General features: G+C 37.6%; 2 protein-coding genes across 15 annotated transcripts; both read left to right on the forward strand.

Annotated features, from left to right (window-relative positions):
* The first annotated feature begins 963 nt into the window (after positions 1–963).
* Positions 964–135,019, forward strand: ERBIN (erbb2 interacting protein). Of its 9 annotated transcripts, none has more exons than XM_043591399.1 (27): positions 964–1,345; positions 46,217–46,264; positions 51,029–51,226; positions 54,638–54,755; positions 69,286–69,364; positions 70,931–71,020; positions 73,058–73,114; positions 77,480–77,543; positions 80,821–80,895; positions 81,713–81,857; positions 83,106–83,178; positions 83,500–83,629; positions 83,925–84,040; positions 86,152–86,221; positions 94,080–94,179; positions 103,724–103,845; positions 104,470–104,643; positions 106,300–106,485; positions 113,702–113,816; positions 116,359–116,545; positions 118,545–120,090; positions 124,041–124,184; positions 126,836–126,955; positions 129,654–129,782; positions 130,860–130,952; positions 132,104–132,178; positions 132,963–135,019. In XM_043591399.1, exons 3-27 carry the CDS (start codon positions 51,038–51,040, stop codon positions 133,068–133,070), a joined length of 4,305 nt encoding a protein of 1,434 aa, XP_043447334.1. In that variant the 5' UTR covers positions 964–1,345; positions 46,217–46,264; positions 51,029–51,037; the 3' UTR covers positions 133,071–135,019. The 9 variants fall into 9 exon arrangements, with proteins under 9 accessions (XP_043447334.1, XP_043447353.1, XP_043447362.1 ...); XM_043591390.1 differs by having other exon boundaries at positions 967–1,345; positions 129,573–129,782; XM_043591418.1 differs by lacking the exon at positions 129,654–129,782 and having other exon boundaries at positions 965–1,345.
* A 45,906-nt stretch (positions 135,020–180,925) lies between these two features.
* On the forward strand, positions 180,926–238,064 carry SREK1 (splicing regulatory glutamic acid and lysine rich protein 1). Of its 6 annotated transcripts, XM_043591495.1 has the most exons (13): positions 180,926–181,245; positions 190,633–190,766; positions 196,296–196,411; positions 202,022–202,186; positions 202,328–202,506; positions 203,715–203,845; positions 204,726–204,840; positions 209,634–209,753; positions 210,128–210,496; positions 213,881–213,976; positions 225,169–225,313; positions 226,380–226,410; positions 237,952–238,064. In XM_043591495.1, the coding sequence occupies exons 1-13, from the start codon at positions 181,085–181,087 to the stop codon at positions 238,047–238,049; spliced, it is 1,860 nt and encodes a 619-aa protein (XP_043447430.1). In that variant the 5' UTR covers positions 180,926–181,084; the 3' UTR covers positions 238,050–238,064. The 6 variants fall into 6 exon arrangements, with proteins under 6 accessions (XP_043447430.1, XP_043447411.1, XP_043447420.1 ...); XM_043591476.1 differs by lacking the exon at positions 237,952–238,064 and having other exon boundaries at positions 226,380–230,952; XM_043591485.1 differs by lacking the exon at positions 237,952–238,064 and having other exon boundaries at positions 225,172–225,313; positions 226,380–230,952.
* The last annotated feature ends 50,294 nt before the right edge of the window (positions 238,065–288,358 follow it).

Here is a 288,358-nt window from a genome sequence, read left to right on the forward strand (position 1 = left end):
CCCGGGCCTGGGCCTGAGAGGGCCTGACGCCGCGCCTCGTACGCTAACCCCCCTCGCCGCTGCCGCCGCCGCCGCCGCCGGCCCCTCCCCGCAAGGCCCCGGGCCCACCGCCCCCCGCCGCCCCCCGCCGCCCCCCGCCGCAGCCGCCGCCGACGTCTGCCCGCGCCGCCCCCGCGCGCGGTGACTGGCTCGCGCCGGCCTCCAGCCCGGCAGTTGGCGGTTGAGGCGAAGCCGGCGGGAGGCCGCCCCGCCCCCGCCAAGAAGCAGTCGCGCGCAGTCTCTTCCCCCTCACCGCTGGGGCGGTGGCGCTGTTGCCGCCGCGGCCTGTGAGGCAGTAACTCCCCTCCGCCCCAGCTCCCTTCCTCCTCCTTTCTCTCCTCTCTCTCCCTCCCCTCCCACCCCTCCCCTCCCCTCGCAGTCTCTCGCTCGAGTGAATGTGGCGCGGCGGCGCGGGACGCAGCCTCGGCCCCTGCCGCGGCCCCGCGAGCTCGTGAGGAGACCCAGCCGCCGCCTGCCCCCACCTCCTGCGCTTCCCCGGGGAGCCACCGTCGCCGGGGAAGAAGAACGAGGAGGGGAGCGAAGGGACGGCGGCGGGAAAACGGGAGAGGGAGGAGAAGAGGGTTCGAGGGCAAGTAGGAAAGGCGGGGAGGGACGGACGGAAGAACGGACGGCCCGACAGACTGCCCGGGGAGGGGGCCGCCTTCGAGCTTGCCCGGCCCCTCGGCTCCGGCCCCGGGCGGCCGCGGCGGCGACGGCGGCGGCGCGGGCGAAGGGCGCGGCAGGCTCTATCGAGACAATAACCCCGCCGCCCGGCTCTGGGGGCGGCGGCGAGGAGGAGCTGGCGGCCTAGCGCGGCCGAGGCTCGCCCAGCGCCCCGGCGGCATCTTGGTCCCTGCCGGCCGGGTTCCGCCGCCGTCGGGTGTGCGGGGCGCGCCGGGCTCCCGGAGCCCGAGGCTCTCGGCTGAGGCCCCGTGCCCTCCCCCTCCCCGGCGCGCGCGGAGCTGGTTTTCCGGGTTCCCCTGGACCGAGCTGGATTCTGCTTCTGCGCCAAGGCAGGAAGTGAGTTTCGCACGGTAATTCCGGGCGGTGTCACGAGTGAAAAGTTTTTTTTCGGCGGAGATCCTAGTTAGGGCTGGGAAACTCCTGCATAACTCGAGACCAGGAAACCGGCGCGTTTCCCAACCCCCTCCAAAGCCACCTACTCGTCCTACTGCGGGAGGCCACTCCACATCCGCTCTCACCGGAGAGAGAAATTCGGCTGGATCCAAAGTGACTAATGAAGGGAAGGAAATCATGTCAGGCGAAGCCTTGAAAAAGCTGCCCTGAGACACTGCCCGACCGAAAGGTAATTTTCACGAAAAGCGTGTAAGAGTTAAAAAGCTCTTGGGCCGGGAAAGAGAGGATACTTTAGTGTTTCTCACTTCTTCCCAAGTTGCCCTAGATTGATCTTTTGTAGTGTCGGACTGGATAGTCTTTCAGGTGCTAAAGAGTAGAACTGATTTTTCCTCCTTTCTACCATCTGGACTCTGGTTACTTTAGAAGAGATCGTAAGAATGTGGTGAGACGAAAAGTTTTGAGCAATCGGAAGAAAGAGTGCCTTTGTTCGGCACTAGGTCCAGAAGTTTTAGTTTCCTAGAACATACGCAATGTATAGTTTTTATTTATTAAGTTGCTGAACCTGGCAACTTGTGTTTTGGAAAAAAGTTAGGTCTCTGCAGCGACGGATTTACTGTTGATGAGATGGCTGCCACATTTGTTTATCCTGTTACCGATTATCTGACTTTTGCGTTAATTGTATATATAGTTGTTGTTTTAGTTTCAGCCCTTAGAGATGTATTTGGTTGGGTTTTATAAACAAATGAACTTTGCTATTCTTTGTGTTTTTTTAGGTGGATAATGTATTTCTTCAGTAACTGGTTCCTTTCAGACACTTACAGTCATATAATACTTGTTTGGTTAATTAATCGAAAGCAAGCGTCTGCTTAATTTTTCTTACAACTGACCTAAGTAGGAGTAGGGGAGAGTAGTTAAGTATTATGGATAGAGTTATAATTAAATAACAAAGTAGTTTGATCTGTTAGGGTTTCTCTGCAGTTAAGACCAGAATGTATAGAAAGGGAAGTAAAATGCTTAAAACGATTTTCATGGGAGTCATATTGATTGTAATAAACATCTGTCCTTTTTGAATAGTACAGTGTTTACATTTTGGTATTGGCCCAAATGTTTTGGCCGGTTCTGCCTAATAAGTGATAGGTACCTACTCTGGGGGCAGGAATTAGTGAAGCATGGGAGACATTCCGCCAGTCAGTTACAAACACTTCTAAACCAATCGGTAGTCTTTATAGATAAAACGGAGTTTCTTCGCAACAAACACCATTGGCTTCTTTATTGGTGTTTTGTTAGGCTTATATATATTTTTTTTCTCAGTACTTTTGTGGTAAAGGAGGTGTAATACTGTGCTTTTGAATAAATATTGAATACGTCTGGCATCCTGTTGGTAATTATATTTCAGCTATAAATTAATATCTAGTTTGCTCATGCTACCCCATGAAAAATAGTTGGCATTCTTTAGTTCAGAGAAAAGATAGCTTTGGAGAGCAGGATCAAATAATTTCACAACTTGTTATTATGTTAAGTACATTTCAAAATGGGCGTCTTTTGACTATCTGTTAATATATATTGTGATTTTGTTCCCCCAGAGTGTAGTCTCTGGAGATCCTTTATAAAAATTTATTGTTTGTTTTATTTATTTGTATTGGTAAGATTGTGAACCATCAGGTCATTCCTGTTAGGTCCAAGTAGCTTTATCAAGGAATTTAAAGTGTATAACTGATCTGCTTTATAATTTTGGAATGTAATGTTAGGCAAGGAGAGAGGTTATTCTTGGGCATCTGAAAGAGCAGAAGAAAATAGATGGCATTGAACTTCATTTTCCTTATATGGCTTATACTTGGCCTCAGAGCAACAGAGCCTTAATAGAGCAAGTCTTTTATAGAGAATTATCACTTTGTGAAGATGTTTCTCTGCATTAGTAAATTTTACAAGTGAAAAGTATAGTAGCACTTGAAAATGACTGCTTAAAACCCTGTTTTTAGATTAAGTTCTTGATTTTTTTTTTTGAGGGATCAGAAGTAAGTTTAGATACAGACAGCACACTTTAAAAATGTGAAATGTTCACCTTTATAGAACCTTTGATTCCTTTTGTCCCATAAAGGCAAAATTTACTTTGTGGTTTACTGAGAATTTTGTTAGTTTAGTCCTGAATTAACTTAATGAATTTTAAGCTTTATGCTATTGTCAAAGTGTACATATTTTCAAATCCTTGTTTAAATTGTGATCATGGTGTGAAAAGAGGTTAAAGAAAGATGATAATCAGTTAAAATATTTTCAAGTGACCTTTCATTTCGAGTATTCTTCTTAGCATTCTATGGGTTTTCTTAGATTAAATTGGCAAATCTAGAGTACTTCCAAAGGTTTTGTTTACATTGCCCAAGATACATATTTCATGGCACTCTTTATAGAAGGTACTTAGGAGTTTTCAATAGTGATAAACTTAATCCTTCAACTAATTAATTCACATAGTATGAAGTCCATCTGCTATTTGAGGTGAAACTATTGCACGCTTGTATGAAAAGCTTACAGTGGTTCAAATATGGAAACCAAATTTTTATTGCATGCTATTTCTTAATGAAGTGATAACTAGTTAGAGAAATTATACATACATCATTAATAAATGTCTAAATTTACTTCTTTTAATTCAATAGTGATATTGAACTCTTTGTAGTAAATGATAACTTAAAGAAACAATAATTTCAGAAAATTAGGTGCATATTTCAGTATTTATTTTAAATGTTTATAGGTAACAATTTAGAGTCTAAGCTGTTTGGGTTTAGAATAGATTATGGCAGTGTTTACAAAGTATTTGGCTTTATGCAGAATTTTAGTGATGTTGCATAGCAAAGTAATTTTCTTTTTTGTGAGTGCTATGTAGCCAGATTCTTTTTAAACATGCTTTGTTGCTTGCATTTTTCATTTTGACTCTTTCCATTGCCCATCTATTTCCCTGTTAGGTGCTTTTCTTCTAAAGAGGTCTTTCTCTTTTCCTTTCCTGACAACATTAATTGTACTTGCGCTTTGCTGTTCAAAATAGATGATTCAGTTTTTGCATGTACAGTTTGCTCTTGCCATAGAAATATGTACATGAATTAGGCTCTATAATACATACTTTTGAATTTTGTAAGGAAATAAGCTCAGCACTTCTGATCCCCTGACTCCACATTTTTTGTTTCTTTCTTGGTGCCTTTCATCACTAACTCTTGACCCCATGCTACACTCATTTTTCAGATTTATCTTTAGCTTTCTGCTCAGTCTTATGTTTCCTAATTGTAAAAAAGCTATTATTAGGCTTTCTTTTCTAATTTCTTTAGCTTCCTATTTTTCTGGTTCAGTTCATTGACTTCCCCTATTTTTTCCATGTTCAGTGGTTTTTTGGTATGTTGTCCTTCTCCGGTTTTCTAAACTTGGAGTCCATGCTCATCACCTAAGAAAACTGTTCACAATATAGTAGAAAAAAATTTATTCGGGGGCACCTGGGTAGATCTAGTTGCTTAAGCATCCTCTTGGTTTCTGCTCAGGTAATGATCTCAGGTTTAGTGAGTTCAGTTTCCACCTCGGGCTCTGTGCTGACTGCGCAGAGCCTGCTTGGGATCCTCTCTCCTTCTCTCTGCCCCTCCCCTGCTTGTGTGCTCTTTCTTTCTCTCAAAATAAATTTAAAAACTTAAAAAAAAAAGAAAAGAGAAAAAATTTATATGCCCCATTTAATTATAAGTATCTCTTTTGCATTCCTATTCAGTTTACATGCCAGTGTTTTAACCTGATGCTCATTAATATATTTTGTTTTTATTTATGTTTACTGAACTCTTTTTTTGTTTGTTTTTTGAATACCCCTGGAATTACCTGTTCAGATAACATCAGGTTAATGACTGTATTAAGATTCTGTACAAACCCCTATACCTTCTTGTTTGATTATGCTTTTGACCTCTTAAAACATACAAGCTTATATCTCTGTGTTTTTCTTCTCTGTTTTGTTCCTTTCCTTTCTGCCCTACCTCTCAAGTTAGATGTCTTTTCTGTCCTAAAATTTTGAAATTGCCTTCCTTTGTTTTTATGAAATAAGCACAGTGGAAATCTATCATCATTTAATTCTTGTCACTTCAAATTTTGTTCCAGGTACCATTGGTTGAGGCTTTATAAAGCTTGCAGGCTTTATAAATTATAGTACGTAAGACAATAGATTATCTAAAAATTAAGTTAGTAAACAATACTATCTGGAGATTATTCATGATTTTACGTATATAGAATGTAGTATGAAAAAGTAGAAAATAAAAAGACAAGTAATCAAAATAGGTGTGGTAATATTTGGGGACATCAATTCTAGGGACATCTTTATTCAGCGCCCATTTTTGGTACGTAGTGAATGGTTTGCTGGCTTTTTGCTGTACTAGAAGGAGTGAGAAAGGCAGCCTGTGAAATATGACCTTTGGTGTTATCCAGAGGAGTATGAAAACGGAGAGAAGACTGAATAACTTAGGAAATAGGGTAGTCTCAGACAACTTGCTTTGGGACAGTGTGCCTTATACATTGCATTTGTCCTTTGGCAAATTCACTCTATTATAGCATAGTATAATTACAAATAATAGTACTAGACCTAAGGCAACTGTTCCAAACTTTTTGTTCTTAGGATCCATTTATACTCTTACCAGTTACTGAGAACTTCACTGAGCTTTGGTTTTTGTGGGTTATATTTATTTTATTTTCCATATTAGAGAATTTTAAATATCAGTTTGTTTAAAAACCATAAACCATTACTTGTTATGATGACATCAATTTAATAAAATAAAACAAAACAAAACCAACTATTTTCCAAAACAAATCTTAAGCAAAAACAGTGACACTGTTCTATATTTTTGTAAGTCTCTTAATGTCTGGTTAAGTAGAAAACAGCTTGATTCTCGTATCTACTTGTATATTCAATCTTGTAATATGTTGTTTTGGTTGAGGTATATGAAGAAAATCCAGCATTATACAGTTATGTGGTTGGAAAAGGAAGGAGTATTTTCATAGCCTTTTTAGATATGGTGGATATTCGTTGATACCACACCAAAATTTCTTAAAGGATAGCTGCAGTGCCCATTCTGACAGTGTATCACTGAATTTTCCATATCTTGTTATCTGAAAATCCTTTGGTTTATCTTGCACTTTGAGTGAATCTTTTACCTGTTTATGATTTTGTGACGTTGTTTGAGAAATACTGGTTCATTGAGTTATATGTGTTCCAAATGTTGATGCATTTTACTAGGTAGTAACAAACAAAAGAAAAAAATTGTTAATATCCCCACTAATTCCATCAAAAAAGTCTAGTGTTGTGAAGCTGTCAAGTTCAGGGTGACAGATAAACATTTTCCACATTTCTAAATTTTCACTTGGAAGTTTGAATATTAATCATTGGTAACAGATACTGTTAGTGTGTTTCCCTTGAAGTTGCAGGCTTAGTTGGTTTATTTTTGAGAAAATGTCTGCCAGATTCCTAAGTCTACAAGCATAGTTTTGTCATTTGTTCTTTTAGGTCAAAATGCTGTTTCGTGAGAAAAAGGCTAATTTAGCTCATAATTTGAAGTAATTACATAAGTGATTTTCCTCAACATTGCCATTCCTTCACATAAAATGTGACAAAGACATCTATTAAATAGTTGAGATTTAATAAAATCATTATTTAAAAAATTTTTTTCTTAACATTTATTTATTTTTGAGAGACAGAGAGAGACAGAGCATGAGCAGGCGAGGGGCAGAGAGAGAGGGAGACACAGAATCCGAAGCAGGCTCCAGGCTCCGAGCTGTCAGCACAGAGCCTGACACGGGTCTCAAACCCACAAACTGCGAGTCCATGACCTGAGCCAAAGTCAGACGCTCAACCGACTGAGCCACCAAGGCGCCCCAATAAAATCATTATTTTTAGTGTTTATTTTTTGAGAGAGAGGGAGACAGAGTGTGAGCGGGGAAGAGGCAGAGAGAGAAAAGGAGACAAAGAATCTGAAGTAGGCTTCAGGCTCTGAACTGTAAGCACAGAGCCCAATGCTGGGCTCCAACTCTTGAACTGTGAGATCATGATCTGAGCTGAAGTCGGGCACTTAACCTGTTGAGTCACCCAGGCTCCCAAAAATTATTTTTCTTAAAGTTTATTTACTTATTTTGAGAGAGAGAGAGAGAGGAGAGGGCCAGAGAGAGAGAGAGAGGGAGAGAATCCTAAGCAGGCTCCACACTGTCAGTACAGAGCTCAAGGTGAGGCTGCAACTCATGTACAGTAAGCTCATGACCTGAGTGGATATAAAGAGTCTGTCGCTTAACTGACTGAGCCACTCAGGTGCTCTGTAAAATTATTTTTTACTACTTTATTAAAGATATTAATTGAAAGTGGCACTTAAAAAAGAATCTGGAAATTGACTATAGAGAACAAACTGATAATACTGGAGGGGAGGTGTGGGTTAAACAGGTGGTGGGTATTAAGGACGGCACTTGGGATGAGCACTGGGTGTTATAAGTAATGAATCACTAAATTCTACACCTAAAACTAATATTAAAAAAATTTTTTTTTAATGTTTATTTATTTTTGAGAGAGAGAGAGAGACAGAGCACAAGCAGGGGAGGAGCAGAGAGAGAGGGAGACAGAATCCGAAACAGGCTCCAGGCTCTGAGCTGTCAGCACAGAGCCTGACGTGGGGCAGGAACTCACAAACCGTGAGATCATGACCTGAGCCGAAGCCGGACGCTCAACCAACTGAGCCACCCAGGTGCCCCCTTAAAACTAATATTTTGGTGTATGTTAACTAGCTGGACTTTAAATAAAAACTTGGAAAAAAAAAAAGAACTCTGGGAGTATGAAGTATTGCTTGTATAGCTTGATGTCAGTGCCTTTTCACTAAGGTGCTAGCAGTTTTACCCACCATATTTTTGCACCATTGCTGTTGATATAATGGGAAAGGGCAAATGATGTTTCAGTATTATTATGAAAGTCGTTTTGATCTTGAAGACACTTTGAAAGTGTCTTAGGACTTCCAAGGTCCGTGGAGCACACTTTGCACTTTGAAAACTTTAGGTGAATGTTGGGATTTATGGAGCTTTCATAACTTCTTTTGATTGTGTGTGTGTGTGTGTGTGTGTGTGTGTGTGTGTGTGTGTCTGTGTGCTGGTATTACATTCTGAAAGAATCCTGAGGCTTGATATTTTAGCTCATCAATTTGGTCTTCAGTTCTTTTCAATTACTTTTTGTAGTGGGGAGAATAGAGATGCTGGGAACTCTTGCTTTTTCATAGGAGTTGATTTTTTCTTTGTAGTTTTGTTTTTGGTTTACTTGTAACCTGTTGAATCTCTGAGATAAAACTTTGTACGTGGTCTCTTTTTTTCCCCCCTCTATTAACAGTATAGGAGATTTGATCTTATTGTGCTTGGTATATCCATCCTGCTTCTGGTTTTTCCTCAAGTGTCAGAGTTTTCATTGTGGTTAAAGGTTTCTATTATGGTCCAGATTGCATGGTATTGGTCATTTCATGGTATTCTCCCAGCCCATGTAAATCCTTGTTATTCTGGCTTTGGTATATTTATTTAGGTAATGGCTTTCTCCTTTAGGCTATGTGGGTAGCTTGTCCTCTTACACGTGTTTCCTGTCCCTCAGGGGGATAATATTCCACTGTTTTCACAATTATCCTGCCCAAGTGTCAGATCTCCCACAGTACAGAGAGCTTGCTGGAGGCCTTAACCATGCAGCTGTTCTTCTATGGTTTTATTACCTGGCTCACTGCCCAGGACACACTTCTCCTGATCCTTCTTGGTAAGGAAACTTACTCTTTTTGGAGATCCCTCTTTATGCTTCTTTTGTGTATGTGGTTCCTCATATGTGTTGTGTTCTGTTGTAATCTCCCCACCCCCATTCATTTTGGATTCTCTACAAATTACATTCTATGTTATTATCTGTAGATATACCCCTCCCTGATACTGCTATAGATTTTTTGTAATTTTTCTTTCATATTTAAAAGTTTGGAATAATGACAAATATACAGAAAAGTTGGAAACATAATACAAAGAACTTTTGTGTTCCTGAACTGTATGACAGTAAGTTGCCTACCCAGTAGTCTCTTACCCCCAAATACTTTAATGTTTATTTTTTTTTTACAAATAGGGACATTATGCTATGTAACAACATTATAACTATCAAAATTAGGAAGTTAACAAAGAATGCATTACTAACAGCTAAATCTCACCAGTGTCCCTCTGTTTTTTAAAGCAGACAGATCCACTTTAGAATCTTGGATTACATTTAGTTGTCACATCTTTTAATTTCTTTTAATCCAAACAGTTTCTGTGTTTACTTTCAAGGATTTGGCACTTTTGAAGATTATAGATCTAGTTATTTTGTAGAGTCTGTGATGTCTTTATGATTAGATCTTTGATCAGATTTTCATTAGATCCTTGATTAAATTTATATTTTTATGATCAGATCTTTGGCAGGGTTATCATGGAAGTGATGCTGTATTCTTCTCATTGCCTTTTATCAGGTAGTAGGTAATTTCAGTTTTCCTGTTATTGATGATAGTCATTGATTATGTGATTACAGTTGTAATTACCAGATACCTCCTATGTCAAGGTATCCTTTCCTCATTTGTAATTAATAAATATTTGGGGGGTAGATAGTTTGGAACTATGTAAACATTTTGTTTCTTATTTTTAACTTATTTATATCTACATGGATCATGGTTAGCTATTCCATTCTCTGGGTTATAATCCATTATCATTTATTTTGATACTCAAATTGTTCTTGATTTGTCTAGTGAGAACCCCTTCCAGCTGGTTTATTTTACTTTTTTCCTTTTTGTTAAACTTGCCTTCTTGAGTACTTCTTTGTATTTAGCATAATATGGTGTTCCAGAGTTACTGTTCAACTAGTGTCAGTTATTTTTAGGGGGAAATGGTACTTAGAAGCCAAGATCTTAGCAGTTGTTGTCTTCATTGCTCTTGGGGTGTTGCTGCCCTCAGGCCTTCTTTGTATATAAAGCTAGGGGATATTGTTTTCTTTTTTAAAGCTTATTTATTTATTTTGAGAGAGAGAGAGAGAGAGAGAGAGAGAGAAAGAAAGAATTCCAAGCGGGCTCTGCACTGTCAATGTGGAGCCTGATGCAGGCCTCGAACCCATGAACCGTGATATCATGACCTGAGTTGAAACCAAGAGTCGGATGCCCAGCCAACTGAGTCACGCAGGCGCTCCAGCTAAGGGATATTTTTATATGTACACACATACACATTCACATTTAGCATATATTTCTTTTTTTTTTTTTAAGTTTTATTTATTCATTTTGATAGAGAGGGTGCGAGTGAGGAAGGAGCAGAGAGAGGGAGAGGGAGAGAATCCCAAGCAGGCTCCGCACTCAGTACTGAGCCTGATATGGGGCTCAAATTGATAAATGGTGAGATCATGACCTGAGGTGAAATCAAGATTTGCCTGCTTAACTGACTGAGCCACCCAGGTACTCCACGAGTATATTTCAATAAATGTAAAATGATTTCTTAATAATACATCCAATTTTAATTCAACGCAACAGGGTTCATTTCTTATGTTTTCCCTTTCCATAGTTGAATTTATCTTTGACACTGAGAACTAGTTTTGTTTCTATACTTTTTTTCAAATTTTTTTTTTTTCAACGTTTATTTATTTTTGGGACAGAGAGAGACAGAGCGTGAACGGGGGAGGGGCAGAGAGAGGGACACACAGAATCGGAAACAGGCTCCAGGCTCTGAGCCATCAGCCCAGAGCCCAACGCGGGGCTCGAACTCACGGACCACGAGATCGTGACCTGGCTGAAGTCGGACGCTTAACCGACTGCGCCACCCAGGCGCCCCTCTATACTTTTTTTGATGAGGGAGATGAAGTAAACATTTATTCACACAGACATTTCAGATAGAAGCTCTGTGGTCAAATTAATTTTCAGAGTATTTCTAAAGGGATAAAATTCTAAAGTGTAATATTTGTTACAATACATTTAGATGAAATATTTCATTCCTTAGTAATCCCAAGTTACTATGTGAAAAGTGGCTGGAAAGAGTCAGTCCTTTTAGTGTTTACCCTGGTATGTCCTTGTGGAGGTAATGTTGGAGCTCAATTTTAGTAGATTGCAGTGATTTTGATGTAATTGTGTTTTCCACATTGAGGTTATATTGTTTGCATGATTCCAAAGGTTGATGCATGGATCTATCTTGTTAATGATGTCCTTGGAATTTCGAACCTTAGACTAAGTCTAGAGTCTGGAGGGATAGGTAGGGATCAGATTGTTTTGTTTGTATTAGGACCAATGCAAGAAACCTGTAATTTCCTTGCCAAGGCTATCACTTAGCCTAGAGTAAGTTGGTTTGACTTCCCCATCCCTGGAGATTTTGAAGTGATTTAAGAAGTATACTAGGGTATCTTTTTGTGACTGCAATTAAGATTTACTCTTAGTCTTCTAGGAAAAGATAAGGATCCTGGCAGCAGCACATAAATTCTTTGGATGTCCTGTTAATCTCTGGGGACTTCAAAGATTTTTGTTAATTATCCTGGGAGTAACTGCAGAATAACAGAGGCTGTGTATAGTAGAAGCACTTTGATTTGTCAGAGATACTTGATATCAACATAGTGTCTTGTCTGCTCTTTTGAAAACCATCCCCAAGCCAGAAACCCTGGGAATTTTCTTCTTGACGTTAGTTACTGAAATCAGTACTACTTCTATCAGTTCTTTCCTTTAAGTATCTATAGAGTGAGATATTTTAAGGTAGGCTAGGAAGGCTGGTAAGGTACAAAGCAGTGAGAGGCTTTTGGTAGGCAAAGGGCTAAAAATTATGGTAAATTTTTTTCTGATAATAAAAATTCAAATACAGAACCATATAGCAAACCATAATCCCATCTCCTAGAGATACTCATATCAGTGTGTTATATGTTCTTCTGAACACTTCTGTATGTATTCTACTGAGGCAGTGAGCATATATATATATATATATATATATACACATATATGTATCTTTAAATATAAATGGGAGAATGTATTTCATTTATGTGGAGATATAGTAGGCATATATATGTGTTAATTAGCATTAGGATTATTTCTGTGTGGTTATACATGACAGTACTGTACAGAGTATGTGTTCTCTGCGCATAAATGCTTGTACTTTTAAAAAAATTTTTTTTGGTAATGTTTATTTATTTTTGAGACTTTGCTTTTTTTGAGACTTTTGCTTTATTTATTTTGAGACTATGCTTTGAGATAGAGCATGAATGGAGGAGGGTCAGAGAGAGAGGGAGACACAGAATCAGAAGCAGGCTCCAGGCTCTGAGCTGTCAGCCAAGAGCCCGACGCGGGGCTCGAACTCACGGACTGTGAGATCATGACCGGAGCCGAAGTCGGACGCTTAACCGACTGAGCCACCCAGGCGCCCCTAAATGTTTGTACTTTTATATGATTTTTTTTTCTGTTGGATAAATACCCAAATTGCATTTGCTATGTGTGTACTTCAAATTGATTGATAGAAGCAAATTCCTTCTGAAGATTTTGTACCAATTTATATTTCCACCAATAGTATGTAAGAGTACCTTTCTATTTTTTTTATATTAAGTATAATTTATTGTCAGATTCGTTTCCATACAACACCCAGTGCTCATCCCAACAGGTACCCTCCTCAGTGCCCATCACCCACTTTCCCCTCTCTCCCACCCCCCATCAACCCTCAGTTTGTTCTCTCTATTTAAGTCTCTTATGGTTTGCCTCCCTCTCTGTAACTCCCCCCCGCCCCCCATGTTTTTCTGTTAAGTTTCTCAGGATCCACATATGAGTGAAAACATATGGTAACTGTCTTTCTCTGCCTGACTTGTTTCACTTAGCATAATACCCTCCAGTTCCATTCACGTTGCTGCAAATGGCATGATTTCATTCTTTCTCATTGCCAAATAGTATTCCATTGTATATATAAACCACAATTTCTTTATCCATTCATCAGTTGATGGACATTTAGGCTCTTTCCATAATTTGCCTATTGTTGAGACTGCTGCTATAAACATTGGGGTACAAGTGCCCCTATGCATCAGTACTCCTGTATCCCTTGGGTAAATTCTTAGCAGTGCTGTTGCTGGGTCATAGGATAGATCTATTTTTTTTTTTTTTAATTTTTTTTTTTCAACGTTTATTTATTTTTGGGACAGAGAGAGACAGAGCATGAACGGGGGAGGGGCAGAGAGAGAGGGAGACACAGAATCAGAAACAGGCTCCAGGCTCCGAGCCATCAGCCCAGAGCCCGACGCGGAGCTCGAACTCCCGGACCGCGAGATCGTGACCTGGCTGAAGTCGGACGCTTAACCGACTGCGCCACCCAGGCGCCCCAGGATAGATATATTTTTAAATTTTTTGAGGAACCTCCACACTTCTCCAGAGCAGCTGCACCAGTTTTCATTCCCACCAACAGTGCAAGAGGGTTCCCGTTTCTCCACATCCTCTCCAGCATCTATAGTCTCCTGATTTGTTCATTTTAGCCTAAGAATACCTTTCTAAGTCCATTCTTGAACAAATTGGATATTAGCTATCTTAAAATACTTGTGCAAATCTGAAACCGGTAATAAGAACACAGGCTTTGGAGTCAGATTGCCTAATTTTAAATGTACTACTTACTAATTGTGATGTTGGCAAGTTCAGTATAAGAATTCTTTTCGGAATATTACATTTTTGTGTGCCTTTTCTGTTTCACGTGGATTTAGTTGGTTTGTTGCTTATATGCTTTAGTTATGGTGTTTGCCATATAGAAGTTTAAATTTCAGTGTAATCAAATTAGTCAATATTTATTTTGGGGTTTAATGATATTTTTGGAAAGGATGTGTGCCAAGATTATAAATATAATAACCTAAGTTTTGGCTTAAGGAGTGAAATAATCATTTGGATTTATTCTTAACCATGTTGTTATCTAGTTATATCACCATTTGTTGGGTAAATCATCTTTTTAACTAAAGTTCTATCTTTATCAATAGTAAATTTCAGCATATACTTATGTCAAGATTTTCTTTTTGTTGTCTTTTCTGTTATAATACACTGCTGTCTTGATTTTTTTTCTTCATTTTAGTATGTTGATATCTGAAGGTGTTGTTTTATCACTGTACTTTAAAATGAATTTTCCAGGTGCACTTGAATCTTTTTTACTAATTTCTAAATACTTGTTGGTGTGTTGATTGAAAGTACTTTAAATTCATAGATTAATTTAGGAAGTACAGTAACTTGTTTTGCGAGCATAATTCGTTCTGGAAACATGGCTGTAATCCAGAGCACTTGTATGTCAAAGCAAATGTCAAAAATCATTGGCTCAGTTGTGATCAAGTGACATTACTCATATTACAAGACATCACTCATTTATCAAGTTAAAATTTGATTTTACCTTGCTCGTCTTTGGTACGCCTTGCGGAACACTCACAGAGCAAGTTACTCACAATCCGACGTTTTCCTGGAATTGATACCTCAAAAGTAGCATATCTCTTTATAGGAACGTGTAAATTTTCCATTTATTTAATAGTTTATGCTCTTCACTGGCGATTATGATTTTCTTTCTTGTTCCATCCATGTTTTTTTTTTATTAGTAATATGTATTTCTTGTAATTATTAAAGAAGGTGTATATTTTTGCTGTGTTTATTTTCACAAACTTAAGGAAGAGTGAGAGCTGTTGCTGTTATGAATGGAGCTGTTTTATAAATTGTATTCTTATCTGGATATTTAAGTGAAGGAGATTGATTTTTTTTTTCATATGTTATTACCTACTGTATTATCCTGAAGACTTTAAAAGAAATTGCTAATAGATTTTTAGTTGATGTCCTTGGATCTTCCAGGTATATAATTATAGGTGTAATGGTAATAGTACTTTTTATTTTTAATGTAATTATAAATATATTACTTAAATTGTATATTCTCATATTTTTGTTATTTAATGTGTATACTAACAAGTAATTAATAACCATCTATTTAACTACAAAATTCCTTTTTAAAAAAAGTTTTTATTTAAATTCTAGTTAACATACAGTGTAGTATTAGTTTCAGGTGTACAATGGGTGATTCAACACTTCTATACATCACCCTGGGGTCATCACAGAAGTGCACTTCTTAATCCCTGTCACCTCTTTCACCCATCTCCCCACCCACCTTCCTTCTGGTGACTATTAGTTTGTTCTCTGTTAACTACACAATTCTTCCCTCAGTTTCCTTCCATTGTTTGAGACCATCCTCCAACATTAGGGTAACATTTAATCTTCAGTAATCGGATAGGGAATTTTTATTGCTGAATGGGAGCTTGTATTTAATCATACTGTATTTGTTTTCTTAACATTGTTTGGCTGTGGGATTGGGAGGGAGAAAAACATAATCTGCTAAACTGAGTGTGATTGGTTAGAGAAATAAAAATCCTTGGGTTGATTTAAGTAGAAGTTGGTGCCTTCTACTACTATTCGGCCCCTTAATTGCCTCTTGAATGTATTTTCATTAATACTAGAATGGCTTCTTGAACCTTCTTTTGTGATTTTTAAGAGGTTTAGAAGTGAATTTTAATTCTTTTCCTTTTTTTTTTTTTTTTTTTTTTTTAGAGAGGAGAGAGAGCATGGAGAGAAGGATAGAGGTGGGGCAGCAAGAGGAAGGGAGGAAGGGGGGATGATATCATAAGCAGGCTTCATGCTCAGTGTGGATCCCACAACCCTGGAATCATGACCTGAGCAGAAATCAAGAGTCAGACACTCAACCAACTGAGCCATCCAGGTGTCCCCAATCTTCTTGTTTCTTAACTGCTTTTTGATTTGTCTCTGAAAAAAATAATACCAAACATTTTCCTTGAACTCTTAGTACTTAGTTTGATGCTCAGTAGTAATTATGTATATCATTAAATGACAGTTATTTTGGTCTTTTGATTATAATAGTAAATTCTCTACTTAGAGTAGTTTATACACACTAAATGTTGTTGTCACTTTACATGTTTCACTGGCCTGCACCTTATCCTTCCTTGTAATATAATTAATAGATAATTTGGTGTGAATGAAAGATATATTCCCCAGAATGCTGATATTTTTCTTATATTCAATGGCTTTTGTCACTGAAAGTGACAAATTTAGAAAACAGTGTAGTTTCCATAACTATCCTACTTTTTTTTTTTAATGTTTGTTTATTTTTGAGAGAGGGAGAGAGACAAGATTGTGGGCCAGGGAGGGGCAGAGAGAGAGGGGACACAGAATCGGAAGCAGGCTCCAGGCTCTGAGCTGTCATCACAGAGCCAGATGTGGGTCTTGAACCCAAGACCTGTGAGGTTATGACCTGAGCCAAAGTAATACACTCAACCACTCAACCGAGTGAGCCACCCAAGTGCCCCTACGTTTGTTTTTTGTTTTTGTTTTTTTTAACTTAACAGAAGAGGAAACTATTGACCCAGATGGGGAAGTGAAATCCTAGAGGTCATTTAGTTTGTTAGTGATATAAATGAGGTTAGAAAAATAAGTCCAGTTTTCCTGATTATATTGGTTTTTCCTTTTCACAGATACTTTCTTAGGTATTTTCTGAAGTATACATTTTCTGTAGAATAGCACTTTGTTTTGTGCCACATGTTTGTTTTTTGCCTTTTAATTTTCGTTCTTCCCCAGCTTTATTGAATTACTGACATAAAACCTTGTGTAAGTGTATGGTATACAGTGTGTTGATCTAATAAATGTATATTGCAGTATGATTGCCTCCCCTGTTAGCTAACACCTTCATCACATCTAAGTATATAATTACTTTTTCTCTTAGCAACTTTCAATTTTATAACATGGTGTTGTTAACTATAATCAGTCACAATGCTGTGCATTAGATCCCCAGAACTATAGTTTTTTTGTTTTTGTTTTTGTTTTTTCCTCAGAACTATACTTCTAGGGGTACCTGGGTAGCTTAGTCAGTTAAGTGTCTGACTCTTGATCTCATCTCAGGTCATGATGTCAGGGTCATGAGTTTAAAGACCCATGTTGGGTTCTGCACTGGGCATGGAGCCTACTTAAAAAAAAAAAAAAAAAGAACCATACTTGTAACTGGAAGCTAGAATAGCAATAGTTTCCAAATATTTTTAATAGATATCATAGAAAACCAAGCTATGAATTCACATAAATGATGAAACCTTGAACTAATACACCCTTTTTTCCCCATCTTTGGCAGATGCCAGTTTGTTATAGATGATTATTTTTAAATTTAGAAATAACTGGAATACAACTCAGTTTACAAAAAATAAGTAAACATCTATATTTGAGCCAAGGAGATCCATGGAAAGGTTTATGATAATCCAGTATGTAACTGAAGGAAAGGTGCAAAATAGTAAATAAAAATCACATGCATTTCTACCTCTGTGGGATAATCACTATTAATATTTTGTTGTGTTTATTTCTAGTCTTTTCTTGAGCTTGTGTATTTGTGCATGAGATGATATGCTTTTTGTTTAAAAGAAACAAAAACTGTTCTAACTTTGTGCTCTTTCTATTACAAGCAATTTTGTTTTATGTTTGATGAAATTTTATATATTTGACATTCCCATCCATTTTTTTCATAGCATGGTATTTAACACACAATGAATATATTCTTGGTATCTATTAATTTATATGTAGTTATCATACTGAGAATGGTATTTACTTTAAAAAGACAAGACAAATGCTAGTTTACTTTTTCTCCACTTTTTAAACTACTATTTTCTGCCATGCATCGGATACATAGTATTATTGGGCACTTTCTTCAGAGTAGTGTTTAATTCTTTGAACTATGTATGAAGTAAAGAGGTTTCACTGTACCCATTTACAGAGCACAGTTTCTTCCTGTACTACAGTGTCTCACCTATCAAGTCTACTTCCCATGTCAGAGCAGGGACTTGAGACAGATATTTGGAGGACCATATGGCATCTAAAACAACATTTAAGCACCTGACTTGTGCTAAGAACTGTCCTAGGCTCAAGGGAGAAGACAAGGAACAAATAAATATATTGTCTTCCTTAATTATATTCCTAGTCTGTAAATAGCCCTACCTTTATTTTGATAAATAAAGAAACTGAGGTACATAGGGATTCTTTGGCCAGGATCCATTGTTCTTTTCAGTGTCTTTACTTAAGCATTTAGTTTGTTATGTAACTTTCTAGCATTTTTTGTTTGATCGGTGATTGTTTTATTTTAAGTAATCTTTTTACCCAATGTGGGGCTCGATCTCAACCCCAAAATCAGAAGACGCATACTTTACTGACTGAGCCAGCCAGACGCCCCAATTGGAGATCTTTTCAGCTAACAAATACAAGGTCAGTCTTTTTAATGGTTTTTCCTTTTTTTTTTTTTTTTTTTTTTTAATTTATTTTTGAGAGAGAAAGAGAAAGACAGACAGTATGATCAGGGGAGGGACAGAGAGAGAGGGAGACACAGAATCTGAAGCAGGTTCCAAGCTCCAAACTGTCAGCACAGAGCCCTATGTGGGGTTCAAACCCACGAACCATGAGATCATGACCCTAGCCGAAATTGGACGCTTAACCAACTGAGCCACTCAGGCACCCCCTTGTGTGTTCAATTTGACTGTTATGTTTAATAGTCCTTCTTAAATATAAGATTTGAGGTAACTTTTAATACGATGTGAATGTTATAATTTTTAGAAAATCATGGAAACCATGGAAAGAAATAAGGAAATTAATAGTTTTAAAGTAATATAGTATGATTAGTCTGATAGACCAGATGTGGCTGTGCTCCCTGGGAGCCAAAGTTCTCATTACCCTAAATAAAAAAATGTATCACAAGTTCTCCAGAGGAGACAAAAGATTTTCCTGGCAATTCTAAATGATTTCTGAAATCTGAATTCCCTTATGTAAGAGCTGTTGAGTAACAAATGGGCAATATTGTTGGTGACAGTTAAGTAGCTCATATTCTATGGCTCTCAGGCTCTTTTTCATAATGATTTATTTTTTTTTTTTTAATTTTTAAAAGTTTATTTATTATTATTTTTTTTTTAATTTTTTTTTCAACGTTTATTTATTTTTGGGACAGAGAGAGACAGAGCATGAACGGGGGAGGGGCAGAGAGAGGGAGACACAGCATCGGAAACAGGCTTCAGGCTCTGAGCCATCAGCCCAGAACCTGACGCGGGGCTCGAACCCACGGACTGCGAGATCGTGACCTGGCTGAAGTCGGAGGCTTAACCGACTGCGCCACCCAGGCACCCCTAAAAGTTTATTTTTGAGAGTGCACGAGAACCTGCTCATGCACAAGGAAGAGAGGGGCACAGAAGTTCTGAAGAGGGCTCTGCACTGACAGCAGTGGCCCTGACATGGGGCTCGAACTCATGAACCACGAGATTATGACCTGAGCCAAAGTCAGATGCTCAAATCAACTGAGTTACCCAGTCACCCCTGATATAGTTCATTAATTTTTTTAAATAATTTTTTTTTTAATTTTTTTTTCAACGTTTATTTATTTTTTTGGAGACAGAGAGACAGAGCATGAACGGGGGAGGGGCAGAGAGAGAGGGAGACACAGAATCGGAAACAGGCTCCAGGCTCTGAGCCATCAGCCCAGAGCCTGACGCGGGGCTCGAACTTCCGGACCGCGAGATCGTGACCTGGCTGAAGTCGGACGCTTAACCGACTGCGCCACCCAGGCGCCCCTTAAATAATTTTTTTTAATAAAGAGAAGGGTATAACATAAAAAGCTCAGTGAAGATGGCTTGTATATAAGGATAGGATGATGTAATTCAAAATAATAATTTTTTTTTCTACTTTAACTTAATCTAAGGGTAAAATAAACATGGATACCCCTCCACTTATCATTGTTCTAATTTGGACTTTTGCTAGCTGGATAGCAGATTATTTCAGGATTTTGTTTTCTAATGAAGGAATAGCGTATCAATTCAATTTCACTTATTGGTGCACTGGAAATCAGTTGAGGAAATGGTATGTTTATTTTCATATTATGAAAGTTGAGAAGTATTTATGTCTGAAAGAAGGCTATTCCTTCTCTACAAAGTGTTCTTGGCCATTATAAAGGAGGCACGTTTAAATCTGCTCCTGGCACGTAATGTAGATGCTTTACTGAGACCACTAAAACACCAAAGAATATGATACAGATGATTTTAGCTTAAGAGGTTTTCAGTTTTTCCATTAGTATAACCATTCACATGTTTGCTATTAAAAAATGCTCATAGTCCCAGGAAATGTCAGATTTTGAGCTGCATGGTGTGCCAATTTGCTTGACTGAGATGGCTTTGAAAAGAAAAACTTGGGGCTCCTGGGTGGCTCAGTCGGTTAGGCGTCCGACTTCAGCTCAGGTCATGACCTCACAGTTTGTGGGTTTGAGCCCCGCTTTGGGCTCTGTGCTGACAGCTGTGTGTCTCCCTCTCTCTCTGCCCCTCCCCCACTTGCACTCTGTCTCTCTCTCAAAAACAAATAAAACATTGAAAAAATGTAAAAAATGAATAAGTAGAAAGAAAAAAAAGAGAGAGAGAGAAAGAAAGAAAAAAAGAAAAAGAGAAAAACTCTTAGAGGCGCCTGGGTGGCTCAGTTGGTTAAGCGTCCGACTGTGGTTTAGGTCTTGATCTCGTGGTTCATGAATTCAGGGCACCACGTCAGGCTCTGTGCTGACAGTTCAGGGGCTCCATCTCAGGACCGCAAGATCATGACCTGAGCCAGTTATCAAGAATTGGATGCTTAACCAACTGAGCAACCCAGGTATGCCATAGAGTGAGGTATTTAACACTGAATGATTGCATGTTGTAATATGAATGTCACTGACAGAAATTGTAATTTTTCCAGTTTAAGTATAGCCATTCCTTTTTCCATAAGAAGTATCAGGACTAGCTGTCCTTTTTTAAAATACACTTGATTTTCCAGACGAATTTTAGGTTCACAGCAAAATGGAGCATAAGGGTACAGAGATTTTCCCATATACCCCTTGTCCCCATACATGCATAGTGTCTCCCATTACCAGCATTTGCCACCAGAGTAGTTACATTAATTACAGTTGATGAACCTACAGTGACATACAATTATCACCCAAAGTTGATGGTTTATTTTAGGGTTCATTCTAGGTGTCTTACATTCTGTGAATTTGAACAAACGTATGATGACATGCCCATCATTAGAGTATCAGACTGGACAGTTCCATTGCCCTAAAAATCCTCTCTATTTCTGTCTCATCATCCGCCTCCCACCTTCAACCCCTGGAAAGCTCTGATGCATAGTTCTGCTTTTTTCAGTATATCATATAGTTGTACTTTTGTATATATGTATATATAGACTTTTCAGAATGACTTCTTTTACTTTGCAATATGCATTTACAATTCTTCCATGTCTTTTCATGGCTTGATAGCTCATTTCTTCTTAACTCAGAATAATCCGTTTACTGAATGCACCAGTTTATTTATCCATTCACCTATTGAAGCAGGTCTTCGTCGCTTCCAAGTAATGACCGTTAGGAATAATGCTGCTATAGATGTCTGTGTGCAGGTTTTTCTGTGGTCCTGTTTTCACCTCCTTTGGGCAAATACCAAGGAACACAACTGCTGGATCATGTGTAAGAGTATGTTTAGTTTTGTAAAAAAACCTCCAAACTGTCTGCCAAAGTGTCTGTACAGTTTTGCGTTCCCACCAGCACCGAATGAGTTTCACATCCTTGGTAGCTTTTGGTGTTGTCAGCCTTCCGGATTTTGGCCACTCTAATAGTTTGCAGTGGTATGTCATTGTTTTAATTTGTGTTACCCTGATAACTTATGACATGGAGCACCTTTTCTTATGCTTATTGGCCATCTGTATTTCTTCTTTAGTGAGGTAAGTATTAAGATCTTTGACCTATTTTTAAATTGGATTGGTTTTCTTATTGTTGAGTTTTCAGAGTTCTTTGTGTATGTTGGGTAACAGTTCTTTATTAGATGTGTCTTTGCAAATATTTTTTTTGCCAGTCTGTGTCTTATCTTCTCATTCTGTGGACATGGTCTTTTGCAGAGTAGAAGTTTATGATTTTCATGAAGTCTTACTTACCAATTATTTCTTTCATGAATCTTGCTTTTTCTTTTTTTATTTATTTTGAGAGAGAGTGTGAGAGTGAGAGAGCAGGGGGAGGTCAGAGAGAGGGAGAGACAAAGGGTTCACACATCAGTGCAAAGCCTGACACTGAGCTTGAACTCATGAACCGTGAGATCATGACCTGAGCCGAGATCCAGAGTTGGATGTTTAACTGAGCCACCCAGGTGCCCCTCATGAATCTTGCTTTTGGTATTACATCTGAAAAATCCTTACCATAAACAGAGTCCTTTAAGTTTTGTGCTGCCTTATCTTCTAGGAATTTTATTGTTTGTGTTTTACATTTAGGCCTATGATTCTTTTTTTAAAAATTTTTTTACATTTATTTATTTTTGATAGGCAGAGAGAGAGCACAAGTGGGAGAGGGGCAGCGAGAGAGGGAGACACAGAATCCAAAGCAGGCTCCAGGCTGTCAGCACAGAGCCCGACGCAGGGCTCAAACTCACAAACTGCAAGATTGTGACCAGAGCCGAAGTTGGATGCTTCACCGACTGAGCCACCCAGGCGCCCCTAGGCCTATGATTCTTTTTTTTTTTTTTTTTTAATGTTTTTATTTATTTTTGAGACACAGATAGACAGAGCATGAGTGGAGGAGGGGTAGAGAGAGGGGGAGTAGAGAATTTGAAGCAGGGTCTAGGCTCCATGCTGTCAGCACAGAGCCTGACATGGGGCTTGTACTCACAAATCATGAGATCATGACCTGAGCCGAAATTGGACACTTAACCAACTGAGCCACCCAGGCACCCCTAGGCCTATGATTCATTTTGAGATAATTTTTGTGACAAATGATACAAGGTCTATGTCTAGATTCATTTTTTTGCTTTTGGTTTCCAGTTGTTCTGGCACCGTTTGTTGGAAAGACTGTGTTTGCTCCGTTCACTTGTTTTTAGGGCTGTATTTTTAAAATTGCACAAAGATATTTTATGCATTTGTGTTTGCTTTTTCTCAGAGAAAGAGTCATTATGAATTGATAAGTTATTCTAAAGGTGTCAGCGATGTCATTTTTTCCTATCATCTATTTTGACATAAACAGGATATTTGAATTGAAATTTTAGAGTGGTTTCTACCCATAGGACATGGATGATATTTTATTGAAGAAGACTCCCAAGTCCATACGCATATAGGTGTTTTTTCAACAGGAACATTAAAAGTGTAATTTATTATCATATCAGTCCTTGGCATTTGTGGACCTTCATTGTCCTTTCAATGACTGAATCATTGATGTCATGTAATACTCTTATACTTGGAGTCTTTTTTAAGTAATCTCTCCATCCAGCATGGGGCTTGAACTCATGACTCTGATATCAAGAGTCTCATGCTTTACCTACTGAGCCAGCCGGGTGCCCCTATACTTAAGAGTTGTAAAACTTGTCTCTTACTTGCCTCGATTGACCTTTGTTTATATTTAAATATGAAATATCTAATTTGGAGGGGTCTCAGAGTTCATTGTATGTGAATGAACTGGGCATAAAACACTGGCACTTCTTAACTGCTCTAGCAATAATATTTTTTTGCTTCCTTTTCCACAGAGAATTTTAAAGAAATTTATTATTTGGGGAACCTGGGTGCCTCAGTCAGTTAAGCATCCGGCTATTTTTTTTTCTAATTTTTTTAATGTTTATTTCTGAGAGAGAGAGAGAGAGAGAGAGACAGACAGACAGACAGACAGACAGACCTTGAGCAGCAGAGGGGCAGAGAGAGAGGGAGACACAGAATCTGAAGCAGGTTCCAGGCTCCAAGCTATCAGCAGGGATCCTGATGTGAGGCTCAAACCCACAAACTATGAGATCGTGACCTGAGCCTAAGTCACACACTTAACCGACTGAACCACCCAGGTGCCCCTACCATCTGACTCTTGATTTTGCCTGAGGTCATGATCTCACAGTTCATGAGATCAAGCCCATGTCAGGCTCTGTGCTGACAGTGTAGATGGAGCTTGCTTGGGATTCTCTCTTCCTCTTTGTTTCTGCCCCCCTCCCTGCTTGCACACTCTCCCAAAATTAATAAACTTAAAAAAATTGTTACTTAACAGAACTACTTTCAGAAGTAATGTTTGAAAAATCAAGGCTGTTTTCCACACATTATAAATTAGATAAGTCCAGGAGGACATAAGTATATGCGGGAAATTTCTACACCGAGTGTGTACAGTGAGTAAAGATATGGGACTATGGAGCCAGCAGGGCTGAGCTCAAGGACTGTTTATGACCATGTTCTTAATACAACCTAATTAAGCAACATCGGTTCCTTATCTGAGAAATGGGGATAAAATTAGAACCTCCTTTACAGGATTATTCTGAGAAATAAATGAGATTACACATATAAGCATTTAACAGAATACCTGGCACTGAAGAGCTATCACTAAATGCCCATTTTTCTTGTTATTTTCTATCATCAAGTAATGGGACTTAATCCCTAAACTTTAATTTAAATTCTGACTTGTAAACATAGATATTTCTCATAACCTTAGAAATAACAGTAGTTAGAAATTTTCAGTTCCACTTTGGTTAAATGGAATAGTTTATAAAAGTTGGCAAATACAGCAAGATAATGTTGTAAATTGTACATTCTCTACAATAGTGATTACTTGCTAACCTTTGGGATTCCTTCAAAGCCTAAACATCATTCTCCTACAAAATAACAACAAAGGAAATAGTTTTCGGGCACCCAGACATCATCTTAATAAAATGTTTTTTTTTTTTTTTGCTTTCTAGCAAATTCTTAATGGTTGCCCTTTAGTGTTTTTTTTTTTTTCAATGTTTATTTATTTATTTTGAGAGGGAGTGAGAGAGAGCGTGAGTGCTGTGTGTGCGCGAGTGCTGGGGAGGGGCAGAGAGAGAGAGGGAGTTGGAGAATCCCAAGCAGGGTCTGCATTGTCAGAGCAGAGCCTGATGCAACTTTGAACTTAAAAACCGTGAGATCATGACCTGAGCCAAAATCGAGAGTCAGATGCTTAACTGATGGAGCCACCCAGGCACCCTAGTCTTACTTTCTAAATTGAATTTGTCTTGTATCCCCTATTATGTTTCTAAGCCCTTTGTGGTTGGAAAACTACATATTATCCTCACAATACCTTTGTAGTAAGGCATTCAGTAAATAGGGAACTAAATGAGGTGGTTAAAAAAAGAAAAAACAGTGTTTGAGTAATAGAGTGTAAAATTTTCCTTTTATTCTTTTCTATAGGTATGATGCTATTTTACTTAAAAAAAAAAATAGGTAAATCTTTAGGGGTGCCTGGCTGGCTCAGTAGGAAGAGCATAGGACTCTTGACCTCAGGGTTGTGAGTTCAGTCCCCATGTTGGGTGTAGTGATTACTTAAATAAATAAAAGTTTTAAAGTAATAGATGAGCCTTTAGCCCTAAGGCATGTTTGGGATGATTTAATAGAGTTGCAGATTTTACACCCACAATATTAATCTGAATCCTAACAATTTTGTCAAGTGGTGGTATTTTTAAGTTTTACTGGTGTGTTAATAGTTAATAATTAAGCTGTAAAATTTTTCTGTAACAAGTGTTGAGAGTGATCTGGTTTTCTTTCATTGAAAGGTTTGTGATGTTTATAATCCTACCCAAACTAAGTTAACCCCAAAGCAAACACAGCTTTACAGAAAAATGGGGGTCTAAATTGGCCTCTTGTTTTTGTTTTGCTGATTGTTACTTTTTGCTGTTCTTTGCTTGTGGTTTCTTGCCTTGAACCCAGGAAAAAATATGAGGAAATTCCCCTTAGGAAGTTAGGGCCTTGTCTTCATCATTTGAATTTGCATTTTAATAGAAGTTGGTTTTAGAGGGTCCAGAATGTATAACTAAGGGTGGAATTTCAAGCATTGTGGCATTCATGATCAGGATTCTCAAATAAGGTCATGTTTTTCAACAGGTTTAGTTTAGTTTCTAGGGCAGTGTACACACTGCATAAAAACAAATTTTATTTATAGACCTTTTCATTTAAAATACCACATAGAGAACCAAAGAAGTAATTAGTATGTTGAAGTGGCAGGTGGAATGAGGAGTCTGTGGTAAGGTCAAAGATCTATCTGAGCAAAGGATTTAATTCGATAGTAAAATTATACAAAGCTAAATTGGGATTAGATTATGGAATTTTGGGTGTAAGTCATTTTTCTTAAATCTTTAAAAGGAGAAGGGAGGTGGTAAATCTTAAGGAAAAAGTCAGGTGCTACTGAAATCAGTTTGGAATCTGTTGCATTAGTATGTAATAATGGCATTAACTGGTGTCGTATTTTTTTATAAGATATTTTTCTATTGAGTTATAAGTCATACAGTAAAATTCACCTGCTTAAAGTGTAATTCAGTAGTTCTTAGTATATTTATATTATTATAATATAATATATTATATTATTATATTCTTCATATATTTATAAGGCTCTGTAACCATCATCACTATCTAATTCCAAAACATCTCATCACCCTAAAAAACCCTGTACCCATTGGTAATTGTTCTTGTTGCCTGCTAGCCCTAGACCCTGGCAACCATTAATCTTTCTGTTTGTATGAATTTGTCTATTCAGGACGTTTCATAAAAATGGAATCATACTATATGTGGCCTTTTGTGTTTGGATTTTTTACTATAGCATAATGTTTCCAAAGTTCATCCATGTTCTATCTTTATCAGTAGTTAATCTCTTTTGAAAGCTGAATAATACTACATTGTGTGGATAGACAACATTTTGTTTATCCATTCATTAGTTGATGAGTATTCAATTGTTTCCATTTATTGGCCACTATGGATAATGCTGCAATGAACTTTATAGGTTTTTCTGCCAGTGCATGTTTTCACTTCTCTTGGTTATATGCCTGTGAATTGAATTGATGGGTCATATGGTAACTATGTTTAACTTTTTGGAGGAACTGCCAAACTTTTTTTCCAAAGTGACAGTACCAATTTACATTTCCATCTGTGATGTATGAGGGTTCCGATTTCTCCACATCTTCCCTGTCACTTGTTGTTTCCTGTCTTTTTGATTATAGCCATCCTTAGTAGATGTAAAAATTTATTTCATTGTGGTTTTGATTTGTTTCTTTAATGACTGATAACGTTGAGCCTCATTTCATTTGCTTATTGACCATTAGTAAATCTTTGAAGAAATGGCTATTCAAATCCTTTGCCCTTTTAAGTTTTGTTGTCTTTTTTTTGTTGTAAGAGTTCTTTTTGTATTCTGGATACAAGTCCCTTATCAGATATGTGATTACAAATATTTTCCCTCATTTTGTGTAGGCTTTTTCACTTACTTGATAGTGTTGATGTTCTTTTAAATTTTAACAGTAATGTTTCTAGTATGTATTTTCATGAACATGACTCAGATGTTTGTTTTTTTATTAAGGAAATATCCTGTTTCTAGTTTACTAAGATTTTTGTCAAGAGTGAATGCTGTCTTTTATTGGATTCCCTTTTGGCATTGTCAAGAAGATCCATTTTCCCCCCGTTCATCTGTTTGTGTGTTGTTACCGTTAATAGATGTTTTTTTCTCTTGGCATTCCTAGAATTAATTTTCCTTAGTCATGTTTAGTATTACTGCTGAATTAGGATTTTTTAAAGTATTTTTGCTTATAAATGGTATATTAATGCAGTGTGCTAACTTTGATATGTATTGGTATCAAAATTCTGTTGAATTTATAATATGAACTGAGAACTATTTTAGATTTCTGATGAGTCCTGAACCTTGTGATCATATTCCATTCCTTGTAAGTTTGCAAGTGCTTGGGTGTTCTTTTAGAGTCATTGATAAACCCTTAAATTTCTTCCATGATTTTCTATTTCCTGAGACTGTTTTATAACTTATGTATATATGTTTGTGTGTGTGTGTTTTATATATATATATAAAATTTTGTTTTAGAGAGAGTGCACCTGCAAGCAGGGGAGAGGGGCAGAGAGAGAGAGAGAGAGAGGGAGAATCCCAAGCAGGCTCCAAGCTCAGCACAAAGCCTGACATGGGGCTCAATCCCATGACCCTAGGATTATGACCTGAGCTGAAACCAATAGTTGATGCTCAACCGACTGAGCCACCCAGGTGCCCCGATGATTTATGTTTTTGTAAAAAGTCATGCAAAATTTATGCGTGCCTGGGTGGCTCAGTCACTTAAGCGTGTGTCTTCGGCTCGAGTCATGATCTTGCATTTTGTGAGTTCAAGCCCCGCGTCGGGCTTTGGGCTGACTGCCCAGAGCCTGGAACCTGCTTCAGATTCTGTGTCTCCCTCTCTCTCTGCCCCTCCCCTGCTCACACTATCTCTCTGTCTCTCAAAAATCAATAAACGTTAAAAAAATAAATAAAAAAGTCATGTAAAATTTAAAACATCACTATATATTTTTATAGTTAATTAACTTATTTATTTATTTTATTTTAAAAGTAATCTCTCCACCCAACATGGGGCTCAAACTCATAAGCCTGAGATCAAGAGTTGCCTGCTCCACTGACTGATCCAGCCAGACACCCCAGTAATTAATTTTTTAAAATACTTACTGTTGGCACAAAAACAGACACATAGACCAATGGAATAGAATAGAAACCCCAGAACTAGACTCACAAACGTATGGCCAACTCATCTTTGACAAAGCAGGAAAGAACATCCAATGGAAAAAAGACAGCCTCTTTAACAAATGGTGCTGGGAGAACTGGACAGCAACATGCAGAAGGTTGAAACTAGACCACTTTCTCACACCATTCACAAAAATAAACTCAAAATGGATAAAGGACCTAAATGTGAGACAGGAAACCATCAAAACCTTAGAGGAGAAAGCAGGAAAAGACCTCTCTGACCTCAGCCGTAGCAATCTCTTACTCGACACATCCCCAAAGGCAAGGGAATTAAAAGCAAACGTGAATTACTGGAACCTTATGAAGATAAAAAGCTTCTGCACAGCAAAGGAAACAACCAACAAAACTAAAAGGCAACCAACGGAATGGGAAAAGATATTCGCAAATGACATATCGGACAAAGGGCTAGTATCTAAAATCTATAAAGAGCTCACCAAACTCCACACCCAAAAAACAAATAACCCAGTGAAGAAATGGGCAGAATACATGAATAGACACTTCTCTAAAGAAGACATCCGGATGGCCAACAGGCACATGAAAAGATGTTCAGCGTCGCTCCTTATCAGGGAAATACAAATCAAAACCACACTCAGGTATCACCTCACGCCAGTCAGAGTGGCCAAAATGAACAAATCAGGAGACTATAGATGCTGGAGAGGATGTGGAGAAACGGGAACCCTCTTGCACTGTTGGTGGGAATGCAAATTGGTGCAGCCGCTCTGGAAAGCAGTGTGGAGGTTCCTCAGAAAATTAAAAATAGACCTACCCTATGACCCAGCAATAGCACTGCCAGGAATTTATCCAAGGGATACAGGAGTACTGATGCATAGGGACACTTGTACCCCAATGTTCATAGCAGCACTCTCAACAATAGCCAAATTATGGAAAGAGCCTAAATGTCCATCAACTGATGAATGGATAAAGAAATTGTGGTTTATATACACAATGGAATACTACGTGGCAATGAGAAGAAATGAAATATGGCCTTTTGTAGCAACGTGGATGGAACTGGAGAGTGTGATGCTAAGTGAAATAAGCCATACAGAGAAAGGCAGATACCCTATGGTTTCACTCTTATGTGGATCCTGAGAAACTTAACAGGAATCCATGGGGGAGGGGAAGGAAAAAAAAAAAAAAAAGAGGTTAGAGTGGGAGAGAGCCAAAGCATAAGAGACTGTTAAAAACTGAGAACAAACTGAGGGTTGATGGAGGGTGGGAGGGAGGGGAGGGTGGGTGATGGGTATTGAGGAGGGCACCTTTTGGGATGAGCACTGTGTGTTGTATGGAAACCAATTGGTCAATAAATTTCATATGTATAAAAAAAAATAAAAATAAAGATTTGGGAGAATAAAAAAAAAAAAAAAGGAACCCTTGGGCACTGTTGGTAAGAATGCAAATTTGTACAGCCACTGTGGAGAACAGTATGGAGGTTCTTCAAAAAATTAAAAAGAGAACTACCCTATGATCCAATATCACACTACTGGGTGTTTACCCAAAGAATACAAAAACACTAATTCAAAAGGATATATGCAACCTTATGTTTATTGCAGCATTATTCACAATAGCCAAATTATGGAAGTAGCCCAAGCACACCCATTGGTATATAAATGGATAAAGAATAGGTGGTATATATATACATATATACATATACATATATATATGCCACCATTTTATTTTATATATATAATAGAGTATTATTTAGCCATAAAAAGGAATGAAATCTTGCCATTTGCCACAATACACATGGAGCCAAGGAGTATAATGCTAAGTGATATAGGCTAGTCAGAGAAAGACAAATATCATATGATTTTACTCATACGTGTAATTTAAGAAACAAAGGAAAAAAAAGAGTGAGGCAAACCAAGAAACAGACTTTTAATTATAGAGAACAAACAGATAGCTACTAGAGGTGAGGCAACTGGGGGTGATGGGTGAAACAGGTGATGGGGATTAAGGAGTTCACTTGTGATGAGCACTGGATGATGTATAGAATTGTTGTATCACTATATTGTACACCTGAAACTAATATAACACTATGTTAAAATACTGTTATTGTATAGTAAATAAAACAATTAAGAAATTCTAACAAAATTAAAAAAAATAAAATACTTACTGTTTTGCAGTATATGATAAACATTTATTCCAAAATACAAACATAATTTTTATTTGTGCATTATATTCCCATTCTTATTCCTACTGCTGTGTTTTGTATCTTTAGACTTGCTGGGAAATTGTCTTATTTTTAATGTTTATGTTCTGTTCTAGCTGACTCTTGAACAACATGGGGTTTGGGAGTGCTGACTCCTACACAGTCAAAAATTGAAGTATAACTTTTGAGTCCCTCAGAACTTAACTACTAATAGCCTACTCTTTGACCAGAAGCATTATCAATAATAGAAATAGTCGATTAACAAATAGTTTGTGTATATATATTACATATTGTGTTCTTATAATGAAGTAAGCTACAGAACAGAAAATGTTATTAAGAAAATCATAAGGTAGGAATGCAAACTGGTGCAGCCACTCTGGAAAACAGTATGGAGGTTCCTCAAAAAACTAAAAATAGAACTACCTTACGACCCAGTAATTGCACTACTAGACATTTATCCAAGGGATACAGTTGTGCTGTTTCAGAGGGACACATGCATCCTCGTGTTTATAGCAGCACTATCAATAATAGCCAAAGTATGCAAATAGCCTAAATGTCCATCGATAGATGAATGGCTAAAGAAGATGGTGTGTATGTATATATATATATATATATATATATATACACACACACACACACACACACACACACACAATGTAGTATTACTCAGCAATCATAAAGAATGAAATCTTTCCATTTGCAACTACGTGGATGGAACTGGAGGGTATTATGCTAAGTGAAATTAGTCAGTCAGAGAAAGACAAAAATCATATGACTTCACTCATATGAGGACTTTAAGAGACAAAATAGATGAACATAAAGGAAGGGAAACAAAAATAATATAAAAACAGGGAAGGGGACAAAACAGAAGAGACTCAAATATGGAGAACAAACTGAGGGTTACCGAAGGGGTTGTGGGAGGGAGAATGGCTAAATGGGTAAGTGGCACTAAGGAATCTACTCCTGAAATCATTGTTGCACTATATGCTAACTAATTTGGATTTAAATTTTAAAAAATAAAAAATAAAATTAAAAAAAATTATAAGGAAGAGGGAGGGGTGTCTGGGTGGCTCAGTCAGTTGAACATCTGACTTTGGCTCAGATTATGATCTCATGGTTTGTGAGTTTGAGCCCCACATTGGGCTTACTGCTGTTAGTGCAGAACCCGCTTTGGATCCTCTGTCTCCGTGTTTCTACTCATCCCCTGTTTGCGCTTGCTCTCTCTGTCTCTATCAACAAATAAATAAACATTAAAAAAAACCATAAGGACGGATTTCAAGCTGTATTACAAAGCTGTAATCATGAAGACAGTATGGTACTGGCACAAAAACAGACACTCAGATCAATGGAACAGAATAGAGAACCCAGAAATGGACCCACAAACGTATGGCCAACTAATCTTTGACAAAGCACGAAAAACTATTCAATGGAATATGGTGCTGGGAAAGCTGAACAGCAACATGCAGAAGAATGAACCTGGACCACTGTCTTACACCATGCACAAAAATAAACTCAAAATGAATGAAAGACCTAAATATAAGACAGGAAGCCATCAAAATCCTTGAGAAGAAAGCGGTCAGCAACCTCTTTGACCTCGGCCACAGCAACTTCTTACTCAACATGTCTCTGGAGGCAAGGGAAACAAAAGCAAAAATGAAGGTCCCAATAGGGACCTCATCGAAATAAAAAGATTCTGCACAGTGAAGGAAACAATCAGCAAAAGTAAAAGGCAACCAACAGAATGGGAGAAGATATTTGCAAACGACATATCAGATAAAGGGTTAGTATCCAAAATCTATAAAGAACTTATCAAACTCAACACCCGAAAAACAAATAATCCGGTGAAGAAATGGGCAAAAGACATGAACAGACACTTTTCCAAAGACAACATCCAGATGGCCAACTGACACAAGAAAAAATGCTCAACATCACTCGTCATCAGGGAAATACAAATCAAAACCACAATAAGATACCGCCTCACACCTGTCAGAATAGCTAACGTTAACAACTCAGGCACCAACAGATGTTGGTGAGGATGCAGAGAAAGAGGATCTCTTTTGTACTGCTGGTGGGAATGCAAACTGGTGCAGCCACTCTGGAAGACAGTATGGAGGTTCCTCAAAAAATAAAAAATAGAACTACCTTACGACCCAGCAATTGCAATACTAGGTATTTATCCAAGGGATACAGGTATGCTGTTTCGAAAGGGCACATGCACCCCCATATTTATAGCAGCACTATCAACAATAGCCAAAGTATGAAAAGAACCCAAATGTCCATCGATGGATGAATGGATAAAGAAGATATGGTGTGTGTATACACACACACACACACACACAAACATACACACACAATGGAGTATTACTTGGCAATCAAAAAATGAAATCTTGCCATATGCAAGTATGTGGTTCAAACTAGAGGGTATTATGCTAAGTGAAATTAGACAAATATAATATGACTTTACTCACATGAGTACTTTAAGATACAAAACAGATGAACCTAAGAGAAGGAAAAATATATAAAGACGGGGACAAAACATAAAGAGTCTCTTAAATATGGAGAACAAACTGAGGGTTACTGGAGGGGCTGTGGGAAAGGAGGTGGACTAAATGGGTAAGGGGCATTAAGGAATCTACTCCTGAAATCGTTGCACTATATGCTCTCTAACTTGGATGTAAATTTAAAAAATAAGTTAAATTTAAAAAGATCATAAGGAAGAGAGGAAAATACATTTATAGCCCTTTACTGTATTTGTAAAAAAAAAAAAAAATCCACTTGAATGTGTGCAATCTAAGAACAGAACCAGCTCTTGGATTCCTTCATCGTTTTTACTCTTTTCTAAATGATTAATTCTTGATTTTTTCTTTATTTTCCTCCACTAAATGGAGACCTATAACAGGGAGTTGGATATGCAAGCCTGGGGTGGATGTGGGTGGTCTATCTGCAGTGTTAGGCTCTTCTGGTGTCCAGCATCACATCTTCTTGGTTCACCTCTTGTTTTAACTGTAGGTGCAAGAAACAGTACCATAAAAGTTGCCTTCAGATGCCCTTCCCAGTGAAAGTAAGCCCCAGTGATTTCTCTGCTTTGGGAGGCCAGCTGAACCAGAAAGCAAGTATGGGCTGGTAGCCAGTGAAAGTTAATGTCCACAGAGGCAACCCTTAATCATTGGGAAACAGGAGTAATTGGATAACAGCTTGTCTTTCATCCTATAGGCAGACAATTCTGAGAGATTGCCTGTGTGTTTCTCAAGAAGTTTAAGTAGAATGGACCCCTGTCGTCCTTTGGAATGACTTTGACAATATACCATCGCTTATATTGGCTATTCCTCCGTCTCTGCTTTACTCTTCCTGCTCCCTCAGGTCATTACCTGGACACACTACCTGTACTTAAGTCCTTATCTAAGCCTTTGCTTTTGGGAGAAACCAAACTAGGACAGGTATCATTCAGGCACTTAGCATTTAAAGAGTTGATACAATTTCAAGACTTGAAAATGGATGATCCTCAAGGCTATGGTTATGGGGAAGAGGGCCACGATCTGTGTTGTCTGCCACTACAATGTGTTAAGTGGTTGGCAGAAAGAGGAGCACTAGCAAAGGAGACTGAGGCATAACTAGTGTAGGAACAAAATTTAGGGCATGTGATATCTTGGAAACTAAGAAAATGTGTAAAGTAGTGGGGAATGGTGCTGCTAATGAAATGAGTCAAGTGAGATGTGAACTTAGAATTATATTGAATTTTGGCAATATGTAGGCCATTGATGAACTAGGAAGAATAGTTTCCATTGAAGTGATGGGGACAAAACTGTGATTGGCGTGGGTTTGAGGACAAATGATGAAGAGGCGCCTACATAGCCCAGTTAGTTAGGTGTCTAACTTTAGCTCAGGTCATGATCTCATGGTTTGTGAGTTTGAGCCCATAATTGACCCCCCACCGGCCCCTGGATTCCGGATGCTCTCTTTCTCCCTCTCATAGGTTGGTAGCTGGAGAGGTATCTTGAGGGAGAGTTTAAGATGGGAGGAGAATTGCACCTACTTGGTATAGCATATTGCTGCACATGGTCAAAATCAATTATTCCTTTAGAATACTTTAGAGAAGTAGAATTCTCTTTCGTTTATTTGACTGTTTTGTTCATTTCCCAGCAGGGCTTGCCAGATGATGCTTAATGAGTTCAAGGAGGAAAAGAAGTTGTTATTAGCAGTAATTAGCAGAAACTAAGGAGATCTGGTGTTAGTTTTGTGTGGACATGAATACTGGGAAGTAAAAAGAAATAAGGGAATACACACAAGGAAGTTAATCCACCCACAAGACTGTGTTATGGGGAAGAGTTGAAGATCCAATCAGGACTGTAATGAGAAAGCTATTTCTAGGTTCAGAATAAGGTCAAGATTTACTTTACCTACCACAATAAACATTGTGAATATACATTTTTGATACATTTTTCCCCAAGTGTCTTTTTTGTACAGCTTTTATTGACCTATTGAAAATTACAGAAACCACTCTAATGTCAGAAACAATGGAAATTAACTCAAAGACCCCCAGTATTCTTTTTCTGCACAATTTCATTTTCCCAGAGTTTGATTATGAGCCATATTGAGCTGCGTTCTTTCCTCTTTCTTCCTGTGCTTACTCTTTCTGATCATAGAATGATGTAATGTTAGCCTTTCAGAGTTAAGTAAACCAATTCTATTGAGGTATTTGCATTGTAGTATTATTTCTAATTGTGGAACAAAAGACTTTTTTTTTGGTAAAAATAACTAGTCCCTCTTCTTCCATAAATTAATGTTATTTTTCCTAAATTGAGATGGAGGAGAATTCTGAAGATTTTTCTTCCACCATGACCAAGTTTCCTTGACAAAGGAGTGAGTCAGGCTGGATATCTTCCTTGGGACTCTTTTTTCCTATAAATAAAACAGTTTCATCTACCCTGGAAATGCCCTGATATTTCTGCTTCTCATTAGGCTATCAGAGGACAAGAAAACCTTTGGTTCCGTGGTAAGAATAAGAAAAGCCTGAAAAGAAAGGAATCATGCTTTTAAAAAAATAGGGTAGCAGACATCAGTGGAATTAAGGAATCCTTAGTGAACTGAATTCCAGAGATAATGAACCTCTCCTAGGTGAATCAAGAGTACACCAACTTCCCTGCCTGGCTACATGTGCCTGGTATCAGTATAGGTCATGCCATAAATGGAAAGACTGAAGGAATGAGGATAACTCATCAATTTTTGAATGACCATGTGGACTTTGGAGAAGGGATAAGAATCTGATGGAGCCCCAAAGGCAAAATAAATCATTAAGACTGATAAATTCTATCTGCCTTGAATTTTGTCTTGAAGGAGCAGTAAAGGAGGGGTTGAACGGCTTAGAGAAAGGTATAGTCCTGAAAATTCAATGAGGATATTGACTTGTGGGACTTTGAGTTGTGGAACTCTTGAGTTGTGGGACTCTGCTGGATTTGAATCTAAAGGTAAACTAAATGAAAAAATACCTGGAACTGCATCCCAAATTCTTTATACCACAGATTGACAAGATAAAAAATTTGGCTGTGTTTGGGATAGAGAAGTTGTAAGTTGAACTGATCACAGATGAATTCAATCTAAATAAAGTTGCAGCCAGTTTCAGCTCAAATTGATTTCTACTAGTAAAATGAATTATCAGTCATCTATCCGGAGAGAAGATTGTAGACTCTCTGGGAAAACAGGAAAACTTAACAAGAAAGTATTGTGCTTAATTCTCAACTTTAGTCTTACAGCATCTAGGATACTATGAAAAATTATGAAACATACAAAGAAACAGGAAAATGTGATTGTATAATTAAGAGAAAATAGTTAACAAAAGCAAACTTACAGATGACCCAGTTATTAGAATTAAGAGACAAGGATTTTAAGGCAATGTACAGGATATGAGGGATTGGGTATTTCAGGAGAGTAATGGACAACCTGACAAAGAGCCAAATGCACATTCTCAGAACTGAAAAATGCAGTATCTTAGAAAAAACCTGCTTAAAAAGGCTTACCAGCAAATTTGTAGTAAGAAACAGACTGAAGGAATTGGTGTGTGAATAAATATGAAATTCTGTTTTCTAGTTTTTAAATTTATATAAATAACAGTTGATAGTGTAAAGCAAAAAATATTATAAGATTTATAATATGTAGAAGTAAAATGTATGGCAATAGCTTAAAATATGGAAGGAAATAAATGTAAGTATAAATTTCTTAGATCATATGTGAAGTGGCATAACATTTGAATATGGACTATTTGAATTAAGAGTGCACTCTGTATATTCCTAGAGGAACCAGAAAAAAGTACAACAAAAAGGCCATAAAATGAGATAGAATGGGGGACAATAGCATTATTTGAACTCCGGAAAAAAGAGGAACAAAGAACAAATAGAAAATATAAATAATCTTAAATTAAGACATATCGGTAATTATATTAAGTATAAATTGTCTAAGCCTGCCACCAAATCATAAAAATTGTCAGATTGGATAAAATAGTAAGACCTAGCTGTATGCTTCATACAAGTGGGCACTTTAAATATAAAGACAAACTTGGTTAAAAGTAATAGATGGGAAAAGATAAACCACATTAATATTTACCAAAAGAAAACTCCTATGGCTATAGTTATACCAAGCAAAATATATTTCAAGGCAAGGATTGTTAGCAGAGAAAAAGAACATCTTTCAATGATAAAAGGATCCATTTATCAAGAAGATAGAACCCTAAACATGTATTCACTCTTTATAACAGGGCTTCAAAATACATGAGATAAAAATTGACAGTAATAAAAGGAGAAATAGACTTATTTACATTGATAGAGATTTTAGTACTTTCAATATTTAGTAGGAAAAGAATGCCACAAATTGGTAAGGGTATAGAAGATTTGAACACCACTATCAGCCAATTTAACCTAATCAACATTTATAAAGCATTATACCCAAGAGATGCAGAATGTGACTTTCAGGCACACATGAAACACTCACCAAGATAGATTTTTTTGTGGGGCTGTCTGAAAGCTTCAGAATACTGCAAAGATTAGAAACCCTAGGTTCTCTGACTATAATGGAATTAAATTTGAAATCAGAAACAAGGTTTAGTAGATCTCCACATATTGAATTAAGATGATTCTGAATAACCCATGGATAAAATAATAAATGGAAAAATCAAAAGCATTTTAAATGAACAAAGCATCAAAATTTATGAAGTACAGCTCAAGAGAATTTGTATCTTTAAATCTTTAAGAAAAAAGTATTAGAATCGTTTATTTAATCTTTACCTGAAGAGGCAGAAAAAAGAGACAAATTCAAAATGAATAAAAGGCAGAAAACATAGAAAAAAATGAAATGTGTGAAATAGAAAACTTACCTTAAGAAAATGAACAAAGTGCTTGGGCGCTTGGGTGGCTCAGTCAGTTGAGTGTCCGACTTTGGCTCAGGTCATGATCTCACAGTTGTGGGTTTGAGCCCAGCATCCGGCTCTGCTGACAGCTCAGAGCCTGGAGCCTGCTTTGGATTCTGTGTCTAACCTCTCTCTCTGCCCTTCCCCCACTCATGCTCTGTCTCTCTCTCAAAGATAAACATTGGAAAATTTAAAAAAAGAAAATGAACAAAGTATAAAGTTTCCTCTTTGAAACAAACCAATATAGTTGATAAACTTATGAAGATTGATGGCTTAAAAAATCAGCCATTTATGTTCTCTTGAATTTGTGAATCAGCATTGTGGTCTTTTATCCCATGCTGCTTTATAACATCATGTTCTCAGGGCAACATTCAAAGAAGGTAAAAGTAGAAGTTTTAAATCTTCTTGAGGCATAGGTACTGTTATTTGCCTAACAAACTGCCATATAAGCAAGTCACAAGGTCAGTCTGAATTCAAGGAATGGGGAAATGGACTCAGTCTTTGATCTTGGGTGGTATAGAACACTGTGGCCATGTTTCTTAACTTATGTGGTTAAGTAAGAAAACAGTGAAGGGTCTAGATTTTACCTTGTTTACAAGCTAGTATGGTAACCTATCAGAAGACACAAGACCTCTAGATCAGAGACAAATAGTTTATTACTCACTACAAATGCAGGGACCAGGGCATATCTTGTGTCAATTACCTGAGCCTTAATCTTCACATGGCTACACAGTGAGGGTCAGATGATTCCTGTAGGAGCACTACTGTGCATTGCAGGAGAGGAAGCCCGAATTGGGAAACTCTGATTTTACATAGTACTACTGATGATGAGTCTGGTCCTTTCCTCTGAAAGTAAGAGACAAAAACCTTATCTTTAATCTGGAATTTAAGCAAATCTCAAGAGAGGAAATTGGGCTGTCTTAATGTTGCTAAGCATTATTATCTTAGAATGTTTCTTTATACAAGCATATTTAATTGGCTGTAAATGACATTGCTCAAAGAACCCAGACCATGCAGAAATGTGAGATGTTCAAGGGGAGTTGTTTTCCAGCACAGTGCACAATAATTTACTTTCCTCCCATATGCAAAATTTGATCACTCTCTTCTCCAAAAGTTTTATCACATGAGGTTGTCAGGGCTTGCATTCCAGTGTCTTACCATCTAAATAAGGTCTAAGTATATATGAGGCTCTGCTATGCTATTTGTAATTAGAGAAGGGCAAAACAAAAATACAATAAGATACGGCTATGCACCCGACTACATAGGTTAAAATTAAGAAAGACACAGTATCAAGTGTTGTTGAAAATGTAACCAAAACTCAGGGAGTGTTAAGTGATAAAACCACTTTTTTGTAAAACAACTTAAAAAAAAGTACATATAATTAAATAAAGACTATGACCCAGCAATTTTGCTTCCATGTATTTATCCATGAGAACCAAAGGCTACATTCTTATAATACTTGTACACAAATGTTAAGGCAGTCTTATTCAGGACAGGTTGACTTGCCTAGGGTGTTGATGGGAACCAGCTGAGGCGATAGAAGGATTTTATGTATGTATGTATGTATGTATGTATGTATGTATGTATGTATGTATATAGTTAACTTTTTGACCCCCTTTACCGATTTCTCCCAACCCCCTCCCCCACCTCTGGCAACCACCAATCTGTTTTCTATATATAGGATGGTTTTTGTTTGTTTTTATTTGGTTTTAGATTCCACATATAAGAGAGATCAAATGGTATTTGTTTTTCTCTGTCTGACTTATTTAACTTAGCCTAATGTCCTCAAGATCCATCCATCCAAGTTATTGCAAGTTGGCAAGATCTCACTTCTTTTTTATGGCTGAGTAATATGCATGTATGTGTGCCTGCATGTGCTGCAGTGAACATGGATGTGAATAAATCTTTATGAGTTAGTGTTTTTTGTTTTCTTCAGATAAATACCTGCACATGGAATTGCTGGATCATATGACTGGATCACTTTTTTTTTTTTTTTTTTGAGGGAACTTCATACTGTTTTCTATAGTAGCTGTGCCAGTTTACATTCTCATTAGAAGTACAGAAGAGTTCCCTTTTCTCCAAATCCTTACCAATACTTGTTATTTCTTGTCTTTTTGATAATATCCATTCTAAAAGGTGAGAGGTGATAATCTTATGATGTACAAATAGTTTCTCTGATGATTAGTGATGTTGAACATCTTTTCCTGTATCTGTTGGCCATCTGTATGGTTTTTTTTTTTTTGAAAAGCATTTGTTCAGATCTTCTGCCCATTTTTAATTGGATTTTTTTTTTGTCATTAAGGTATAGAAGTTCTATATTTTGAATACTAGCCTCTTACCAGATATATGGCTTGCATATATTTTCTTCTCTTCTATAGGTTACCTTTTCATTCTGTTGATGGTTTCTTTTGCTGTGCTAGAGACTTTTTAGTATGATGTAGTCCTACTTATGTTTGCTTTTGTTGATTTTGGTGTCAGCTTAAAAAAATCATCACCAAGTCAAGAAGCTTACCTACCTGTGTTTTCTTGTAGGAGTTTTATGGTTTTAGGTCTTATGTTTAAGTCTTTAATCGAATTTGAGTTAATTTTTATGTACAATGTTAAGATAGTGGTCAAGTTTCATTCTTTTGCATGTGACTGTCCAGTTTTGTCCCCACTCTCATTTATCGAAGGGACTGTATATTCTTGGCTCCTTTGTTGTAAATTAATTGTGTATGAATGGATATATTTTTGAGTGTTCTGTTCCATTGGTCTCTCTGTTTTTATGGCATTATCATGTTGTTTTAATAACTGTAGCTCTATAGCTTTGTAATATACTTTGAAATCAGAAGTATGATGCTGCTAGCTTTGTTCTTTCACAAAATTACTTTGGCTCTTTGGAGTTTGTTTGTTTTCTTGTTTTGTGTGGTATCGTACAAATTTTAGGATTATTCTAATTTTTTTGAAAAATGCCATTGGGATTTTGATAGAGATTGCATAGAATCTTTAGATTGCTGGGGCGCCTGGGTGGCTCAGTCAGTTGAGCATCCGACTTCGGCTCAGGTCATGATCTCACGGTCCGTGAGTTCGAGCCCCGCATCGGGCTCTGTGCTGACAGCTTGGAGCCTGGAGCCTGCTTCGGATTCTGTGTCTCCCTCTCTCTGACCCTCCCCTGTTCATGCTCTGTCTCTCTCTGTCTCAAAAATAAATAAACATTAAAAAAAAAGAAAAGAATCTTTAGATTGCTTTGGATAGTATGGACATTGTACTCCTACTGATTCTTCTAGTTTATGAGTATGGAATAGCTTTTCATTTATTTGTGTCTTTAATTTCTTTCATTAATGTTTTGGGATTTTCAATATTCAGATCTTTCACCTTCATTAACTTTATTCCTAGGTATTTTATTCTTAGATACAATTGTAAATGGGATTGTTGTCTTTTTTTTTCTGAAAATTTCTTATTAGAAATTCAACTGATTTTTGTATCCTGCAACTTTACTGAATTCACTTAATTAGGTTTAATAGTTTTTTGATGAAGTCTTTAGGGTTTTTGTATATACTATTATGTCATTTGCAAATAGTGACATTTTTATTTTTTGCTTTCCAGTTTGGATGCCTTTTATTTCTTTTTCTTGCCTGATTGCTGTAGCTAGGACTAGATAGCTTCACTGGTGAATTCTATCAAATATTCAAAGAAGCATTAATACCTATCCTTTTCAAACTCTTACAGAGAATATAAGGGGAGGAAAGTCTTACAGACTTACTTTATGAGGCTTTCATTGTCTTTATACCAAAACCAGAGAAAGATGCCAAAAGAAAAGAAAATCATAGGGCTATATTCTGATGAACATAGATGTAAAAATCCTCGAGAAAATATTAGTAAACTGAATTGAACAATACATTAAAAGGATCATACACTATGATCAAGTGAGGTTTATTCTAGGGAAGTAGAGATGGGTCAACGTCCATAAATCAGTCCGTGTGATGTATTATATTAACAAAATGAAGGGTAAAAATCATAATGATCATCTTAGTAAGTGTGGAAAAAACATTTGACAAAAATTCAACATCCAGTTATGGTAAAAATTCTCAACAAAGTGAGTATAAAAGGAACATACCTTAATATAATAAAGGCCATATATGACAAGCCCACAGCTGACATTCTACTCGGTGAAAAGCTGAAAATCTTTCTTCTAAGATTAGGAATGAAACAAAGATACCCACTCTTGCCCCTTTTTTTTTCACCATAGTATTTGATTTTACATCTTCATTGCTGTTGGTTACATGGATGTATACAGTTTCCAGACTATAAGGATCTATTTCATTATGTAAGTAATATGTAGAAATGTAAAAATGGAAATTTTTGCAAATGTGGACCTCTTTAGTAACTTCTATTTGTATATCTACTACTATTATGTATGTAAGATTTTTTAAAAACATGTTTAGGCTAACCATCATTTGATATGAAAATTGGATTAGTAGTGCTGATATTGAAGAAACTCAGATTTCTACTAGATTAGAATCAGGCCAGTAAAGTTCAGACATTGATGTTGGTCTTATAGCCATAAGTGAAACTTAGCTATTTGATCAGACTCCTTTCTCATTTCCTGCTGTATGTTGTAGGCATAGCACATTTTATACATTCAGTTATTGATTTTTCCTTCAGGATCAAATGTTCTTAATAGCATTTATACTTTTTTCATTGAATAAGTTTCTTACCTTTCTTTTTTTTTTTTTTCTTTCTTATCACTATTTTCATTGTTTACTATTCATGTACTTACCCATAATGAGTTAATAGTGTCCTTTATAAAATTGCCTCAGAACTAAGGACAGGTATACCAAATATAAATTAGCAAACAACTGTGATAGCCATGATTAAACTAAAATGATCTTATACAACCACTAAGTGTCAACTAATAGCTGTGGGCATGCCTGAGGAGCCTTTGTTCTACATTTTAACTTTTGAACTCATTTAGAAAGATTAGTCCAACATTGAAATTTCTGTCAAATCTAGTTAGATATATTGTGTGATCTCTTCAAATCAATAAGAAAATATAATGTACTGTATTTTTAAAAACTTTTATAGTGACTTCACTTTTCAGTCTTTACAGTAATCCAAGCTAAGAGTTTGTCATAATAATAGAGAATGGAGAGGGAGAAAAGATGGTGGTTTGAGCATACATGAAATAAGATTGAGCATGTATTTATACTTGTTGAGAATGTTGGAGAAAAAGAAGTACATCTGCACTTTAAAATAAAGAATCTTAAGTTTTATATCTAATCTCCAAAATAAGAATCTCTTGAAAGAAGTTATAATAATCTATATTTTTGAAAAATACCCTATGTGTGTTTTATTTGGCTAGTTATACCATTGCACCCAAGGTCTGTTTTGTTTTCTTTTCCTCCTCATGAGCAGTTTCTTTATTGGTTGGAGATCTTGCTATGAGAATCTATGAATTGTTGCCCAAATCTCTTTATAAAAATTTACCAGTGGGCTCTTAAAAAGAAGCTGCCTGAGTGGCTCACTCAGTTAAGTGTCTGTCTCTTGATTTCAGCTCAGGTCATGATCTCATGGTTTGGGAGATGAAGCCCCATATCAGTCTCTGAGCTGACAACGCAGAGTTTGTTTGGGATTCTGTCTCCCACTCTGTCTGCTCACCATCCCCCCTCCCCCATCTCCTCTCTCTCTCTCTTCTTTCTGTCTCTCTTTCTCTCTCTCAAAATAACATTTTTAAAAAATTTACCAGTGGGCTCTTCTAATTAGATTATTCCAATTGCTTACAAATCAGCTGTTGTGACTCCTGATTCACATTCTACTCTGGCTACTGCTCTATTTTTCTAATGTCCTTTTAGCCAAAGTACCCGAATTATCTTTATTTGTTATGTCAGGTTATCCTCTTTTTTCTTCATTAACCTCCAACATTATTTTGTTTCCACCACTCCATAATAAATGATCTTGTCAAGATGACCAGTGACTTACTTTAATACACAATGACAGGGGCGCCTGGGTGGCTCAGTCGGTTAAGCGTCCGACTTCAGCCAGGTCACGATCTTGCGGTCCGTGAGTTCGAGCCCCGCGTCAGGCTCTGGGCTGATGGCTCAGAGCCTGGAGCCTGCTTCCGATTCTGTATCTCCCTCTCTCTCTGCCCCTCCCCCATTCATGCTCTGTCTCTCTCTGTCTCAAAAACGAATAAACATTAAAAAAATTTTTTTTTTAATACACAGTGACAGTTCTTTTTTTTCTTAAAAAAAAATTTTTTTTTTACATTTATTTATTTTTGATAGAGACACAGCACAAGTGGGGGAGGGGCAGAGAAAGAAGGAAACACAGAATCTGAAGCAGGCTCCAGGCTCCGAGCTGTGAGCACACAGCCTGACACAGGGCTCGAACTCATGAACTGTGAGATCATGACCTGAGCTGAAGTCGGACACTTAAACGACTGAGCCACCCAGGCGCCCCCACAGTGACAGTTCTTAAATTCTGATTAACATAGTTGATAACTTATTTCGTCTTGAAACATTTTTTTTTCTCACTTTGCCTTTAGGATATTACTTGGACTCATTGCTTCTCTTCAGTGTCTTTTGCTTGTTCTATCTCTTTCTGATTTCTTATTTTTGTAATATTTCAGGGCTTAATCATTGGCCCTATTCTCTTTTTTGTCTGTGCTCATGCTCTTGATGCTTTCATCTAAATTCATTGCTTTAAATATCATCTGTAGGCAGATGACTTCCAAATTTATATTCTCAGTTTGGATCTGTCCCCACATCTCTGAATGCCCATATTCAGCTGCTTACTAAGGATCCCACTAGGACATCTTTCAGGTATTTTAAACTAACATTTCTAAACACAGATATCTCATCTACTGCTCTTGCATATAGCGTTATTCTGGTTTAGCTTATTGGCAGTTCTGTTCTACCAGACTGTCACATATGTAGGAGTATGTTGAATGACAAATTTAGTGACCATCTTTGCTTGCTATACACAAAGGTATTTTTTGTAGCATGTGTTACAAGTAGAATTTGTGGTGAAGTTTAAACAACTAAGTAGTACTAAACCATTTAGCATGGGGGAAAATAGCCCAATAAATTTAGGGTGACTCTAAAATTTGGAACATAAATTTATGAATATTACCAATTTTTTAATAGAAAGGTTATGATGTATTTTTGTTAATGTTACTGTTTCAAGTTCAGGCTGTTTCACTTTGTAATGTATTGGCTGTACATGCAGAAAACTTCACAATGACTTAAGAAAGTGGGGGATTTAGTTTTCTTACATATCAAGACATTCAAAAGTAGGCATTGGTTAACATTGGTCCAGCTTGTTTTGTATTTCCTCTTTGTCGGGCTTATTAGCTGGTTTCTCATACTCACACTTGTTAACTTAATGGTCATAGGATTATGGTTGCAGCAGTAGACATGTTTACATCTGTCCCAGGATAAGGAAAACAAATGTCTGCCCATAACCAACCTCATTCCATCCCCAAAGCAGACTTCATATGTCACTGATCTCAACTATGTCATCTAACCCCTGTGCACCCTTTTTGGAAGGCTCAGTTGTGGATATTTAGCTGGGTCCATTACCACCATGAATAAAGTAAAATTTCTGGAAAGGAAGGAATAGAATCTGATCAGCATTTAGCATTGTATGCCTCCCAAAACAATCAAAAACTACTAAATTTAAATATAATTGGTAATTAGAATTTGTTTTGCTTAGAAAAAAATTATTATTTCTCAGTAGGCTCAAATAAATGGGATTTTAATGGTAGATAGGCATTTGGTATTTGATATACGTAAGGGCTCGCCATAGTTGACAAATGTATTAAAAACCAGTGGTTAAGAAGCTACTTTTGTATTTAGAAGATAGCAAATTTGTTTGTTTACACTGGTGAATTTTTGATAATTTTAACTTACATTTTGAGGCAAATAAATTAGAAGAGATGATCCTTAAAATCATAAAGATCTATTTTTATTGTTAATTTTGTTTCTTTCTTTTCGTTTCCATAGAATGTTGGCTCAATTAAGAAACATCAGGGAGAGAACTTCAACCCAGTGGTAAGTAGCTTTAATTTCTTTTGTTAGTCTTATTCTTTTGTTTGTATTATTATTATGACTTTTTTCTTGGTTGGCTTCTCTTTCTGCATTTGATTAGAATATTTTTTATGTGTCCCAGGTTAAGTCTGGTTTATAAAGTGGTTCTTGCTTACCATTACATTAAAATTCTTATGAACATTCCCCAAGTTGATCACTTCCTTTTCAAACCTGACCAGGGTTTCTTCCTTTGGTTTACTTCCTAGTAGTATTGTGTAAGGGAGGATCTCTTTGGTTGTTAGTATTCATTTATTTCTTTCATATGGTATTTTACTCCTGTGCCCTCAATGATTAAGGTCCCTTTCCTTTCTTAACAATCAGCAGTTTTAGTCTGCTAAATTAGGGTCCATTTTTGTATTGGCTTGAGGCCCCCTGAATTTAATCTGAGGTCTAAACTGCTTTCTTCGTAGCCTCTGTCAACAAGAGGTTTTTACTTAAGATGTAACCTTTTTCCTAAAGCATCTGATCTTCGTTTTTTTTTTTAATAGTTTTTAAAATTTATTAAATATAAAATAGTTTATAAAATTTATTTTTAAAATAGTTTTAAAAATTTATTAATTTTGCGAGAGTCAGAGATAGCGTGAGTAGGGGAGGGGCAGAGAGAGAAAATCCCAAGCAGGCTCTGCGCTACCAGCACAGAGCCCAATGTGGGGCTCAAACTCACTAACTGAGATCATGAAGTGAGCCGAAACTAAGAGTCGGAGCCTTAACTAACTGAGTCACCCAGGTGCCCCTAATCTTCCTTTTCTAAATTCATTTTCTCTTCTGATATGTTTTAGAATTTCTGACTATCTGTCTGCAACATGATCTATGGTTAGCACTACAGAAGAACCTTGGATGTTGTTTTACCTTCGTTAACCTTTACTCTGGGGGTGCCTGAATGGCTCATTTGGTTGAACATCTGACTCTCGATTTTGACTCAGGTCATAATCTCTGGATGGTGAGATCAAGCCCCGCTTTGGACTCAGTGCTGAATGTGGAGCCTGCTTGGGATTCTTTCTCTCCCTCTCTTTGCCCCTATCTCGTGTACACACGCTGGTGCTCTCTCTCTCAAAATAAATAAGCAATAAAAAGAACACATTCTGTCTTGTAAATTGTCTTATGCTTCAAGTGTGCTGCACGCATGACAACATCTGAAATAAATACGTTCTTTTAAGTTACATATATTTGGTAGTAAACATTTCATGCCCAGTTATAGTCCCAAATCCATTATGATTTCTGGGATTTTTAGGCCCTATCTTCCAAGTTTTGGGGTACTATTGTATTATATAAATAAAAGCATATAGTAGTTATAATACGGTGAACCAGAGCAATAGTTTCAAACATTGAACCAACATTGCCCCATCGAACTTTCTGCACTAATAGAAATGTTCTCAATCTTCTTTTACTGAATATAGTATCCACTAGACACATGTGGCTGTTGAACTTTTAAAATGTGTGTAGTGTGACTGATAAAAGAGAATTTTAATTTGATTTGATTTAACTTGAATTTTAAGGTTAAAATGGCTATGTGTCCAGTGGCTACCATATTGGAAAGAGCAGATTGAATTCCCCATTGTTCTTAAGTGTCGTCTTAACTCATTATCAGTTGAAATCTTAGAATCCCTGCAGCAAGAAATTTCATATTCATTTTTGGAATCTTTTATTTTTGCTATCCCATAAACACACAAGTATAAGCTAAATTCCCCTTTAGCAATGAAATTCTCATTAGGTCAATAAAACTGCTTATTCTTGGCAGTAAAACACACCTTCATATAAACATAGATTATTAATAAGCATTCAGTAAACTTTTCTGGATATTTCTTTGTTGACAAAGCTTTTTTGTATTGAAGTATAATGGACATGTAACATTATATTCATTTCAGGTGTACAACATGATTCATTATATGTATATATTGCTAAATGTCCACCACAATAAATCTAATTAATTAACATTCATTACCATATGTAGTTAACAAATTTTTTTCTTACAATGAGAAATTTTTTTTAGAATTTTTTTTAAGTTTATTCATTTATTATTTCTGAGAGAGAGAGAGGGAGGGAGAGGGAGAAAGAGAGAGAGAGAGAGTACACAAGCAGGATGGGGCAGAAAGAGAGGGAGACACAGAATCCAAAGCAGGCTCCAGGCTCTGAGCTATCAGCATAGAGCCCAAAGAGGGGCTCCAACCCACAGACTGTGAGTTCATGACCTAAGCCGAAGTTGGATGCCTGATTGTGCTACCCAGGCACCCCTCCATGAGAACTTTTAAGATCTCTCTCAGCAGTTTTCAAATATGCAATACAGTATTATTATTAATTACAGTCACCATGCTGTATGTTATATTCCCATGAGACAAAGATACTATGTAGTAGAAACTTTTGTTTAACACCATAGGGGAGGAAAAATTTTTCTTTGACCCTTTTAGGGTCTTTGGCTGGATGTAAAAAGTAAACTTACAAAGACAGATTAACAGGAGAAAGCATGCAAATTTATTTAATGCAAGTGTTTTAATTTTTTTTTAATGTTTATTGTATTTTTGAGAGAGAAAGAGAGAGACAGCATGAGTGGGGGAATGGCACAGAGAGAGAGAGAGGGAGACACAGATTCTGAAACAGGCTCCAGGCTCTGGGCTGTCAGCACAGAGCCCGACATGGGGCTTGAACTCACTTGGCTAGGTCATGACCTGAACCAAAAGTCAGATGCTTAACTGAGTCACCCGGGTGCCCTATTTAATGCAAGTTTTAAGTGGCACAGGAGCCTTTATAACGAGTAAGGACCTAAAGAAACCATTAAAACTTAATATTTTTATACTACATTTGTTGAAGAGTGTAGAGTTGTGTAGAAGTATAATAAGTCAGAGTATGAGGTTAAGTGTAGTAAAGTGGGGGAAATTTAGTAAAGCCCGTTTTTTAGGACTTTTCTCCATTCTTCAGAGATGGGGCTGCTCTTTTCCTCCAGGTATAAGGAAGGCCCCTGTCACATAAGGATTTTATGATCTGTTTCAGGAGAGAAGTGTAAGGGTAAGCGAGCATGACCTGCCTGCTTCTGCTGTTTTCTCAGACTCTTTAAGTGTAAAATATTCAGTATGTCAAGGTGCCATACCTTGGAGTGTTGTGTTCTGAGCTCCATCAGTATTTTGTTTTTGTAAACTATGAAGAAGTGCGTAATAAAGTCCTATTGATATTTTAATCATTTCGAGAAGCTGAGTTCAAGTGTATCATTATATATTGAGAAGCAGTCTAATGTAATAAGAGCACAGAATCAGTTTTATTATGGAAAAATAGGGATTATAGTATATGTGTTGGAAAGGTATAGCAGGTTGAAATGAGAATATACATATATTTTACCTAAAGAACTTAGCACAGTGCCTGGCATATAAATTGACTAAGAATAGTCATATTTTTTAAAAGATTGCAGGTGGAATACTTATTGTTGTAAAACATTTTAAGAATATCATATAATTTGAAATAGAACTGTTAGAAGCAGTGCCTTGCCGAGCCATATTGAAACCTGAGGCAAAATAGGGGTGTCTGGGTGGCTCAGTTGGTTAAGCATCCGATTTCAGCTCAGGTCATGATCTTACGGTTCATGGATTCGAGCCCCGACTGGGGCTCTGTGCTGAGCTCAGAGCCTGGAGCCTACTTTGGATTCTGTGTTACCCTCTGCCCCTCCTCTGCTTGCACTCTGTCTTTTTCTCTCAAAAATAAATAAACATTAAAAAAAATAAAAAATAAAAAAACTTGAGCCAAAATAAAAAAGTTCATAATACCTATCCTGTGTTTATTTTAAAAATAGTCATTTTGTTCATAAACAGATCATTTTTCAGTGATTTTAATTAAATAATACATTAAAATTTTTAATTTGATTACTGCATTGTTTTGGTGCTTCTTTTATTTTGTGCTTGAGGTAATTGTTTCACTGGTTTCAACCTAGTCTTGGCCCTGGTTGGAAGTTATCTATTACTCTAATAGTCATCTGTTCAAAGCAAGAATTTATCATTTTACAAAGAATTGATTACTGATTCGCAGTCAGTCTTATTTATTGAAGTAGGTTTTCTTTGGTAATATAATCTTAGACCAGTTGGAATGAACCTATGTGTACACACTGTATTTTTAATAAAATTAGCCTAGAAAATTTTCACTAATTCAGAATTAAACCTTTCCCCCATTTAGTTTGAAACAATGAGATTGGTATACCCTTTAATGAAGCCAGTTTATTCTCTAATGTGTAACCTTACACAAATATAAGACTTTTAAGTTCTTTAGAAAAATTAAAAGGCCAATATTTAATTGGAACAAAATAAACTTGGCATGTATTGGAATTTTGATGTGGAAAATCAAAACTCAAAACTTCCTACTTCCTACTCAAAACTGCATAGAGTCAAATTCTTAATTAAAAAATAGCTCTTACCCGGAAATTAAGGAAATCTTATTGTTGTATTAGGATTTTTCTAGTTGAGTATAAGCAAGACTCGTCAAGCATGGTTCTTACAGAAGCATATAAGTGGTTATTTAACAGGTCATTTTTTTAAAGTAGGGAAGTACTTGAGTTCATTTGAAATTCAGTATATAAATATATATAAATTTAGATAGTAAAACAATGTTAAATATATTCCATTGGATGTGTGTAAAGGAGAAGATACTTATCTTTGATATATAAATTGTGATAAATGAATTGGAATTATTTGTTTTGAAAAATTGTTGGCTATAATATGTATAACTAAATTTATTTTCATTTGAATATTGCAGTGTCTAAAAATGACTACAAAACGAAGTTTGTTTGTGCGGTTGGTACCTTGTCGGTGTCTACGAGGGGAAGAGGAGACTGTAACTACCCTTGATTATTCTCATTGCAGTTTGGAACAGGTTCCCAAAGAGATTTTTACTTTTGAGAAAACTTTGGAGGAACTCTATTTAGATGCTAATCAGATTGAAGAGCTTCCAAAGGTATGTTAATACTATCTTTTAAGAATTACCTTTGGTTTGGGGTGCCTGGGTGGCTCAGTTGGTCAAGTGCCTGACTTCAGCTCAGATCATGATCTCACAGTTCCTGGCTTCAAGCCCCACAACCGGCTCTGTGTGCTGACAGCTCAGAGCCTGGAGCCTGCTTCAGATTCTGTGCCTCCTTCTCTCTCTGCCCCTCCCCTACTCGCACTCTGTCTCTGTCTCAAAAATAAACATTAAAAAAAATTTAAAAAAAGAATTGCCTGTGGTTATTTTTATGCATAGAGATATAATATTCCCAGTGTTGCCATAATGCTGCCAATATATATGTGTTTCCATTGTTTTCTTTGTTTCTTATCTTTTTTTCTGGTTTAATTTTATCTTAGGGTATGCAACACAATTAAGAATTTTGTAAAATAGAATTTTAAACTTTGTGTCTTCAAGCCAGTTGCTTGAATATTTAAGTAAATAATTAAAATTTTATGTTTAATTTCAGGTTTTTATAGCCAGCGAGATAGAGTAAGACTATACAGTTTTGGCAGCCAGTAGATTTAGCTGGACAAATCATTAAAATTAATGTTTTCTTTTTGTAGTTTTTATCAGACATTGGTCTATACTATTGCGATTGAGAATAAATTGTCCTTTTGGTTGTCATATGATGTTTTTTGTTATTAAACAGTTTTTTAGACGTGTTATTTCTTTTGCAACTTATTTTTTTTTTTTAAGTTTATTTATTTTGCGAGGAAAATATGAATGGGGTGGGGAAGGGAAGGAAGAGAGAGAATCCCAAACAGGCTTCATACTGTCAGCACAAGCCAATCTCACAAACGGAGATCATGACCTGATCTGAAATAAATGGAAGGAAAAATAAGATAAAAACAGAGAGGGAGGCAAACCATAAGAGACACTTAAATACAGAGAACAAACTGAAGGTTGCTTGCGGGGTGTTGGATGGGGGGATGGGCTAAATGGGTGATGGGCATTAAGGAGGACATTTGTTGGGATGAGCACTGGGGGTTGTATGTAAGTGACGAATCATTAAATTCTACTCCAGAAGCCATTATTACACTCTATGTTAACTAACTTATATTTAAAAAAAAAAAAAAAGAGTCAGATGTATAGCCAACTCAGCCACCCAGGTGCCCGAGAACTTAACTTTTCTGAAATGTAAGAATAACTAGAGGGAGAAAGTTGGTTTGTTGCCATGAAACATCTATCCTCTCACATTATCAAAATTTTTCAGTGGCTACTTGTTTTCCCTTAAATCCTAATCCCTCTTCATTCTCAACTCAGTTTTTTGTTTATTATGGAAAAACTGCAATAGATTTAATTGTTAGAATGTTTTACTACCCAAACAGTAGTGTTTATCACAACTGTGTAGAGAGGCACTGATGGCTCATAAGTATGTGTGGCATTTCCAAAAAGCAAACTATGATTTGCACTGGCAGATTTAGAAGATAAAATTAGAAGACACCCAGTGAAATTATAATTTTTTTTTATTACGTTTCTTTATTTTTGAGAGGCAGAGAGAGACAGCATGAGTGGGGGGAGGGGCAGAGAGAGTGGGGGACACAGAATCTGAAGCAGGCTCCAGACTTTGAGCTGTCAGCCCAGAGCCCGACACAGGGCTCCAACCCACAAACCATGAGATTATGACCTGAGCTGAAGTCGGACACTCAACCGACTGAGCCACCCAGGCACCCCTGAAATTATAATTTTTAGATGAATGGTGAATAATTTTTTAATGTAAGTGTTTTATGCAATAAATGGGGCATACTTCTACTAAAAATTATTCATTATTTCCAGAAGTTCGAATTTCATCTGGCAATCCTAACTTGAAATAGAATAGAAAGTAGAGTGTGTTGCATGTGTCCATTGTTGCATGAAATATTTGTGTTAAGTGTCTCTGTGTGTACATACTGTATGGCAGTCCTTTGAAAAAGGCTTTTCTTTCACTGGCCACTAGTAAAAATATTTTGAAAGCTAGCCATCCAAGCTTGTCTTATAAAGAAATCTGTGTATGGCTAAGGATAAAATATTAAAGATTGCATTTGTATGTTTATAAATTACTTCCCTAGGTTGTAATAAGGTGCTTTGTAAATTATTTTTTCCTTATATAGTTCTTTAGAAAATAATTTATCTTCCTTTTGTTATTTTGGAAAACTTGAAAGTCTAAGAGTAGTCTCTTTCTGTAATAAGTACTAGTAGGGTCTCAGTCTGAGGATTGAGGGGAAAAGAGAGGCTGTGAAAGTGCAAATAACTGAACCACTTAAGCATAACTTACCATTTTTAGAAGAATGCTCTTCTCAAATAGGGCTTATTCAGTGCCATCCTGATTAACAGTTTTTTGTTTGTTTTTCTAAACACTTTAACATTTTAAGAACAGTTGTAGGTTCACAGCAAAATCGAGATTTCTCATATACCTACACTGTTCCCACACATGCATAGCCTCCACCATTGTCAACATACTTTAGCAGAGTGGTGCTTACATTAAAACTGATGAACCTATGTTGAAAAATTATAATCACCCACAGTCCATAGTTTGCAGTATAGTTGTACATTTATGGGTTTGGACAAATGTATAATGAAAATGAATGTTTCCATGATTGTGGTATCATACAGAGTATTTTCATTGCCCTAAAAATTCTCTGTGCTCTGTATAGTCTGTAGTTTTTTGGTATGGAAGTTAGAAGTGACCCATTTACCTACACTTCTGGTTGAATATATTTTATTTAAAATATATTTTATTTAAATAAATATATTGTATTTTAATGTATTATTGTGATTTTAGCATAATAGGATATTTGTTCCCTTATTTTTTTGTTTTCCCAAATCAGAACTGTGTTTTTGTTTTTTAGCTTTGTTTGTTTGTTTTTGTTTTTATGAGACAGGGAAAGAGAGAATTCCAAGCAGGCTCCATGCTGTCAGCACAGGGCCCAACTTGGGGCTCGATCTCACAGACCATGAGATCATAACCTGAGCTGAAATCAAAAGTTAGGTGCTTAACCGACTGAACCACGCAAGTGCCCCTATTTTGAATCATTTAAAATCATTGTACTTATTTGAATTTAATTTTCATAAACTTTCGTTTTGGAATAAGGATGTTTGAAATGCAAGTTTCAAACTTTAGCTTATTTAATAGCCACTTATTCTTTACTACTTTAACCAAGAATACAGCCATATAATTGTTCTTATTAAGTGCATTTTGCTTAGGGCTGAAGTGTGAATATGTAAATGATTGAGTAGTTCAGTTGTGTTCAAATCTATGATAGCAGGAAACAATTAGAGATCTTTCTTGGTATTTATGTAGATACAATTCATTCAGTTTTAGTTACACTAATATTTTTTTGTATAAATGTTAATAAAATATTTAAGGAAACTTAATCAAAAACTTTTCTTTCCTTGTTTCAATAGCAACTTTTTAACTGTCAGTCTCTACATAAACTGAGTTTGCCAGACAATGATTTAACAACATTACCAGCATCTATTGCAAATCTCATTAATCTCAGGGAACTGGATGTCAGCAAGAATGGTAAGATTTTCCCCCCCTGACTTAAGTGGGAACACGTTATTTTGTTAAGATTTCTATTGTGTGTTAACAAACAAAAATATAAAATTTAAAAGTATTATTGTATTAGCTTCTATATATATGTATAACTTACATATATGATAGCTTAAAGCACTATGGAGAATAAATGTAAAAAATTTTAAATGACCTTTTAATTAAAATGTTATGGATACATGCATGTACATATTTATATATCTTTACCTTTATATATTTATAAATATTCACTGTCCTTTTGTTTGTAATGATGAGAAACTACTAACAACTTTACTGTTCATTGTTCATGACACTGTTTGGTACAGTCATAGAGTGGAATCTAATGTAGCTCTATCAATATGGACATGGAATATTTACGGTATAGTCTTAACTGTTTAAAAAAATGTTGTGCAACATTAGAAATGAATTGAACATCTTTAAATCTTTATTGAGAGACCAGTTTTTGCCAATTACTTTATTAGGACCTAGGATTACATTTAATGATGAGAAATAAAAGGACATGGTGACTGTTCTCCTGCTGCATACAGTTTTGGTTTAGTACCGTTAGTTTGATATAGACTGAAAACATCAGGGAAAATACATTCCAAAATGTTAAGTGCTTATCTTGTCTGAGAGAGACAAGTAGATACTTGAAAATTTTAGAACGAGCATGTATTACATAATTACAAAAACAAATCACAAGACAGTAAATGTTAAATGGTCTGTCAAAAGATAAGACTTCAACGAACACTAAATACCAAGTCATATTCATATAATTCTTTGTAACATTTGGAGAAAATCTTTATAAACGAGGTCCAAAAGTTAGTGCAGTAGCACCAGTAAATGCCTAACAATCCTATTCCATAGCTCTTGGTTGCAGAGTTACTTTTTGTCTTGATGATATGAATATCCAGGAGTAATCTTTCCAACATATCAATTCCACGTTTTAGGACTCATTATGAAAACCACATTAGGACCGATTAAAAAGATCATCCTCTTTTCACAATTAACAGTTAACTTGGAATTAATTAACAATGGTGTCTACCCATTGCCATAAAAAAAATACTTAAAAGTCAATAAATACATTTACTGCATGCCTTGATATGCTAAGCCCTAATTATCTTAGTTGTGGGCATTCCATATCAAATAATTGTATATTTTGTAGGAAAATCATCAAATCTATACCTTTTTAAGGATTAAATCCTTTTTAAGGAGGTATAATATGTCCATATGCACTCTAGATTCAGGTTCAGGTTACAGTGGTTAGTGCTCTACTGGGTTTCAATTGTCAATAGCCAATAAATTTTAAGTTTAAAAGTTTTAATTTTTTTTATTTAATTTTTTTAAATGAAATTTATTGTCAGATTGGTTTCCATACAACACCCAGTGCTCATCCCAAAAAATGCTCTCTTCAATACCCATCACCCACCCTCCCCTCCCTCCCACCCCCCCCATCAACCCTCAGTTCTCAGTTTTTAAGAGTCTCTTATGCTTTGGCTCTCTCCCACTCTAACCTCTTTTTTTTTTTTTCCTTCCCCTTCCCCATGGGTTTCTGTTAAGTTTCTCATGATCCACATAAAAAAGTTTTAATTTTTAAGATTGTTATTGAATCATTTAACTTTATGGTTAAATTTTTCTGTTATATGAAAAAAAATCTGTGTTTAAAAAAAAATTTTTTTTTTTAAATATTTATTTTTGAGAGAGACAGAGACAGGATGTGAGTGGGTTAGGGGCAGAGAGAGGGAGACAAAGAATCCAAAGCAGGCTCCAGGCTCTGAGCTCTCAGCACAGAGCCCGACGCAGGCCTCAAACTCACGAGCTGTGAGATCATGACCTGAGCCGAAGTCGGACACTCAACTGGCTGAGCCACCCAGGTGCCTCGAAAAAATCTGTTTTAAATAAAAATTTAGAATTTTTCCTTTAGATTGGATTCATTTATATCCTGTTTTTTTTTTTCAATTTATTTCAAAAATTTCGTAGTCAAAATAAAAGCCTACGTAAGAATTGACAGAACGCTCATGGTTTCACCCACCATTAGCATTTTGCCATATTTGCTTTCTTTCTTTTATAAAAACACGAATTTTTGAATTTAATGTTCAAGGAAAAGATATATTGTTGCTTATATAAAATTTCTTTTTAGTAAACTTACTTAACATTTTAGGTTGCAGACATGAACTTTACCATTAAATACTGGAAGTAGCATTTCTCAAGAACTTGGAAATCCTTACATGTAACCATAATATCATTATCACTTTCAAGAAATTTGACATTACATTTTCCCTCTTTCCTAAAAATGCCGCTTTTAGCTATTTCCTCCCCCACCTCCAAAGTTAAAGATCTCATAGCGTTCAGTTTTGTCTCTTTGATCTTTTAAAATCAGGAATAGTTTGCCCATCTTTTTGTGTTTTTCATGACGTTGCCATTTTGAAGAGTTTAGGTCAGTTGGTTTTTAATTTGTGTGACTTTTCCCATCATGGTTGTATTTAGGTTAAATAGATTTCCTCAGCTTGAAACTTCTCTTTAAGGGCAGTTTGAAATTAGTTTCAATTCCTCGTGCTTAGTAGAATGACAAGTATTGCCTGATAAATTTCAAAGTAAATGAACTTAATCCATTGCCTTTGTAGCTCTCCATATGCTGATAGTTAAGTCAGCTCCATAGTATTCTAGAATTGTGACAGTAGAAGTCATTAAATGTAACCTCCATCCTAAAGGGCTATGTTTTCTACTTTTTGATCTTTTTAAATGGGAGATGTTAAGGTATAAGGAAAGAGACCTGACTATTACTAATACAATTGTATGCACCTGGGAAAGGCTGGTAAATTGATGCCACAATCCTGGTATGCAAATATAGTTGGTTTGGGGCACCTGTGTGACTCAGTTGGTTAAGCGTCCGACTTCGGCTCAGATCATGCTCTTGTGGTCTCTGGGCTCAAGCCCCACGTGCTGAGCTATCACCACAGAGGCTGAACCTGCTTGGATTCTGTGTCTCCCTGTCTCTCTGCCCCTCCCCTGCTCTCTCACTCAAAATTAAATAAATGTTAAAAAAATTAAAAAAAAAAGAAAATATTACTTGGCTCAATAATGAACATATACCTCCTGAAAATGCATTAACCCCAGGTTTATTACTCTGAATTGAGAATGGTGTGATTATGGTCCTGCAGAGTCCTTAAATCAATATTTAATTTAACTTAATATAATTTAATTTAATCCTATTTTATTTTATGTTATTTTAAAATGTTTTTTTATTATTTATTTTTGAGAGAGACAGATGATGAGTGGGGAGAGTCAGGAAGAGAGGGAGACACAGAATCTGAAGAAGCTCCAGGCTCTGAACTGTCAGCACAGAGCCCAACACAGGGCTCAAACTCACAAACTGTGGGATCATGACATGAGCCAAAGTTGGACACTTAATGGACTGAGCCACCCAGGTGCCCCTTAAATCAGTGTTTTAGACTTTTGTGCAACTTTTAAAAGTAATGTGTTTGAGTTATGGCAACCCATTGGACTGTAGTCTTTCTCTCTCTCTCTTTTAATGTTTATTTATTTATTTTGAGAGAAACAGGGAGGGGCAGAGAGAACAAGAGAGAATCCCATGCAGGCTCCATGCTGTCAGTGCAGAGCCTGACACGGGGCCTGATCCCACAAACTGCTAGATCATGACCTAAGCTGAAATTGGATGTTCAACCAAGTGAGCCACCCAGGCACCCCCCCTTTCTTTTTTTCAGCCGTTTCTTGCTGCTTATATTGAAAACCTGTTTTATACAATTCCATCATCTTGTGAGTGTTCTTTTAATGAGTAAAGTCATATGACTTTATGAATCTTCCTTTTATGACTAAAGTTTTGGTTTATTGTTAGCTTTTTAAAGAAAGAAAAAGCTCACCAAGCTGCTATCCCAAGTCATTGCAAACAGCAACTAGTGTTCGAGAAGTTCTTATCTCTTGTGTTCAAATGGCCTTTCCTTCTTGAGAAGACTAATGGTGATGATGATTAAAATATTCTGCCAGAGTAATTGATTGGGGATGCTGGTTGGGAAGGGGAGATAAAAGAAATGAAGACTGCACTTGTTAATTCATCTGTTTGAGCACATGGAATAGAAAGCCAGAAAATTGTAAGAAAACCAGAGAAACCAGAAAGAGTAGTTCAGATCTTTCTGATACGGGAATGCTAGAGAGGTTAAATAAGGCCTTTCTTTTTAATTGAGTCCAAAAGCCCAGGAAGAATGAATTGAAAGTTCATGGTGAAAACAGAAAGCAGTTCATTGAACCTGAGAAAATATGATTGGGGACCAACTGCTGGCAAAGGCTCTTCACTTTAAGTTCAGAGAAGTTAAATTGATGATGAGGAAAATTACAGATGTCTTGGGAAGTCATTTTAAGATAAAAAAAGAAGAAAAACCATGTGTTAAACTAACCTGGAACTTAAAAATATTTAGACCAGTGATCACTTGTCATTGCCAAGTATGTTAATGATGTAGACTATAACTGGGGGTGCACTCACTGTGCCTTACCATGGGCGGCCTTATCACTCATGTTATATACCTTGTCAAATCATACATCTATTATCCCTTGATCGGTATAATTATTTGAGTTTGCAGTTCCTGGTTTTGACTGTTTTGAATGGAACTCCCTATTATATTCTGTGCTATTTAGTACCATAGGATTTCAAGTGCAGTAACATTAAGGAGCTACTATTAACTTATATTCTGTAATTAGGACATTGGAATATTTATGCCCTTTCAGCAGAGATCACCAGAAACTCACCTGTGGTTGAACAGTTTGGGTTTATTACTTGATGCAGTGAGTAAAAACCCATACTGTGGGAATCTAAGTGGTGTCTCAAGGTATTAAAAATAAAGACTTATTACAGGATTTGAGCTTTTGTTTGGTGATTTGGGGGAGGGTTTAGAATATGAGGTTTTACTCTGGACACAATGCTGTCAAGAAGTAGAGGTAGCTCTATAATTGGGAATTAGAATAAATCTTACCTGTTAGGGAGGGCATATTACAGCAAGGCTAAAATTGTAATTGATAAAGAAACAGCAGTCACTCAACAGTTGGGAGAAGGGGTTGTTTGATATTTTGTGTTTTGGACGATGTTCATATTTGTTCAGATGTAATTACATTTGATTGTGTTTGTTCAGACATGATGATGGTTGACCCTTGAACGATGTAGGAGTTAGGAGCACCAACCCTGTACACTGTTGAAAATCTGTGTATAACTTTTGGTTCCCTTCAAACTTAACTATGCTAGTAGTCTACTGTTGACAAGAAGCCTTACCCCTAACATATATTATGTATGTATAATAAACATAACATACAACGTATTTTGTATATGTCTTATATAATGTATTATTACAATAAAGTTAGTGGAAAAATGTTATTAAGAAAGTCATAAGAGAAAACACATTTACAGTACTGTAAGAAACATCCTTGTATAAGTGTACCTGCACCATTCAAACCCATGTTGTTTGAAGGTTAACTGTACAAATTTGCTGTTGTCTTGATCTTTCATGGTCATAGAGTGTCCTGGTCTGATGTTGATACTCTTTGAAATTACTTAGTTTAACAAGAGAATACCAAGACCTCTCTTTGAATGCCAAGTAGATGGTTCATAGTAAAACACAGGACTAGCTCATAGTACCAGGCCAGCTCCTAGATGTCAGGAGGTATATGCTCTGTCCCAGCAGTAGAGAAAGAGTTCTTCTGTAACGAAGCAATAGTAAGATAAAGAGGACAGCCACATTTTGTAACATCTAATCTAGTGTTTTCCATTTACTAAGTTTGAGCAACAGAGTCAAATTCTTATAAAAAGGGTATATGACAAAGAAGGAGCAGTATTCAATTGGAAATGAAAAAGGAACAGATATTTGAAATTTTTAGAGAATTAAGAAGTAACTCATGATAAAATTCAGGTTCTGCATACTTTAAGGATAAAATGAGCCATCTTTGAAGACTGGCTAACATAAGCTTTGAGAGTAGGCCTCCTTGAGACAGTGACATGAGCAAGGACTTGAGAAGTTAGCCATGTAGGTATCTAAGGTAAGAAGTACCAGAAAGGGAACAGCCAGTGTAAAGTTGGTAAGGTGCAAGTGTCCATAATATGTATGGGAAACAGAAGGCCAGGGTAGCTAAAAGATAGTAAGCAAGATGGGAGAGCGAGAAGAGTAGTGGTCAGAGAGTGAGAGCCTTGTAGGTAATAGTATGTTCTTTGACATTTACTCTCAGTGATATGGAATCATTTGGAAAGCTTTGAGCAGATCAATCAGAGCATGATCTGATTTGTATTTTAAAGATTTATGCTGGTCATGTGTGGAAACATTGTGGGTACAAGGGTGAAAAGTAACCAGTTGGGATGTTATCTCTGATGATAGTGATAGAAGCAGTGAAATGTGGACAGACTCTAGATGTCTTGAAGGTTGAGTCGACAAGATTTTAAGATGGGTTGCATGTAGAACCCAAGGTAAGAGGTAAAGATGACCTCAGTGGTATTGATCTATGCAAGTGGAAGGATAGAGGTGCTGACAGTCGAAAAGGGGTCATCTGTGGGAGTTGCAGTTTTTAGTGGAAAAAATCAGGTCATTTTTGGACACGTTTTATTTGAAATAAGATACCTAGTTATTCACAGGGGTCAGGAGTTCTCAGTCAAGAGGGAACTGTGCTAGCTCTTCATATATGGGAGTTGTCAGCACAGAGATGGTATATACAGCTGGATATTAGAAATAGTAGCCAAGGCCTTGTGTGTGAAAGACAAGAAACCCAAAGAATGAGCCCTGGGGGGCAACCCACCATTAAGAGACCTAGAAGAAGAGAGGAAAGGTGCAAAAGATCCTGCGAAGGAAGACTCCTGAGGAAGGAAATAAACTGGTGGGGTGAAAACTTCTTTTTTTTTTTTTGGCTCAGTTTTAGCTTCTCAAGAAAAGGGACCTTGTCTTGGTATCTACAGTCTTTAGCATAGTGTCTTACACTGTGTGCAGTTGGTACCTATTTGCTGAATAATACAAAGTATAGGTAATTTCACTGTGGCCCATGTTTTGTTTGAGATACCTAAGCAGTATGTAGAAGGCATTTGAAAATTCTTTTTTGAAGTTAAGGAGAGGGCAGGGTACCAGAGATACAGATTTGGAACCTGTAGGGATTGAAGTCATAGTAAATGCAGTGCTAGCAATTTATACAAGTAGAAAAGTATTTCAAAAGTAATTCAAAAGTATTTCAAAAGTAATTGTTTATGGAAAAATTATTACTATGTATCTGAAAGCTGAAGATGATTTAGAATTACTAATTTCATAGATAAGGATTGGTTACTTTTTATAAACCTCAAGCTATGGAATAAAGTACTTTAAATTTTTAAAAATATAAAATATATGTTTATTTGTGGAAGATGATAAAAACATTACTTTTCCATGAAATATTAAAATTATAGAAATCTAATATAGAACTCTTGAAATTATTCTTTCTCCACATAAAAGTTTAGATCAGTAAAACATACCAAACTAATTGGTCTTTTTTTCTCCTTAGTAGACTTGATCATGTACTAAAAATATTATAGCTCTTGGATAATATCTTTTATATAGACAGTTTCATGACACTTTAAGGACTTAAAAAGGCCAAAGAAATGAGATATTTAGCTAAGTTTTCAAATGAAGTGGGTGCTAATGAAAACTGTGGAATGCCCTTCCCCTGCCACTCCTCTAAATGTGGAATGTTTTATTTTAAAAATAAGTATTTGGGGGCGCCTGGGTGGCGCAGTCGGTTAAGCGTCCGACTTCAGCCAGGTCACGATCTCGCGGTCTGTGAGTTCGAGCCCTGCGTCAGGCTCTGGGCTGATGGCTCAGAGCCTGGAGCCTGTTTCCGATTCTGTGTCTCCCTCTCTCTCTGCCCCTCCCCCGTTCATGCTCTGTCTCTCTCTGTCCCAAAAAATAAATAAATGTTTAAAAAAAAATTTTTTAAATAAGTATTTGATAAGAATAATAAAAAAAAGTATGCCCTAGGTGGGATGCTCTGCAGATACTCAAAGTTACTTCAGTATTTGAAAATGAATTCGTATAATTCACCACATCAAGAGCCATGTAATTAACTCAGTAATTGCATTCCTTGGTGTTTACAGAAGAGAAATGTATGTTTATGGAGTGAATTGTTTTAACAGATGTTCATTGCACCTTTTTCCTAATATTCCAAACCCTTTGTCTTTTTTGCCCTTTTCTTCCGTGTCTCCCACTTCTGGCCCCTGAACACCGCATCTACCTTGGAAATCCTGCTGCCACCCCCATACAATTTTTTTTTTGAAAATTTTATTTTTTATATTATTTTTTAAATTTACATCCAAGTTAGTTAGCATATAGTCATTTTTTTTTTAATGTTTGTTTATTTTTGAGAGCAAGAGCAAGAGCTAGCACTGCAAGTTGGGGAGGGGCAGAGAGAGAGGGAGACCGAGGATCTGAAGTGGACTCTGTGCTGACTTTAGCACTGAACCATGAGATCATGACCTGAGCCAAAGTCCGACGCTTAACCAGCTGAGCCACCCAGGCACCCCCAAGTTTTTTAAAGTATAAAGTCATTTTAGCAAAGGGGTACTGTTTTAATCTATTAAAGTGTTTTTAATGTGTCCTCAACAGAATTACCACTTGAGACAAATTATTTGTCTCACATTATTTAAAGGACTGATAAGAATTTAACTCCTAAAGAACATGATTCAGTAACCTTAAATATTTTGTTGTTGTTGTTGCTTGAGAGAGAGAGAGAGAGAGTGAGCTCAAGCCAGGAGGCGCAGAGGGAGAGGGACAGAAAGATTCTCAGTACAGAGCCCAGACTCGGGGCTCAATGTCAGGACTGTGAGATCGGGACCTGAGCCAAAATCAACCTGAGCCAAAATTCAGGAGTTGGACGCCCAACTCTCTGAACCACCCAGGTACTCCTTACATATTTTGTATGTAAATGAATGAGAGAAAAGAAGGAAGAAAATTAGTGTAAAAAAATAGGGATGTTATGGGTAGTAAGTCAAATTTAGCAAATGTTTGTTGTGCAAAAAGGTAAAATATACTAAATAGTTATAAGTGCTTTGAATAGAAAATCTAAGCACCGTGAATAAAACCTCTTAGCAGTAACGGAAGAAACACAGATACTTTTAATTCATTGTATACATACACTAAAATGTATAATTGAGGTGTTAAATTTCTAGGTAAAAGGGATGCTTTGTAGATCAGTATTTCCAATTTGTGACTTCAAATAGGGTTAAGTTTTTATTTAACCATTAAGAAAATTCTTGTCCCCCATTACCTCCAAAAGCAACATCTCTCACATTCTTATTGCTACCATTTTATTAAAAAGTAAGTTTTCACTCAAAAGAAAAAGAGTGAATAGTATAAAGCCACTAAATTTTAAAACTTAGATGAAATGAAAAATAAATTTCCAGAATCAACTCAAGAAGCAGAAAACTTGAAAAGACCAGTGAATACAGTATTAAATTGGGTAGTCAGAAAAACCACCAAGCCTACTTTTAAGAGCAAGTTTGACTAAACCTTCATGGAATTTGGATAATCACTTATTTATAAAAAAACTATGTAGATTAGGGTAATGGGGGAAAGTAAAAAACTCTATAAGGGTAAAATATACTTTCATAACAAAACTAGATAAAGACTGTTTGGGGCACCTGGGTGGCTCAGTTGGTTAAGTATCGAACTCTTGATCTTGGCTCAGGTCTTCATCTCGGGGTTATGAGTTCAAGCCCCACATTGGGCTCCATGCTGGGCATGAAGCCTACATATGTAACGTACATGCATACATAACAAAAGTATTAAAAAAAAAATGGACCATTTACATTGCAATGCTGGAAATCCTATGCTGGGATGACAGGAATCACTCTGCCATAGATCTCATCCTCCATCAGGCTAGCCCAAGTGATCACAGCCGTGTTCTCACAGAGCAATGAGTCTGAGAGGTAGTGGAAATTATCCAGAACTTATTTAAACCCTTGATTTCATCCACTCTGTTAATGTTTTATAGTCAAAGGTGAACACATGGCTGAGCCCAGAATCAGGAATAGGGAAATTATACTTAATATTTTGATGGAAAAAGTTGAAACACCACATTGTAGAGAGTGAGATAGGGAGCAAAATCCATCAGTGCAATCAATCTATCACACATATCTAGAAATGAACTTTACAGAAAATGGGGTGTACAATCTAAATGGAAGAAAAGCATGAAACTATGGAATAGATCAGTAGAAGGATCTGAAAGAAAAGATTGTCTAGAAATATAACCATGAGAGAATTTGGAATATGACAGAGGTGCCTCTAGAAATCAATGGAATAAGGAAAACAACTATTTTGTAAGCATTAGAACAATGTTTTGTTTTGTTTTGAATGTTTGTTTATTTTTGAGAGAGTGAGTGGGGGATGGGGACTCAGGATCCGAAGCCAGCTCCTTGCTGCCAGCAGTGAGCCCAATGCAGGGCTCCAAGTCAAGAACCACGAAATCGTGACAGAAGCCAAAGTCTGTTGCTCAAATGACTGAGCCACCCAGGTGCATCTGGAACAATGTTTTTATATGAGAAATAGAACAAACAAAGGTATTCTTCATAGTATGTGCTAAAATAAATTGCAAAATGAATTAAGGCTAATAGTACAAGAAACAAGTTACGATTAACAGAAAATGTAGGAGAGTATTTTTATGACTTCGAGATAGAAAAGATAACTCGTTCAGGATATAAGAAGCATAGTAGTAAGGGAATGACATTTCAATATGACAAAATAGGTAAATAAAAACACATGACAATGTGTGAGAAAAACTTGCTGTACTAATATTTCTAAAGAATGGTTACAGTCAATAATGAAAAGATAATCCAGTAGAAAAATGTGTAGTAGACAAGGTGTTCAAGAAGAAAGAAAAAATGATCACTAAACACATGAAAAGGTATTGGGCATCATTAGAAAATACCTAGAAAGTATATTCAGTATCACTAGAAAATATCAAGAACATACCTAGCTTTAATTTAAATTTAAATTTATATTATTGCTGGTGAGGTTCAACCCCTTACATTGGCATTTAAAGATAATAGTGGATATCAACAAGAATATGTATAAATAGGGGCACCTGGGTGGCTTATTTGGTTAAGCACCCAACTCTTTTGATTTTGGCTCGGGTCATCATCTTGCAGTTTGTGAGTTTGAGCCCCGCTTCAGGCTCCACGATGGTGGCATGGAGCCTGCTTGGGTTCTTCTCTCTCTTCCTCTCTTTCTCTCTGCCCCTCCCCTCTTGTGCTTGCACAGGTGTTCTCTCTCTCTCTCTCTCTCTCTCAAAAATAAGTTAATGAACTTTAAAACAAAAATAGAATATGTATAGATGCCATGGTATGAAACTTGGCATTGCCACCCTGGAGAGGAGTTTGGAAGTATCTGGTGACATTGATAACTGCCATGTCCAATTCAAGTAGTAAAGAAAGAGAAAGCAAAGGTTCTCCCTTCAAAACCCAAGAGCTCACTTTACATTAGCCAATTTGACAATATATTAACAAAAACAGAAAAAAAAGAGCATGTATTTTTAGTGGTAGGCTGGTAAATAAACTTCTAAAGATAGATAAATACATGTTAGCCTGTTTGAAATTGTCTGTGTATTCTCAGTTTTGTTGATTTTTTTTTTTCATTCTTTTTTTTCTCCCGTGTTTCAGATTGGCTAATTTTTGTTGCCATGACTTCTGGCTCACTGAAATTTTCTCCTACAGTGTCTAGTCTTTTTTTCTTTTTTAAAATATGTTTATTTTTGAGAGAGCGTGAGAGGGAGGGTGGGAGATGGGGGACAGAAGAGAGAGAGGGAGAGAGAGAGAGAGAGAGAGAGAGAGAGAGAATATCTGAAGCAGGCTCTGGGCTCCGAGTTATGAGCACAGAGCCCGACACGGGGCTCGAACCAACAAACCTCGAGATCGTGACCTGAGCTGAAGTCAGATGCTTAACTGCTTAATTGACTGAGCCAACCAGGCACCCTGTGTAATCTTTTAATCCTGTCCTGTGGATTTTTCATTCAGATAGTTTATTTTTCATTTGTGAAGTTTCTGTTTATTTCTTAAATAATGTACCATTTTGGGGCACCTGCATGGTTCGGTTGGTTAAGCGTCTGACTTTAGTTCAGGTCATGATCTCGCAGTTCATGAGTTCAAGCCCCGCGTCAGGCTCCGTGCTGACAGCTTGGGGCCTGGAGTCAGCTTCTGATTCTGTGTCTCCCTCTCTCTCTCTCTGCCCCTTCACCACTCACTCTCTGTCTCTGTCTCTCTCAAAAATAAATAAAGATTAAAAATAAAAAATAGATAATGTTCCATTTTTCCCCCTTTAAGAATAGTAACTGTTTTGAAGTCCTTTTGTGTCTGAGTCTGTTTTTAGTAACTGAGCAGTCGTAATCTTTTATAGTGAAACATTTCAAGCATTCACAAAAGTAGAATAATAGAATAAGCCTGTATACCTATCAATTTCAGCATTATCAGTATCTTAAATACCTCCTACTCTACCTCCATCCATACCTCCTATTTTGCCATCTCTGATTGTTTGAAAGCAAATCGTGGATAACCTTTTTCATACATAAGTGTGTCAAGATGAAATCACTCTATTGCCATACTTAAACCCAGCTAACAGTAATTCCTTAATATCATAAGATATCCATCATTGCTTATATTTGCTGATTTGGAGATTTACATGAACTCTATAAATTTCAGCAAAAGTTCCTAAAACTGAAATTGAGAAAATGAATTATTTTGACTGTTAGAGAAATTGAATTTGTAATAAAAACAATGGTACTAAAACCTTCCCGTAGGAATCATTGAGCCCAGATTTCTTTAATTGAAATTTTTATTGAGATAATTGTAAATGCATGTACAGTTCTAAGAATTATAGAGTAATCCTATGTGCTTGTTACCTAGTTTACCCAATGGTAACTTTTTGTAATATTCTAGAACAAGATAGATACTGACGTTGATACAGTCTCCCAGTTGTACTCTTGGGTCTCTTACCTGAGTAGCTCTCAATCTTCCTTTTGTCTTTTTTGACCTTGATAGTTTTAAAGTTAGTTGCCAGTTCCACAGTGGAATTTCCCTAAATTTGGATTTGTTTGATGTTTGCTTATGATTAACTTCATGTTACATATTTTTGGCAAGAATATGAGAGTAATGATATTGCATCTTCTCAGTGCATCTTAGATTAGGTGCCACATGATGATGCTGGTAACTAGTGATGCTAACTTTGAAGCAGTTTAGGACGGTGCCTGTGAGATTTCTTCACTATAATTGCTCTATTCCTTTTATGATTAGTAAGTATCTTTTTTGGAGAAACTTTGAGACTATATTAATATCCAATTTTTCATCAATATTTTACCCACTAATATTATATGAATTTTGACTGGACAGTTATTACTGCACTATTTGCCAGTTGGTGATTTTGTGCCATTCATATTTCATCACCTGAAATCCTGTGTTTGGCACTGTGGTAAACTTGCTTACTTAGAATGATATAGTGACGAGGATGTGTGGGTGGCTCAGTTGGTTAAGCATCTGACTTTGGCTCGGGTCACGATCTCACAGTTCATGGGTTCGAGCCCTGTGTCAGTCTCTGTGTTGCCAGCTTAGAGCCTGCAGCTTGCTTCGGATTCTGTGCCTCCTTTTCTCTGTGTTCCTTACCCTGCTCGCACTCTGTCTCTCTCTCCAAAACAAATAAACATTAAAAAAATTTTTTAAAAAAGAATGATACAGTGATGAAGTTGAAAGAAGTTTAAATGATCTTTTAGTGTCAACCATGTGGAATAATCATACTGTGTCATTACAGGAATGAATCTTACAAACAGAGTTTTTGGAATATTTGAAAAAGATTTCACATTCTTTTAGTTTGGATTACAACATTGCTACTTAAAGTTTGTGGGTTATTCACAAATTATTAATATATTTTTGCAGAGATAGTTTGTGAAAATAAGAGTAAGTGCTTAGAAAGCTTACTGTAATTTGGCTTGTCACAACATTTGTATGGTATTTTACAGAAATTTTGCTCAGCAGCTGCCTTCTGGCATATCTGCTGTCATATCAAACATATATTTTTTTTTAACCTCTTCTATCTTCAGCTTTGTTTTCAGTTTTGTCCTTACATATATACATATGTTAGGGGCCACCTTAATTTGGAGCCCAGCATTAAAAAAAGTAATTCATCTTTGTACAGCAGAAAAATAGGTAGATTGCTAAGTGTTCTGCATTTTGTATCCTTCACATCATCAAATAGAGAAGGTATTAACTAATTTTCAGAAGAACTCAAGGAAAAAAAGGCAGGTAAAATTAGTAATTGACAGTTATAAAGAGGCACATGAAAAAAGATGAAGAGAAAAGAGAGAAATCGTTGTAGAGGTAGTTCTGTTAGATTGATGTTGTTGTCAATTTATCTAGATCCTACTTAGTTGGTAAATTTTGAATCTGCAAGGTATATGGTAATTTTATGTTATTATTTTATCTTTTATAAAAGATCCTTTTAATTTGATTATTGATTATCTGTTCATTTTCTAGGAATACAGGAATTTCCAGAAAATATAAAAAATTGTAAAGTTTTGACAGTTGTGGAGGCCAGTGTAAACCCTATTTCCAAGTAAGTTCTCAGTTGAGTTATAAGTTACTTTTGTGAATAAAACATCTATGAGATAGTAGTAGAAAATTGCTTTCTATATTTTAATGATTAGTTGATATCAGCCTTAAATCTGTACAAAATTTTAATGTTAGATTAAAAAGAAACCTCTTAAGTGTTTTTTCTAAACCCATATTTTGCAAAAGTAAATTAGACATCCAAACAGATAACGCAGGTGTTTTGTTCCAGGTCTCGCAGATAGTTTGTATCAGAAACGAGGCTAGAATCCAGGTCTCCTTGTTCAGTGATATTTGCACAATGTAAGAATATCTTCACTTGCAAATCAGCTGTGCAGCACATTAAAACTTTCGAAAATAATAAAAGACAGTGAAAGATCAAGAAGGTAAAAACAACAACAAAACCATGTGATTGGTTACACTGTATACCAGAGGTCATAAATATTCTTTTATGATGGTAGTGGCTATAAATAGAACGCTTTCCTGACACCAAAACTGTTAAATTTTGCAAAAATGGAATGGTGAAACAAAAGATGAATAGAGCATAGCTTAATATAGCTAAGTCGAACACTAAAACCAACTTTCATGTATTACAGTACTGTATTTAATGAGTTTTTCTGAACAGTGATGCTTCATTTGCCGTGGTAGATGAAGGAGTGTGAGGTAGGAGAGAAACAAGATCAGTCAAAGACTCTGGGATGTCTCACTGCAAGAGAATTTTGTACTTGTTAAAATCCAGGAAAAACATGTACAGATGATGTTTCATCTTTAGCTGAAAATATTCCTCTAGCACCCAGTTATAGATCTATAGTTTGTTTTGCAAACCAGAGGAAATAAAGGTAAAGTTAATACATACATAGATTCTCAGATGGCCTTAAGATTTTATTTAGCTTTTTTAAATTATTTCTTTTCATTTGCTTATTATAAAATTATGCAGTCTTTTTGTGATTGTTTAAGGGCCTGATGTTGAAATTGAAAATAATCTCAACTAGTGGTTCTCAAATGGGAATGATTTTGCCCCTAAGGATCATTTAGCAAATTCTGGAGACAATTTTGGTTTTTACAACATGTGGGGGGTAGGTGGTGCTCCTGGCTTCTAATGGCTGAAGGCCAGGGTTGCTGCTAAACATACTACAGTGCAGAAGACAGCCTCCCCACTACAAAGAATTATCCAGCCCCAAAAGTCAAAACTGTCAAGGTTTGGAATTCCTTATCTAATCCTTTGGACTGATGTTAGATAAGGCAGATTTCAGTAGTGTCTGCTGATGTCATAGTTATGTACTAAATACATTTCTCTGTATTTTGGCTCATTCAGACTTGATCTTTTAATGCACATTTTATCTTCTTGAGACAAATACTGTTTCATTTCCTTTTTACAAAGAGATGAAATTATAAACATTGAAACAGACAAATTATTACAAAAGGGAAATGTTTCAGGATCCCTCATAAAAGTAAAAAGGTGCCTGTTATCTGTTAAGAGCATGTGCTGGGTAGACACATTCTTAGAGAGATTCAGTAAGAGACTGAAATTCTGTGTATTAATTTAACTTAAATTCTGATATATTTTATATAGGCTTCCTGATGGATTTTCTCAGCTGTTAAACCTAACCCAGCTATATCTAAATGATGCTTTCCTTGAGTTCTTGCCAGCTAATTTCGGCAGGTAAATTACAGTTTCTTCTGAAACCTTTTCTTGTTAACTCTTGCAAAGTTTACAAAACAAGTTGCTTCAGTTATACTATTAATTACACTTTCATAGGCTCTTCTTTTGTAATTATTTTCAAGCATTGTGGTTTTTATAGTTTTTTCAGAACTTGTTATTTTGTCTTTGAATTTATTTTCCCAAGTAAATTATAAGCAGTGAATATTGAGAAGAAAAGGCAATGTAAGACTTGAATTGGTATTTATTTAAAATATGCAAAAATGGTTTAAATGTGGGTAATTTCTGTATATTTGAGATACAGAATGCTTTATTCTTAGCATTTATCACATCTGAAAATGATCTGATTATTGATTTATATGTTTTCTCCATTGAACTCAGAGTTCTGGAGAAAAGAAAGTGTGTTTCCGGGGTCTACCCCATTACACACCTCTACCAATATCTGAACATGCAGTTCTTCTTGTCATTATAGTGTCTGAGTAATTTTTCTTAATGAAAAGACAAATCAGTGAATGAATGAATAATAGGTATCAAATTATTACTGTTTTTATTTTTATTTTTTTTTATGTCTATTTATTTATTGAAAGAGAGTGAAAGAGAGAACATGTGAGCATGGGAGGGCAGAGAGAGAGGGGGAGGGAATCCCAAGCAGGCTGTCGTGGTGTCAGCTCAGAGCCTGATGCAGGACTCAATTTCACGAACCATGAGATCATGACCTGAGTCAAAATCCAGAGTCGGATGCTTCACCAGCCGAGCCACCCAAGAGCCCCAGAATTATTACTGTTTTTAAACTAATTACTAGAGAAAGTGCTGTTCAGTGGCACGTTAATTTTACCTTTTAGTCTATAAATAAAGACAGTACTGTATGATCTCACTTATGTGTGGAATCTTAAAAACAAAACAAAAGTTGAGCTTCTTAGATGCAGAGAGAACAGATTGGTGGTTGCCATTGGGTGAGAGTGGGCAAAATTGGTAAAGGTGGTCAAAAAGTACCAGTTATAAATAAATTACGAGTATATATGTACAGCATAGTGGCTATAGTTAACAATACTGAATTGCATATTTGGAAGTTGCTAAGAGAATAGATCTCAGAAGTTCTTATCATAAGAAAAAAAATTTTGTAACTATGGTGATCAATGTTAACTATACTTAACTTTGGTGATCATTTCACACTATATACAAATATCACATCATTATGTTGTATACCTGAAACTAATAATGTCATATGTCAACTATATTTCAATTAAGAAAAAATGAATTCTGGGCATTGTGGTCCAGTGACTGTTTTGTAGGAGCTATGTTATCATGCTACATATATTTATATACAAACACCTATATGTATGTATATATGTAATATGCGTATACATTATATATGTAAATATATAAAAATTAGTGTGCTTGATAGATTCCTTTTCTGTGTCTGGCTTTTGGACCACTTTTTAAAAAAATATTTTTGACACATAGTATAAGTTTAAGGTATACAAATGTGTTAAGGTATACAAAGGCATGCAGTGTATACAAAGGTATACAGTGTGTTAAGGTATACAAATATAAACAAATATGTTGATTTGATACATTTATGTTTTGTAATATGATTAACATTGTGGTATTAGCTAGCACCTCTGGACTGCCTAATCTGCTCATTTTCCCTCTAATTTTATTGGAATGTGCATCACTGAACAGCCAGAGGATTTCCCCTTTTTTATATCACCTTACATTCTTTTATTCTTTTTTCTCTCAGAGCCAGACTCTGGAGATGAATTATTGTTCTCTAATCTACTACCGGCTAATAATTTGGGAAGGCATTTTCACAGAAAATGCTGTAGGATTTATATTTAAGTACATTACGTGCTTTAAGTATGTAGAAGTGTTTAACTCTCCCCCTCCCCCACTAATTCTGAGGAGCAGAAATCATCTTTTCTTACTTTATAATTACACAATAAATATTGGTTGCTTTGAAACTGTTAGGGCATTACATTACATCATAATTAAATTCATTGTCTTTGTCATAGATTATTGATTTGTTGTTTTGTTTTGCAGATTAACTAAACTCCAGATATTAGAGCTTAGAGAAAACCAGTTGAAAATGTTGCCAAAGTAAGTAAAGGTGTTATCCTTTCTAAAATAAGAATTTTTAAGTAATTCTTAAAGATTTATTTTTGGGGGTGCCTGGGTGGCGCAGTCGGTTGGGCGTCCGACTTCGGCCAGGTCACGATCTCGCGGTCCGTGAGTTCGAGCCCCGCGTCGGGCTCTGGACTGATGGTTCAGAGCCTGGAGCCTGTTTCCGATTCTGTGTCTCCCTCTCTCTCTGCCCCTCCCCCGTTCATGCTCTGTCTCTCTCTGTCCCAAAAATAAATAAAAAAACGTTGAAAAAAAAATTAAAAAAAAAAAAGAAGATTTATTTTTGAAGATTTTTAAGTAATCTCTACACCCGATGGGAGGCTTGAATTTACAACCCCCTAGAGCAGAAGTCACATGCCCTACTAACTGAGCCAGCCAGGCACCCCAAAATTTTGAATTCTTACATTCTTAGAGAAATGTTAACTTTGTAATACCTAAAATATGAGTGAAAATTATTTTAAAAGGCTGACATTTGTGGTCATATTTTAATTAGTAGTGTTGAATATAAAACTTTTGCAGCTGTTGGTATTTTGTAGTGATTTCATAGCTTTCTGGAACTCTGTCTTGTGTTAAAATATGAAAATAATATGTATATAAAGCCCACCTGAGTCCCCAATACAGGTCCCAGTTCATATACTAGAGCTTTCATATATAGGACTCGTTAGTGGGATCGATAGGGTCTTCATGTGAAGTCGAGTAACTATAATTTCTAAGAATTTGTCTGGTTTTGTAGTCTATTGTAAATTAGAAGTGGGATGGAGGGCCCCCTACTGGTAAGCTAACATCAGAAGAGATGGCCATCCAAGAGCAAATAAGATAAAACTAAAACATATCTACAGACTCAAAGTGCCCTGTAGTCTATGTCCATTTAGGAGTACCTTAAAACTCACTGAATTCATTGCTACATTCTTGCAGTGTAAGCATTGGCAAAATACAGTCCTGTTAAATCTGGCCCACTGTTTATTTTTGTCAGTAAAGTTTCACTGGAAACACATTCATTTATGAACTGCTTATGGCTTCTTTTGTTCTCTAATGTTAGAGTCAGGTAGCTGTGACAGAGACTGTATACAAAGCATAAGTTACTTACTTTCTGATCCTTTATAGAAAATGTTGCCAACTTCTCTTGTGATTGAATTGTCAAGAGTTAATTGTTACCTCTTCTTTGGCATCTTATTTATATCTGTTATGAAATTTACCACGTAATTCTTTTTTTATATATACATTTTACTCCCATTTTACCTGACCAACTAATATGCACGTGCACATGTACTTGTAACCTTCCCCCCATGAATGTACGTCTTTGAGGACAAAGAGCATATCTCGTTTTGATTCCCAGAAGACATTATGTATTAACTGAGTCATTGTTCAGCGCACGAATGATTGGAGCTTGTAGTGATGGTTGTGAGTGTAAATTAAAATGGAAATTAACCATATTAAATTCAAAAAGGTTTAAGTATTTTACAGATGGGATACTGGCATTGATGACTCATTAGTTCAAAACCTGACTGCTAAAAGATTCAAATATGACGTAAATTGGGGCACCTGTGTGGCTTAGTCAATTAAGCATCTGACTTTTGATCTCAGGATGTGAGTTCAAGCCCCACGTTGGGCTCTCTGCTGGGTGTGAAGCCTACCTTAAAAAAAAAAAAAAAAGATGTAGGGGCTCCTGAGTGGCTCAGTCGGTTAAGCGGTTAAGCGTCTGACTTCGGCTAAGATCATCATCTCACGGCTTGTGAGTCCTGCTTTGGGCTCTCAGCTGTCAGCAGGGGGGGCCCACTTGGGATCCTCTGTCTGTCTCTCTCTCTGCCCCTCCTCCGTCCTTTTTCTGTCTCTCAAAAATAAATAAAACTTGAAAACAAAGATGTAAATTGTTTACTCAACTAGCTAAGCTTACAATTAATATGGTTTATCTGATATCATACTTTTAACTCATTATTTTATCGCCCTATTTAACTTGAAATTGGGCTCTGTCTAATGTATTTTAAAATACAATTCTTACCTACTTTCTTCTTAAGACTCATGATTAACACTTTTGAGACCTCATAAACTATAAACAGACTGTAGTTTTTGCATGTTACAAAAGTAGTATGCATTCACGTTTATGTGAATGAACCTTCTTATAATCAAAGATTAGTGCATGGAAAAGCTGTTTTAGATATGTAGCTAAGTGAAATTTAATATCATCTTCATACTGGAGGGCATGGGACCAAGCACACAAAAGATGGGCATTTTTCCTCTGTGACATGAGAAGAAATGGTAAAAGGGAGTCACATACAAAGGAATTTTTAGAAGTACACAGGAAGAAATTTGAGGGGTATTGTTTTTAGTTTATCCTTGAAGAAAGAAGCTGGATCTTAAATGAAAAGACTTGAAAGTGAAAACATAAAATTTTGTCTTAGATAGACTTTTGAGGTGTCTAAGTAGGATCAAAGTTGCCAATAATGCAAGTTGAGATGGAGATGCTTCTAGGATTTTACACTATATTTCCTTGTTTTGTTTTTATTTGTTTTGAGAAAGAAAGAGAATCTTAAACAGGCTCCACCTCCAAGTGCAGACCCAGACATGGGGCTTGATCTCACATACGGTGAGATCGAGACCTGACCTGAAATCAGGAAGAGTCAGATCAGACGCTTAACCGACTAAGCCACCCCAGCACCCCTATATTTCCTTCTTAATTATGTGCATGTGTTGTTCCCGTTTTTGTAAATCACTTTTAAAACCTCACTTTCTAAAGCTATCATTCGTAATTGAGTTTTTCCAGTGCGCTACTTTTCTTTTTTGTACTCTTGTATTACTTACCCTGTTGATGTAGTGTTTAACTGCTGTGTGTGGATTTGCTGTGTTCTTTTGTCATTTTAAGAATACTGAATTAAGAAAAATAAGATTGTTTTGTTTCAGTCTTCACCTCCTTCCTCAAAGACCTCTCTACTTTTCTCAAATGTTTACCTAGTATGATATTACGGACCTAAGAGTTTAATATCATAGCATCTAATCTTTCTTCAGAAGGATCCTGGATACACCTTTTTGCTTTGTTACAAAGCAAACTAGAACTGACTTAGAGATTTTCTGGACAAAGATCTGAGTAAGGGAAGTAGAATTATAGTATTTATAGTACCCGAGACTAGGCCCTTAATAAATCTATGTTAAATAAAGCAGCTTTGAGAAAATCTGGTGTGAAATAATTTAAATTAAAGGAATGTTGATAGAATGGCACATTTAAAATGGAAGGGCTGGGGAAAATTTGCGTCCTCTAATGTTAGGTCAGTAACATAGTGTCATTACATTTATGTGTGTTCTTAAGTTTGTTAGTTTTTTCACCAAAAAGCCAGAGAAATGTTTTAAGTGAATTTTATTTTGCTTTTTCTAATTTGTTAAATTCCCAGCGAAGATAAAAATAGTCTGTTGTTCTTGTGTTGTGATTTAAGGAGGCTGTTGCTTTTTAATGATGTTAATTTTTAACTTACTAGCATATTAATACATATTGATAATATGATAATAACTGTATTTTGCTTTCATTTTGTCATATCCAAAAAAAATCGTAACACAGAGTTCTTTATCTGGGTAGCTAGTAGTACCTCAATCTGTCAAATACTAGGTTTCTCTAAAAATACTAACTTAAGAGTATAAATATGTGCTTGAATTAATTAGTTAAGGTTTTTAAAATGCCATTTTGATGGAGACAGAAAACTACAACTTAGTTTATTATGAATTACTTCTTGTACATTTCTCAAGTCTCTAGAATTTCAGAAAAATATTGATATTAAGTTGGAAGTTAAAAATAGTGTATTCTGGCTTTAATTTAAAATAAATTTCAGCTACTCATATTTGTGATTCTTATAAAACTTTATTTTGAGTTGTATTGAATTTAATTTGAAAATATGGGGAGAAATGTCATATTTACTGTTCTTAGAATTTTGAGTATTAATTTTCAGAATCAGCTCTATTGAAGGTTTATAAATATATGACAAGGCTTGAAAGAAGATAATAATAACTATGTAGCTGCCAGTCTAATTTATTAGTTGACTTATATGAAAATTTTTTCTGTGAAAAAAATGAAAGCCAGTTACTCACATTCTGGTCTACAGGGTTTAAACTTACTGCAGTTACTTATGAATACAAATGAAAACCTGGGGAGAAGCCAAAATTAGAGAATAATTTAAAACTTGCTTTGTTTAGAAATTAATTATAGATGACTTTTCTGAGAAATTGTTTTTATTTTCTCAATATGTGAAAGCCTATACATAAGGTATTACATAAGAACATTTAACACATTAATTTTGAAAGCTTCCAGGTAATTGATATTTTTGTATACTTAATTCTTCATTAATCCCTTGTACATAGAACCATGAATAGACTGACCCAACTGGAAAGATTGGATTTGGGAAGTAATGAATTCACAGAAGTGGTAAGTTCACACCAGTCTCTATCCATAAGTCTTATATTTGAGAACATGTGAAAATTAATGTATTTATTTCTTCGTATTTTTTTGGTTTATTTGTTTATTTTTGAGAGAGAGAGAGAGAGAGAGAGAGAGAGGAAGAGAGAGAATCTCATGCAGGCTCCATGCTGTCAATGCAGAGCCTGACATGGGGCTCAATCCCATGAAACATGAGATTATGACCTGAGCCAAAATCAAGAGTCAGACATTTAACCAACTGAGCCAGCCACCCAGGTGCCCCTTTTTTTGAAAAATTTTAAATGTTTATTCTTGAGAGAGAGAGAGAGAGAGAGAAACAGACAGACAGAGTATGAGTGGGGAGGGGCAGAGAGAGAGGGAGACACAGACTCTGAAGCAAGTTCCAGACAGCTTTGTGAGCTGTCAGCACAGAGCCCGATGTGGGGATTGAACCCCTGAACAGTGAGATCATGACTTGAGCCGAAGTCGGACGCTTAACTGACTGAGCCACTGAGACGCCCCTATTTCTTTGCGTTTTTAAGTATAAAATAGGGTAAAGATATACACATATTTTTAAGAGAAAAGATATGAAAATTCTTAACAGGGAAGAGTAACCAAACAGATAGAAGTAGCTGATAGTAGTGAGAATAAAACGTGAAAAAAAAAAAGGGAAACCCATGGAAAAGATAACTAAAAGTTTTTAGGCACACTAAGTAGACAATGTGAGAGATTATAAGGAAAAAACAAAGTTATATCAGCCTAGAATATATCAGAAAAAATATTTCTGCCCCTCCCTCTTCTTGCCCTCTGTCTCTCAAAAATTAATAAACATTAAAAAATCTTTAAAAAAAAAAGTATTTCTAAGTCAAAATTAACTCCCTATTGGTCAGAAATTTATTCAATGATAAAATATTTTTCTATAATTTTACTGAATAGCTAAAGGAAAAACATTGAGTGAAACAATTTTTGAGTTTGCAATTAGACTTCTGAATTGTTTTTGCTTTGTATGCAAAATGTGCTATGATATGGAATCAGAAAGGAAAGGAGTATGTAAGTAGATTTTTGTCGTTAGTGAGTTCTCCAAAAGAACTCAGAAAATAAGCTAGATATTTTTTTGGAAAGGAATTTGTGGATCTAAATATCATTAAAATTTTTACATTATGTTTGTTTCTTTCTTAAAATTATGGTTGATTTAAAATGACAATCTTTTTTTAATTCTAGTATAATTAACATGGACCATTAACATTAGTTTTAGATGTATCATATAGTGTGATTCAGCAACTCTGTACATTGCTCAGTGCTCATTAAGAGCACTCATAATCCCTTTCACCTGTTTCACCCATCTGCACATCCACTTCCATCAGTTCTCTATAGTTGAGATTCTGATTCTGGATTTGTCTCTTTTTTTTTTTCTTTGCTCATTTGATTTGTTTCTTAAATTCCACATGTAAGTGAAGTCATGTGGTATTTGTCTTTGTCTGACAGACTTATTTTGCTTAGCATTATGCTCTAGAGCTATTCATGTTGTTGCAGATAGCAAGATCTCATTCTTTTTTACGTCTGAATCATGTTCCATTGTATCTGTATACACATTTTCTTTATCCGTTCGTCTATCGATGGACACTTGGGTTGTTCCATATTTTGGCTATTGTAAATAATGCTGTCATAAACATAGGGGTACATATATCTTTTTGAATTAGTGTTTTTGTATTCTTTGAGTAAATACCCAGTGGTGAAATTGCTGAATCATAGTTTTAATTCGTTAAGGTATCTGCATACTTTAAGGTTTTCCACGATGGCTGTACCACTTTGCATTCCCACCAGCAGTATAAGAGGGTTCCTTTTTTTCCACATCCTCACCAAAACTTGTTTCTTGTCTTGTTGATTTTAGCCATTCTGGCAGGTGTGAGGTGATATTTTTTTGTGGGTTTTGATTTGTATTTCCCTGATGATGAGTGGCATTGAGCGGCTTTTCATGTGTCTTGTCAAATGATAATCTTAAAAACAAGAATTTCTCAATATTGTCAGCTTCATGATTACCATATAGGTTATTGTATTATACATTTGTTCACCTATTAGTTAACTTTCAATGTCAGTGGGAGAGCATGGTTGTTTTGGATACTTCATTTATTTTCTGAAATACTCTTTCATATTCTTTTATTTTAATTGAAGATGGCTTATGATGGGTTTTATTGTGTGTTGGTAGAAGTTTTTACTCCTTTTGAGAAAAATACATATACTGTGCTTCCTAACTTATTAAACTTAACATTTTTATATGTATTAATCTATTTCCACATTAACTATTTGAAAAATCTTCATTATTATTAATTCTGTGAATCAACAACTTTCCAATTAATTAATTTTTGTACATTTTGATCTCCAGCATTATACATTTTTTTTAAAACTTACCCTTAGAATGGTAACAGATAAAGCACAGAAGAATATTTCTTTTTATCCAAGTTACACTTAGAATTCTTACCTGTATTTTTACGTTAGCAGTGAATCTGAACAACATGACTTTTACATATTAATTGTGTTATCATGTTGATTAGATATGATGGTACTCTCTGCCATCACAGTGTTAATGACTCGACACAGGTTTGTGTGGTGACAGAAATACCTTTGAAGAATGCATTCAACAGAGCCTGCAAGGGCAAAATGCCCAAGATCAAGTTTTGTCTCAATACCAAGAAGGTCCACTGCAACCCTCTCATTAATTTTTTGGTTGTTAACCACATACTACAAACGATATTTCACTTTGTAATTGCTGGAAGTTCAAAATAACAGAATATGTGTGCCATGTGATTATGCCTTGGTTTGCTTACCTTTCCTTTTTTATTGGACATTTAAGATTTTTTTTTTCTTTATTTTCCTCTCTCTTAGTCATCAGGGAGTATCTTTGTGGTTTTCATAAAAGGCTAAATCTTTTTACAGATAATAATTAAGAGTATCTTTTTATCATACTCTTAAAAGCAATGGGTCTTATTTTTATTTCTTTATTAATTTTATAAATACTCAAGCCTGTTGTGTAATCAAAGGCTTAAATGAGTTTTATGTATTCTACTCTTCTGGAATGCCTATCTTTGAGTTCTTTTTTAGTAATATCACTGTAATAACTGTTATGTAGTGGAAAGTCTCGAATCTTGGCTTTGCTTCCCACCCCCCAGTTATTTATTTAATGTTTTAAAGTAGAAGTCATCATTAGAAGTTCCCTAGAGCTTCTTTTGCCAAATAAAAACTTTCAAGTAAAGTATTGAACCTCTTCGCCCCCTTCTTATCCAAACAGCCTGAAGTACTTGAGCAACTAAGTGGATTGAAAGAATTTTGGATGGATGGTAATAGACTGACTTTTATCCCAGGGGTATGTATATCAAACTTTAAATGGATTCTCTTATTGCTATCTGTCCTTTGCAGTTTTATGAATTGTACATTTTCAGATTACTATTAAATTGAACTAAATTACTTTTTTTTTTACTGTTAATACATCCTTGATTAAAATCAGAAACTTCCCATAGTAAACTTTTATAATATAATCGCTTTTTAATATCCTCGACTGTATCCTTCTCTGTGGTTGCAATTGAGTTTATATCCTAAATCATTTTGTCCAGAGAATTGTTAAGTAGGGTATTTTCCACATAGTTTGTGTCTTATCAGCTGACGTTTTGCTTATTCCCATACCTGAAGAACATGAGATTGCCTATATGTCCTATCGCCCTAGTCAGTGGTGACAGCTGAGTTCCCAAAGAAAAGTATAAGCCCATTGTCACTCTGCTTAGGCTCTTAGCAGGAGCTCTAGCTTTATTACTGAATACTTTACTTATGGCATTTTTAAAAAATTTGTTCATTTATTTTGAGAGACAGAGCGTGTGAGCAGAGGAGGAACAGAGAGAAAGGGAGAGAGAAAATCCCAAGGAGGCTCTGCGCTGTCAGCACAGAGCCAGACATGGGTCTCAATCTCACAGACTGTAGAGATCATGACCTGAGCTGAAATCAAGAGTCAGATGTTTAACTGACTGAGCCACCCAGGCACCCCTACTCATGGCATTTGCTAAAAAATTGAATCTTTTCTCTCATATAAATGTGTAGTAATGAATTATAACTTGGTATTGAGTTTATTACCTAAACTTGGCATAAATAAGCTTAATAGAGTCATTAGATTTCCCATTTTTTACTTCTAGTTTATTGGTAGTTTGAAACAGCTCACATATTTGGATGTTTCTAAGAATAATATTGAAATGATTGAAGAAGGAATTTCAGCATGTGAAAACCTTCAGGACCTCCTGTTATCAAGCAATTCACTTCAACAACTGCCTGAGACTATTGGTTTGTATTGCTTTCTAATTCATATAATTAGTTTTTACTAATGTGAACTTTCAGAAATTCCCTTTTTGTCATTGCTTGACTCAAAGTTTTCATATATCAAATTTCATTTGTGATGAGCTAGTTTTTATTTTTTTTTAGGTTTATTTATTTATTTAGTTTTTTGAAAGAGATAGAGCTCATGTGGGAGGGGCAGGAAGAGAATCCCAAACAGGCTCCATACTGTCAGCGCAGAGCCGGATGTGGGGCTCAAAACTCACAAAATGTGAGATCATGACCTGAGCCAAAATCAAGAGTCACATGCTCAACCAACTGTGAGCCACCCAGGGACCCTCGTTGTGAGCTAATTTTCTTATACTGCCAGTCACGAATCTTATATGAATTTTTTCTTCATGTGATCACTTACACATTTTACTTCTTAGTTGACATTTACTGCATTTTTCTTTACGGAAATGTCATTTTTATCACTCTAATAAAATTTAAATTCTTTAAAAAGAGGTTAAGTTATCGAAACTTTGTTTAACTTCTGATCATAGCCCTCATCTAGTAACTTTTTTTTAGTCTTCCTTCATTTTAGGCTCACAGATGAAAAAACAAAACAGTTTAGCAAATCCTATGAGAGCCTACATATGTGTAGTTGCTTGTAGTCTGATGATGCTTCAAGGAAATTGAATTAGTTTAAAGAACCAAAAACGTAAACCTTGCCATCTTCATGATGTTTAAACATAGGAACCAAAAAATATTTATATATATTTATCAGATTATGTAGTTGTTTTGGCTTATGTTACATTTTGCAAATTCTGCTATGATTTATTCGCCACTTTTAATTCCACACTCAATTTTTATTGTTTTAGTATTTAGAGTACACAGAATAGTTTGTTATACACTATTTCCTTTTTGTTTGTACTCACTTGTGCCATGCCATTGTTTTAAGGAGCAGGGCTACAACTGTGAACAAACAGACAGAAGTCCTTACACTTATGAAGCTTACATTTTAGCGGGAGTAAAATAAATACACACTAATGTTAAAAGGTGTTATATAGGTGAAAATTGAAAATATAGGGTAAGGGAGTACAGAGTTATGAGATGAGGAGTGAGGAGATGAGATTAGGTTGATTTCTTTTTTAGATAAGTTGACTAAGAAAGTTCTACATGATTCCTGTCAAATGTAATATATACTCACATTAACTGTTGATTGACTTGCTTCTAGTTCCAGCTGGAAAATTGAATATTATTTCTTCCCTCAAATAGGTTCATTGAAGAATGTAACAACTCTAAAAATAGATGAAAATCAGTTAATGTATCTGCCAGACTCTATAGGAGGGTAAGATTTTTCTGAATCACTAGAAGACTTGGCTTTCATTCAGCTTTATATATTTATGTTTATATGTATATCATATATATGTTTCATTCAGCCATATATATTTTCAGATAAATGCAAAAGTAGCATCTAAGGGAGATTCCATAAGCATTTAAATAAGTAATTGGTTATAGGTTGGATAGATTTAAAGCAAAGATAGACCTATTTTAATAAGTTTAGTGGAGATAGAGTTTTGCTAGATTTGTTAAAGTCAAGATTCTAAAGTTTTGGATATTATATAGGAAACTTTTAAAAAATAATGTATGTCATTTATTTTAACTAAAGGTTAGCATCAATAGAAGAACTGGATTGTAGCTTCAATGAAGTTGAAGCTTTGCCTTCATCTGTTGGACAGCTTACTAATATAAGAACCTTTGCTGCAGATCATAATTATTTACAACAGTTACCCCCAGAGGTACAATATTTTAAATTTGCCTTGAATTTTTTTTCATATTATTTATTATGGCTATCCAGTGGGTTTTTTTCTGTTTTCTTTCAGAAATAATTATGTAACTAAGTTATTTAATTTCTGAATAATAATTAGCTATACTGTTTTACAGAGATACCAACTTTTCTTTATACATGAAAATTAATAAATAAAAATATGATTCCTTTTATAAATGAGAAAAATGTTGGAAAATTGTATTTTACCTATGTCTATTAAGCAGTAGGCCAGAATTTTGATCCCCAATTTTATGTTTCTCTTTCAGATTGGAAGCTGGAAAAATATAACTGTGCTATTTCTCCATTCCAATAAACTTGAGACACTTCCAGAGGAAATGGGTGATATGCAAAAATTAAAAGTCATCAATTTAAGTGACAATAGGTTTGTAATGCTGTTGGTTTATAGAAGACACTGAATGGATGAAATTAAAGTTTCATTATATGATAGAAAATCAAATGCATGTTTTTCTTTTCAACTTCTTTTTGGTTTTTAAATAGAATTTTCATTTGAAAGAATGACCTAATTTTACCTGTGGTTTTATACTGTGGTTATTTGTTGCAGTCCATTTTGTGTCAACTTCAGCCATATAACTTGCAAGTTTAGCTCTACATCTTTCCTTATAGTCACCTTTTAAAAAATTTTTGTTTTTAATGTTTATTTTTGAGAGAGAGAGACAGAGCGTGAGCAGGGTAGGGGCAGAGAGAGGGAGACACCGAATCCAAAACAGCCCCAGGCTCTGAGCTGTCAGCACAGAGCCTGATTGGGGCTTGAACCCACAAACTGTGAGACCATGACCTGAGCCAAAGTTGGACACTCAACTGACTGAGCCACCTAGGCGCCCCTCTTACCGTCACCTTTTTTATCCCTAAAGTCAGATCTTCACTTTAATACTGCTGCTGAATGACACAACTTTTAATCTGATCTGCTTCCTGTGCTTTTCTGAGCAGAGATGTGATTAGGCACCTATTCACATAGCTCGGGAAACACAGTGTAGAGTAAATAGATCACTAGAGCTGCTAAATTGGAATAATTTTTAAGTTAAGAACAGATTGTCTGTAATTTTTCTTGAAGCAAAGGTCCTAATAATGATAAAAGAATGGTTGTAGAGGGGTTTTACATTTTGCTTTCATAGTATCTTATGAAGCATTCAAAACAACACTGTGAAATAGTACGATACATACTGTCATTTTATGAGAAGAAAATTAAAACTTGAATTTAAGATGACTCACTTAGCTTGTAAAGTAGAACTTTAATATAAGCCCAGTTTTCTGACTAATTAGCATTTTCAGACTGTTCCATTTTATTTAAGAATAACCACTGCTTTTTAAAAAAAAAAAAAATCAGGGGCGCCTGGGTGGCTCAGTCAGTTAAGCGTCCGACTTCGGCTCAGGTCATGATCTCACGGTCCGTGAGTTCCAGCCTCGCGTCGGGCTCTGTGCTGCCAGCTCAGAGCCTGGAGCCTGCTTCAGATTCTGTGTCTCCCTCTCTCTCTGACCCTCCCACGTTCATGGTCTGTCTCTCTCTGTTTCAAAAATAAATAAACATTAAAAAAAAAGTAAAAAAAAAAAAAAATCATTCCTGATTTCTGCCTATACTTTGTACCCCAAAGCTAGAGCTATAGGTTCCAGCAAATTGCCTTGGAAGATAGGCATAGCAGAGCAGATAGGCATAATAAGATAGAAGGTTTAAATAGATACTCTGTTTTAAATAGGGTGCTATTTTAATTTGGCATTTTAATGAGTTCTTCATATTACTTTGTTTTTTACTCATTACAGTGTTTAAATAGTCTTTGGAATATGAAAGTTTTGGCGCATAATGAAACCCAGAACAGTGCTTTTTTTTTTTTTTATTAACAGACTATCACTAAGGCTTCCTATAATAATTTGTTCTTTTAAATATAAATAAAATATCCAGAGCAATTTTATGAGACATTGCCTAATGTGTTCTTGTCTTTACATTAAAGTAGGGATATGGGGCGCCTGGGTGGCGCAGTCGGTTAAGCGTCCGACTTCAGCCAGGTCACAATCTCGCGGTCTGTGAGTTCGAGCCCCGCGTCGGGCTCTGGGCTGATGGCTCAGAGCCTGGAGCCTGTTTCCGATTCTGTGTCTCCCTCTCTCTCTGCCCCTCCCCCGTTCATGCTCTGTCTCTCTCTGTCCCAAAAATAAATAAACGTTGAAAAAAAAAATTTTTTTAAACATTAAAGTAGGGATAGTTAACATTTTTTCTTAGCAGATAATTTTTTTGAGATTATTAAATTATTCATTTTTCCCCTTGCTGAATTGATTGAAGAATTATATTTTTAAATGAATTCTTATAAAATAATATTTTGTCTTATAACTTATGTCAAAGACCTATATTGGCTTCTCTACTAAATTAAATATTTTTCTGTTTTCATATTCAATAATATAAAATTGTTTAGAAGACCATTAGATTTTGCTCTTATATTTTAACATTTCTTATTTTACTTTTGTTTGTATTTTTTGTATTCACAGATTAAAGAATTTGCCCTTTAGCTTTACAAAACTTCAGCAGTTGACTGCTATGTGGCTCTCAGATAATCAGGTAGGCATTCTGAGTTTGTATGTTACTGCAATTCCAATTGTGTTATATGATTATGCATAATAATTTATGTAGGCTCATTTAAGAGCAGTTATACTCTGGTACACATTTTAAAATGTATGTAAGGAAAAATGAAAATATTTAGATACAGATAATTTATGTGCAATTTGTGTAGATTGAAAACAGTAAATCCTGTTGGACTGTCTAATTTCTCCTGAATCTGTAAAAAGATAAATTAAGAAATCAGATTCAATACTCTCTCACTTTTTGAAGGTTTTATAGTGATCCTCTTGAGTATACGTGTAGAGATTTGATAATGAAGTTTCACACACCTTAAAGAAGTGTTTCTAAGGAATTAAAAGTTATTTCCTGGACTTGGATAGATAAACATTTTTTGAAGGGTTACAATAGTCCATGAACTGCTCTGGGAACTTGAGATACATTGATGAAGCAAATAGAATATTTTTATATTCTCATTGAGCTTACATTTTCAAGGGAGGTAGAAACAAGTAATTATGTAATAGTATGTCAGAGCTACCAAGAAAAACAGAACCTGAGACAATAGAAAAGTAGCAGGGCAAGAGTAAACATCCTATTTTAAATAGGATGATTTAGGAAGTGTATCTCTCTGAGGAAGAGGACCAGTAGAGCAGACAGGCACATGAAATTAGGAGTGAACCATACATAGACTGGGACAGTGAGTTGGTAGAAGAGGTGCATTTAAATAATTTTAAGAGTGCAAGTCCTAATATTCGAATGAGCTTGGTGTAACTGAGAAATAGATAAAGCACTCAGGGCTGGAATAAAGTGAGTAAGGAAGAGAATTGAGTAAGATTAGATCAGATAGGAAAACTGGCACTATAGATCACATATGACCTTGTAGGCCATGCTAATGAATTGGGGTTTTACTCTGACTTAGATAGAAATCTGCTGAAGTATTTCATGCTAGGGAATGGCAAGATGTGATGTACATTTTTAAAAGATTATTTTGACACTTATGTGAGAAACAGTCTGTGGGTGCTTAGGGTGAGAGTGGAATATTCTATATTGCAAGGAGAAAGTTCAATAAAGAGGCTTTTGTAGTAGTTTAGAAGAAGGTATTGCTGGGCTTCAACTATTGAGTGGAGACGATGAAAAGGAATGTAGGAACATCAGGCCAGTAGTTGACTGTCAAGTATACTGGCTAGAGATAAAATATGGGAGTCAACATTGTACAAAAGGAGGATTTAACACCATGGAAGTGCATGAAATTACTAGGGAGAGAGGATGGAGAAGAAAAGGTCAAAGATTGAGCTCAGGAATGAGAGGGGCCCCAAAAGGAGAATAAGAAGAACCAGCCAATCAGGAGGGGGTGTTATCTAGAGAGCCATCTGAAGGAAGATCAACTGCGACAGATTGTTGCTGGTGGGTCCCGTAGATGAGGACTTGTAATTGACCACGAGGTTTGTCAAGTCAGAAGTAGTTACTAACCTTGAGAAGAGTACATAGTTTTAGCAGAATAGTGGGGATGAAATACTAATTCAAGTGTATATAATGCATGAGAGGCAGGAAGGTCATGACTGTGGATTTACCCTAGTACTGTGGCTCAGTTCCCATTTGGACAGTTGATGGATGTATCTCTCTGTATTTGCCTTGGTTTTAGAATTAAATGTGAGCATTTTATCCTTGCAAATAGTAGCTATAATTCACCTGTGAAAAACATTGGAAAAATGTATTTTGAGTTTAATTTGAAATGTCTTAGGATTCGCAGTGTAGATTGTTAGAAACGTTGTACTTTAAATGATAAGAAATCTCCTGTATAATGTCACCAAAATAATAGATTGTAGGTCCTAAACAAAATAAGGGTTAACTTACTATCTGTAAGTATGAGGAAATCTTTTTTCCGTATCTATTCTCAGCTATGTCTTACTGTTTTGTTTTGTTTTGTTTTGTTTTGTTTTGTTTTGCTTTGCTTTAGCAAGGCAGAGTACCTTTTTAATAAATTGATGCTTAGCATTTGACTTTGAGCAATACCTTATAATAATCTGTTTATTTTCCCAAGGTTTGGATACATGAGTCTCATAAGATATTCTTAAGTTCCATAGTTGAATTTGCTCAGGAGACTGTGTTATATCCTTCTTTGGGATTATATTAACAACTCTTACATGTTACTAGAGTAAAGAAACCCACTTGGCTATATTTCAAGATTCTGCAAACTTCTTAACCAAGACCTCTTTTCTTACCTCTCATTACTGAACTAAAAGCCTTAAATTGTTAATCCATGCTTCAGAATCAGATTGTAGTATTTACTTGTTCTACAAGTTAGGGTAGGAAATACTAAAATGATGATACCTTTGTTTCTGTTACAGCTTAAACACGGTGATTATTTCATCATCATTAAATGTGTCAGTTCATGTATATGTAGAACTCCTATTTCTAATCCCTCTTAATTGAGTATTTAGTGTGAAATGTTACGAAATTTTGCATCTGGATTCACAGAACATTGCTGGGCTCTGGCTTATGCCAGTTAGTTATTATAGTATAAATGAGACATGGCTCCTGGTCTTGAGGACTCTTGAGACTTTTTTAGTATAATAGCGCTATTTTAGGTAATGAATACCAGCAAAGTATGTTAGACAACTCATTTTAGTGAAATTATCTGGTATCTAAGACAGTTTTTCATATTTACAATGTTCTCTCATTATCTTCTCCTTGTTCCCCGTCTGTTAATTACTTATAAAAAATAAAAATTGTAGTGATGAGGGGTTTTGTGTTTTTCTCAAAGTTTGACAGAATAGTAAAGTAATAAATCATGAAGCATCCTGTGTAAGCCATATTACCTCCCTTACAATATGAAGTAGTCATTTTGCTGTGGAAGTACAAATTATAGGGGAGAAGGTATGTAAAAGTAGTCTGATTATGAATTATCAGAATAAATTGCTCTTGAATATTTCACTGACCATGTAGCACCTGCAGAACATGGAATAACATGGTTTTTCATGAGTCTTTGAAGTCTTAAACAGAGCAGTTGATTTGTTTCCTCGTTCATTTTGTCATTTTCATTCAAGAACTGTTTATTGAACACTGTTTTGTGCCAGGCAGACTAAGCTGGGATACATAAGGCTATTAAGAAGGTCACTGTAATACAATGTGACTTGGTCGGACTGGGCTTCAGGTTCAAAAAAGAGTTTAACTTGGGGGTGTAAAGGCAGGTTTTCCAGAGGAGGAGATTCCTGCAATGACTAATTCTCAAAATAATCATAGGATTTAAACAAAGAAAGGGGAAGAATATTCTGGTTAGAAGGAATATTATAAACCTGAGCACTTTTTGATGAAGAAGTCTAGTGTACTAGGTAACTGTACAAGTGGTTCATTGTGACTAGAACATAACCTTTGGGATGGAAGAGTAGCAAATGAGGCCAAAGAGATAAACAGGTCATGGAAGATTTTATATTATATTTCAAGAGGAACTTGCATTGTATTTCAAGAATGGTAAATAGATGGTTTTTTTTAATCTTGCATATTAACACTGATAAATTATGAGTGACTTCTGAAAGATTGTTTTAAGGATTTGGAAGTCTTATTCAGGCTCTGTGGAAAATTGCCGTGATTAGGGTGTCTCTGTAATTTATTGTCCATGTTATCGAAAAGGGACTTTACAATAATTGTGTCAAAACTGCATGTGTAAAATGTGAATGTCCCAGGCAAACTGGGTTTTTGGTCATCATAGTCCTAATCAATTATTCATATATACCATCAGTTTAAGAGGAAGAAGTGATCCTGTGATACATGTCAACCCTACTGTAGTTGATGGTGAACCATTATAACATATGAACAAGCAAGTAGTAAGATCAGATTGATATTTTGGAATGTTTTTTGGGCTGCGTTGTGAAAGGTGGATTTAACTAGGAATGGTGGTGACAAGTGTGAAGGCAGGAGAGACTGGTTGGAGGGCGTTTCTATTGCCATACTCAAGGCAATAGAAAATGTTGGCTTGAAGTAAGATAATGACAGTAGGGCCAAAGAAGAGCTGGTATATTTAGGGCATAACTTAAAAGGTCACATCAATGGAGTATGTGAAAAATGCATGTGTGTGAGAAGAAAGGCAGTAAAAGCAAAGATGAGCTTCAGATGTGGCTGAAGTGACAAGATGGAAATCGATAAAATTACCAAGATGAGGAACTGCAACAGAAAGAAAAATGTTTATGGGAGGATATTAAGTTCCAATCAGGCATGTTTATTTTTTGGATAGGCATGTTGAGGACAGTTCTAGTGGCCATGATTCTCTGCCCCCCTTCTTCCCCCTGCCGTCTCGACTGTTTTAGACTGTTGTTTCTCTGCTGTTGGTTTCCCCATTCTTTTAATTTCTAACCTCCTGGGATTTCTCAGAATTGCTCCTGAAGGCATGATTTCCTTTTTCCCAGGATCATTATAGATTTTGTTTGTTTCTTTAAAAAAATTTTTTAGGGGCGCCTGGGTGGTTCTGTCGGTTAAGCATATGACTTTGGCTCAGGTCATGATCTCACGGTTTGTGAGTTTGAGCCCCGCATCGGGCTCTGTGCTGACAGCTCAGAGCCTGGAGCCTGCTTCAGATTCTGTGTCTCCCTCTCTGTCTGTCCACTCCCCTGGCTCACACTCTGTCTCTCTCTTCCTCAAAAATAAAATAAACATTTAAAAAAATAATAAATATTTTTAATGTTTATTTTATTTTTGAGAGTGAGAAAGACAGACCATAAGTGCGGGACTTTTTTTTATCCACATAGAATAAATTCTGTGAATTTATTTATTTAAATGTTCAGGATGGATGAATCCCAAGCAATACTAACATTTAAGTGGCAGATGGATTAAGCTTAGAGTGGCCGTAGAGGTAGAAGAAAAACTATATGATAGTGGGTTCAAGTTAAGGATGAAGCAGATAGCTTAAGGGAAGAAGCTGTAAGGGGATAAATGCTATTGAGGTGTCAATTCAAATGAAGTCTGGAAAATATGCAAGTTGGGTATAACATGCCAACTTATTTTGACTATAGCTAATGTAATTTTAGAGGTGTACATCAAAAACCTGATTGACACAATTTAAAGAATAAGTAAATGAGAAAATTGCACCATACAATAGTTGATTAAGCTTTTAAAAAGGTTGGATAAGAAAGGAGAGGGGTGGAACATAAAGAAATTGGTAGCTAGAGGCATATAAGAAGGAATTCTTTAAGCATTTGTATAGGTTGTTGCGAGGAGACTGTGGAGAATTAGATTAAGGATATGAGAAGAAGTTGGATAACTGGTGTGTAACCGACAGAATTTAAAACTGTGGCAGGGATTCTTGTCCTTTTGAAAGCAGCTTGGTCTGAAGTTTGTGAGAGGCAGAGCTAATGTATATGTTGAAATTCTTAGAATGTAGCAGGTTCCGAGCAGATTTTACATCCTATTTTTGTTCTTTAAAAAAAAATCTTTGAGAAAATAGTATCTTCAGAATATAATTTAGGAAACATAGAAGGATTTTTAGGCACCATTGAGAATCCCTGTTGAAGTTGGTTACCACAGATCTGTAGTTACATTAATTTGCTCATTGGAACGATTCTGGGTTGCAGATTTGCCAATCCAGGTGTAAAGAGAAAGACAATGCAACAAGGTGGTCCTCGTAATTGGCGCAAAAGTAATTATAATGAGGTCTGATGAGGTACAAAAAGAAAGCAAATAAAAGAAAGAATTATGGTGATCAAGTTGAAAGTTCAAGGGAGTGTCAATTTTGGTGAGCTTGACTAGCAAATATTGTGGAAACAGTGGAGAGAGAGCAGACGTGGTGTCTCTGTTACCATCCTCTACTGCTTGTCCTTGTGCTTGACCGCTCCTCTGTTTCCTTTTCAGGAATTTTTCTTCTGCCAGTCTTAGATATTGGTGCCCCATATGGTACTCAAGACTCATCTTGAGTTTCTTTCCATATACTTAACTCTAGGAAAGATGCAGTTACTATCTATATGCCGTTATTCCTAACAGTATCCTCAGCTCTCAGTTCTCTTTCCTTTACTGTACACTCATTTTCTACTTAACATTGCCACCCAGATGTCTCAAATTCAACCAGTCTAAAAGTGAACGTGCTATCCTCTGCTCCCAATCTTTTTCTTTTCCTGGGTTCCCTAGATTAGTAAAAAGTACTTGCTAGAGACAGACTTGGGAGTATAACTCTTAACTACTGTTAATCACCAAAGTCTAACTGTTATATATCTCAGGTGTTTTTCTGCTTTGCTTTATCCCTGCTTTCACTTCCCTTAAATATAATCATCTTAAATATAGTGTATCATCTCCAGTACAGTAGGCACCGGTGTCATATGTCTGGTCCAAATTGAGATGTGCTCCAAGTGTAAAATATATTCCAGATTTTGTATATTTCATATAAACAAAGAAAATAAAATATCACATTAACAATTTTTGATCATATAACAGAATTCTATTTTGAACATAGAAGATATGTTAAATTTAATGTATTATCAAAATTTAACTTATTTTTGCTTTTTAGAAACATGTGGCTGCTAAAAATTTGTAAATTATCTATGGTTCTCATCTTCATCTTACTCTTGTTGACTTGGACTACTGAGATATGAAATACATCTCTGCCTCCAGTGTTGCCACCACCTCCAATCTCAAACCACCCTAATTTCATTCTGAACCACACTGCAACTCAAGTGATCCTATTATCTGGTTCCAGCACTAACCAGGAGATCAGTGGATATTAGGAAAGGATGTAGAATGGCAGAGGCAGAGTTAAGAATGGTAGAGGCAGAATTTCATGTCCCTCAAAAGAACAGGTATTTATACTTGAAGAGAGAAGAGTGATGATCTCACAGCATTTGTAAGCTCTAAATTTACCTATCTCCTGACGTAGGGTTTATGATCTTTGAGAGAATAACCCTATTTTTGAGAAGAGTACAGGGAAGTACTGTCCTAGGGAAGGAATAGATCTGCCATATCTGTTATCTGAGGAGGTCAAGGAAAGTTTTCAGTGAAGATGTTTGAGATGCAGGGCAATTTGTTTATTGTGGAACAAGTTGAGGGCCATGGAGGAAATGTTTGAATGGGAGTAAGATCACAGGATACATTAGCTAGCTGCAAGGTTTTCACAAGTGTCAGTCTAAAGAATTAATTGATAGGTTGGCACGTGAGGGAGAGATTGGTAGTTTCCTGCCTGTCTGGAGTCAGTCAGGGCATGGATTGATAGGATTTTAGGTTAATAGACTGGCCAAAGTTACTAGTTATATTAAGAATAAGTTGAAAACACTTCATAACCAACTAGGAGAGAAGTTTTAAAAAATGTCCAAAAAAAAGTTTTATAGTTCCACCATTGAGTAAGTAAATTTGTGGTATCATTAATGGAGATAGGAGACATGGGAGAAGAGAGAACCAGGTTACAACTTAATGTTTGTTATAAGTACTATTTTTTCAGCTAGAATTAACTGTGGGTAACTATACTAAACCTTCTAAACCATTTCTATAAAAGCCTCTTCCCAAAGGGGGAAAGATAATGTAAAGGAGGCACAATAACATAAAATCCAAAAGCTTGTTTTATAGCTTTATTAAATCACTGTGATAAGTAATTACTGGACTGTGGATACACTTAGTATATGAGATCTTTTTAAATTGTATTGACAATCAGGGATAATTGCAATTCAGTGTGAGTTTTGTTTTATACTAAAACTAAATGATATTTTGTAGATTTTTATAAGGTTTCAAATCATTGCTTAAAGTGTTACTATGTATATATAAGCTTGTTTTTGTAATCTACACATTGATACTTTATAGAAAAGCATGGTGAGTACTTATTCAGAGGAATTGCTGGATATGTATTTGCTTTAGGATTATTAAAAGTTAAACATTTATTTTCTTTCCCTAGTCCAAACCCCTGATACCTCTTCAAAAAGAGACTGATTCAGAGACCCAGAAAATGGTGCTTACTAACTACATGTTCCCTCAGCAGCCAAGGACTGAGGATGGTAGGAGTTTAAAAATCTCTTTTCTTTTGGGGCACCTGGGTGGCTCAGTCTACTGAACGCCTGACTGTTGATTTCGGCTCAGGTCATGATCCCGGGGTTGTGGGGTTGAGCCCCAGGTTGGGCTTTGTGCTGAGGCTGGAGCCTGCTTGGGGGGGGGTCTCGGTGTCTCTCTCTCTCTCTCTCTCTCTCTCTCTCTGTCCCTCCCCCCCTCCCCCTCCTTTACCCCCCCCCCCGGCCCCCCCAGCCCTCTCCCTCTGCTTCTCTCCCTAGCTCACGTAGTCTCTCTGAAAATGAGAAAATAAGTATGTCACGGCTATAGATAGTTGAATTTGGAGGTACATGTAGACCATATGCTTCCTTAAATGATTTCTTGAAATTAAACAGTCAACTTCATTTGTTATAGATCTCTCTATTCTTTGCTCAATGTCAGGAATGCATGTTAAATGTAATTAGGACTGTTGAACCAGGAACTGTTTCGTTCACTTGTTTTGTTGTAGACTAAATACTATCTTTGGATCTACATACCAGATAAGGATAATATGTAGAATTCTGCATAAAGTGTTGTTTCTAAGTTCTTAGGTTTTGCCTAGAAAGGGGAACATACCCTTTTCTATTGACCATACATGTTTTTCAACAGTTTTGGTATGAAAGCCTTTTAGACTAAGGAGCAGATTGGTTCCAATACATGTTGTTTTGGGGTGGTGGTAGAGTTCAGAGCTGATGGCCAAGAAAGAATTCTTAAAGACATCTTTGGTGCAAAAAGGTGATTTTATTAAAGCATGGAGACAGGACCCATGGACAGAAAAGCTGCACTGGGGTTGTGAGGAGTAACTGATTATATACCCTCAGGTTGGTGGGGGTTAGGGACAGTGGCAGTCTCTAAGGAATTTTGGAAACAAGGTTTGAGGACCTCTAGGGGCTAGGTGTTAGGAAAACATCATTTACATTTAGTAAGACCTTAGTCATGAGACCCTTCAAATGTATATCAGGGACAATATGCTTGGAGTATTATTGCCAACGTATACTTGGGGACTGAAGATAAACGAGGTTTGCAAAGGAATTTTTAAGTGTTTAAGGAGACTCACAGGATCTCAGGGGTCAGGATAATGTTAGGCCAGGATTCCCTTTTGCCCCTAGCAAAGTGTCATCATTGAGGCAGCTGAGCTCCTAGATGAAGGTCAGTCTGCCTGTTTCATGGACTTGTCAGTGGGCTGTAGGTATTAAGGGAATTTAATTTTCATTTGCCTTAGTTTTCCCACATCACCATGGCAAGCACTTAAACTCCTTTCCTTTGTTCTTGAGCACCTAGGAGTGTCTAAGAAATATCACCCATACACCTGGGGATGGGGAGGGGTGCTAGCTTTGGCACCCCTTTGTAAAGCAAACTTGTACAAAGCAAACTTTGCACTCAGTTTGCCTTCTGGTCCCTCATCATGTGTGTAAAGTATATATTATGTTACACTTACTAATATAATTTTTATGGGGCGCCTGGGTGGCTCAGTCAGTTAAGTGTCCAGCTTTGGCTCAGGTCATGATCTCACGGTTCATGGGTTCGAGCCCCGCACCAGGCTCTGTGCTGACAGCTCAGAGCCTGGACCCTGCTTTGGATTCTGTGTCTCCCTCTCACTCTGCTCCTCCCTCACGCTCTGTCTCTCTCTCTCTCTCAAAAATAAATAAACATTAAAAAAAAATTTTTTTAAGAATATTTTTATATGTATATTTTTCTGACAGCAGTGAAAATATTTATGGCTCAAAGTTATTTAGAAATTAACTCTTAATACATAAAAACACTGAAGAAAAAATCTAAATTGATCATTAATTTTAATTTATAAATATACCAGAGGCAAGTTAAATAAATTCTGGAGCTTCAGTTTCCTTACCTTGAAATAATGATAATAGTATCAGTTTTGCAGGGTTTTTGTACAGATGAGAAGCACTGAATGTAAAGTGCTTAGTTAGCACTATGGCAGAAACACATTGGTTATTATTATTCTTACATTGTTTTGGCAGGTTTAGCAAACAGTTATGAAATACTTAAATAGATTAAAAAGTAAAATCATTCAATTTCCATTATTAGTGATAAATAATTGGAGAACTCATTTATCTATGTTCATTATTTCTTGTTCTTTGCAGGAAGGAATAAAAGACTTGCTTTGATAAGTTATTTCATGGGAATATTAAATGAGGTTTATTTGGGTAAAGCAAAACTATTTAGCTTTTGAATTGAATTAAAAGTTAAGACTTGTGAGATGTTAGATGTGAATAGTTTACTTCATTGGGAATCTATAATGCTTAGAGAATAGGTTTGTAAGCACAAGCTTTCTTCCATATATTTAAATCAACCCCTAATTTCCATATTTAGCAATATAATTTGGAAACATGTATCCATAATAAAATAATAGCATATTTAATTTTAGGCATTCGATGTTGAAGTATTATTTTATGCAAGTACTCTGTATGTACATTAGAAGTTAATGAGTTCAGGGGCACCTGGATGTCTCAGTCGGTTCAAGTGTCTGATTTCAGCTCTGGTCATGATCTCATGGTTCATGGGTTCGTTGGGCTCTGTGGCTGACAGCTCAGAGCTTGGAGCCTGCTTCAGATTCTGTGTCCCCCCTCTCTCTCTGCCCCTCCCCCACTCATGCTCTGTCTTTCTCAAAAATAAATGTTTAAAAAAAATTCTTTTTTTTTTTTTTTAAAGAAGTTCAAGGACACCTGGCTGGCTTAGTCAGTAGAGCATGCAAATCTTGATCTCAGGGTTGTGAATTTAGGCTCCACATTGGGCATAGAGAATACCAAAAAAAGTAAAAAAAAAAAAAAAAAAAAAAAGAAAAGAAAGAAATTAAAAAATTCAAAATAGATACACCACTAACTCTGGCTTATACCCGATTTTGCATTGTGGGGAATTATAGTGAATGTTTGGATACATCAGTAGGTGTTTTTTTCTTCGTTTGCCATAGTCACTGGAATTGATGTCTCAATTTCCAATTTTATCTCTGAAGTTGATTTCGGATATTAGAAATTAGTAAGAGTGAGTATCGCTATAAATAGTATTACTGCCAGCCAGACATAATATATTCTAATAGTTGTTCTTTTATGTGGGAAGATAGAATGTTAATACTTAAAATATTTGTGAGGAAAAGGAAGAATAAATTCTTAGTGTAAGAAGAGACGTTAATGTCCTTCCTGTTGATGGGGCAGCAAATTATTTAAGTAAAGGACAATTTAATAAATATAGGCTTCATAGACCATAGGTTTCTGTGATAGCTGCTTGATGCTGCCTGTTTAGTGCAAAAAAAACAGTCACAGACAATATGTAAACAAATGAGCATAGGTGTGTTCTAATAAGATTTTATTTATGGACAGAGAAATTTAGATTTCATGTAATTTTCATGTATTACGAAAAATTTGTTTATGTTTTGGGTTTTTTTCCCCCCAGTATTTAAAAATTTTAAAACTATTGTTAGGTTGTAGACTATACAAAAACAGAAAGTGGGCCAGATTTAATAGCTTTCTGTCCCTGGGGGCACCTGGGTGGCTCAGTCGATTAAGCAACTTCAGCTCAGGTCATGATCTCATGGTCCGTGAGTTTAAGCCCCGCATCGGGCTCTGTGCTGTCAATTCAGAGCCTGGAGCTTGCTTCAGATTCTGTCTCCCTCTCTCACTGCCCCTCCCCCACTCACTCTCTGTATCAAAAAATGAATAAACGGTTAAAAAAAAAAAAAAGCTTAATAGCTTTCTGTCCCTGTTTTAAACGATAGGAACAACACATTGGGAAAATTTGTTTTTATTCTCATTTGCTACTTTTACTTTAGAAAAATAATAAAAACTGGTAATTATTAAAAATCAAATACAGATATTATTCTGAAGGAAGATTCTCAACAAAATTATTTTTTCCTTTGTGAAGAAACCAAGTCTGTAAGGACATATTTAATCTTTGATATTATTATATTCATGTGGTATTAGTGCTTTCCCTCTTTGCTTTTGTCACTGCCATATAGAAACTTGAGAATGTTTTATTTTGCTTTCATTTTAACGCACACTCAAATAACCAAACATGATTCCAACAATGAATAAAACTACTCAACAGCTTATATCTTTTTATTTGAATAATGAACTAAAGTATTAAATACATAATGTGAGATATTGTTGAAGACCCCCTTCCAGGGAACAACCAGATAAATATCTTTTGTCATAACAGTTTTTGTTCCAGTCAGAGTGATTGACACACTGTGGCCCATGGGCCATGTCTGGCCTGCTACCTGTTTTTGTGTGGCCCACAAGGTAAGAATAGTTTTTACAGGTGACTCTTTGCATCAGTTTGATGATAGCCAGCACCAGTTAAGCAAAATGTTACTCCTAACAGCGAGACCTTCAGTCTTCTCATTGGTAGAACTATAATACAATAATGGTACTCAGTTATTAGTACATATATCTTAAATTTGTCAGAAATCTTGTGGAAATTTGATTTCTGTCCTAAGCACCTACCATAGTGTCTTCACATTGGTCTCTGGGCTCACAAAGCTAACCATATTTATTATCTGACCACTTAACAGAAGTTTGGTGACTGCTGCTTAAAACTGTTCTAATCATGGGTGTACTCATGCTTTGATTTCTCTTATTGTCTTCTGTTTTCATGATTCAGATTTACCTGGCCTTCTATCATTTCTGTCATTTCAATTTATCCTCTTACTGTTTCTTTTTAAAAGAGGTCATAGTTCAGTTAAGAAATTTATTTCTGGGGCGCCTGGGTGGCGCAGTCGGTTAAGCGTCCGACTTCAGCCAGGTCACGATCTCGCGGTCCGTGAGTTCGAGCCCCGCGTCGGGCTCTGGGCTGATGGCTCAGAGCCTGGAGCCTGTTTCCGATTCTGTGTCTCCCTCTCTCTCTGCCCCTCCCCTGTTCATGCTCTGTCTCTCTCTGTCCCAAAAATAAAAAAAATAAAAAAAAATAAAAAATAAAAAAAAGAAATTTATTTCTGATGCAAAGAGTAGAAGTAGCAAAATAAAATCTTGCCACTTTGAATTTTTGATTTGAGAGATGTGTTTTAGAATGGAAGAGTCTTAAAAGGATAGGTCTGAGATACACTTAGAATGTTTAAGTCCTCATAGAGTTTACGTGTTTCTTAAAGTATTTCCATATAGCACTGTAACATACTGCACTTACAATACCAAATCAGAAACTACATTGACATGGCCAACTGGGTGGATTTCTTTTCAAATGCAGTAAAAGCTTTTTCCTTTATGACTTTGCCTCAAAGAAATAAACAAGTCAGAAAACACAGTGTTCTTGACTTGGAGTTTTATATACTTTAAGAGGAATAGATGCTTTGTTCACATTTAATTCATTCAATTTTTTTTTTTTGATGTTTATTTATTTTTGAGAGAGACAGAGACAGAATGTGAGTGGGTTAGGGGCAGAGAGAGAGGGAGAAACAGAATCCCAGGCAAGGTCCAGGCTCTGAAATGTCAGCACAGAGCCCCAAGCGGGACTCCAACTCACGAGCTGTGAGATCATGACCTGAGCTGAAGTCGGACGCTCAACCGACTGAGCCACCCAGGTGCCCCAAATTCATTCAATTTTTATTGAACACCTGTGTTAGATCTAAGCAGTGTGTTAAATCTGAATATTTAAAAAGAAAAATCCATGCTTTCAAGAAGCTCGTGTTCTGGGGCACCTGGCTGGCTCAGTTGGTAGAGCACACAACTCTTGATCTCAGGGTTGTGAGTTCAAGCTCCATAATGGGTGTACAGATTACTTAAAAATAAAATCTTAAAAAAAAAAAAGAAGCTCATGTTGTAGAGGGGGATAATGATGGGTGAATTTGAAAGAGAAGGCCTGGTATTTTGGGCCTACTTAGAGGAATCATTGTTGAATGGGAAGTATGCATCCATATAACAGTTTGTAGCTGGGGGAAGCAGGTTGTTGCAGGTGTGGGGGCATTTATCAGTTTGAAGCTTTTGATTGCTTTTCTTTACTCACTGATCTCAAAGAAAAAATTGCCTCTAGAGGTTGAGAGAAGGACCTTTGAGGTAAGTGACTTATAGTGGGAGAAAAGACCAACTAGAAATAAATAGGATTCCTAGGCGGCGCTGAAGATGGAGCAAAGATGAGGGGATACCATAAGTATGTAATGGTTCTAAACAACAAGGTGATGTCACTCTTCTCCGGTAGAAGTCAGCAGTCCAAAACAAAGAAGGTGATTGAAGTAACATATTATGGGTTTTGTTGAATAGGTATGACCTAAGGAAAAGGGGCAAGAAATGTGAGAGTGGTTAAAATAATATATCATGAAATCTAAGCTGGATAGAAAAGAAAGTAAAACCTAGAGTGATTTTACAGGGAGAGTAAGAAATGAGAATAAGGAACTCAAAGTTTATGAACAGTAATAGGGAAGTGAATGATTTGAAAGGACAAGTGTGTAGTGGTCAAGGAAGAGGAAGAGTTACAGAAGCCTAGGTCTTGAGTGTGACCATGGTTAGGAATCACATTGGTGAAATGCAGGTGGATACTGGAATGAGGAAATTAAGGAACTATGAAATTCTAGTGTTGAAGTGGGGAGGGGGTGGTCTTCACACGTTGTTATCATTCAGGATATTGGCAGGTTTTAAGTGGAGAGAAAGACTGTAGGCAACCACTAGAATCTTCCATGAATATGCCAGGATGATCAGTCTTAGTGGCTAAAATACAGAGAAAGTGATAGTATCACCTGATACCCTGAATCTCAAAAGATGTGAGATTTATACTAAAGGGTAGAAAGTGTAAGTGACCAGAAGTTGGCAAGAATGAAAGGCATGGTGAAAGTTACTTATCTTAAGGTTCTGAAAAAGTTCTAGCGTAAGATTACTTTGGCATGATGTAAAAACAGTTAAGGGATTTCTGGCCTAGGCTGGTGCTTAAAATTACTGCCTGGAAGTAGGTTGTTGCAGACTGCTTGGGTTGGCTTACCTTCCCAAGTCTACAACAGAAATCTATAGATATTCCTAGGAATTTGAATCACATTCCACAAACAAACAAAAACTTTCTGATTCATTAGCTGTTGAGCAATGCCACAAAGTAATTAAAGAAAAAATTCTCTGGCACAAAAACAGACACATAGACCAATGGAATAGAATAGAAACCCCAGAACTAGACCCACAAACGTATGGCCAACTCATCTTTGACAAAGCAGGAATGAACATCCAATGGAAAAAAGACAGTCTCTTTAACAAATGGTGCTGGGAGAACTGGACAGCAACATGCAGAAGGTTGAAACTAGACCACTTCTCACACCATTCACAAAAGTAAACTCAAAATGGATAAAGGACCTGAATGTGAGACAGGAAACCATCAAAACCTTAGAGGAGAAGCAGGAAAAGACCTCTCTGACCTCAGCCATAGCAATCTCTTACTCGACACATCCCCAAAGGCAAGGGAATTAAAAGCAAAAGTGAATTACTGGGACCTTATGAAGATAAAAAGCTTCTGCACAGCAAAGGAAACAACCAACAAAACTAAAAGGCAACCAACGGAATGGGAAAAGATATTCGCAAATGACATATCGGACAAAGGGCTAGTATCCAAAATCTATAAAGAGCTCACCAAACTCCACACCCAAAAAACAAATAACCCAGTGAAGAAATGGGCAGAAACATGAATAGACACTTCTCTAAAGAAGACATCCGGATGGCCAACAGGCACATGAAAAGATGTTCAGCGTCGCTCCTTATCAGGGAAATACAAATCAAAACCACACTCAGGTATCACCTCACGCCAGTCAGAGTGGCCAAAATGAACAAATCAGGAGACTATAGATGCTGGAGAGGATGTGGAGAAACGGGAACCCTCTTGCACTGTTGGTGGGAATGCAAATTGGTGCAGCCGCTCTGGAAAGCAGTGTGGAGGTTCCTCAGAAAATTAAAAATAGACCTACCCTATGACCCAGCAATAGCACTGCTAGGAATTTACCCAAGGGATACAGGAGTACTGATGCATAGGGGCACTTGTACCCCAATGTTTATAGCAGCACTCTCAACAATAGCCAAATTGTGGAAAGAGCCTAAATGTCCATCAACTGATGAATGGATAAAGAAATTGTGGTTTATATACACAATGGAATACTACGTGGCAATGAGAAAAAATGAAATATGGCCTTTTGTAGCAACGTGGATGGAACTGGAGAGCATGATGCTAAGTGAAATAAGCCATACAGAGAAAGACAGATACCATATGGTTTCACTCTTATGTGGATCCTGAGAAACTTAACAGAAACCCATGAGGGAGGGGAAGGAAAAAAAAAAAAAAAAAAAAAAAAGAGGTTAGAGTGGGAGAGAGCCAAAGCATAAGAGACTGTTAAAAACTGAGAACAAACTGAGGGTTGATGGGGGGTGGGAGGGTGGGGAGGGTGGGTGATGGGTATTGAGGGGGGCACCTTTTGGGATGAGCACTGGGTGTTGTGTGGAAACCAATTTGACAATAAATTTCGTATATTAAAAAAAAAAAAAAAAGAAAAGAAAAAATTCTCGAACCAGGTAATGAAAACAAGGAAAAGCTGAAGACAAAAACTCAATTCCAATTGTTCGTATTTGGTTTTGTGGTATTTAGTTTGGATATGAAATTAAAGTATGGTAAGAAGCCCAAAATAAGGACTAAAAATTAACAGTGTTTATGCTACTTTTGCATAAGTGTTCAAACTGACCACATATGGGTATTCCAGGAATTTCGTTTTTTTTCTGTTCGCTAATTTTAGGTGCTTTTAATTCCTTTTGAGTAGGTATAGTCATTTTCTTTTAATTGGCAGAAAACAATTTGTGATTTGATCTTGTATTGCACAAATTTCTGTATGGTGATATATAATAGACAAATGGATTAATTTTTAAGCCTTAGATCTTAGTTGCCTAATTGAAAAACTGTAACAGCTGTTAAATCTTTACCTTTAATTGTATGTTGCATAGGAGGATAGTGTTGAGTTTATACTAGATTTTTAATTTTCCTTGCATTTTGATATAGAAAATATCTTGTAAGCACTTTACTTAAGTAAAGCTATATAAAATATCATGTTTAATGCAAGGATGTAATTACAAGGCTTCAGGGTAATCTTTTTTAACTCAAAATAACTCACTTTGTCTTCACCTTCCTTTCCCCCATACATAATGAACAATATTGGAATTGGGAAGATTATTCTGAATGCAAAAACTTGGATGAAATAATTTATATATTACCATGTGGTATATGTATTGCTGAAGTGAGCACTGTTACCATGCTGTTTTTTGTAGGAAACTGCGCACAGTCACCTTTCTACCCTGTTGTAATTGTTAGATTCTTATCAGGAACCCTTCTGGTAACAAGACACATTACCTTTAAGGAAGAAAAGATACATGATGAATATTGTAAAGAAATACTAGAATCGCAGCCTACTTCTTAATGTCGCATTTAATGCTGGTGGCGTTGACCAGTCTTAACTTAATGAATGTCATTCCTAAAGAAAGTTATAAACAAGTAGTAGCTTTTCATAATACTGTAAAATATAGTGGATTTTGTTTTTGTTTTTTGTTTGTTTTCCTCTAGTTATGTTCATATCAGATAATGAAAGTTTTAATCCTTCATTGTGGGAGGAACAGAGGAAACAGCGTGCTCAAGTGGCATTTGATTGTGATGAAGACAAAGATGAAAGGGAAGCACCTCCCCGGGTGAGTCCTGAAGAGAAAAACCTGATTGTTTTTCCCTCTTCCCTTTTTTTAATGATTTATTATTATTTACTTACATTCTAGAGATAAAGAATTCTGTTTTGAACAATTTTTTCTTTATGAGATTGAGAGTGTGGCAGTGACAAGTAGTGAATAATACGTTTCCGAGTTACTCATGAATGTAATTATTTTTACCTTATGTAAACTAGCTGAATCCCAGAAAGTGACATTAGGCTGACTTTGGAAGTACTTGGTTCTTGGCATATAAGATGTACATAATTGTAGGAGGTTTATATATGTCTGGGTAAATACCAGAAAACAACTGTTTGGAAGCCTAGCGATGGTATTGGCAATATCCACACCATAAATCTTAAAATGGAATATATTTAAGTCTGCTAAAAAAAATTTTCAAAACATTAGTTAAACCTGTAACTATAAATTATTTTACTATTGATAAAACCATGTTTCTATTGTGTCTAAAATGCTTTCAATGGCCTATCCTCTGTTTTTAAAGCTACCCCAGGAGCCAGATAACCAATGTAATTAAGATGCATTATAGATTAAATTTTGAGGTTGATGTTAAAATATTTATCCATATTTCAAATTTCATTTATTTTATTTCCCTAGGAGGGAAATTTAAAGAGATATCCAACACCATACCCAGATGAGCTTAAGAATATGGTCAAAACTGTTCAAACCATTGTACATAGATTAAAAGATGAAGAGACTTATGAAGATTCTGGAAAAGATTTGAAACCACATGAAGATCAGCAAGTTGTAAATAATGATGTGGGTGTGAAGGTTAGAAAACTCATTTTAAATTTTTTTTTTTTAATTTTTTTTTTCAACGTTTATTTATTTTTGGGACAGAGAGAGACAGAGCATGAACGGGGGAGGGGCAGAGAGAGAGGGAGACACAGAATCGGAAACAGGCTCCAGGCTCTGAGCCATCAGCCCAGAGCCCGACGCGGGGCTCGAACTCACGCACCGCGAGATCGTGACCTGGCTGAAGTCGGACGCTTAACCGACTGTGCCACCCAGGCGCCCCTAAATTTTTTTTTTTTTTAATTTGTTTTTAGAGATAGAACAGGAGCAGGGGAGAGGGGAAGAAGGAGGGAGAAAGAATCCTCAACAGGCTCCACGCTCAGTACGGAGCCTGACATGGGGCTCGATCCCACGACCCCAGGATCATGACCTGACTTGAAACCAAGAGTCTGACCCTCGACCAACTGAGCCACCTAGGCACCCCAGAAAACTCATTTTAAAGAAATTGACTAGGGGCACCTGGTCAAGAAACCACTCAGGGGCACCTGGGTGGTTCATTCAGTCGAGCGGCCGATTCTTGATTTCAGCTCAGGGTCGTCATCTCAGATCATGGGATTGAACCCCACGTCGGGCTCTACACTGAAAACACAGAGCCTACTTGGGATTCTCTCTCTCCCTTTCTCTCTCTGCGTCTCCCCTGCTCTCATTCTCTCTCTCCCTCTCTCTTTTTCTCTTTCAAAATAAGTAAGTAAACTGAAAAAAAATTAAAAATAAAAGAATTGACTAAAACTTATTTCAAGCACTTTAAAACTTTAATAATTTATATAATGATTCTTTTTGTATACGCTATAATGTCCTCCCAGATTTAGGCTGTTCCCGGCTATTTGAAGTGAGAGCTGGAATAATTAGCAAACTCTCTAATTGCTATTCTTACCACTTCAGTATGGTTATAGGCTTTCCAGATGGGCAGGATAGCATCAACATAACTTTTAAAAAATCTTGTCTGAATAAAAAATAAGATAACGAATATCCTTAAATTTATTGTTATGGAAATACTGTTTTTCCCCTGAGAACATTGACCCACCCTACCCAATTCTAATTTTAAATGTAATTGCTATGACAGACCATGGTACTTTCCTTGGGATGTTTCAGAAACCTAGACAAATCCTTAAAATGTGTGTTCCTTTAATGGGCTTTTCTTTCCCACATTATATCACAGAAACAAAAGTTTTACCACATCACTAGAGTTGCTATATATTCTACATTCAGCAGAAAACAATCTAACCATCTGGATTTTGACCTTGCTGAGCTAAATGACTCACTCATGAACACCAGCTTTGCAGCCTTTGAGATGAAATGTAGCCTCAGCTAAATTGTAGAGTTTAATGTGGTTCATGAAACTTTGGGGACCCCCTGCTCCCCGAATGCATATTTATCTGTGAGTGCTGCAGATTTCCATCTTTAAAGTTTCCTTGATTTATTCAGAATAGGAAGATGTTAAAATATTTATTTTTTTAATAATCTCTATGCCCACTGTGTATCTCACACCCACAATCCCGAGATCAAGAGTCACACTCTCTTCCTACTTAGCCAGCCAGGAGCTCCTACTTTTAAATTCTAATCTGAACTGTAGTAAAAAAATAGATACAAAGCTTTAAGGAATATGAATTCTTTATCTTTTCTTTTACTTAGACTTCAGAAAGTACCACTCCAGTGAGAATCAAAGCTGATGAAAGAGAAAAGTATATGATAGGAAACTCTCCACAGAAGACCAGTGAATCTGAAGCTGAGATTAGTCCTGGAAGTCTACCAGTGACTGCAAACACGAAAGCTTCTGAGAACTTGAAGCATATCGTTAATCATGATGATGTTTTTGAGGTATGGCTTTGTGATTATTCTCTGGAACAATTAGTTGTTAACAACTGTAAGAATTTAGTATTTCATTGTTGCTAACTAAAGATAGAAGAAAACTGATACTGAAAACAAAATATGCTAACTCATTTGCCATAAAGAAATCTCATGATGTGTGCTATAGTATCTCTCATTTATCACTTTGAACTTAAAATTTTCTACCTGCATTGCACTCAGATGTTTACTATGTAAATTAGATCGTGGTGGTTCTATTCTAATTTTTTAAATACATAATAGCAGTTGCTTAACAATGAAACTTAACAATGAAAAGGTTACCATTGGTGTATTTAAGTTATTTCACTTGTTAAGCATTTATCATTGCTTAATTGTGAAGTATTTTTTTTCTTGAATGTCTGCGATTTTTAAAATTTCAGTATAGTTAGCATACAGTGTTATATTAGGTAAGGGTGTACAATATAAAAAAAATTTTTTTTTAAAAGGGACCCGGGGCACCTGTGTGGCTTAGTCAGTTGAGCGTCCGACTCTTAATTTCGACTCAGGTTATGATCTCACACTTCATGTGTTCAGGCCTCACATCGGGCTCTGCGCTGCAGCATAAAGTCTGCTTGGGATTCTCTCTCTCCCTCTCTCTCTCTCTAACCCTCCCCTGCTTGCACTCTCTCTCTCAAATGAATATTTTAAAAAGATAAAAGAGGGGCACCTGGATGGCTCAGTCAGGCGTCGGACTTCGGCTTAAATCATGATCTCACGATTCGTGGGTTCGAGCCCCACATCGGGCTCTGTGCCTGACAGCTTGGAGCCTGGAGCCTGCTTTGGATTCTGTGTCTCCCTCTCTCTGTTCCTCCCCTGCTCGCTCGCTCGCTCTCTCTCTCTCTCTCTCTCTCTCTCTCAAAAATAAAGATTAAAAAAAATTTTTTTAAGATGAAAGAGACTAATATAAAAAAAATAAAGTGTACAATATGGTGATTCAACACTTCCATACACTATCTGGTGCTCATTATAACAAGTGCTCTCCTTAATCCCCATCACATATTTCACCCATCCCTCCTTTGACCTCCCTTCTGGTAACCATCAGTTTGTTCTCTGTAGTTGAGAGTCTGATTCTCAATTTGTTTCTTTTTTTTCCTTTGTTCTGTTTCTTAAATTCCATTTATGAGTGAAGTCATATGATATTTGTCTTTCTCTGACTTATTTCACTTAAAATTAATACTCTCTAGGTCCATCCACGTTGTTGCAAATAGCAAGATCTCTTTCTTTTTTCTGTCTAATAGTCTGTTGTGTGTATATCTACTTCTTTATCCATTCATCTATCTACAGACACTTGGGCTACTTCCATATTTTGGCTATTATAAATAATGCCAAAAAACATAGGGGTGTATATATCTTTTCAAATTAGTGTTCTCATAGTCTTTGGGTAAATACCCAGTAGTGAAATTACTGGATCATATAGTAATTCTATTTTTAATTTTGGGAGAGAACTTCCATATTGTTCTCCACAGTGACTGTATCAGTTTGCACTCCCAACAGCAGTGCAAGAGGGTTCCTTTTTCTCCCCATCCTCACCAATACTTGTTGTTTCTTGCTTTTGATTTTAGCCATTCTGACAGGTGTGGTGATACTCCATTGTGGTTTTGATTTGCATTTCCCTGATAAAGAGTGATATTGAGCATCTTTTCATGTGTCTGTTGGCCATCTGTATGACCTCTTTGGAGAAATGTCTTTTAATGTTGTCTGCTCATTTTTTTAATGTTTTTTTTTTTTTTAGTGTTTATTTATCTTTGGGAGAGAGAGAGACAGAGTACGAGTAGGGGATGAACAGAGAGAAAGGGAGGCACAGAATCCTAAGCAGGTTCCAGGCTCTCAGTTGTCAGCACAGAGCCCGATGCAGGGCTTGAACTCATGAACCACAAGATCATAACCTGAGCCAAAGTCACACGCTTAACCAACTGAGCCAAGCAGGCGCCCCTCTGCCCATTTTTTAATCGGATTATTTGGGGGTTTTTTGGTGTTGTGTACATTTTTATATATTTTGGATACTAACCGTTTATCAGATGTTCATTTGCAAATATCTTCTTTCATTCAGTAGGTTGTCTTTTAGTTTTATTATTTGCTTTGCAGAAGCTTTTTATTTTGATGTAGTCCTAATGGTTTATTTTTGCTTTTGTTTCTCTTGCCTCCAGAGACATTATCTAGAAAAATGTTGCTATGGCCAATCTCAGAGAAATTACTGCCTTTGTTCTCTCCTAGGATTTCTCACATTTAGGTCCTTAATCCATTTTGAGTTTATTTCTGTGTATGGTTTAAGGAAGCGATCCAGTGTCATTGTTTTGCATGTTGAAGTCTACTTTTCCCAACACCATTTGTTCAAGAGACATTCTTTTTCCCATTGGATATTCTTTCTTGCTTTGTTGAGGATTAATTGACTATATGACTGGGTTTATTGCTGGGTTCTTTTCTCTTCCGTTGATCTATGTTTCTGTTTTTGTGCCAATATCATACTATTTTGATTACTGCAGCTTTGTGGTATATCTTGAATTCTGGGATTATTCTACTTCCAGTTTTGTTCTTCTTTATTTTATTTTGTTTGCTTTGTTTTAAGTAGGTCCCATGTCCAGCGTGGGGCTTGAATTCCCAACCCTGAGGTCAGGAGTCACATGCTCTATCACCTGAGTCAGCCAGGTGCCCCCATTCTTCTTTTTCAAGATTGCTTTGGCTACTTTGGGGTCTTTGAGGGTTCCATACAAATTTTAGGATTATTTGTTCTAGTTCTTTATAAACTGCTATTAGTATTTTGATATTGATTACATTAAATCTATAGACTGCTTTGGGTACCGTGGACATTTTAACAATATTTGTCCTTCCAATCCATGAGCATGGAATATCTTTCCATTTGTTTGTGTCATCTTCAATTTCTTTCATCAGTGTTTTGCAGTTTTTAGAGTTAATCTCCTTGGTTAAGTTTATTCTTAGGTATTTTATTATTTTTGGAGCAATTGTAAGTGGGATTATTTTCTTAATTTCTCTTTCTACTTCATTTTTAGTGTATAGAAATGCAATGGATTTCTGTATATTGATTTTATATCCTGTGGCTTTCTGAATTCATTTATCAGTTCTGGTAGTTTTTTGGTGGCATCTGAGACTTTAAAGAGTCTTCTGGTGGATCAATAAAAGCTGTGACTTTTTTTTTTTAACAGCTTGATTGAGGTATAACTCACATACTGTATAATTCACCCATTTAAGTACAGGGTACTATTCAGTGACTATTGGTATACTAGAAGTTGTCCATCCTTCACTACATTACTTGTAGAACATTTGTTACCCCAGAAAGAAATCCAATACTTCTTAGCCATTTCCCCACAACTTCTGTGTATCCCTGAGTCCTAGACATCTTATCTACTTTATCTGCCTCTGTAGATTTGGCTGTTGTTGGCATTTTATATTAATGATGTAATCATATGATAGCTGGTCTTTTGTAACTTTTCTTTAACTTAGTATTTTAGATTATCCATATTATAACATGTATCAATACTGTTTTATTGTATTGGTTCATTTTTTTATGTATCAGTTCACTTTTATGTCAGTAATACTCCATTGTAATTGTTAACAATGGATATTTTGGTTATTTCCACATTTTGGCAATAGTGCATAAAGCTATTGTGAATATTTGTGTACAAATTTTTGTGTCGGTATATATTTTCTTTTTTGTTAGATATATGCCTAAGAGTAGAATTGTTGAATCGTATGGTTAGTCTGTGTTTACCCGTGTGAGAAACTGCCAGTTTTTCATAAGCGGCCACACCTTTTGTTTGTTTGCATTCCCCTCATACGCTGGTGGAAGTCATGTAAAACAGTAAAGCTCTAACTTTACAAAATAAAATTCTGGAGGGTTTTTGATTTATAGCTACATTGTCTACTATGTATCCACTAGTTATAAGTGGCTATTTAAATTTAAGTAAATAAAGAACTTTGCTTCTTAGTTTTACTAGCCTACATTTTAAGTGGTCAATAGCCACATGTCTAGCTAGTTAGTGTTTACCAAGTTGAACTGCACAGATAGAGCATTTCTGTCATTATGGAAAGTTCTGTTGGAGAATAGTATACAAATAGTGATACTGTGGGCTTATAATAGCCTCTTTATTCCTGAAAATTTAAAAGCATTCAAAGCACATCTGTCTTCAGGGTTATCCTTTGAGCTAGTATTTACTACAAGAAAGAAACTTCATGGTTTGTAAATGTATTTTGAATGGATCACATCTTTCAGTACACTTATTATATACATTGAACCTAATATAACAAAGTCTGTGAAAAGGTTATAAGGTTTGTCCCAGTGTACTTAATACTTCATTTAGTATAATTCTGTGTGCGAGGCATTGTGTTTGGAGCTTTGGTGGCAGAATGGATAAATGGGTATAGAGAATATAATTAGGGTTAGACAATGCTGAGTGTATAAGAAAAATACTAAGTAATAAAAATATTAAGTGCTACATAAATTTAGAAAAGAGATACTTTCTGGCTAGGAACAACCAAGAATGCTTTAGGGTGAAGGAAGCATTTAACCTATACCTTGGAATAGCTCATCTAACAGAAATAGGAGAACTGAATAAAGTATGAAAGGAATAATGGTAGCATAAGAGTGGTGTTTGAGAAATATAGAAAAGAACATGTTTCATCTAGCTGAGCATATCAGGGTGGTGGAATGAAACAAAATTAGTACAGTAGATTGGGTCCTGATGATGAGGCTCTTGAAGGCCATGCTATGAATTGTTGCATAGTCTTTGAGGAGTCATGAAGGCCTTTTAGCAGAGCATTACTTGTGATAGAGCTATGTATTAGGGTTATCTGGCAACAGCTACTGAATTCTCCCAAGTTTGAGGGCTTTTTGAATAATAATAGTAGACAATGTGGACTGGAACTTAGTTGTCCAAATGTAAGAGATTTAGTATGGAAATATTCCTGACTGTAAGGAATGGGGGAGAGGGGACAGTCACATAACCATGTTTGAATGGATGATGATGCCATCAACTGAAGTGGGGTGTTAAAAGAACAAACAGGCTTAGAAGGTCTAGTTTGTTTTTGGATATGTGGAATTTGAACACTTAACAGGTATCTTTAGCTTAGAAGAGAAACGAAAACGGGATTATAAATCAAATTATCTACATTACACATAATCATTGAAGAAAATGCAATATCCAAGGGGAAAGAGTAAGAAAGGCAAAAATAAATGCTAACTGCAGGAGGATTCATTGATTTGAGCACAAAAGACAGAAAGGTAGGAGGACATCTAGGAGGCTACAGCTCCCAGACACCCAGGTGTAGTATAATTCATGAAGAAGGAAGTCTGCGCAGCAGTTGAAAGTACTGCCCATGTCAAAGATTAGGACAGACCATTTGCCCTTCTTTCTTTTGCTCTCTCGTTTTTTGCTTTCATTTTATCATTAAGTCCTGTTAGTGCCAAAATTTCTTTCAAATTCTTTATTTCTTTATCAGCTGTCATCACTGCCATTGGCTAAGGACAGATAAAGTTTTTTCATTAGGACTGTTAGGATAGCTAGATCCCTTTCTGCCGGTTTCTTTCTCTTCCCATATATTCTTAATACCAGAGTTACCATTTTATTTTTGTATTTTTTAAATGTTTATATATTTTTGAGAGATACAGCATGAGTGGGGGAGGGGCAGAGAGAGAGACAGAATCCAACGCAGGCTCCAGGTTCTGAGCTCTGAGCTGTCAGCACAGAGCCCAAACCTTGACACAGGGCTTGAACCCACGAACCGTGGGATCATGACTTGAGCCGAAGTCAGATGCCCAACCGGCTGAGCCACCCAGGTGCCCCCAGAGTTATCATTTTAAAAGATAATCTCATGTTGCGAGTTCCTGGCTTGGCAACGTCCAATAATGACCAACACATAATTTCCTACTCAGTGCAACCTAACTTTTCTGTCTCCTGCCAGTTATCTGAGCTCCAACTACATGGAGTTGACATGCTTTACATACCTTCTCTTATTTCCATGCTTTCCTCTGTTCAGAATGTCATTCCTGTCTTACCTCACCCTTCACTTCTCTTACTTCCACTTTTACTTTGTCTGACTATTCTAATTAGAAGTCTCTTTCCATTGTAGTACAGTCTTACAAATGGGATTTGGCAAACTATGTATGGCCTGTGGCCTATATCTGGCCCACTGCCTGTCTTTTATATGGCTTGCAAGCTAAGAACAGCTTTTATGTTATTAAAGGGTTGAATAAAAATCAAAAGAATATTTCACAACATGTGAAAAATTAGGTGAAATTCAGTTTTTCTGGCACATAGCCACAGTCATTTGTTTACATGTTGTCTGTGGCAAAGTTGTGCTACAGTGACAGAGTTGGGTAGTTGAAGAGACCTTTAGGGCCCTTGAAGTGTAACATATTTATGATCTGGCATTTTTACTGAAATAGTTTGCTGACCCTGGTCCATGTCTTTATTATGTCACTTGTGAGTACCTAAAAGTCTTAGTACTTTTAACAGAACAGTTTTTAAGAATTTTTATTTATTTTCATCCTTAACTATGAATAATTTAACGTGCAAAAGATTTGTTTTTATATAGAGAGTATGCACATTGTTAAAATTTTTGTATAAATGTTTGTTCACTACCAGGTTCTCCTCCCTCCCCTGCAACCCCCTTTCACTTAGTAGCACTCAGTGGCAGATAATCTGGGATAGTTGGCAAATATTAGAGAAAAATTCATGGAGATTAATAAAAAATTCTGTCTTCAAATTGGGCAAAAATTGCCATGAATTCATTTTAATAGAAGAATACCTCAGTCCTTCTGATTCCTTGGAACCTGATAATTTTAGAATAAATTTGAGAAGTTCGGAAGGGACTTTTTTTGGAGCACCTTCGCTAAACAAGTTTTTCTAAGACAGGGATTATGTTTTATTCATTTTTGTATTTGTAGCACTTGACATAGTAACAGCACATAGTAATCATTAATACACTTGAATTAAGGCCTACCACGGAATTTTATCCCATAGCCATTCGACATATTGTTAATAATTACCATAGTTTTATTGCCATATCTTGAAAAATTTAAGTCATATACTAGTTTTAGTCAATATTACCATAAAAAAGTTTCATCCATGTTCTAAATATTCTTTTCTCTTTGAAGTTCTTATGAGTTAATATGTATTCATTTAAAGAAACCAAAATTTATTTAAATATTTTCTTTCTTTTTTCTTTACATTAGGAATCTGAAGAACTTTCTTCTGATGAAGAGATGAAAATGGCAGAGATGCGACCACCGTTAATTGAAAGCTCTATTAACCAGCCAAAAGTTGTAGCTCTTAGTAATAACAAAAAAGGTTAGATATTGAAAGCACTAGGAATAGAAATGGGCTGGATTTATCAAATTTATAAATTTTTTTGAAATAAATTTCACTAAATATCATTGTTACTTAAAACACTTTTTAGAAACAATTTTTAAAACATGCTTTTTTAAAAGTTCTGTTCCTCATCTTCCTAGTTTTTTTTTTGTTTTTTTTTTGTTTTTTTTTTTAATTTTTTTTTCAACGTTTTTTATTTATTTTTGGGACAGAGAGAGACAGAGCATGAACGGGGGAGGGGCAGAGAGAGCGGGAGACACAGAATCGGAAACAGCCTCCAGGCTCTGAGCCATCAGCCCAGAGCCCGACGCGGGGCTCGAACTCACGGACCGCGAGATCATGACCTGGCTGAAGTCGGACGCCCAACCGACTGCGCCACCCAGGCTCCCCCATCTTCCTAGTTTTTAAAGAAGAATATTGTTAGATTTTTTTTTCGTCTTCCCTCATAAAAGTTTACTTATAAGGTCATGGGCTTCACAGGCACACAAAACTGGATTATGATTCCATTTCTGCCACTTACTTACCATGGAATCCTTGAGCTACTTAATTCTATCCATATGAAGTTACCTGACTTGACATACGCTGAGGCTAATGAAGGACTTTATGAGTATCAGATGTACTAGATTATTCATTGTACTCAGATCTAGCTCTGTATCTGATGTAGAATAGCTGCTTATTGTTATTTTTCTGTCCTAGAACTCTTTTTTAAACCATTCCCACACCCTAGCCATTTTTCACATAACATAGAATCTCAGGCCCTTCTTAGAAATGAAAGGGAATTTGAAGGGTATCTATCCTTTCCTTTCATCCTGTCTCACTCCTCCCCATAAGTGCCTGGCCTGGTCTGTAGTATCTCTACCAAATATTTATCCAGCCTTTGCCTTTATGGCATTAATGAAACTTACTATCCAGCTGGCCCTTAGATAGTTTAGGTTTCATGATAATAGTGGTAGTGATATTTGAGTACTTACTAGTTGCTGCTTATTACTATGCTAAATATTTTACATATTACTTTCTAACTGTCACAATGAGGTAGAAGAAGAGGAATATGTCTAGGAAAGAACTTACCTGCCATCTTGTTTAACGATATTTTAAAAATTAAAAACCCAGCACCCAAATACCTTAAAATTGAAGATCCTGAGCCCTATGTACTATTACTGCCAACTGTAAACACAAATTCAGACTAATTGAACTGTGTTCCTTTTGGAACAAAAAAAATATTTTTAATTCATACAATCTCCTATTTCTGTGTCTATATATACAGTTTCTATGATTTGGGTAGAATTGCATTAGTTAAAAACAGCCTTTAGGGTTGTAAAAATACTGTTATTATCTTCTTTTGTTTTGTTTTTAAATAAGCTCTGTGCCCAGCTTGGAGCTTGAAGTCCTGACCCTGAGTTCCACAGTTGCGTGCTCCACCAACTGAGCCAGCCAAGTGCCCAAGTTATTATCTTTTCATTATTACTTAAAAAAAAAATAATACTTTTTAATGTACCTGTCTATAATGGAGTATAAATATTGTCTATTTCTGTTTATATAAAAAAAAAAGCCATTTCATATATTGATAGTTTATTTTTCATATGCAGTTCTTTGAAATGGCTTAAAAACAGGAAAAGAGAGCTGACCTTGTGAAAACTCCTTGATTGGTAATTTTTTTTAATTGACTGTATTGCTCATTTTTATTTTCAGGATAGATCAAAACGGTTGCATACATGTATGAAATAATTTCTTCCCCGGATAAATTTACCTAAGCTGTGAACTATACTATTTATTCTTTATTATTATGACTTTTTTTTTTTTTTTAATTTTTTTTTTTAATTTTTTTTTTTTTAATTTTTTTTTTTTTTTCAACGTTTATTTATTTTTGGGACAGAGAGAGACAGAGCATGAACGGGGGAGGGGCAGAGAGAGAGGGAGACACAGAATCGGAAACAGGCTCCAGGCTCTGAGCCATTAGCCCAGAGCCTGACGCGGGGCTCGAACTCACGGGCCGCGAGATCGTGACCTGGCTGAAGTCGGACGCTTAACCGACTGTGCCACCCAGGCGCCCCTATTATGACTTTTTAAAGTAATGAATGTGGGGGTACCTGGCTGGCTTAGTCAATAGGGCATGCAACTCTTGATCTCTGGGTTGTGAGTTCAAGCCTCACATTGGGCATAGAGCCTACTTTCAAAAGACAATTGTAATGGAGTGGAAGAGCCATAGTCACTAAAATTAATTGATGTCCTTAGAAAAACATTGTGTAATATCATCTTGCCAGTAGTAAAAACTAAATCAAATTGTCGGTAACCTTAACATATGTTATATTTGTCAAAAACTAATGGTATTACGAGTTTTAAATTCTTTAATCTTTGTGTGTATTAGGACTGAATTTTCAAAAGTGGCTTTGGTTGTCTTTTTATCCATATAATTTTTTATATATTTGAACCAGTACAATATAAATGCCATTTGTCTTCACTTCAAAGTATTAAACACAAATTCTTAGTGACTTTATCAACGGCTTAAGTTTTTTTGTTTCAGATGATACAAAGGATACAGATTCTTTATCAGATGAAGTTACACACAATAGCAATCAGAATAACAGCAACTGTTCTTCTCCATCTCGGATGTCTGATTCAGTTTCTCTTAATACTGATAGTAGTCAAGATACCTCACTCTGCTCTCCAATGAAACAAACCCATATTGGTGGTATTAATTCCAAAATCAGGTTTGTGACATCTTAACAGAATAATTTTTTTGTACAATACAGATAATAAGGCAAATCAATATATGGACTAAAACCAAAGATTTCCCAAATTAATATTTTAGAAGTAGATCAGGTAGTGTATGGTTTCTTCTCCATTTTATTACTAATTACTTAACTTTTCTACATTTCCATTTTAAATTAGTTTTTTAAATGGGGAAGAAGAAGGGACCAGGGTGGCTCAGTCCGAACAGTTTGTGACTCTTGATCACTGGGTTCTGGGTTCAAGCCTCACATGGGTGTAGGGATTACTAAAAAAGATAAACTTTTAAAAATAAAAATGGGGAAGAAAAGACTTAAAATATCCTAATTCTCCTCATTAAAAAGTTGAACACTTTTATGATATTTTTAGGTATTACAACATAAATAGCTTGTTTGGAGTAATTCAAGTTGAAATAGGTATTTTTTAGATACTCTTTTTGGGGGAGTGTCATTAAAGAGCATTCAGTACTTTTAATTACTTCTGTATCTTTGACTTAGACTTAAATTTGTAGGTCAGACTCTGAAACAAGACTTAATTCCTACAGGCTGAAATTAGCTGAAGTTTAAAACATCTATTATTTGAGCTCTCAATATATTTGGCTATCAAAATAAGACTGTTGTTTTACTTTCATGTTACAATATATCAGCTAGGTGCTTATTAGAAAGATTTGGGTTTCTACTGAACCCACAGCTAATTGTGTAGAAACTGTTGACTCCTTTTTAGAGGCAAATGATTCTTAAATTCCAGGCATCTTAAGTCAAATTTTGTATTTATTGATTTGAATTGTTGTAAAAGGAAAATGAATTTTATGTCTCAAAATGAGTTTAACCGTTATGTAGTTGTAATTATGATTATTTATATGTTTTCTGAATTTGAGACTAAAACCTAGCAGTAAAATAATAATTTTTATAATCTCTTAGATGTTAAAATAATGAGTAATTTCTTGAATAATAAAATGTTACTGATATTTTGTTGGGAATTACTTGAGTATTTTATAAATCATGTTTTTTATGTAATGAAATAAAGGCTAAGAAAGGGATATATCCACAACTTTCTTTGTTGTATTTCTAATAATATAGTCTATTACCCAATGGGAAGATGAATACTAAGGAATACTTGTTGAAACACAACTTGAATCTTTATACAAAATGACACAAATATGTTTTCATATTTGTGTGAAATAGATTTTTTTATTTCTACCAAGTAGAAATAAAATGTTTTCTGTAATTTTAGAAGAGCACATTTATAAATATTTGCCAAATAAAATGAAGTCATTTAGACATCATTAGATTTAGTTTTGCTTTTGATCTTCAAATTATTTTTTCAATGTTACATTTTTTATTTTATTTTTTTAAATCAACATACAGTAAAATAGAATTTTTGTTGAGTTCTACAAGTTTTGTTTTTAGTATTGTTGATTGTCTTTACATTTTGTAGATCTTTGAGTAATTGTTTATTTCTTACCTTTTTATAATGTATTTATGTATTTGAATCTAATAATTACTTAGTTAATGATTAACTATAGTTAATAATTATTAGTAATTATTATTAACTGCAGTTAATGTAAGGTTTCAGAATTATTTGTAAAAATGTTTTGTGCTCTTCACTCAACACTTGAAGTCATTGGCTTTCCATGTATCTACCTATCTTTCAAGCATTTCATGTTTTAGCATTCGTGAAAACGTGCATAAGTCCATTTTTCTTCACCATTTAGCCTTATTAATCTATATCGTGGCAAAGTGATTGGTATTATTGATTGTGAATTTTAATTAATGTTTTACTTATCTCCATTTAATGTAAATCTACATTACTTTATTCGATAATATTTTAAAATAACATACTTGCTAATAAATGACTTTCATCTTTGACTCTCACCAGCTCTTTTAACTTTGTGTAGCTACACATTAATTAGTTATTAATGTTTTTGTTACTAAGAAACTTGGCTTTATGATGTTTATGATAACATTATCTTTGTTTTAGGCAAGAAGATGAAAATTTTAATAGCCTTTTACAAAATGGAGATATTTTAAATCATTCAACGGAAGAAAACTACCAGGTTCATGATAAAAAAGATTTTAACTTACCTGAATATGATTTGAATATTGAAGAACGATTAGTTCTTATTGAGAAAGGTGTTGACTCAACAGCCACATCTGATGAATCTCACAAATTAGACCATATCAATATGAATCTTAATAAACTTGTAACTAACGATACATTTCAACCAGAAATAGTGGAAAGATCCAAGACACAAGATATAGTGCTTGGAACGGACTTTTTAAGCATTAATGCTAAAGGAGAAGCTGAGCACTTGGAAAATGGAAATAAGTATCCTAATCTGGAATGTGTAAATAAGACAAATGGACATCCTGAGGACACTCCACAGTCCCCTAGGAGGACTGAACCACATGACACTGATTCGTCTGTTGATATGGGTATTTCCAAAAGCACTGAAGATCTCTCCCCTCAGAGAAGTGGGCCAATTGGATCTGTTGTGAAATCTCATAGTATAACTAATATGGAGACTGGAGGACTAAAAATCTATGACATTGTTAGTGATAATGGACCACAGCAGCCAAGTACAACAGTTAAAGTAACATCTACTGTTGATGGAAAAAATATTGTCAGGAGCAAGTCTGCTACACTTTTGTATGATCAACCATTGCAAGTATTTACTGGTTGTTCTTCATCTTCTGATTTAATATCAGGTACAAAGGCAATTTTCAAGTTTGACTCAAATCATAATCCTGAAGAGCCAAATATAGTAAGAGGCTCCACAATAAGTGGCCCACAATCTACACCTCAAATATATGGTCCTCCACAATATAACATTCAATACAGTAGCAGTGCTGCTGTCAAGGACACTATGTGGCACAGCAAACAAAATCCCCAGATAGATCATGTCAGTTTTCCTCCTCAGCGCCTTCCTAGATCAGAGAGCACAGAAAATCACGGTTACGCTAAGCATTCTGCCAATATGAATTTCTCTAACCATAACAATGTTCGAGCTAGTACTGGATACCATTTACATCAGAGAATGGGCCCAGGAAGACATGGGGAAGTGTGGGCCATCTCACCAAATGAACGACTCATTCCTGGAGCAACTCGAACTACGATTCAGCGACAAAGTAGTGTGTCCTCTACAGCTTCTGTAAATCTTGGTGAGTCAGGTCCCACAAGGCGGGCCCAAATTCCAGAAGGAGATTATTTGTCGTACAGAGAGTTACATTCAGTGGGAAGAACTCCAGTGATGTCAGGATCACAGAGACCTCTTTCTGCACGAACATACAGCATCGATGGTCCAAATGCATCAAGGCCTCAGAGTGCTCGACCCTCCATTAGTGAAATACCAGAGAGAACTATGTCAGTTAGTGATTTTAATTATTCACGGACTAGTCCTTCAAAAAGACCAAATGCAAGAGTTGGTTCTGAGCATTCTTTATTAGATCCTCCAGGAAAAAATAAAGTTCCTCATGACTGGCGAGAGCAAGTACTACGACACATCGAGGCCAAAAAATTAGAAAAGGTAATTAAATATGAATTTTTCATTTTCCTCTCTATGAATTTATTTTTCTTAAAAATATTTGGTATTCTTTGTTTTTTAAACAAGGTGATACAAGATGCTCTGAATTACTGAATACATACTTAACATTTGAGGAGTTTTTTCTTAGTGTTTACAATAGAGTCTAAGTTTAGACTTAGCCAGACTCAAAAACAACTGAGATAGTAGTGTATGCTTCTTTTCTGCCTCTTATTCCCCAGTGTTTTCTAATGATCTTAAATTCATTGCCTGTGTTTATGTGTGTATCTCTTTTAGATTCTGCCACACATACTGTAAATAATACATGTGTATACATGTGTACCTCCTTTTAGCAGTTTTTGACCTCCTGCTCTCGTCTATTAATCATTGTTGGTTATGTAAATATGTGTATAAAAATATAACTATATAGTTAGAAAAATAACAAGAAATATAAATATTTCATCTAAGATTTTTTTCCCCAGAGAATGTTAAAAGACTAACACTGTCACTGACATAGATGGCTTCTGGCACGTCATTTATTCTTGACTTTTTTGAACTGCATTTCTGACTTCTCTGACCTCAAGTGTCTGTCGCTCTAATGAAGTTTAGAAATGATTGGTAAAACAACTTAGGCTTCTCTTCAGTTTAACTTCACATGTAGATGTCATTTTTTTGAAAGGAGTTAAAATTTTTTTTAATTATATAAAACTGATAAATTAGTGTCACAGTTCTTTGGCTTTGGCTCAGGTGTATGGGGCACATTTTTAAAGATTTAATTTCATATCTCTCAGTAGTTTTTACCCAAGAATTTTGTTATCTCTGCTTATTAAATATGTTTTTTAAAACAGCTAAATGTATACAACCTCAATTAGTCATTTAAAAAAAATTCCCTAGGTCTAATTTTTTTAGAAGTAAACCCGTAAAATATGATTAGTACCATATATCAATTCACATTAAACTTCTGCCTGTAATCATTAGCTCTTTTCAGTGCTGTCTTCCCAACTTTAAATAGCTGTGCATCTAATGGTCTTAGGCAACCTCATTCTCTTCCAATTTGTTTCAGTATAACTGTATAAATTGTTGGTTCTTTGGACTTGTGTGCCTTTTCTAAGGAATTTGGAAATTTCTTAAGCAGAGGAATACCACAGCTGTTTTATAAGTAAACTTTTGGAGATAATATGGAATTGGAAGGAGGGAGGGCTATAGTTTTTTGTTGTTGTTTTGTTTTGTTTTTTTGAGAAGGAAGAGGCTACAGTTAAGTTGATTGAGCTATGAGGCTATCTAGTGGTCCAGAAAGTAAATGAGAAATGTTTCGAAGGAACTGAGACAAAGGCAAGAATTCAAGACACCGTTTTGAAACACACTTTATAATATCTGACTCGTGATTGGAATATTCCTCTAATAATAAGTCTTTGAGGAAAAGGGATTAAGGTTGAGTGGTGCCTTAAATGACTGGTTGTTGGGATTGCCAGAATAGAGAAGGAATAACAGATTTGGATAAAGAGATGAGTCTGGTTATCATTATATTCTATAGAGTTGACATGTCAGGAGCTATTCTCCCACTACTGTCTGACGGAGATATACCTAGACTTTAGTCATCAGGAAGCAGGTAGCAGCTACCCCATTGTTCATTGTATCTCTCTGCTTTTTATATTTAGAAATTTGCTGTACAATTACTTGAGGAGTACATGCCAGTAGTTTCCCACTTGTGCCCACTGGTAATTTAGAAGTGAAAATTAGTCCAAGGAAACTAAGAAAAGCCTTGTGAGGACACAGAGCAACATGATTTAGACCAAACACTTGAAAGCTTTGGTTGAAAATGGTGGAGGGTGATGGAAAATCTCTTTTGCTCCTCTGCAATTCCTCTTCCTCCCCAAATATAATTCTGATGACAGGTAGACATTTGAAAAATTTCACCAGGGAATTTCACAGTGCCCAACCCTCCCTTTAGAGGTAAGTCCCCAAATCATAAGTTGCTACTTTGCCCAGCTTAGTTGTTTAGCATTAATACAATGATTAGATAAGTTAAAGCTTACTTGGTTTTTAAACCTTGTTATAGTAACTTTCCTTCCTGTTCTTGCAACAAAACTGTACCTGGAACCCAAACATGTGATTATATCTCACCTCATTCTTCTCAAGACTTGTTTAATGAAACTAATGATTCTTATAAGAAGCACTCAACCAGAATATGATTAATGTAACATGAAAATTGCCACATTCATTTGCTTTTATACAGCTATTAGCCTGTAATGAACATCAGTGTCCAGGACATATTCCTTAACTGAGCTCTGCACAATGTGTTGTGTTGTAACAGGATGCAGTTTTATATGGACGTCTATGTACAACCCTGAATTACAAACCAGATGTGTTCTGAGCTTCAGCCTTCTTAGTCAGTGAAATATTTACAAAAACCTTACATATGTTCAAAGACAACAGAAAATGCTTTGATTCCTGGATTTACATATCATTAAAAAGGGTCATTTGGGCCATTCAAGTTAAGAACATATTAAAATTGTGTGTAACACATGAGTATGTGTTGTTTATGTTGGGGCGGGGGGGTTAGTGTGTGTAATTTCTTTATTTTTACATTCTAATCAAATGTTTATGGAACCTCTGAATTGCCACTGCCAAATCCTTGTTGTTTGTGAAATGGTCTGGGAAAGTATAGTTGTGGCCTCTTAAATTTAGCTTTTTCTTTACTCATTACTTTGGAATCCACAAAATAACTAAAAGAGTGCATTGTAATTTTATAGATCTCTTTCATTCTGAAAGGCCATATTAATGTTTCTTGATATTAGAGATCAACTTCATAATCGGGAGAAGGTATATAGGTTCTCTGAGAGTAATATAGAAATGCTTGTAAGCTTACAAGCTTGTAATGACAACATACACATATAATGCTTACAAGCATTTCTATACTTCTTGATAAGCAAGCCGTGCTCAAAGTGTGGTTACTCTCAATTTAACCATAAGACCATCCAGTATTCAGGGACATAAGTAAAAGCATCCACATGAAAAAACAGCATTTAACAGCTCTAGGAGTAAACAAGCAGGAACAATGAAAATCAGGCATTGTGTTTATTGAGGTACAATTTTTAGGCAGCTCTGGGATTAGTGATTGGGTATTCATGTAAACTCAGTCTGCATGAAGATTCCATCAGTGATTCTTCAAGTTTAAGCAGCAAATGCCACTGCTAACTCCTAAAATCTTAAGTATCTATTTATTTGAATGGGAAATTGTTTTTACAAGTACATTTTCTAGGGGTTTTTTTCTTCTGGTAATTTGAGAGCAGGGAGAGCCTTGTAAATGCTATATACTAAAACTTTGTGTTATATACTAGAACTATGTTAACCTTTTTTCTAATGTAAGACATGTTTCTAAATGTAGAAGGTAATTTTTTTTTAGAGATGGTAATGGCAAAAAAAGAAAGAAAGAAAGAAAGAAAGAAAGAAAGAAAGAAAGAAAGAAAGAAAGAAAGAAAGAAAGAAAGAAATTGCAATGGCCAAAAGCCAAGTGTTTTTTGCCAATAATATTTTGTGCTATGTATGTATGTTTAAACTGAAACTGAGAAATCAGCTTGTATTCCTTATAGAACTACACATATATACATACATTTAAGTTTGACATCAATTCCTGTTTTCTGATAAACTTCCAATAAGATGTATTAGGAGTAAAGGAAAAATTGCATTGTAAAAGACACTATATGTTTGTACTTTCTTTAGTGTTTAAACATGTGAATGGTTGGATTTACATGTACTTTATGTGTATATGTGTATGTTGTCATGTAAATAATATGGTAAATAGTGCCAATTTCTTGCAGTGGCACTGAAAATTCAGTGCATGATATTCCTGTGTGGTATTGGGGTTACTTATCAATACGTCTATGTACATAACATGTCTTGTGAATTTTGCATGCTACACTAATCTCTGTTAAATCTATCCCCTCTTTATTCAGAGCATGCTGTCAAGGTCCTTTAATTCCAATTTTACTGCTGTAAGCAACTTTCACTATGGCAGCTCTAGGGATCTGCATGGCAGCCAAGGCAGCCTTGCCTTGAGTGTTGCAGACGGAAGAGGTTCTGGTGGGCACATTTTTCGAGTGAGTACCTGTAGTAGACCAGTACTTTTAGTACACAGAAGAGAAAAAAAGACCCCACATTTTAATGCTTTCATGTTTTTAGAAAATACGTTTTTACTGTGGGTTAGATACTTTGATAACCTTCTGGTTCTTCCATGGCTTAGTTCTAAAACTTTCTGCAAAGCCGATTTAGTATTTATCTCTCAAGTTTCTCTGGCCATCAGCTAAGGATGTAGTCTGCTCTTGTTTATGTAAATAGGGGTGAGCAATAGGAATAACTGAGAGTTGTTTTTTTTTCTACTTATTATGCTTTATGGTGTTTTCTCTTAATAAAATTAACTAACTCTCCCTAAATCAAGGTTTAAGGCTATGCTGTATATAGTACACAGTGGGGTTGTGGGGAAGAATAATTTTTAGTGATTGAGAATTGGCAGATGAAAAGCACTGCCTGGAAGTAAGTTTAATCACAGTTTGCTAGATAGGATTAAATGTGAGACTGGAGAAATTCTAAGAAATACCAATGAAAAGGCAAAAGCCAAATTCTTTTATTAATGGTTAATAGTCATTAACGGTATTTATTTATTTATTTATTTATTTATTTATTTATTTATTGAGAAAGAGAGAGAATCCCAAGCAGACTCCTCCTCATTCAATGCAGAGCCTGACACGGGGCTCAGTCCCATAAACCGTGAGATCAAGACCTGAGCTGAGATTAAGAGTTGAATGTTTAACCGACTGAGCCAACCAAGCTCCCCAATGGCATATTCTTTTAATGAAAGTTAAGGGTAAGGGTTAAGAATGGCAGAGAAGGAGAAAGAACAGAACAGCTCTGGCCTGGCTCTATTATAAGATTTTTCTCTTAATAACAACGTGAGGTGTAGTATGGCCTCAAAATAAATACTTCCTTCTCGCCCTTTCCTTTCATTCCAAAAAGATTTTTCTCCTTTTTACAGCCTTACTTGTCTCCTCCCCATAGTTTTATTTCCATGTTTACTCTGATTACTTCTGGGTCCTTTGCTTTTTCCTGAGGGTCCCCACCCTCTTTTTAGTACATAGCTGGCTTTGCTCTGTTGTGTTCTAAGGCAAGAGCAGTCTCCTGGATTCACTCCGCTGTGGCTGGGCTTCACTCTTCTTGCTCTGCCCTCTGTCATCTGCCACCACGTGGATTCCATGTTAGAGTGATAGCATTTGTTTTGTAATTTATCCCTTTGAAATGGAGAGAGAAGGGTGATAGCTATTAAGCCCAGCATTTCTGGTACTCTTTCCAATTGAAGCCAAAGAATGGACACAAGAGGCTTTTATCAACTCAGGGGTTATCTTTATAGTCATCTGGAACAGTTATTCTTTCCAAATTCTTGTACAGTAATATTTTTGCTTGTTATTCTTACATTCAGAGCCTTTGAGTCTATTGCATTTTACTTTTTCATTCATAATATATAGTTGTTCTTTTAAAGACCTGAATAGACTGGAGTTTAAACTTGAAGCTATGACCTAAGTTGATTACTGTGGGTTCTGAGAGCACATCTCAGAAATGAGGAAGGAAGGCAAAATATTCATTGCATAAATACACAAAATTAGATCAAACCAAATCTAAAAATGCTAATCCATGCTTTGAATGAGCAACTAACTACACATGATAGCTCTGTTGGAGATAAAGTTCGTAAGATTAAATTACAAGCCCTTAGGTTTTTATGTATCCTGTGGTATATCATAATGAGGTAGATTTCAGATTATTTTTCAGTATGATGATGTAGTTTACATACCTGTGTTGCTAGCCACATACTGTTTTGAAAGTTACAATAGTGCTATTTATCACAATCCCTTTAGTTTTCAAGAATATAGCTAGGTATATTTAGAACTAGATTAAAATGAAAAGTACAGGCATCTTTCTTCCCAGCATGTTTGTAAAAAATATTCAGAGATAATGAGATAACTGAGTCTGCTTTTTTCTCTAAACCTATCATTGACGTAAACTAGAAGGATATTATTGGTCATATAAAAATATGAACTCTAGTTAATTTTAAGTGTTTCACCAGACCACTGGTTTTGAAAATACTGAGCTAATACTATGATACAATTAAGTTAAAGTGAATTTTATGAGACTATATATTTATTAATACTGTTCATCATTAAAAAGAAGATCCCAGGTGGCACTGTGCTGTTAAAAGAATAGCAGTTAATTTTTTTTCCAAAAAACCCAAAAACCTTTATATATACTCAACAAGAGATTGTTTTAGTTGCTCTTAAAATTTGGGACTCTTAACTTTGATTAAGAACTAAATTCTTCACAGTATTATTGAAAGCTAGGTATTACTGTAAATATAACGGAAAGCATTATGAAGAAATAGCTTAACAGTGTATGTTAAAAGTACTAATAATTTTTACAGTTTTGTTGAGATGTAATTGACATATTAGTGTTAGTCCAAAGTATATATCATAATAATTTGATATATGTATATATTGTGAAATGAATGCCACAACAAATTTAGTTAATGTCCATCGTCAAGGTACTGATATTAATGGCAGTTATGATGGTGATGTTTATTGGGTTCTTCATCTTCCCATGATCTAGTAATATTTTTTCCTAATCTCCTTTCACGTGTCATCATCATTTTGATTTTACATCGTAAAGAACATTGTTTGTTTACTTTTTATTTTCCCCTCATTTGAAGCATCCCCAGACATCCTGTCCAGGAGATCCTTGTCAAGACGATCTATTCATTTCAGGACAGCCGAACTACTCATCAGCTACACTTAGTCACAAAGATGTTCCTCCAGACAGCTTGATAAAAGTAGGTGCTCAGGAAATAAATGAACACATCTCTTTGAACTTACTCTGTTTTACAGATTTTAAACTGGAAATATCATGTATGCTTTAACAATGAAAATAAGTTTTTGAGGACTTTTCCTCCTTGATTAGTAAAGATTTTTTTTAAAAACTAATTTAGAAATATGAAATATATTTTTGCCCTGTTATTTCCTGGTTTAGTCCATGATTTTTTTTTCCACACTGGAGAATCATTTTATTGTTTTTGATTTCTCTACTATCACCTACTTACCTTATTGTTTGAGTCAGAGGCTCTTTGGCATTCCTGTTTGAGTCAGAGGCTTTTTGGTATTGGACAATTAAAGATGAACCTGTCTTAAATTCCTCACTTGAGGATATTTTATCATTACTAAAGACATTTTAAAATTCTTTAAATGTAATTAAAAGTCACCTTGAAAGCGTTTTGTATGTGATAAATGATGATTGTATTCTTAATACTTTTGTTACTAAAGCATCACTTACTCACAGATTTTACTTTTCTGTCACCCAATACCAGATAGTTAACTCTTTTCTTTAATATTCTCGCTCAGCTATTCTTTCTCTTAACTAATTCCGTATCCCTTGTATAACGAGATAGAATTATATGAAGCATACTTAACGTATTATATAAAAACTTTTGCATTGTTCTTGAGAGTAGGAACCCAGACATATAGCATAAATTCATACATATCTATTTATTTTACCTTTTTTTTCTTTTTCTTCTAATTGAGCTATGTTAACCAGTTTCTTTTTCTTTTTAATATCAATTTTGTATTCTAGGTTACTGGGTTTGTTTTCATACTTTTATTCTCCTGAGCCATCTGCTAATGATAGCTTATTTTATTCCATGGGTATGTTTAACATTGATGTAAAGTGTCAGGCACAACCAAGAATCTAGGTGTCTAGAAGTCTGAAGCATGGGTCAGAAGTAATTACTGTTTGGAATATTTTCCTTAGGAGAAAGGTATTGAATCTGCACATAGAAATAAATGGTATAAGTGTGGAGAAAAGCAAGAGCTATGTGCTGAGTTGTGTATAAGTAGTAAAATAACAGCACAAGCATTTAAATACTCCTGGGCAGATGAATTGCTTCAAATCTACAGAGTTCAAGTAGTAAGCAACCACAATTTAAAAAAAAAAGATATAAAGATAATAAAATACCTCATTCTCTTTTTCTCCAACCAGTGTAAGATTTGTCATAGAGTAATATCATCTTTGTGCTCTGTTATAAAACCCCCATATAAGTTTCCAAACTTGAGAAATAACCAAGTTCTCAAATATAACACAGTGAAAAGGTAACTTTTTTTTAAAATAAAAATCTTCACCAAAAGGGAAGCTTCTTTGTTTCCTTCAGCAAGGTTGATGTAAAAAAAAGCATGTAGTTCTGAAACAATTGCCATAATCTTTTCCCAAACTTTTCTACTTTGGAATAATTTTAGGAGAATGGGGCTCAGTATTTATCTCATAGTTTTTCTATAATTCACTTGTGGATGAGATCACCTTTTTATTAATAATCAACAATGAAATTTTAAGTGATTGAATAGCTTAAAAGTATTTCCTCTTATATACAAAAATCTCTATATGCAAATATTTATAATACAAATGTAAACTTATTTTTCAGATAGATTTCTCATACTGGGGCACCTGGGTGGCTCAGTGGGTTAAGCGTCCAGATCTTGATTTCCACTCAGGTCATGATCTCACAGTATGTGAGATTGAGCCCCACGTTGGGCTGTGCTCTGACAATGGGCCTGCTTGGGATTGCTTCTCTCCCTCTCTCTGCCCCTCCCTGCTCACACTCTTGCTTGCTCTCTCTCAAAATAAATAAAAAATTCCACATACTGACATAACAGCCACATTTCCACAAAGGTGGCTTTAAGTCTAAAACTCAGATTCATTCATTCTGAACAATGAGAAGCATTAAAACAAGGATAATTCTTTAACAAAATAATCACCTCAGATTTTTTTGCGTAGCTTGTGAAGAGTAAAACAGAATGTCAAGGCTTAATTTTTGTGGTTAATATTTTATGGAACCAACATTTAGAGTTTAAAAATTGCTAACTGGTACACACACACACAAGGAATAAATTTGCTTTTTACTATATTTGTACTTGTTAATTCTGGAAAGAAAGGAATAAAAGTAGAAAATATACTCAGAATAGTAAAAAAAATTCTACCACAAAACTTGTTACTTCTGTTCAGAAGAAACATGAAAAAATGCATCTTCTATGTGTGTGTGAGATGGGAAAATTTACCCTTTTACTGGGCTTAAATTTAAAAATTTTGACATAATCACCGTTTGCTGTTATCGTAAGAAAAAACAGGTCCATGCATACCAAATAGAAAAGCAAATAATTTTATGATAACTTATTTGAAACTTGAAAGAGTGAGAATCTGTCTGCCAAGGACTCAGGCAAGGTTAGAATTCATAGCTTTTTTTCTTTTAAAAGTGTAAAATTAGAAAGAATAGTGTAAGTGTCTTGATAATGTATGATTTAGAATGTTACACTCTAGTGCTTTTGTAATACTCCAAGAAGAAAATCCAACTATTTGTAATAAGACATTATTATTGGTCATTTTAAGACACTTCGTGTTTTTCTTAGATGCCTTTGAGTAATGGACAGATGGGCCAGACCCTCAGGCCTCAGGCAAATTATAGTCAAATACATCACCCCCTTCCTCAGGCTTCTGTGGCAAGGCATCCCTCTAGAGAACAACTAATTGATTACTTGATGCTGAAGGTGGCCCACCAGCCTCCATATACACAGCCCCATTGTTCTCCTAGACAAGGCCATGAACTGGCAAGGCAAGAGGTAAGAACAATCAAGAATACTTGAAATATGAAACTAAGCTCTTAATGTACTTTATAGGTTATTTAATTATTAGCAATAAATCCGTGTAGATTTTTAACATAGTTTTTACCATTTTGTTTAAAGGTGTGGTTTCATGTTAAGTTAATAAGGTGTCAAACTTTGTATTTAACTTGACTCTATGATCTCCCATGTTCTGATTAATTGACATAGCATTTAGTGTTTTGGATGTGATTATTTTTTTCCTAAGGTGGTTGCGTATCCAAAACTTTTTGATGATATTCCAGTAATCAGACCTTCAGGAATATGAATAGTAGACCATGAAACTTGACTGGCATGTTATGGTTTCCTATTGTTAATTGACACAGAGAGTTTGAAATTTGACCATAGTCTCCAAACTACTTCAAGAATTAAATCTTACAAAGTAGTATTTAAAAGGTGGCTAATCATACATTTGTATATTTGGATAGTTTATTGATAAAATAATACTATTAGAAATGTAGGTAGAGAACAAATGCTTTATTCCTTTTGCTTTAGTCTCTGGGGAAAGGGAGGGTCTTGCAACAAGTTTAGTTCTTGATCTTTTTTTATAACGTGGTTATAAAAAATACTATCAATTGATCATCAATCCTAATATCTTGCGAGCATAGAAACAAATTCAGGAAATGAATCCAACAACCACCCAGGGATTTTTAAATATCTTCTGAAACACCCAGTACACAGAGATACTATGTAATTTAGATATTTTACAGATGGAAACTGATCCTAAAATACATTTTTTGTTTGTATACTCTATATCATTAAAATCCATGATATTAAAAAAAAAAAACCCACAGGGTCAACATTAATCAATTGCCTGTCCTTGTAAAACAGCAATAGATTAAGTTAGGAGCTATGCTTTATAATCTCAGCTGTGCCTTTAACTCACTAACTCATTAACATGATATTCCATGTTGTAGTTTCCCTTTATCTGCCTGAATGTTTATTTTAGATGAATCTTTATGTATTTTACCAATAGTTAAATACTGTGTGTAGCTTTTTCTGAGATAGTAGTAATAATTTATTTTCATACTAATTTAGATCCGAGTGAGAGTTGAAAAGGATCCAGAACTTGGATTCAGCATATCAGGAGGTGTTGGGGGCAGAGGAAATCCATTCAGACCTGAAGATGATGTGAGTTCGTTTGTATGTCTTTGAGATATCCATAAGGATTTATTCACTAACATAGTGCTCTTATACATAAGTGAAAATCTAACAGATACTTTTATAAATCGAGAAAACACATCACCTTTTTTATTTCTCTCTTTATTCAGCTTTTTGTCTTGAAATACCACTTCATACGAATTGTTTGAGGAAAGCAAATTAAACCCCCAATTTTATTTTATTTTTTTCCTGGTGATTTTATTTATTTATTTACTTACTTACTTATTTATTTTAGTATGAAATTTATTGTCAAATTGGTTTCCACACAACACCCAGTGCTCATCCCAACAGGTGCCCTTCTCAGTGCCCATCACCCACTTTCCCCCTCCCTCCCACCCCCCATCAACCCTCAGTTTATTCTCAGTTTTTAAGAGTCTCTTATGGTTTGCCTCCCTCCCTCTCTCTTTTTTTTTTTCCTCCCCCTCCCCCATGGTCTTCTGTTAAGTTTCTCAGGATCCACATAAGAGTGAAAACATATGGTATCTGTCTTTCTCTGTGTGACTTATTTCACTTAGCATAACCCTCTCCAGTTCCATCCACATTGCTACAAAAGGCCATATTTCATTCTTTCTCATTGCCAAGTAGTATTCCATTGTGTATATAAACCACAATTTTTTTATCCATTCATCAGTTGATGGACATTTAGGCTCTTTCCATAATTTGGCTATCGTTGAAAGTGCTGCTATAAACATTGGGGTACAAGTGCCCCTATGCATCAGCACTCCTGTATCCCTTGGGTAAAGTCCTAGGAGTGCTATTGCTGGGTCATAGGGTAGATCTATTTTTATTTTTTGAGGAACCTCCACACTGTTTTCCAGAGCTAAACCCCCCAATTTTAAATGTCCATTATATTATGAAGTGATTTTTAAATTTTGTTATTGCTTTTCTGCACATCTGTAGAAATAATTCCATCACTTTAATGAAAATCACTATACTCAAGTCAGAATTATCAGCACCAAAAAAAAACATTGGGCAGTGACAATATTCAGAGAAAACCAGGAGAAAAATTGTACTGTAATTCAAGTGTTTGCATACTGTTAAAGAAAAATTGTTCCTTGTTACTCTGTTATTTATGCATCCTGTTTTCCATTAAATCTTTATCTTTTTTGTTGTTACTGAAGGGTATATTTGTAACAAGGGTACAGCCTGAAGGACCAGCATCAAAATTATTACAGCCAGGTGATAAAATTATTCAGGTAAATAAGATACATCTTTTTATTATTTTCTTACTTTTTCATTTTATAACATCTTCCTCATCAAGGAATTATTAAATGCCAGATTTTGAAAATAACTCTTTTGTCAAGTTTATTTTTATATATTTGTGGGTGAAAAACAGTGGCATTTCTTATAAGTTACTCTCTATTATTTTCATCATTTAAAATATTTCTTTCTCGTACGTTGCAAAATCATATGGATATTTTTGAATACATGTTAGATATTTCCTAGCATTTTGTTTAAGTTTAGGAATGCTAACTTCTTTAAAATAGGTTGAAAGAATCTTTTTGTTACAAGAATTAAAGAATTTAGTTCATTTGAAGCACTTGGAACTGTGTGTGTGATATATATAAGACTTCAATAAATGTTAGGCCTAAATTATAAGAAATATAGTGTTTATTGATGGCCCAAGGCAACATGAAGAGTAGGCCTTGCCCTCTGCTATCCTTGCATCTCGGTTGCCTTATTTATATATTAGCACATACACATAACACCTGTCTGACACTGTGTCTTAGACAATTGCTTCCTAACATTGGATTGCTAATAAGAATCATCTGAAGACAAGGTTCCTGAGTCCCACCTTCAGAGATTTTATTTCCATAGATGTGGGGTAGGGCCCAGGAGTCTACATGTTATTTTAAATTGCCAAAATAATTCTTATTTTCTGCCAGGTTTGTGGACTACCCAGCAGAAATTTAAGTGCACGGATGCAAATACATTATTATGAAATGTTTTTCTGAAAGATATTTTTCTTCTTTCTTCTAGGCTAATGGCTACAGTTTTATCAATATTGAACATGGACAAGCAGTATCTTTGCTAAAAACTTTCCAGAACACAGTAGAGCTCATCATTGTACGAGAGGTTTCCTCATAAGGAATGTGGACAAAAAGAGGGGGAAGGCAGCAAGATTTATTGGAAGATATTTGCAGGGGAAATTAATATTTTGACTATTTTTATATGTAAAGAAGAACTCAAAAATTATGTTCAAATTTGTACATTAATGAAATCATGGAACTCGTGGTTAGAGGGAAAGAACCACTGTACAGTATATAGGGGAGACTGTTGAATTCATACCATATAAAACTTCTTGTTAGGTTTTTAAACATAGCAATCAAGGCTACAAAAACAAACATATGTTGTTTTTGTATAGATTGTAGGTTTATTTTTGGATTTCATACACATGACTGAACTCTGTGCAAGGCTCTAGTTAGCCTTGATTGTAGCCCAGAGACAGATGGCAGAGCTCTCTGTCTCATAGCTTTTATGCCCTTATTTTTATTCAACTCATATTAATGTTTTTCTGCTGAAACTACTTTTTTTTAATGTGGGCAAGAGATTTGAAGTGTTGGTTTTTGCTATGTGCATATTGAATTGAAGAGTGAGTAGGTGAAGGTGGTGCTGGTGGGTTCACTTTCCAAGGCCAGATTAAAACCATCAATTCCTATAAAAATCTGGAAGCAAAGATTGAAAAAAACAGCTGTTAATGTGTTTTTATTAATAGAATAATGCAATAAAAAATGTAATGTCTTTTTAAAGAAATAAAGAAGACGATAATTGCATTTTACGAGCTCTACAGGATCTGTTCTTGTTCTAGCCATTGACAATGCATTTGCTACCGGTGATTCAATTTTTAATTTTTTAGTCACAGGAAATTTTTAACTCTACTGTAGATGCTTGTCCATGCATTTCTTGTGATATGGAAATCCTTTGATTTTTTTGCAAATGGTGGTGTTTTATAATTAGTACTCCGTTTTAATCTTAATTTATAATTTTTATTTTAAGCAGCAAATGAAACTAAAATGGCCAGTTTTGAGATTGTGTTGCTGTAACACAAAACGTAAGCAGATTTAGGAAAGTCTCTCGATCTTGTTTGGTCTCACATTGCCTTGGTAAAGTAAAAGGAAACAGTACGCATGGAGCTAGGAAACCAAAGCAAGTTTGTGAAATTGGCACAGTGATAGAGAATTGCTGTGGAGAGTTGTAGAGCAAAGGGATGGGTCTCTGAGGCCTTCCAGTGTGTCACGGTATTCAAATAAAGGGCTGTTCCTACAGGTAACATTAAATGTGAACTCGACACTTCAGAGTCTTTAAAGGGTTTCTAAGTGTATCAGTGTAATAGAATAGTGTTTTACCACCAGCTGCCTTTGTTCCTCGTTAGTGTAACAAATATTTCATAGATGTCATTAATTTGTTTATCCAAACCATTAATTTTATTTGTTTTTGTTCTGTGTAATTAAATAAAATTTTAGTAACATGAAATGGTAAGAATTAATGCATGGTTATTTGGACCAGAAAAAAGTGCCACAGAAGACCAATAACTGTTTTTAGTCAAGGCTAGTCTGGAGCCTTTCATTAGAGCAATATTCAGTTATTGCGATTCATTTTTAATTAGTAAGAAATATAATTTTGGAATTTTTTATCTGTTATGCTTTGTTCTTCAACCTTGTTTTAATTAAGACTTTTATAGGACTAGCAAAAATGGCAATTTACATTATTTTTGCAAAAAAAGTTGGACTTGTTGTTTTCTTGCTAGTCAGAGTAAATAGGCAGTGATTTTGAAAAGATGTGAACTCAAATATTGCACTTCTTTCAAGATGTTATCAATTGGTTATTGTACTGTATAGTTTTAATATTGATTGAAACCCTTTAACAACTCTTTGTAAATTTTAACTCATTTTAGTTGTTTTTCAGTACTATTTACATAGGAATTGATTTTTATGGATATAGTAGAAGAAATGTGCTGTATTTTGATAAAATTCATTTATTGTATGTGTGTTGTAATCTCTTAAAAAAAATAATGACAAACAGCTTCTTTAAGACAAGCCTCAGTGTTCCCTTTATTCATAGTTTATTGTAATATATTTTGGCACGTCATTTTTTGTTGATCTCAAATTTTCAGTCACATGCCTCAATGTTCCCTTTATTCATAGTTTATTGTAAAATATTTTGGCACATCATTTTTTTGTTGCTCTCAAATTTTCAGTCATATTCTACTATTAATAAGGAATACATGAAATAGTTACAATCGTGACATTTTCAACTAGTTTATCTTGAATCAGATACATGGACTATAATTTTGGAAAAGGAAATAAGCCACAAAAAACTGTAAGTTAATTGTCTGCATATTATACTGATTTACTACATGTGCAGCAAGTGTTAAATGCACTAGTATTTTATTCTCCTCTTGTTAATTAAAAAAATTTTTTACTGCTCTTATAACACTAAGTTCAGTGAGAAAGTTAGTTACAAAGGAGTGGGAGTAACATGATACAGTATATAACAAAAAAATAGCAAAAATGTTTTGCACTTAATAGCCATAATTTTCTTCTAAAATACTGGAAAATTAAAATGAAGTAAGAACTCTTTGTTAGAATTTTTGTTTTGGTAATGATAAGTTTTCAAAATCTGAATAGAAGGTTAAATATTCTAAGGAAACAACATTTTTATTTTACATATTGTTGAGTAATTTGTAGTCACAACCTATACATACCCTTAACTGACCTGATTTAAATATTATGTAGCAAACCATCAAAACCAAAACTGTCTTATTTTTAGTGACAGCGTTTAAAATTGACCACCCTACAGGTGCCTGGGTGGCTCAGTCGGTTGAGCATCTGACTCCGGATCGGGTCATGACCTCACAGTTCGTGGGTTTGATCCCCACGTCGGGCTCTGTGCTGACAGCTTGGAGCCTGGAGCCTGCTTCGGATTCTGTGTCTTCCTCTCTCTCTGCCCCTTCCCTGCTCATGATCTGTATTTCTCTGTCTCTCAAAAATAAATAAATGTTAAAAAAAAAAAAAAAACTTTGAAATTGACCACCCTAAGATTTTAAACTGTTAAAAGTTGTATGTTCAGAGTAATATATTCTGTACAGAATTGTTTACACAAACTGAAGTTTTATGCTGATGCATTAGAGAATCATCAGTTCATCTAAATCCATGAAATTCTAAAATTTCCTACACATTTATTATGTAAATATTTTTCTGACCTCTTTGGACTTAAGTTGTGTATATACTTCAAAAATTCTTTAAACACAAACATTGCCATAAACAGAACTAAACTTTTAAGTATTAATTTGTTGTGCTTAAAAAGAAATCCCATTAGCAGCCATGTAATATTTTTATCAGTCAGCATTTATAAAACATTCCAAATTTTTTTGTGGATATTTAGATTGCTTGAAGTAACGTAGTGAATAGGTAATAAACTAATTCTGTTTAAAGTTGTTTGATTTATTTTATGAAATTCAGAGTGAGAAGAATTGTCATAGAAAGATATACATCTGTTTTTGTTTTTTGTTTTTTTGGCTATTTAAACCCTTGCATTTCTGGGTATGGAGGAAATGTAATTTACCTTAAACTACTGTTTTTTACTTCTAAAGGAAGCCCCTGGAATGGGAAATGTTTTCCAGTTCAAGATTGGTGGCCAGTCATATCTATTTGAAAGGGTATTTTTTTCATTCCTTTTGTTGAAATTCATATTAGCTTATTCTTTTGGTGTGTAGTAATAAATTTCTTATGAAATAGACATTGAAATTAAAATAATTTTGTGTTTCATCAAAAGCATTAATGAATACATGTAATTGATGTACAAGGGACCAACAAGATACCACTTTTATTTTTATTTTTTTAATGTTTATTTTTTAGAGAGAGAGTGTGAGCAGGGCAGGGGCAGAGAGACAGGGGCATAGAGGATCCGAATCAGGCCCTGCACAGACAGCAGCAAGCCCAATGCAGGGCTTGAACTCATGAACCGTGAGATCATGACCTGAGCTGAAGAAATCAGATGCTCAACCGACTGAGCCACCCATGTGCCCTGATATCACTTTTCTTTTAAAGAATAATCTAAATTGTATGGGCAGCCTGCTCCAACCTTTAGGGATTCCCTTTGTTTCTTTTTTCCTCCCTCCCTTCCTTTCTTCCTTCCAGCTCCATGCCCAACATAGGGCTCAAACTCACAACGCTGAGATCAATAGTCTCAGATTAATAGCTCTACTGACTGAGCCAGCCAAGTGCCCTCCCCCTGTTTCTTAATAGAGAGTTCAAAAAAGTCCATTTTATACCTAAAGCTGCGGATTCTTTACCTCTGCAGAATTTTTAATCCCAGGGTGTAGTAGGCATAGTCCATTACAGTTTGGGGAAATTTTTAAGACAATGCTATCATCTTTATTTTAGAACTATGCATTCTCTTTGTGAAGCAATTTGCATTCTAAACAAAAAGTTTTTAGGAAAAAGATCTCAGTAGAATCTCCTCACATTTTATTTTAGACAACAATTTAAGGCATTTCTAAAACCTTTCTATAGGATGGTTGGGAAAAGGGCTGAAAAAGAAATAATCCTGTTGATAATAATTGCCTTTTCAAATGTAACAATTAGAGACATGATCTCCCTTGGGATTTCATGTGGCCGTGTAGCTTCTTAACCAGCCCCTTAATCCAATCAGAGAATGAAATATGAGAAGCTCACATATCACCAGTAAAGGAAAAAGTCCATACTATAATATTATAGTCCCTGTCCCCGCCATGACTCATTATTTTCCATGAAAAATTGTTAAGTCTATACACATTTTTCCTGAACCAATGTTCCTTTAATCAAGCCAATTTTGTTCCCTGCAAACCACAGCTCTAGAAGGATCTCTTTTTGGGGCGCCTGGGTGACTCAGTCAGTTAAGCATCTGACTTCTGCTCGGGTCATGATCTCACTGTTCATGAGTTAGAGCCCACTTCAGATCCTCTGTTCCCCTGTTTCTCTGCATGTCCCCTGCTTGCCCCCCCCCCCAAAAAAAATAAATAAAACTTCAAAAAAAGAATAGAATGGTCACTTTTTTCTTTAATGTGTTCTTTCTAACTAACTTCCTTGTCACAAAACCTAAAGAATAATAAGTAATGAAGAAATGGAAGAAAATGCAGAGATCATGGATATTTAAGGTGGATGACTGGAAGTCTCATCTTCACTGAAGGCAAAACTTAATACTCAGAACTAATGCTATCCCAAAATGGATATTAAAACATCTTTCACGTTTGAATCATCCTTCAAAAGCACTTTCGTTTTCCCAAGAATAGGAGGAAACATGTACAGGCTTAGTTGTCAAAAAGTAAATTAATTGTTCAAGGTTGCACCCTGGTGCATGCTTCAAGCTCCTCCTTCCATCCACATCCCTAGAAGTGACAGAAAAGACTATTATTTCATACTATGATAGGTAAAAGTATTGTTTCATCTCCACAGTTTGGGGAAATAAAGGAGAGCACTTGTTAGATAAATTTTAAGGAATTCTTTGAAATCCTAGGGCAGAAAGGACCAGAAAACTCTACAATGAAAGGTGAATTTGGTCTCTCTCAGGGATGCTTCAAAAGTAGACACAGCATAAAAGATCAAGAAAGAATTCTAGATAATGGGGTACTGCATCATTAGAAATTGTTTATAATAATCACCTTTTTAATACCAAACAGTAAGCAAAAGGTGATAAATGGCTCAAGGCATGAGCAATGAGTTATTATATTAGAAACGAAAACCAGTATGGGCTATTTTGAGGTAGCATGTCTTACCCAGTGTTGTAGCCTTCCTTTTGCCTATCGTTGGGGCAAATAGTTTGCAGTAAGCCAATAACATTCTCAGACAAGTTTATACTAAGATGAGAACAACATTTACTGAACATTTAAAGAAGGGCAACACCATGAAGAGAGTCCCCAAAGAGAAGTACCAATATTTTAAAAAATCAAAAAAAATTATTTATTTTGAAAGAGACAGACACAGCACAAGCCGGGGAGGGGCAGAGAGAGGGAGAGAGAATCCCAAGCAGGTGCCATGCTGCCATTGCAGAGCCTGACATGGGGCTCAAACCCACGAACCGCAAGATAAGACCTGAGCTGAAATCAAGAGTTGGACTCTTGACTGACTGAGCCACTCAGGTGCCCCAAGAAACCAGAATTGTAAAATAGTGTCTTCTCCTGGATAAATGAGTATATTGAATTTGTAAGATCAACTCTTAGGGAAGCATGTAAGTATCTTCATAATGCAAAGTAGAATTTGTCACAAATTCAGTAGTTGTGCTGAGGATTAAGAAGGATACCCCTAAAGAGCAAATCTCCCAAGTTCTTAGGAATTGGAGTCTATGGAAAGTAATGCAAATGAACCACAAAATAGTGTGAAATGAGACGTGAAAGAAGTCTTGTGTTCCAACATGATTCTAATAGTTCAAAGGGAGAGAGAAGGGTATGGATACACAAGAAAAAAACACCATCTCAAGAAAATGTCCTAAACCTGAAGCATAGCATGGGTCCTCAGACCAAATGGGTGTATTCATGGCCAATCAAAAACTATAAACATGCACACACTTCAGATATGTCTATATGAAGTTTCAGATCAGGTATGTAGAACATTTTTAAAAGTTCCAGAAGAAGCATCTTACGTACCACAATGTGAAGGCAGTAACTTGCAAAGTGAACAAAATCAGAACTTTAATCACCCACTTTGGATGCAAGAATATCTAAAGCTGTTCAAGTCAGTGGGCAAAATAAGGACATTTTCAGATCAAGGTGTCAAAATTAACCTCCCGCAGAGCCTCTCCAAAACATGTACCAAGGAATATATTTGAACAACATGAGAAATCTCAAAAGTAGATTTGAGGTCCAAGAAATTATGACCAAAACCAGATGTAGTGGAGCTAAAGTAGTGTAATTAGTGCTGATCATGAACTTCAAGCTGTATTACAAAGTTGTAATCATCAAGACAGTATGATACTGGCACAAAAACAGACACTCAGATCAATGGAACAGAATAGAGAACCCAGAAATGGACCCACAAACATATGGCCAACTAATCTTCAACAAAGCAGGAAAGAATATCCAGTGGAATAAAGACAGTCTTTTCAGCAAATGGTGTTGGGAAAACTGGACAGTGACATACAGAAAAGTGAACCTGGACCACTTTCTTACACCATACACAAAAGTAAACTCAAAATGGATGAAAGGCCTAAAGTAAGGAAGCCATCAAAATCCTTGAGAAAGCAGGCAAAAACCTCTTTGATCTTGGCCGCAGCAACTTTTCACTCAACACATCTCCAGAGGCAAGGAAAACAAAAGCAAAAATGAACTATTGGGACCTCATCAAAATAAAAAGCTTCTGCACAGCTAAGGAAACAATCAACAAAACTAAAAGGCAACCAGCGGAATGGGAGAAGCTACTTGCAAATGACATATCAGATAAAGAGTTAGTATCCAGAATCTATAGAGAACTTACCAAACTCAACACCCAAAGAACAAATAATCCATTGAAGAAATGGGCAAAAGACATGAATAGATACTTCTCCAAAGAAGACATCCAGATGGCCAACTGACACATGAAAAAATGCTCCACATCACTCATCATCAGGGAAATACAAATCAAAACTACAATGAGATACCACCTTGCACCTGTCAGAATGGCTAACATTAACAACTCAGGCAACAAGGATGCAATCCTCAGGTTGACGAGGATGCAAAGAAAGAGGATCTCTTTTGCACTGTTGGTGGGAATGCAAGCTGGTGCAGCCACTCTGGAAAACAGTATGGAGGTTTCTCAAAAAGCTAAAAATAGAACTACCCTATGACCCAGCAATTGCACTACTAGGCATTTATGCACGGGATACAGGTGTGCTGTTTCAAAAGGACATATGCACCTCAATATTTATACCAGCACTATCGACAATAGCCAAAGTATGGAAAGAGCCCAAATGTCCATCGATGGATGAATGGATAAAGAAGAAGTGGTATACACACACACACACACACACACACACACACAATGGAGTATTACTCAGCAGTCAAAAAGAAGGAAATCTTGCCATCTGCAAGTACGTGGTTGGAACTGGAGGGTATTATGCTAAGCGAAATTAGAGAAAGACAAATATCATGACTTCACTCATATGAAGACTTTCAGAGACAAAACAGATGAACATAAGGGAAGGGAAACAAAAATAATATAAAAACAGGGAGGGGGACAAAACATAAGAGACTCTTAAATATGGAAAACAGAGGCTTATTGGAGGGGTTGTGGGAGGGGGGATGGGCTAAATGGGTAAGGGGCATTAAGGAATCTACTCCTGAAATCATTGTTGCACTATATGCTAACTAATTTGGATGTAAATTTAAAAAATTAAAAAAATATATGATGTGGTATATATATATAATGGAGGATTACTCAACAATCAAAAAGAAAAAAATGTTGCCATTCACAACTACGTGGATGGAACTAGAGGGCATTATGCTAAGTGAAATTAGAGAAAGACAAATATATGACTTAACTCATGTGAGGATTTTAAGATACAAAACAGATGAACCTAAGGGAAGGGAAGCAAAAATAATAAAAAACAGGGAGAGGGACAAAACATAAGAGACTCTTAAATATGGAGAACAAGCAGGGTTATTGGAGGGGTTGTGGGAGGGGGATGGGCTATATGGGCAAGGGGCATTAAGAAATATACTCCTGAAATCATTGTTCCACTATATGCTAACTAATTTGGATGTAAATTAAAAAAATAAAGTAAATGGTAAAAAAATTAATTAAAAGTTAAAAAAATTAGTGCCGATCATAAATACGAATGAGGATGTAAAAAAACAAAAGTGAATATAAAGTAGTAGATGATGTCTACAAGTGAGGATTATACTTTTTCTAAAAGAAATTATGCATGGGGTGCCTGGCTGGCTCAGTTGGGTGAGCCTCACGTTGGGTGTAGAGTACTTTGAAAAAAAAAAAAGAAAGAAACTCTCCATTAATTGGTTAACTTTGGTTAATTAATTAGTTAATTTTAAATTCTTATACTAAAGTCTAAGTTGGAATTTATAGGGTGAATAATGATTATAAAAATAGTGTTGGTATCTTATTTAATAAATGCAATAGGCTATATAGATTTTTTTTTACAAGAATAGATTTTTTACACGAATGTATATACATGTATATATAAAAGCATGAATTGACTGCATTTGACTCAGCAGTTTTTCTAGTGATGAATACCTATGATTATTCTACTTCACTCCCTGCTTTCATAAACACTACAGTGGTGAGTATCCTCATTCATGTTATTTTTTGAACCTTTGTGAAAATTTCACGCCTAGGAGTACAATTGCTAGGTCAAAGATACTATTAATTTCACAAAGTACTACTGAAGTACTTCCCAGAAAGTCTGCACCAGTTTACACTCTTACTAGGTAGACATGGATCTCATTCTCCACATATTTGCAAACAGTTTTATGTGACTTCAAGTTTTGCTTGTTTAATGAATAACGTATCTTGACATTAGTTTACTTTCCATTCCTTTGATTACTAGTGTCTGACAAGTACATAGACTTGTTAGCCCGTAAGGTTTACTATTGTGTAATTTCCTATTCCCATCCCCTATTTTTATGATTTTTCAAGACTGACTTGTACAAGTTTCTTGTCCAGAGATACTACTCTTCTGTCATTTTAGTCATTCTCCCAGAGCACAATCTGTTTAGTTTATGATATCCTTTGTTTAAAAAAATTTTTTAACGTAAATGAAGATAAATCTATCATGTATGCTTCATTGTTCTTAAGTCTTCCCCATTCCTGAGTCAAAAAATTATTTTCCACATTCACTCCTATTAGCTGGGTATATTTACTTAGGTTTAGTAGGTATATTTGTATCCAATGTATTAGGTATATTTATTTCGGTTTTAATCCATCTAGAGCCTACCATTGTATGCGAGGCAAAGTTGGGATCAAACTCCATGTTTTCACTGCAAGGTCAAACATGTCTACTTTTTTCTATTGATCTGTGATGCAATGTTGATTACAACAAGTACCTATGCAAACATGTTTGAGCTTTCTGTAGTGTTCTTTGGTCTATTTTTATGTTCCTATGTTTGTATCATTTTTTTTCAGCAAATTTGGACCTTTTATAATAAACACCTAAACATCAGTTCTTCCATTAACATTTTTCTATATTTGCTTTTATATACTATGTTACTTTTATAACTAAAAGTTTATATATCCTAATATCTTAAAGCAGTGATTCTCACCAGGAGGGCTTGTTGGGTCTCATCCACCAGGCTTTTGATTAAGTAACTCTGTGCCCAAGAATTTCTATTTCTACTTGCTTGCTGTTTATGGTTTGGGGATAATACTTAGAGAATTGTTGTCTTAAAGGGTAAGTGTTCTCTCTTTGTTCCTGTTTTCAAAACTGGTTTAGGCATATGTAGATTTTTTATTTTTTCATTTACACTTAAGAGTAAATTTATTGGCATTGGTTGTTCTAGTCACTATGGATTTATCTTCCCTCTTCAAATGACCAAAAACAGACAAAATATATGAAATACTGATTTTCAAAATACTGGACATCAGGCAGTGAAGGACAGTGATACCTGAAGGATGGCGGTAAAAAGAGGTGAACTTCATGAATGCCCCAGTTGCCCACCCCAGAATTTCAGGTCATGGAGCATAGAAGGGGAATCCAGGCAAGGCTGGCAAACTCCCTAAATTGAGGAGGTGGAGCTAAGACTCTAGGCAAACCAAAGGAGGTACAGTCCACCAGGCAAAAGGACAGGAGAGAGCTGCACAGAACTGGAGAGATCTGCATGGGATCCCCTTCATGAATTCAGCTGAGTCCTGATCAGCATATGTGTGAGGAAAGTCCTCAGGGCAGAGTAAAGAACTACCCAAAAGGATTTGAGTTGACAGTGACCTACACTTGCAGGTAAGAGTGCACTGTGTTCATACAGGGTGAGTAAAAATGCCCATTTTTATCAGCAACTGTGGAAATCTTTATGATTCACAAGCATCAGGTAGAGTATACAGAAGGCATTGGTAATGAGGAATCTTTAGCCTTAGATTAGAGACAACTCCAGTACCACCGGTATTGACTATTTTCCATAGTGGTATGCTTTGATTCTGTTCTTTTAATCTTTTGTGAATCTCCTGTGGGTTTTTGCTTTGTAATTACCATGAGACTTGCATAAAGCATCTTATACACAGTCTTCTTTAAGCTGATAACAACTTTAGTGGAAAATTCACGAATGTGTGGACATTAAACAGCATACTCTTGATAACTAATGAGTCAAGGAAGACAACAAAATGGAAAAAATAAGAATATGCTGAAATTCTAGAAGCATCCCCACTAAACAAGAAAAGGAAGATTTTCATCATTATTACTACTTGACAATATAGTGAAATTCTAACTAAGGTAACATTAAATAAAGTAATAAATAAAATATGGTATAGGGGTGCCTGGGTGGCTCAGTTGGTTAAGTGTTTGACTTTGGCTCAGGTCATGATCTCGAAGTTCTTGGGTTTGAGCCCCGCGTCAGGCTCTGTGCTGGCAGCTCAGAGCCTAGAGCCTGCTTTGGATTCTGTGTCTCTGTCACTCTCTACCCCTCCCCTGCTCTCTCTCTCTCTCTCTCTCTCAAAAAATAAATAAAATAAAATAAAAATGTTTTAAGGTTGAAATCATATGAAATGCTTTCTCTGACCACAATGGAATCAAACTAGAAATTACTAGCAGTAGGAAAATCTATAAATATGTTGAACATGAACAATGTATTTTTAAATTAAAAAGGGGGCAAAAATAAATCACAAAGAAAGGTAGAAAACATGTGAAGATAAGTGAAAATGAAAACAACATACAAAAACTTTTGGGATATAGCAAAATCAGTACTAAAAGGGAAGGTCATAATGGTAAGTTCTCAAAGCTCTCAAGTCAACACTCTAACATGCACCTCAAGGGACTAGAAAAAGAACAAACTAAATGCAAAATTAGCAGCAGAAAAAAAAGAGTAAAGATTACAGCAGAGATGGATGAAATAAAAAATAGAAAAACAAAGAGACATTACAACTGGTAACTACCCAACAAACTGGACAACCTGGAAGAAATGGATAAGTTCCTAGAAACAACCTTTGAAGACTGAATCAAGCCAAACAAAATCTGAATAGACCTATAACTTGTAAGGGGAATCAATAATCAAAAACCTCCCATCAAAGTGAAGTCCAGGGCCAGATGGTTTCACTGAAGAATTCTACAAAACATTTAGATAGGAACTAATGCCAATCCTTCTCAAACTCTTCCAACAATTGAAGAGGATAGAATGCTCCCAAACTCAGTCTATGAGGCTAACATCACCCTTATACCAAAAACAGACAAAGACGTCGTAAGAAAAAACTACAGACCAATATCCCTCATGAACACTGATTCAAAAACCCTAAACAAAATACTAGGAAAATAAATTCAATAACATATGTAGGGATTAAGCACCATAACAGGCGGGATTTATATCTGGAATGAACGATGGTCATATATATGAAAATACTCAGTGGATTATACCATATTAACAAAAATAAACCAAAACCACAGGATCATCTCAAAAGATGCAGAAAAGCATTTGATAAAATTCAGCACCCTTTCATTGATAAAAACATTCAGCAAACTAGGAACAGAAAGGAACTACCTCAACACAATAAAAGCCATATATGAAAAGCCCATAGGTAACGTTGTACTCAGTGGTAAAAGACTGAGAGGTTTTTATCTAAGTTTAGGAGCAAGATAAGGATGAACATTCTCACCACTACTATTCAACATAGTACTAGAAGTGCTAGCCAGAGCAATTAGAGAAGAAAAAGATGTAAAAGTCATTCAAATTAGAAAAGAGATAAAAGTAATCTCTTAGCAGATGACACAATCTTATTTCTTGAAAACCCTGAAGATTACACACACACACACACACACACACACACACACAGCTATTACAACTAACAATTTTAGTAAAGTTATAGGATCGAAAAATCAATTTTATTTACTAATGCATCCAAAAGGATAAAGCACTTAGGAATAAACTCAACTAAGGATGTGAAAGACTTGTACATGAAAAAGAACAAGATATTGCTGAAAGAAATTTTTAAAAAGATACAAATAAATGGAATACACCAAACTGGATAACCTGTGCTTGTGACTTGGAAGATGTCCTCTTGTTAAAATGATCATACTGCCCAAAACAATGTATGGACTCAATGCAGTCTTTGTCAAAATCTCAAAGGTATATTTCACAGAAATAGGAAAAACCATCCTAAAATTCATAGGGGATCTCAAGGGACCCTGAATAGCAAAACATCCGTGAAGAAGAAGAACAAAGTTGGAGACCTCGGACATCTTCATTTTAAAACATACTACAAAGCAGGAAAAATTAAGACAGTACAGTACTGACATAATGATAGATGTATAAACCAATGGCAGAGAATAGAAAGTCCAAAAATAAACACTTGCTTATATGGCCAAACAATTTTTGATAAGAGTGCCAAGACTACACATGGGAAAAGGAGAATCTCATGCAAACGAATGATGCTGGAACATTTACCTTACACTAAATACAAAAACTAAGAATGAGTTAGAGACCTAAACGTAAGAGTTACAACTGTAAAATGACTAGGAGAAAACATGGGGGAAAGCTTCAGATTTCCCAAACATTAGATTTGGCAATGATTTCCTGCATGTGACAACAAAAGCACAGCTAACAAAAAATAGACAAATGGGACTACATCAAAACTAAAAAATTCTGCACATCAGAGGAAACAACAAAGCGAAAAGGCAACAAAGTGAAATGTGGAAAGGGAGAAAATGATTGCAAACCACATATGTGACAAGGGGTTAATATCTATAATATACAGGGAACTTATAAACCATCAATTTAAAAAAAACTTGATTAAAAAATGGTCAAAGGACTTGAATAGACATTTCTCCAAAGAAGATATGCAAATAGCTGTCAAGAGTTTAAGTTGCTTCATGGGTATTTCTGCCTCAGTATCTATTTTGTGTAGCAAAGAAATCTACAGGGACCTTAATCTGATATCAGCTCCCTTACGTAAGCACATGTCCTAGAGAGAAACCACAGAGTCACAGCAAATTTAAGTCCTGGTGTCAATGCCCCAACAGCCCTTTTGTTCAACAATTCTCCCTGCCTCCCAGTGCCTGTATGCCTTATGGCTACCTTAGATAAAACCCTGTGGGGCTTACCAAAACTCCACTCTTGTAGTTTGGCCCAAGCCCAGGACCCCCAAAGCACTCCCCACTGTAGTGCCTCAGGTTCTGCTTCTTTTTCTACTCTCTGCCTTGACCTCCCTGTGTGGCCTCTCAAGGCATGCAGTATACTTCCTCCAGAACTTGTGAGTAATAAAATTCTCAGTATACTTCCTCCAGAACTTGTGAGTAATAAAGTTCTCAATTTCAATTTCTCTTGTGATCTCTTGTTAAAGTTCAACTCACTATTCTGTGCTCCACTTAAAAATGTTAATTTAGGGGCTCCTGGGTGGCTCAGTCAGTGTCAGTAAGCATCTGACTTTGGCTCAAGTCATGATCTCATGGTTCGTGGGTTTGAGCCCCACGTTGGGCTCTGTGCTGACAGCACGGAGCCTGGAGCCTGCTTTGGATTCTGTGTCTCCCTCTCTCTACCCCTCCGTCCCTCGTGGTTTCTCTCTCTGTCTCTCTCTTTGTCTCTCTCAAAAATAAACATTAAAAAAAAAGTTAGAAATAGAACTACCCTACAATCTAGCAATTGCACTACTAGGTATTTACCCAAAGAATACAAACATACTAATTCAAAGGGGTATATGTACCCCAGTGTTTATAGGAGTATTATCCACAGTAGCCAAATTATGGAAACACCCCAAGTGTCCATCCACTGAAGAATGGATAAAGAAGGTGTGGTATATATGTACAATGGTATAACACTCAGCCATCAAAAAGAATGAAATCTTGCTATTTGCAACAACACAGATGGATCTAGACAGTATTATGCTAAATGAAATAAGTCAGAGAAAGACATCACTTCTAGGCCTTTTGGCTAAGATCAAGGGTAATCAGAAAGACAAATACCATATGATTTCACTCCTGTGGAATTTAATGTTTATTTTTTAACTTGTTTTATTTTTTATTTTTTTAAATTTACATCCAAATTAGTTAGCATATGGTGAAACAATGATTTCAGGAGTAGATTCCTTAGTGCCCCTTACCCATTTAGCCCATCCCCCCTCCCACAGCCCCTCCAGTAACCCTCAGTTTGTTCTCCATATTTACGAGTCTCTTCTGTTTTGTCCCCCTCCCTGTTTTTATATTATTTTTGTTTCCCTTCCCTTAAGTTCATCTGTTTTGTCTCATGTGAGTGAGGACTTACATGATTTTTGTCTTTCTCTGACTGACTAATTTCACTTAGCATAATACCCTCCAGTTCCATCCACATAGTTGCAAATGGCAAGATTTCATTCTTTTTGATTGCTGAGTAATACTCCATTGTATGTATATATATACCACATCTTCTTTATCCATTCATCCATCGATGGACATTTGGGCTCTTTGCATACTTTGGCTATTGTTGATAGTGCTGCTATAGACATGGAGTGTATGTGTCCCTTCAAAACAGCACACCTGTATCCTGTGGATAAATGCCTAGTAGTGCAATTGCTGGGTCGTAGGGTAGTTCTATTTTTAGTTTTTTGAGAAACCTCCATACTGTTTTCCAGAGTGGCTGCACCAGCTTGCATTCCCATGTTTATTTATTTTTGAGAGAGAGAGAGAGAGTTTGAGCAGAGGAAGGGCAGAGAGAGAGGGAGACACAGAATCTGAAGCAGGCTCCAGTCTCCAGGCTCCAAGCTGTCAAAACAGACACAGGGCTCGAACTCACAAACTGTGAGATCATGACCTGAGCTGAAGTTGGATGTTTAACCGACTGAGCCACCCAGGTGCCTCACGAGAGCCTCACATTTAGATATCATTGTCTCTGTCATGTAGATCCTGTTTGAATGGCAGGCACCTGTGAGATTTAGTCACATTTCAGAGGAAATCCCAGGTTGATATTATTACTGTCAGTACCCTCTCTCCTGACACCCACAGATCCACCTCTGCGAAAAAAGTCAACTTCTGTCTCCAGCTACTCCTCCTCCTGCATTTTTTTCATTCACTACCACTATGGGTAGGACATAAGCTACCCAACTGTCCCCACCCAAGCTGTCTCGAATTCCAGATCTACTAGTTAGCTAGGACTGGTTGTGTGAACTTAGAGAAGTTCTTTAACATTTCTGTGCCTCATTTCCCAATCTGGGGAATAGGGATAGTAATAGTGACTACTAAATAAATTAATGGATGACAATACACACTCAAGTTATAGAAAAGAAGTGTAAAAAAAAGCATAAATACAAAAAAAGAAAAATTGCCTTTCATAATGTATTTTCTTTTTTTAATTAGTTTTTTAATGTTTCTTTTTTGAGAGAGACAGAGCATGAGCAGGGGTGCTGGAGAAATAGAGAGGGAGACACAGAATCTGAAAAAGGCTCCAGGCTCTGAGTTGCCAGCACAGAGCCTGACATGGGGCTCAAACCCACAAACTGCAAGATCACGACCGAGTTGAAGTCAGACACTTAACCGACTGAGCCACCCAGGCGCCCCTCATACTGTATTTTCATGGCTAGGATCAGAGAGGGAGGGATAATAAAATAGAGGAGGTACAGAATTAAGGACGTATTTTGAGAGAGAGATAGGCAGGCAGACAGACACCAGGCCGTCTCTAAATGACCTGAAGCAAGAAAGATGTTCTCCTGTTGAGCTTGAAGAAGCAAGTATTGTGAACTGCCTATGGAGAGAGGCAACCTCTAAGAGCTGAGGGCTTCAGTTCTACAACCGCCAGGAGCCGAATTCTGCTAACAACCTGAACAAGCCTGAAAGAGGACCCCAAGTACCAGATGAGATTGCAGTCCAGCTGTGCTCAGTGCTGCCTGTGGCTCCCTGAGCAGAGGTCCCATCCAAGCCATGCCTGGGCTCCTGAACTCCAGGAACTTTGAGATAGTATATGTGTCAAGTTTTGAACTGCTAATTTTGTAGTCATGGCAGTAGAAATTGGATGCAACAAGCAGAGTTCATTTTCTACTTTTGCTCCCCCTGATTCCTATAATTCTCCCCAATAGAGCTGGATCAGAACCTATCCAAGAGCCAAAAACTTTGGCCTTGGCTTTGTCCCTAGAACATTTCCAAAGTCCCTCTCCTAGACCCCATTCCACTCCCTTGGATCAGATCCCCTTGATTAATTGGCCCTAGTGGGACTTGTTAGATTTGGTAATAAGGAAAATACCCTACTGTCTGCCGTCAGACAGGAGAGCATCCAGAATGTCATCTGGAAAGGCTTGGTGACAAGAAGGACCGTTGATATCATGCAAAAGATTTTATTCCAAGAGCAATAGTGACATAAATGATTTGATTTGAACTTTAAAAAGATCACTATGTTGTATGTAAAATAGATGGGGTAGTAGTGGCTGGGGTTAGGGAAAAGAAGCTTAGAGTTAGTATATGGTTAGAAGGTTCTTGTAAAACCCACAATAGAGATGACATTGCACCAGCCAAGGTGCTGAAAAAGGAAGTTTAGGGAAGAAAATGTATACCTAGGACATACTTAAGAAGTCCCAGGATAATAAGATTCAGATGCGGGGGAGGGGGCAGTCAGGAGGCATGAAGGGTGACTTCCAGGTTCTGGCTGTTCTTGGAAGACAGGTAGTGATGCCACTAATTGAAGTCAGGAATAATACGGTTGCCTGGGTGGTTCAGTTGGTTAAGCATCTGACTCTTGGTTTTGGCTCAGGTCCTGATCTCATGGCTTGTGAGTTTGAGCCCCGTGTTGGGCTCTGTGCTTACAGTGTGGAGCCTACTTGGGATTCTCTCTTTCTCCCTCTCTGTGTGCCCCTCCCCTGCTCTCTCTCTGTCAAAATAAATAAATAAAATTAATAAAAAAAGAAATAAGGATTAATAAATTCAGATTCACACTTGCTTAGTTTGGAGCATTTAGAAATATCCACCTAGTACTCAGTGGAAAGTAAGGGGAGAAAAACAAAGATTCGGAAGCCTTCCTTTTAATGATAAAAAATAAATAAAGTAATAATAAACAGTAAATAAAGTCATGATGATAACTGGGTACAAGGATATAGTCTTCATCATGCCCTTTCTGAACGCTGAACTTTGCTGTTCTTTGATATTTAAAACTTATTCAGTTTATAACTTACAGCAACAATTTATTTATTATTATATTGTCATGTGTGTTTGCTTTTTTTTTAGTCTCATTTCTGAAATTATTGGAAACTCCTCGAAGGAAGATCTTTCATATCCACTCTGATGTGCTGGGTATCCAGTAAGTGCTCAACCTAGTGTAAAGGATCATTTCTTTCCATAGAGTGGAATTTTATACTTCATCCACATGAAGAGAGTCAGACAGAGGGAGAGGGAAAGAGGGAGGGCAAGAAGAGGTCAGATATATAGGGAAGTTTGTGTAGGGTCTGTTAGGCCATTGTAAGGATCACTTTGGTTTTTACTCTGAGAGAGAGATTATAAAAACAAATTGATAAATGCCATGGGGAGAGATACAGGAGGAACAGGGGAATTCACAGGAAGCCCCATGCTGATTTGCAGTCTAATCAGCTTTGAAAACAAAAGGTTTGTTATGTACATATTAAAGCAGTCAACAGTTAAGTTCAATAAATATTTGTGGGTGACGAATAAATTATGCTTGTGCTGTTCAGATGGTGACATAGTATCATACAAATAGCAGCATTTCACATTAGCAATATTTCCAGGCAAGCACATACATTCATTGAAAAACTGACATCAGCCAACTGTCAAAAGTGAATCCTAAATTGGCTGCTTGGCCCCATAGGAGGTTATAATGAAGCCGTTCATGGCTTTAAGAAAAAGTAGTGAAGATGTCTTCTGACTGGCAAATCCTGGATGGCACTTCTTTAATTGATTGAGGTATTATCAGCACCGTATGCTAGAACATTAGCCAGCTCCTGCTGCCGACAGTCAGGCTTGCCTGCTCTATGCCAAAAATCCCATCTGCTCTCTATCCTCACTTTCTTCACAACCCAACAGCATGTTCATTATCTTTAGGGACAAAAGCAAAAACATTGCTACTTCAATCATCCTGCTCATGGTTTTAAAATGAATTGGATGTAACTGGTTACATTTCAAATACTATTTATTGATCTATCAAATCAGAAAATAGAACATCAGCTTTTCTACTTCAATATTTATGAAATCGTCCTTGCTTCCATGTTAGGAAAATGGTACACAGTTGTACATAATCTTACATTTCTAAATATAGTTATTTGTGCTATAGTTTTGTATACATATATGCTACCAGCCAGTTAAGAATTTCTTTTATCAAGTGTTTGTTATAAAATGTATTGGCAAAGCCAGTTTGTACTGAAACTTTTAAATTATTTTTTAATTAAAAAATGTTTATTTTTGAGACACAGTGTGAGTGGGGGAGGGGCAAAGGGAGAGGGAGACACAGAATCTGAAGCAGGCTCCAGGCTCTGAGTTGTCAGCCCAGAGCCTGACACAGGGCTTGAACCCACAAGCCATGAGATCATGACCTGATCAGAAGTCAGATGCCTAACTGACTGAGCCACCCAGTCACCCCTGTATTGAAATTCTTAAAAAGAGGGAAAGATTCTGCTGGAATAGTACATCAGAAAAAATCAAACATTTCTTTATTTGTATTTAATAGTCCCTGGGCATTTTTAATTTTGGTCAAAAGCAAAACAAGAGGGGCGCCTGGGTGACTCAGTCGGTTGAGCGTCTGGCTTCAGATTAGGTCATGATCTCGTGATCCGTGAGTTCGAGCCCCGCATCAGGCTCTGTGCTGTCAGCTCAGAACCTGGAGCCCGTTTCGGATTCTGTGTCTCCTTCTCTCTCTGCCCCTCCCCTCCTCATGCTCTGCCTCTCTCTGTCTCAAAAATAAATAAAAACATTAAAAAAAAAACCAAAACAAAAAAAATTTCTAAATTGTTCCATCACTCTGAAAAACCAGAAAAAAGAAGCTCTCTATAACTGTAAGAAATAATCTGGATATTATTTAATTACAGACAATTTCTATATGTGTATATTATCTAATTTGCTTTAAACTCTGCTAAATATGAAACAAACATGGTACAAATTAAAATATTGATTTTTGAATTGGTTGTCATCAGACACAAATGGGATTACTGGTGTCACTGAGCCTTAACAGTTATTTTGGTGTTCATGGAAGTACTATATGTTAAAGCAAAAAACTGGTAGCAACCCAAATAAGCAATAATATGAGAATAATTAGTTAAAGCAGGTCCTTGGTCTACTGTATAAATTTTAAATGATAATTAGAAATATAGGAAGACAACACAAAAACTGATTATAATAAACATAATGATAAGTGGGAAAGGCAATTTATGAAAATACACGGGGGTGTCTGGGTGGCTCTGTTGGGTTAATCGTCCAACTTCCACTCAGGTCATGATCTCACTGTTGGTGAGTTCAAGCCCTGCATCGGGCTCTGTGCTGACAGCTCAGAGCCTGAAGCCTGCTTTGGATTCTTTGTCTCTCTCTCTCTCTCTCTCTCCACCCCCTCCCCCCACTCAATCTCTGTGCCTCTCTCTCTCTCTCAAAAATAAACATTAAAAAATTAAAAATATATATATGTACATTATGATTGCCACTCCAGAAGTGTTATATAAAGACTGGAGTGGTAGGGGCACCTGGGTGGCTCAGTTGGGTGGGCGTCTGACTTTAGCTCAGGTCATGACCTCACCCTCTGTGGGTTCGAGCCCCACATCGGACTCTGTGCTGACAGCTCAGAGCCTGGAGTCTGCTTTGGATTCTGTGTCTCCCTCTCTCTCTGCCCCTCCCCCGCTCATGCTCTGTCTCTGAAAAATGAATAAACCTTAAAAAAATTTTTTTTAAGACTGGAGTGATAGCTTTATGGATTGTGTTGGCCTTATTATCAAAACTTGCTGTAATTGCTATGTTGTCTGTCTAAATTTTAAGGGAAAATGTGAACTTGGGTCAGTCGTTATCAAATATGATAGTAAATATTTGACCACCAGCAACTCATGGATAAGTTTGAAAGCAGACATTGGACAAATGGTGATGTAGGAGAGTCCACCTGCATCCTTCCCTAAATATCAACAATTAGACAGCTATTTGTGAACAAAAAAACAGCTCTGGAGACTACTTTAGAAATTTTAGCAACACAGTGGACCAAAAGACCTAAGAATAACTGCATAAGAAGGGGAAGACAGCTTCATTTTTCCTGCATCATCCCATTCCCCAAATCAGCATTTCTGATGCCAAGAGGGAATTTCCTAGCCTTTAAGAGTTCCTCTCACCCGGAAAGGAAGAGTGGAGTGAGCAACCAGCTTCCTCAGTCTTTGGGGCACTGCATGAAGGTCCCGCTTTGGTTTCAGTCCTCCTAGATGGGCAAAGCTGAGATGTAAAGCTGGCTAGAAGCAAGGAAGCAAAACAGTTGCTCCCAGTAGCAGGAGTCGTTGTGGTTCACAGCCTGCTCTGCTGACAAACCCTGTATATTTTGTATATTTTGTATATGTTGAGCATATTTTGCCCCGGAAGAAACAACCAGTATATTCACTGGAAACACCCTGCAGATTTTACTATCTTTTGCCCCACAGGTATTTAGTTTTTATACCAACTGTCTGATACTCTCCCCTCTATGTACCCCTTTCACAGCCTGGGAACCACAGTGGTAATGAGCTCAGGACCCTGAAGCTTTACAAGTGAAGACACAAGCCTAACCACTGGCAGCTGACACCTATTACCCATGCACCTGCTTGAGTCTAGCCCCTCCAGCTTTGCACTGGCATGCTGCTGACCTGACATCTGTCACCAGCCTCCATTGCAGTGTGTGTGCCCAAGGGAAGACTGTGCAGACGAGAAACAGCACATCAATAACCAGGGCACTGACAGTTGCTTGTGGGTCTGGATCAGGCCCTGATTTCTGTCACTGGCCTGCATCACCATGTTTGTCTACAGCTGTCCCCTCTGGCTGTATACTTACACACCTCTGACCCAACCCTTGTAACTGGCCTCCACTGCAATGTGCAAACCCAAGGGAGGTTGTGCAGCTATAGGAAACCATGCTGACAGACAGGGCCCCTGCAGCTTCCAGTGAGCCTGCAGTTGGCCTTTGGCCCTTGTTGCTTACCCTAGCCATCACCATTATGTGTGTGTGTCTACAACAGGCCCTTGCCACTACATAGGCACCTGCAGCTGGCACATGCAGCCAAGTATATGTATACCACTAGTTCTGGCCACCACTGCTGCTTGCCCTGGTCCCTAGCCACTGGACCTGGAGGCATTGCTAAAGACCCCAACAGCCCTTGTAGCTACTTATAGACCCCCCACAGTGCTCACCAAGGACCACACAGTTGCTGTGGATCCCAGCAGCCTGAGCCAAAAAGACATGCCCCCTGCTGTCCCTCAGACCCAGTGCCACCACATATCTGTGCATTTGGAACTCTGTGCTTCAGATCCAGGGTGATAACATTCTTCAGCATGCTGTCACCCACTGGTGAAAGTCTTCTTTTACTCAAGTTAGTCCATAAAGTCTAGAAAAAGTAATTGCTTTTTCAACACACAGACAACTGCACAACATTTTGCGTATGTCATGGATCATGTAGAATTAGGGAAACATAACTCCACTAAAGGAATACAGTATGCCTCCAGCAACTGGCCCCAAAGAAATGGAGATATAGAAACTGTCAAAGAATTCAAAATAATTGTTCTAAAGAGCTGCAAAAGAACACAAATAAAAAGTTAACAATATCAAGAAAGCCAAGTGAGAACAAAATGAGAAGTTCAACAAAGAGATAGAACATAAAGTAGAACCAAACAGAAATTTTGAGACTGAAGAACTCAATGCCTGACCTGGAAAATTCAATAGAGAGCTTCAACATTAGTCTTTTTTTTTTTTTCAATTTTTTAATGTTTATTTATTTTGAGAGAGAGAGAGAGACAGAGTGTGAATCGGGGAGGAGCATCGAGAGAGGAAGATGCAAAATCTGAAGCAGGCTCCAGGCTCTGAGCTGTCAGCACAGAGCCCAATGTGGGGCTCAAACCCATGAACTCAGATCATGAACTGAGCTGAAGTCAGATGGTTACCAGACTGAGCTACTCAAGTGCCCTTAGAGCTTCAACATTAGTATTAAGTCAGAACAAAGAATGGTTGAGCTAAAAGACAGATCAGTTGCAATTATCCAATCAGGGGAGCAAATAAACAAAAAGAATGAAAATGAATGAAGAAAGCCTATAGGACATATCGAGATACCATCAAGAGAACCACTGTACGTATCACTGGAATCTGAGAAGGACAAGACAGGGAGAAAAAGGTAGAAAGCTTATGTACAGAAATAATGGCTGAGGACTGCCCAAACCCAGAAGAGACTGGAACATCCGAGTTTGTGAAGTTAATAGCTTACCTTAAAATGTCAATCTAATCACCTTTCACACATTTTAATAAAGCTGTCCAAAGTCAAAGACTGAGAATTCTAAAAGCAGCAAGAGAAAAAAAAAAAAGATCTCATACAAGGAAATCCCTATAAGGCAACCAGTAAACTTCTCAGCAGAGATATTGCAGGTCAGGAGACAGTCAGATGACATACTCAAAATGTTGAAAGAAAAAACCTGCCTACCAAGAATACTTTACTCAGCAAGGCTTGCCCTTCAGAGGTGAAGTAAAGGTAAATAATTTCCAAAACAAACAGAAGCTGAAGGAGTTCACTACCACTAGACCTGCCTTGCAAAACAGGCTGAAGGAGTTTCTCAAGTTGAATGAAAGGATGCTACTCAGTAACATGAAAACATATGAAAATATACAACACACTGGTAGGGGTAAGCGTATAGTCGGATTCAGAATACTCCAATACAGTTAACTACTTAACTCTACTTAACTCTTAACTAAACTCCAGTATAAAGACTAAAAGACCCAAGTATTAAAAATAGCTATACCTGCAACAATTTCTTAATGTCATATTGTGTAACACTGTCTATAATGTTATATTGTTATACAGTATAAAAGGAGGTGAATTGTGCATCAAACTCATAAAAGATGGGGAGTAAAAGCGTAGAAGTTTCATATGCAATCGAAGTTAAGTTGTTGTCAGTGTGAAATAAACTGTTACAAATATAAGATATTTTATTGTAAACCTCATGGTAACCACAAAGCAAAAACTATAGTAGATTCCAAATATAAAGTGAAAGGGAACAAATATGTCACTATCAATTTGTGAAGGAAGGGAGCAAAAGAGGAAGAAAAGAATAAGGAAAGTACAAAACAGCAAGAAAACACTAAGATGGCATTACTGAGTCCTTACCTGTTAATAATTACCTTAAATGTCAATAGATTGAATTCTCCAATCAAAACACATAGAGCAGCTGGATGGGTGAGAAAAATAAGACCCAATCATATACTGTTTGGAAAAGACTCACTTCAGCTTTAATGACACACATAGGCTCAAGGTGAAGGGATGGAAAAACATATGCCATGCAGGTGAAAACCAAAGAAGAGTAAGGTAACTATGCTTATATCAGACAAAATAGACTATAGGCCAAAAATGGTAACAAGAGACAAAGAAGTTGTTTTTTTAATTTTTTAAAACGTTTATTTATTTTTGAAAGAGAGAGAGAGGCAGAGTACGAGCGAGGAAGGGGCAGAGGGAGAGGGAGGCACAGAATCCAAAGCAGGCTCCAGCCTCTGAGCTGTCAGCACAGAGCCCAACATGGGGCTCGAACTCACGAGCCATGAGATCATGATCTGAGCCGAAGTCGGATGCCCAACTGACCAAGCCACCCAGGCGCCCTGAGACAAAGAAGATATTTATATAATGGTATAAAGATAAATTCATCTAGAAGATACAAAATCATAAGTATATATGTACACAACATAAGAGCTTTTAAATATATAAAGCAAATACTGACAGATCTGATAGGAGAAATAGATCATAATAAAACAACAGTAGGGGACGTCAACACCTCACTTTTAACAATGGATAGATCGTCCAGACAGAAATCAACAGGGAAATGTTGGACTTGGACCATACTTTAGAGAAAGTGGACGTAATAGACACATGCCATCCTACAGCAGAAGAATACACATTCTTCTCAAGTACATATGAAACATTCTCTAGGAGACATCATAAACAACGGCACAAAACAATCTTAGCAAATTTAAGAAGATTGAAACCATACAGAGTATTTTTTCTGACTACAATGGTATGAAACTAGAAATCAATACAAGGAGGAAAACTAGAAAATTCACAAATGTGTAGACATTGAACAACACTTACCTGAACAACTAATGGGTCAAGGGAGACACTGAAAAGAAAAGTTAAAAATCACTTGAAAAAACAAAAATGTAGAAACAACACACAGAACCTATGGGATGCTGCAAAAGCTGTTCTAAGTGGGAAGTTTTCTAGTGCTAAATACCCACATTAAGAAAAAATAAAGGGGCGCCTGATTGGCTCAGTCAGTTAAGCATCTGACTTTAGCTCAGGTCAGAATCTCATGGCTCATTGAGTTTGAGCCCCACATTGGGCTTTCTGCTGACAGCACAGAACCTGTTTCAGATCCTCTATCCCCCTCTCTCTCTCTGCCCTTCCCCCACTTTCTCTCTACCCCACCCAAAAATAAATGAATGAATTAATTAAAGATGTCAAATAAACAACCTAACTTTATACACCAAAATGCTAGCAAAAGAACAAACTAAAGCTAAGGTTAGCAGAAGGAAGGATATAAAAAAGATGAGACGGGAAATAAATGAAATAGAGACCAAAAAAAAAAAAAACAAAAAAAACAAAAAAAAACAGAAAAAAAAGAGAAGATCACTGAAACTACAGGCTGTTTGTTTTTTAAAGATAAACAAAATTTACAACCTTTAGCTAGACTAAGAAAAAAAGAGAGAAAACTCCAATAAATCAAATCAGAAATGAAAGAGGAGATATTACAACTGATATCAAAGAAATACAAAGGATCCTAAGAGACTATAATGAACAATTATGGCTCAGTTGGTTAGGTGTCTGACTTCAGCTCAGATCATGATCTCACGGTTCATGAGTTTGACCCCGCGTTGGGCTCTGTGCTGTCAGCACAGAGCTGCTTTAGATCCTCTGTCCCCCTCTCACTCTGTCCCTCCCTCACTTTCTCTCTCTCTCATAAATAAATAAATAAACAAATAAATAAATAAATAAAAGATGTCAAACGACCAAACTTTACACACCAGAGCCTGGAGCCTGCCTCAGATTCTGTGTCTCTGCCTCTTTCTGGCTGTCTCCTGCTCAGGATCTGTCTCTGTCTCTCAAAAATGATAAATATTAAAAACAAAATTTGGGGTGCCTGAATGGCTCAGTAGGTTGAGCGTCTGATTTTGGCTCAGGTCGTGATCTCACAGTTTGTGAGTTTGACCCCCGTGTCCGGCTCTATGCTGACAGCTCAGAGCCTGGAGCCTGATTCAGATTCTGTGTCTCCTTCTCTCGCTGCCCCTCCCCCACTTGCAGTCTGCCTCTCTCTGTCTCTCAAAACTAAATAAAATGTAAAAAAAAAAAATAAATTAAAAAAAAAAACAAATGATAACCTGGGAAAAAACAGATACGCTTTTGGAAACATATAACCTACCAAGACTAAATCAGAAAGAAGTAGAACATCTGGACTGACCTATAACTAGGAAAGAGATTGACTCGGTAATCCAAAACCTCCCGTGTACTACATAAAGCCCAGACCAAGTGATTTCACTGAAAAATTCTACCAAACATTTTTTTTTTTTTAATTTTTTTTTTTTCAACGTTTATTTATTTTTGGGACAGAGAGAGACAGAGCATGAACGGGGGAGGGGCAGAGAGAGAGGGAGACACAGAATCGGAAACAGGCTCCAGGCTCTGAGCCATCAGCCCAGAGCCCGACGCGGGGCTCGAACTCACGGACCGCGAGATCGTGACCTGGCTGAAGTCGGACGCTTAACCGACTGCGCCACCCAGGCACCCCTCTACCAAACATTTAAAGAAGAATTAATATCGATCCTTCTCAACCTATTTCAAAAAATTGAAGACACAGCATGCTCAAACTCATTTTGCAATGACAGCAATACCCTGCTACCAAAACCAGACAAGGATACCACAGGACAAGAAAACTATAGGCCAATATCCCTGATGAACACAGATGCAGAAATCCTCAAAAAAAAAAATATCAGAAAACTGAGTTCAATAACACATTAAGAGATCCTATATCATGAGCAAATGGGATTTATCCCTGGGATTTTAAAATGGTTTAACATATGCAAACCAAAAATGATACACTACATTAGCAGAATGAAAGATGATTTTTTGGATATGATGCTTAAAGCACAAGCAACAAAATAGAAAATACAAAAGTGGGACTACTTCCAGTGAAAAGCTTTTGCACAGCCAAAGAAATAATAAAATGAAAAGGCAGCCTATATAATGGGAGGAAATATTTGTAAATCATATATCTGATAAGAGCCTAATATCCAAAGTATATAGGGAATTCAAGCAACTCAACAGCAAAAACAAACAAACAAACAAACAAACAAAAAACACAATCTGATTTAAAAATGTGCCCAGGAACTAAATTGATATTTTCCCAAAGAAGAAATACAAATGGCCAACAGGTACATAAAAAGGTGCTTTACTTCAATAATCTTTGGGAAAAGGCAAATCACCACCACAATGTGATGCTATCTCACAGCTGTCAGAATGGCTGTCATTAGGGGCGCCTGAGTGGCTCAGTTGGTTAAGCACCCTAGTTTGGCTCAGGTCATGATCTCATGTTCATGGGTTTGAGCCCTGTGTGAGGCTCTGTGCTGACAGCTCAGAGCCTGGATCCTGCTTCAGATTCTGTGTCTCCCTCTCTTTACCCCTTCCCAGCTTGCATTCTGTCTCTCTTTCTCAAAAATAAATAAACATTAAAAAATTAAAAAAAAAAGAATGGCTGTCATTAACAAGACAAGAGAGAACTAGCATTGGTGAGGATGTGGAGAAAAGGGAAACTTGTGCCTTTTTGGTGGGGATGCAAAACGGTGCAGCTACAGTGGAAAACAGTATGGAGAGTCCTTAAAAAGTTAAAAATAGAATTACCATATGATTCAACAATTCCACTCCTGGGTATGTCCCCTGCTAAAAATGAAATCAGGATCTCGAGAAGATATCTGCATTCCCACGTTTATTGCAGCATTATTCACAACAACCAAGGTATGGAAACAACCTACGTATTAGCAGATAAATGCATGAAGATGTGAGGTACGTGTATATAATTCAGCCATGAGAAAGAAGGAAACCCTTCAATTTGTGACAATATGGAAGGACCTTGAGGGCATCATCCGAGTGAAAGAAGACAGATAGAGACAGACAACTACTATATGATTTCATTTATATGTAGAATCTAAAAAAGCCAAACACTTAGAAAGTATGAGCAGTGGTTACCACGGGCTGAGGGGGTATGGGAAATGGGGAGATGTTGATGAAAGGGCATAAACTTCCATTTATCAGCTGAATAGCTTGTGGGGACACTATGTACAGCATGGTGATTATAGTTAATTATACTGTATTATAAACTTGGCAGTTGCCAAGATTTTTTTTAATGTTAAATTCAAATCTATTTTCTAATAATATGAAAAAGTAATCCTTGAAAATCAGAACACTTAATGGGAAAGAGCATACTAACTTAGATGTTAAACATCTATATGCCATAACCATTGTAAAGCTTGACAAACATGCACGCTCACAACATGCAATTGTTTAAAAAAAACAAAAATAAAAGCAGACATTGCATATAAATGAGAACCACATATGATATTTAAGGTAGCTCTTTTGAAAAGGACTGAAATATTTCCATAAAAAGTTTTGAATTTTTGCAGGAAAGGAATTTTCCCTACTAAATGGTTTTTCTTACTTTCTCCAATATTCTTCATATTTTTAGTTTATCTGTAAGTTAATCAATATATCCATTTTGAAATTCAACTTGATCATCTGGGATGTTTGCACAAACACCCACTGTGCCACAACATATGGTGACCTTTGGTTTATTATAGACTAATTATAAGCCTGAAGGGGCTCTGCCATATGCCATTGAAAGTTGTTTTTCCATAGATTTCCACTAGATCACAGGTCCTGTCTGACCTGACTGTTTGTTCCAGAGGCACTTCCTAAACTAAAACAAAAAAAAGTAATTTAATTTGCTTTAATTGTGTTTCATAAGATCTTTGAACACAGCTAAATACTAAACTGATTCTGGGACGTCTCAGGTTGGATACCTGTGTGGCAAATCAAAACGTGGCCCTAGTTCATCTGTGACACAGTGATCAGCACGTGTGCATGGTAGTCATACTGTTGCAAGTGTCCAGAGCACATGGAGTCTATTTTGGTCTCTATTTTTTTTTGTTCTCAGTTTAATAATCCAGTAATGAGAGAGACATTGACTACCACTTACTGGTGTATCATTGGTAAAACATTTTCCAAGTGTTCCTTCCTCACAGTTGTTCACTTTGGTAGATGATTTTTCAAATGTAACAAATTTATCTTCTTAGCAAAATATTGTTAAACAAATGTACTGAGTGATAAATGGTGAGTCCCTTAAGATCAGAGACTTAGCTCATTCATTTTTTGTTTCTGGTTGGCAGGATAGCAAAAGATTTGAAAACTGAACTATAACAAAAACTGTCACCCCCAGTCCCAACCTACCCCTGAGAGGGATAAACAACCTGGATGGCTATAAAGCAGCCTACCAGAGGTTTTGAAAACTGAACTCATATCGGAACCATGACTGATACAAAGTGAGACAGAGTTGAAGTCCAAACGAGGGTATGTATATGTCCGTATGTAAAGACATCCTTCATATGGTTTTATCAGGATCCGAGCTCTCACACTGCAGTATTCAAAATATCTAGGATACAACCCAAGAGTACTTGAGGCTACAGGCTGAATATTTATGTCCCCCCACAAATTTATATGTTGAAATCTTAACTCCCAAGGTGATGGTGTCAGAAAGTGGGTCCTTTAGGAGGTAATGCTCTCACAAAAGAGGCTGCAGAACACTCCCTTGTCCCCATTTGCTATGTGAAGACATAGTGAGGAGAGGGGGCATCTGTGAACCAGGCCCATGAAGGAGACCTTCCCCATCCACCAAACCTGTGGGCAATTGGATAAATTATTTTTCTGTCATCAAGTCTTTCCTTTGTTACCTTATTCTGCATTGAGGGAGCATTTTTATTTCAAATGTTGTGTTTTCAGTTCCAAAATGTCTGTTTTGTTCTATGTTTTGGTTCCTATTTTTCTGCTAAGAACTTCTATCTTTTGATTCATTTCAACAGTGCTAACCTTTAACTCATGGCACATAGTTACAATAGCTGCTTTATTTATTTAAAAAGATTTTATTTTTAAGTAATCTCTACGCCCACCATGGGGCTCAAATTTACAACCCTGAGATCAAGAGTCGCAGCTATACAACTGAATCAGTCATGTGCCCCCCTCTGTATATTTTTAAAATATTGAAGGTGTGTTATTTTTGTAAATTAGATTTTAAAAAACGTTTCTTTATTGATTTTGAGAGACAGAGAGAGAGGGAGAGCATGTGTGCAGGGGAGAGGTAGAGAGGGAGAGAGACAATCCCAAGCAGGCTCCACAGTCAACTCGGAGCCCCCCTGTGGGGCTCGATCCTACAACCATGAGATCATGACCTGAGCTGAAATCAAGAGTCAGACACTTAACCAACTGAGCCACCCAGGTGCCCCTTTTTGTAATTAGGTTTTGTAAGTGTTACTTTCAGAGAGGAAAAAAAAAATCACTGCTCTTTTCCTATTTCTCAACTCCTTATATATAACTCTCAGTTAACTTAATGCTAAAAATAATCAGGTCTTAATTAAACTCAGGTCTGAAAGCCTCACAGTCATTTTCTGTTTCCAGGATTATTCACTTGGTTTTCTTTGCTTCAAACAAATACACTCTTGTCTCTAGAGGTAGAGAAATAAGTCTGATTTATCAAAAAGTATAGCTCCGTGTAGAGTTTAAAGAGAAGTCCACGTGAAATTTATTTTGCAAATTCTGATTTTAATTCAAATTTTCTAATTCAAGACCTCAGATATATGTGGGAGGCCCATCTCATTCAGATGTTAATCTAGATATTCCTCACTGAATCCAGTTCTGAACATGTGTTCTATGTAAACCAATAAATTATATGAGCATGTAGGAAGCTTGGTATTTAAAGAAATCATACAGTAAAGTTAAGATCCCTTTTGTCACTTAAAAATCATTCTTAATTTATCTTGTTTTTAAAGTAGAAGTTTAGTTTGCTCCTTTGGTTTTAGGTAAAGCACAACATAACTGAATGATATTTTGATGTTTTAAAATTAGATACCCTTTGTGACACTTGGCTTATTTTCTCAAATTTTTTTTTTTACTTTTGAAAAATAAAGCCTAGAAGAAAATTGAAAACCTAGTACCATGAACACCTGTGTTCTTTTTACTTCATTTCCCCAGTTTGTTATTCACTTAATTTTAACTGTAAGACTAAATCACTCCGTTCTCTCAGCTCTAGTTTATATTGCTTCTTGTTTTCCTGTTTCTCCAAATACAAAACCAGGAAAATCAGGAAGGAGATTTCAGTTTGGGGAGGAAAGATGATTAATTTGTTTTACCTAATTAATGCAATTTCATGTAGATAGAGGTCCAAAAAAACTCATTAAAAAAATCCAGTTCTCATGGGGTGCATGGGTGGCTCAGTTGGTTAAGCGTTTGACTTCGGCTCAGGTCACGATCTCATGGTTCGTGGGTTAGAGCCCTGCATCAGGCTCTGTGCTGATGGATCAGAGCCTGGAGCCTGCTTCAGATTCTGTGTCTTCCTCTCTCTCTCTGACCTTCCCAGCTCACACTCTGTCTCTGTCTCTGTCAAAAATAAATAAATGTTAAAAAAAAATCCAGTTATCAAATGTTATTTAGCCATAAAAAGAAGGGAATCTTGTGACAAGATTTATGATAACATGGATGGACCTTGAAGGAAAAGACAAATATATATGATTCTTTTTTTTTTTAACTTCTTTAAATGTGTACTTATTTTTGAGGGAGGGAGAGAGAGCCTTTGTGTGTGCATAAGTGGGGAAGGGGCAAAGAGAGAGGGGCTAGAAGATCTGAAGTGGGGTTTGCATACTGACAGCAGAGAGCCCAATGTGGGGATCAAACTCACAATGTGGGAGATCATGACCTGAGCTAAAGTCTAATGCTTAACCTACTGAGCCACCTAGGCACTCTTGTTTGATTTCACTTACCTGTGGAATCTAAAGAAAAAAAAAAACAAAACCATACAACCCCCACAAAACCTCATTCATAGAGAACAAACTGGTGGTTGCCAGAAGGAGGGGGGTAGGGTGGGCAAAATAGGTGAAAGGGATCAAAAAGGTACACATTTCCGGTAATAAAATAAAGAAGTTACAGGGATGTAATGTACAGCATGATGACAATAGTTAACAATACTGTATTGCATATTTGGAAGTTGCTAAGGGAGGTCTTAAAAGTTCTCATCATAAGAAAAAATGTGTAACTATGATGATGGGTGTTAACGTATTGTGATTATCATTTCACAATACACACAAATATTGAATAATTATGTTATACACATGAAACTAATATAATGTTCTGTGTCAGTTATACCTTCACAAAAAAATAAATCAGTAAGCTAAATCTAATTCAACCAGTAGAGTATATTAAAGAAAATGCAGTCTCTATTAAATACCGAAACTTTAAGAAGTTTTTTTACCTTTAAACATAAAGAAATTAGTTATTAGTTTTGTCTCCAGGGTGAATGAGAGAAAAAGGGGGGAAAGTGACTATCATGAAATTGAATGCAAATATTGTGAGCTCTTGGTGAGTTTCCCATTGTATCTGCAGTTCTCCTGCCAGCCTCCCAGTCCCTGCCAATCCAGAGAGAGACTTCCAGGGAACAGGTTTGGACAGATGTATATATACTGGTATTTACTGATACTTTGCTCTAGGCTAGTTGAACTAGACTGAAGTAAGAATCAACTGGACCACCTATTCAAAAAAAATCAACTGAACCCACCTCTAGCAATGCTTCTCCTTGAGGGCAGAGTGAAGAGCTTTAAGCATTTCATAGTGAAAAGTTCTGCTTTAATTTTTATTCTTCCATTAAGTTGTTAAGAAGAACAACTAGGTCTACATAGTCAACCAGGGCAAGAGTGTAAAATTTCTGCTTGTTTTTTTCTAAATGCTTATTTGTGTATTTTGAGAAAGAGAGAGAGAGAGAGAGCGAGAGAGAGAGAGAGAGAGAGAGAGAGAGCCGGGGAGGCTGAGAGAGAGGGAGAGAATTCCAAGCAGGCTCTGGCTGTCAGTGCAGAGCTGAACATGAGACTTGATCCTACAAACTGTGAGATCATGACTTGAGCTGAAACCAAGAGTCAGACACTTAACCAGCTGAGCCACCCAGGTGCCCCTAAAATGTCAGCTCCTAAAATTTGCAAATATTTCTATGAAGCTTTGTGGGAATTAATTAGATAAGAATGTTTATTCTTTAGATGTTTCAGTGAATGTTTCTTTGATGTTACTTCCCAAACTTCCTGAAATAGGTCAGGAAAAGCTTTTTCTTCAATTTGTTTCAGTTTATTAGAAGACAAGACCATGCTCTATACCAGGCTAAGAAGTCATTCCTATTGTATGTTGCATATTGTATATACAATATTGTATCTTGCATATTTATATACAGTGGGAACTACAGTGAGCAGAATTCTCTGACACCAATTTGCATGTATAGCATGACTGAGAAATAAACATGTACTGTTTTTATTTAAAAAATATGGAGTGCCTGCATGGTGCAGTCGTTTAAGCATCAGACTCTTGATTTTGGCTCAGGTCATGATCTCAAAGTTCCATGGGATGGAGCCCATATCAGGCTCTGGGCTGGTGGCAGGGAGGCTGCTTGGGATTCTCTCTCCCACTCTCTCTCTGCCCGCCCCCCCCACCCCCAACTTGTATGGTGTATGCTCATGCACTTAGGCTCTCTTTCTCTCTCAAAAATAAATGGATAGACATTAAAAAAAAATGAAGCTTAAAAAAAATCCTGTCTCTTTTTATATGGGTCTTAACACTGTACCTTGTGTATGTGGTTACTTTGAAATACTTTTGTTAAAACCTATTAGGCACCTGGTTGAGTGTTAGGCCAAGAACCTTGTGAATCAAACAGTACAATATGTTCTCCCATGAAAGGGAGACTGCGTGGCTGGGAAATAGGAATTGGGAGAGATTTTTAACCCTTTTGTAAATTTTGAATTTTGAATTACATGCATGTATTCAAACATTTTTTTAAATCAAAATAAAAAAGTATAGGTGATCCCCTGCTTAAGGTTTTTCTTCTAAAACACTATGGTTTAGGGGTGCTTGGGTGGCTCAGTTGTTTGAGCCTTTGACTCTTTTTCGGCTCAGGTCGTGATCCCAGGATTGTAGGATGGAGCCCCAAGTTGGGCTCCATGCTAAGCATGGAGTCTACTTAAGATCCTCTCTGTCTCTTTCTCTCTCTCTCTCTCCCCCACTCTACCCAGCCCTCTCCCCATGTTCTCTTTTTCTCTCTAAGTAAAAAAAAAATATATGAAAAAATGATAAAACACTATGGTTTAATGAATAAAGGAAATAACTAGGTATTAGAAAAACCATGTTTAAGTCTTGGTGAGCCTTTTTTTTTTTTTTAAGTCTGTTTGTTTGTTTATGTAATCTCTATACCCAATGTTTAGGCTCAAACTTACAACCACATGGATCAGAGATCCAGAGTCATATGCTCCTCTGACTGAGCCAGTCGGGTGCCCCATCGATAATGCTTTTTTTTTTTTCTTAACACTCGTTTTTTATGCTTCAGTTTAGCCTTCATTAAAATTTCTACTTCATGAGCAGCATCTGTGGGTCATGTTATCTGTGGCTCAGTCACTTAAGCATTCGACTTTGGCTCAGGTCATGATCTCACAGTTCTTGAGCTGGAGCCCTGCTTCGGGCTCTATGCTACCAATCCACAGAGCCTTCTTGGGATTCTCTCTCTCTCAGTCTCTCTCTATCTCTCTACCCTTCTCTACTCTCTCTCTCAAAAGTCCTACTTCATGCATTTCTGAAAAAGAATAAATAAGATGAAATTGTTGAAAGTTCAACTTACACTGAAAAGCATTATGCACAGTTAAGCCATTGCTGAGGAGTGTCAGGGACTGAATGTTCATGTCCCCCACACCCCAAATTTATGTGTTGAAATCCTAGCCCTTATTGTGGTGGTATTGGGATGTGGGCCTTTGGGAGGTGCTTAGGTCATGATCGGAGCCCTCATGAATAGGATTATAAAAGGGACCCCAGGGATTTCTCTTGCCCCTTGCATCATGTGAGGACGCAGGAAGAACATGGTCATCTAGGACTCAGGAAGCAGGTCTTCACTAGACACTGAATCTGCTGGCACCTTAATCTTGGACTTCTCAACTTCCAGAACTGTGAGAAGTAACTTGGTTGTTTAAGCTACTCAGTCTATGGTGTTTTGTTATAATAGTTCAACAGACTAAGACAAAGGACAATGTGGAGAAGTAAGAAGAGCTTTGGAGTCAAACACACTGGAATCATCACTCATCGGATAGGTGATTCTGGACAAGTGTCATAGTCTCCAGAATGAAATTCACTGGAATGTCATCATGTGGGTAAGGCTTTTTTCTTCATTACGGTGCCTAGAATAGCATCTGACACAAAGTACTCAACAAATGTGTTTTGTGTAGATCTCTCTGTGCTTTAGTTCCTTTGTGTGTAAATTATGGAAAATATGGTCTGTAATGAGAGAAATTTTTAGAGCTTGGCCATGTGGCTGCTACCTCCTTAGGAGCCTCACAGTAATGACAGTTGTTTATCATGAAATTATTCCCAGAGGTGAATGAATGTCCATTTCAAAGTGTACTGGCAGGGGCTTCTGGCCCTTGTGGGGTAAAGTGGCTGGCAAGTGCTCTTTCCCAGAAACAACTAAAGTGGTCAGAACCAGCCATTTCAGAGCTCTGGAAAATTGACTAAAGGCAAACCAATCAAGAAGTGCTTATTAATGAAAAACTGCTGCTGAATTGTAAGAGCAGTGGGGAGTCTGTGGGGTTCTTGCCCGGGGCTGTTCCCATTCCCATCCCACCTCTTGCTCCAATGGCGTGGATATTCTCCCGGACTGGAGCTGGGTGTGGAAAGCAGCAGCTTTACTGACAGACTGATGATTTGTATCAAGAGCAGAAAATATAACCCAGTAGTGTGGTCAGCAAAAGTGGCGAATCTGGTAAGAAATGAATGGGCATAGTCTACCATTCTGCTAATCTTAGGTTATAGCACTAGTTGGAGAAGTAGCCAGCAAGAAACATAGCAGGGACATAGCATAGCATCCCGGAAATAACAGAGACACAGAGAGGCTACAAAAGCTCTTCACACATCTCTGGCTGCCTGAGGGGCTGCAAGCAGATTCAGGGGAGACCTGAGAGAGTCTGGCGAGAACTAAAAGTTGACCAAGACTCAAACAATTCCTGAATTTTGAATGTGCTCATAAACCCGCAAATCCATTGGCAAGGGTTGGAAATCTTACTGGTTTGAAGTGTTTTAGCACAGCCCTGGGCCAATCAGCAGCTGACTATCAGGCAATACACACAGAGGAGGGACACCTAGCAAGCAATTCAAAATATAAAAGTAAGAATTGAAAACCAAAAATACCGAGCAGGGACATTAATGGCCACACACCACTGGAGAGACGTTTTATTGTCTCTTGGCTAGAAATTCACCGTGGATTATTAGCTCTGTGGAAAAGAATACTATTGTTTAAATATTATTTAAATTGAGGCTTTTAAATAGTTTTTCTTGGCCAGATGGCACAACATTAAACTTGTTTAGTAGAGAGCAATGAATAATCACTACAACAGGAAAGGATTTGATTTCCCTTGCTGATTTCCCGTGTCTTTATGCACAGCTCCTGTAGCATACATGCTTCACCATGGTTCAGCTCCTACCGTGTGCATGGTTGCTCTCTGCCATGGATAGCTTCTCCACTACAAGGATCCTGCAATAGCGTGTTACATAAGCATCTTGGATATCAGTGCCGTCAACTAACCTGACCTAAGTGACATTTACAGACCATTGCACACAACTGTCGCAGAATACACATTTTTTTTCAAGTGCACAATGAACAATTTCCAGGACAGAACATATGTTAGGCCATAAAACATGTCTCAGTAAATGTAAAAGAATTGAAATTATTTGCAGCAAGTTTTCCAACCACAACAATTAAATTATAAATCAATAACAAAAAGAAATTTGGATTTGTAGCATAGTGCTTCTGGTGAGACATTTAGCTCTGAATAGTTTTTCTGAACACTGTAAAAAGAATATTCCCCACAGTGCTTAAAGTTTACAGCATTAAATGGTAATATTAGAAAACAAAGTCTCAAATCAATAACGTAAGCTTCCTCTTTAAGAAACCAGAAAAAGAAGAGCAGATTTACCTCAAAGCAGGCAGAAGCAAGGAAATGATAAAAAATCAGAGTCGAAATGTATAAAACAGAAACAAAATAGAGAAAAATCAATAAAACTCAAAGATGCTTCTTTGAAAAGATCAACAAAATTAACAAGGCTTTAAGCTAGACGGACCAGTAAAAATGAGAAGGCATAAATTATCAAGATTGAAAGAGAATATTAGTACTGATCTTTCAGAAATTGAGAGGATAATAAGGACTATCTGAACATCTTTTGGTAAACAAATGATAAAAACTTAGATGAAATGGACAAATTCCCCAAAAGACAAAAACTTCCATAATTATTTTAAGAGGTAGAAAACCTGAATAGAGTGTAAGAAATACAAATTTAGCGTGGTGATGAAAAATATTCCCATAAAGAAAATCTCAAACTAATGTAACATTGTATTTTTTTTAAATGTTTATTTATTTTTGAGAGAGAAAGAGACAGAGTGTGAGCCGGGGAGGGGCAGAGAGAGAGGGGGAACACAGAATCTGAAGCAAGTTCCAGACTCTCAGCTGTCAGCACAGAACCTGATGCAGGGTCAGACTCATGAACTGTGAGATCATGACCTGAGCCAAAGTTGGACGCTTAACCTCCTGAGCCACCCATGTGCCCCTGTAACACTGTATGTGAACTCTACTTCAGTAGGAAAGAAAGAAAGAAAGAAAGAAAGAAAGAAAGAAAGTCCCAAGGACAAATGGCTTCACAGGTAAATTCTAATTAAAGAAGAAAGAGTATCATTCCTACAAAACTCCTTCGCAAAACAGAGGAAGAAGGAACACTTCTTAACTCACGCAGTGAAACCAGTATTATCTTGACATCAAAGCCAGCCAGATAAATGTTGCGAAAAAAGTAACTATAAACTATAGTTTATAAACCATAAAACTCATAAAACTATGAACCAAAATCCCTCATAAAAATAAATACAAAAATCCTTAACAAAATATTAGCAAGCCAAATCTAGCAACATATAAAAAGGATGACCCAACATGACCAAGTGGAATTTATCCCAGAAATATCACGATCATCTCCAAACATGCAGAAAAAGCATTTTAAAAAATCTAGCATCCGTTCATGATGAAAATTCTCAATAGTACAGAACTGTAATGGAACTTTCCTCACCCAATAGAGTCTCTTCAAAAACCCTGCAGCTAGGGGCGCCTGGGTGGCTCAGTTGGTTAAGCATCCGACTTCAGCTCAGGTCATGATCTCATGGTTTGTGAGTTTAAGCCTCGTTTCAGCCTCTGTGCTGACTGTTCAGAGCCTGGAGCCTGCTTTGGATTCTGTGTCTCCCTCTCTCTCTGACCCTACCCCACTTGTGCTCTGTCGCGCTCTCTCTCTCTCCCTCAAAAATAAATAAACATTTTTTTAAAAAGTCTTCTTATAAAAAAAAAAACCCTGCAGCTAACCTCATACTTAATGGTGAATGACTGATCACTTCTTCCCAAGGATCAGGAATAAGACAAGGATGTCTGTTTTCATCAATTCTATTAAACATTGTACTGGAGGCTCTAGTCAGGGCATTTAGAAAAGAAAAAATAAAGACATATCTATTAGAAGGAAAAAAAAAGCAATAAAATTGCTCTTATATGCAGATGACATGATCTTGTATAAAGAAAATTGAAAGTAATCAACAAAAAACCTACCAGAACTAGTTTAGCAAGGTCTCAAGATACAAGATCAATGTTTAAAAATAATCTTATTTCTACATACTAGCAAAGAACAGTTCAAAAATGAAATTAAGAAAACCATCCTAGGGGCGCCTGGGTGGCTCAGTCAGTTGAGCAACCAACCAACTTCAGCTCAGGTCATGATCTCATGATTTGTGAGTTCGAGCCCCGCATCGGGCTCTGTGCTGACAGCTCAGAGCCTGGAGCCTGCTTCTGATTCTTTGTCTCCCTCTCTATCTGTCCCTCCCCTGCTCATGCTCTGTCTCTGTCTCAGAAATAAAGAAAGAAAGAAAGAAAGAAAGAAAGAAAGAAAGAAAGAAAGAAAGAAAACCATCCTATTTCCAGTAACATCAAAAAGAGTAAAATACTTTGAAATAAATTTTAAGGGGCACCTGGGTGGCTCAGTCGGTTAAGCGTCCGACTTCGGCTCAGGTCATGATCTCGCGATCCGTGGGTTCGAGCCCCGTGTTGGGCTCTGTGCTGACAGTTCAGAGCCTGGAGCCTGTTTCAGAGTCTGTGTCTCCCTCTTTCTCTGACCCTCCCCTGTTCATGCTCTCTCTCTGTCTCAAAAATAAATAAATGTTAAAAAAAAAAATTAAAAACAAAAAAGAAATACATTTTAAAAGAAGTGCAAAAACACTACAAAACACTAATGAGAACATAGTGAAGATTTTTTTTTAATGTTTACTTATTTTTGAGAGAGAGAGAGAGCAGTGGAGGGTCAGAGAGAGGGGGATAGAGGATTTGAAGTGGGCTCCGTGTTGACAGCAGTGAGTCTGATGCAGGGCTTGAACTCACGAACCATGAGATCATGACCTGAGCCGAAGTCAGATGCTCAACCAACTGAAACACCCAGACACCCCAAAAGTAATGAAGATCTAAATAAACAGAGAGAAATTCTAGACTCAAAATTGACATAGAGACAATGCAATCCTTATCACAATCCCAGCAGGTTTCTATTTTGTTTTTTGTTTTTGTAGAAATATATAAGCTGATCCTAAAGTTTACAAGGGAGCAAAAGGGACCTAGAATAGTTAAAACACTTTTGGAAAAGAAGAAGAGAGTTGGATGGCTCACACTACTCAATTTCAAAACATATTATGAATACAGTAAGTAAGACAGTATGGTATTAGTGTAAGGATAGATATATAGATGAGTAGACCAGAATTTATAGTTCAGAAATCAATCCTTCAACTTACAGTCAATTGAATTATGACAAAGGGGCTCAGATAATGCAATGGGGAATATATAGTCCTTTCATTAATTGGTGCTGAAACGATTTGGTATCATATGAAGAAGAAGGAGGAAGGCAAGGAGGAGGCAGAGGAGAAACAACACAACAACAACAACAGCAACAACGAACCTTATGTCACACAACACATAAAATTTAACTAAGGATGGATCAGAAACCTAAATGTAAGAGATAAAACTAAAAGTTTCCAGAAGAAACACAGGAGAAAACCTTGTGGGGCGCCTGGCTGCCTCCATCGGTAGAGCATTTGACTCTTGATCTTGGTGGGTGGAGGGGGGGTGGGAATGAGTTCAAGTCCCATATTGGACGTAAAGCCTACTTAAAAAGAAACGAAAAGAAAGGAAAAAAGAAAAAGAAAGGGGGCGCCTGGGTGGCTCAGTCAGTTAAGCATCCAACTTTGGCTCAGGTCACAGTCACACTTTGTGGGTTTAGGCCCCATGTCGGGTTCTGTGCTGACAGCTCAGAGCCTGGAGCCTGCTTCAGATTCTCTCCCTCTCTCTCTGCCCCACCCCCCACTTGAGCTCTGTCTCTCTCTCTCAAAAGTAAATAAAACATTGAAAAAAGAAAAGAAAAGAAAAGAAAAAGAAAAAAGAAAAGAAAAGAAAGAAAAGGAAAGAAAATCTTTGTGACTTCGGGTTAGGCAAAGATTTCTTAGATGTGATAATGAAAACACAATCCATCAAAGAAAACATTGATAATTTGGAGTTCATCAAAATAAAAAACTTATACTCTTTAAAAGACACTATTAAAAAATGGAAAGACAAGTTACAGATGAAAAAATATTTGCGAGTCCTATGTCTGATAATAGACTTGCATCCAGAATCGTAAAGAACTCCTTTAATTCTATGAAAAGAGACAGACAACTTCATTAGAAAATGACAAAAGAGGGGCACCTGGGTGGCTCAGTCAGTTAAGCATTTGACTCTTGATCCTGGCTCAGGTCATGATCTCATGGTTCAAGAGACTGAGTCCTGTGTTGGGCTCCACACTGACAGCATGGGGCTTGCTTGAGAGTCTCTCTCTTCTCTCTCTCTCTCTCTCTCTCTCTCTCTGCCTCTCTCTCAAAATAAATAAATAACTGTAAAAAATGCCAAAAGATTTGAGTATTTAAATAGACGTGTCATCAGAGAAGATATATGAAAGGCTAATTAGCACATGGTAAGTTGTTCAACTTTATTAGTCATTAGAGCAGTCAAAATTAAAGCCATGAGGAGATACCAGTACATGCCAACTAGAATGGCTGTAATCAAAAAGGATGACAATATTAAGTGTTGATAAAGACGGAGACCATCTGTAACTCTCACATATTGTTGATGGGAATGTAAAATGGTATATATAGCCCCTTTGGGAAAACAGTTTACCAGTTTCTTAAAAAGTCAAACAAACTTACCATATGACCCAGTGATTCTACTCCTAAATATCTACCCAAAAGAAATTAGACCTGTATATGAATGTTCATAATAGCATTATTCATAATAGCCCTACCTGGAAACAACCCAAATGTCCATTAGCTGTTGAACAAATCAACAAAACTTTGAATATTCATACCACACTCTATCATTTGGCACTAAAAAGGAATGAAACTACTGATATAGGCATGCTTCTTCTATATGCATGAACCCTGAAAACATTAGGCTTGATGGAAGTTAGACACTCAAGATTATGTATATATCACTACATTCATATACAATTTTCAAAAAGCCAAATGCATCGAAACAGAAAGCAGATTAGTGATTGCCAAGAACTGGGGAATCACTGGAATTGATTTACCTTTTTGGCAACACACTTGAAATGATTTATGAATGTCTCCTGCTAATGTTTCCAGAACTCCCCTGGTCAATTCCTTTCCTAAGATTTCTATGTGTAATTCTTTCCAAAATTCCATTAAGTATCTTAGTTGTCTTCTCACACATTTTTGGATTCATTTAGGGTAGCCAACATCTGTTGTACTTATGTCCTAGTCATACTTCTAAAGATTTGGTTGTGCCATCATTTCTTGTGCTTTATGAAGTAACCTTGCCATCATTCCTTTCTGATTAAGCTATCTAGAGTAATTTCTTAGTAGTTAAAAAAAAAAGGTTATGCCAAATGATATTTTTTCAAAATCAGTCCACTAGAGACATGATGAACGAATCAAGAGTTCTGGATTCTGAAAGAAGAAGGTGATGTGGTTACACACAGGAAAGACTAAGAGTTTCTGCTATTATTTCTGGAAGAGTCCTATTTCAAGACACACTACACACATGAACACATATGTGCACACACACAGTGCACTCATGCATGCAAAGCTCTCACTCGGTTTCTGAGTCTTTCTAGTTATTAACCTTCCTCCCAGTGCTTTCTCGCTGTGCTCAGTCTACAGTCAGCGCTCCTCCTTCAAAGACAGGGCTACTTCTAGACCTTTCTTTACTTGAAATTACCTCTAAATTATTCTCTGTCAAAGTTTCCTTTAAAATTCCATAGAGCAGATTCACTGAAGATCTCCTTTGTTCAAAAAGCCAAACAAGACCAGAGGCAGCCCAGCCTCTTGTAAGTACGATCCACAGTCATCTCCATAGCTTCACAGATCCAACATTTTCTTCCACAGGCTGAACTTACAGACCAGCTCTGGGTTCTGAATCCAAGAAATACATATAACTTTAATGTCAATCTTCCTTTTTTTTGTTGTTCACTTATTTGCTGGAGTTTATCTTTCTTATTTTTGGTTTCTGGTTTCGTCTTAGGGTCCTCGTCCTGATTGTGAGGAGACTTCTCTGCTCTGAAACTTTGTCACTGATTGTCTCACTGCTTTAGAAGTTGTCGGGTCAGTAAGCAGATGAAACCAAGAGGCCTAAGTGATAAAGAAATATCTGCAAAAGGGGGCAACGAGAGTGGTTACAGAGGTTGGAGACAGAGCATGGTATAAAGGCCGAATTTCTTTTTTTTTTCCCCCCAAAGTTGATTTATTTACTTTGACAGAGAGAGAGAGAGCACACATGCACTTGAGTGAGTGTGTGCAGGAGAGAGGCAGAGAGAAAGGGAGAGAGAGAGAATCCCTAGCAGGCTCTGGGCTGCCAGTGAGGAGCTTGACATGGGGCTCGAACCTACAAACTGTGAGATCATGGCCTGTGCTGAAATCAAGAGTCAGACACTTAGCTGACTGAGCCATCCAGTCACCCCAAGGTTGGCTTTCTAAAATGCATGTAAAAATGCCCCCAGGGTGGAACAGTTTGTCATTGGCCGAAGTGACAGGGCCATGCCAGGCCCAGGGGTGGGAAGTTTTGCAGGAAGATTTACAGAGGAATCAAGGGAAGTGATGTCATGGCCTTTGCTTCTGTAAACTGGTTCCTATAGCTTTAGTCTCAATAGTCACGTTATATTTACCAATGGGCAGATTTTATCCCTGATTTTGTCGACTTACAGAATTTGATACTTTTCGTCATTCTTTCATCACTCTTCACTTTTTCCTTATTAGAATTTTTTCCTCCCTTAACTTTTAGGACTGTCCTCCCTCCTGGTTTTCCTCCTAGCTTTTGTTTGTTTTTGGCTAGTGTTTTAATCCCTTTAACGTTGCCCACTGCACTTCTGCTACACATGTGCTTCTACTTTCTTTTTTTTTTTTTTTCAACGTTTATTTATTTTTGGGACAGAGAGAGACAGAGCATGAACGGGGGAGGGGCAGAGAGAGAGGGAGACACAGAATCGAAAACAGGCTCCAGGCTCTGAGCCATCAGCCCAGAGCCCGACGCGGGGCTCGAACTCCCGGACCGCGAGATCGTGACCTGGCTGAAGTCGGACGCTTAACCGACTGTGCCACCCAGGCGCCCCATATGTGCTTCTACTTTCAAGCTTAAATCACATACTGTATCTTAGTTCTAGATATTTTCTCTAAATTTCATTTCAGAAACTTGTCCATAATGGATCTCAATATTCTTTGCTCCTTCCTATCGCAGTTGCCCTTCCTTCCTATTTTTGGTCCTAAATTATGGCACTTGTACACAATCCCCCAGGCCAGGAACAAATTCCTCCCTTTGCTTTACCATCAACAGTAGATAGTAAATGTACTAAGTATTGCTTTTAAGACCTTCTAAATCAGGGGCTCTCAAAGTGGGGTTCTCAGATCACCACCAGCAGCAGCAGCACTTGGGAACTTGTCAGAAATTAAAATTTTCAGGCCCCACTCTGGTCGTACTCAGGATGAAGGCAGAGGTCTGTTTTAACATGCCCTCTGAGTGACTTTGATGTACACTGAAGTCTGAGGACTGCTTTTCTAAACTTGGAATTGTTAATCCTAGGGATCCATGTTGGGCTTCAGGAGGACCAAAAAACATCTGTAATTGTACCTAAAACTGAGTGTATTTCCATATATATATATTTCCAAGTGGATGATTTTTATTCCTTTCACTTTTTTTTTTTAATGTTTATTTTTGAGAGAGAGAGACAGAGCGTGAGCGGCAGAGGGGCAGAGAGAGAAGGAGACACAGAATCCTAAGCAGGCTCCAGATTCCCCATCTGTCAGCAGAGAGGGTTCGAACTCATGGGGACCGGACTGCAAGATCATGACCTGAGCCAAAATTAGACACTTAACCAACAGAGTCACCCAGGTACCCCACTTCCTTTTACTTTTAAATGGGTTCAATGCTTCCCAAATTCGGGACTGTTCTTTGCTTTCCCTTAATACCACCACTTATACTTTGATCTAGTTCTTTTGCCTTTAGTCTCCACCCTTTTCAATGGATCTTCATGTTGCAGTGACAATGATCATTCTAAAACCTGAACCTGAACCTGCTCAAAGGTCTTCAACGACTCTCAATAGCATATAAAGTGTATAATAAAATAACCTCTTAGCATGACAAATAGCACCTTTCATCAAAGCTTATTCTTTTCCATGCATCTGAATATTCTGGACCTCACTTGGGCCCTCATACCTCCCTGCATTTGTATATTCTGCATACTCAGTCTATAGACTTCCCTTCATTGCCCCACCCCTCCCCCACCCCCTCCCTTAGCCTACCTACTTCCTGTTTAAGATTCAGAACAAGGAATCTCTTTTCTGGGAAGTCTTCCATTAGGACTAAGTTTAAGTGGCCCTCCTACATGCTCCCAATTTTTGTCTGAGCTTATCCCTCTGGTAGTAGGTCTCAAACATTCATTTAAGACCCCTATACACTCTCAGAAATTATTGAGGAATTTACCACTTTAGAAATTAAATCTGAGAAACTTATTTTAAAACATTTAAAAACACTCATAAACCGATTATATGTTATTTTTTTAAAATATTTTAAACATTTATTTATTTTTGAGAGATAGAGCACAAGTGAGCAAGGGGCACAGAGAGAGGGAGACACAGGATTTGAAGCAGGCTCCAGGCTCTGAGCTGTCAGCACAGAGCCGGACATGGGGCTTGAACCCACAAACTGTGAGATCATGGCCTGAGCCAAAGTCAGATGCCCAACTGACTGAGCCACCCAGGCACCCCAAACCGATTGTATGTTAATGTAAATGATACATTTTTATGATAAAATGATACTTTGCAAAAAAGAATTTGAGAAAAGTGGCATTGTTTTACATTTTTCAAACCTCTTTAATGTTTGGCTTAATAGAAGACAGCTGGATTCTCCTATTCATGCATTCAATCTGTTGTGATATATTTTGGTTGAAACATATGAAGAAAATCTGGTCTCACTCAGATAAGGAGTTGGAAAAGGGAAAACTATTTTCATAGTCTTTCTAGATAATTCTAGATATTCTTCTTTGATATCACACCAAAGTTGACATATGGCAGTTTCTTAAGAGTGCAGTTGCAATGTGGACTGAGTCTGAAACTGTATCAATTAACTTTGTATTCTGCTACATTAAAATGCATAGATCTATTTTCGACTTTGATGACTCATTTTGATTTTGTAATAGCATGCACTGGTTATTCTGAAAATAGTTGTTCATTGAGTTGTAGAGATCTTCCAAATGTTCACATATTTCATTATATAATGTCGAAAAATACATGTGTTAATATCACTAGTATTTTTTAACAGAAAAGACTTTACTGTAAAGTGGTAACTTAAGGGGGTGTATACAGGATGCATACAGGTTTTACAAAATTTGTATTTCTGTGTGATTACTCAATCACACAAGTGCTTTTTTTGGAGACAACTCTTACTTACTTGGGCATGCAGTGTTAAATACTTACCATTTCTTCACGCACATTAGAAAGACACGTATGCTAGGGTGAAGATTTAATGAAATTAATAATTTTTACTCCTTTGTCAAGGACACTCAGTTTATTTAAACAATCTTTTTTTTTTTTTAATGTTTATTTTTGAGAGAGAGAGAGAGAGAGAGAGAGAGAGAGAGAGAGAGAGAGAGTCAAGAGCTCAAGCCCCGGGGCAGGGCTGAGAGAGAAGCAGACACAGAATCTGAGGCAGGTTCCAGGCTCTGAGCTGCCAGCACAGAGTCTGCTGTGGGGCTGGAACTCATACACCACAAGATCATGACCTGAGCAAAAGTCAGGGGCTCAGCCGACTGAGCCATCCAGGTGCCCCCACTTAAAGATTCTTAAATTTTGTATACTACCATTGCAAGGAAGTGAAACATACAAAATATACTACTCTTGGTGCATTTTGGCGCCGCTGCCTCCATTCCTGCTAAGTTGCCAGCAGTTTAACCTTGTATTGCTTTTACATCCTCAGTGCAAGTGTCAACGAAGTGAAAAAGGTCAACAAAGTCTTAGCATTATATTGTAAACTGTTTTGACCTTGCGGACCCACTGAAAGGGCCTTGAGTACCCTCAGGGTTCTGGGGATGGCATTTTGGGAGCAGCTGCCTTCGTTTCACATACTTGGTTGTCCCTCATTAGGTTGCAAGTTCCATGTGGACTGTCCGTAACTGTCTTTTACGTGCCCTTGTCTAAAAGTGCCTGGTATGTAATGCTCAATAAATATTAATATTTATATAAATATTGTAAATAAATATCTGCGAAATGAGCGAATAAATGGCAAGTTATAAACAACCACTGCAGAGCCTTCATCTTACTGCCTCCTTTCTTAATTCAATCGGAACTTAAAGGTTGTGTAAATTTTTCCAAGTTGTTTTTAATTAGGACGCCGGCCAATGTTTTCAACAGTTGGGCGGTTTCAATAGTTGGGGCGGGGAAGCCGCCTGTACGTGATCATGACCGGCGATAGTTTAGCCAAGCATTAATCTGTGATGCCCGAGAGGCATTCCTCCTTCACCGCCCCAGACCGGCAGGCCAGGCCTCGTGGTTCCCCAGTTCTACCTAGGGTAAAGACGGGAAAGACCTGGGTCTCCCCAATTACGCGAGCACAGAAATGTATTCAGTTGAAGCGAGGGGGGGATGGGGAACCCGTAATAATTCCGACGAAGACAAGACTAACAGGAGCTACCGCCTCGGGCACCCGGGAGCCCCAGGCTACAGCCTCCGCCGACCCGCCGGGTTGCCGGGGCGACGCTTCCGGCAGGCGCGCGCAGCCCTGGGAGCAGAGGAGTTGCGGAATGGGTGGCTAGACCTGCCCGCCTCCGTGAATTCGCCAGCGGGAGCGCGCTCGCGGCCGCGCGTACTTCGCTTTCCCGGCTCCGTCGCTGACGCGTCGTAGACGTTGGGGAGCGGGAGACAGCAGCAAGCGGGTCGGGATGAACCCCGGCGGCGGCTTCGGGTTGGCTTTAGGCTTCGGCCTCACCCCTACGGCGGTGATTCAGGTGACCAATCTGTCGTCGGCGGTGACCAGCGAGCAGATGCGTACGCTTTTTTCCTTCGTAGGAGAAATAGAGGAGCTGCGGCTCTACCCCCCGGAGTAAGTGCTCGAGCTTGGCTGGGGGAGGGGCGCGGGCGCCATAGAGACCTCGGGCACCGAGGCGTGGGGGAGAGCGCGGACGGGGGCGCGCCGTGCCCGTCACGTGATCTCCCGGGCTTACCTTGGTGCCCATGTTTGATTAGGGCACCCGGGCGCTGGGGCTCTGCGGTTCTGCTCTCCTTGTTAGTCTGACTTTGGGGGTTAACCTCTGCACCGAACCGTTACAGAGAATGTAGAGAAGTTGTTTATTTTCGTGCCTCCCCGATTTGTGGTCTCCGCTGGGTCCTCGTATTCAGTGTCTCTCCTTTTTCCTTTTTCTTCCCGAACTTAAGATGGCCGCAGGTGGGCCCGGAATAGTCCTCATGGCAAACGCCTGTTAGCGTTCTTGTAATGTAAAAATCGCGGAGACCGCGCCGGACGAACTGTCCCACTTGTTAGGGCTTTAGTGTCAGGCCGTTGTGCTGATTAGAAAGCCTGCGGCTGATGACAACTTGGAATTAGGGCTACCATTTGTTCTCTAGGGTGGTGTTCACAAATTAAGCATCTTCTTGTCTAATCTGACCGAGCCCATCCATGTTGTTAAAGATCATGTCTTTTCGCCCTTTTGGCAGCGGATTAAAATTTCCGCTTTGAAGGTCACACTGTCCTAAACCTTTCAGAGAAAGTATTAGTCGGTGAAGGATTATCCTTGGTGTATGCTCTAAAAGTCTAGATCTTTATTGGCATTTAGAGCTTGCGGCCAATTCCCAAGTATGTATTTTGAAGTAAGATTTCCCTTGTATAGTACTGTGTACTCACAAAATTTGTAAGGGTTTACGGGTTCACATTCTTACACTCATAAACTTTTTTTTTTTAATGGTAGAGCTTAGAATTTTAAAATAGTATTTTGTTCATTGTTTCAAAATCCTTTGAAGGAAGGGCTAGTAGTTGCCCAGGATTTCTTTCTTTCAAAAAAATTGTCTTTGACTTTTTGGTTCATTTCATAATGATGCATGTAGACCTATTTTTCTTTCGGTTTCTATGTGTAAGTATATCGCATGGCTACGGTATAAGATATTGGTAAAAGTTGGTATTTGGATTTAAATTTAAATTTTACTTTTTAAAGTTACTCTCTTTGTTTTGAAATATTTAATGCAAACTAAAAAGTTGAACGAATAACACCCACGTTTCCTTTACCTGTATTCTTTCTTTACCAGTTGATTTTTTTCTCTGTCTCCCCCTCTAGCTATCTGCACCCTCTACACTTCCTCTTTCTTCCCATCTTTTTCAAAGTAGTTGCAGACCGCATGATTATTTTTTTCTCAACACTTAAGTCTCTCTCTTCAGAACAGGTACATTCTCCTACATTACCACAATACTATTAACGTGTCTAAGAAATTTAACATTGGTATATATAACAAGTAGTTCATATTTAAATTTAACCAATTATTATAATCATTTTTTTTTTCTTTTTCTTTTTTTGGTCTAGAATATAATCGGAAACCACCACTGCATTTAGATGCTACCTCCTTTAATCTAGAACAGTCCCCTGTTGCTTTTAAAAAAATATTCCGAAACAGTGATATTTTGTTTTGTAGTTTGTTTTGTAGAATGATGCATAATCTGGGTTTATATAGATTGTTTCAGATTAGATTGTTTATATTGATTAGATTCAGATAATACATTTTTTGTTCAAGAATACTTCATCATAAGTGCATGCACATACATATTTATTGACTAGCTGTGGCATATATGGCTTGAATATCTTATTTAACTTTTGAAAATGATTTCTGCTATCTCTTCATTTAAGCATTCAGAACATTTCTTAATAACTGAGAAGTACTTGGAGGAGTGCTGTAGCCTTAGGAGTTGGATTCGAGCACTAAAATTTTGTACATGAACCCTTTTAAACTAACCTTGCTTTCAAGGTTGTGGTAATAAGTTGTCTCATAGGTAGTAGAAGAAATAGTTCACAATGCCAACATAATATCACTTTCATTGTTAAAACCAGGGTTAGGGTGGCAATATGCTGCCAGTTATAATGTGACCTTAGTAATGGGCTGTTTATTGAAATTAGATTTTAATTACTTGGAGTTTAAAAGTCAAAAAGAATAAAAAGCTTTTAAACATAGTGGAGTTAGTGTGTCACAAACTGTGATACATTTTGGAAAATTGTAACCTAAATATGACACATATGGGCCAGGAAAAATTCTTCAGTTTTTCCTCAAGTGCAGTCCCTTCCTGCTTTTCAAAAATATTGCCATGATTTAACAGTGTGTTTTCTGCTCTATAATGAAGTTGTCATAACCTAGTCTTTATATTAAAGATATATTTGTAGATTTGAGCTGAAATGGATAACATTGCAATAGTAGTAGTAGTGAAGACAGATATGATTGTTTTGCAGTCTCTTGGAAACTGTATTTTATGATGAATGTTTGGAAGCGGAGTTAGTATTTCATTTGTTTTAAATTTGGAAATATATTTCTTTAATAGAATGGGAAAATCATTTCTCATTAACATTTTAAGAATTAAGTTGCTAATATGATAATTCAGATTTTAAATCTAACTTTTTTGGAATGAGGCACTGGTTTACTTTTTAATTTTTAAACATTGAGAATTAGTGTAAATATTCATTGTACATGTTTAAAATTCTCAATTGTGATCCTTTTTTGTGCAGCCGGCTGATAAATATCCAGAATTTTTTTTTAGCTTGTTGCACAACAAATGAATATCATGTCATGAACACCTTTTTATGGCAGTAAAAAATTTTTTTGTAGTTTTTTTTCAGTAACCTTTTTTTTATTAGGTATAATGTACATACAGAGAAGTGAATGGATAAACATGCAGCTTGATGAATTTTCACAAAGCGAACATACCTGTGTAATCAGCATCCACATCAGGCTTATCTGCACCCTAGAAGTTTCCCATTGTCCCCTCCAAGTGACTAACCCCCAAAGGGTAATCCTATCCTGATTTTCAACACCATTTCTAACAACATCAACACCTATGTTGATTTTTTTGCTTACTGGTTTTCTTCACTTCTGTGGTCTTCAAAAATAGTAACAAGCAAGGGAAAATGTGTTAACTACTTATTCAGTTAAAAAAAAATAGAATTGGGGCGCCTGGGTGGCGCAGTCGGTTAAGCGTCCGACTTCAGCCAGGTCACGATCTCGCGGTGCGTGAGTTCGAGCCCCGCGTCGGGCTCTGGGCTGATGGCTCAGAGCCTGGAGGAGCCTGTTTCCGATTCTGTCTCCCTCTCTCTCTGCCCCTCCCCCGTTCATGCTCTGTCTCTCTCTGTCCCAAAAAAAAAAAAAAAAAAAAAAATAGAATTAGTATAGTCATTTTATGAGACATAGAGAAAAACAAACACCACTTAAGATCTTACCATCCTATCAAAACCTCTCTTCATTTCCATGTATTTGCCTGCAATCCTTTTTATATGTGCTTATTTTAATGTAGTGTAATTGAATGATTTATACACTGATAGTAAACTTTTTCATTCAATGTGTAATAAGCGTTTTTTCATATTACTCTGTCTTATTTATAGTAATAACATTTTAAAGTCTGTAATTATGTCTTGTGTGTTTTTGAAATTCTATCACTGGATATATTGGTCACTTTTTTGGTGTTTTGAGTTTGTGGATTTTAGCTAGAAATGTGTATTTTTGATTGTCAACAGTGATTGGAGTGCCTTCTGGCATTTGATGGGCAAGTGTCAGTAATTCATAAGAAAATCTTAACATAAGGAAAAATTGTGCCATCCAAAGTACTACTGTAGTCCTACTGGGAAATCCTGTTATAAATTATGTGTCAGTTAATATTTTTATATATAAGTCCGTGTACTTTGTCTATGCTTTGGATTATATCCTTTTTGATCTAACAATACTGGGTATATTATACCACACTGACTTTTAAAAAATTGTAGAGTGCCATTACCTGTTTAATGAAAAATAAAATAACCAGTTAGGGCCCACAAAATTTGATGCTCAAAAAAGTTGGTTCTGTAATTTCTGCATTAAACTCCTCGTCAGAAATTTCTGATTTTTTGGAAAAATGATTGTAGAAAGTTTTGCATTTGAAAAAAGAAACAAAATTGGATTCAGCAAATGAGGTTAAAGTAAAATCTGCTATACTTGGATACTGGTACTTTGTTCAGAAGCATACACTTAGAACAAATGGAATATGTAACATCCTTTTAAACATTAAAAATTAATTAAAATTAAAGCTTGGGTGACTTGGATGAGTGTCCGACTCTTGTTTTCAGCTCAGGTCATGATCCTAGGGTCGTGGGACCGAACCCTCAGAGGCTTTATTGTCCCCAGTTCTCTCTCTCTCCCTCAAATAAAAAAATTTTTTTTTAATTAAATAAAATTAAAATTCTAGGTCCAAATTACATTTATCTATTTATTTTTGTAAAGTTTATTTATTTTTGAGAGAGAAAGAGAGCACGTGCAAGCAAGTGGGGGAAGGGCAGAGAGAGAGGGAGACCGGAGACAGAGAATCCCAAGCAAGTTCTGTGCTGTCAGCACAGTCCAGTGCTGGGCTCTGAACTCATGAACTGTGAGATCATGACCTGAGCCAAAATGAGGAGTTGGATGTTTAGCCAACTGAGTCACTCTGGAGCCTCCAAAATTACGTTTAAAAATAATAATTCTATTTAATTAAAAACTAAGTCTATTTAAAAGTTTACACTTACTAGAATGAAAGATCTAAGTATAAAAATTGGAAACAATGACTTATAAATACACATTTGTTGAGAAATTCATCATGTGTATTTAGACTTGCCACTGTATTGTATTTTAGATTATAATGTTCAAAATTAAAGTGTTAACTGTAAGCTGAACTTTATTTTGTATTTTTAGAAAGGTAATTGGAGATGAAGATAAAGAGAATTTCTTAGAGCACTGTGTAAACCATACCTAGGTATTCACATTCCTATGATAATATTGGGTCAGAACAGATCAACCTTTTCAACCCACTTCCTGGGCTTCTCAAATCTTGGTAATGGTAGCCTATCCTAACGTGTAGTTGCTTTAGTAACCAGTGTCCTATTTCCTACTCCTCTGGATGTTTTAAATTTGAAGCGATGTGGTTTTAAGTAGGAGTATTGGAAAGTGCGTTTTTAGTTTTCAACAGTGACGATTTAGGTTTCCATTCTCTCATAAAAGGACATGTCAGTTTAGGCATGTCATCTCACTGGCAGTTAGGCTTTTGCAGATGTCAGTGCTAAAAGAGAGTGTGCTTGTAATTGCTAGGGCTTTAGTAGTTCATTGTAATTATATGGTTTTTTGGGGGGGGGTTTGCAAAAGACAGAAACACTGCTACCCAGTCTGGCTCAAGAAGAGGTAAAATTATTAAAAAGATGGATATATCTCTAAATTAAGTAGGCCTCATGGGAACTGGGACTGGGAACCAGAAAGATACCAGCATCCAAGGTGATTATCTGCCTCTTCTCACAGGCTTTATTGTCTGCTCAGTTTGTTTCTGTGTATCTGCTCTATTTTCTTTGCGGACTTATTTTGTACTTGGTCATCTGGCATCTGGCCCAAGCCCTGACTCTAAGTGACTTTTCAGCCCAAGAGAGAGAATCTGATTGTTGCAAGTTCATTTGATCAAGCCATCCAAATGATAAGCTATTGGTTAGCCAGTGAAATGGGCCTTTGTGTCATGTGACTAATCAACTGTGACTAGAGGCCTCCCCAAATCTGATGAGGGTTTCATCTAAGGAAACTGCTAAGGCCTGTGCTGAAAGTGTATAGAATGTGGGGGGTACCTACCTAATCACTTTGTTACCTTAAAATGGCTTTCCAGAAGATTTGTAAACTTGAGCCTTGAATAAAAGTGGAATTACCATTCAAAAAGGAGAGGTAGGATATCATAGGCAAATGGAACAACATGTGCAAAGGTAACCCAGATATTCAGAATGTGTTCTGGAAACCACAAATAATTCTAATGCCTGGATTTTGGGGTGAATTTATATGATAAAGCAATAACAGAAGCATGTCTGAGGAAATTTAAGCAGTGTGGAATGACATGACAAAATTTAGGGTTTAGAAAGGTCACTCTGGCAGCTTTTGTGAAGACCATTATTAAGTAGTTCAGATTGGAGTCATTGTGATTTTTTTAGGAGCCATTGTAAATAATCTGGGTGAGAAATGATGAGGGCCTGAATTAAGGCCTTGATAATGACAGTGATAAAGGGATTAATGTGTACAAATATTTGGGATGCAGTCTTCACAGGACTTTATGAAGAAGATGAAGAAGAGTGAGGGTCAAGTATGGAAACAACCCCCAAATCTCAGTAGTTTTGTAAAAACAGCTTATTTTTATTTTTTTTATTTTTTTTTTATAATTTTTTTTTTCAACGTTTATTTATTTTTTTGGGACAGAGAGAGACAAAGCATGAACGGGGGAAGGGCAGAGAGAGAGGGAGACACAGAATCGGAAACAGGCTCCAGGCTCTGAGCCATCAGCCCAGAGCCTGACGCGGGGCTCGAACTCACGGACCGCAAGATCGTGACCTGGCTGAAGTCGGCCGCTTAACCGACTGCGCCACCCAGGCGCCCCAAAACAGCTTATTTTTAATGCTAAGCTTGCAGAGTAGGGAACTCTACTCATTGTGGTTGCTCACTCTGAGATGAAGCTGATGTAGCAGCCACCCATTTCTTGAATGTGGCTAGTCACTGTGGCAGAGGAAAAGAGCCAAGTGGTGGCCCTTAAAGCTCCTGAATGTCAATTCTGCTCATATTTAATTGGCCAAAACAAGTTGCATAGCCACACTTAACTTCAGGGAACAAAGACATGGATTTTTACCATGTAGTCAGAAGAGATTTGGAAATGTTTAGGGAACTGTACTAATGACGGTTACATTTAGTGACTCCAGATTCATAACATGGGTAATACAGTGATGTTTTTAACTGAGAGATGAAGTATAGGACAGGGACCAGGATTGGTGAGAAAGAGGGATGATGAATTTATTTTAGACCCAATAAGTTTTGGGGGATGGGCCCTGTGACCATCACGGTGCAGTATTCCAGCAAGCACTTAGATCTGGGAGTCTAAAGCTCAAGAAAGGCTTCAATTGGAGATTGGGTAATGTAAAGGTGATTAAGTCTAGAGGTGAATGTTTTTATCTCAGTGACAAATTCATAAAGTGTTGGTCTTAGTTGTTTGGGGGTTGGGGTAGTCATTGTTGGAGAGTGCCTGTGGAAGCCTGAACTGGATAGGCTTAGGTAGGAGTGAATTGGGTTGGGTTGGGTGAGAAAGAGGTAGTTTGATTTTGTTAACTTGTATTACCCTGTTTATGTTAATAGTATAAATAGTTTCAAGTTCTAAATGCAAATGTGTTGTTATCACAGTATTTTATTAATAGCATTAATATGTATATTTAACCATTGTCAAGATGGGTATGTTGCTTTATGTAAAAGATTTTTTTTTAATTTTGAAAATGGCTTCTGTTTGTGGAATTGCTAATTAAATAGTACATTAAGATGCTTTAAAATTCTTTATTAGTTGAATGAATAAGATTGCATGAGATTTGGATTTAGATGATTAGATTTAGACTGAAGTCCCAGTTTTGCCATTTACTCAGGTTAGGATTATGGTCAACTTCCGTGATCTCTTTTGTAAAGTAAATGCCTTACTGCACAACGCAAATATGATATTTTTCAAATGGTCTATTTGTTTATTTTTTAATGTTTATTTATTTTTGAGAGAGAGAGACACAGACAATGCAAGTGCAGGAGGGACAGAGAGAGGGAGACAGTCTGAAGGAGGCCCCAGGCTCTGAGCTGTCACCACAGAGCCTGATGCAGGGCTCAAACCCATGAGATGTGAGATCATGACCTGGGCTGAAGTCGGATGCTTAACCGACCGAGCCACCCAGGAGCCCCTGGTTTCTCCTGTTTTAGTGTGAAATATCTTAATGCTTTAAAGGACTGTATATATTATATATTAGGTATATATTTAGCTTCGGTGGCTTTTGTCCTTGCTAAAGACAGTTTTAGACTTTAATTGAACATAATCGTGGACAGATTGACAAAATGATCATCACTGAGATATTTTGGAATCTAAAAAGATGGATTCATATTCTGGAAAAACTGCTTTCATCTGGGCTGTGTCTGGCTTGCCAGACTGAACTGAATCTGATAGGATTTAGAAGGGTCTATGCTTTTCTGGGTATAAAATATGTAAAATTTTGTTTGTAAAATCTTTTGTCTGGAAAATCGCAATGCTGCCTAGGGTAAAGCAGTGTAGTATATGCACAACACCTTAATTTTCATACCATGATGTCTGTCTGTAAGATTCTGGTGAAGTTTTTAGTTAAAAGGGTTGGAAATGGTTACAAAATTTGAAGTCTTGAGGATTGGGGCTTCTATAAAGTGATTGTGCCTATTGATGATGTACTGGTTGAACATTTTTGGGTTAAATCAACTGTTTTCATGTTTCACTCTGATTATTCATTAATTTACATGTCAAGTTTTTACCGATGAGGTGATAGGCCTTCCTAAATTGCTGTCAGCCTTTGCAGGCAAATTACCATTAAAAGACTAAATTTTGCCTGGTGCAGCCACTCCAGACAGCAGTATGGAGGTTCCTCAAAAAGTTAAAAATAGAACTACCCTACCATCCAGCAGTTGCACTACTAGGTATTTACCCAAAGAATACAAAAATACTGATTCAGAGGGGGTACATGCACCTCGATGTTTATAGCCAAATTATGGAAATAGCACAAATGTCCCATTGACTGGTGAATGGACAAAGAAGACACACACACACACACACACACACACACACACACACACACACACACACACACACACACACAGTGGAATATTACTCGGCATAAGAAAGAATGAAATCTTGCCATTTGCAATGAAACGGATGGAGCTGAAGAGTCTTATGCTGGGCGTATTAAGTCAGAGAAAGACAAATACTTTGTGATTTCACTCATATGTGAAATTTAAGAAACAGAACAAATGAGCAAAGGGAAAAAGAGACAAACCAGGAAACAGACTCTTAACTACAGAGAACAAACTAATGGTTACCAGAGGGGCTGTGGGTGAGGGGATGGGTTAAATAGGTGATGGGGATTAAGGAGTGCACTTGCTGTGATGAGCACTACCAGGTGATGTATGGAAGTGTTGAATCACTATATTGTAAACTTGAAACTAATACTACACTGTGTGTTTACTGGAATTTGAATAAAAACTTTAAAAAGGCTAAGTTTTCATGTCTTAATGAAGACATTAATGAAAGACATTTTCATGTCTTAATGATTCTTAGCAGTCAAAATTCTTGTCTTGATTATGTAAGACTGTGTAAAGATCTGAGAAAGAAATTTCAAATGAAAATGACAAAATCAGCCAAATGTTTATTAGTCCAATTGTTTTTCTTTTTATTTTGCAGCAACACACCTCTTGCTTTTTCTTCCAAAGTATGTTATGTTAAGTTTCGTGACCCATCAAGTGTTGGCGTGGCCCAGCATCTAACTAACACGGTTTTTATTGACAGAGCTCTGATAGTTGTACCTTGTGCAGAAGGTTGGTATCTTATGTGTTTTTTTTCTATTATTGTAATCTCTGTCCTGTGTGTTACTACCTTTGGCTTTCCTAGAAATTGGTAGGTAGATAGTACTCTGTTGTGTGTGTGTGCGTGTGTGTATGAATGAAATTTGGAGAAGGAAATAATTTTTACCTAATAATAAAATATATTAAAATGGTTGACTTATTACTTCTATATGCTTGAGATTTAATAGCCAAACATTTAAAAATTTCATGAATTACTTGGCTTCTCTGGTTTGCTTTTGTTTTTTGTAGTTAATTTGCAAGTTGTAAACGAAGCTTTCTGAAATTAAAATATTAGGATGGTAGGGGAAATTATTTTTAATATGTAAATAAGTGAGCATTTGCCCCTATATATACAATATTAATTGTATTACATAAATAAACGCTATGCATTTTGCCAAATTGGGGATAAATGGTATTTGTAAGAAAAATATTCATAATTTAATCTCTGACGTATCCTCATAAGGTGATTAACCTTGTTGCTGGGACCATTATTTTATATTCAGTGTGACTGCTGTGCAACTGAAATTTATGTTTTTATTTTAATGGCTTGCTTTCTTGGAGGGTAGGTTGGGTAATTGAAGAAAAATAATGGAAAGTAATTTTCCAAGGCCTCCATCAAGGAAATAGATGTTGAAGATGGGAACAAGGCCAAAGCCTTACAGAGCTAATTATTACTAATACTTATTTTTTAGTAACTTCTATTTACAGAGTCATTCACATATAATAGGCTGTGCTGAATTTGACAGTTCTAGTGTGTGATTAACTTTTATTCAGAGTACAGATTATGGCATGTGTACATGGATTTTAGAATAGGTTATTATAATTTAAATGTCTTTAAAACTTGTTTTCACTAGCGGATGGTAAATGTTTTACAGCATAAAAAATTTACCTGGAACAATTTAATGAATTTTCATATGTCATGTTTTAAAAATCTCTTTTAGAAACCAGGTTAATATTAAAATAACCTAGTATATGGTAAACATTGCTGTGCTTTGAAAGTTTTATACTTATTTCAGAATGCCTATTCTGGGATGTCACAAACATTATAGTTAGATACAGTGAGCTCCATTCTGTTGGTTTTGAAGTTCCAGAATAGCACATTCTGTATTTTTTTCAGATAAATTTGAAAGTCTTTTCCCATGCCTGGGGGTTAGAATGGAGTAGGGGGAATAAAATGGGTTAAAGGTAATTATTTGTTGAATCCCCATCCTTACCTGTTGATCTGTAAGTGGACCGTGAGCCCACAGTTGGAGAGCAAGGTGAGAAAGCTGGTAATGGTTTAGTTGTGCATATCAAGTTCCTATCAGTTTCATGCCAGGTAAACTGCACGGGAAAAAAGAAATTAGTATATTAATTGGGAATATTAATCATATCTGAAAATTATGCCATCACCAGCACAGGACCTTGTATTATGTTAGCTCATTACTGAATTGGAAGGAAGAATACTTACCAGTGTTGCTTCGTTGGAACCTTGCTATATTCCATTGATTTTTTTCATCTATTTGAGAAGCCCAGACCGTTATTTGTCATAAGTTTTCAAGGTTATGGGTGTGTAAGAGGTTCCCTTTTTTTGTTTGTTTTGCTTAATAAAGATTAATAAATACAAATTTATTATAATAGCCCTTGAGTATTACTAGTGTTGCCATTTTGAGACCATTTCACTGGTTTTGAACATGAAAGTTTAGTTGTATTTTAGAGCACTGACTGATAAAATAATTGGTATTAGAGAAGCATTCAGATACACATTTTTCACTAGTTTAACTAAATACCACAGAATGACTTTATAGAAACTGAACTATGTTACAGTGAGCTGTCAAAGATCTGATTATGTGCTGCAAGCAAAGTTATGATGTATTGTTATACTAAAAGAGTAGCAAAGTGAGTTTGAAGTAAACCAAAGTGAAGAGTTCCCGTGGAGTAAGTTCTCTTAGAGGAGATGGGTGCTGTAAACATTCTTGTGTTCACTTTACTGACTGCATTCTTTCTTTGATGTTACAGAAACAGCATTATGAAAGAAACGAGAAAACCATAGAAACAGTTTTAAGAAAATTTTTTCAGTTTCTTTCAATTTGCTGTTTTTGTAATGCAGACAGTTTTGTAACAAGCTCCTAAAGCTGTATAAGTAATGTTTGGTGTGTAAGTTTCATACAGAGTAAGCATTAACTATTGTTAATGAAACATGCCATTTCAAAATAAAATATACTTTCATTATACTTGTCCAAATATGACCTTTTTGTTGTTGCGTGCATCTCAGATTTCTTTTTTATAAATGTTAACACTTAGAAAAAGATAAGGTCAAACATAACAAGGGTGTCAAGCCTAATCATCAGTCGTAACTTTATGTCCACATTTTCTGGTAGATGGATTTTGACTATTAATTTGGTTTTGTATGTTTTCTCTATGTGATATTTGTGCATTATTAGATGACTAGACTGGCCAAGGCAGACCTGTTACACTTGCCTGAGTTAGGCATTGTTTGCCATGCCACTAAACCTGCCGTCAAGTGAAACCTTCATTGGGGAAATGAGATCGGAGTCTGAACCGCAGAAGATGGACGCCCTGTCTCTGTTTTTTATTGTTTTACTTTAATTTCATTTCTTTTTCTTTATTTTGTCCCTTTTTTTTGTTTTTGTTTTTGTTTTTGTTTTGTTAAATCTCTTTCACTTTAACTTGTGAGCTGGTTTTCCAGTTCTTTGTAAATGGTATTCCATTAAGGGTTCATAACATTGCTTTGCAGATTATATTGGGAGATGATTAGCAGAGCTCAAGCTTACGATAAAGTAAATTTTCATAGTAAACTAGGATACAGTGTTGTGAAGCTCAGTGAGTCTTAATTGGTATTATAGACTGCACAGGTACATTTTGTTCTCAAAACACTAAAACACTGGTAGAATTGTTAGGAACATTTTGTGATCTCATTGCAACATTTTTGCACTTTTTCTCCCAAATCTACATCTTTCATAAAAACCAACTGATAGTTTTTAATTTTCATCCTTCCCCCTAGAATTTTAAGCATACAAAATCCTCAAGGAAAATAAGTAAATTTCTTAGAAAATAACTTACTTCCTTGACTTATGAAGACTTTTACTTGCCTGCATGGGGAATGGATATTTGAGAAGCTTGAAAACTTACTTTCATGTATGTTTCTCTGCTTGAATTTTTTGAAAAATTTTCAGATGTTACCAGCTTCTAAATGGAATCTGAGGATTAGGATTAGTAGTAATACCATGAGAGCTCTTTTTTCCTCTCAGTTGTTTTTGAGGAGTATAGTTTGGGAAAAAATGCTAAATGCTTGTTTGCTTTATACTTTGATATACTCTGATAGTATTTGGAAGGTAATTTTGATAGAATTCTGTCTTGGAAGTTAAGCAATGGGACTTTTTTCTTAAAGGATCTTTAATGGTAATTAGAATTAAAACATGTGCCTACCTATGGTTAGACTTAATATTTATAGTAGTTTATTACTACTGTGATAGGCAGTGAGGGTCAGACAACCTATTGATAAGTGAGTCTTTGTAATATTAAGTATTCAACTTTTAGCCTGTGTTGAATACGTTGTGTAGTTTTACTACACTGTCTTGTAGACACTTACGCTTATTTAATTGACAAGTAATTCTAAATTGGGAACATTAACAGATTGAAACTGTTTGTTTGTTTTTTGGGTGCACACATTAGGGTAATGAAGCATAAGATTTACACTGTGGAACCTCAATTGATTTATCAAGATGTGTTCAGGTTTTATAAGCATTTGAAGAATAATACGTAAAACGGGTCCGGTAGTAATATAAATAGCTTAGTATATATGTGGGTATACAGATACGTGTATTAATACCAATAACATAAAATAAATTCTTGTTATTTCATGTCTTCAGTAAGGCCTACCTACATTTTATTTATATTTATGCATGTTTAAAAAATTCTTTGCTTGTGCAGAATTTACATGAAATAAAAAGATAACTGTTTTTGAAATTAGTACATTAATGGAGACTTAGATGTTGCAAAATTTAGGGAAAAGGCATTTGTTAAAGCTAATCAAATGTAATTTTTCTGTTATAACAAAGGTGTAACCATTATTTAAAGCAAAATTTAAAAGCTGTCTTGAATTCCATCCATGTTTAGAGGTATATGCAGATAATATTGTTTAGAGATTTATCCTGCACATCTGGTTGTTTTAAATAGAATTTCTTCCTCTAAAATCCAGCATGGTGCTTTTGAAACGTACTCCATATGCTATTTCCAATTTAGTGTGACTTTGTACACTGTGTTTTAAATTATTTTTGAAGACTCCATAATGGAAGTGTATAGCCAACTACCACATAATTATAAGTAGTTCTTCTAAAATCGATATCTGTAGTCAACTTTTTAAGAACTATTTTAGTGGGGGTGGTAAGAGAGAGAGGACACAATGGGAAAACGTGTGAAAGTTGCAGTTCTTATCAAAATTAATTGGTTAGAATTTAATAGTTAAATACAGCAAATTGAACTTATTTTAGAGTAGATTTTTCATTAATTGTAGGGATTTTTTTCTTAGTGTGTAAGAATATTTTAGTGTTTTTGTCGTTATTTTTATTAGGCAGTTAAGATACTTACAAGCAAGACATTTAGGCATTAACCACCCCTCTTCAGACAAGGATACATAAATTGGTTCTAAAAGTCAGGAGTTTAAGAAGTTTCCTGAGACTAGGGAACTTTTATTGTTAGGAATTCTCAAAAATTTTAAGTTTCCCAAGGCATATTCTTTGAAATTGGATTCTTTTAGGCGTCTCTGACCTAGTTGGTGAGATGTCTTCTTAACTGGATGGGTGTAGGCTTCCTTTTAAATTGAAGCTGATTGCTTGCAGTAGGCTTTTGTTTTTTTCTGTCTACTTGAAAGTGAATGGAATTTATTGGGAGGTTATTAAAAATTGTTTGCATCACCAGTAGGTAGGTTTAGTAACCAGGATAGGGGCACCCATTAAGGAACAAATTTCAATTCGCACATATTTGTTTTTCCTTTTCTTTTTTTTGACTAATTTGGTTATTTGCCATTTCTGGGGATTAAACTTTAAAAAATGTTCTTCTTTTCTGTATCTGATGTTCTGTGTGCTATTAGTGATGCAGCCAACACGAACGGTTGTCATGTGTAACACAACTTTCGATCACCGCGAAAACACCGTCCTGGGAAAGCGTCCATGCTTGATATCGTTTGGTTCATGAACATTAAGTTTCCAGTACAGGTGACCCATAGCTCAAAGTGTTAAATAATTGTCTACATTATTCAATTTTTAAAATAATATTCCATTATTGAGATTGTTAGTCTTTGAAGTTTTGCTCACTTTTATTTTTCCTAGTAGAGCAGGATAAAAGGAAAGACTTAAGTTCTTATTTATTTCTTTATACAGATCTGATAGATAGATTCATTTATTATTATTATTTTTTAAGTGCAAGGGTAATTGTAAAATCATAGTGTAAAGTTTGTGTGGTGTTTCTGCTTTCCATAATGTTTGGAACTTGCCTCTGCAGGTAAAATTCCAGAGGAATCCAAAGCTCTCTCTTTATTGGCTCCTGCTCCAACCATGACAAGTCTCATGCCTGGTGCAGGCTTGCTTCCCATTCCGACCCCAAATCCTTTGACTACAGTAAGTATTACACACCCTTTTTTGAAACGGATTTATGTTTACTTGTGTAATTAGCTGAATAAAGAGCTTAGAAAATTATTTCTGTTTAAATTTTTTTTTTAAATGAAAAGGATTCAGAATGTCTACTTAAACACCCCCCCCCCCCCGTTATCACTGACAGTTTAAACTGACTTTCGGAATTACTTCTGAAGTAATTGGCATTCATTTAAATTTGAGAACTAAAATAAATTATTCATTAGAAAATCAGTTATTGACACTTAGCATTTTAGATCACATGGGGAATTGGAAAATCTAGGTAAGTGTATTCCCCATTTCATGAAGACTAAATCTATTAAAGTAAAATAAAATGACCCATAGCTTTGTAACAGGAAAAAAACCTCTGAGAAATATTTGTCTGGTATTGAGAAAATGTAACAAGATAAAAACATGGCAGAAATATTTTTTTCATTAACTGTGTACAATTAAATAGGAATTTATTACTGTTTTTGTAATTTCTAGTTGGGGTTAAAAAAGATTTTGCTGCTACTGGGCTCTTGGTTTTTTGTTTTTGTTTTTGTTTTTAAATTTTTTTTTTTTCAACGTTTATTTATTTTTGGGACAGAGAGAGACAGAGCATGAACGGGGGAGGGGCAGAGAGAGAGGGAGACACAGAATCGGAAACAGGCTCCAGGCTCTGAGCCATCGGCCCAGAGCCCGACGCGGGGCTCGAACTCACGGACCGCGAGATCGTGACCTGGCTGAAGTCGGACGCTTAACCGACTGCGCCACCCAGGCGCCCCTGTTTTTGTTTTTAGAGTGAGAGAAAGAGAACATGTGCATGAGGGTGGGAGACAGTGCAGAGGGCGAGAGAGAGAAAATCTCCAGAAGGCTCCATGCTCAGCACAGGGCTTGATTCCACTACCCTGGGATCGTGACCTAAGCCTAAATCAAGGCTCAGTTCCGCAACCAACTGAACCACCCAGGTGCTCCTGGGCTCTTGGTTTTTATGTAAAAGATTCCAGTCATACTTAATTTAAAGAGGGGTCATTTTTCTTCAAAAATTAATGGAAGCCAAAATATAAAATTCACCATAATTGCAAGTTGTATCTTAGCTTTGTGGTTTTAGATTATTAGGGGATGAACTAATACTAGCTTTATGATAGTAATTTTTTTTAAATACTTCTTTTCTTTCTTTTTTTTAAAAATTTTGAGTAATCACTTCACCCAGCGTGGGGCTTGAACTCACAACCCAGAGATCAAGAGTTGCATGCTCCACCAACTGAACTACAAACTGCCCCCCCCCGACCTCTTTTTAAAGTAAGCTCCGCCCCTGTTGTGCTTGAACTCATGACGTGGAGATCAAGGGTAGCAGGCTCTACTGACTTTATCAGTTAGGTGTCCTGGGATGGTAGTTTGTTTAATCAGGTTATAAAAGTGGTCTTTGAAACTTTGAAATGCACAATTTTAGTTCTTGTTTGCATAAGATTGTTCTGCTGGAGACCTGCATTGTGATCCGTGGTGGGAAAATGCTTTTTTTAAAAAAACTGTTTGTTTATTTTTGAGAGAGAGAGAGACAGAGCATGAGCAGGGGAGGGGCATAGAGAGAGGGAGACACAGAATCCGAAGCAGGCTCCAGGCTCCGAGCTGTCAGCACAGAGCCCGACGCGGGGCTCAAACCCACACACGATGAGATCATGATCTGAGCCAGTCAGATGCTTAACTGTCTGAGCCACCCAGACGCCCGGGAAAATGCTTTTTTTTTTTTTTTTAATTTTTTTTTTAAACATTTATTCATTTTTGAGAGACAGAGAGAAACAGACTATGAGTGGGGAAGGGGCAGAGAGAGAAGGAGACACAGAATCCGAAGCAAGCTCCAGGGTCTGAGCTGTCAGCACAGAGCCCGATGCGGGGCTCTAACTCACGAACTGCGAGATCATGACCTGAGCTGAAGTCAGACGCTCAACCAACTGAGCCACCCAGGCGCCCCCTGGGAAAATGCTTTTTAATAGAACATCTGATCATTTGAGTTGGGCTCTTTAGAAATTTTCTAGAGAATTTTAATTTGGTTATTTTGTGGTATATTTTACCATATCAATTTCTGGATCATTACCTTTTTCTCAGACAATATTGTCTTCTTATCTTGAAAATTCTTAGGGCTTATTTAGCAATAGCCTAAAGTTTTTATTTAATTTGTTGCCTTGAGAGGAAATGGTTTTCTCTTATTTCAGCTGTAGATATCTATTACGTTGAAATTTAATTTATGAAGAACATACTGAGTTAGAAAACAGGGAAGTGGCCCATTATGACTTGGTGCTTGCTTACCTCGCTGACTTTTTTTTCTACCTGTTTTTCTGGCTTACTTTATATTGGCCATATTGGTTTTGTTGTTTCTTGGACGTTACAAGCATATTTTTGCCTTAGGACTTTTGTACTTTTGTATTCATCTCTGCCTAGAATATATCGTCTTCAGGGAGACCATAGTTTCTATGTCAGAAAGCAAAAGTGTTACATCAGGAACCTAGATCATCTTTACCCCATCAAAGACCAAAAGGGTAAATACTTCGGTTTCTTAGACCAGAGCTGGAAAGTAGACTAATAAAAAGAAGGGTAATTTTATTGTTACAGAGCATCCACATTCAACAGAACTTTCTGCTGTGCTGGAAATGCCTGTGTCTGTACTATTGAGTGTGGTAGCCACTAGTAATATGGGGCTGTTGAGCACTTGAATCGTGGCTCTTGTGACTGAGGCTCTGATTTTAATTAAAATTCAAACAGCTCTGTGTGATTAGTGACAACCCTATTAAATAGCATAGGTATATGCAGAATGGTATAGTAAAAAGAGACAGAAAAAAGTTCCTAAAGAACTAAATGATCTTTAAATTTGAGAAACAAAGGGGTTGGATTAGATGCTTTGGAAAAGCCCATTCCAAGTATAGTGTCCCAGTGGAGAAAATTTGCAGATCAAAGAGATTTACAACTGGAAAGGCCTGTTTAATGCTTTAAATCCATGCAAAACTAATAAATAATAAGACCCATATTTGTTATTTAACTTAATGGGATGTAGTAATTCTTTTGCACAGTAAAACAAATTTAATGTTATGCTCAAACATCTTTGTACCTTATACAATAGAAGACAAGGGGTGAGGGGAAAAAAGGAGTGTCTCAGTACAGAAGCAAACATGGAGAAAAACTAGGCTCAGATGGTGGTAGTCTTGATTCATAGAGATCACTCACTCACTCTGAACTAAGATATTTTATACAACTTTATGATAACTTGAAATGGTAATGCTGAGCAACAAATCTAACATCTGTTAGCAAGATACCACAGATTATAGTATGTGCTATGAAGAACAAAACAGTGATGTTGTAGAGAGTAAATGAAGCTTTATATAAAGTCAGGGAAAGCCTCTTAGAGGGGATCGGTGACATGATGCCTGAAGGATTTGACTGGCAGAAGCTGGGAGAAGAGTGTTTTGGCAGAAGGAATGCCAAATGAAATGCATCAGGTGGGGAAAACTTGTGTTTTCAATGAATAAATAGAATGGCAGTCCGTATAGCTGAAGCTTTGTAAATGGGGGTGGTGGAAGTATGTGTTGTGAGATTTTGGAGAGAGAGATAGGGTACTGATTATAGGGCTTTTTGGCCATGGAAAGGAGTTTGAATTTTATTCTAAAGGTAATTAGAAGCCATTGATTAGTTTTAAGCAGGGTAAGACATGACTTGGCATGTTTTAAGAAGATGATACACAGGCCACTTGACAAGTATGAGTGATAATTGTTTCATCAACTTACATTTTCACCTTTAGGAAGTCTTCTTCTTTGGTATTTGCTTAATCTTAGTTTGTAATAATATACAGTCAGTGCTCAAAATTTTCTTAAATTGCATAAATGGAAAGTTGTAGTTGTTTTTTTCCCCCTTGAAATGTCTTCGCATTTTTCTGCAGAATTTTCTATTTTCAAATTTTGAGATACTTTCTTTTCTAATTTAAGTTCACATTAAAAACATGTTCCTTGGGGCACCTGGGTGGCTCAGTTGATTAAGTGTACTGCTCTTCGTTTCGGTTCAGGTATGATTCTGCAGCTTCATGAGTTCAGGCCCCATATTGGGCTCTGTGCTGGCAACATGGAGCCTGCTTGGGATTCTCTCTCTCTGCCCCTCCCCCATTCACGCTGTCTCTGTATCTCAAATAAATTTAAAAAAAGTTCCTTAATGCTTGAACTAAAAACTGAATTTAATTATGTCACGAAAGATCATCCAAAGGTTTTTTTCTGTTCCTACCAGAGTATAAGTAAGTTTAATATTTTCGATTTCTTTTCTTAAGTAAACTTTGTACCTGTTTTAGTTTTAGTCTGTATATAGTGGTTCCCTGCCTTTACCACTTGGTAGCTCAATAGCTTTGGGAAAATCATTAACTTCTGTAAGTCCTTTTCTTTGTGAAATTGGCATAATATTCATATCTATCTTCTAGGGTTAGCAAAAGTTAGGAGCCATGATTATTAACTATTAGGAACTTAGTCACTGTTGCTGAATGCCCAGGATACACTTGATTCTCACTATTTGTGAATTCTGTGCTTGTGAATTCACCAACTAGCTAAAATATGTTTGAAACCTCAAAATCAGTACATGGCGGTACTTTCTGGTCATTTCTTGACCCACAGAATGATGAATAATTTGAATTGCTTGATATGTTCATTTTCAGCTAAGTTCAAACAGCAGTACCCTGCCTTCTTGTCTTACCTGTAATGCTGTAATATTTTTTGTGTATTTTTTTGCTGATTTTGCTTTTTAAGCTAGTACCCAAGTATTGAAGTGCTGTCTCATGTTCCTGAGGGGCTGGAAGGCTGTGATGGGCCTTACGGAGAAAACCCAGGGGTTAGATAAGGTTCATTGAAGCACTGGTTGATAGTGCTTCTGGCTGTGAGTTCAATGTTAATGAATCAGCATTATATATTACATTAGGTGTCTTTAACTAGAAACACATAAAACAAGATAATGCAGTTATTGGTGATGAAACTGTGACCAGAAGCTTTCAGGAACCTAGCCCTGTATTTTCCCTAGGAGTGATAACATATTCAATAATCCAGTTCATGGCAACTTCATAGTACGTAACTACTGTGAAAATGAGAATTGACTCTTCATTTTTAGTTTCAAGTTTGAAAGTATTTAAAATACCCAGATAAGAATTATGTTGTATTTCTGGGGTGTTTCAGTGGCTCAGTCAGTTAAGTGTCTGGCTTTGGCTCAGGTCATGATCTTGTGGTTAATGAGTTCGAGCCCCACGTCAGGCTCTGTACCCACAGCTCAGAGCCTAGAGCCTGCTTTGGAGTGTGTGTCTCCCTCTCTCTCTCTCTGCCCTTCCCTGATTGCAATCTCTCTCTCTCTCTCTCAAAAATAAATAAACATGAAAGACATTTTTATGTCTTAAAAAAAAAGAATTAGGTTACATTTCTAATTGTACATAGAACTTCTGTGACCTCACTTTCAATAATTTAGACACACACCTGGACTCCCTAGTCACTTTCCATTCTTGTTGAGTTGATTGTTGCTTTTTAAGATTAAAGAGTGGTAATGTTTGATGCTAATAGAAAATAATGTGATTTTTTGTTTGTTTGTTTGTTTGTTTTTTTGTAGTTGGGTGTTTCCCTTAGCAGTTTGGGAGCTATACCAGCAGCAGCACTAGACCCCAACATTGCAACACTTGGAGAGATACCACAGCCACCGCTTATGGGAAATGTGGATCCTTCCAAAATTGATGAAATTAGGAGAACAGTCTACGTTGGCAATTTGAATTCCCAGGTAACTAATTTAAGAAAAAAGTGAGTGGTAGGACCTCTTAATCTTTTTCCATTCTTAAAAGTCCTATCGATTGATAAAATAATATTTACCTAATTTTTAAAAAAGAGTATACTTTATTAAAGCGTGACTTTGTTTCTTCAGACAACGACAGCTGATCAACTTCTTGAATTTTTTAAACAAGTTGGAGAAGTGAAGTTTGTGCGGATGGCAGGTGATGAGACTCAGCCAACTCGGTTTGCTTTTGTGGAATTTGCAGACCAAAATTCTGTACCAAGGGCCCTTGCTTTTAATGGAGTTATGTTTGGAGACAGGCCACTGAAGTAAGAAACCCTAAACAAAGAAATTTTAATGATTTTGGAGAAACTTAAAGTATTGCTGATATAATTAAGGCCTTTTTTTTTTTCTTTTTAATAGTAATTGGCAATTTGTGGAAAGGAAGACTTTGTGTTAAGTATAAATGAAATACATGGGTTACTTACCATTTTAGTCTTTAAAGTTATATTTCACAATGTCTTATTTTCTATTTTATAAGATCTCATTTGATGTTAACATTATATGCTTTGTGTAATGATTGTAGGTCTTTTTCTATAAGCTATAATAAGATTGGTTTTGCTTTATAACTAGACTTACAGATGATTTAACATAGTGTTGAATTTAGAGTAATACAGTAATGAGAATTTTGGTAAGTCCAAGATCTCAGGAAGAAAATAGTATTAAATATTTAGAAATGCTTTAAATCATACATTTTGAATTTTAATATTTTCTGATACTCTTGTTTGCAAAATGAAAAATTGGTGTAGACTTTACGTGTTCAAGACCAGAAATTCCATTTCATGCAGATTATTGAGGCAGCAGTTTTATCTGAACTTCGTAGGTAATTGCATTAGTTATACAGCTTGATCACGATTCAGGTATGAAAGGATAAAAATCTCTTTCTAGTGAATGCTTGTCTTCTCAATGTGAAAGGGGTAAAGCGAGACTCACCAAATTCATTTATGTGCATCAGAGAAACCACTGTATAACCTGCTAGGGAAGAGTTTTATCAGGTGCTTCCCACGTTCAAAGTTATAGCTGACTCACCCATGGTTCACAGTTGATTAAAATTGTGCACGTAATACACAGCTTCCCCTTCAACCTCCTGGGGTGCAGAGCTATCAACAAAATCTTGTAAGACGAGAAATGATTCATTTTAATATTGGTGTTAGCATTTTAATTTATTATAATTCTAAGTTGTGTGGAAAAGCACTTGTCCTGGTATATTGAAGTTGTTAAAGAAATCAACTAGGGTTCAGTTTTTCCTTCTTTGTTTTCCTTGCTTTTGACTTTGTTAGCAAGAGGTAAGGATGGGTGATAACGAGAAGAATTATGGTTTTGATGTTGGTTTTGGTTATTCTGTATTTAGCTGTATTGTTCTTAGTGTGCTTTCAAGCTGTCCTCACATATGTAAATCTTTGTATCATGTAAACATTTGTTTTATGTTTTGTAAAATATGGTGTGTATTTGTGATATGCTAATATTTTTAATTTAGAATTAATCACTCCAACAATGCAATAGTAAAACCCCCTGAGATGACACCTCAGGCTGCAGCTAAGGAGTTAGAAGAAGTAATGAAGCGAGTGCGAGAGGCTCAGTCATTTATCTCAGCAGCCATTGAACCAGGTAAGGCAATAGTGTTGTTACATAGGTCACACTTTAAGATCAGAGAATCGTAGAACTGGAAGGAATTTTAGAAATTATCTTGGTTAGTCCCTTCATTTTACAAGAAGACTGAAACTCGAGAAAGAGTAAGTGACTTACTAGTGTCTAAGGTCAAAGAACTGCTTAGCCCAAATATGTTTTCCCTTGATACTGAATTTTAAGGCACATTAGCTTGAGTTAATCAGTTCTTTATATTTTCATAGCACAGTTAGTGCTCAAAACTGATTTGCTTAAAGCAAGGTATAAATGTTATTATGAAGCTAAAAACAAGAACAAATATACTTAAAATGTTCTAATTGAGAAGATTCACTTTCCTTCAAAGTTTTAATTTTAAAAATAGGAAAGAGAACCCATGATTCAGAAAAAAAATACAGGGACTGTTTTAGCAAGATAAAAAGGAACACCTACTGAGACTTTATGTTGCTTTTACTAAAAGTTAAAAATCCAAGCAAAAATGTGTAGGTGGTTTACAGTTGAGCACATTTTCTAAATTAGCACTCAGAATTTAAGCTTCACTCTAGCAAAATAAATGGAGAGAAGATTTACAGTCACTGTCCTAGGAATTACAGACATGTTATAATCGTACGTTATGGCAGCAACAAAATACTACGAACAGCTGTTTATAATCATCTGGTTTATATGTACTGCTGCAGGGTGGCTGCACTCAACGAGTTTATGCAATGACTTTCTTGGATGTTTCTGAAGGATAATTGCACAGGAGGAGGATGTACAGAGAGTAGGCCCCTTGCACTATATGTGGTACATTCCACTTGTGCCTGATTATTAACTGGGATCTTTAATTGTTCTGAGCTTACACTGCAAAGTGGTTTTTTCCTCCCAGAGTCTGGAAAGAGCAATGAAAGAAAAGGCGGTCGATCTCGTTCCCACACTCGCTCAAAATCCAGGTCTAGTTCAAAATCCCATTCTAGACGAAAAAGATCACAGTCAAAACACAGGTGAGAATTTCTGCTATCATCTTCTAAAGTTTTGTTGTCTTGTATTTAAAATAGTTAAGATTTTCTGATTTTTCTTTAAATATCAGAATTTAGAAACTTCAGCGGAGTTCAGGAATTATGGTTACCATTAAATGTTGCTTTAATTATAATACTGTAGTTAAGAATGAAATTTTATCTAATCACTGTATAATTTTTATGATCTCAACTAATTTTCAGTTTTAGAAGTTGGTTTTCTTTTGTAAGGTGCTCTAATCTTGAATTTTCTACGACTAAACCAGCCTTCATACAGAACCGGCAGAAACTTTTCATTCTTTTTATTGAGAAAAGGGAACTCCACCCAACCCCCTGTCTTCTCAAGGCTTGGGGTATAGAACTTCAGATCTTGGTTTCCAGTAGTTACCTATCTCTAGTCCCATGCGTCAAATGGGGTGCTTCACATCTTTGGTAACATTGATGGTAAGAGCCTTCTGCACCCACTTTGGGAGCTGAAACACAGGAGTAACTTGGCAGCTGTAGCTCCAGCTGTTATGCTTCAACTCTGTTTCTTTTCTATTTATCTTACTTTTTGTTTTTGTTGTTTCTTTATTTTGAGAGAGAGAATGCGTGCATGTGAGTAGGGAGGCATAGAGAGAAAGAAGAATCCCAAGCAGGCCCTGCGCTGTCAGTGGGTATCGCAAAGAGTGGTTTGATCCCACAACCGTGAGATCATGACCTGAGCCAAAATCAAGGGTTGGATGTTTAACTGACTGAGCCACCCAGCTGTCCGTATTTATCTTACTTTTGACTACAATTCTATCCTTTTAATTTTCTTTATTAAAAAAAATTCTGTTTCTTTGTATTTAGTCCAGAGTGGACCTCAGAATGTAAACTTGTGATAGCACCTTGATTGGAAGTGTCCTAAAGAATCGTGGCTAAAGTGATAACTTCTATTGTCTTCTTTAAGATACGGAGGGAGGTGATATTGAAATGTGAAATTGTATATAATGGATCCTAATTACGTGTTATATGTGCGTGCATGCTGCAGTCTAAAGAGAAGGGGTAAAGGAAGGTGTGTGTGTGTCTGTGCTGGGTGTGTGGTGGTATTAGAGGAGGAGGAGGGCTCGAGGGGAGGGAAAAAAGGAAACCAATATGTGGTATGTTGAACCTCATTAGCAAGCTCAGTTTAGTCTGTTTTTCTACGATACCAAGGAAATTAAAGCAATGAAATGGAAAAAAAAAATACGATGTTCTTTGTTTGACTCTAGTGAACTATTCTTCTAGCTATTTACTCGTATATACTTTTCTGTTATTAGTTTGTAAAATCTTGTTGGGGATATGGTTTTACTGTTTCCCTTCAAGGCCTTCCAGCAAGGCAAGTTCAGATCCAAGTGAAGGAAGTTGTGTCACGTACAAGAAACAAGGCAGTGCCACAGGAGCCAGAGTTGGAGAAGGAAAGTGGTACAGAAACAGTGGTACTAGGTTGTGGATATTTCTGCAGGTTGACAGGCTGTGATGAAGGTAAAGGAGTTACAGGAAATACAGAATTGAGCTGAAGAGTAATTACTTTTTTTCTGAAGAAAAAAAGAGACCCGAGACCTGAATCTCATTTTGTGTTGATGACAAGAGGTGTGCTCCAAGTCTGATACCTTCATGGTTTTCTAAGGTTGGAAAAAAGCAAAACTTGATTAACATTTGTTTCTTTGATGAGGTCTGTGAATTCAGATTTATCTGTTGGAGTATATTATTTAATTCTGTTTTAAGGTGCTTGGTCTTATTTTAGGTTAGGTATATTAGGATATTTTCCCTTTCCAAGGGTTAGTGGGAGAAGGATTATTCAGTCTAAAATGAAATTTATGAAATAAATATTTAAAGTAATTTGTTAATTGTTCTTAATTCGTGAGAATGCTTTCCTCTAGGTCTGACTACATAGCAATAGAAATTGCTTGGGTTTTTTTTTTTTTTTGTATTTTTTTAAATGTTTGTTTATTTTTGAGAGAGAGAGAGTGGGGGAGGGGCAGAGAGAGAGGGAGACACAGAATTTGAAGCAGACTCCAGGCTCTGAGCTGTCAGCACAGAGCCCAATGTGGGGCTTGAACTCAGGAGCTGTGAGATCGTAACCTGAGCCAAAGTCGGATGCTTAACCTACTCAGCCACCCTGAATTACTGGGTAATTTCAGGTGTTCCAGAAATTGCTTGTTCTTGACATATACATGCATATATATATATATATATATATATATATATATATATACCTACCACTCACATAGATTTATTTTATAAATTTGTACTATTTTTATATATGTAGAACCACATGTGACCTTTACTGAGCTCATAAAGAAATACAAAAGAAGATAGGTTTTTTTTAAGGGGACAAAATAATCCCTTACTCAGAAACATTTGACTTACGGATCTTGATATGGAGGAACCTACTCCTGTTACCACTTCCCTGGTAGGGGAGGAGGGGGATGGTAGGCATTTCTTGTCTTCCCCTCCCCTGCTAGTTGGATTTGATACCAACCTCAGCTCTGGCTCTCCCCCACTAAACTTAATAGCAGGAGTGTTAGTTTAGAATCCTTTGCTTTTGAAGGCCTACCCTCTTCCACTTTCTCAGCATCCTCAGATGCTTCTAGAGCCCTCCTTCTAGGCCCAACATCCCTGCGCCCCCATCCTTTCCCTGTTCCTTCCCCTTTTATAATAGGAGGTAGGAATGAGTTTCTTGTCACTTTGACCTTCATGAGTAACCTTGACAGACCAGCATGGGAACTCTTAAGACATTTTATAGTATTTTAATGGGAAACAGCGGACTTAGAGTTGAACTTTGATGAGACATAATGGTAAGTTGCCCTGCATTTGCAGTTTAATTTATAAATGCAATTTTGTATTTTATGCTAAAATAAGATCTCCTAATGATCACTGAAGTCTTTCTGTGGTTGGATTAGATTTGCTTTTGACTTGAAGCTTTTATCGATCCTAATCAAAACACTTCTTGTAGGTGACTAGTGGGTGAAATAGGGACTTGAAAGTATTTAATGTCAAAGTTAAAATACTACAGTAATTACTCTTGGGACTTTCAAACTCTGAGGACCATAGGGTAAGATATGAAGCCACGTGAACAGCGTTTTTTAAATTAATTTTTATTTACTAAGGCTACACTTAATTTTTTAAAAGGTGTTCCTTTGTTTAAGGTTGGAAAGCAGTGTTGGAGGAAAACAAAATTACTATGTATATTTTCAGTAAGATTAACTAGAACAGAAATGTTAAGACTTTCAATTAAGTACACAGAAGCAAAGGCCTTATGAAATATTACCATTATGTGGATTCCTATAAATGGATTAAAAAAGTTTTCAGTTTTGCCTTAATATCTAGTACTTGACTATTAGTAATAAAGATGTCTACAAACTGTGACTTACCTTCTTGTATCAAAAATGTGGTATGAAGATGAACGTATAATTTTAAAGCAATATAATAGATGAGCGATTCAGTTGAGAATTAGCTATTAGAAAACAAATTTTAACTAACTGAAAAATGTGTTTAAAAAACAAGATTTGATTAATGGAAAATTGGAGATTTTTCTGGTTTTTTAGCATACCACAAACATTTAACTGTATGTATTTTATAGATCGTTGTTTTTAATTCCTGAAAACATGACTATCGAGATGAATTTTAATTGTATAACGCATACTTGTGGAAGTTTATATGATCTCCTTGGAATATATAAAGATAGAAAGTTTTCAGTTATGTTAATTATTAATAGTGATGTTATTGAGCATTAAGGATCTTAAGCATTTACTCTGTGCCAGACTGCTAGGCAGTTTTCCGTGTATCATCTGACTCAGTCCTCATGACAGCCATAGGTGATGTAGGTATGATTTTGACTCCCAACTTTATAGATGAAGAAACTAGGCTTAGAGAGGGTAATGACTAGCCGGAGTTCTCAGAGCCAGCTAGTGTGTGGCACAGCTGTGTCAGAGCCGGATTGTTTCACTCCAAAGCTGGTGAGTCTTATCACTTTGTTATTTAAGTCGTGTGCATTCAGTTTTGTTATATTTTAATACATAGTTGCTAAGATATGACATTATGAGAAAAGTTCACGTCACATAAGTAAGATTTCAGTGGGAAGAAGGGGCCTAGAGAATTTCAGAATTGGAGTGAGAGTTATTATTTTTCCTGCAAGAATTCCAGTAATAAAGGTTTCTTTTAATAGCTGTGTTTATGTAGTTATAAAATCAAGGTCTTGCGAATCCAACATTTAATTATATATAGCTTTAACTCATGAGTGATGTTTACTTTCCTGTCACATTAGCAGCATAATTAGTACTGTGCATCTTAATACATTCTTAGTATGTGTTATGACAAACCTTTCACAGCCATTTAGAGAAACCATTCAGGCATACAACCACTGTTTCTTGTCGGACTTTAACCACAAGCTGTCCTGTTCCATGTAAGTCAAGAGTTAAATTTAATTTATGCTATAAAAACTTGTTCTGTGAGAGCAGTCCTATAATAATTGGTATATAATAATTAGCAAAGGAAAGCCAAAAGCCACACTTGGATATACCAGCTTCAGTCTGACATAGAAGAGAACTTAATTTCTTTCTCTGTCTTTGTGTTCTGGATAATGAACTATTTGGTAAAGTTGCCAATAAATAATTTATTTCAAATAATCTAAAGCATTTCATAATAGAGAATTTTAAAATACCGATAAATACTGTTGGGGTCAGTTTAAAATTTTTCTTACCTGAAAGACATCTTTAATTTTTAAAAACAAATTCTAAGAGTAAGTTTTGACGTTCCAACAACTTGTTTTTCTTTAGGAGTAGATCCCATAATAGATCACGTTCAAGACAAAAAGACAGACGTAGATCTAAGAGCCCACATAAAAAGCGCTCTAAATCAAGGGAGAGACGGAAGTCACGGAGTCGTTCACGTTCACGGTGAGTTTTGGGGAAGTTAGTGTTAATTTTTTTATGGCTTCATTTGTTAAAAAATTACTGTGGTTTAGGTTTTTAATGGGAGACATGCAACTTATTTCTGATTGTTTTAGTAGTGATTAATATTGATTGCCATTGATTTGAGTCTAATGATCAGAATGACTCTTGAGGTTTCTAAAATACTTAATTGAGACTGATAATTGTTTCATTTAGCAGCTTCATGTGCACCTGGGTTATATAGAAATTATTATGTAATGTATTCTAAGCTAGTATAAATTGTTTTGTGTTGATAATTGTTGAGGACAGAGAGGGAGGTCCTTTTTGGGGAGTAGAATAATTTTAGTTGTGAATTTATTTATTTATTTTTGTTTTTAAAGGGACAAGAGAAAAGACACCCGAGAAAAGATCAAGGAAAAGGAAAGAGTGAAAGAAAAAGATAGAGAAAAGGAAAGGGAAAAAGAGAGAGACAGGGAGAAGGAACGTGAAAAAGAAAAGGAACGGGGTAAAAACAAAGATAAAGACCGGGAAAAGGACCGGGATAAAGACAAGGAAAAAGACAGAGAGAGAGAGCGGGAAAAAGAGCATGAAAAGGAGCGAGACAAGGAAAAGGAAAAGGAGCAGGACAAAGAAAAGGAACGGGACAAGGACAGATCCAAAGAGATAGATGAGAAAAGAAAGAAGGATAAAAAATCCAGAACACCACCCAGAAGTTACAATGCATCAAGAAGATCTCGTAGTTCCAGCAGGTTTGATAATGCTTAAAATTTTTACTGGTGACAAATGAAAACGTAAATTATTCCATGCAAGAGAAAACAGTCCAATAATACGAGAACATTTCCTTCTAATTGCAGAGTAAACATTTCTCTCTTAGAGCATTTGCCACAGTGTTGAATCTGTGAGGAGGAAGATATGATAATCGGGCAAAATGATCTGAAAAGTTTTAACTGTTGTTTGTAATCCACTGTTTTAACCCTGGTGGTGGCAGTGGCTGCTATTGCTTATTTTCTTGGAGGATGAGGTAGCAAGGGCGAGTTTTTCTTTTCTTTTCTTTTCTTTCTTTCTTTCTTTCTTTCTTTCTTTCTTTCTTTCAAATAGGGAAGAATCGATCTCAGACTTCTATATTTTTTTGGAATGATATGGTAAATTTAATATGCAAAATGATTACTAAAATTGCAATTTTAGTCCTTTTTGTCTTTTTAATTTTTACTGCTCTCTCTTCTTGAGTGAGTGCATGATGTTTAAATTTTGGTTTTCGTTTATCTGTCAATTTTAAGGTTTTGCTTTTTTCTTAGAGATTGTTCCCTCTATTAATAAGTACACTGCCACCAGGTGGCAGCAGGTTGCCATAGTAACAGCTGCAAAAAAGAGGACCTTCGTTGATTCAAGATTATCTAAACCTGTATCCATTACTCCAGAGGATACCATAACTGATAAACGGAGGTTCCTAACTTGTGTTAAGCTAGATATTAAAAATACATGTGTTAGCCAGTGTTATGTATACTTTAAATGTGGTTTTGCATAGAAAATAATTGGAGATGAATGTATATTTCCTGTTTTTATTAACTTTAGGCTGTTCTTAATACCAGTCTTTGGTTAGGTAATACAAGATAATTGCAGGCATTTATTGAATGCCTTACCATATACCAGATTTTGTCTCAGCACAGTTTGTCATGACCTACCTTATTTAATCTTCACAGTAAGTCTGTGAAAAGACTGTTACTATCATGGTTTCAAAATATGAAGAAATTGAAGCTTAGGGGAAATTCTCCATCTGCTCTGCACTTTCATATTAGAAGTACAGTAGCTCTTTTCTCTTCTTTTTAGGAGGTTAAGTTTAGTTGAGAGTTCTATAACCAGTACTTGGTACCTGATTTTAAAAACTGCCTCAGAAGGATGAAGTTGAGAGCAGCAGTCCATGTTCAAATGGGGCTTATAATAGATGGCTGCCGTATTTTGGCACACTGGACCTGAAGCTGAAGAATTACCTTGGCCTCATTGCTGTGGATACCAGTTGAGCCTCACAACTGCCACTTCTCTGCACAGTGATTTTATTGTCACATATTCTGTTGTGTTTATGTGGTCATTTAGTCACTGCCCTTTGTAACACAGATACTGTTTTGATTCCTTTTAAATTAGTTGCATTTACTTTTTTGTTGACTTTGAAGTGTTTAATTTTTTCAGGGGCCATTTTAAGTTGCTTGACATTCAAGAAAGTTCAGATATTCACATTCATTCTTAAATATATTCTTAATTAGCCACTGGGGCCTGGAGAATAAATGCTGACTGACATCCGTTTCTAAAGGTTCAGAAGTTTGGAATGTTTCATGCTTTCACAAGAGCTTGGCGAAGAGTTACAGTTTGTTAGCTTTTAGCGTTTTTCTGTTTCTCATGTGCTCTGAATTGTTGAGTACACAGGAAACATTTTAACTGCTCAGAAAAAGAGTGTGCTTGGTATTTTTATTTTCAAGATTGTCCCCTAATCTGCATTTTTAAAAAAAATTTTGATGTTTAAGCAGAAAATATTTATTGACACTGGGTTTGTGCGAGAGACTGTACTTGGTGCTTTACAAGTATTATCTTAAATCCTCATCACAGCACCACAAGGCATGAGTTATTAACTCCGTTTTCCAGTTGGAAAAATTGAGACTCAGATTATGTAATATGACCCTAGTTATGCAGCTGATAAGGTGTGGAACCAAAGTTTCAATCTAAGTCTAACCAACTACAGTTCTTCAAACTACAGCTGACTGCTTTTTTCTCAACAAATTGACACTCTAGATTGCTGTCTTTCCAGCCTTAGCTCTCAATGACATCAGGTATTAGTCATTAGATGTCCCCCTGTACATAGTGCTTCTTGAGTGAAGACTTAAACTGGTCAGAGTAGAATCATTTTGTGTAAACAAGTAAGATACACTGACATTCTCATGCTGTGAGATAAGTACCTCCCGTACTTGTGCTGAGTTGTTAAGACATGGCATTAACTGAATGGAATATCGTTACCTAATTTTCACTTTAGTCAGGACGTGTAATTTTGGGGTGTCATGGAACTAAAATTGGGTAATGGATGAGAGAGCCTTAGGTAGAATTGGAATTGTGTTTCCAAAGGTCTTGAGGTTTTTTTTTGAACATCTGTATCTACCACATCTGAGCATTATCTAGTTTTTTTTATATTTTATAATGAGAGATGTTGGCAAAATGTTTTATTAGCCTAGAATCTTCTTGCTGAAGTGGTATGGAGGACTTGAATTCTAGGGGATTTGGTTCTTTCACCTATATGGCCTAATAATCAGGGCTTCTTGTGAGATAGGTCGTTAGACACATTAATTGTAATTAGTATGTTCCCCTATCTTATCCCCTGAATTACGGACATCTTGAAATTCATTGTTTCTCATTTGGCCAGGTTTTCAATGAAGTAATTTTGAATATGCATCATTTGCTAACAAGTTAAGCAAAATAGTTTTTAATAATACTAAACTATGTTAATCAAGGTAGTGGTTATTTTTTATTTCATATTTAAGCCCCAGGCTTTAACTGCTTTACTTTTGTCTTAGCAACTTGTGCACTCAGTTTTAAATGAATAGAGTAATAAAATGGTAGGAAGATGGAGGGTAAAACAATTTCTCTGTAAAGTGAATTAATGTAAATACTTTTTTAGAGACATTCTAAATGCTCAGATCTGATAAGTTCACTTTTTACAAGCCAACTTAATCTTTTAGTTCTTGAAAAGGGCCTATTACCTTGTTAAGAAATAATCCACAGTGGGGCAGCGAGGAGCTAGAAGCATGACAGAGGATCTGGATACATAAAAAATGTTTTAGATGCTGAGGAAGAACGTACTTGAGAGAATCAGAAACATCTAATATTCTTTCTATTCAGGAAATTGTTGTTCACATAAACCAGATGAAAAGAAGGTCTTCTACCTTTTCTATTATGAAATCTTAGAACATATTTTCCATGTCTATAAAATTGCTCAGAATTTGACCTGCACTGAAATGAGATAACATGAGTTTAAACTAACCTTTTAAGAATACTGTTCACTTGAGAGCATTAAGGATTCTTTTCTTTTGTATATTTGAATTGTCCTGTATTTAAATTGCTATATTTTTAAATGACATATTTTCATCTTTCAGGGAAAGGCGTAGGAGGAGAAGCAGGAGTTCTTCCAGATCACCAAGAACATCAAAAACTGTAAAAAGGAAATCTTCTAGGTCTCCATCCCCTAGGGGGTAGGTTGAAAGCATGTGCTAAATCCAAGGACCGAAGTGGGGGAAGAGAAATTTTCTTTTTAATCTATTTTTAAACTTGATTTATTTATTTTTATTTTTTTTAATGTTTTATTTTTGAGAGAGACAGAGTGTGAGCGGGGGAGGGGCAGAGAGAGAGAGGGAGACACAGAATCCAAAGCAGGCTCCAGGTTCTGAGCTGTCAGCACAGAGCCTGACGTGGGGCTCGAACCCACGAGCTGTGAGTTCATGACCTGAGCTGAAGTTGGACACTCAACCGACTGAGCCACCCAGGTGCCCCTGTTTTTATTTTTTTAAGGCTTGTTTATAGAGAAAGAACATTAGCAGGTGGGGGGCAGAGAGAGGGAGAAAGACAACAGGAACAGGGGAGGGCACAGAGGGAGAGAGAGAGAATACAGGCAAGGGAGGGACAGAGAGTGAGTGGGGGGCTGAGAGAATCCCAAGCATACCCCAGGTGGGCCCACAAACCCTGATGAGATCATGACCTGAGCTGAAATCAAGAGTCGAATGTTTAACCGACTGAGCCACCCAGGTGCCCCCATTTTTAAACTTTCTATTTTGAATGAGTAATGTTTTATACATTTTCGTGTTTCAGAAATCACAACAGTATAAAAACTTATACATCAATAGGTCTTAACTTCACCTTTGCACTCATCCACTCTGTCCCCATAAGTAATGACTTCACTTTTTTGTATTGTAGATCCTTCCAGTTTTGTGTATAGGTATACAGTATGGAAATAGTTTTTTTTCATATTTCTTTCATAAAAGGTAGTACAAAATACACACTGTCGCGCCCTTGCTTTTTGTTACCCAACTACCTGGAGATCTTTACGTATCCATCAGAATGTTGCTTTGTTCTTTTTAACAACTGCACGGACTTCAATTATGTGGCAGTAACGTGGTTTTATTTAATCATCCTGTGGTAGAATGGGTTTTCTTAATTTTCCTGTTATAAATGATACAGTACTGTAATGAATAGCTTTGAACTTACTTTGTCCTGTGCAGGTGCATGGGAAAATTCCAGAAGTGGTATTATTGTGTCAGAGATGAGGCATGTTTGATTTTGAGGAGTATTTCTGTACTGCCTTCCAAAAGGATTGGCAGCAGTTTGCACTTTAACCGGCTGTGTATGAGAGTACCTGTTTTCCTATAGCAACAACATACTATATTATTAAAGTTGTGGATTTTTGTCTGTCAGATAGATGAGAAACGGTACCAGTATCTAGTAATTCTAGTTGCATGTCTTTTAAGAGTGAAGGTGACCATGTCTTTATATATTTGAAGGCCATTTTTATTTCCTGTGAGTTGTTTGTGTACTTAGGCCATTTTTCTATGGGATCTGGTTTTTGTTTGTTTTCAAAATTTTCTTATTTCCAGAGCTGTTTTTTGTATTCTTTTTTTTTTTTCTTCTTTTTTTTTTAACTCTACCCCCATTGTGAGGCTTCAACTCCTGGCCCCTGAGATCAAGAGATGCTCTTCTGACTGAGCCAGCCAGGTGCCCCTGTATTAGGGAGATTATTCCTTAGTGATTTGATACCAGGTCTCATTCCTAGTTTGTCATTTGTTATCAGAAATTACTTACGAGACTTCATTATACAAGTTCTTGATTTTTTTTTAAGTTTATAATGATAGAGCGTGTGAGCACAAGTGGAGGAGGGGAAGAGAGAGAGGGAGACCAGAGAGAATTCCAAACAGGTTCTGCACTCAGCACAGAACCTGACTCGGGGCTCAAACTCAGTAACTCTGAGAACTTGACCTGAGCCAGAATCAAGAGTCGGATGTGTAACTGACTGAGCCACCCAAGTGCTTAAAGTTTTTGATTTTTATATGATTTCTCAATTTTTTTCTTTTTTTTTCTATTTTTAAAAAATATTTATTTATTTTTGAGAGAGAGAGAGAGAGAGAGAGAGAGAGAGGGAAGGAGGGAAGGAGGGTGGGAGGGAGGGAGAGGTTTGAAGCAGGCTCTGTGCTGACAGCAGAGAGCCTGATGTGGGGCTTGAACTCACAAGCTGCGAGATCATAACCTGAGGTGGGGTTGGACGAGATCATAACCTGAGCTGAGGTTGGACGCCTAACTGACTGAGCCACCCAGGCGTTCCCCCCACTGCCCCGCCCCAACCTTTTTTTAAAGTAAACTCTACCCAGCGTGGGGCTCAAAACTCAAAACCCGGAGATTGAGAGTTGCATGTTTTACACACTGAGCCAAACAGTGCCCCTCAAGTGTTTCCTTTTATGACTTCTGGATTTTGAGTTATAAAGTTAGAAAGGTCTTTTCTAGATAATCCCCGCCCCCAATTGTTCCTTTTCATACTTTATGGTTTTAGTTTTTGCATTCAGGTAAGCTTTCCTATTGATCAATACCATTTCTTAAAAACTCAGCTTTTCTTTTTTCTTTCTTTGTTTTTTTAATGTTTATCTTGAGAGAGAGCGTGCATGTGTGTGAGCTGGGGGAAGGACAGAGGGGGGAGAGAGAATCCCAAGCAGGCTCCATGCTGTCAGCACTGAGCCCGATGTATAGCTTGATCTCAACACAGGACTGGGCTGGATCTCATGAACCGTGAGGTCATAACCTGAGTGGAAATCAAGAGTTGGATGCTTAACTGGCTGAGCCTACCAGGTGCTCCAAAAACTTAAATTTTCCAACACTAATTTGATGTGTTGCCTTTTCAGGTACTGAGTGTTTCTATTTGTGTTTGGGTCTGTTTCTGGGCCTTCTCTGGAGTGGTTTGATGATTCATGCCAGTGCCCATGATTTTTATTATTCGGTTTGTGTAATATTTTTTTAACATTTAGTAGGGTCGATTCTCCTCCACACTTCTGCTGTTTTTTTGAGCTTTCTTGACCATTCTTGTGTGTTTTTCCATTTGAACATAAGAGTCAGTTGTTGAGGTTCTAAAAGTAAAATCTGGTGATGATGTGAATTATAGTTGCATTAAATTTCTTTTCTTTTCCTTTCCTTTCCTTTCCTTTCCTTCCCGTCCCGTCCCGTCCCGTCCCGTCCCGTCCCGTCCCGTCCCGTCCCGTCTTCCCACTTACTTAAATTCAAGTTAGTTAACACATAGTGTATTGGTTTCAGGAATAGAATTTAGTGATTCATCACTTACATACCATGCTCAGTGCTCATCACAAGTGCCCTCCTTACGCCTATCATCCATTTAGCCCATCCCCCACCCACCTCGCTTATCAACCCTCAGTTTGTTTTCTGTCTTTAAGAGTCTCTCTTGGGGCGCCTGAGTGGCTCAGTCGGTTAGGCGTCCAGCTTCGGCTCAGGTCATCATCTCACGGTCTGCGAGTTTGAGCCCTGTGTCGGGCTCTGTGCTGACAGCTCAGAGCCTGGAGCCCGTTTCAGATTCTGTGTCTCCCTCTCTCTCTGCCCCTCCCCTGTTTATGCTCCATCTCTCTCTGTCTCAAAAATAAACAAACGTTAAAAAAAAAAAAGGGGGGGTCTTATGGGAGTGCCTAGGTGGCTCAATTGGTCAAGCATCCAACTCTAGCTCAGGTCATGATCTCATGGTTCATGAGTTTGAGTCCCACATTACACTCTATACTGACTGTGGAATGTGCTTGGGATTCTCACTCTACCCTTTCTCTTTGTCCCTCCCTCTCTCTCTCTCTCTCCAAATAAACAAACTTAAAAAAAAAGTTAAAAAAAATTTAATCATTAAAAAAAGTCTCCTGGTTTGCCTTCCTTTGTATTATTATTTTTCCTTCCTTCCCCCATGTTCATCTTTTTGTTTCTTAGATTCTACATATGACTGAAATCATATGGTACTTGTCTTTCTCTGACTTATTTCGCTTCGTGTAATACACTCTAGTTCACTCCATCCATGTCATTGCAAGTGGCAAGATTTTATTCTTTTTGATTGCTGATTGTATATATATACCACATCTTTATCCATTTATCAGTCGATGGACGTTTGGACTCTTTCCATAATTTGGCTGTTGTTGGTAATGCTGCTGTAAACATTGGGGTGCATGTGTTCATTTGAATCAACATTTTTGTATCCTTTGAGTAAGTAAATACCTAGTAGTCCAATTGCTTGGTCACAGGGTAGTTTATTTTTAACTTTGTGAAGAACTTCCGTACTATCCGAGTAGCTGCACCAGTTTGCATTCCCACCAGCAGTGTAAGAGGGTTTCCCTTTCTGCACATCCTTGCCAACATCTGTTGTGTCCTGAGTTGTTAATTTTAGCCATTCTGACAGATGTGAGGTGGTGTCTCATTATGGTTTTGATTTATATTTCCCTGGTGATAAGTGATGTTCAGCATTTTTTTCATGTGTCTGTTATTTGTATGTCTTCTTTGGAGAAACTTCTTTGATAAGTTATCAGTACTTTATAGATTTTGGATACTAGCCCTTTATTTAATAAGTCATTTGCAAATATCTTCTCCCATTTTGTCATTTGCCTCTTAGTTTTGTTGATGGTTTTCTTCGCTATGCAGAAGCTTTTTATTTGATGAGGTCCCAGTTGTTCATTTTTGCTTCTGTTTCCTTTGTCTCTGGAGACATGTTAAGTAACACCTTGCTACAGCCGAGGTCAGAGAGGTTTGCTTCCTGTGTTCTCTTCTAGGATTTTGTTCCTGTGTTACATTTAGGTCTTGGATCCATTTTGAATTTATTTTTGTGTGTGGTGTAAGAAAGTGGTCTAGGTTCATTCTTCGGCTTGTTGCTGTTGCTGTCCAGTTTTCCCAGCACCATTTGTTAAAGAGCTTCTTTTTTTTCCATCGGATATTTTTTCCTGCTTTGTTGAAGATTAGTTGACCATATAGTTTTGGGTCCATTTGTGGTTCTTTATTTTGTTCCATTGATCTGTATGTCTCTTTTTATGCGAGTACCATACTGTCCTGATAATTACAGCTTTGTAATACAAGTTGTTGTCTGGAATTGTGGTGCCTCCTGCTTTGTTTTTCTTTCTTTCTTTTTTTAAAAAATTTTTTTAATGTTTATTTATTTTTGAGAGCAGGAGAGAGCACTAGCCGGGAAGGGACAGAGAGAGACGGCTCCAAAGCAGGCTCTGCTGTCAGCACAGAACCTGATGTGGGGCTTGAACTCATGCACTGTGAGATCATGACCTGAGCAGAAGTCAGATGCCTAACCCAGTGAACCACCCAGATGGCTCTTTTTTTTCTTTTTCTTTTTAAAAAAGTTTGTTTGTTTATTTATTTATTGAAAGAGAGAATCTCAAGTAGGCTCCATGCTGTCAGCACGGAGCCCAGTGTGGGGCTCAGTCACCACCTGAACCAAAACCAAGAGTCAGAAGCTTAACTGCCTGAGCCACCCAGGCACCCCTTGCTTTTCTTTTTCAACATTACTTTGGCTATTTAGGGTCTTAACCAGGTTTCATACAAATTTTAGAATTATTTGTTCTAGCTCTGAAAAATGCTGGCGTTATTTTGATAGGGGTTGCATTGAATGTGTAGATTGGTTTGTTTTAACAGTATTTGCTCTTCCAATCCATGAGCGTGGAGTATTTTTCCACTCTTTTGTGTCATCTTCATTTTTTTTCATAAGTGTTCTATAGTTTTTAGAGTACAGATCTTTGACTTCTTTGGTTAGGTTTATTCCTAGGTATCTTAAGGTTTTTGGTGCAGTCGTAAATGTCATGTACTCCTTGATTTCTCTTTCTGTTGCTTCATTATTGATGTATAGAAATGCAGCATTTCTGTATGTTGATTTTATATCCCGCGACATTGCTGAATTCGTGTTTTGGCAGAGTCTTTCTGGTTTTCTACATAGCATATCATGTTGTCTGTCAAGAGTGAAAGTTTGACTTCCTCCTTGCTGATGTGGATGCATTTTATTTCTTTTTGTTGTCTGATTGCTGAGGCTGGGACTTCAAGTACTATGTTGAACAACAGTGGTGAGAGTGGACATCCCTGTGTGTTCCTGACCTTAGGGGAAAAGCACTTAGTTTTCCCCATTGAGGATGGTATTAGCTGTGGGTCTTTGGTATTAGCTGTGGGTCTATATGACTTTTGTGATGTTGAGGTATGTTCCTTCTTTCTCTACTTTCTTGAGGGTTTTTATCAGGAAAGAATGCTGTATTTTGTTAAATACTTTTTTTTGTATATTTTGAGATGATTGTATGGTCCTTATCCTTTTATTTATGTGGTGTATCACATTGATTGATTTGTGGATATTAAACCACCACTGCAGCCCAGGAATAAATCCCACTTGATCGTGGTGAATAATTCTCTTAATGTATTGTTGGATTCGATTTGGTAGTATCTTTTTGAGAATTTTTGCATCGATGTTCATCAGGGATATTGCTCTAATTCTCCTTTTTAGTGGGCACCAGTTGGATTAACTTTATTAACTTAGAAGAAATTTATAGGTTTATTAATAAATAAAGCCTTACGATGGTGAGTCTATCCAGGAACATGGTATATATTTCTACTTATTTAAATCGTCCTTTTTTTTTTTTTTAATTTTATTTTTAAGATAGAGCAAGCAGGGGAAGGGCAGAAAGAGAGGAGGACAGAGGATCCAAAGCAGGTTAGGTGCTCACAGCACAGAACCCGATGCGGGGCTTGAGCTCCGGAACCGAACCATGAGATCATGACCTCATCTGATGTCTGACGCTTACCCGACTGAGCCACCCAGGCGACGCTAAATCGTCCTTAGTATTTTTTAAGAGTGCTTCAGTGTTTGTTTCATACAGATTTTATGCACCTTCTGTGTTAATGAGGTCTTTTGTTGTTAATGAGGTCTTTTCTTTCATTATGTCCTCTAATTGGATGTTTTGTGCAAATGAAGGTTATTAATTTCTCTATATTTATTTTTCATCCCATCACCTTAATAATTGGTCAGAGTTTTTCAGTTGGTTTTCTGTGGTTTTCTTGGTATGGAACAGAGAAATTGACAAACTTTGCCAGAGTGTGAAGAGGGGCATGTTTCTCAGCAGGTGTCTTATGTTTATTTGCTTGTGGGTTATTGTTTTTAGGTGAGAATAATGGAAAGCATAGGATACTGTAGTTGTGGGTCATATAAATGTATTTTTAATACTTTGCTCATATAAGTTAAAACTTTACTATTATGAACTCAAATTAGACAAAAAGATGGGTTCACAAAGTCATTCCCTCCTCATTTCTTCTACCTTGCATCCTATCCACCTTCTGTCAGTGATCCATTGTTTTTATCCTTGTGTTTCTTTTGCAAAATTAAGTAGATCTATCTTAGGATTTCTCCTTCAGAATAGACAGCATATACAATATATATACTGTGTGTGAATGTGACTGTATGTAGCCCCACTTAAACTTTGGATGTGTGTTTTTTTTAATTGAGAAATAACCCAAATATCATAAAATTCACTTGTTTAAATGTGCAATTCATTGGTTTTTAGTTAGGTTCACAGTAGTGTCCATGACTAGTCTGACTTACTGTGTCTGTGAATTTGCCAGGTCTGGACATTTCATATATGGACTCATGCAGTACATGTAGTGTTTTGTTTCTGGCTTCTTTGACTAAATGTAATGTTTTCAAGGTTCATGTTTTACCTTGTATCAATACTTCTTTCCATATGTGAGCAATGTTCCATTGTGTGGATGAAGCTGTGTTTTATTTTTCCATTCTTTAGTTGATGAACTTCTTCGTATTGTTTCTGTGTTTTAGCTGTTAAGAGTAGCTGCTCTGGGGGCGCCTGGGTGGCCCAGTCGGTTGAGCGTCTGACTTCAGCTCAGGTCATGATTTCGTAGTTTGTGAGTTCAAGCCCTGTATCGGGCTCTGTGCTGACAGTTCAGAGTCTGGAACCTGCTTCAGATTCAGTGTCTCCTCCTCTTTGCCCCTCCCATGCTCATTCTCTGTCTCTCTCTGTCTCTCAATAATAAACGTTAAGAAAAAAAAAAGCTGCTATGAACATTCATGTACAAGTTTTTGTGTGGATATATGGTTGCATTTCTCTGGGATACCTGTCTGGGAGCGGTAATTGCTGATCCTGTGGTACTCTCTTATTATCTTGTTGAGTAACTGCCAGACTGTTTTCACACATTTACCTTCCCAACAGCGATGTGCAAGGGCTCCAGTTTCTCCACGTATTCACCAACACTTGTTATTGTCTGCTTCTGATTATAGTCATTCTTCAGGAGTGTAGTAGCATCTCATTGTGGTTTTGATTTGCATTTTTCTAATGAATGGTGATGTTGAGCATCTTCTTGTGTGCTTAATTGACCATCTCTGTACCTTTGGAGACCTGTCTTTGCAAGCTTTTTGGCCATTTCAAATTGGGTTATTTGTATTATTTATTTATTTTTTTTAGTGTTTTATTTATTTTTGAGAGAGACAGTGTGAGTGGGAGAGTGCCAGAGAGAGAGGGAGACACAGAATCCGAAGCAGGCTCCAGGCTCTAATTGTAGTTCTTTAAATTCATTTATCCTATACCAGATAAATGATTTGCAAATATTTCTCCTATTTTGTGGGATGTCTTTTCACATGCCTAAAGTTTTTAATTTTGATGAAGACAGATTTATCTATTTTTTCCTTTTGTTGTCTTTGCTTCTGGTGTCATGTCCAAGCAATCACTGCCAAATCCAGTGTCATGAAGATTTTCTCCTATGTTTTCATCCAAGAGTTCTATGGTTTTAGCATCTACATTTAGGTGTTTGATCCAAGCTTTTTGAATCAAAAAAACTTTGACTCAGGTTTTTAATATAGTATAAGATAATGGTCCATCCTCGTTCTTAATGCAGGAGGATATCCATATCCAGTTTTCCCAGTACCATTTGTTGAAAAGATTGTCCTTTCCCCATTAAATGGGTTTTGGCATCTATGTCAAAAATCATTTGAGCCATATATGTGGAAGTTTATTTCTGAAGTTTCTGCTGTATTCCATGGGTTTATTTTCAGTCCTTATGTAATACTACACTGCTTTGGTTACTGTACCTTTTGTGTAGTAGGTTTTGAAGTTCGGAAAAGCTTCGACCTTTGTTCTTTTTAAGATCGTTTTGTTGATTCAATGTCCTTTAAGATAGTACATGAATTTTAGGATGGGTTTTTCTATTTCTGGTAACAACAGCAATGGGATTTTTTTTTTTTTTTTTAATTTTTTTTTTCAACGTTTATTTATTTTTGCGACAGAGAGAGACAGAGCATGAACGGGGGAGGGGCAGAGAGAGAGGGAGACACAGAATCGGAAACAGGCTCCAGGCTCTGAGCCATCAGCCCAGAGCCCGACGCGGGGCTCGAACTCACGGACCACGAGATCGTGACCTGGCTGAAGTCGGATGCTTAACCGACTGCGCCACCCAGGCGCCCCAGCAATGGGATTTTGATAGGAGTTGCATTGAATCTGTAGGTGGCTTTGGACACTGTTGTCATCTTAACAGTATTTAAATCTTCTAGTCCATAAACAAGCATATTTATTTGTCTTCATTTCTTTCAGCACATTTTTTGCCTCCTTGGTTCAATTTATTCCTAAGAATTTTATGCAGTTTGATGTGGTTGTTCCTTATTTAAGAATTATGTAGAAAGATATACTATGTGGAGTTGCACACATATATTTCTTTTATTGTACCTGAAGTTTTAGTTATGGTTAAAAATCTTTCTTTTTGGGGCGCCTGGGTGGCTCAGTCGGTTGAGTGTCCAGCTTCGGCTCAGGTTATGATCTCACAGTTTGTGAGTTCGAGCCCCGTGTCGGGCTCTGAGCTGATAGCTTAGAGCCTGGAGCCTGTTTCGGATTCTGTGTCTCCCTCTGTCTCTGCTCCTCCCCCACTCGTGCTCTGTCTCTTTCTCTCTCTCAAAAATAAATAAAACATTAAAAAAAAAAAAAATCTTTCTTTTTACCCAGTTAGTAAAGAAGTTCACCCATGTTTTCTTCTAGCAGCTGCATTTTATTTTAAAAATTTAGGTCTTGGGGCGCCTGGGTGGCGCAGTCGGTTAAGTGTCCGACTTCAGCCAGGTCACGATCTCGCGGTCCGTGAGTTCGAGCCCCACGTCAGGCTCTGGGCTGATGGCTCGGAGCCTGGAGCCTGTTTCCGATTCTGTGTCTCCCTCTCTCTGCCCCTCCCCCGTTCATGCTCTGTCTCTCTCTGTCCCAAAAATAAATAAACGTTGAAAAAAAATTAAAAAATAAAAAATAAATAAAAAATTTAGGTCTCTGATCCATTTGGACTTATTTATATATTATGGAATGAGATAAGAGATGTAGATCCAGTTTTAGCACTTACCAGATAATAATCCAATTGTCTCCAAACCTTTTACTGACAAAAGATCATCTTTTCTTCAATGATTTGTGATGCCACCCTTGTTAAACTAAATTTTCGTATGTATTTAGATCTATTTGCTAAGTATCTTTGTTTTCCTGGTCTTTGTCTTTATTTTTATTTATTTATTTTTTAAAGTTTATTTATTTATTTCAAGGGAGAGAGGGGGGCACGGGGGGGGGGGGGGGCTCTGCACTGCCAGCACAGAACCCGATGCAGGGCTCGAACTCATGAACTGTAAAGTCATGACCTGAGCCAAAATCAAGAGTCAGGCACTCAGCCAACTGAGCCACCCAGGCGCCCCCTGTTTGTCTTTATTTTTAAACTATTCATAGTTACGAGAAAAAAGCTTAGAGTTCCCTATTAAGGTTGATATTTTAAAGTAGAAGGTATTATACCTCTGCTCTGAATTTTTTTTTCTCTCTAATTCTAAAGGTATATTATTTTTATACATGGAACTTGTTCATTTAGTCTTCTTTTAACTTTCATCTTGAATCGGTGGGTGTCCTTTTAATGGTGAATGATGAGTGCAGTGCACAGTAGGTTGTTTGAAGTCTGAAGTTTTGCTAGTAGTCATTCAGCCCTCCATGGGAGCTACCTCTAATTCTTTATCCTTTTCATTCCTGTCTGTTTATTCATTTTTTTTGCTTTGAAAAAGTAGGTAAAACACTATATTTTGTTTTATTTTAATCTCATTACAGCAGATAAATTAATCTTGAACTAAGAAATTGAAAAAACTAAATTGTGTTTTATGTGAACACATGGTGGCCTCTGTGTATCTTTAAAAAGCTAATTGGGGTATGGGGTGGAGTAGGTGGGGTTATAACGTCCATTTATATTACTTGGTCAAACCAGGTTACTGATAGATACGCTTATTTACAACGTATTAGTGTTAGATAAGGCTGTTTTGTCAACAGCATGGTAGGTCTTTAATTTCTTAGACATTCACTGGCATATATTCTCAATATTCTTATAGCAGAAATAAGAAGGATAAAAAGAGAGAAAAAGAAAGGGACCACATCAGTGAAAGAAGAGAGAGAGAACGTTCAACCTCTACAAGAAAGAGTTCTAATGACCGAGATGGAAAGGAAAAGTTGGAGAAGAATAATACTTCACTTAAAGTAAGCAACAGTCATTCAGTGCTTAGGCTTTGAATAATTAATAATTGATATTGTTATTTTTATACAGAACTAGTTTCAGGCCAAAAACTTCTTGAGAGCTATAGTATTTTGTATGTTTTTGGTATTCTTTAATGTTCAGTTGATAACTTTTTTAAGCTGAAGTTTTGAAGGGATGAGGTACGAGCTAACTGAAACTCAGACAAATGCATTCCTTATTTTAGAGAGTCCTAGACTGGCATACAAAAAGCCTGTCTATAGGTAACGTAGATTTGATTTTATATAAGGTTTCTGATTGGGGCCATTTTCCTCAGAATATATCTGTTTCCTGTGAAATATATTTGTTTCAGCAAATTTGACAAAACTTTTGTCATCATTGGTTTTATAATGTATACTGAAATTAGGTTTGTTGAATTAGAATAATCAATGGAAAAGCAAATTCTACCAAGTCAGTTTTTGGATAAATATTTAACTACTTGTGAATTACATTAATTCTTTTGTTATACCAGTAAGTGTATTTGTATTTGGAAATGAATTATGAGTTCTGGAGCTTTCATGTTCTGGTTTTATTTACGCTTATATTCATAGAGATTTAGTATCATCGTCAATAGTATTGATACCGTCTCTTGAGCATCACCGTGTGTCAGGCACTGTTCCACATGTTCTCACGTAATTCTCCTTTAATTGAGGGCAGAATTGGACTGTTCTTGAGCAGTCTTTGCTAGGATGAATTGCGATTTCTTTTTCTACAGCCTCTGAATTTTGCTTCTTTGGTATGCAGATTACAAATCTATCCTGGCATCTTTGGCACCTATTTAACTCGTTCAACAGATCTGTCCCACTTTTTCAATTAAGTAACATTTTTTCAACACTTAGACTTCCTCCTCAACTATTTTATTCTAATTTACAATTTCCAGAGGACATATTGATACATGTTTGTGTATCTTATTTATCTGAAAAGGTAATGGGAGAAAATACTGTTTTATTAAGCTCACTGAAGTACATATTTTAGCTATAACCAGATGTAATAGCAGACAATATTAAGTGTACAACTTAATATTCATTGTAGGAGAAGGAACACAATAAAGAACCAGATTCAAGTGTGGGCAAAGAAGTAGATGACAAGGATGCACCAAGGACTGAGGAAAACAAAGTCCAGCAAAATGGGAATTGTCAGCCAAATGAAGAAAACCTCTCTACCAAAACAGAAGCAGTGTAGGACTGACAGATGCACCTCTAAACACACGCTGGAATAAAATCCAAAGCTATTAATTCTTCCAACAAGATGTTATACAGTGAAGAAATCCAGTTGAGTATGAAGATATGAACTAACAGCTTTTCTAGTTGTTAGGTGACTTTGTGGCCATCTTGTTACTGAGTAAGAAAATAAAGCATGGACATCGTAAATAACAGGTGTTACCCAAACTCCTCATCTTCTAGAATTTGTGCATTTCCATGGTGGCTGACACACTTGTCATGTGGTTTGTTAGTGTTTGCCAAGAACCATTGCAAATAAATGGGACGTCAAAGATCCAAATTTGTACTGTCCACAGAGACTGGAGATAAGCATTGGAGGCTCTTTTAAAAAATGGTTGTTACTGAATTTTGTATTGTTTTACTTTTTTTTTTTTAATTTCAATATATACAGATTTGATGATGTGCTTGAAATCGGTGCAAATATATACACACCCTTGTAAGTGCAGAGTATGTAAGAAGTTTTAACATTTACTTCACAGGATTTACGGTGGTTGTGTTAAATTCTCACTATTGTGTTTTCTTTTGCTCACTGTTTAGGACAACAGTTTTTTGTTAAAATAGTTTTACAGACTAAAATTGCTTAAATAAGTGGATTAACAAACAACTGACAATGCATGCTACTGTTCTCTTTCAAAAGGAAGAGCAACTGTATTGAATACTAATAATAATGGATTAGTATTCAGCGTTTAGAGTCATTGGGTCTCCTCACAAAGTAAGCATTTCCTTTTGAACTTTTTTTGACATTTCCAAGCTTATTATGAATAATATTGCAGTGTGTGTTGTCAGCTGTAGGTGGCAAAGGTGCCATTATTAAAAGAAAACTGGGTTTTCAAAACGGGCTATGGGAGCACAAGCTGAAGCTTTAGTGCCTTCTACAATGTGGTATACTGTTTTCTAGAATTTTATATGTGCTAGTCATTCTCAATTCATACGGAACTTAGATGGATATTTCATTCACTCCCATAGAGAAAGTGTCCAAAATAGTGTGTCAGAGAAGAGCTTCTTACATAGCTCACCTAACATGAGGGAAGTCCTGCTTTTAAGAATGACTTCAGAGCTTAAAACAACAATGCAGTTTTGGGACCATCAGTTTTATACTGTGATAATTGAATATGAAGCATGTTCTTACTTTACTTAAATCAGAGCGAACACTTTCGTTGTCTCCATTGGATGGCCTTAATTATTACCTCTTAATCATCTTCTCGTAAGTGATGTGCAGAAATTATATGTAAAAGAGAACACGTGAGATTATTTGTTTTAAGGATATGTTTACTTGAGTTTAAAATATAGGTCATCCGTTACTCTTAGGCTCACTTTTTGCAGGAAGTATGCAAGTAGTAAAATGACAACATTGCTAATATTTTCCCCAAAGCCATAACTCATAATTTCAGAAATCTTTTCATTATTGTTATATTCCCCCAAAAGTTATACCTTTCAATTAGCATGTTATTAAAAAAAATCAAGTATAATTATTTTAATGCAATCTAATACAATCAAATTACTCCGTTGCCTTACCTCATGGGAAGAGTTACTTATAGATTTAAAAAGCTGAGTAGCACATCAGTTACTTGGTTTCAACTTGAGTTTTCTTTTAATGTTCATACTATTGAAACTTAAGTATTTGATAGAAAATGGAAAGAATTGCCCTTATTGCAAGTAATGAAGCCTGGTTTGATTATGAAGCTGCTTAATTACTCTTCATGTGTTCAGAATTACTGTGTTTTTTTTTCCTTTTTGTCACCGTGTACATTAAAATTTTTGAAAATGCTTTACTATGTAAAGTATAGATGGTCATTTTAATCATTCAACCACATACGGTTGGCTGGTAAACAGCTTATTCTGATACAAGAATGCTTGGGTGCATATGGAAAGATTGTGAGTGTGTGTCTTGCATCAACAGCTGTCTTATTTATAATATGTAGTAGAATAGAGCAAATGTTTGAATCTTTGTTATTTTTAGTACCATTTCTCTAATAAAGCTAAGTATTTTAGAGGAGAGTATTTGTTTATGCATTTCAAAACAGCATCTTAGTTTATCATGTCTATCTTGTTTTAGTTGGCATAGAAATTGTTTCAACATGGAGAAAACATGTTTGTGTGGTGTTTTGAGTTATTGTACTCTGGACTCAATGTTTCCTTTGTTGGCAGTTAATATAATTAGGTTCCTGCTACTAATTATTTTTCTTGCTGATGATACTCAGTTTTAAAATAATACTTCTTTTGAAAGACACTGATTTGTAAAAGGAGGACATGAATAGGAATATAGGCGATCCAGAGAGAGTGAAACATGTTCTTAAATGTGTTTATGGAAGCAAAGTTTTCTAGGGCTTGGAGGTATTGGAGTGAGTGTGTGCGAAAGAGAGAGATTGAGAGAGAGGTTTTCTTTTCTTTGTTCACTTATAGGAGCCTGGTAGGTTTCCATTTATTTGTTACTTTCTTTCAAGGTATTTTGTTTTTTCTTTAAGACTATTCTTTTTCATCCCAGGTAGATGTCAGGAAAACTTGAGGTAAGGCCAAGAAGACAGTAATTTTATACTTGATCCTTTTTTTAATTACGTTTTTTTTTTTTAGCTTGATTATACAGAGAGTACATTCTGTTCCTTAATTGTGGTTGCTATTTATCATTCTAGACAAATTCTGTTGATCCTCATGTTTCTTTTCGCAGTGCATGATGAATTATTTATATTAAGGTGGACCTTCATAATAAGGTGACCAGTTTTATGTGTGAAAACAAGCATAAATCCTTAACTTCTGCAGTTGCCTCTGTATTATTTCTCCATCTAGTCTAATTTATAATTGCAAACACTAGTCAACTTGTGATTTTGTTTAGAATTCTTACATTCAATAGTTTCAATCTATGCCATATTGATCTTCAGAAGTGTCAGAGGCTTAAATTTTGACATGCTTAAAAGAAAAATTCAAGTTTAGAATCCTTTCTTGTCAAGAAAGTAACTTCATTTGTGACATTATTTGCAGGACCTCATTCATTCCTATATATATGTTGCTATCTTTATCTTAAAACTTTAAAAAGTCTTTAAATCAGCCCTGAAGACACTATTTAATTTTAAGAATTACAATATGTAGTAATAGGCCCTTAATCATTTAAAAAAATCTATTAGAAGTAATATGATTTGATAAAATCATATTTTTATGATTAGTCTTTTTAGTGGTTGACTTAGCTATTAGTATGAATCCTTTTGGAAGGATGCATTAAATAACATTTCAGTGCATTATTTCTTATATTTTCACTAAAAGATAGTATCTGATTTTAAAAGATAGTATCTGATCTGACTGGGTTATGAAGTAGAGCCGTGTCCACAAAGTATGTTCCTTATATGTTTAACTATTTTTTCTTTTCACTACCTACATACTTAGTATCCTCACGTTTATTTAGCTAGTGTAATAATTCATTTAAAATTGTTTATTTTCAAATTTCAAAAGTTAGGGCTCTTAAAAGGGCTAAATTAGATTTCTGGAAGCAGTAGTAAGTATAGTGTAATATAAAGTCTTTTAAAATAAAATTGACTTCCTTACCTAATTTTGGGTTTGTGGGTGAATTTTTCTTAAATATGCTCTTATTGGTGATTTTGCCTGAAGATTGATACCTTACTTTAAAAACAAAAGCTAAAGCTATTGATGGTTTTTTGGTCCATATTCAGTTAGGTTGGTAGTAAGTAATAATTACATTTCTTTCCATTCTATTTTAAGGTATTTTTGTATTTCATAGCAAGTAATTTATCATAATAATTAGTTTATATCTAAGACAACATTTCTTGATATATTGTTTTTAAACACAGGGTTTTAGTTTGTTTCCTGATTTTTAAATTACCTTTGTATGTAGCTAACATTTTAATTTTGAAAATTGCCAACTTGTGGGAAACTTCACATATTTTACTGCTAAGATTTATTTCCCTGGGATTGGAATGGAATAGTAGTCCTCTCCATTCTTAACTTTCTTTTGCTAGATAGATAATTTCTTGACTCTATGTGCAAGTTCAAATTTATGAAAATCATGCTGAAAGAATTAGAATTGAAGAGATGGAGTTCCATCAACTTGAGGCAGCGTGGTAGGCAACAAATGGTTGGGGGGCAATCTGCAGAACTCCCTCATTTCCACAGAAGATTACATCTGGGTGTATTGTGTCATTGTATAGGTAGTTCAGTTTAAAAGTTAAATATTCTTCTTCTTAATCTTACAGTAGTGTTCTTTACATGATGCTATGGGTTATCAAGGGAAGAGTTTAACATGTAAACATAAGATGCTGCATAGGTCGTGTATATTTATGTGAGTAGGGCTACTTCTAAGTGGTACTAGTAAAGATTTATCAAATGATGCTGCTATTGTGTTGCTATATTTTTAATAAAATGAAAATCTTAAAATCTCACCACTGTTGAGTAGTAATTTCACTTATTTCTGAGACATTTATGTACCTATTTGACTTATTTTTTATAACTGAAAGGTGGTAATGGGCTCTTCTAGGGGTGTGTCGTATCTTTCTGGTTTTGGTTTATAGTGCTAGCCTAACAGGATGATGTGGAAAATGTTCCCTCATCTTTAGTTCTCTGAAGGACTTTGTATCATATTGTCATTACTTCTTCCATAAATGTTAGGTAGAATTTCACAATAAAGCTAACCTGAGTCTGGAATTTCCTTCTCACATTACAAATCAGTTTGAAAAGTAGATTTAGGATTATTTATGTTTTTTCTTCTTCTTCTTCTTGAGTAAGCTTTGGTGTTTGTACATCTTCAAAGGAATTTGTTGTCCAGTCTATTCCAAGTCTGTTCTAACTTGTCAAATCTATTGGCATAAAGTTCATGGAATCTCATTCCCAATATTGTTAATATGTTTTTTTTAATCCGTTTATTGATTTAAAATAAGTCACATTTTGCTTTCATCAGATTTCCTCTGTTGTTTTTCTGCTTTTTATTTCACTGATTTCTGCTCTTTGTTATTTCTTCTGCTTATTTCAGAATTTATTTATTCTGCTTATTTCAGAATTATTTATCTGTTTATTTATTGCTCTTTCCTAAGTTTAAGTTTTTTTAAGGTTTTTTAAGAGAGAGCATGAGCAGGGGAGGGGCAGAGAGAGAGGAGACAGAATCTAAAGCAGGCTCCAGGCTCTGAGCTGTCAGCACAGAGCCCAACACGGGGCTCAAACTCATGGATTGAGATCATGACCTGAGCTGAAATTGGATGCTTAACTGACCAAGCCACCCAGGTGCCTCAATAACTTGTGATTTTTAGGTGGTTTTAGGTTTTATTGTGTGTGAATTGTAATTTGTCATAGTCTAGTTTAAATTTTTTTTTTTAACGTTTATTTATTTTTGAGACAGAGCATGAACGGGGGAGGATCAGAGAGAGGGAGACACAGAATCTGAAACAGGCTCCAGGCTCTGAGCTGTCAGCACAGAGCCCGACGCGGGGCTCGAACTCACGGACCGCGAGATCATGACCTGAGCCGAAGTCGGCCACTTAAACCTACTGAGCCACCCAGGCGCCCCAATGTCATAGTCTAGTTTAAAGTGTGAGCTCTTTTTCTAGTTTAAAGTGTGAGCTGGAGTCACTGACTTGAGACCTTCTTTTCTGATACAGGTATTTTAATGCTGTGAATTTCCCTCTAAGTACTGCTTAGGTACATTCAACAAATTTTGACATAGTGTGTCTTTGTTTTTGTTCAGTTCAGAACACTTAATAATTTCCCATTTGGCGTTGTCTTTGATCCATGGGTTATTTTCGATGTGAGTTCAAATATTTGGGCATTTCCAAAGATCTTTGTTAGTGACTCCTAACTTTATTCCATTTTGGTTAGTAAATAGTTTGTATGATTTGATTCCTTTTAAATTTTCTAAGACTTTCTTTATGGCTTGCAGTGTATCTTCTTAAGTGTTCCATATGCACTTGTTAAGAATGTATCGTATGATTCTTTTTGAGTGAAATAATCTGTAATGCCAGTTAGGTCATGTTGACTGATGGTTTTGTTGTTCATATCTTCTATGTCCGTACTGATTTTCTGTCATTGCTAATTTTTGAGGTTGGGGTCTTGACATTCCTTGGTAAATTGTGGATTTTGTCTTTTTTTTTTTTAGTTCTTTCATGTAGTTCTTTCTTTCTGATTTTGCTTTATGTATTTTGAAACTCTTAAGAGCTCATGAATGTTTGGGATTGTTAATGTGCTCATGTTGAATTGACATATCATTATTTAGTTGTCCTTTTATTCCTGGTAATATTCTTTGCTTCAAAATCTTGTTAGGTTAATCCTAGCAGGAATTTTTTAAAAATTTCACATTAGCATAGTATTATCTTTTCCTATCCTTTTACTCCAGACCTGTTTGTGTTTATATATTTTAAGTGTGCATTTTGTGGGCAGCATAGATTTTGGTTTTGCCTTTTTCTTTAAAAAAAAATTATTTTAAATGTTTATTTTATTTTTAGAGAGATGGAGGGAGGGAGAGAGAGAGCGGGGGAGGAGCACACAGAGGGAGACACAGAATCCGAAGCAGGCTCCAGGCTCTAAGCCATCAGCACAGAGCCCGACGCAGGGCTCAAACCCATGAACCGTGAGATCATGCCCTAAGCTGAAGTTGGACACTTAACCAACTGAGCCACCCAGGCACCGTTTGCCTTTTTCTTTTTTAATCCAGTCTCCCTATGCCTTAGTTGGGAGTGTTAAAACCAGTCGCAGTCAATGTGAATATTGGTGTCATTATATTTAAATCTACCATCTTAAGTTTTTGTCCCCCTTTTTATCTGCCTTCTTTTGGACTACTTGAATATTTTGTATTACTCCATTTCATCCTTTTTGTTGTCTTCTTAGCTACAATAACTTGTGATTTCTTTTTTTTTAATTTTTTTTTTTCAACGTTTATTTATTTTTGGGACAGAGAGAGACAGAGCATGAACGGGGGAGGGGCAGAGAGAGAGGGAGACACAGAATCAGAAACAGGCTCCAGGCTCTGAGCCATCAGCCCAGAGCCTGACGCGGGGCTCGAACTCACGGACCGCGAGATCGTGACCTGGCTGAAGTCAGATGCTTAACCGACTGCGCCACCCAGGCGCCCCACTTGTGATTTCTTTAAATAATTTTTTTTAATGTTCATTTTAGAGAGAGAGAGAGAGACAGAATCTGAAGTAGGCTTCAGGCTCTGAGCTGTTAGCACAGAGCCTGACTCAGGGCTCAAACTGATGAAGGGTGAGATCACAACCTGAGTTGAAGTCGGACGCTTAACTGACCGAGCCACCCAGGTGCCTCAATAACTTGTGATTTTTAGGTGGTTTTAGGGTTTATTGTGTGTGAATTGTAATTTGTCATAGTCTGTTCTTAAGTAATATGCCACTTCATTTATAGTGTAAGAACTTTGCAATAATGCTTTTCTATTTTTCCTACTTGCAGTTTGTGCTTTTTTTGTTACGCATTTTACTTCATACATGTGTTAAAGTCCCCACAATACACTGTTAACAAGTTTTGCTTAAACAATTTTAAAGAGATTTTGAAGAAGGGAAAAGTCTCAGATATTTACCTATCTACTTACAGTTTATGGTGTTCTTCATTTCCTTGTGTAGATCCAGGGTTCTACTTGGTACTGTTTTCCTTCTGCCTGAGACCTCTTTTAACATTTCTTATAGTTCAGGTCTGCTGGTAATGGATTCTCTCACCTTTTCAGGCTGAAGTTTTTATTTCAACTTAATACTTTAAAAGATATTTTTGCTGGATATCGACTTCTACAGTGACTGTTTTTTCCTTTCCACTTTCCACTGTCCACTGGTTTACTTTGTTTGCAGCAAGAGCTCTACTATTATTATCGTTCCTCTACCCAGAAAGTAGCCTTTTTCTTGTGATCACTTTTTTTTTTGCAGTTTATTTTCAAGTAATCTCTGCACCCATTGTGGGCTTGAACTCAGGATCCTGACATCAAGCATCACATGCTCTTCTGACTGAGCCAGCAGGTGTCCCTTCCTGTGACCACCTTTAGGATTTTCGCCTTTCATTGGTTTTAATCAGTTTATATGCCTTGGTATTGTTTTTTTTTTATGTTTAAGTGCTTGCGGTTCCTTGTGCTTCTTGGGTCTGCATGTTTTGAGTTTTAAGTTTGGAAAATTTTTAATCATTTCTTCAAAAACAATTTCTTCCTCCTCCCCTCTTTGTAGTCTCCTATTAATGTCTGTTGTCCCTTGAAGTTGTCCCACTGCTTGCATCAGTCTTTTTTTTCAGCTCTGTGTGTGTGTGTGTGTGTGTGTGTGTGAGAAGAGAGAGAGAGAGAGACTTTGGATACTTCTATTGCTATATCTCTTGCTATATATTTTCTGTAGAGTCTAATCTGTTCATTTTATCTAAGTATATCTATTTCAAAATAACCTCAAGTAACTTTATATCTTCCATGTCTCTTTTATATATTTAAATGTAATTTAAGTATATATAAAATGTATATAAATACATATATATAAAACATATATATAAATACATATATAAAAAACATATATATAAAAAGTATATATTTAAAAATGAAAGTGGAAGTCTGCTGTTACCCTTTCTAACCTACTTATTTGGCTCCATACTTTTTACTGATTCTGTCTATTATTCTCTACAAAAAATTTTGATCAGAGTCTTGGAAAAGAGCCATGCAAGTGATGGGTCCTGAAGCTTAAACTTTATTGTTTTCACAGTAAATCCATCTTAGGGCCTATTTAAGAAAAGAGGAAGGACAAGATCTCAAATGGAGGTTTCATTCCAGCCTCATTAGACTGTGCCATGTACAACGTGGCCAGTGACACCCGATTAAGGAGATAGTATTTACAAAGACTTATTATTTCTTGATGGATCGTAAAAGCTCATTTGCTTAAAGATTCAGTGATGCCACTCAGCCAGGAGCTTGGACCCAGTGGACCTCCTGTGCTCCAGGGTCAGGCAGCCTGGTCTACCAACACCCTGGGGGTTGGGGCATCGGAGAAGTCTGACTTTACAAGTACCACATGAGCTGAATCTGTGGTACATGTTTTTGTTTTTCTTGTCCTAATTTCAAGCGCCTACTAGCTTCATGGTTTAAGAACAAGCTAATGTCAGAAACTTGAGTAGAGGTTAATCTGAATACATCTTAGGATAATATGATTATAAAACATTACAAAACTAACCATGTAAGGTACAACTAGCAACTCAGATTGTTGGCATGATAGAGTATGGCGATAGAAGCATGACTAGAATTTTGAAATTCTACAGCCAGTCTGTTTGATTTCAGAGTTCTCTAGGTTCCTATGTGTGTAGGCTCTATCCGTTCTGAAGAATAAGTGATAGTAAACAGTAAGCAGTTAATAGCAATAATAATTATATTCTGAAACTGCTTTCTCTGAAACAAGGAATCTGGCAGCTTCTTACAGAAACTTTGAAATCCAGGGAGGTTGTTCAGGGCTGCTGCTGCTGTGAGCCTCTGTTGCCTTTGTGTGAATTAGGAAAAGGTGCTGCTTCTGGGTGATGTAAACTCATGGACGCTTGGCTTGGCAAATGGGGCTCAGATGAGTTCAGGCTCCCTTGTCTCCAAGACTGGGCATTCCTCTGCAATAAACAGACTACACAATTGTCTGTGAGGCACCAGTGACTGGAGGTGGCTCCAACAAGTCTCCCTGCAGCCACAACATCTGGCTGGCTTGTTCGGCAGGTAGAGGCACTGAGATCAGCGAGACATTTCTTGGTGTAAAAAAGGATAAAAGCCTGACTCTGAAATCCTGAACCAATATAGATACACTGCAGAGGAATAAGAAAAGGTTCACATATAACACTATTTTAGAGCTTGAAAGAATTTGGGAAATGATATAGTTCTTCCTTTCTTTCTTGCTCTTTAATGGATGAGAATCCCAAAGCTCAGAGGAAATGAGTAGCCCCACGTTGCCGGTACAAAGTAGCAGAGTCTGGCCAGGGCCATCAGCAATTTCCTATCCTATCCAGTGTTTAATTACTATTTTTAATGGTACATTAAAACCCATCTCAAAAATGCAGATAAAAAGATAAGTTTTCTGATTCAATGAGTAAAACTCCCAAACATCATCATTTACAGTATTTGGAAAAACACCGTTTTCATTTCCGTAGAATCATGGCTTCTGGCAGTAATAATTCCATTACTCTTGATGAACCAACTGAGACTTCCGAGTTAATGCAATTTGTGTTCGAAGATGTCCTAAAAGGCTGATGTAACTTCATTATCCGCGCATGACTGTTAAAAGTACTACCGCTATTAAGCAATGAGAACGTCTTCTAACATGACTGTAATAGGATTTTCTGTTCTTTCAGGTCAGGTGGCAAAAGTTTAATGAGCAATTTAATTGCTTGAAGAATTCAGTATGTCTTATTTTTTGCTTCAGGGGTTGGGTAACATTGGTTCAGATGAGATATGAGAGTTTTTACCTTCGGGGAAGAAAACCGCCTTAGAAATCATGTCTTGGTTTTCCAGATCCTATATTGGGCCTAATTTCACTCCTTACTAATTACTCTTCATAAAATCTACAAAACTTGGAGCTACATTTCATTTTAAAAATTACTCACTTTAGACGAGTGAGAGTCAACCACCACAAACTGGGTGGCTTAAGACAACAGGAAACCATCCTCTCAGAGCTCTAGTTCAGAGGCCAAGGGTCTGAGACCAAGGTGTTCTCAGCGCCATGCTCCCTCTGAAGGCTCCAGGGGAGCATCTGTCCCAGGCCTTTCTTTTAGCTTCTGGTGCTGCTGGCAATCCTGGACTTCCTTGGCTGATTGATACGTCACTCCAGGCTCTGTTCCGTTGTCATATGGCATTCTCCCTCTAAGTGCCCTGAGTCTCCTCTTTTAAGGACACTAGTCCCATTGGATTAAGCGTCCTGATTAGGTTAGTATGACCTCATCTTAACTAATTATATCTTCAGCAGCCCTATGTGTGACTAAGGTCACATCCACAGGGGTTAGGAAATGAACATATCTTTTGGGGGGGGATATAATTCTACATACTACAGCATGCAACCTTACTCCTATGAATACAAAAACACTAAGTAGTTATTAATTACCTTTCTGTGGGGCTCTTTGAGTCAGGTGAAGGTGGGGTGTGAGGAATCCTCATTTACATCAATCATTCTTGTCCTCAAAGCTTATGGAAAAACTGATGATAAATCACTTACGTATATTAGTCATAGTAGGTATTCATCAGAAAAAAAATAGATCTGTATAGGACACAGTTCACATAATGTGGTCAGGGGAGGCCTGAGGATATACATGTGAACTGAAAAAGGTTGAAATGAGCCAGTGATGGGAAAGGCAAGGAGAAAAACGTTCCAGGTGGAGGCAACAGCAAATAGTAAGGCTCCAGGGTGGGAAAGAGCTCAAAACTCCAGGTCCTGAAGGAACAAAGAGGGGAGATGAGAGAAGAGGAGATCGAAGATGTAGGCGGGGTCTTAACCTGATGGGCGATACCTGCCTCCCCAGTTTTTTGTCCGCAACACTGCAGCTTAGAAATATGGGTACATAGATGTATATGTACACACGCACACACACACACACACACAAGTGTATGGTAAAAAGAAGTTTTTAGTTACATTTTGGAGATGGCATCTCAGGATGCTAATGTATCATTTTAAAGCCATGAGAAATAGGTGAGATTTGAGGAAAGAGAGTAAAGGAGGAGAGTGGGAGCAAGCCCTAAACCGAGGCCAAACCAGACAATCACTAAGTGTGTTAGTCACATTATTTTGTGCCTACCAGAGCGCACAGCGCCAATGCTACAGGGTGTAGTGAGCCGAGACTTGGCATCCCAGCAAAGCAGCATGTGAATTCTAGCCCTGATTTGTCCTAGCTGTGTGACTGGAGCAAGTCCTTAATCTCTCTGAACTGCTGTTTCCATATCTTTAAAGTGGGATCTGTATTACCTACTTCGCAGAGTAGGTTGTAGGTAGGCTTCACTCAGTACTTGTTGGTTTCCTTTCCATTTCCCCCTGGGCATGTATTTCAGGGCTTGGACGATGGGGGAAGCAGAGAGGGCAAGAGAAAAAGGTGCTTTAGAGCAACTTGAATTTATTTAGTGCCTTGCTTAACGCCATACAAATATCACATTATATATGATGTAGATATATAATTTAGTAGGTTGAGGGCTTCCTCTTCTGTTGAGGATATGTGTGTTCCTTTGAATCGGGAGACCCCAATCTGTTGCCACCTGGGCCAGTCTCCTTTTCTGTATGCCATATGCCTGCTGGCATTCTTTAAAAAAAAATTTTTTTTAATGTTTATTTCTGAGACAGAGAATGAGCGGGGGAGGGTCAGAGAGAGAGAGAGGGAGACACAGAATCCGAAGCAAGCTCCAGGCTCCGAGCTGTCAGCATAGAGCCCGACGCGGGGCTCGAACTCACAAACCATGAGATCATGACCTGAACCGAAGTCAGTTGCTCAACCGACTGAGCCATCCAGGTGCCTGTATGCATTTTCATTTTATTGTGAGCTCTTTTTTTATTAAAAAAATTTTTTTTAATGTTTTTATTTTATTTTTGAGGGAGAGGGACACAAAGTGAGAGCAGGGGAGGGGCAGAGAGAGAGGGAGACACAGAATCTGAAGCAGGCTCCAGGCTCTGAGCTGTCAGCACAGAGCCCGACGCGGGGCTTGAACCCCTGAATTGCGAAATCATGACCTGAGCCAAAATATGACACTTAACCCACTGAGCCACCCGGGTGCCCCAGAGACAAGCTATTTCAAAGGGTAAGTGGCTAGTGTAAACAAGGGCACCAGGAGCTGATTCTGGAATTTTCCTCTTTTCTCCTGAGTTTCAGTAATCCAAAGTGTCTCCTAAAAATCCATCTTGCAGGCTCAGGATGATGTCTTCGGATGTTAAGCTGCTGAAATCAAAACCACAGAGATTATCACTTAAATAAAAGCAAGTTTCCTCCGCTTGTTTCAAGCTGAATAGCTCTCAACCCAGTGTGCCTCCTGTGAGTGTGTACGTGTGTGCGTGTGTGTGTGCTGAAAGGCTTCTCTGAGGTAAAGTGAAGTTCATGAGCCGAGACGGAGCTGAGCTGTCCAAATTGGTTTCAGATGAGGGCCTTTGTTAGTGGAGGCCACGCTCCTGCTATCCGTCTTGTTATTTTTTTCATTTTCTCTCTGAATTCATTTCTTGAGCTTGGGGCCTCAAAAATAACAAGCTTTTAAAATGACTGAGTATGCTCTCAGGCTCCACAGAACCCAGCACCGCCTGCTTTGTGAAGCAGGACTCTGGGTCCTGTTTTCCAGACAAGTCCAGTAGAACAGTGGGAGGGACCCATGTCTGTTAGCGCTCTCAGCTGGAGGAGGAGGGAAATGAAGGTCAGGAGGGCAGGAAAGGCGTAGGGAAATGCTCATAAGTAATGGCTAAATTCTCAAGCATTGTCTTATTATTTATTTATTTATTTATTTAACATTCATTTTTTGAGAGAGAAAGAGCACAAGCTGGGAGGGGCAGACAGAGAGGCAGACACAGAAGCAGAAGCAGGCTCCAGGCTCCCAAGCTGTCAGCTCAGAGCCCGATGTGGGGCTCAAACTCACAAACCGTGAGATTATGACCTGAGCCGAAGTCGGACGCTTAACCGACTGAGCCATCCAGTCTCCTGTCAAGCGTTCTTGAGCAGTCTTCACATTGTACTGAAGTTTGAAATTGCTGGGCACATGCCTTTTGGTAATGGATTCCTCTTAGGTTCTTGCTCATTCTCTCTGGGACCACGGTATAGGCACCTGTGGGAAACTGCCAGGCACTCAGCCAGGCATGGCCTCCTAAGAGGGTTTTGTCTTCCTTAAGATCCGCCCCACCACAGTTTGCTCTAGACCAGAGTCAGAGTCAGAGTGAAGCACAGCCCCAGGGCGCAGAGGAAATATTGCCCTTGCAGAAAGAATTGCTGTAACAAGGTCCTGAAGTGTCTGGATCTGGGTGCTGTGTGTGGACAGAGTGTGAAGGGTTGAACTGGGCCTGGGGAAAACTTACTGATGGGGGAGCCCCTTCTGGCAAAGACATCTAGGCGAGTCCTGATGGGCTGCTGGCTTGCTCTTTTGTTTTTTTCTCACCTTTATTTTTAATTTTAATTTCTTTTAATTTGGAGAGACAGAGAGAGAGAGCGCGCAAATGGGGGAAAGGGGCAAAGGGAGAGAGAGAGAGAGAGACTCTCAAGCAGGCTCCATGCTTAGCGGTGCTCCATCCCACGACTCTGGGATCATGACCTGTGCCAAAATCAAGAGTTGGATGCTCAACTGATTGAGCCACCCTGGCGCCCCATGGCTCGCTTTTTAAGACAAGGACAGAGTGGTGGCCTACGGTTAACCAGCTGCAAAGCAGAGCTGCCTGAGAAGAGTTGAGCAGAGTGCTGAGCAAGGGCTCCAGAGCTCAGGGGCCAGGGGTGTTAGAAGGGATTTATTTGGTGAGGCCAGAGTACGTGCCCCCAACTATGTTCCTTGAGAGAACTCAAGAGCACTCCCTTCACCAAGCTGATGAAGGCGTGTACTGGGGAGGAGGGGCTGGGCATTCCTGAGAAGCTAAGGGAAGGCTGCAGGTGACCTGCTTCCACCGAACTGGCCCCTCCAGTATCACTGGGGATGACAGAGTCACCAAATGGCAGACGTGAAGTGGATGGAACTAACCTAATAGGCAGGGGAAAGTCAACGCTGGTTTATAATGATAAAGACCATAGAGAGGTGCTTCAGCACCCAAGGGTCGAAGTTATAAAGTGAATGTTCTCTTCTTTTTCTGCAAATTACTGTTGACAGTCTGGTGCTTGTGCTTCCGTGACAACCTGGAGGAAGCTGGCTTGTGGAGGGAGTAAGTGAGGCCGACACCCATTGGTGAGTACAGCTGAGGGAAGGGGACAGAGACAAATGGAAGGTATTTCTAGTGCTTAGGTCCAATCATACCTGAGGCTGGCAGCAGCCCTGGGAGTTCCAGTTATGAGAGCCGATGAACTCCCTTCATTTGTGACTCAGCTAATTTGAATTCGGTTTCAGCTCCTTTCATTGGAAGAGTCCCCTCCTGATGCAGGCCATATCCGTCTTTACATCCCACGTTCCCTTCTCCTTCTTTCTTTCTTTCTTTCTTTTTAAATGTTTATTTATTTATTTTGAGAGAGAGAGAGAGACAGCGTGAGTGGGGAGGGACACAGAGAGAGACACAGAATCTGAAGCAGGCTCCAGGTTCTGAGCTGTCAGCACAGAGCCCAATGCAGGGCTTGAACCCACAAACTGTGAGATCATGACCTGATCCAAAGTCGGATGCTTAACCGACAGAGCGACCGAGGCGTCCCTCTCCTTTAAATATATACCCTGGGGGTGCCTGGGTGACTCAGTCGGTTAAGCATCCGACTGCAGCTTTGGTCATGATCTCATGCTTCCTGGGTTCCAGTTCTGCATCAGACTCCCCGCTCTCAGTGCAGGACCCACTTTAGATCCTCTGTCCCCCTCTCTCTCTGCCCTTCCCCCACTTTCTCTCTCCCTCTCTCAAATAAATATGTATATATATATATATATATATATATATATATATATATATATACATATATATACCCTGTGTGTTCTAGGCACGCTCTGCTCCCCACGACTTGGCCCCTTTCCTGTGTCCTTGCCTTCTCAACGTGGAATATCATCTGCTCCCCATCCTCTCCGATCCCATTTCTCCAAGTCCAAATCCACTTCCACAATGCCCAATGCAATGGGTCTCCTCCATGAAAAGTTATCTCAGATATTGTCTTAAGCTGCGTGCCTGCTATAACAAACTATCACAGACTGGGTGACTTATAAAAACAGAAATTTGGGGCGCCTGGGTGGCTCAGTCAGTTAAGCGTCCAACTCTTGGTTTCAGCTCAGGTCATGATCTCGTTCATGAGTTCAAGCCCCACATTGTGCACTGCGTGTGGAGCCTGCTTGGGATTCTCTCCCTCCCTCTCTCTCTACCCCTCCCCTGCTTTCTCTCTCTCTCTCTCTCTCTCTCTCTCTCTCTCTCTCTCTCTCAAGTAAATAAACATTAAAAAAAAAAAAACCCTAGAAATTTATTTCTCACTGTTCTAGAGGCTAGGAAGGCCAAGATCAAGGTGCTGACATGGGCTGGTACAGACTCTCTTCCCAGTTCCTAACTGATACCTTCTCATTGTATCTTTACTTGGTAGAAGAGGCTGGGGTCTCTCTGCAGCCTGATTTATAAGGGCGATAATCCCACTTAGGAGCGCTCCACCCTTATGGCTTAAGTCCCACCACCTAATACCATCATCTTTGTGGGATAGGATTTCAACATAGGAATTGGGATGGGCACATTCAGAGCACAGTAGATATTATAGTTAAATGGTTAGATACTGTTCCTTTCTGTGGGCTCTGCAGCTTGGTCTAAAACATTTCAAAATAACAAGCACGTATGGTGATCAGAGAGCTGTGGTCTTTCAGAAGTGGATACACTGTGCTCTGGCAGGACCTGCCCACAGAGCCCCAAGAAGAAACAAGCATCACACCATTTATCATAAAAATTGATTTTTCTCCACAATGTATTGCTAAGATATATCCATCTTACTTTGAACTTGGAATGTGCTGCAGCACAAAAATCACAATAAGCATTTAGCAGCAAGGTCAGTCGAAGGTATTGATGCTCAGAAACATAAATTGTTTCACTCTGATCTTAGAATCAAGAATGGTTCTTGGTTTGCACAAAACTCTCTCCAGGTTTGCACAAAACTCTCTCCAACTATCTCAGCCTTTTTGTTGAACATTATTTGGGAGGAGGTTTAAGGGCCATAGTCCAGACCCACGAGTTCACAAACCTTTTTTTACTGGCTTATACTAATTTTGGATTCATGAGTTGAACTCAGTGTCAAAATATAGCAAACCAGCCCAGTTTTGTCAGCTATAGAATTAGAATATTAAAGAAGAGACACGAGGGTGCCTGGGTGGCTGGGTTGGGCATCTGACTCTTGGTTTCAGCTCAGGTCATGATCTCGCGGTTTATGAATTTGAGCTCCCCCATCGGGCTTTGTGCCCCTGGAGCCTGCTTTGGATTCTGTGTCTCTGGATTCTGGCAGTAAGATCCCTTTACCTTCCTCCCCCTATGCTGTAATGATCTATATGACATCTACATCCAACAAAATCTCATCAGACAATGTTACAATTTTTGTGTTCAACTGCCATATATATTTTAAAGAACTCAAGAGGAGAATAATAGTCTATTATATTTGCCATCTTGTTTCCATTCCTTTGTTTCCTTTTGGTATTGTTTCCCCACTGTTTGAACAACTTAATGAATTCTCTTAGTTTCTCTTAGTGTGAGAATGCCTTCTCTCCTGAGAGATGTTGCCCTGGATATAGAATCCTGACAGTTCTAGGGGCATCTGGGTGGCTCAGTTGGTTAAGTGTCTGACTTAGGCTCAGGTCATGATCTCATGCTTCATGAGTTCAGGCCCCACCTTGGGCTCCAAGCTGATGGCATGGAGCCTGCTTGGGATTCTCTCTCTTTCTCTGTCTCTCTGCCCCTCCCATGTTCTCTCTCTCTCAAAATAAATTAAAAAGAAAAAAAAAACTTAAAAAAAAATCTATAGATATAAAAAAAGAACCCTGATGGTTTTCTTCTTTCAGACTTCCAAAATATTGCCCTCTTCTTTCCAGTCTCCAGGGCCTCGGAGAAGTCTGCACTTACTCAAGACATTTTCTTTGCCTTTAGTTTCCAGCAGCTTGATTATGATGCATCTGGCTGGTTTTTGGGGGTTCATCCCATTGGAGTTGCTGACCTTCTTGAACCGGTAGGTTTGTGTCTTTCACCAAATTCAGGAAATGTTCAGCTATTGTTTCTTCAAAAAATATTCTTTTATAGCCCACTCTATTCCTCTCCTCCTGTGATTCTGATGACATGAATGCTTTTAGGCCTTTTGGTATTTTGTCATTTATTCTCTTTGTTGCTCTAATTGTATAATTTCTACTGGCATGTTCTTACGTGCACTGGCCCTTTCCTCTGTCATCTCCATTCTGCCAATAAGCCCCTTCCATGAGTTTTGTTTGTTTGTTTGAGATTTTCCATTTGGCTCTTCTTCCTGTCTTCTATTTCTTTGCTGATACTTTCTTTTGTTCATTTCAAGAATGCTCATCCTCCTGGGTGCAGGAATTCTGTAATAGCTGTTGTAAAGTCTAAATCGGATAATTCCAACGTCTATTTTGTTTTTGTTTTTGTTTTGGTATTGAGTTGTATGAGTTCTTCCTATATTTTGGATGTTATCCCCTTATTAAAGATATCATTTGTTGGGGCACCTGGGTGGCTCGGTTGATTAAGCATCCGACTCTTGGTTTCGGCTCAGGTCATGATCTCTTGGGTTCAAGCCCGCATCAGGTTCAGTGCTGACAGTGTAGAGCCTGCTTGGGATTCTCTGTGCCCCCTTCTCTGCTCCTCCCCCACTCACACACACTCTCTCTCCCTCTTTCAAAAATAAATAAATAAACTAAACAAAAAAGATATCATTGGCAAATGTCTTCTCCCCTTCAGTATGGTGCCTTTCCATTTTGTTGATGGCTTCCTTCCCTGCACACAAAAGCTTTTTAGTTTGATGTAGTCCCTAGTCTGAGGAGATGGATCCTGAAAAGTGTTGGTAAGGCTGATGTCCAAGAGATTACAGGCTGCAAGTTCTCAAGCAGCATTTTGTGGGATGTGGTTTCAATGCCGGTTCATTTTCAAACCTTTGCAGGGCTATTTAGATCTGTCCCATGTGTGTGCCATCAGCCTGACACTTGGGTGGTGGTTTATCTCATAGCGCAGCTCTCCAAGTCGTTGTTATGCTGGTTAGGATTAAGTCTGTGCATGGGCAGTGTGGCAGTAAGTCCAGGGGTCATCAAGAGCTCGATGGGACTGATTTTCCAAGCTCCTTTCTCTCTGTGACTCCTTCAGTTCTTGCCAGTTCCCCGGGGAGTCTTCTATCTGCTACTTCCCACAGAAAGCTGTGGCTTTATTTACCTTGCTCTAAGTGCACGCCCCCAAGTGTGTTAGCCTAATGGACTGAGCACTGAGTAGAGGCACAGAGATAAAAAAGCAATGGAATCTGCTCTGTTCATTTGGGAATACAGCTCTCTGATTACAGAAGAAGTTTCTCCCCCAGAGTTTTAGGTGTCTGCAGACTGCTTTTGCCAATACTGTCGCTACCAAGAGACTCCATTTACTGCTCCTAGAGCCGGCTGTCTGCTGGATGGACTGGGGCTCCTCCTCCAGCAACCCCCGCCCCTCCACACCTCCGCATGCAGGCAAGGGCATGCAGGAGTGAAGCCAAATGGTAAGCTCTCTGCTGGCTCAGTGATTCTTCAAAGGCTGATTTTCTTCCCCAGCCCTCCTGCTACTCTATCAGATCGCTGGGCCTGGAGTTATGTCCAGGTTTAGTAACTGCATTCTGTGGGGGAGAGACAGGGGTGGACCGCCTATCCCATTTACCCCAGATCTGCAACCCTACTATTCAGGGATAAACATTGTTAGTATTTTGGTCTTTTCTTCCAGTGTGTTTTCTTTGTGAACATACACACGAAATTGGAACCACACCCTGTGTATAGGTTAGTAGTTTAGTTTTTACAATATCATTGTGAGACTTTCCCCAAATATTAACATAGGAGTAAAATATTTTAAATCTGACTTCAAAGTGTTACGTACTTATTGTTGAAATACTGGGTAAAGGAGAAAATCATAAACAATAAAATAAAAAGGATGTGTAGTCCCACCACCAGAAAGAAGTGTGAACATTTTGATGTATGCCCTTCCAGGCTTCTAAATACTTTCTGGATATAAATTAATGTACACACTACTTTGAGACTTTTTTTTGAACTTGGTAACACTGTGAATATTTTCCATACTAATTAATAATCTTCTTCAGCACATTTTGAAGGGCTGTGTTGTAATCCATTACATGGATGTACCAGAATATATCCTAATGTACTTAAATAACCAGAATTCGTTGTAAATTTAAGTTGCTCATACTTTTTCTTAGCATTCATAGAAATGACTCTTTTTTTTTTTAATTTTTTTTTAACGTTTATTTTATTTTTGAGTCAGAGAGAGACAGAGCCTGAACGGGGGAGGGTCAGAGAGAGAGGGAGACACAGAATCTGAAACAGGCTCCAGGCTCTGAGCAGTCAGCACAGAGCCCGACGCGGGGCTCGAACTCACGAACTGCAAGATCATGACCTGAGCCGAAGTCGGACACTTAACCGACTGAGCCACCCAGGCGCCCCGAAATGACTCTTTTTGTACATCTCTGTTTTTATCCTTAGGATAAATCCTAGCATATTATTTCTAGGCCAGATGTTTTACACATGTTGCCAAGTTGTCCTTGGAAGAGATCATACCTATTTAGAATATTAACATACCCCAACACTTATGCCAAATTAGTTATCACCATTTAAATATATATTCTAGGGGTGCCTGGGTGATTCAGCTGGTTGAGCGCTGACTTTGGCTCTGGTCATGATATCACAATTCTTGGGTTTGAGCCCTGCATTGGGCTCTGTGCTGACAGCTCAGAGCCTGGAGCCTGCTTCAGAATCTGTGCCTCCCTCTCTCTCTGCCTTTCCCCTGCTCCTGCTCTGTCTCTGTCTCTCTCAAAAAAAATAAAATAAAAAAATAAAAATACATATATATTCTAATTTGATAGGTTAACATAGGCTATTAATCAATTCTATTCCATTACTATTTTGTATACACTATTGAAAATATTTTATGATTAAATAATATTTCACAATGTGATGAAACACTCTTTTATAATTGGACATTTTTTGTACTATTCTACATAATTGTCCCACATATCTATGTCTCTATTTTTATCGATAATATTGGTGTTATCTAATATTGGTATATTTGTATCTATCATCTACCTAGCGTAGCGCTTCCTACAGCTCTCTTTACTGTAGATTTACTGAGTGAGCTTATTGGGTCAAAGATTATTCAATTTTACCCTTTTATATATGTAAATATATATATATATATATGAGAGTAAAATGTATATTATTGTATATATAATATATAATATATATAAAAAGAGAGAGAGAGAGAAGCTGGGAGAGTGAGAAAAAGAGAGAGAAGCCTGGAGGCTATTTCTTTTAAAAATTTTTTTTAAACATTTATTTATTTTTGAGAGAGAGAGAGTACAAGCAGGGGAGGGGCAGAGAGAGAGAGGGAGACACAGAATCCAAAGCAGGCTCCAGGCTCTGAGCTGTCAGCATAGATACCAACATGGGGCTCGAATCCAAGAACTGTGAGATCATGACTTGAGCTGAAGTCAGATGCTCAACCACTGAGCCACCCAGGCGCCCCAAGGCTATTTCAAAATCTAGCCTTGGGAATGGTGTCTTGGGTCATTACAGTAGCAGTGGCTTCAGGGAGAGAAGAATGTAGATGTGTCTGGAATATAGAGCCCATATGATTTCCCCATACACCGGATGTGGGGGTGGTGAGTCAGTCTCCACAGGGTGGACAGAGAGACCTTTCTACAGTGTAAATTTCAAGAGTAAACAGCCTAAAACCCTTCAAGAGCTCCCCCTCATTCACCAAGAATAAATGTCAAGGTTAAACTTTAACAGAAACATTCTGGGCCCTCCATAATCCAGCCCGAGGCTGTTGTCATCTCGCCATTTTGTGTTTTACACCCTAGTCACAATCAAACATTGACCTCTCCCCCTGTATCTACACCCTGTATGAGTCAGCACCTGAATTTTTTTTCCTTCTAAAGTCTTTCCCAATTCTTGGTATGTTAGTTTCCTGTTCCTCCTGAGGAAACTGACACAAATCTTGTGGTTTAAAACAACAGAAATGTGTCCTCTGGTGGTTCTGCAGGCCAGAGTCCTAATCAAGGTGTTGGCAGGGATTTGCTCCCTCTGGGGGTTCAGGGGGTGGGGGTGGGAGGACTTTTCCTTCACTTTCTAACTTTTAGTGACTCTTGCCATTCCAAGGCTGGGTGCCTCATCCAATTTCCTCTGTCCTCACTTGGCCTTCTTTTCTGTGTGTGACAAATCTCCCTCTGCCTCCTTTTTACAAGGACGCTTATGATCAGAGTTTGGGCACAGTAGGACAATCCAGGGTAATCCCCCACATCCAGATCCTTAACTCAATCCCATCTTTGAAGACCCTTCTTCCTTATAAGGTGGCATTTCCAGGTCTCAGGGGTTGGGGCCTGCCATCTTTGAATAGCCATTGGCTACACTTGTTGGAGGCCCTTAGTGAGGTGACTTCTGGCATGGAGTTCCTTCCTCTGCAGCGCTTACACACTCGCTTTTATGACCCGTTTTCCAGCGGGTGTTCACACACAGGTGTTCCCTCTACACTTCACTCCTCAAAGCCGGGTATCGTGCCCAATTACCGATCACTGTTTTTCTCATCACAGCTGATGGTCAGGGCACAGTGATGGGTGAGTGAACAAAGATTCATGCAGCAGGGTCTGTAACTGCTATGTGCTCTTGAGACTTAATCATCTTAGGAAAATTAAAGTAGGATTGGATTCCTCAGACATCTGCTCAGTGGCTTTCCTGTTTTCTTTTCATGTCCGGCTGTTGTATTAGATTATCTCCACTCAACAAACCTGCTCAGTCTGGCCTTGGGCCCAGTTATAGCCCTTGATAAACATAGCTATTGTTGGATAGAAGGAGAATATATGTTGTCCTTTAACTGGTATATGGAATCTAGAATTTAGTATTTTTTTATTTTTTTTTTTAATTTTTTTTTTTCAACGTTTATTTATTTTTGGGACAGAGAGAGACAGAGCATGAACGGGGGAGGGGCAGAGAGAGAGGGAGACACAGAATCGGAAACAGGCTCCAGGCTCTGAGCCATCAGCCCAGAGCCTGATGCGGGGCTCGAACTCACGGACCGCGAGATCGTGACCTGGCTGAAGTCAGACGCCCAACCGACTGCGCCACCCAGGCACCCCAAGAATTTAGTATTTTTTTAAATTAAAAAAATGTTTATTTATTTTTGAGAGAGAGAGAGAGTCGAAGTGCAAGTGTGGGAGGGGCAGACAGAGAGGGAGACACAGAATCTGAAGCAAACTTCAGGCTCAGAGCTGGAACTCATGAGTTGTGAGATCATGACCTGAGCTGAAGTCGGATGCTTAACCGACTGAGCCACCCAGGCACCCCTAGAATTTAGTATCTTTGAGGTTATCTGGGGTGCTAAGGAGGCTGGTCATGGTGCCTATTTAGAACATCAGATCTCAAGATTGTATGTGAGGGTAGCAGGACATCCCAACAATGACCCTTCCTGTGTTATGTAGGTAATCATGGTATTGTGTCAGAAGGCAAGTAGGCCTGTTAGGACATTACTTGGAAGTTACTTTGACCTTGCTTATAAAAAATCTGTGCATTCTTCTGTCTATTTGTGTTAGGATTTAGCTGGGGCATTGGCTTACATGGTGTGTCACATGAGGTCAAAATAATCTCCCAAGTTTCTACTTGCCAAATTTTTTTTGATTTTATTTACATTTCCCAGGACTTAGTCACACATGGCTACGAGGAGAATAGGTTCTTGTGGCTAAAAAGCGAATCAGTGTCATTCTTTTGCAACAGGTTTTGTCAGCCCCCAAAAGGCACAGTATTTGATTTTCTTCCTTGAAAATTAGTTTCCTATCCTTTTCTCTCTCTGTTCCTTCGATTATTGTGAGCAATATTTGCAGACAACAGTGCCCTACTTTGCTATATTTAAGTAAGTCAAATTTATTATTGACCTATTTTGACACAGACCAGACACACTTCAACATGATGCTAGTTGAAAGCATATGTTTTTAAGATCCCTATGGGGCAAACTGCATCACATTTTAAAATTCTTGAGCAAAGTCTGGGTAAATGGAATGATAAATTTCCCCAGCTGTTACAGAAATGTAATGATTTGTATTAAGAATCTGCCTGAATGTAGAGTCCTGAATGAACTCTGTCTTTTTACTTATGTCCTTCCTTGTATACTCGCAGCTTGTCCCCAGTGCCCCTTAGGCAGCCCAAGCCCAAGGAACCCGGATCTCACTTTTATCAATGAGAAAATCCTAAATGTGTTGACAATGAGACATCCGGTAGAGAAATTGAAATTGAAGAGGAGAGGGGAAATGGAGGAGAGCTGTAGGAAAGCTCTTTCAGCTGGGTTCACCTGGGTCCCTTTAAACTTGCTGTCACTTCTGACATTTTTGCAGTGACTGTCACTAAAACAGGCATCATGGGCTGTGCTCTGCCCCGTGCTGTTTGCGTTAAAGGGCGGGGAAGAGCAGGAAAGCAGCGTGCTCAGTCGGAGGAGGGGGCAGGGCGGGGAGGAGCTGGGTAACAAAGAGCTGCCTGAGAGCCCAGGGCACCCAGGTGGTTTGGCAGTAAACGAGGGCCTGCTGTTGGCATGTATTCGCTGGGGTCCTCTGCTGTTACTGCCAGGGAGCGGCACTCATTGCTGCAGGTGCCTTTAGAGCCTCCCCCACACCCCCACGGAGGCTGGGCCTCTCAGACCTGCCAGCCCTTCAGGCTCTTACCTGGCTCCCAGCACTCGCCCAGCCAGGCCCTCCTCAGGGGAGCTCTGTGGTGGGCTAAAATGAGGAATTTCTCCAGTGAGACGTTTGCATTTATTTTATTTTTTAATTATTTATTTTTTAAATTTATTTTTCCTAATATGAAATTTATTGTCAAATTGGTTCCCATAAAACACCCAGTGCTCATCCCAACAGGTGCCCTCCTCAATGCTCATCATCCACCGCCCCCTCCCTCCCACCCCCCATCAACCCTCAGTTTGTTCTCAGTTTTTAAGGGTCTCTTATGTTTTGGCTCCCTCCCTCTCTAACCTTTTTTTCCTTCCCCTCCCCCATGGTCTTCTATTAAGTTTCTCAGGATCCACATAGAGTGAAAACATACGGTATCTGTCTTTCTCTGTGTAACTTATTTCACTTAGCATAACCCTCTCCAGTTCCATCCACATTGCTACAAAAGGCCATATTTCATTCTTTCTCATTGCCAAGTAATATTCCATTGCATATATAAACCACATCTTTATCCATTCATCAGTTGATGGACATTTGGCTCTTTCCATAATTTGGCTACTGTTGAAAGTGCTGCTATAAACATTGGGGTACAAGTTTGAAAGTGCTGCTGTAAACATTGGGGTACAAGTGCCTCTAGGCATCAGCACTCCTGTATCCCTTGGGTAAATTCCTAGCAGTGCTATTGCTGGGTCATAGGGTAGATCTATTTTTAATTTTTTGAAGAACCTCCACACTGTTTTCCAGAGTGGCTGCACCAGTCTGCATTCCCACCAACAGTGCAAGAGGGTTTCCCGTTTCTCCACATCCTCGCCAGCATCTATAGTCTCCTGATTTGTTCATTTTAGCCACTCTGACTGGTGTGAGGTGATATCTGAGTGTGGTTTGGATTTGTATTTCCCTGATGAGGAGCAATGTTGAGCATCTTTTCATGTGTCTGTTGGCCATCTGGATGTCTTCTTTAGAGAAGTGTCTATTCATGTCTTCTGCCCATTTCTTCACTGGATTATTTGTTTTTCGGGTGTGGAGTTTGATGAGTTCTTTATAGATTTTGGATACTAACCTTTTATCTGATAAGTCATTTGCATATATCTTTTCCCATTCCGTCAGTTGCCTTTTAGTTTTGTTGATTATTTCCTTTACAGTGCAGAAGCTTTTTATCTTCATGAGGTTCCAATAGTTCATTTTTGCTTTTAATTCCCTTGCCTTTGGAGATGTGTTGAGCAAGAAACTGCTGCAGCTGAGATCAAAGAGGTTGTTGCCTGCTTTCTCCTCGAGGATTTTGATAGTTTCCTGTCTCACATTTAGGTCTTTCATCCATTTTGAGTTTATTTTTGTGAATGGTGTAAAAAAATGGTCAACATTCATTCTTCTGCATGTTGCTGTCCAGTTATCCCAGCACCATTTGTTAAAGAGACTGTCTTTTCTCCATTGGATATTCTTTCCTGCTTTGTCAAAGATTAGTTGGCCATACTTTTGTGGGTCTAATTATGGGGTTTCTATTCTATTCCATTGGTCTATGTGTCTGTTTTTGTGCCAATACCATGCTGTCTTGATGATTACAGCTTTGTAGTAAAGAGTAAAGTGTGGGATTGTGATGCCTCCCACTTTGGTCTTCTTCAATATTACTTTGGCTATCCGGGGTCTTTTGTGGTTCCATACACATTTTAGGATTTCTTGTTCTACCTTCGAGAAGAATGCTGGTGGTGCAATTTTGATTGGGATTGCATTGAATGTGTAGATAGCTTTGGGTAGTATTGACATTTTAACAATACTTATTCTTCCAATCCATGAGCATGGAATGATTTTCCATTTCTTTGTATCTTCTTCAATTTCCTTCATAAGCTTTCTATAGTTTTCAGCATACAGACTTATTACATCTTTGGTTAGGTTTATTCCTAGGTATTTTATGCTTCTTGGTGCAATTGTGAATGGGATCAGTTTCTTTATTTGTATTTCTGTTGCTTCATTGTTAGTGTATAAGAATGCAACTGATTTCTGTACATTGATTTTGTATCCTGCAACTTTGCTGAATTCACGTATCAGTTGTAGCAGACTTTTGGTGGAGTCTATCGGGTTTTCCATGTATAATATCATGTCATATGCAAAAAGTGAAAGCTTGACTTCATCTTTGCCAATTTTGATGTCTTTGATTTCCTTTTGTTGTCTGATTGCTGATTCTAGGACTTCCAACACTATGTTAAACAACAGCGGTGAGAGTGGACATCCCTGTCATGTTCCTGATCTCATGGGGAAAGCTCTAAGTTTTTCCCCATTGAGGATGATATTAGCTGTGGGCTTTTCATAAATGGCTTTTAAGTATGTTACTTCTATCCCCACTTTCTTGAGGGTTTTTATTACGAAAGGATGCTGAATTTTGTCAAATGCCTTTTCTGCATCGATTGACAGGATCATATGGTTCTTATCTTTTCTTTTATTAATGTGATGTATCACATTGATTGATTTGCGAATATTGAACCAGGCCTGCAGCCCAGGAATGAATCCCACTTAATCATGGTGAATAATTCTTTTCATATGCTGTTGAATTCTATTTGCTAGTATCTTGTTGAGAATTTTTGCATCCATATTCATCGGAGATATTGGCCTGTAGTTCTCTTTTTTTGCTGGGTCTCTGTCTGGTTTAGGAATCCAAGGAATGCTGGCTTCATAGAATGAGTCTGGAAGTTTTCCTTCCCTTTCTATTTTTTGGCACAGGTTGAGAAGGATAGGTATTATCTCTACTTTAAATGTCTGGTAGAATTCCCCAGGGAAGCCATCTGGTCCTGGACTCTTATTTGTTGGGAGATTTTTGATAACTGATTCAATTTCTTTGCTGGTTATGGGTCTGTTTAAGTTTTCTATTTCTTCCTGTTTGAGTTTTGGAAGTGTGTGGGTGCTTAGGAATTTTTCCATTTCTTCCAGGTTGTCCAGTTTGTTGGCACATAATTTTTCATAGTATTCCCTGATAATTGATGGTATTTCTAAGTGATTGGTTGTAATAATTCCATTTTCATTCATGATTTTATCTAATAGGGTCATCTCCCTTTTCTTTTTGAGAAGCCTGGCTAGAGGTTTATCAATTTTGTTTATTTTTTCAAAAAACCAACTCTTGGTTTCATTGATCTGCTCTACAGTTTTTTTAGATTCTATATTGTTTATTTCTGCTCTGATCTTTCTTATTTCTCTTCTTCTGCTGGGTTTGGGGTGTCTTTGCTGTTCTGCTTCTATTTCCTTTAGGTGTGCTGTTAGATTTTGTATTTGGGATTTTTCTTGTTTCTTGAGATAAGCCTGGATTGCAATGTATTTTTCTCTCAGGACTGCCTTCACTGCATCCCAAAGCGTTTGGATTGTTGTATTTTCATCTTCATTTGTTTCCATATATTTTTAAATTTCTTCTCTAATTGCCTGGTTGACCCATTCATTCTTTAGTAGGGTGTTTTTTAACCTCCATGCTTTTGGAGGTTTTTCCAGACTTTTTCCTGTGGTTGATTTCAAGTTTCATAGCTTTGTGGTCTGAAAGTGTGCATGGTATGATCTCAATTGTTTTATGCTTGTTAAGGGCTGTTTTGTGACCCAGTATATGATCTATCTTGGAGAATGTTCCATGTGCACTCGAGAAGAAAGTATATTCTGTTGCTTTGGCATGCAGAGTTATAAATATATCTGTCAAGTCCGTCTGATCCAGTGTATCATTCAGGGCCCTTGTTTCTTTATTGATCCTGTGTCTAGATGATCTATCCAATGTTGTAAGTGGAGTATTAAAATCCCCTGCAATTACCACATTCTTATCAATAAGGTTGCTTATGTTTGTGATTAATTGTTTTATATATTTGGGGGCTCCCATATTCGGTGCTTAGACATTTATAATTGTTAGCTCTTCCTGATGGATAGACCCTGTAATTATTATATAATGCCCTTCTTCATCTCTTGTTACAGCCCTTCATTTAAAGTCTAGTTTGTCTGATGTAAGTATGGCTACTCCAGCTTTCTTTTGGCTTCCAGTAGCATGATAGATAGTTCTCCATCCTCTCACTTTCAATCTGAAGGTGTCCTCAGGTCTAAAATGAGTGTCTTGTAGGCAGCAAATAGATGGGTCTTGTTTTTTTTTTTTTTTTATCTATTCTGATACCCTTTGTCTTTTGGTTGGAGCATTTAGTCCATTTACATTCAGTGTTATTGAAAGATATGGGTTTAGAGTCATTGTGATGTCTGTAGGTTTCATGCTTGTAGTGATGTCTCTGGTACTTTGTGGTCCTTGCAACATTTCACTCACAGAATCCCACTTAGGATCTCTTGTTGGGCTGGTTTAGTGGTGATTAATTCCTTCAGTCTTTGTTTTTTTGGGAAGACCTTTATCTCTCCTTCTTTTCTGAATGACAGACTTGCTGGATAAAGGATTCTCGGCTGCATATTTTTTCTGTTCATCACATTGAAGATTTCCTGCCATTCCTTTCTGGCCTGCCAAGGTTCAGTAGATAGGTCTGCCAGTAGTCTTATGGGTCCCCCTTTATAAGTTAGAACCTGTTTATCCCTAGCTGCTTTCGAATTTTCTCTTTATCCTTGTATTTTGCCAGTTTCACTATGATATGTCGTGCAGAAGATCGACTCAAGTTACGTCTGAAGGGAGTTTTCTGTGCCTCTTGGATTTCAATGCATTTTTCCTTCCCCAGATCAGGGAAGTGCTCAGCTATGATTTTTCAAGTACACCTTCAGTCCCTTTCTCTCTCTCTTCCTCTTCTGGAATTCCTATGATATGGATATTGTTCCGTTTGATTGCATCACTTAGTTCTCTGATTCTCCCCTCATACTCCTGGATTTTTTTATCTCTCTTTTTCTCAGTTTCCTCTTTTTCCATAATTTCATCTTCTAATTCACCTATTCTCTCCTCTGCCTCTTCAATCTGAGCTGTGGTCGCCTCCATTTTATTTTATGCCTCATTTATAGCATTTTTTAGCTCCTCATGACTATTTCTTTGTCCCTTGATCTCTGTAGCAATAGATACTCTGCTGTCCTCTATACTTTTTTCAAGCCCAGCAATTAATTTTATGACTGTTATTCTAAATTCTTGTTCCATTATATTGCTTAAATCGTTTTTTAAGTTTATTTTTTATTTTTTAAAATTTACATCCAAATTAGTTAGTATATAGTGAAGCAGTGATTTCAGTAGATTCCTTAATGCCCCTTACCCATTTAGCCCATCCCCCCTCCCACAACCCCTTGAGCCACCCTCAGTTTGTTCTCCATATTTATGAGTCTCTTTTGTTTTGTCCCCTCCATGTTTTTATACTATTTTTGTTTCCCTTCCCTTATGTTCATCTGTTTTGTCTCTTAAAGTCTTCATATGAGTTAAGTCATGATTTTTGTCTTTCTCTGACTAATTTCACTTAGCATAATACCCTCCAGTTCTATCCACGTAGTTGCAAATGGCAAGATTTCATTCTTTTTGATTGCTGAGTAATACCCTGTTGTATATACATATACCACATCTTCTTTATCCATTCATCCATCGATGGACATTTGGGCTCTTTCCATACTTTGGCTATTGTTGATAGTGCTGCTATAGACATGGGGGTCATGCGTCCCTTTGAAACAGCACACGTGTATCCCGTGGATAAATGCCTAGTAGTGCAATTGCTGGGTCGTAGGGTAGTTCTATTTTTAGCTTTTTGAGAAACCTCCATACTGTCTTCCAGAGTGGCTGCACCAGCTTGCATTCCCACCAACAATGCAAAAGAGAATCTCTTTCTCAGCATCCTCGCCAACATCTGTTATTGTCTGAGTTGTTAATGTTAGTCATTCTGACAGGTATAAGGTGGTATCTCATTGTGGTTTTGATTTGTAGTTCCCTGATGATGAGTGATGTGGAGCATTTTTTTCATGTGTTGGTTGGCCATCTGGATGTCTTCTTTGGAGAAGTGTCTATTCATGTCTTTTGCCCATTTCTTCACTGGATTATTTGTTTTTTGGGTGTTGAGTTTGATAAGTTCTTTTTAGATTTTGGATACTAACCCTTTATCTGATATGTCATTTGCAAATATCTTCTCCCATTCTGTCAGTTGCCTTTTAGTTTTGCTGATAGTTTCTCTCGCTGTGCAGAAGCTTTTTTTCTTGATGAGGTCCCAGTAGTTCATTTTTGCTTTTGTTTCCCTTGCCTCCAGAGACGCGTTAGGTAAGAAATTGCTGCGGGCAAGATCAAAGAGGTTTTGCCTGCTTTCTCCTCGAGGATTTTGATGGCTTCCTGTCTCACATTGAGGTCTTTCATCCACTCTGAGTTTATTTTTGTGTATGGTGTAAGAAAGTGGTCCAGGTTCATTCTCCTGCCTGTCACTGTCCACTTTTCCCAGCACCACTTGCTGAAGAGACTGTCTTTATTCCATTGGATATTCTTTCCTGCTTTGTCAAAGATTAGTTGCCCATACATTTGTGGGTCCATTTCTGGGTTCTCTATTCTATTCCATTGATCTGAGTGTCTGTTCTTGTGCCAGTACCATACTGTCTTGATTACAGCTTTGTAGTATAGCTTGAAGTCTGAGATTGTGATGCCTCCTGCTTTGGTTTTCTTTTTCAAGATTGCTTTGGCTATTCGGAGTCTTTTCTGGATCCATACAAATTTTAGGATTATTTGTTCTAGCTCTGGGAAGAATGCTGGTGTTACTTAAAAAAAAAATTTTTTTTTAACGTTTATTTAATTTTGAGACAGAGAGAGACAGAACATGAACGGAGGAGGGTCAGAGAGAGAGAGGGAGACACAGAATCTGAAACAGGCTCCAGGCTCTGAGCTGTCAGCACAGAGCCCGATGCAGGGCTTGAACTCACGAACTGCAAGATCATGACCTGGGCCGAAGTCGGACGCTTTAACCGACTGAGCCACCCAGGAGCCCCAAATGCTGGTGTTACTTTGATAGGGATCACGTTGAATATGTAGATTGCTTTGGGTAGTATCAACATTTTAACAATATTTATTCTTGCTATCCAGGAGCATAGAATCTTTTTCCATTTTTTATGTCTTCTTCAATTTCTTACATCAGCTTTCTATAGTTTTCAGTATGTAGATTTTCCACCTCTTTGGTTAGATTTATTCATAGGTATTTTATGGTTTTTGGTGCAACTGTAAATGGGATTGATTCCTTGATTTCTCTTTCTGTTGCTTCATTGTTGGTGTATAGGAATGCAACTGATTTCTGTGCATTGGTTTTATATCCTGCAAGTTTGCTGAATTCATGAATTAGTTCTAGCAGTTTTTTGGTGGAATCTTTTGGGTTTTCCATATAGAATATCATGTCACTGTGAAGAGTGAAAGTTTGACCTCCTCCTGGCTGATTTGGGTGCCTTTTATTTCTTTGTGTTGTCTGATTGCAGAAGCTAAGACTTCCAATACTATGTTGAATAACAGTGGCAAGAGTGGACATCTCTGTCTTGTTCCTGACCTGAGGGGGAAAGCTGTCAGTGTTTCCCCAGTGAGGATGATATTAGCGTTGGGTTGCTCATATATGGCTTTTATGATCTTGAAGTCTGATCCTTCTGTCTCTACTTTCTTGAGGGTTTTTATCAGGAAAGGATGCTGTATTTTGTCAAATGCTTTCTCTGCATCTATTGAGAGGATCATATGGTTCTTGTCCTTTCTTTTATTGATGTGATGAATCACGTTAATTGTTTTGCATATATTGAACCAGCCCTGCATCCCACATATAAATCCCACTTGGTCGTGGTGAATAATTTTTTTAATGTATTGTTGGATCCAGCTGGCTAATATCTTGTTGAGGATTTTTGCATCCATGTTCATCAGAGAAATTGGTCTATAGTTCTCCTTTTTTAGTGGGGTCTCTGTCTGGTTTTGGAATCAGGGTAATGCTGGCTTCATAGAAAGAGTTTGGAAGTTTTCCTTCCATTTCTATTTTTTGTAACAGTTTCAAGAGAATAGGTGTTAACTCTTCCTTAAATGTTTGGTAGAATTTTCCTGGAAAGCCATCTGGCCCTGGACTCTTGTGTTTTGGCAGATATTTGATTACTAATTCGATTTCCTTACTGTTTATGGGTCTGTTCAAATTTTCTATTTCTTCCTGTTTCAGTTTGGGTAGTGTATATGTTTCTAGGAATTTGTCCATTTCTTCCAGATTGCCCATTTTATTGGCATATAATTGCTCATAATATTCTCTTATTATTGTTTTTATTTCTGTTGTGTTGGTTTTGATTTCTCCTCTTTTATTCTTGATTTTACTTATTTGGGTCCTTTCCTTTTTCTTCTTGATCAAACTGGCTAGTGGTTTATCAGTTTTGTTTACTCTTTCAAAGAACCAGCTTCTGGTTTCATTGATCTGTTCTACTGTTTTTTTGGTTTTGATAGCATTAATTTCTGCTCTAATCTTTATTATTTCCTGTCTTCTGCTGGTTTGGGTTTTTTTTTTGTTTTTGTTTTTGTTTTTGTTTTTGTTTTGCTGTTCTTTTTCCAGCTCCTTAAGGCGTAAGGTTAGGTTGTGTATCTGAGATCTTTCTTCTTTCTTTAGGAAGGCCTGGATTGCTATATATGCAGCCTTTGCTGTGTCCCAGAGGTTTTGGGTTGTGGTGCTATCATTTTCATTGACTTCCATATACTTTTCAATTTCTTCTTTAACTGCTTGGTTAGCCCATTCATTCTTTAGTAGGATGTTCTTCAGTCTCCGAGTATTTGTTACCTTTCCAAATTTTTTCTTGTGGTTGATTTTGAGTTTCATAGTTTTGTGGTCTGAGAATATGCACGGTATGATCTTGATCTTTTTGTACTTACTTAGGGCTGATTTGTGTCCCAGTATATGATCTATTCTGGAGAACGTTCCATGTGCACTGGAGAAGAATGTATATTCTGTTGCTTTAGGATGAAATGTTCTGAATATATCTGTTAAGTCCATCTGGTCCAATGTGTCATTCAAAGCCATTGTTTCCTTGTTGATTTTTTGATTAGATGATTGTCCATTGCTGTGAGTGGGGTATTGAAGTCTCCTACTATTATGGTATTACTATCGATGAGTTTCTTTATGTTTGTGATTAATTGATTTATATATTTGGGTGTCCCACATTTGGCACATAAATGTTTACAATTGTTAGGTCTTCTTGGTCTATAGACCCCTTGATTATGATATAATGCCCTTCTGCATCTCTTGATACAGTCTTTATTTTAAAGTCTAGATTGTCTGATATCAGTATGGCTACTCTGGCTTTCTTTTGTTTACCATTAGCATGATAGATGTTTCTCTATCTCCTTATTTTCAATCTGTAGGTGTCTTTAGGTCTAAAGTGGGTCTCTTGTAAACAGCATATAGATGGGTCTTGTTTTCTTATCCATTGTGTTACCCTATGTCTTTTGATTGGAGTATTGAGTCCATTGATGTTTAGAGTGAGTACTGAAAGATATGAATTTATTGCCATTATAATGCTTGTAGAGTTAGAGTTTCTGGTGCTGTTCTCTCGTCCTTTCTAATCTTTTGTTGCTTTTGATGTAAATATACATATATATATACATATAAATATACATATAAATATACATATATTTATACATATATATATATATACATATACATACATATATATATGTATATATGTATATATGTATATACATATACATATACATATATATATATATATACATACATATATATATAATTTCATCTTTTCTCCCCTCAGAGAGTCACCCTTAATGTTTCTTGTAGGGCTGGTTTAGTGGTCACAAACTCCTTTAAGTTTTGTTTGTCTGGGAAAATTTTCTGTCTCCTATTTTGAATGACAGCCTTGCTGGATAAAGAATTCTTGGCTGCATATTTTTCTGATTTAGCACATTGAATATATCCTGCCACTCCTTTCTGGCCTGCCAGGTTTCTGTGGATAGTTTTGCTGCAAATCTGATCTGTCTTCCTTTGTAGGTTAGGGACTTTTTTTCCCTTGCTGCTTTCATGATTCTCTCCTTGCCTGAGTATGTTGTGAATTTGACTATGATATGCCTTGCTGATGGTCAGTTTTTGTTGAATCTTATGGGAGTCCTCTGTGCCTCCTGGATTTTGATGTCTATGTCTTTCCCCAGGTTAGGTAAGTTTTCTGCTATGATTTGCTCACATAACCCTTCTACCCCTATTTCCTTCTCTTCCTCCTCTGGGACCCCTATGATTCTGATGTTGTTCCTTTTTAATGAGTCACTGATTTCTCTAATTCTTAAATCATGCTCTTTTGCCTTAATCTCCCTCTTTTTCTCTGCTTCGTTATTCTGTATAAGTTTGTCCTCTATATCGCTGATTCTCTGTTCTGCCTCGTCCATCCTTGCCGCCGCTGCATCCATCCGTGATTGCAGCTCAGTTATAGCATTTTTAATTTCATTCTGACTATCTTTTACTTCTTTTATCTCTGCAGAAAGGGATTCTAATCTATTTTTGACTCTAGCTATTATTCTTATTATCGTGATTCTAAATTCTGGTTCAGACATCTTGCTTGTGTCTGTGTTGGTTAAATCCCTGGCTGTCGTTTCTTCATGCTCTTTTTTGGGGGTGAATTCCTTCGTTTTGTCATTTTGAAGGGAGAAAAGGAATTAATGAAGTAGAAAAATTGAAATTAAAAAAAATTAAAATTAAAAAAATATTAAATTTAAAAATTAGGGGCGCCTGGGTGGCTCAGTCAGTTGAGCGTCCAACTTCAGCTCAGGTCATGATCTCGCGGTCTGTGAGTTCAAGCCCCGTGTCGGGCTCTGGGCTGACAGCTCAGAGCCTGGAGCCTGCTTCATATTCTGGGTCTCCCTCTCTCTCTCTCTGCCCTCTCCTGCCCATTCTGTCTCTCTCTGTCACTCAAAAATAAATAAACACTAAAAAAAAAATTAAAAAAAATAAAATTAAATTAAAAATACACCCACACAAAAATCGAATAGGTGATGCTATATCCCAGGTGTGTTTTGGTCTGGGTGTAGAAAGTGGTTTGACTGATTACAGAAAAAATCAAACAAATGAAAAAAGTGGGGGGGGGGAGAGAAAAAAAAAGGAAATCGTTTGAGAATTTGAAAAATGAATACACTAAAGTAAACTAAAATACACAAAAGTAGAGAATATAGTAGAAAAATTATGGAAAAATATTTTTAATAAAAATTAAAAAGAAATATGAATTTTTTCATTTTCTGTATTTAAGAAAAAAGAAAAATGAAAAAGAGAAAAAAGGTAAAAAAAGAAAAATGGAAAAGACAAAAAAAAGAAATCATTTGAAAATTTGAAAAAGTGAATACACTGTAGTAGACTCAAATAAAATGATGGGAGTAAGATAGAATTTGAAAAAATTTTCTTAAAAGCAAAAAATATAGTAATAAAAATTAAATAAAAATATTTTTAAAGGAAATTGAAAGTAAAAATGAAGTTGTTCTCTTTTTGCATTCAAAAAATGAAAAGAAATGAAAAAGAGAAAAAAAGAAAAAAAAAGGAAATTGTTTGAAAATTTGAAAAGGTGAGTACACTGAAGTAGACTAAAATAAAATGATGGAAGTAAAGTAGAATTTGAAAAAATTTACACAAAAGTAAAAAATATAGTAATAAAAATTAAAGACAGATATTTTTAATAAAAATTGAAAATAAAAATGAGTTTTTTCTCTTTCTGTATTCAAGAAAATAAAAGAATTGTAAAAGAGAAAAAGGAGGAAGAAAGGAAGAAAAATTGAAGAGATGAGCCTGCTAACAGATTGAAGTAGGACTAAATTGCTTCTTTTTCCCCTAGAGGTCAGTCCATGTAGCTCTTTATAGTCCATAAATTAAGCCGGCGGTGAGGTTTGTGTTCTTGAAGGGTGAAGCTGGCCCAGTTGGGCGGGGCTCGGTGTAACAGCTCCGCTCTCCCCTAGATGGCGCTGTAGCCTACTGGGGTGGATTGTTGCAGTGGTCGTTGGTGCGCATGCTTGGGAGTGGTGAAAAATGGCGTCACCCCGCCACCCACTGTATTCTCCCAGATCAGCAGTCGCGCACCGGTCCTCCATCTTCAGCTCTCGTCCACTCCCCGCTTTTCCACTTTGTGTGACCAGGCCCCAGGCAGTACCTCTCTCCCAAGTTTTGTCTCAGATGCGGCTGTTTTCCCCGGTCCCTTACTTCTGAAGGACTGCGGCTTTGACCCGCTCCGCCTCTCTGCGGGAGGGTCTCACCGAGCCATGGCCGAATGAACAATGGCTGAATGTCGGCTGCACCCAGGAATGCCCGCTGGACCCTGCTGTTGCTCATGCCCTGAGACTGCAGCCATGTGCCAGCCTGCCCCCCAAAAAAATCGCGAGACAGTGTAGCCTCAGCGTTTCAGGGACCATGGAAAATCGCAACCCACATCTGGCACCAGGCTTCACCCTCAACAACCTTGCCCCAGCACCAGTGAATGTGGCTGCCTTCCGGGGTCTGCTGGGACCAGGTGGCTTCAACAGTCTCTACCAAATGTCCTTCCTGCAGTGGAACCACTTTTCCCCGTGTGGCCCAAGAACCTCCTGGATCCCAGTCTGTTCCTGGGGATTGACCTTTCCCACCAGAGCACAGCCAGGTATCGAGCTGCGGAGTTGCAGCCTTTGCGCTCCCCTTGTTTACAGTCTTAATGGAATTTAAACCCTCTCCTTTCTCCTTTCTCCCTTTTTAGTTTAGTCCTTGTGGCTGCTTCCAATTTTCCACTTTCTCTCCAGCTGCTTTTGGGGAGGGGTGCTTTTCCCATATGCTCTCCGCCTCCCCAGTCTCTGTCCTCTCTCCACTTGCAAATGCGGTTCCCACCTTTCGGGGCTTCTTGCTCCCCAAGTTCAGTTCTTTGTGTCACCTGCTGAATTCTGTGGTTCGGGTTGTGCAGATTGTTGTGTTAATCTTCCAATCGGTTTTCTAGGTGTGTAGGATGGTTAGTATTGGTCTGGCTGTATTTCATGGACGCGAGACACACACAAAGCTTCCATGCTGTTTCGCCATCTTGGCTCCTCCTCTTAAATCATTTTTTATCACCTCATTAGCTGTTGCTACTTCCTGGAGTTTCCTTTGAGGAGAGTTCTTCCGTTTCATCATTTTCGGTAGTCCCTGGGGTGGCGTGGAACTGCAGGGCACTTCCCCTGTGCTGTCTGGAGTAACTTGTGTTGGTGGGCGGGGCCGTCGTCAGACCCGATGTCTGTCCCCAGCCCACCGCTGGGGCCACAGTCAGACTGGTGTGTACCTTATCTTTCCCTCTCCCAGGGGCAGGACTCACTGTGGAGTGGTGTGGCCCCTGTTTGGGCTACTTGGACACTGCCAGGCTTGTGGTGCTGCTCCCATGGGATCTGGCGTATTAGCCGGGGTGGATCCGCAAGGTGCACAGGAATGGGAGGGGCAGGCTTAGCTCACTTTGCCGTCAGTGGTCCCTTGCGGGAGGTGCCATGCAGAAATGGGAGGGAGGCAGACCCCTCGGAAGGATGGATCCACAGAAGCACAGGGTTGGGTGTTTGCGCGTTGCCAGCAAGTTCGGTGATGGGAACTGGTTCCCTTTGGGATTTTGGCTGGGGAATGGGCGAGGGAGATGGTGCTGGCCAGTGCCTTTGTTCCCGCTGAGCTAAGCTCTCTTCCGGGGCTCAACAGCTCTCTCTCCCGGTGTCCTCTCGCCCTCCCCACTCTCCGAGAGCAGAGCTGTTGAGTTTTAACATTCCAGATGTTAAGTCCCACTGGCTGTCAGAACTCACTCCGTCCGGCCCCTCTGCTTTTGCAAGCCAGACTCGGGGGGCTCTGCCTTGCAGGGCAGGCCGCCCTTCCACTACCCCGGCTCCCTCCCGCCAGTCTGTGTAGCGCGCACCGCCTCTCCACCCTTCCTACCCTCTTCCGTGGGTCTCTCATCTATGCTTGGCTCCTGAGAGTCCGTTCTGCTAGTCTTCTGGCGGTTTTCTGGGTTATTTAGGCAGATGTGGGTGGAATCTAAGTGACGGGCAGGAGGAGGTGAGTCCAGTGTCTTCCTACGCCGCCATCTCACCAAATTCCCGAGACATTTGCATTTTAACAATAAATATAAATCTGAGTATTACTATTATTTTGTAAATATTGTTACTGAAATATAACGTCCGTACAACAAAGTACCCAAGCGTTAAGTGTATAGCCTGAATTCTTACGAGGTAAAGTCACAACCCAGATCAAGGCTATTATGTTAGCAGCAACTTGTGCCATGTCTGGGTCACCCTGTTGTCAAAGGTAACTGCCCTTCTGATTTCTGTAACCACAGGTGAATTTTGCCCATGTTCAATGGCTTTATAAGGTATATAATTTTGGGGAATCTGGTTTCATTGTTCAACATTATGTCTGTTAGAGTTATGAATGTTATTGCTAGTCGTGTTATTCTTTTTCCTTCCTTTTCCTTTCCTTTCATTCTATAGTACTCAATTTTGTGAAAAAAAACCTCATGGTTTATTCACTGTATTGTTGATGAACATATGGGTTGATTTGGCTGCTATGAATATACCTCTATGAATATCCTTACAGATGTTCTTTTTTTTTCTTTGAATAAATTTATTTAGTTTTTTTCCAATATATGAAATTTATTGTCAGATTGGTTTCCATACAACACCCAGTGCTCATCCCAACAGGTGCCCTCCTCAATACCCATCACCCACCCTCCCCTCCCTCCCACCCCCCATCAACCCTCAGTTTGTTCTCAGTTTTTAAGAGTCTCTTATGCTTTGGCTCTCTCCCACTCTAACCTCTTTTTTTTTTTCCTTCCCCTCCCCCATGGGTTTCTGTCAGGTTTACAGATGTTCTTTCATATACATGTGTGCAATGGTTTTGGGGATACATCTAGGAGTGGATTTGCTGGGTCATAGAGTGTGTATATGTCATTGGACTCATAATGGACAATTCCCAGTGACATTCTCACCAGCAATATCAGTCCCAGAAACTCCCCACCTCACTAATTTGGGGGATTGTCAGGTGTTACCAATTGGTTTGTTTTAATTTTCTCCACTCTGCTGGGTAGGTAATGGTGTCTCATCATAGCTTGAATTTGCATTTCCATGGCTACTAGATGTTGTTGAGCATCTTTAATAGTCTTATTGGCCATTTCTGTATTCTCTTTTCTGGAGTGTCTGTGCAGTAGACAATAGATTTTTGTGGATGGTCTGTGTACCCCCATATCACATATATTAAATACATATATACACTATAGATTAGATATATATAGTTAATTTTTTAAAGTTTTTTTAAACATTTTTATTTGGAGAGAGAGAGAGAGAGCAAGTGAATGGGGGAGGAGCAGAGAGAGAGGAAGATAGAGAATCCCAACCAGGTTTCACTGAGCACAGAGCCCGAGGTGGGGCTTGCAGTTAAGAATTGTGAGATCATGACCTGAACCGAAATCAAGACTTGGGTGCTTAACCAAGTGAGCCACCCAGGTACCCCTATACAGTTAATAATTTTAAAGCATAATTGGGATAATGTAGCACATGCTAGTGACATATTGAAAGTTGGCTCCAATTCTTGATCTCTCCATTTATTCAGAACATTTGCAGTATGATTTTCCAAATCTTTTATCAAGAGACAGTATCAGTCTTTGCTGGCCTTGTGACAGGTTTTGGCCAATACAGTGCAGTGGAAGTTCTGATGTGAGGCCTTGAGAAGCCCATGTATTTCCATTCTCTCTCCACACCTGCCTTCTCCATGATAATAAACTAAGGCTGGTCTGATGCAGAATGAGTGAGTGTAGGAACCTCAGCTGGTAGCCAGCATCCTAAGGTAGTCTTTGCCTTAATAAGGTAGTCCTGTCCTTAATGAGGTACTCCTTATTAAAGGAAAAATAACCAAATTTGGTAGATGAACATAGTATTATATTATAATTTGTATTCTTTAAAATTTTTTTTTCAACGTTTTTTAATTTATTTTTGGGACAGAGAGAGACAGAGCAAGAATGGGGGAAGGGCAGAGAGAGAGGGAGACACAGAATCGGAAACAGGCTCCAGACTCTGAGCCATCAGCCCAGAGCCTGACGTGGGGCTCGAACTCACGGATCGCGAGATCATGACCTGGCTGAAGTCGGACGCTTAACCGACTGCGCCACCCAGGCGCCCCTATAATTTGTATTCTTGATTACTAGTTAAGTTGAACATTAAAGATGTATTTAATAGCTCTTGTTCATATCCTTTGCATAGTTTCTCTTGAGGTTTTCATCTATTTGCAGAGCTTTTTATATAGGAAGGATATGAACTCTGTGTTGTGTGCAGAAAATTTGTTTTTGAGTTTGTTGTTTTCCCCCAAAGTTTATTTATGGTATCTCTATATTAAAAAGTTTTAAATTTTTATTTAGTTACATTATTTTAGTTACATGTACTAATATTTTCCTTTATAAATTATTTCCTTTTGTGCAGTACTAAGAAAAATAGTCCCATTTCTAAGATTATATAGTTAAATACCTATTATCTATTAAAGAACACAAATATTCTAAGGACTAAATCTCTAATTGTGGAATATGGCTGTTTGGTAGGTGTTAAGTAAGATAATTGGGACAGGGAACCAATACTAATTAGGATGCTCTTATGTGCCAGTGACAGAAACTCTGCTTCAAATTAGTTAAAAATAAAGACAGATTTTGTTTCACATAATAAGTTCAGAAGTATGACAGAGTCAAAAAATTGTTAAGTCAGCAACTCAATGGATTTGTTGGCACAGACCCAGTTTTTTTCCATCGTGCCACATTGCTATTTGTGGGATGCTGGCTTTGTCTTCATGCTTTTTTTTTTTTCATGGCTGCAGTATGGCTGCCATTTAGGCAAAGGACAACAAATTTCCTTGTTTTTTCCAAGAGTATCTCTCCACATTGTATATAGGCCTCTCCCTTCAGTATAACTGGGCTGTCTAAGGTCAGGTGCTCACGCATGGACCTTGATTGGAGAATGCCAGTCAAGGTTTCTCTTATTTCTATCAGGACTCTCCTTTGGGAGCTAGAAATTGGACAATTAAATATATAACATAATTGAGGTTTGGATAGAAAGGAGGAAAGAGGGGAAGGGTATTGGACAGGTCACCGACAGACGCCACTCTAGGCCCTTCTAGGCATACCTTAAATTGGATACCATTTCTCAACGTGTAGCCTAAAAAAATTTTGTAGCCATTTTCAATGTAGTCTAAAATAATGATCAACTTTGGATTCAGCTCAACCTTGATTTGGATTGAGGCTCTGCTTTTTATCATCTGTAGCATCTGCTGTAGCTTATTCAACTTCTCTAAGCCTTTAGGTTCCCCATCTGTAAAATATGAATAACAGTTATCTTTTTTGGTGCATACTAAGTCCTTAATAAACGGTATTTATCATTATGACTACTCATAAATCAGTTCATAATTCCAATTTCCTTTGCTCTTTTTTGTCTCAACAAGACATTTGAGTCCATTCATGTTTAATGAGCTTTAGCTTACTTTGAGGCCAGTTTTATTTATTGATTTTTTTTAAAGGTTTTATTTTTAAGTACTCTCTGAACCCATTGTGGGGCTCAAACTCACATCCTGGAGATCAAGAGTTGCATGCTTTAGGGACTGAACCAGCCAGGCGCCCTGAGGCCAGTTTTAAACACTGACCTGGCTTTTTTTCTTTCTAATAACACTCCCATTTGCCCTTCCACTAGCCTTCTCTTTCTCCTGTACACTCATGAGTTTGGGCGTTTTCTGCACTTTATACACAAATGGCACCCCCCTACCCCCCACCATTGAATTATGGCTGACTTAACATTTTGAGGGTTAGCATTTACAAAAAGATGATTCTGTCTGTGGTGACACTGCCAACTCCCCAACACGCATTAAATCATCCTTGGGTTTTATAATAAAAACCAACTGCCTTTTCCCATTTGAAACTAATGTAAGCAGAGTCCTTTAATTTATCTTCCCTCATGCTTATCAAGTGAAGCCAAGCTCCTCTCAGGCATCGCCTGTGTGTGTGTGTGTGTGTGTGTGTGTGTGTGTGCGCGCGTGCGCTGTCTTTCCCCTAACAGGATACAAGGCATTCTATCGTTCTGACCGTGAGGAATGGGTCTCAGAGGTAGGAAGACCGAGAAGCAGAAAGCCTGCTTGTGCTTTCATTCTGGGCTGATGAACTGGGGCCTCCGTGCACACGGCAGAGCAATCAACACTAACGCTTGGGTCAGGACCAAGTCGGTGTTTCTGCCACCGGCAGCCATGATGACCTGGTCTTGAGCTAAGGCAGTGTTACTTTCCCTTTTAGTGATAGGAGTAACTGCCTCCTCATTTATCCAAACACTGCATGAACCATGTGTACCTCCAGAACATGCCACAACAGAGTTATGTGTCGTGATTGTTACTCATGGGTTACTTTTACCCAAAGACAATGTGACACCCCCAATATCTTCAGAAGCATTTGGTATTCTTGCCATCGTTGTGTTTATTTTTTCTCAAGGGAGCTTCCCCATTAGGCCATAAGATTGGAAGGTGCTACCAACTCATAATTAAGCATATAGGCTCAAATCAGCCTACCCATGTTACTAGTTGTATAACTTTTCACAAGCTAATTAACCTCTCTGAGTTGTACTTTTCCCATATGTACAAAGAAGAGAACAATAGCCGCTTGTGATATCATAGAAAACTACTTAGTCTTTGTCCTAGGTTGCTGGCTTAGAGCTCCAAAAACCCTTGTAATTTGCTGAGTGATAAGAGTGTTCAAGTGCCTTTTATTCTAATGAAATGACTCTTCATGGGCCCTTAGATAGTTTCATGATGGGGGCCAGTCTCCAGAAAGACTAAGGCTTGAATAGAGGATTGGAAATCTTACCCCACCTCTTAACTTCTAGAGCAGGGCAATGGGGGCTGGGAGAGGGGTTAGAGATTGAGTTGAGTCACCAATGGCCAATGATTTCATCATGTCTGTGTAATGGAACCTCCGTCTAAACAATGGGGTTCAGACTCTTCATCTGGCTGTTGATTTGTATCCTTTATAATAAACTGGTAATACTAAATAAAGTGTCTTCCTGAGTTGTGTGAGCTGTTCTAGCAAATTATTGAAACTGAAGTGAGGAGGTGTTGGAGCCCTCAAATTTGCAGCTATGTTAGACAGAGAGTGGGTACCCTGGGCACCCAATACTCGCAACCTGCAGTCTTGTGGGACAGAGCCCATAAACCTGTGGGGTTTGATGTTAACTCCCAGTAGTTAGTGTCTGAATTGAACTGAATTGTGGAACACCCAGTTGATGCTAGAGTGTTGGAGAGCTGGTAGATGGTGTGGAAAAAGCCCACACATTTGATGTCAGAAGTGTTGTGAGTAAAAGCAGCTCCTACCACTGCAGAGGTAATACTGAAAAGTGTCAAGCCTGGGGCCTGACTCACAGTAAACTCCTAACAAGTGTTAGTGTTGATAAGGGTTAGTATTATTATTATTTTTTTAGCCACAATGAGAACAATTCATGAACGGATTATACCTGCTTGTTCACTTGGGAATTACTGTCTTATTTCATCTTTCTCAATTGTCTAGTTGACTTTTGTTCAAACATTCAGCATATCATCCGTTTCTTGACTCTATGTTTTGAAGACTAGTCACGACTACTCATTTCTTTGTGGGATGGCATTGACACTTGTTTTTTTTTTTTTTTTTAAAGCAATTTCTACATCCAGTGTCAGGCTTGAGCCCATGACCCCAAAATCAAGAGTCATATATTCCACCGACTGAGCCAGCCAGGCACGCTGGCATTGATACTTTCAAATGAGTATGGAGAAATCCATCTTTGTAGGTTAATAGAGAAAAGCAGCATTTTGAATCAGCTAAAAGTCTTTTTGTTTCTTTGTAATGTCTATTTTCCTCTCTGAGTTTGTCTTCTAGAGAAAGAGCTCAGGTTTGATGCTCTCTTCTCCTGCGGCTGGCACGTGGTTTTCTGTGTTGGACACTCCCTGCACCGGGAAGGGCTGAGAGGCAAGCCTGGGCAGGGGTAAGAGGGTAGCACTTAGTCTTTTTTGGGTCTCGCTGGACCATAGGGACAAAGTGTGTATGGGCAGAGGCTGGCTGGCGTCATCACGTGGTGTTGAAGATCCAGGCGCAGCCTGCCTGAACACCTTAAGACAATGAAACTGCATTCGGCATGTGGCCTGCAAAATTGATCTCATCCTGTGTGCTCTGGGATGAAATTAAGTGGTGGCTTGTTTGTGTCTCTGAAACTTCCAGAGGGCCTTCAATTTGGCTGGCTTGTGTTCTGCTTGCACAGTAGCTTTGCAGAACACACATTTCTGGGAAGGCTGGACAGAGGTGGAGGACCTGTGGGGTGGAGTCTTCAGCCTGGTGTTGGTGGGAGCCTTCATCCAGAATAGGGTCCAGTCCTCTGCTTCTCTGTGTGGTCAGGAGGATGTAACTCCGCAGCCCTGCTGAGAAGGCAGCTCCACACAGTTGTGGAGATGTGCCTGGTGGGAGGTGGGGAGGTGGGGAAGGTTTTCCTGCTACATGTCACTCAGAGGCTATGGCTGAGGTCTCTCCTGTCATGGACAGGATCTCCTTCCTTCTGTACTCTGTCCCCAAGGCCAGCAAGAGGCACTGACTTGCCTCGGTCCTGCAGGGCCAGGACTTGGAGGAGAGCTCATGGATGGCTTGTGCTTGGGGAGCATCTTGAAGTGCCGGGGCTGAGGGCTATGGACGTCTAGAGCAGAGCTCTCCAGCCACCACGTACTTGTGCACCACGTGGAGTTCTTGTTAGAACATGGCTTCTGCCCCAGTAAGTCTGGGAGAAAGTCCGAGATGCTGTGTTTGTCACAGGTTCCCTTGTGTTGCTGCTGGTGGTTCTGGGACTACACTGATAGGTAAGGGTCCAGAGCAGAGGGTCTCAGGCAGGGGTGGGGGCACCCAGCAGCAGCGGCACCCACGAACCCACTACAAGTGCAAATGCCTGCATTTGACCCCAGTTGCACTGAAACAGGGATTCTAGATGTGGGCCCACAATCTGCATTTTAAGAAGCCCAGCAGGTGATTCTGATGTTTGCTCAACTTTGAGAACTGCTGGTCTGGGGTACGGGCCCACTTTACCATTCTGATATCACCAATGCATGTTTTCTCAGAACAACAGAGGGGAAGCTTTTAGAATATTCATGTGTCTTTGCAATAGCCAGGTTGGAATAGAAAGTCTCTTGAACAGATCACATTTAACCATGCCCATGTTACTGCCTGCATATGGCTCTTGCCATGTGGTTAGTAGTCGTGAATAAAGAGGGGGAAAGAAGAAATACCTGTAGTTACAAAAGAAGTCCTCATTCACTTTTGAAAACTCACAGAATACTGAACACTATAACCGTGGAAGTGAAGTTTCTTATCTTTTGTCTCTCATTTCCTGTGGGAAGTAACGATGGCTGACAACTTGCCATGTAATATAAACCCCTGCTTTTTTTTACACAACTAAAGACCTGCACACAAATACATTATGGAGGGTCCTTTTTTTTTTTTTTTTCAGGGTGGGAGAATGTTCTTTTCATTTTTTTCCTCTAAATATAATTGTTAAGTTAGCTAACATACAGTGTATACAGTGTGCTCTTGACTTCAGTAGATTCCCATGATTCATTGCTTACATGCAACATCCAGTGCTCATCCCAGCAAGTGCCCTCTTCAATGCCCATCACCCATTTCCTCTTCTCTCCTGTCCCCACATCCACCCTGAGTTTGTTCTCTGTATTTAAGAGTCTGTTATGGTTTGCCTCCCTGTCTGTTTGAAACTATTTTTTCCCTTTTCCTTCCCCCATGGTCTTCTGTTAAGTTTCTCAAATTCCACATATGAGTGAAAACATATGATATCTGTTTTTCTCTGACTGACTTATTTCACTTAGCATAATACCCTCCAGTTCCATCCACATCGTTGCAAATAGCAAGATTTCATTCTTTCTCATTGCCAAGTAGTTTTCCATTGTATATATAAACCACATCTTCTTTAGCCATTCCTCACTTGGGCTCTTTGCATAAGGTGGCTATTGTTGGTAGCACTGCTATAAATATTGGGGTACGTGTGCCTGGAGGGTCCTTTTTTAAATACAAAAATTAGTGTGTCCTACACACTGCTCTCCAATTTGTTTATTGCAGCTCACCTTCTTCCACAGGTGTGTGGAATTTTCTGAAAATCTTGGGCCAGAAGGGCGCCATTTCTGTGACCCCATGTTGATGTGGAGGTAGCCTGCCAGGGCTCTGCCCCACAGAGGGCTCCGGGTGGGGAGCAGGGCGTGAAGGTTCCTCTGCTTCGGGAGGGCTGCATTCTGTCTGAGGTGTCTCCTGCCTCTGCATGTTGCCCCAGAGAGGGGTGTTTGGAATGTGCATGCTTCACTATCTGCTTCTCCTCCCTCTGTCCTTCTTCCCATACCCATCTGTTGGGAAGGACAAACCTATCTCTTGTTCTTCCTGTTTAATAAGATCCATTCTGGACTCATGTCAAGTGCATTCTGTACTGTGAAAGAAACCTGATCTGAATTGGCTAGCTGGGATCCTAATAAAGAAGCAATGACTGTTCGGCCTGGTAGCAATCCCTCTGGTTAGTTTGAACGTAAACAGATGGCATACATTGTGCTGGACAGGCTAGAGGAAGAGGCTCTAGGCTGAGCTGCAAGAATTGACTCCCAGAACAGCCCTGCAGAATTAGCCCAAGGGTGCTGCTGCTTCAGCTGGGATATTCAGGAAACCTCTGCCTCAGGTGCAGGACCACTTGGCCTCAGCTAGCACCACTCCAGCAAAATGTGTCCCTGTGTTCTGCCACCGAGGATTTGTGTGTCTCCTGTGGTGTGTCTGTTTGATGGAACCCTGGTAATGGGGTGGGGGGGGGGCGGTGCTGAGATCTAAGGAGATCAGGAGAATGAGTCTTGCTTTCCAGCCTGTATGTTCAGCAAAGCAACTGGGGGGTAGAATGGTAATGCCTGAGACGATCTTCAGTATCTACGACAGAACAGCTGATGACTAGGTAAAAAAAAAGGATGAAATTCTGTTGGCTTAATACTCCCCTATTACTGTTATCATCGGAATTCCATAGCTACCGTGTCCTTAATCCTCATGGGTTTAAACTTTTCTAAAACTCTTAGAATCTCTGATGCTTAAGGGATGTGTCCTTTCATTGTCCTCCACAGATGCTCATTGCTGACATCTGCAGGCCAGAGCTAGGTGCTAAGGGAAAACTCAAAATGAAAACAGCGATGCCTGGGCCCCAGGGGATGTGCAGTCAAGTGGGACTCAGAGGGGCTACCTGCTAATAGTAATACTCACTAGTGAGCAATCACAATGTACAATTGAGTGGCTGTTGTGTACACATCACCTCATTGATGCCTCAGCACAGTCCTGCCAGATAAAGATTATTTGTCCCTTTGGATAGATGAGCATTGTGAATTTCAAAGGGGTTGGGTAATTGATCCAGGTCACAGCTGACATGTGGGAGGACTGGAATTTGAACCCAGAACTGGTTTCAGTCAAAGTTGATGCACTTTTCACTGTATCCCACAGCTTCCTGTACTTCCTGTACTTGTGGGATACTTCCTGTACTTGGAACACAAGGACACATTCAGTCTCATTGCGTTTTTACAGATTTGAACCAGGGTTAGCAAAGTATGGCTCATGGGTCAAATGCAATCTGTTAAACTTTTTTTTTTTTTTGTAAATAGAATTTTTTGGAGCACAACTATGCCTATGTGTTTATTGTATAAGTCTGCTTTTATGTTACAATAGCAGAGATGGGTAGTTAAGACAGAGTCCAAATAGCCTGAAAAGCATGAAATATTTACTATCTGGTCTTCTATAGAGTTTGCCCTGATTTAAACAATTCCAAGAAGACTCCTGTTTATCCTTCATCTTTATCTTTTTTAAACTGTATTTATTTATTTTTGGAGACAGAGACAGAGAGCGAGCGAGCAAGTGGGGGAGAGACAGAGAGAAAGGCGGACAGAGGATCTGAAGCAGGGTCCATGCTGTCAGCACAGAGCCCAATGTGGGGCTTGAACCCACACACCATGAGATCATGCTTGACCAACTGAGCCACCCAGGCTCCCCTATCCTTATCTTTAAAATAAGGGCACAGCAGACTCCTCATTTGCGGACTTAACATTTGTTTGTGTCTATTTGTGAGCTCGCCCAGGCATGCCTTATGTGAGACTGGGAAGTTTATTAGTGCTAACTAAGTGTTCAAGCCCCAGTTCTGCCCCTAACTTGCTCTATGGCCTTTGAGAAACTACTTTATCTGCCTAAATCTGTTTGTTCTCGTTTATCCATTCACAGGTTCACAAATATTTATTGAGTACCTACTATGTGCCACTGACCTATGTGTTGAAGACCTAGCAGAAGGAAACAAAGCTCTGCCTTGCTGGAGTTGGCATTCCACCAGGTGGAGGCAGACACTAAGGAAAGAAGGAAAGTTTATAGCATGAAGATGACAATAAGTATCATGAAGGAAAACAGCAAGAGAGGGGGACAGGGCAGGGAGAGAGGGTATAGAAGGGCCGCAGTTTTAAATTGGGTGGTCAGGGAAGCCCTCGATGAGAAGGTGATCTGATTAAAGATCAGAGGAGCAAGGAAAGGAAGTGACCAATGAGGAAACATTCCCGGCTGAGGTGAGAGAAAGAGCAAGAGCCCAAGGTTGAAGTGGGTCTGGTATATTGGAGAGGTAGCAAGGAGGCCAGAGCCAGTGGAGCAGAATAGACAAATGGGTGCACTATGGAAGGAGGTCCAAGACGTGTGGGCTACCCTCACCTCTCACGTCTTTGAAGTTACTGTGAGGGCTTTGGCTTTTACTTTTAATGTGACAGGAATCCAGGGATGTCTGGGCAACTAGTCAGTTGAGTGTCCAACTGCAGCTCAGGCCATGATCTCATGGTTTGTGAGTTTGAGCCCTGCATCTGTGCCGACAGCTCAGAGCCTGGAGCCTGCTTCGGATTTTGTCTCTGTCTCTCTTTGCCCCTCCCCAGCTCACGCTCTGTCTCTCTCTCAAAAATAAATAAAACATTAATGTGACAGGATGCCAGTGGAGAGCTTTTGAGGAGAGAAGGCCATAACCTGTTGTATGCCTTAAATGGTCTACTTGGTATCACTGTGCTGAGAAGACATTGGAGGCAAGAAGGGTCACCAAGAGCAAAACAGTGGGACCACTTGAGTGAGAGAAGATGGGGGTGCCCATCACAGCAGTCATGGTGAGGTGGTGAGATTTGGGTGGATTCTGGAAATATTTTAAGGCAGATCCACCAGGATTTCTTAACAGACTGGATGTGGGGTTTGAGAAAGATTCAAGTTTTCGGTCCACACACCAGGAAGTGTGGGGCTGCCAAGTTTGAGATGGCCATTAGATAAGTGGGGATATTGAAGAGGCAGTTGGATATATGAATGAAATACTTGAAATCTATGTTGTGGAGGAGATGCTGTTAATGGAAATGATGAGGTCCAGGGTGTAACCACAGGAGTGAGTGGCTTAGGTCAGGTGGAGGTCAAGAGCTTTAGGATGTGAAAAGGCAGCATATTGGCAAGACTGTCCATGAGGATATTGAAAACACTGTTGGAGAAATTAACAGTGAGCCAAGAGCGAAAATTGTACAGGAATGAGAGGTGAGGTTGGGGCTCAGTAGATGACTATAACCAGGAGGGATAGTGGGTGGGAATGGTGTGATGCCATAAAATCAAAGCCAGGGTTGGAGGGTGTCGAAAGAAGAAAGGTCTAGAAGTGGCAGTGAGGAGCGGATGACAGTTACTGCATCTCCACTCCAGTGTTTTAAGGGGTGTGAGGGAGAAAACAGCCACCACTTGAAAGGGCTGCAGGAGAAACAATATTCTCAGGTTTTAGAGCAAGAGATGAAGGAAATGGCCCCAGAGGAAGGTGAGAACAGTAGAGATTTCCCTGAGGACTCTAATGTGACCCAGCAGGTGCAGTAGAGATTTCGGAGGCTTGGGCTCAGTGATGGTGGGAGAGAGGATCCAAAAGGTGAATTCCAGATGCTCCGGGGCCCTGGCCTTCCTGCTACGTGCAGTGGCTGCTGCAGCAGGAGAAAGAACCTGTGGTCACAGGCAAAGGGTGGTGGCCAGGTGTGAGTAGCTGGGGGAAATGGCGGGGTGGGGGGGCGTGCCTGCTGCTGGAGGCTGCCGAGTCCTGGGACTCCTTCTTGGCTCCTGCTAACCAAGGTGCCACGGCTGAGGGAATAGGTCTTTCTTGGGGGTATAGAGTGTTTTCCTGTCTCCCACCATCAGAGGCAGGGAGGTCACAGCCAGAAACAGAAGAAATTCAGTCTAGTTTAGGAAAAAGGGAGTTTGCTGGCAGATTGCTTGTGAGCTCCAAGGTGGCCTGGACCTCTGCAGCGGGAGCTCACGGCTCCTCTTTTGGGTCTGCCGCTAAGACTCTGCAACCAAATTTGAGTCTCCCTTGCTCTCAGGTCAAATTTGGGATTTTGACTGGCTTAACTGACCGAATCAGGGGGTATAAGCGTGTTTCCAGGGGAGCCACTTCACTGGACTGTGGGGCAAAGATGGGGGCATTCAAAGAGATGAGAAAATGAGTATGAGCAGTAGAGACTCTTGCTGAAGTGTCTCATTCATTAAACTTAAAATTCTCATCTATCAAGTGTGGGATGCTGATAGTATTTGTCTCGTTCAGTTGATGTGAAGATTAAATGAGCTGATGTATAGACAACATTCAGCACAGTGCCCAGTACCCAGTTGGCACTCCACACATGGTTGCTGTCATTTCTAGCATCATGGCATCTAATGATTTGTCATTGTACTGAGGGACCAATTTGACTTGTTCCTACTGTAAGTGAATCATTCAGGTGTAGAAATCTGGGGATAAGGCATGTGTGTGCTGGACAGGATGGTCACCCTGGGGTCTGGCTAGGTCCCCAGCAGGACTCCCAGCAATGGACATTGACATTTCAATGTGGCTTTGTTGTTCTTTACGTGAGTCTGAAAGAGCATTGTGTTTCTCATTGTATTTTATTGCTTTTTATTGAGGAATCATATCCTATAGAGACTTGCTTGAATGTGGGGACCCCTGATGGTCTGGGGACTCATTCCCAGCTAATGTCAAGGGTCTCTGTGGGTCTCCTCTTGGTGCCGACTGCTACTGGCTGCCATGGCAGCCCCTTCATCTCCCTGACCTTCACAGCTGACCTCCACTAGCTTGCTTTTGTTTGGTTTCTCACTCAGTTTCTATTAGGACAGATCTTGAATGTCAGCAGCCATGCATTCACCCTTTGGATAAGAATTTTAGTTCTTTTATTTAGTTATTTAGGATTTATTGGCTTATATATCTATCTGAGCGCTTTTGGATGAATGTGGGCACAATGCATAGGTGTGCCCTCTATTGTGTGCTTTAAAGAGATCATAAATGTATTGATGGAAGCTGTGTGATAAGAAAAATGTGGTGTGTGCTGGAATAATTTTGGTTCCTACTGAGAAATCCCGAGGATGCTTAAGTGCACTGAGTCTGTAATGTATTATTGGAAAGGAGACTATTATAATTCAGATCACAGTGATTTGCAGCTACTGCAAGGTCACTGAGACCCATTCTGTGATCTCCTCTCAGATGTCTCAGGTAGCAGAGAATGCTAAGCTGTGGATATCAAATACTGATTTTTCTGATTTCTTGCTTTATTGCTGTGGATTTTGCTGTAAAACATGGACACAATTTTGGGGAAATAAACTGCTGTGGAATTGAGGAGCAAAAGTCCCAAGGCATTTTTGACATGAGTCATAAATAATGCACAGTTGTAACTCGGGGAATATATGATAATAAAAATTCTCTGGGTATATTACTGATGACATTATTTGATCAGTTTCTTCCAATGTATCCTATCAGATGTCTGAAAAAAGTAGATAAGTGACCATAGGCAGGTGTTTTAAAATAGATGATTTAAAAAACATTGGAGTTTTTATGCCTATCCTCTAGTGACACACAAAATTTCTGAAGCCAAGTGACTTTTCCTCATTATTATGAATGACAAATGATGAGCTTCACATAAAATTTCTTATCAGGACTCGTATTCGATTACAGCTGTTTTTGAATGGGGCATGAAATATACTGGTCGGTCCTCTTTAGAATATCATAGTGTTTTGTCACTTTACTGTCTCCTGTTTTGAAGAATTTCACGACAAAGCACATACTTTATTACTTTATGTGGATTTTAAAGATACATGGTGAAACCCTGCATTATTATTATAAAAGGAAGTCAGTTGATTCAATTTGATTCTTGGAACAGGAAAATTTTTAAAGTTATCTTAAGTTATCAACTAAGTTGCGAAGAACCATCTTCAAAAAAAAATTTTTTTTTGTTTATTTATTTTTGGCAGAGAGAGACAGAGAAAGTGAGCAAGCATGAGCGGGGGAGGGGCAGAGAGAGAGCGAGACACAGAATCCGAAGCAGGCTCCAGGCTCCGAGTTGTCAGCACAGAGCCTGACGCAGGGCTTGAACTCACGGAGTGTGAGATCATGACCTGAGCCGAAGTCGGACGCTCAACTGACTGAGCCACCCGGGCGCCCCAACAAAGAACCATCTTTTTATTGATAGAGCAATCCATTAGTGTAAACATGATATACACACTGAATTTTGTATAGGGGAAAAGATTTTGATTGTCACAGACCACAAAATGTGGTGCCCAGAGTCACCAATTAACTTAATGCTACACTGAAAAATAAATTGTGAACCTGCTTTATTCCCTCTTCCATGGCTCTGTGTTAGATCCCGTTTCTCACCCATGTTGGGTCATGGTGATTTGAACAGCTCCTGGGCCACAGTGGGGTGACTTACCAAGCAGTTCTCCCCCAAGGCATCAAGAGAGAATGGAGAGTGTTTATAAATGTGTATTTGGGGCAAGATCCAGCCCTGGAATCAGGATGCCCCTTCACAAGTGAGCCAGGCCAATTTTGCTATTACTTATCAAAGCTGCCGCCAGTGGGCAGACCGAGATTACAATAACCCTGGGCATTGAGCAACCATTTGGCCCCAAGCAGAGATCCCAGTACGTCCCCCAAGAAGAGAATGTGGACTAACTTGACATCTAACGCTGAGCTCCTGCCCCAAGAAGACAGTTGCTGTTTGTGTGAGGCTAGGTATCCCTTTTCCAAAGCAAGGTATTTTAATCCCCATGGATTAGTTGGTATCCACATGGAGAGCTTCAAGGCAATTGCTTTCATTTTTTCCAGTTGACTCTTTCATCTCTATGCCTTTACACAGACTCTTCCATCTGCCTGGAACACCCGTCTCACCAGCCCTTCTCCTGGCTAATTTCTGTTTGTCATTCAGAGCTTGGGTTAGAGGCCTCTTGCCTAGGATCCCCGACCTGGCTTAGATGCATGGCTAGCCCTCTGTACTTCTGCTAGTGAAGCCCTTCCCACTCCACATTGGAATTTTGGTTTGAATCACTATGTCCAATGCTAGGCTATACATTTTTTCTTGGTACTTTAAAAAATTGTTTCTGTTTTCTATTTAAATCTTTAATTTATGTTGATTTCCTCTGGTGTAAAGTATGAAGTAGAGATCTAGCTTAAGGAAGAATCCTTCCCTTAATCCTTTCCTTACCTACATCAAGAGGATCACTACATACTCATTCAGTACTTATTGAGGGACCACAATGTATCAGCTACAGTAGTTGATGCTGAGGAGAAGTGCATGATATGGCTCCTGACCTCAAGAAGCTCACATTCAGTGCGAAAAGACCTAACTGCAAGCAATCATTAGACCACATGAAAGTGCCATTTTTGTAGGTCAAGAATGATCAAATATTGAGTTTTTCATATAGTTGAAACCAATACAAAATAAACACACTGTCTTACCTTGACTTTCTCTGAACATGGAGCCCCGAGATAGATACGTGCGGTTTATTTGGAAATGATTCAAGGGGGCATACTAAGGGGGGGAGCAGGGGAGTGAAATGGGAAAGGAGACAAAGCCGGTACACAAGGATGTTTTTGGAGTTGGCCACTGCTGCAGCTGCTGGAACTTCTTTTTTTTTTTTTTTAAGTTTTTTTTTAATGTTTATTCATTAAAAAAAAATTTTTTTTTTCCAACGTTTATTTATTTTTGGGACAGAGAGAGACAGAGCATGAACGGGGGAGGGGCAGAGAGAGAGGGAGACACAAAATCAGAAGCAGGCTCCAGGCTCTGAGCCATCAGCCCAGAGCCCGATGCGGGGCTCAAACTCCTGGACTGCAAGATCGTGACCTGGCTGAAGTCGGATGCTTAACCGACTGCGCCACCCAGGTGCCCCTGTTTATTCATTTTTGAGAGAGAGAGAAAGAGCCAGAGCATGAGTGGGGGAGGGGCAGAGAGAGAGAGAGAGAGGGAGACACAGAATCTGAAGCAGGCTCCAGGCTCTGAGCCGTCAGCACAGAGTCTAACGTGGGGCTCGAACCCACAAACTGAGATCGTGACCTGAGCTGAAGTCAGATGCCCGACCGAATGAGCCACCCAGGCACCCTAGTCCACTGGAACTTCTAAGGGACTTGATGAAATGTGAGTCCGAAAAGCCTGCACAGATGATGAGAAGGGAGTTTCCACGAGAAGGGAGTAGCCCTGAAGTGTTTGCCTCCCTGAGTTTCTTCCATTTGGCCCATGTGTATATCTAGTGGGTTTCTGTGGGTGTTCCACTCTTGGCTTCAGAGAAGGCCTGGGCCAGGCAGTGAGAAGCCAGGCAGTTTGTTGTTTGTACTACAAACAACAGTAGTGGTATATCTAAAGAGGAGTGGTGAATTCTGTGGAGGTTTGGCTGGGAGGGAGAAGGGCATAGCGACTAGAGACACAGAAGAGGGGAGGGTTGAGCTGAGCCTCCAGGACTCCTGGGTGCCCCCCCAGGTTGAAGGGGGCTGGTATTGGGCATTCCAAGTAGAGGGAGCCATGTGGGCATAAGCTCAGAGGCACAAAACATGCTACATTTGGAGAATGTGAAGCAGATATGGCTGGATTATAAAGCTTGGGGGTGTCAGGGGGGATGTGGCTGGAGAGACAGGCAGGGGTTAGATCAAGAAGCTGACTGGGAATTGTATTCCTTTTCTTGGGTGACCATAACAAAATGGTAGAAACAGGAGAACTTGAACAAGAGAAACATTTTCTCTGGGTTCTGGAGGCCACAAGTTCAAGATCGAGGTGTTGACAGGCTCAGTTCCTTCTGAGGCATGTGAGGGAGCATCTGCTCTGGGCCTCTCCCCTACCTTCCAGTGATTTGCTGTCAGTCTCTGGCATTCTTCGGTCATAGAATCATCACCCCCATCTTTGCCTCTGTCTTCACATGCCTATCTTCAAATGTCCTTTTTTTAACAAAGATACCGGTCATACTGAATTAGCACCTACCTTAATTATTTCATTTAAAAAAATGTTCTTTTTTAATGTTTTTATTTATTGTGTGAGAGAGTGTGACACAGTGTGAGTGGGGAGAAGCAGACAGAGAGGGAGATGCAGAATCTGAAACAGGCTCCAGGTTCTAAGCTGTCAGCACAGAGCCGGATGCAGGGCTAGAACTCAAAAACTGTGAGATCATGACCTGAGCCAAAGTCAAATGCTGAACTGGTTTAGTCCCCCAGGTGCCCCTAGTGATCTCATTTTAACTTGATTATCTCTCTAAAGATCCTATCCCAAAAATGAGGTTATGTTTTGAGGTACTGTTAACATTTCAACATAAGAATTTGGGAGAGGGGCAGAAATCAATCCATAATAGGAGGGAAATAAGAAAATGTGTTGGGAATCAGAAGTTGAACTGAGTAACCTCTCCTGAGCTCTGCTAAGATATTGCATCCCATCTCCCCACACTTTGCTCTGGGCCCCAGGGGCTAAGTGCCACTTCCTATGCTTGGACTGTTTGCCTCCCCAAACTGCTGAGTTCAGCATCGGACAGCATTTACATGGGGCTGCATATTTGAACAAAGGGCTTACAAAATGTCTTTAAACATCTGAATTCGCAACATCTTTCCCAGGCTAGATCACTTTGGTTCAAATTTCATCCCTTGGAGTTGTCATAAACCTTTTATTAGAATTTGTGTGTATGTCTGTGTTGTTAAAGAAGGCTGGTGTTAGCAGGCCCAGGTGGCTTAGTCAGCTAAGTATCAGACTCTTGGTTTTGACTCAGGTCACGATCTCAATGGTTTATGAGATTGAGCCCTGTGTAGGGCTCCGTGCTGACAATGCGGAGCCTGTTTGGGATTCTCTGTCTCCCTCTCTCTCTGCCTCTTCACCACTTGTGCTGTCTCTGTCTCTTGCAAAATAAATACATAAACTTAAGAGAGAACAAAAAAGAAGGCTGGTGTTAATGAGTTTGGACTTGATTGGGTAGGAACTGAGGAGATATCGAAGAGTTTTCAGGCAAGAATGGCCTGACAAAATTAGTGTTTTTAAAGGATCATCCTGGAAAAAAAAATAAAAGATCATTCTAAAAGCAGGATGAAGAAGGAATTTGAAGAAATCAAAACTGGAGGCAGGGCCCAGGATTATGACTCAGACTATCATTCAGGTGAGGAACAATCAGAGTGTAAATAAACTAAGTCATGGGTGCATGGTAGGTGCCCCCCGGAATTTTCAAAATACCCGTGTTCAAACCCCACCTCAGACCAACTAAACCACAGTCTTTGGAAGTAGGACCCAGACACTGGCCCAGTTTTATAAATACTCTCTAGGTGATTCCAGTGTGATGTCAAGGCTGTCTGTGAACCAGTGCCCTTAGGCAAGGGAATGGCGAAGGTTAATAGCAGATGGAGTTAAGAGATCCTAAAGAAGTAGAACCACAGGTTTTGGCAACCAGTTCAGTGAAAGACTGATGGGCAGGACAAATATGGAGGGTGAGTCTGATGTTCTTGCTTAATTGAGCACTACTATGGCTACCAGATATACATTATCAATTTCTAAAGAATTAGAATATTCTTTTTAAGCTTATTTATTTATTTTTAGAGAGAGAGTTAGCAGAGGGAGGGGCAGAGAGAGGGAGAGAGAGGATCCCAAGCAGGCTCTGCACTGTCAGCATGAGCCCGACACGGGGCTTGATTGCACAAACTGTGAGATCCTGACCCGAGCCGATATCAAGAGTTGGACGCTTAACCAACTAAAACCACCCCCAGCGCCCCAAGAATTAGAATGTTTTGAGGTACACTAACACCAAAATTATATTAAATGTGATTATGGGATGCCTGGGTGGCTCAGTCGGTTGAGTGTTCCACTTTGGCTTAGGTCATGATCTCATGTTTCGTGAATTTGAGCCCTGTGTTGGGCTCTGTGCTGACATCTTGGAGCCTGGAGCCTGCTTCAGATTCTGTGTCTCCCTCTCTCTCTGCCCCTCCCCCTTTCACACTCTGTCTCTGTGTCTCTTGCCCAAGATTGAATACACATTAAAAACAAAACATTGAAAACCCCCACAAAACAGACAAAAACAAAAGACAAATGTGATTTAATTTTTGATTCAGAAGGCATTTGGGATTTTCCATAATCTGTATGGGATTGTTATGTGTGTAACTGAGTTTCTCTTCAACACTACACTAGATGTCCATGTAGAAGAAGGATTGGAGCACAGACTGCTGCCATCACCATTTTCCTGTGGTGCCTTTCACTTGCCTTACTGTCCCGCTCAGAAACCTTTAGTGACCCACCAGTGTTTACATAATAAATTCCACATTCCTTCCCTGGAATTCAAAACCCGGTGCTTCCACCCATCCCTTAAGTAAACCCATTGCTCAAACTGTTTTCTGTAGGTTTTAGACTATTTTACTATAAATTAGTACCAGTATTGGGTGTGTGATATGCAACAGGCACTGTTTGAGGCATTTAAATCTATATTCTTCCTAGTTCTCCTAACAACACTGTATGGTTGGTTGGCATTATCAACTCTCTTGATGTGAGGAAACTTAGGCTCAGCAATGTTATGCAGCACTCCCTAAGTTCAGCCGGTTAGTAAATAGCAGAACTGGATTTGAACCCATGACTGTAGCTCATATTATTACTGCCCCACCACACCGTCCTCTTCACTGTGAGTGTTCCAGCCTCTGCCATTTTGCACATGCTGTTATTTCTTTGTGATGTGGCCTTCCTCCAGGTGTGTGCTGGCACGTGTTTCACAACTGGCTTTCTCACTGAACTTCTGCCACGAGTATTGGTTGACATTTTTATTTACATCAATAAGGGTTTCAGAACTTCACTGTTCATCAATGGCATGAGGGACTTTGCTGAATTACATAACCATTCCCAAGTGCTGGAATATTTCTTCAATTTTTTGGTGCCATTCACAATGTGACAACTACCAACATGATTTTTTTAAAAAGATTTTTTTTTAATGAATCTCTACAACCAATGCAGAGCTCAAACTCACAACCCCAAGATCAAGAGTTGCTCATTCTTCCAAGCGATCCAGCTAGGCGCCCCCCAATGTGAAATATATATATATAAACTTAAAAAAATGTTTATTGATTTGTGAGAGAGACAGAGAGTGTGAGAGAGGAGACAGAGCATCTGACACAGGCCCCACCCAGGCTCTGAGCTGTCAACACAGAGCCCAAAATGGGGCTTGAACCCATGAACTGTGAGATCATGACCTGAACCCAAGTTGGACGCTTAACCAGCTGAACCACCCAGGCGTCCCTAAAAAATTTTTTTTCTTAAAGTTTATTTATTTATTTTGAGAGAGTCAAGGCATGAGTGGAGAAGGGGCAGAGAGAGGGAGAGAGAGAGAATCCCAAGGAGGCTCCCCACTGCTAGCACAGAGCACAGGGCTCAGACTCCCAAAACTGTGAGATCATGACCTGAGCCAAAACCAAGAGTCAGACACTTAACCAACTGAGCTACTCAGGTGCCCCTACATACCATAATATGTGTGTGTGTGTGTGTGTGTGTGTGTGTGTGTGTATTTTTTTTTTTTTTTGAAGCAGGCTTCACACCCAGTGCAGAGCCCAATTTGGGGCTTGAACTCGTGACCATGAGATCAAGATCTGAGCTGAGACCAAGAGTTGCACACTTAACCAACTGAGCCACCCAGGTACCACCAACATGATATATTTTAAAGCTGAATCTATGTTATTAAGATTTTCCCATGACTTTCTTAGGTCTAAACAACCAGTGGAACAATAGATCAAGCCCTAATTCATAGCATTGCAGATTTCTGCTATGTAAATGCTCCCAGCATGGAAGACATTTGGAAAAGATGTACAGTAGCACATTATATGATATTATTATATATATTATGTATATAATAGATATTAATGCCATATATTATTGTGTAGCATATCCACCATATAGATGCAATAGATGTAAATAACCTGAAGAGCAGAGATTACAGTGAAATAATTAAGAAGCCATGGGTCCTGAGTGTTTAGGCAATATATAATATTAAATTAAAAATACAAATTATGAAATATTTAATTGTAAGACTGTATAAGTTAGTTTTTAGTAATGGCTGCATTTAACAACTGGCTGACAATATTCCTGAAAAATGTAGCAACCAGATGTCATGAGATAGCGCAAGCTGGCTCTCACACACCCCTGCTGTTCCTCCTTACCAGTGACTCAAATTCAACCCAATCCGCAAGGTCCGGCCAAAACTCCAGCTTGCTCTAAGACCTTCCAAGTACACCATCAGGTCTTTCTTTGCATAAATCCTTCAGTCCTTTCAGTTGATACCTGTCCTTAACACCTATCTGATACCATTATTCAATTCTGTCTTTTATTTTTAGAGGCTCTGTTGCATCAACACTATGGTCAACTCTCTGAGGGCAGGGGGCTTGCTTCGTACCTTTGCACTTTCTGAAAATAGTTGGCATAATCTTCACACGTGAGGTACTTGATATTATGCTGTTAGTTTAGTTGCTTTCTGGATAAATTAGCTATGTGCAGTTCTATCCTCTCCATTTGTCCCCATCTCCTAAAGATGAGCATAGAAAAAGCAAATGGGAGTCTATTGTATTTGCATAGCTCAGGCATCAGTGACTTTAGAGGTTGCAAAACTCACTTAGTGTGACCTTGGCACACACTGTTCACATCTCCAGACTCTCTTTCTTTGAAAAGATCATCCTTTGGCCCTCAGAGCCCTCGGCAGCCCACATCCAAGCATCATTACCGTATGGCGTTACTTGCCTCCCCTGAGTCACCTCATCCTTTTCTTATGCAGGGGTTCTGTCTACCTGTTGAATTTTGAATGAAAATCCAATGAACAGAAGCTCTGCACTGAATTCTATATTTTGTTCCTTGCTGTGCTTCCATGAATATAAAACACCAAGACAAAGGGGAGAGTCAGCAGGTAGAGATCAACACTATCCATATTTAATGGAAAGAGAGCTTGGCTTCATAGATGGGAAAAACCATGTTAGAAGAAGGCCAAGTTCGGTAACTTGTCCGTGCTTACTGAGCCTCTGGCAAAAAAAGGAGTATATATCTTATTACGAATTTTCCTGAGTTGTAGTACCATCATTTTAACTCCTAAGGAGAAAAAAACCCAAACAAATAAGAGATTAAATAATGGTAATCAGGAAACGTCTTTCACGTACAATGGAGTACAAAAGTGGGGACAGGGATCTACATCTTTCACCAAGAATTTAAGCTCTCTGTGACTGGGCTGGCCCAGTGCCCACCAGTTTCTCTCTTTAGGAGGTAGACACTGGAAAACCCAGTCTCCATCCTCTACCAGAAAGTCACAGGTTGTAAGGTAAAAATGCCGGAGATAGTGGTCTCCCTACCTGTCACTGGGTATGTGGTTCCCACTGTGAAACCCACAGTGGCTCTTGGCAAGGCTCTCCTAGTGAAAGCATATCTCAGCAGTTTCTTCTCTGGTTCTCTATGGTTTTCAACATCTTTCTCAGGAAACTCCTCTGTTGGCAACATGGTCAGTAGCAGTAGCTTCAGTTACAGCACCTGTAGCTCTCAATAGCTGTGCCTTCCAGAATCCTTTTCAGGGCTCCTGGGATCTCTCCTGGGTCTCAAGACTCTCCAGGAGATGCCATATCTCTTTGCAGCTGGGCAGACACCATCACTTTTTCTGCATTAAATATATAAATAGGGGCACCTGAGTGGCTCAGTTGATTATGTCTCTGACTCTTGATATTGGCTCAGGTCATGTTCTCACATTTCCTGACATCGAGCCCCACATGGGGCTCCTTGTGCACTAGACATAGGAACATTAATGAAAATCTTCTAGAAAGATCCGGAAGCTCCCAACCTACACTCGGTAGGACAATGGGCTGCTTCTTGTACTCACTTCTGCCTCCTCATTTAACTAGTTGCTCATTGACTCATTCAACCACCCACTCAATATTTGTTGAATACCTACTATGTGCCTGGCATGGAGAATTAGAAATAGTGCTCCTTTTCAAGGTGCTCACCGTCTAATAATAATTGTTACTGTTATGTCAACAACAACTGAAAATACTTATAGAATGCTTAGTATGTGCCATTCCTCAATACCATTAGGTAAATACTCTCATTCTTCCCCACTTTCAAGTGAGAAACCAAGGCACAGAGCTCTCCGTGTTCA

Source organism: Prionailurus bengalensis, chromosome A1 (genome assembly GCF_016509475.1).
Source record: "Prionailurus bengalensis isolate Pbe53 chromosome A1, Fcat_Pben_1.1_paternal_pri, whole genome shotgun sequence".
Lineage (NCBI taxonomy): Eukaryota > Metazoa > Chordata > Mammalia > Carnivora > Felidae > Prionailurus > Prionailurus bengalensis.

What these genes read in the sequence shown, in the direction of transcription:
- ERBIN (XM_043591390.1), top strand. Translation starts at nt 51,038, where the DNA reads ATGACTACAAAACGAAGTTTGTTTGTGCGGTTGGTACCTTGTCGGTGT. An exon ending in CTGCCAGACTCTATAGGAGG is followed by an intron (nt 83,179 to 83,499) that starts GTAAGATTTTTC and finishes TTTTAACTAAAG; the next exon opens with GTTAGCATCAATAGAAGAAC. An exon ending in AAAGGGAAGCACCTCCCCGG is followed by an intron (nt 103,846 to 104,469) that starts GTGAGTCCTGAA and finishes TTATTTCCCTAG; the next exon opens with GAGGGAAATTTAAAGAGATA.
- SREK1 (XM_043591476.1), top strand. Translation starts at nt 181,085, where the DNA reads ATGAACCCCGGCGGCGGCTTCGGGTTGGCTTTAGGCTTCGGCCTCACC. An exon ending in AGGTCTCCATCCCCTAGGGG is followed by an intron (nt 213,977 to 225,168) that starts GTAGGTTGAAAG and finishes ATATTCTTATAG; the next exon opens with CAGAAATAAGAAGGATAAAA. An exon ending in AGAATAATACTTCACTTAAA is followed by an intron (nt 225,314 to 226,379) that starts GTAAGCAACAGT and finishes TATTCATTGTAG; the next exon opens with GAGAAGGAACACAATAAAGA.